The sequence below is a fragment of the Mobula hypostoma genome, chromosome 3 (assembly GCF_963921235.1).
Source record: "Mobula hypostoma chromosome 3, sMobHyp1.1, whole genome shotgun sequence".
Classification (NCBI taxonomy): Eukaryota; Metazoa; Chordata; class Chondrichthyes; order Myliobatiformes; family Myliobatidae; genus Mobula; species Mobula hypostoma.
Genome location: NC_086099.1, coordinates 227,005,580 through 227,249,372, shown reverse-complemented (window position 1 = coordinate 227,249,372; position 243,793 = coordinate 227,005,580). Strand labels below are relative to the sequence as shown.

General features: G+C 49.8%; 2 protein-coding genes and 1 long non-coding RNA gene across 5 annotated transcripts; 1 reads left to right on the top strand and 2 right to left on the bottom strand.

Annotated features, from left to right (window-relative positions):
* Positions 1-258: 258 nt before the first annotated feature.
* mroh1 (maestro heat-like repeat family member 1) lies at positions 259-142,179 on the bottom strand. Of its 2 annotated transcripts, XM_063044670.1 has the most exons (43): positions 142,129-142,179; positions 140,664-140,875; positions 118,374-118,519; positions 115,777-115,908; positions 113,965-114,127; positions 111,152-111,250; positions 107,348-107,499; positions 103,433-103,573; positions 100,688-100,780; positions 98,571-98,649; positions 94,320-94,433; positions 92,430-92,506; positions 86,786-86,908; positions 84,842-84,952; positions 82,882-83,026; positions 80,165-80,202; positions 71,820-71,961; positions 69,836-69,888; positions 69,375-69,488; positions 68,052-68,171; positions 65,706-65,828; positions 60,022-60,168; positions 58,646-58,672; positions 56,554-56,676; positions 50,848-50,927; positions 47,781-47,916; positions 46,546-46,641; positions 43,035-43,139; positions 41,998-42,133; positions 39,038-39,150; positions 36,994-37,146; positions 28,514-28,668; positions 23,626-23,791; positions 23,054-23,256; positions 20,597-20,734; positions 20,283-20,397; positions 17,034-17,180; positions 13,845-14,033; positions 12,619-12,774; positions 9,023-9,157; positions 3,840-3,942; positions 2,653-2,718; positions 259-396 (listed from the first exon to the last, which is right to left on the bottom strand). In XM_063044670.1, the coding sequence occupies exons 2-43, from the start codon at positions 140,683-140,685 to the stop codon at positions 314-316; spliced, it is 4,959 nt and encodes a 1,652-aa protein (XP_062900740.1). In that variant the 5' UTR covers positions 140,686-140,875; positions 142,129-142,179; the 3' UTR covers positions 259-313. The 2 variants fall into 2 exon arrangements, with proteins under 2 accessions (XP_062900740.1, XP_062900741.1); XM_063044671.1 differs by lacking the exon at positions 58,646-58,672.
* LOC134343683 (uncharacterized) lies at positions 132,430-136,282 on the top strand. Of its 2 annotated transcripts, none has more exons than XR_010017320.1 (3): positions 132,430-132,597; positions 132,948-133,151; positions 135,117-136,282. It is a non-coding gene; the product is annotated as an uncharacterized LOC134343683 (long non-coding RNA). The 2 variants fall into 2 exon arrangements; XR_010017319.1 differs by having other exon boundaries at positions 132,430-132,609.
* A 69,227-nt stretch (positions 142,180-211,406) lies between the features above and the next one.
* On the bottom strand, positions 211,407-234,119 carry hgh1 (HGH1 homolog (S. cerevisiae)). The gene is made up of 7 exons (XM_063042437.1): positions 234,022-234,119; positions 231,700-232,274; positions 230,077-230,177; positions 228,648-228,746; positions 221,855-221,946; positions 217,120-217,242; positions 211,407-211,838 (listed from the first exon to the last, which is right to left on the bottom strand). The coding sequence occupies exons 2-7, from the start codon at positions 232,239-232,241 to the stop codon at positions 211,659-211,661; spliced, it is 1,137 nt and encodes a 378-aa protein (XP_062898507.1). The 5' UTR covers positions 232,242-232,274; positions 234,022-234,119; the 3' UTR covers positions 211,407-211,658.
* Between the last annotated feature and the right edge of the window lie 9,674 nt (positions 234,120-243,793).

Sequence of the window (243,793 nt, the reverse complement as noted above, 5' to 3'; positions counted from 1 at the left end):
CTGTGCCAGGGAAGGATAGGCCGTCTCAGAGACAGATTCGGTGGGTCAATTCACAACTGTGGGCACACAACACTGGGCAGGCAGAGATCTGGAGTATGTACAGACCCCCACTCCCCAACACTCACTTGGGGCACACTGGAAACTGGCAGAATTACAATAGTGGGTCATTCTCTGAAGCTTCAGTCAAATCTTTGGTTCAGGGCCCTAGGATTGTCCACCCTTCCCCGCAAACACGTCACCTCCAGGCGAAGGTGGTGGGGGAGTGGGGGGGAAGAGGGAGACGGGAGGTGGTCTCGACCCATCTAATCAGCTTTCAGAGTTCGTGGAGGAGGCTGAGAGCTTCGGCGGCCTTGATCCGAACACTGGGCTCCCCGTCCTGTAGCAGCATGACGATGGCTGGTGAAGAGAGAGGGAGACAATGGTGTTACTCACTGACAGAGGCTCGCCCTGTACCCCCGGCTCGCCGACAGAGGTCAGTGACTGAGAGGGGGTGTTCACGCCTTGGCTACCCACACGCTGAGGTAGCTCAGAGGATCAATCAACGATGGAGGCAATCAGTTGTCCCAAACCACACCTCAGCTCTGTAAGGTGACAGGGAGAGTGGGGAATGGGAACGGGAAAAAGAGGGATTGCATGTGGGCCTTAGGGAGAGGGAGGAGAAGAGCAAGGGGGGAGGAGTGGAAGGCATGGGAGGGGATGAAGAGAGTGCAAAAGGAACGGAAGTTTCAATGCTGAGTGTGCAGCTAGCCACCTCCAACAATGTTTTTGGTAGCTTGTTTCATAATGAATTCAAGAAAACCTCCATTTGTTCTGAGAGATTTATTCCACAAATCGTGCCTGCGTGCCTCCCAACAACAGCTCCCGGAGTCCCGGCTGCCCCATAAACCAGCGGCCCTTCCTCCTCCTCCCCAGGCACCTCTCCATTAGCCGGCTAACAGCAGGAAGCTGCCTGGACTCCCTCATCAAAGACACAGGTTCACTCAGCTGACCCAAGACAAGTCTGTGCTCTCACTCTCACAGCCCTGCATCCCTCCACAGCCCCAGGTCAACACATAGGCCAGTACCACTTCTGTTTGTTCACCTGTACCTGCACCATTCCAATGGGGTGCTTTACATCCCAGCCCGGGATGGTGTAAAGGGAGTTTCAATGTCTAACCCATGCAATGGAACTGTGTGATGGGATGGTGCTGAGAGAGTTTCACTCTGTGTCTGACCCCGGGAGTGTGTGATGGGATGGTGTGGAGGGAGCTTCACTCTGTGTCTGACCCCGGGAGTGTGTGATGGGACGGTGTGAAGGGAGCTTCACTCTGTTTCTGACCCCGGGAGTGTGTGATGGGACGGTGTGGAGGGAGATTCACTCTGTGTGTCTGACCCCGGGAGTGTGTGATGGGACGGTGGGGAGGGAGTTTCACTCTGTGTCTGACCCCGGGAGTGTGTGATGGGACGGTGTGGAGGGAGATTCACTCTGTGTGTCTGACCCCGGGAGTGTGTGATGGGACGGTGGGGAGGGAGTTTCACTCTGTGTCTGACCCCGGGAGTGTGTGATGGGACGGTGGGGAGGGGGTTTCACTCTGTGTCTGACCCCAGGAGTGTGTGATGGGACGGTGTGGAGGGAGTTTCACTCTGTGTCTGACCCCGGGAGTGTGTGATGGGACGGTGTGGAGGGAGTTTCACTCTGTGTCTGACCCCGGGAGTGTGTGATGGGACGGTGTGGAGGGAGTTTCACTCTGTGTCTAACCCCGGGAGTGTGTGGAGGGAGGTTCACTGTATGTAAAGATCCATCCACTCTCCACTACTTCACTGGAAAAATTTGACAGCAACAACACTATTTCAAAAGAAACACCAGCAAGTTCTGTGATCTAACATCTGTCCATGTCCAGAAGCACAATGAATTCGAATGCATTTCTGGCCCTGTCCTCTATTAAAACCGGATTCCCCTGACAGCAGAGTCAGTGACTCGCTCACTGCTCCAGGGGGGAACCAGGACAACCTTATCACTCACATCTCCTGGGAGGGGGGAGAGAAACAGGACCACCTCAATCACCAATATCTACTGTGTACACGATCACCATCCACTCACACCCCCAGAGAACCGGGACAATCTCACCCACAATACCCACTGTGTACACGATCACCATCCACTCACACCCCCAGAGAACCGGGACAATCTCACCCACAATACCCACTGTGTACACGATCACCATCCACTCACACCCCCAGAGAACCGGGACAATCTCACCCACAATACCCACTGTGTACACGATCACCATCCACTCACACCCCCAGAGACCGGGACAATCTCACCCACAATACCCACTGTGTACACGATCACCATCCACTCACACCCCCAGAGAACCGGGACAATCTCACCCACAATACCCACTGTGTACACGATCACCATCCACTCACACCCCCAGAGAACCGGGACAATCTCACCCACAATACCCACTGTGTACACGATCACCATCCACTCACACCCCCAGAGAACCGGGACAATCTCACCCACAATACCCACTGTGTACACGATCACCATCCACTCACACCCCAGGGGTGGGGGTGTACTGATATCCACTGTGTCCATGATATACCCGATCACCAACCCCCCATCCCAAGAAGATCTTGCCAGGGAGGAAAGCAACTGAAACCACTCACCTCCACACACGTGCTCCAGGGACACTGACTGAAGCTCGGTCTTTAACATATTCCCCAGAAGAAACCCTGGGAAAACACAAAGTTAAAGTCTGAAATACCACCCAATGAGGAAACATATTTACTTCTCTCTCTATCTCAGAGGCATCCATTCCACTCCAGGGCATCTGTACAATACACGGTCTACACTAATGGTTAGACAGGGGATTTCGTTCAAAAGCTGCCAGGTAATGTTACAGTTTGGAATATTGTGTTCAGTTCTGGTCACCTCATTATAAAACTCACCTGAAACTTTAGAGGGGGGCACAGAGGAAATTTACCAGGATGCTGCCTGGATTAAAGAGAATGTCTTATTAAGCTAGAGCTTTTCTCTTTGGTGCGAAGGAGGATGAGAGGTGACTTGACAGGTGTACAAGATGAGAAGAGCTACAGATCGAGTGGATATCCAGAGACTTTTTCCTAGGGTGGAAATGGCTAATACAAGGGAGCAAGATTTTGAGGTGATTGGAGGAGAGTATAGAGGGGGATGTCAGGTGGGATTTCTACACGTGGAATGGTGGGTGTGTGGAACACCCTGCTGGGGGTGATGGTAGAGGCAGATGCATTAGAGACTGAGATAGGCACATGGATGACAGTAACACGGGACGGCTGTGTGGAAGGGAAGGGTTGGATTGATTTTAAAGTCAGTTCAATTCATGAACCGAAAGGCCTGAACTGTTGGATGTCTATGAACAACCCTACTTCTCATCCCAGACAAGAGAAAATCTGCAGCTGCTTCTCAACCCCTCTGAGAGCACAGTCACAGGAGTGAGTGAGATACAGGCTGGAATCTAATCAGAGGATTAATTTACATGTATATACAGTGTGCTGATCACAATACTGTCCCATCTACCTGCATATAATCTATATCCCTTCATTCCAAAGGTGAGTGAGCAGCCCCAGAATGCACACAACAATCCCCCTCACCAGAGGTGCTACCCCTCCCCGGACACCCCATACACCCCTCCCAGCCAGCACTGCACACACAAATCACCCAAACCCTTTGATCAGATTCCAGGCTTTGCCCAGTTCCCAGATGACTAGCTCCAAAGGGAAGCCCAGCACACACACCGAATATTGTAACATTGCTGTGTGGCATTTTTGTACCAGCATATCTTTACCATGGCCACCTCCTCTCTAAGGTGGTTTACCTGTGAACATGACTGCATTTCCTCGGATCTCAGGCCTGGTGCTTTTGAAGAATGAGACATTACCCATGACGTAGAAGTTAATTTTCTCCGGGAAGTCACTGATCTGTGGAGGGAAAACAGCATCAAAAGAGGCCCAAACAACAGGAATTCTGCAGATGCTGGAAATTCAAGCAACATACATCAAAGTTGCTGGTGAACGCAGCAGGCCAAGCAGCATCTGTAGGAAGAGGTGCAGTCGACGTTTCAGGCCGAGACTCTTCGTCAGGACTAACTGAAAGAAGAGTGAGTAAGGGATTTGAAAGCTGGAGGGGGAGGGGGAGATCCAAAATGATAGGAGAAGACAGGAGGGGGAGGGATGGAGCCGAGAGCTGGACAGGTGATAGGCAAAAGGGGATACGAGAGGATCATGGGACAGGAGGTCCGGGAAGAAAGACAAGGAGGGGGCGGGGGTTGACCCAGAGGATGGGCAAGAGGTATATTCAGAGGGACAGAGGGAGAAAAAGGAGAGTGAGAGAAAGAATGTGTGCATAAAAATCAGTAACAGATGGGTTACGAGGGGGAGGTGGGGCCTTAGCGGAAGTTAGAGAAGTCGATGTTCATGCCATCAGGTTGGAGGCTACCCAGACGGAATATAAGGTGTTGTTCCTCCAGCCTGAGTGTGGCTTCATCTCCACAGTAGAGGAGGCCGTGGACAGACATGTCAGAATGGGAATGGGATGTGGAATTAAAATGTGTGGCCACTGGGAGATCCTGCTTTCTCTGGCGGACAGAGCGTAGATGTTCAGCAAAGCGGTCTCCCAGTCTGCGTCGGGTCTCACCAATATATAAAAGGCCACATCAGGAACACCGGGCGCAGTATATCACCCCAGTCGACTCACAGGTGAAGTGATGCCTCACCTGGAAGGACTGTTTGGGGCCCTGAATGGTGGTAAGGGAGGAAGTGTAAGGGCATGTGTAAGCACTTGTTCCGCTTACACGGATAAGTGCCAGGAGGGAGATCAGTGGGGAGGGATGGGGGCGACGAATGGACAAGGGAGTTGTGTAGGGAGCAATCCCTGCGGAATGCAGAGAGAGGGGGGGAGGGAAAGATGTGCTTAGTGGTGGGATCCAGTTGGAGGTGGCGGAAGTTACGGAGAATAATATGTTGGACCCGGAGGCTGGTGGGGTGGTAGGTGAGGACCAGGGGAACCCTATTCCTAGTGGGGTGGTGGGAGGATGGAGTGAGAGCAGATGTACGTGAAATGGGGGAGATACGTTTAAGAGCAGAGTTGATAGTGGAGGAAGGGAAACCCCTTTCTTTAAAAAAGGAAGACATCTCCCTCGTCCTAGAATGAAAAGCCTCATCCTGAGAGCAGATGCGGCGGAGACGGAGGAATTGCGAGAAGGGGATGGCGTTTTTGCAAGAGACAGGGTGAGAAGAGGAATAGTCCAGATAGCTGTGAGAGTCAGTAGGCTTATAGTAGACATCAGTGGATAAGCTGTCTCCAGAGACAGAGACAGAAAGATCTAGAAAGGGGAGGAAGGTGTCGGAAATGGACCAGGTAAACTTGAGGGCAGGGTGAAAGTTGGAGGCAAAGTTAATAAAGTCAACGAGTTCTGCATGCGTGCAGGAAGCAGTGCCAATGCAGTCATCGATGTAGCGAAGGAAAAGTGGGGGACAGGTACCAGAATAGGCACGGAACATAGATTGTTCCACAAACCCAACAAAAAGGCAGGCATAGCTAGGACCCATACGGGTGCCCATAGCTACACCTTTAGTTTGGAGGAAATGGGAGGAGCCAAAGGAGAAATTATTAAGAGTAAGGACTAATTCCGCTAGACGGAGCAGAGTGGTGGTAGAGGGGAACTGATTAGGTCTGGAATCCAAATTCTCAAAGCTCTACGCTTCTTTTTGGATTCCAGACCTAATCAATCCATGTTCCGTGCCTATTCTGGTATCTGTCCCCCACTTTTCCTTCGTTACATCAACGACTGCATTGGCGCTGCTTCCTGCACGCATACAGAACTCGTTGACTTTATTAACTTTGCCTCCAACTTTCACCCTGCCCTCAAGTTTACCTGGTCCATTTCCGACACCTCCCTCCCCTTTCTAGATCTTTCTGTCTCTGTCTCTGGAGACAGCTTATCCACTGATGTCTACTATAAGCCTACTGACTCTCACAGCTATCTGGACTATTCCTCTTCTCACCCTGTCTCTTGCAAAAACGCCATCCCCTTCTCGCAATTCCTCCGTCTCCGCCGCATCTGCTCTCAGGATGAGGCTTTTCATTCCAGGACGAGGGAGATGTCTTCCTTTTTTAAAGAAAGGGGCTTCCCTTCCTCCACTATCAACTCTGCTCTTAAACGTATCTCCCCCATTTCACGTACATCTGCTCTCACTCCATCCTCCCACCACCCCACTAGGAATAGGGTTCCCCTGGTCCTCACCTACCACCCCACCAGCCTCCGGGTCCAACATATTATTCTCCGTAACTTCCGCCACCTCCAACGGGATTCCACCACTAAGCACATCTTTCCCTCCCCCTCTCTCTGCATTCCGCAGGGATCGCTCCCTACACAACTCCCTTGTCCATTCGTCCCCCCCATCCCTCCCCACTGATCTCCCTCCTGGCACTTATCCGTGTAAGCGGAACAAGTGCTACACATGCCCTTACACTTCCTCCCTTACCATCATTCAGGGCCCCAAACAATCCTTCCAGGTGAGGCATCACTTCACCTGTGAGTCGACTGGGGTGATATACTGTGTCCGGTGCTCCCGATGTGGCCTTTTATATATTGGTGAGACCCGACGCAGACTGGGAGACCGCTTTGCTGAACATCTACGCTCTGTCCGCCAGAGAAAGCAGGATCTCCCAGTGGCCACACATTTTAATTCCACATCCCATTCCCATTCTGACATGTCTGTCCACGGCCTCCTCTACTGTGGAGATGAAGCCACACTCAGGTTGGAGGAACAACACCTTATATTCCGTCTGGGTAGCCTCCAACCTGATGGCATGAACATCGACTTCTCTAACTTCCGCTAGGCCCCACCTCCCCCTCGTACCCCATCTGTTACTCATTTTTATGCATACATTCTTTCTCTCACTGTCCTTTTTCTCCCTCTGTCCCTCTGAATATACCTCTTGCCCATCCTCTGGGTCAACCCCCCCCCCCCCGTCTTTCTTCCCGGACCTCCTGTCCCATGATCCTCTCGTATCCCCTTTTGCCTATCACCTGTCCAGCTCTCGGCTCCATCCCTCCCCCTCCTGTCTTCTCCTATCATTTTGCATCTCCCCCTCCAGCTTTCAAATCTCTTACTCACTCTTCTTTCAGTTAGTCCTGACGAAGGGTCTCGGCCTGAAACGTCGACTGCACCTCTTCCTATAGATGCTGCTTGGCCTGCTGCGTTCACTAGCAACTTTGATGTATGTTGCTCAAAAGAGGCCCTGTGGTTTTGGTTTCACGTAGAACACCTGTGGCTGTGTGATTGGGTCTGGGTTCAACTGCATTAGAAGAACGAGGGGGATCTCATTGAATCCTATCGAATACTGAACGGCCGAGATAGTGGATGTGGGGAGGATGTATCCAGTAGTGAGTGAGTCTGCCTCAGAATAGAGGGGCATCCATTTAGAACAGTGATGAGGAGGAATTTCTTTCGCTGGAAGGTAGTGAACCTGTGGAATTCTTTGCCATGGATGGCTGTGGAGGCCAAGTCACTGGGTATATTTAAAGCAGAGGTTGATAGGTTCTTGATTAGTCAAAGTGTGAAAGGTTAGGGGAAAGGCGGCATGAGAATGGGGTTTACAGAGGAAATGAATTCCACAGATTCACCCCCTCTGGCGAAAGAAATTCCTCCTCATTTCTGTTATAAATGGGTGTCTGTCAATTTTGAGGCTCTAGCTCTAGACTCCTCCATAATAGGGGACATCCTCTCCATGTCCACTCTATCTTTCAATATTCAATAAGTTCAAATGTGATCCACCCTCATTCTAACAAAGTCCAGCAAGCACAGACCTAACGCCAACAGATGCACCATGAAATACATAAAGTAAGATTGTTTGCGTCAGGTTTCTGCATGGCAGTCACGGGCAGTTTGATTCCCTAAGGGGGGGGCGGTGTGGTAACGGGAGTTTGTAAAACGCTCCCAATGGCGTGCGTCTCAAATAGCCTCTGACAACTAAGTCCAGCAGAACCGTTTCTACTGAGAGCAGAAGGGGCAAAGGCGGGTTACCGCCACCTCAGATCAGCCAGGGTTGAGAGCTGATTGGTCTCAAACCTCTGCCACCCGGAGGCTATACGCACTCACAGGGGAAGCCATTCGGGAATAAACCCAGGGGGAAAAATCCGGAGCTGGCGTCCCTAAGGCAGTCCGACATTGAGTTCAATGCTGACTGGCAACTCCTGAGATGCCAAACTGTATGGGTCTCTGCCGTTCCCCTGGATTCATCAGATGCGTGAAGAGTGGGAGCCTGCTGCACGGGCAACAGCGTGCACTCTGTATCGTACTGCCCTGGCTTGTGTAGGAAGACAGCTGGGACGCAACATCCCTGGTCGACCCTGATCAACAGAGGCCTCATGTCGGCAGATTGCTCTGGGAACAGTAATTTAGTTGGAAGTTTGTGATACCATTGGACATAACTTCTCAGGCCAAAGATGTACAAATAAATAAACAGCACACAGCACAGGAACAGGCACTTCGGCCTACAGTGTTGTGCCCATCCAATTAAATTGGTAACTAAGGTAATCCCCTCTGACTGCACAATGACCATATCCTTCCACTTTCCTCACATTCATGCCCATCTACACAGCTCTTAAAAGTCCCTAATGTATCTGGCTGTACCTCCGCCCCAGGCAGAGCATTCTACACACCCACACCTCTCTTTGTAAAACAAAAATGCCCCACACATCTCCTTTGAAATTACCCCTCTCACCTTAAATACATGCCCCCTGGTATTAGACATTACAACTTTGAGAAAAAGATATCGTCTGTCTGCTCTATCTGTGCCTTTCATAATCTTATAAACGTGCATCAGATCTCCTCTCAGTGTCCGCCGCTCCAGAGAGAACAGCTCGGGAGAAGGGGTTGCTGTCAAGACCAGCACATTCCCCTGGGGTCTGTGCCACTGAGGGACGAAGGTTGGGAAAGGCCCAAGGATGGATGTTGGCATCCTCCTCCATTACCCCCTGAACAGAGGACTCACGATGTGCTTGGACAGATCGTTGACGAACTCTCCATAGTGAAGATGTGCTTCCTCCAGCAGGTGCTTCTGAAACATTACACTGATGTTGTTCGAGCCCATGATGGGGCCAATCAAACGCAGGGCAAATTTGCAGGCCTGTTGAGAGACAGAGGGAGAGACCATAGACCATAAGCCATAGGAGTACAATTGGGCCTTTCAGACCATCAAATCTGCTCTGACATTCCATCATCAAAGTTGCTGGTGAACGCAGCAGGCCAGGCAGCATCTATAGGAAGAGGCGCAGTCGACGTTTCAGGCCGAGACCCTTCGTCAGGACTAACTGAAGGAGGCTCGGCCTGAAACATCGACTGCGCCTCTTCCTAGAGATGCTGCCTGGCCTGCTGCGTTCACCAGCAACTTTGATGTGTGTTGCTTGAATTTCCAGCATCTGCAGAATTCCTGTTGTTTGTTGTTGACATTCCATCATGGCTGATTTATTATCCCTCTCAACCCAAACCTCCAGCTTTCTTCCCATAACCTTTGAAGCCCTGACTAATCAATAATCTATCAACCTCCACTTAAAATATACACAGTGACTTGGCCTCCACAGCTGTCCATGGCAATGAATTCCACAGATTCACCACCCTCTGGCTAAAGAAATTCATCATCTCTGTTCTAAATGGAGATCCCTCTATTCTGAGGCTGTGCCCTCTGGTCCTTGTCTCCCCCATGAAATGAAATATACACTCTACATCCACTCTATATTGGATTTCACAATTCAAAAGGTTTCAGTGAGATTCACCCCATTTCTTCCAGCCTCCAGTGAGAACAGGCTCAGAGCTATCAAACACACCTCATACATTAAACTTTTCATTCCCAGAAACATTCTCCAAGGAGATCAATGGCAGAGCTGGCATTACATCACAGACCTCAAAGTACTGTATGTTCATTCAATAGTGACTGCAGGAGTCAGACACAGAGTGAAACTCCCTCCACGCCGTTCCATCACACACTCCCGGGGTCAGACACAGAGTGAAACTCCCACCACACCGTCCCATCACACACTCCCGGGGTCAGACACAGAGTGAAACTCCCTCCACGCCGTCCCATCACACACTCCCGGGGTCAGACACAGAGTGAAACTCCCACCACACCGTCCCATCACACACTCCCGGGGTCAGACACAGAGTGAAACTCCCTCCACGCCGTCCCATCACACACTCCCGGGGTCAGACACAGAGTGAAGCTCCCTCCACACCGTTCCATCACACACTCCCGGGGTCAGACACAGAGTGAAGCTCCCTCCACACCATCCCATCACACACTCCCGGGGTCAGACACAGAGTGAAACTCCCTCCACACCGTCCCATCACACACTCCCGGGGTCAGACACAGAGTGAAACTCCCTCCACACCGTCCCATCGCACACTCCCGGGGTCAGACACAGAGTGAAACTCCCTCCACGCCGTCCCATCACACACTCCCGGGGTCAGACACAGAGTGAAACTCCCACCACACCGTCCCATCACACACTCCCGGGGTCAGACACAGAGTGAAACTCCCTCCACGCCGTCCCATCACACACTCCCGGGGTCAGACACAGAGTGAAACTCCCACCACACCGTCCCATCACACACTCCCGGGGTCAGACACAGAGTGAAACTCCCTCCACGCCGTCCCATCACACACTCCCGGGGTCAGACACAGAGTGAAGCTCCCTCCACACCGTTCCATCACACACTCCCGGGGTCAGACACAGAGTGAAGCTCCCTCCACACCATCCCATCACACACTCCCGGGGTCAGACACAGAGTGAAACTCCCTCCACACCGTCCCATCACACACTCCCGGGGTCAGACACAGAGTGAAACTCCCTCCACACCGTCCCATCGCACACTCCCGGGGTCAGACACAGAGTGAAACTCCCTCCACACCGTCCCATCACACACTCCCGGGGTCAGACACAGAGTGAAACTCCCTCCACGCCGTCCCATCACACACTCCCGGTGTCAGACGCAGAGTGAAACTGCCTCCACACCGTCCCATCACACACTCCCGGGGTCAGACACAGAGTGAAACTCCCTCCACACAATCCCATCACACACTCCCGGGGTCAGACACAGAGTGAATCTCCCTCCACACCGTCCCATCACACACTCTCAGGGTCAGACACAGAGTGAATCTCCCTCCACACTGTCCCATCACACACTCCCGGGGTCAGACACAGAGTGAAACTCCCTCCACACCGTCCCATCACACACTCCCGGGGTCAGACACAGAGTGAATCTCCCTCCACACCGTCCCATCACACACTCCCGGGGTCAGACACAGAGTGAAACTCCCTCCACGCCGTCCCATCACACACTCCCGGGGTCAGACACAGAGTGAAGCTCCCTCCACACCGTCCCATCACACACTCCCGGGGTCAGACACAGAGTGAAACTCCCTCCACGCCGTCCCATCACACACTCCCGGGGTCAGACACAGAGTGAAGCTCCCTCCACGCCGTCCCATCACACACTCCCGGGGTCAGACACAGAGTGAAACTCCCTCCACGCCGTCCCATCACACACTCGCGGGGTCAGACACAGAGTGAAACTCCCTCCACGCCGTCCCATCACACACTCCCGGGGTCAGACACAGAGTGAAGCTCCCTCCACGCCGTCCCATCACACACTCCCGGGGTCAGACACAGAGTGAAACTCCCTCCACACCGTCCCATCACACACTCCCGGGGTCAGACACAGAGTGAATCTCCCTCCACACCGTCCCATCACACACTCCCGGGGTCAGACACAGAGTGAAACTCCCTCCACACCGTCCCATCACACACTCCCGGGGTCAGACACAGAGTGAAACTCCCTCCACACCGTCCCATCACACACTCCCGGGGTCAGACACAGAGTGAAGCTCCCTCCACGCCGTCCCATCACACACTCCCAGGGTCAGACACAGAGTGAAGCTCCCTCCACGCCGTCCCATCACACACTCGCGGGGTCAGACACAGAGTGAAACTCCCTCCACACTGTCCCATCACACACTCCCGGGGTCAGACACAGTGCAACTCCCTCCACACCGTCTCATCACACACTCCCAGGGTCAGACACAGAGTGAAACTCCCTCCACACCGTCCCATCACACACTCCCGGGGTCAGACACAGAGTGAAACTCCCTCCACACCGTCCCATCGCACACTCCCGGTGTCAGACGCAGAGTGAAACTCCCTCCACACCGTCCCATCACACACTCCCGGGGTCAGACACAGAGTGAAACTCCCTCCACACCGTCTCATCACACACTCCCAGGGTCAGACACAGAGTGAGGTTCTTCTGATCTTCAGTGATACAGGCCAGAGCAATCAAACACTCCTCAAGTGTAATCCTTTCATTCCTGAGATCGTTCTCGTGAATCTCTGCCGGACTCTCTCCAATGCCAACACCTCAATCCCTAGATACAGCACCCAAAGATTTCAGACTGGCCTAGCTCACATTTGCACAGGGAAAGGAAGGCAGAGTTCACTTCCAAATCACCCGTGGCTGTCCTGTCCCGTTCCGCATTGCCCATGCATATGCCCGTCAGCTGCAGGACACGTGCACCCTCCCCTCAGCACCAGCTACCTTCACCACCTCCTCGCTGCCGTCATTGAGGTGCAGCAGCAGGCTGACCAGGCTGGAGTGCACCTGTTCCAGGAAGTCAGCCTCCGACTCTCCCTTCCCGAATCGGGACAGGTTCCCAAAAACCGTGAAGGCCGCAGCCCGCACTCGGTCCTCGTCCTGTGGAGAACAAAGTCACCATAAACAACAGGAAACAGGCCCTTCAGCCCACCTTGCCCATGCTGACCAAGACTCCCATCCAAGCTGATCCCACTTGGCCCATGTTTCTCTAAACCTTGTCCAAGTTCCCTTTAAAAGGAGTTAACATACACGCGTCAACCACTTCCTCTTGCCCCTCAGGTTCCTATTAACTCTCTCCCCTCTCACTTTCAATCTGTGCTCTCTCATTCTTGATTCCTCAACCATGGGGATAAAGACTGTTCAGTCCCCCACCTCTGTCCCTCATGATTTTATCCACCTCTAAGGGAGCTAGGGCTTTACTCTTTGGAGAGAAGGAGGATGAGAGGAGACATGATAGAGGTGTACAAGATAATAAGAGGAATAGATAGAGTGGATAGCCATCGCCTCTTCCCCAGGGCACCATTGCTCAATACAAGAGGACATGGCTTTAAGGTAAGGGGTGGGAAGTTCAAGGGGGATATTAGAGGAAGGTTTTTGACTCAGTGGTTGGTGCGTGGAATGCACTGCCTGAGTCAGTAGTGGAGGCAGATACACTAGTGAAGTTTAAGAGACTACTAGACAGGTATATGGAGGAACTTAAGGTGGGGGCTTATATGGGAGGCAGGGTTTGAGGGTCGGCACAACATTGTGGGCCGAAGGGCCTGTAATGTGCTGTAATGTGTTATATGTTCTATAAGATCCGCCCTCAGTCTCCTGCACTCCAGTGAAAGATGTCCCAACTTGCCCAACCCACTCTCCAAAACTCAGTCCCGAGTGCTTGGAACATCCTCCGCTCAACCTGATCAGCCTCCCTCAAAATCCTCGTAAATCTCCTCTGCACTCTTTCCATCTTCATGGTATCTTTCCTACAGTGGGCTGACCAAAGGTGATCACAATCTCCCAACTGCAGCTTCACCAACATAACATCCCAACCCTGACAAGCCAAATGCCTTCTTCACCACTGTCTAGTTGTACTCCTCGGTCCCTTAGTACTACACCTTCCCCAGGGCCCTGCATTTACACTGAACGTCCTACCCCGGTCTGCCTCCCGCCCTGTACCTCGTCCCCACCTTCTCGAAGAAGGGCCGAATGCGGAGGGCAATGTTGATCAGGATGGGTTGAATGCTGGTTTCCTGGAGCTGGCCCAGCACCTTCGACAGGCCAGACATGGCCTCCAGGGTGATGTGGTCATCAGGGTCGTCCTTCTCATCCAGACCAGCGACCATAGCTGACAGCAGCCGGGTGGAGAACCGATGCACCTAGGGGAGAGCCATAACAGGTCCGGGGTAATGCTGACTGCTCTCTCCCCATCCACACATACTTCCACATCCCCCCAAAAACTCCCATCTGCCTGCTCCACCAACCATCCCGTTGTCTGATCTCACCATCCAGACCCCCCTTCGCCTCCATTCTGAACCCCTTTCACCTCCCCAACCTGAACCCCTTTCAGCTCGTCCACCAGAACGCCAATTGCCTCCATCTGGAAACCCCATTTGCCTTACCAATCGGAACCCCCTTCGCCATGCAGAACCCTCCAGCTCAGCTCCAATACCCCAACTGCCTCCATCCAGAATGCCTTTCACCTCTCCAGCCAGAACCCCAACTGCCTCCATCCAGCACACCCCACTTCGTCTCTATCCAGCACCCCCCACCGCGCCTCCATCCAGAACCCCCCACTTCACCTCTATCCAGAACCCCCCACCGCCTCTATCCAGCACCCCCCGCTTCGCCTCCATCCAGCACCCCCCGCTTCGCCTCTATCCAGCACCCCCCACTTTGCCTCTATCCAGCACCCCCCACCGCCTCTATCCAGCACCCCCCACTTCGCCTCCATCCAGCACCTCCACTTCGCCTCTCCAGCACCCCCCACTTCGCCTCCATCCAGCGCCCCCCACTTCGCCTCCATCCAGCGCCCCCCACTTTGCCTCCATCCAGAACCCTCCACTTCGCCTCCATCCAGAACCCTCCACTTCGTCTCCATCCAGAACCCCCCACTTCGCCTCCATCCAGAATCCCCCACTTCGCCTCCATCGAGAACCCCTCACTTCGCCTCCATCCAGCACCCCCCACTTCGCCTCCATCGAGAACCCCCCACTTCGCCTCCATCCAGCACCCCCCACTTCGCCTCCATCCAGCACCCCCCACTTCGCCTCCATCCAGAACCCCCCACTTCGCCTCCATCCAGCACCCCCCACTTCGCCTCCATCCAGAACCCCCCACTTCGCCTCCATCCAGAACCCCCCACTTCGCCTCTATCCAGCACCCCCCACTTCGCCTCCATCCAGAACCCCCCACTTCGCCTCCATCCAGCACCCCCCACTTCGCCTCCATCCAGAAGCACCCTTTGCCTCCATTCAGAACCCCCTTCGCCTCCATCCAGAACCCCCTTCGCCTCCATGCACAACCCCTCGTCTCCACTCAGAACTACCCCCTACGCCTCACCACCATCCAATACACGTCTTCCCAAACTTCAAAATCCTCCTTCAGCCTCCCCCGCAACCCCAGCCAAACCCCCTCTGCTGTCCCCCATCAGTCCCACAGGGGGTGGGACGATATGGGTGAGGGAGGGTGGGAGGAGGAGGTGACATACTTTACCCTGGGGCGGGGGGGGGACGGAGAGTGGGAGTGGGATGAGGCTGGGAGGGTTTAGGGGTTGCTGTGTCAGGGGAGGGGTTTGGGGGTGGGTGTGTGTGTGTGTGTGTGTGTGTGTCTCAATCATTTCCTGTGTAGATGAATGAGTGAAGATTCGTTGGAGGTAAGCAAAATTATGAGGGTATAGACAAGGTAAATCACAGGTTAAGGGTGAAAGGTGGAATATTTAAGGGGAACATGAGGGGGATCATCTGAGTGATGGGGGTGAGTATAGCACAAAATGCCAGGGGGAGTGCTGGTTGCCTGAGGGGAGGAAGGTGGAGAGATTTAGTTTGTGGGGTGCATGTTGGGGAATGGAATGGTGCGTGATGAGAGTGGTTATGTGGGGGTTGAGAAAAGAGGGGTTTTAGTTTGCGGTAGGGTGTGTGTGGGGGTTGGTGTGTGGATGCGGTGTGTGGGTAGAGCAGAGGGTTTTGGTGTGTGTGGGTAGAGCAGAGGGTTTTGGTGTGTGTGGGTAGAGCAGAGGGTTTTGGTGTGTGGGTAGAGCAGAGGGTTTTGGTGTGTGGGTAGAGCAGAGGGTTTTGGTGTGTGTGGGTAGAGCAGAGGGTTTTGGTGTGTGGGTAGAGCAGAGGGTTTTGGTGTGTGTGGGTAGAGCAGAGGGTTTTGGTGTGTGTGTTAGAGCAGAGGGTTTTGGTGTGTGTGTTAGAGCAGAGGGTTTTGGTGTGTGGGTAGTGCAGAGGGTTTTGGTGTGTGGGTAGAGCAGAGGGTTTTGGTGTGTGGGTAGAGCAGAGGGTTTTGGTGTGTGTGGGTAGTGCAGAGGGTTTTGGTGTGTGTGGGTAGTGCAGAGGGTTTTGGTGTGTGGGTAGAGCAGAGGGTTTTGGTGTGTGTGGGTAGAGCAGAGGGTTTTGGTGTGTGGGTAGAGCAGAGGGTTTTGGTGTGTGTGTTAGAGCAGAGGGTTTTGGTGTGTGGGTAGAGCAGAGGGTTTTGGTGTGTGTGGGTAGAGCAGAGGGTTTTGGTGTGTGGGTAGAGCAGAGGGTTTTGGTGTGTGTGGGTAGAGCAGAGGGTTTTGGTGTGTGTGTTAGAGCAGAGGGTTTTGGTGTGTGTGGGTAGAGCAGAGGGTTTTGGTGTGTGTGGGTAGAGCAGAGGGTTTTGGTGTGTGGGTAGAGCAGAGGGTTTTGGTGTGTGTGGGTAGAGCAGAGGGTTTTGGTGTGTGTGGGTAGAGCAGAGGGTTTTGGTGTGTGGGTAGAGCAGAGGGTTTTGGTGTGTGGGTAGAGCAGAGGGTTTTGGTGTGTGGGTAGTGCAGAGGGTTTTGGTGTGTGGGTAGAGCAGAGGGTTTTGGTGTGTGTGGGTAGAGCAGAGGGTTTTGGTGTGTGGGTAGTGCAGAGGGTTTTGGTGTGTGGGTAGAGCAGAGGGTTTTGGTGTGTGTGGGTAGAGCAGAGGGTTTTGGTGTGTGTGGGTAGAGCAGAGGGTTTTGGTGTGTGGGTAGTGCAGAGGGTTTTGGTGTGTGGGTAGAGCAGAGGGTTTTGGTGTGTGTGGGTAGAGCAGAGGGTTTTGGTGTGTGTGGGTAGAGCAGAGGGTTTTGGTGTGTCGGTTGGTACGTGGGTAGAGCAGAGGGTTTTGGTGTGTGGGTAGGGCAGAGGGCCTTGGTTTTTGGGGACTGAACCTACCTTGCCAGGGGCCCCGACGGTGGCGTTGCCCAGCCCACGGATGGATAGCCTCCGGACCTGCGCTGAAGGATCGACCAGGCACCGCAGGAGGCTGCTGACCAGCACGTCGGTCAGGAGCAGGTCACAGGTCACATGGTGGTTCAGCAGCTGTCAATGAGAAGTTTAGGAGTCAGCTGGAGCTGTTGAACTGAAAATGGGTCATAGACAACATGGTTTCCTCAAGGGAAAATCTTGCCTGGCAAAGCTGGTGGAATTCTTTGAAGAAGTAACATGTAGGATAGACGAGATTCAGTTGATGTTGTGTATTTGGATTTTCAGAAGGCCTTTGAGAAGGTGCCATACATGAGGCTGCTTAACAAACTATGAGCCCGTGGTATTACAGGAGAGTTTCTAGCATGGAGAAAGCAGTGGCAAAGTGGAAATAAAGGGAGCCTTTTCTGGTTGGCTGCCAGAGACTAGTGGCATTCCACAGGGGTCGCTGTTGGGACCGATTCTTTTTACGTTATATGTCAATGATGGAATTGATGGCTTTGTTACAAAGTTTGCAGATGATACGAAGATAGGTAGAGGGGCAGGTAGTTTTGAAGAAGTAAGAGGCTACAGAAGTGTTTAGATCGGAGAATGGGCAAAGAAATGGCAGATGGAATACCGTGTCAGGAAGTGTATGGTCATGCACTTTGGAAGAAGAAATGCAAGCTAGACTATTTTCTAAACAGTGAGAAAATACAAAAATCTGAGCTGCAGAGGGACTTGGGGTACTTGTGCAGAATTCCCTGAAGGTAAATTTGCAGGTTGAGTCAGTGGTGAGGAAGGCAAATGCAACATTAGCATTCATTTCAAGAGGACTAGGATAGAAAAGCAAAGATGTAATGTTGAGACTTTATAAGCACTGGTGAGGCCCCACTTGGAGTATTGTGAGTAGTTTTTGGCCCCCTTACCATAGAAAGGATGTGCTGAAACTGGAGAGGGTTCAAAGGAGGTTCACGAAAATGATTCCAGGATTGAATGTTTTGTCATATGAAGAGTGTTTGATGGCTCTGGGCCTGTACTCAATGGAACTCAGAAGAATGAAGAGTGATCTCACTGAAACCTATTGAATTGTGAAAGGCGTTGATAGAGAAGATGTGGAGAGTATGTTTCTTATGGTGGGAGAGTCTAAGACCAAAGGGAACAGCTTCAGAATAGAGGGACATCCTTTTAGAACGGAGATGAAGAGGAATTTCTTCACCCAGAAGGTGACGAATCTGTGGAATTCTTTGCTACAGGCAGTCCTGGAGGCCAAGTCTTTATGTATATTTAAGACAGAAGCTGATAGATTCTTGACTGGTCAGGGCATGAAGGGATACGGGGAGAATGTAGGGGATTAGAGCTGAGAGGAAAATTGGATCAGCCATGGTGAAATGGTGGAATCGACTCAATGGGCCAGATGGCCTAATTCTGCTCCTATGTCTTATCTTATTGAGTTAAAATGCTTGAGGAGCATAGCTGGTCAAGCAGCAACTGTGGTGGATGATTCAGGCCGAGACCCTTCACCAGGAATGTGGGAGACTGACTCCGAGGTATACGAAATCATGAGGGGCCGAGGCAGGGTGAATGTGCACAGTCTTTACCCCGGGGTTGGGAAGTCAAGGACCAGAGGGTAGAGGTTTAGAGTAGGAGGGGAACCTGAGGGGTAATTTGTTCACCCGGAAGGTGATCTGTCTATGGAACGAGCTGCCAGAGGGAGATACATTAACGAGACTTGGACAGGGACACGGGCCGAAAAGGTTTAGAGGGATACGGGTGGTCTGTCTATGGAACGAGCTGCCAGAGGGAGATACATTAACGAGACTTGGACAGGGACACGGGCCGATAAGGTTTAGAGGGATACGGGTGGTCTGTCTATGGAATGAGCTGCCAGAGGGAGATACATTAACGAGACTTGGACAGGGACACGGGCCGATAAGGTTTAGAGGGATACGGGTGGTCTGTCTATGGAACGAGCTGCCAGAGGGAGTGGTTGATGCAGGTACATTCACATTTAAAAGGCATTTGGACGGGAAGGGGTGAGCACAATATGGGCCCAGCACAGGCAAGTGGGACTGGCTTAGATGGGAATCTTGCTTCGCACACAGCAGTTAGGCCAAAGGGCCTGTTTCTGTGCTGGATGACAGCAGAGGTGGGGCAGGTGGCAACGGAGGAGGGTTGTGGTAGGTGTGAGGAGGGCCATGGGTGGGGGAGAAACGAGGCGGCAGATCCGATGGGAAGTACGGGGTGTGGGGACGGAAGGCAGGAGACAGGGGTGCGTGGGGGCTGTGATCAGCAACAGCCCGGCAAGTCCTGGCTGGAAAGGGTTAAACTCTACAGTGAGGAGTAGTCAGCACATCTGAGCGATGAAAACATTAGCTAGCAGTATTTAATAAGAGATGGAAAATCTGAGAGGCAGGGGTTCTGAACATCCAGGGGGGGAAACTGTGTCCAAGAAAATGTCAAACGGAGTTTTCCAGCCGCGCGGCCAAGAGACTCAGAGATGTCCTCGCTGGAGATCCAGTTTCACGTCTTCCTCAGGACTGGACCGATTCCAGTCGCCCTACTCACAAACCTCCTCACCTCCCACCCCCAACCCCACCATCCTCAAAGGGCCTCTCGAGGGTCAGCAAGTACACGGAGCCTCAGGGAGACGGTACCCGTGAGAAGGACCCCCAGCACCCAGGACGTGCCTTCGTCATGATACTGCCTTCCGAGAGGAGGTGCAGGAGCCCAAAGACACACACTCAAGCTTTCAGGAATAACTTCTTCCCTCTGCCGCCAGATTTCTGAACAGCCTGTCACCCCATAAACACTACCTCAGCATTTCACTCTCTTTTGGCACCATTTATAATTGTAATTTATAGTAATTTTTATTTCTTGCATTGTACTACTGCTGCAAAACAACAAACCTTAAGACATATGTCAGAGATAATAAATGTGAATCTGACTCTGAAGCCCCAGAAGAGGTTTCAATGATTGCCTTCATTTATCACATGTCTATCAAAACATGCAGTGAAATGTGTCGTTTGCATTAAATCAAATCAGGTTCGCTGGCTGCACCGTGTCCCCACCAACATAGCACGCCCCGAGCCCGTATGTCTGTGGAGGAACGTGGAGCACGTACAGAAAACCCACGCCATCACGGAGGGGGGGGATGTACAGACAGCGACGGGAAATGAACCCAGCCGCCGGCGCTCTGAAAACCGTGACCGTGCCACCGCAGATGGGCGCCACGATTACCTCTCCGAAGAAGGCAGCCACGGTGACCCTCTGGCCCTCATAGGGGGCGTTCAGGAAGGGTTCTAGCCTCTCCACGATGCTGCTGAGGTGCGACGTGCTGTGTCTCGCCATGGCCCTGCAGGAGAGTCGGGAACCCCAGTTAGACACCGTTGCACCAGCCAACCCCTCCCAGTAAAGACCATAAGACATTGGAGCAGAATGAGGCCATTCAGCCCAAGTCTATCACATCTGATTTACTATCTGGTCACTGATGATGGGGGGAGTGGTTCACAGTGACCATGCGGACATGGCTGGGGGAGGGACAGAGACATTACCTTGCCAGGATGGCAACCCCCTGGTGGTGGGTGTCGGGGCTCTTCAGCTGTTCCCAGCCCTCCTCGTCCTTCATGATCCGGAGTAACTCCTCGTTCTGACTCTGGACCATCACTGCCCGCAGAGCATCCACCGAACAGCTGCGAGACAAAAGAGGACATCACTCACGATACCCTCCGCAACGTCTGCGTTCACCAGGAGACCCTGCAGGGTTCACATCTCCTCCATACTGACCAAGGTGTCCCATTTGCCCGCGTCTGGCCCACATCCTTCCATGCCTTTCCCATCCACCCTCCCACACCTCCTGACTTGGGCAGCTTCCCCCTTCCTTTCCAGTCCTGATGAACAGTCCGGTCCAAAACGTCAACAACTGTTTATTCATTTCCATCGATGCTGCCAGGGCTGCTGAGTTCCTCCAGCATTTTGTGTGTGTTGTTCCACGTATGGACGTGTCTTTTAAGTATTGTTAATCTGCCTGTCTTTAATACACCCTCTGGCAGCTTGTTCCACGTCCCCACCATCCTCTGGGTGATCAAAGTTGCCCCTCAGGTCCCTTTTAAATCTTGCCCCTTTCACCCTAAACCTACACCCCCTCCCCACTCGGTTTAATACTCCTCTACCTGGGGAAAGACCGTGATCACCTGTACCCCTCGTGGCTTTATATAATTCTGCTGCAAGGTCACCTCAACCTGTCCTTGTAACACAAGCCTGTCTATCTTTGTGTTCTCCACATCATTTTCTGTTGCTCTCCCACCATCCCTCCCAGCAGGGAGACCAGAACGTACGCAGTTCTCCAAACCTGGACGACGCTTTCTACACGACACCCCAGCTCCTGCGCTCAGTATCCTGACTGCCGAAGGCCAGTGAGCCGAACACCCTCTCCAGCAACCTGTCTACCAGCACCACCATTTTCAGGCAACCATGTACTGACACCCAGAGATGTCAGTACATAGTTTTACTGGATAGACAGGCAGATAGAGAATAGACAGAGACAGATAGACAGTGACAGCTAGCAGTAAAGAGAGATGAAGAGACCCTGCGTCGGGTCCTGTCATTTTTCTGTGCAGGTCCTGCCCAAAATACAATGATCTAAATTAAACTCCATCTGCCATCCCTTGGCCCAGTTGATCAAGGTCCTGCTATAATCTAAGATAACAATCTTCGTTCTCTCTGTACCACCAGTTTCATTTGTCATTCTCAAACTGTGTCGGTCACATTCTCATCCGAATTGTTAAACACTGAACGGGACAGAACAGTACGGGTCCCGTCGTGCCACGGTATCGCACGGTACGGGCCCTGTCGCCGCGGAGTATCGCACGGTACGGGCCCCATCGCCCCACGGTATGGGCCCCGTCGCCCCACGGTATCCCACAGTACGGGCCCCGTCGCCCCACGGTATCCCACAGTACGGGCCCCGTCACCGCGGAGTATTGCACGGTACGGGCCCCGTCGCCCAACGGTATCGTACAATGACATCGTCTCACGATGTCACTAAATGTTTCACTGTACGTGTGCCAAATGTAACACCCTGGGAAAGGTTTCACTGCTAATGAAATGGTTTTTCTGTAGCTGCCGTGTTTGGGTTATGGCTAGAGATAACGGGGGCTTTGGAATGTTCGCCATCTAATGAAGGGAGTGTTTTTTCTCTTGTGTGTGCCTGAGAGCGAGGTGATCTGGGTCTTTTGTTTGGCGAGAGATGAAGTGAGAAGACGCGAGAAAGGGGAGGCCACAGACAGCAGGACGGAGTGGGGCCAGAAGTCGACGAAGCCTGGGGAAATCGATGTAGGACCAACGGAAGGGAAACCGTCAGCTCCAACTTGTGCACGTTAGACTGTTTCATTAAAATGGGCCCTTTACTTTACTAACCCTTTAGTCAAATGAAGAATTATAAAGCTAAATTGTTTAATTGCATATGGTGTACTGGCTGTTATTTTGTGGTTCTGATTTGTCACGGGGGAACAGATCACACAGCATCCACACAAACAGCAGGTTTTGCACCTCAATCTCACACATTTGCTGGGGCCAGAGATTGTCTTCCCAACAGAACCCGAGGGTTACACAAATAAACTCAAAGCTGAAGATGGGTTCCTGACCTCACAATCGACCTCGTTATGACCTTAACTCAGTGTCTGCCTGCCTGCCCTTTCTCTGTAAATGTTACACTCAATGCTACATCCCGTTTCTGGTTTAACCTTGTTCCTCCTCAATGCACTGTGTAGTGACCTGATCTGTCACAACAGTTTGCAAGACAAGCTTGTCACTGTATCTCGGTACACGTGATTTCAATCTATACCAGTGATACCTTGTGGGTCACTGGGCTGATGGCCTTTGACCCGATCCTATGACCTTTGACCACCCATCACCTCTCAGTCACCCGTCCCCATCTTCGGAGAACCCACCAGCCCTCAGGATGGTCAACACAACAAGCCTCCCCCCGATGACCCTCCCCTCTCACTTACCTGCAGACGTTGAAGGTCCTGGGGAAGCGGATCTGTGCAGACCCCCGCCCGTCCTTCGCCTGATTCGGTGGGTCTTTGGGCAGCCGGACCCCCACGGTGGAGCCAACGCGGAGGAGGGTGGAGGTGAAAAGCAGCGGGTAGAGGAGACCGATGGCCTCGCGCATCTCAGGCTGGGACAGGAGCTCGGTCAGAGCACAGGTGATCTGTGGAGATGTGGCATGGCAGGGGTTCAGTGCGGGGGGGGGAACCCCTACCAACACCCTCAACCTCAGCAGTGACTCCTGACCCCAACCCTACATCTGACCCCACCGCCACCCCTGACCTTAACTGTCACCTCTGGCCCTGACCTGAACATGACCCTCACCATGACCCTGAACCCAACTGTGCCCCACTCAACCTCTGACCTAAACATGACCCCAAAACCCAACGGTGATTCCACTGCTGACCCTAGCCCCATGACCTCTGACCCACGACACCAATAGGACCCCGAACTTAACCCCAATCCTAACCTCTTCACCAAACCCCATTCCAACCCCGGGAGGAGGGAGTAGAGAGGGCAGTAGGGGACTCACGGCCAACGGCTGGAGAGTGGCTACGCGGACCACGTCCTTTCGCAGAATCGACTCCTTGCGTTCCTCGTACGGCAGGTGCTTGTCCAGCCGCTCGGTCAGCAGCTCCAGCGCGGCTCGAGTCAGGGTCGTGTCCACCGCCAGAGCCCGCCACATCTCGCCCGTGGGTCTGTGGGGGGAGAAGGGGGGAGAGAGGGAGAGAGACTGCGGTTAGTTTCAACACGAGGACACTGCGCACCCTCCCAGCCCCTGGCCCGTCCCCACCCTGATCTGTGTGTCTCTGAAAACGGGCGACAGACCGACAGGGTGCCAAAGCTGCTTGGTACATCGGTCAGGGCAGAGAGTACAAGGGTTGGGACGGGACGTTACGCGTTCTGCGGGTGAGGCCACTCTCGCAGTATTGTGTGCAGTTCTGCATTCACCCAATTATAAGGAGGATACGATTCCCATGTCCTCGTTGTCCACGGGAATGGTACCGGAGGACTGGAGGGAGGTGAATGTCCCCTTGTTCAAAAAAGGTAGTAGGGATAGTCCGGGTAATTATAGACCAGTGAGCCTTACCTCTGTGGTGGGAAAGCTGTTGGAAAAGATTCTTAGAGATAGGATCTATGGGCACTTAGAGAATCATGGTCTGATCAGGGACAGTCAGCATGGCTTTGTGAAGGGCAGATCGTGTCTAACAAGCCTGATAAGAGTTCTTTGAGGAGGTGACCAGGCATATAGATGAGGGTAGTGCAGTGGATGTGATCTACATGGATTTTAGTAAGGCATTTGACAAGGTTCCACATGGTAGGCTTATTCAGAAAGTCAGAAGGCATGGGATCCAGGGAAGTTTGGCCAGGTGGATTCAGAATTGGCTTGCCTGCAGAAGGCAGAGGGTCGTGGTGGAGGGAGTACATTCAGATTGGAGGATTGTGACTAGTGGTGTCCCACAAGGATCTGTTCTAGGACCTCTACTATTCGTGAATTTTACTAACGACCTGGATGTGGGGGTGGAAGGGTGGGTTGGCAAGTTTGCAGACGACACAATGGCTGGTGGTATTGTAGATAGTGTAGAGGATTGTTGAAGATTGCAGAGAGACATTGATAGGATGCAGAAGTGGGCTGAGAAGCGGCAGATGGAGTTCAACCCGGAGAAGTGTGAGGTGGTTCACTTTGGAAGGACAAACTTCAAGGCAGAGTACTAAGTAAATGGCAGGATACTTGGTAGTATGGAGAAGCAGAGGGATCTGGGGGTACATATCCACAGATCCCTGAAAGTTGCCTCACAGGTACAAACCCCATTTCCAGAAAATTTGGGATATTTTCCAAAATGCAATAAAAACAAAAATCTGTGATATGTTAATTCACGTGAACTTTTATTTAACTGACAAAAGTACAAAGGAACGATTTTCAATAGTTTTACTGACCAACTTAATTGTATTTTGTAAATATACACACATTTAGAATTTGATGGCTGCAACACACTCAACTAAAGTTGGGACAGAGTTAAAATAAGATTGAAAAGTGCACAGAATATTCAAGTAACACTGGTTTGGAAGACTCCACATTAAGCAGGCTAATTGGTAGCAGGTGAGGTATCATGACTGGGTATAAAAGTAGCGTCCATCAAAGGCTCAGTCTTTGCAAGCAAGGATGGGTCGTGGCTCACCCCTTTGTGCCAAAATTTGTGAGAGAATTGTTAGTCAGTTCAAAAGGAACATTTCTCAACGCAAGATTGCAGAGAATTTAGGTCCTTCAACATCTACAGTACATAATATTGTGAAAAGATTCAGAGAACTCAGAGACACCTCAGTGCGTAAAGGGCAAGGTCGGAAACCACTGTTGAATGCGTGTGATCTTCGAGCCCTCAGGCGGCACTGCCTAAGAAACCGTCATGTTACTGTGACAATTATAGCCACCTGGGCTCGGGAGTACTTCGGAAAACCATTGTCACTCAACACAGTCTGTCGCTGCATCCAGAAATGCAACTTAAAACTGTATTACGCAAGGAGGAAGCCATACATCAACTCTATGCAGAAACGCCGGCAAGTTCTCTGGGCCCGAGCTCATCTCAGATGGACTGAAAGACTGTGGAACTGTGTGCTGTGGTCAGATGAGTCCACATTTCAGCCAGTTTTCGGAAAAAACGGGCGTCTAGTTCTCCATGCCAAAGACGAAAATGACCATCCAGATTGTTATCAGCGAAAGGTGCAAAAGCCAGCATCTGTGATGGTATGGGGGTGCATCAGTGCCCACAGCATGGATGAGTTGCATGTATGTGAAGGTACCATTGACTCTGAGGTGTATATTAGGATTTTAGACAGACAATATGTTGCCATCAAGGCGACGTCTCTTCCCAGGACGTCCATGCTTATTTCAGCAGGACAATGCCAGACCACATTCTGCACGGGCTACAACAGCGTGGCTTTGTAGACACAGGGTGCGTGTGCTTGACTGGCCTGCTGCCAGTCCAGATCTATCTCCTATTGCAAATGTATGGCGCATCATGAAGAGGAGAATCAGACAACGGAGACCACGGACTGTTGAGCAGCTGAAGTCTTATATCAAGCAAGAATGGACAAAATTTCCAATTGCAAATCTACTACAATTAGTATTCTCAGTTCCAAAATGATTAAAAAGTGTTATTAAAAGGACAGGTGATGTAACACAATGATAAACATGCCTCTGTCCCAACTTTTGTTGAGTGTGTTGCAGCCATCAAATTCTAAATTTGTGTATGTTTACAAAATACAATTAAGTTGGTCAGTAAAACTATTGAAAATCTTTTCTTTGTACTTTTGTCGGTTAAATAAAGGTTCACGTGAATTAACATATCACAGATTTCTGTTTTAATTGCATTTTGGAAAATATCCCAACTTTTCTGGAAATGAGGTTTGTAGATAGGGTAGTTAAGAAAGCTTATGGGGTGTTAGCTTTCATAAGTCGAGGGATAGAGTTTAAGAGTCGCGATGTAATGATGCAGCTCTATAAAACTCTGGATAGACCACACTTGGAGTACTGTGTCCAGTTCTGGTCGCCTCACTATAGGAAGGATGTGGAAGCATTGGAAAGGGTACAGAGGAGATTTACCAGGATGCTGCCTGGTTTAGAGAGTATGCATTATGATCAGAGATTAACGGAGCTAGGGCTTTACTCTTTGGAGAGAAGGAAGATGAGAGGAGACATGATAGAGGTGTACAAGATATTAAGAGGAATAGGTAGAGTGGATAGCCAGCGCCTCTTCCCCAGGGCACCACTGCTCAATACAAGAGGACATGGCTTTAAGGTAAGGGGTGGGAAGTTCAAGGGGGATATTAGAGGAAGGTTTTTTACTCAGAGAGTGGTTGGTGTGTGGAATGCACTGCCTGAGTCAGTGGTGGAGGCAGATACACTAGTGAAGTTTAAGAGACCACTAGACAGGTATATGGAGGAATTTAAGGTGGGGGTTACAAGGGAGGCAGAGTTTAAGGGTCGGCACAACATTGTGGGCCGAAGGGCCTGTACTGTGCTGTACTATTCTATGTTCTATGAAGGATGTCACTCAGCTTGAGAGCAGGCAGCAAAGATTCACCGGGATGTTCCTGGGACTGGAGGGTTCGAGTCGTATGGAGAGACCAGTCAGGATGGGACTGTTTTCCCTGGAGTGGAGGAGGCTGAGAGGTGATCTTTCGAAAGGTTACAAGATCATGGTGGGCAGAGAGGAGATGGATGGTCAGAGTGTTTTTGCTGGAGTAGCAGAGTCCAAAACTAGGTTTAAGATGAGAGGGGAAAGATTTGAACTTTAAGGAGAGCTGAGGGGGTGACACTTCCACACAGGGGCTGGTGGGTGAGTGGAACGAGCTCTCAGAAGTGAATGAGGTGGGTTCAGTTCCCAAGTTCGGACAGGTCCATGGAGAGAAACATGCACAAAATGCTGCAGGAGCTCAGCAGGCCAGGCAGCATCGATGGAAAAAAGTACGGAAGACGTTTCGGGCTGAAACCCTTTATTTGGTCTTGCCGAAGGGTTTCGGCCCAAAACGTCGACTGTACTCTTTTCCATCGATGCTGCCTGGCCTGCAGTTCCTCCAGCATTTTGTGTGTGTGGCTCGGATTTCCAGCATCTGCAGATTTTCTCTTGTTTGTGAGGTCCACGGAGAGGGATGGTTAAGAAGGATCTGGGCCAAACATGAGCCTATTTATTTACTGAGATAGAGTGTGGACCAAGCCCTTCTGACCCTCTGATCTGCACCACCCAGCAATCCCCCGATTTAACCCCAGCCTGATCTCAGCACAACTTACAAAGGACAATTAGCCAGCCAACCGGTACGTCTTCGGACTGTGGGAGGAAACTGGAGCACCCGGAGGAAACCCATACGATCACAGACTCTTTACAGGCAGTGGTGGGGATTGAACCCGTGTCTCCTGTACTGTAAAGCCTGGTGCTGACCACTGTGCCTCCGTGACGCCCCAAATGGGACTTGCTTAGAAGCTAGTGTAGCGGTTACGCAAACATTTCAGAGCAGCAGTGATCAGAAGTACAGGGTTCAATTCCTGCTAGGCACTGCCCACGTTCTCCCCGTGACTGCGTGGGTTTCCTCTGGGAACTCCAGTTTCCTCCCACAGTCCAAAGACGTACGGGTTGTGGTTGGTGAGTTGTGGGCACGCTATGTTGGCAACACCTCTGGGCTGCCCCTCCCCCCCCACTCCCCAGCTCATCCTGGGACTGTGTTTGTTGTTTCACACAAATAGCACATTTCACTGAGCGATTTGATGTACGTGTGACAAATAAAACTAGTCTTTTATCCTGGCCAGTATGGCTGAGTTGGGCTGAAAGGACTGTTTCTGTGTTCCTGACCTGTCCCAAGTTCCACAATCACCCCCTTTTCCCCCATGACGCCAGGCCAGGCTGGGATGGGACGGGGTTACCTACCTGTCGAAAGGCAGCGGCTGGGTGAGGAGGCAGGAGATCACGGCCACCAGGTTTTGTGAGGCGAGGAGGGAGACTGTCTGTAGCACGGACGTCTGCACCTGCTCCGGGCTGATGCACTCCAGGCAGGAGTGTAACCGTGTCACCATGTCCGGCACCTGTGGGCGACCGGCAGGGTCAGGGACGCTGACGTCCAACATCCTCTCCCCATCCTCCAAACTCCCCTCCCTCTCTCCTATCCCCAACTCCAACCACCCCTCCCTCCCCTCTCCCCTTCCCAATTTCCCTCCGCCTCACCTCCCCACCCTCTCCCCCTCATCCCTCCCCTCCTCCAACCTACCCTCCCCACCTATCCCCAACAACCTCCCCTCCCTCCCCTCTCCCCTTCCCAATTTCCCTCCACCTCACCTCCCCGCCCTCTCCCCCTCATCCTTCCCCTCCTCCAACCTACCCTCCCCACCCCCCACCTATCCCCAACCTCCCCTCCCTCCCCTCTCCCCTTCCCAATTTCCCTCCACCTCACCTCCCCACCCTCTCCCCCTCATCCTTCCCCTCCTCCAACCTACCCTCCCCACCCCCCACCTATCCCCAACTCCAACCTCCCCTCCCTCCCCTCTCCCCTTCCCAACTTCCCTCCCACCTCACCTCCACACCCTCTCCCCAACTTCAACCTCCCCTCCCTACCCCCTCTCTCCTTCCCAACTTCCCTCCCACCTCCCTCCACCTCATGCCCTCCCTTCCGACCCCCCCTTCAACTTCCCCTTCCCTCACCCTCCCCTCCTCACTCTCCTCCCTCTCCCCCACCCAGCCCTGAACCAAAGCATCACAGCTTGGGACGGCCAGTGCTCTGTGTGAGACTGTGAGAAACCGCAGAGAGTTACCAGAAGGAGCGGCTTCTCCCCCTTCAGTCCACGAAGCCAAAAGGCATCGGAGCAGAACCAGTCCCTTCAGCCGATCAATCATTTACTATCCCTCTCAACCCCCATTCTCCTGCCTCTTCCCCATAACCTTCAACGCCCTGACTACTCAAGAACCTATCAACCTCCACTTTAAATAAACTCAATGACTTGGCCTTCCCCTCCATGGCAATGAATTTCACAGATTCACCACCCTCTGACTAAAAAGTCACCCTTCCTCTCTGTTCTCTGTCCTTCTATCCGGAGGCTGTGCCCTCTGGAACTAGACTCCCCATCATGGGAAACATTCTCCCCACATCTAACTAGGACTTTCAACATTCAATGAGATCCCTCTCATTTTTCTGAACTCCAGTGAGTACAAGCCCAAAGCCATCAAACACCCACATCCAACCTCTTTACTTCCCAGAATCACTCTCATGAACCTCTTCTGGACCCTCTCCAATGCCAGCACATCCAGCACATCTTTTCTTAGATGTGGAACCCAAACAGCAACGGCTTGTGAAGGCTCACATCACGTCCTTGCTTTTCTCCTCTGTCTACCAGGGGATACTTTGGAGGATCGCAGAGCTGAAGCCTTTGCTGAACACAGGCTCTCACTGACAAGGCTGGAGATACGGCAGAGTGAAATGGTGAAGACACAACAAGCTGGGAACAGCTTCGGGCTCTCCACCACCAGATATCTGAACGGTCCGTGAACCCATCCCTTTTCCGCACTACTTACTGTTGTCATTTCGAGTGAGTTTTGTCTCAGTGACACAGAGAAACAAATGTCACATCATTGACGATAGAGCTGAACCTGAACTCAGTGGGTCAGGCAGTATCTGTGGAGGGAAACGGGCAGTCAACGTTTCAAGTCATCAGGACAGATGACGAATTTCAAACTGAAATGTCAACTGCAGATTTGCCTCCTCAGATGCTGCCTGGCCTGCTGAGTTCCACCGGTTTTCCACATATTGCTCTCAATAACAAGTTACCTTCTTTTGATTTTGACCCAGCAGTGGTGGGGTTATAGTTGGGAGCTTAACATCAAAGGAATATACTTTGTACTGAAAGGACAAGCAGGAAGGCATAGGCAGGGCGTGGTTCTGTTGGTAAGAGATGGAATTACATCTTTAGAAAGAGGTGACATTGGGTCAGAGAATGTTGAATCTTTGTGCGTGGAGTTAAGGAATTGCAAGGGTTAAAAAAACATCATGTGAATCATATATAGGCCTCCAAATAGTAGCCAAGATGTGGGGTTGAGATTGCAAATGAAGCTGGAAAAGGCATATAATAAGGGTAATGACACAATTGTAACAGGGGACTTCAATATGCAAGGGGATTGGGAAAATCAGGATGGTGTTGGATTGCAAGAGAGGGAATTTGTTGAATGCCTACGAGATGACTGGATGATCAGGAAGCTTTTTAGAGCAGCTTGTGCATGAACCTCTCAGGTAAAGACCATCTTAGATTGGGTGTTGTGCAAAACCCTGATTTTATTAATCTGCTTAACATAAAGGAACCCTTAGGAGGTAATGATCATAATATGATTGAATGCATACTGCAGCTTGAGAGGGAGAAGGATAACTCACATGTATCGGTGTCGCAATGGAATAAAGGGAGTTACAGAGGCATGAGAGAGGAGCTTGCCCAGGTGGATCAGAGGGGGATACTGGTGGGGATGACGACAGAACAGAGGCGCCTGAAGTTTTTAGGAATAGTTCACGAGGCGCAGGATAGATATTTCCCACAGAAGTTCTCAAATGGCAGGGTAGGCAGCCATGACTGACAAGGGAAGTTAAATAGAAATAGGCATCTGTTAGTCTCGTGAGACCATGGATTTGCGCCTTGGAAGGTTTCCAGGGCGCAGGCCTGGGCAAGGTTGTATGGAAGACCGGCAGTTGCCCATGCTGGGAGTCTCCCCTCTCCACGACACCAATGTTGTCCAAGGGAAGGGCACTAGGACTAACAGCTTGGCACTAGTGTCGTCACAGAGCAATGTGTGGTTAAGTGCCTTGCTCAAGGACCCAACACGCTGCCTCAGCTGAGGCTCAAACTCACAACCTTCAGATCACTAGACCAATGCCTTAATCACTTGGCCACACGCCAACACTATTAACGAATGCATAAAAGCCAAGGAAAGGGCATATAATGTAGCAAAAGTGAGTGGGAAGCTTTTAAAATTCAAAAGGCAACTAAAAAAGCTATAAGAAGGGAAAAGATGAAATATGAGGGCAAACTAGCCAATAATATAAAGCAGGATTCTAAAAGTTTTTCTCAGTTATATAAAGAGTAAAAAGGTGAGAGTTGATATTGGACCACTGGAAAATGATGCTGGTGAGGTAGTAATGGGGGACAAAGAAATGGCAGATGAACTTAATGGGTACTTTGCACCTGTCTTCACTGTGGAAGACACTAGCAGTGTGCCAGACGTCTGTGAGTGCCAGGGAGCAGGAGTGAGGGCCATTGCTATTACAAAGGAAAAAGTGTGAGGCAAACTCAAAAGTCTTAAGGTGGACAAGTCACCTGGAGCAGGTGGACTACATCCCAGAGTCCTGAGAGAGGTTGCTGAAGAGATAATGGATGCATTGGTCATGATCATTCAAGAATCACTTGATTCTGGCATGGTCCTGGAGGACTGGAAGATTGCAAATGTCACTACACTCTTTAAGAAGGGAGGAAGGCAAAAGAGAGGAAATTATAGGCCAGTTAGTCTGACCTCAGTGGTTGGGAGAGTGTTGGAGTCTATTATTAAGGATGAGGTTTCGGGGTACTTGGAGATTAATGTTAAAATAAGTTAAAGTCAGCATGGTTTCTGTAAAGAGAAATCTTGCCTGACAAATCCGTTAGAGTTCTTCGAGGAAGTAACAAGCAGGGTGGACAAAGGAGAGGCAATGGATGTCATTTACTTGGATTTTCAGGTGTTTGATAAGGTGCCACACGAGGCTGCTTAACAAGATAAAATCCTATGACGTTACAGGAAAGATACTGGCATGGATAGAGGAATGGCTGACAGGCAGGAGGCAGTGAGTGGGAGTAAAAGGGGCCCTTTTCTGGTAGGCTACCAGTGACTAGTGGTGTTCCTCAGGGGTCAGTATTGGGACCCCTGCTTTTCACATTGTTTGTCAACGTTTTGGATAATGGAATTGATGGCTTTGTGGCAAAGTTTGCAAATGATACAAAGATAGGTGGAGGCAATTGCAGCAGGATTTAGACAAATTGGAAGAATGGGCATAAAAGTGGCAGATGGAATACGGTGTTAGGAAATGTATGATAATGCATTTTGGTAAAAGGAACAATAGTGAGGACTATTATCTAAATGGGGAGAAGATTCAAACATCAGAGGTGCAGAGGGATTTAGGAGTCCTCGTGCGAGACTCCCAGAACATTAATTTACAGGTTGGGAGGGAGGGGAGCGTCGACTCAGACTAACTGGCCTATAATTTCCTCTCTTTTGCCTTCCTCCCTTCTTAAAGAGTGGAGTGAGAGGCCTGCATCAGGCATTTTCGTGCCTTACAAGGCGCAGATTGGAAGTCTGTGTGGGGCGCCACTCCTCGCACAGATACGAGAGCAATGTGTGGTTAAGTGCCTTGCTCAAGGGCACAAACAAGCTGCAACAGCTGAGGCTCGAACTAGCGACCTTGAGGTAACTAGACGAACGCCTTAACCACTTGGCCACGTGCCCAACAGGTTGAGTCTGTGGTAAAAAAGGCAAATGCAATGTTGGCATTTATTTCAAGGGGAATAGAATATAAAAGCAAGGAGATAATGCTGAGCCTTTATAAGACACTAATGAGGCTGCAAGTATTGTCAATGGTTTTGGGCCCCATATCTCAGAAAGGATGTGTTGTCATTGGAGAGAGTCCAGAGGAGGTTCATGAGGATGATTCCGGGAATGAAGGGGTTAACATATGAGGAGTGTTTGGCAGCTTTGGGCCTGTATTCACTGGAATTTAGAAGAATATGGGGGAGATCTCATTGAAACCTACTGAATGTTGAAAGGACGAGAGAGGGTGGATGTGGAGAGGATGTTTCCTATGACGGGGGTATCTAGAACTAGAGGGCACGGCCTCAAAATTGAGGGACCTTTTATAACAGAGGTAAGGAGGAATTTTTTTTAGCCAGAGAGTAGTGGATCTGTGGAATATTCTGCCACAGACTGTGATGGAGGCCAAGTCCGTGCGTATGTTTAAGTTTTCTGATTGGTCAGGAGATCAAAAGATTTGGTGAGAAGGCAAGTGTGTGGGGTTGAATGGGATCTGGGATCAGCCATGATGGAACAGCAGAGCAGACTCAACGGGCTGAATGGCCTAATTTTGCTCCTGTCTTATGCTTGGCCAGAGAACTGAAGCAACATTGCTGCCTGCTGTCCGGAAAGCGAAAGCGAAACTGCAGCAAGGACTGAGATTTTCTACGAATACCAAGTTTAACTGGCGGTTAACTATATGCATGCATACAGCTAAACAAAACAGCGTTCCTCTGAGGCAACAGTGCAAAACACACCACATACAGTCACACAGAGCACACAGAAAGCTACCAGGCAGTGATACAGCCAGTCAGGATGCTCTCAACTGTGCCCCTATAAAAAGTTCTTCGGATCTGGGGACACATACCAAACTTCTTCAACTGTCTGAGGTGAAAGAGGCACTGTTGTGCTTTATTCACCACACAGTCGGTGTGTACAGACCACGTGAGAACTTAAAGCTGTTCACCCTCTCAACCCCAGATCCATTGATGTCAATAGGGGTGAGCCTGTCTCCATTCCTCCCGTAGTCCACAACCAGCTCCTTTGTTTTTATGACATTGAGGGAAAGTTTGTTTTCTTGACACCGCTGTGTCAGAGAGGTGATTTCTTCTCTGCAGGCTGCCTCATTATTATTTGAGATGAGGCCAATCAATGTAGTATCATCTGCAGATTTAATTAGCAGATTGGAGCAGTGGGTGGCGACACAGTCATGGGTATACAGAGAGTAAAGGAGGGGGCTTAGGACACAGCCCTGAGGGGCTCCTGTGTTGAGGGTCAGAGGGGCAGAGGTGAGGAAGCCCACTCTTACCACCCGACAGCAATCTGACAGGAAGCCCAGGATCCAGCTACACAAGGCAGGGTGAAGGCAGAGGTCTCTGAGCTTCTTGGCGAGCCTGGCGGGAACTATGGTGTCGAATACTGAACTGCATCCTCACATAAGCATCCCTCCTCTCCAGACGTGGAAGGATGATGTGTAGAGCTGTGGCTGGAGTGGGAGGGAGAGTGAGAAGGAGAGCGGGAAGGAGAGCGGGAGGGAGGGCGGGAGGGCGGGCGGGAGGGAGAGCGGGAGAGCATGTGCATGAGTGTGCGTGAGTGAGTGTGTGTGCACATGTGCAGGTATACTCGTGTGTGAGTGTATGTGGGTGTGTGGTGCTCAGTGTGAGTGTGTGTGGAAAGGGGTTTCTGCTGCTGTTGTTGTTTTGTCACGGCTGATGTTGATCTGCTGAATGCTCTGGGCACATTAGGTTGGTCTGGAATTTGCGACGATACTCACAGAAAAGCACAGCACAGAAACAGGCCCCTTGGTCTACTTAGTCTGCAGCAAATCATTTAAACCGCCAACTCTCATCGACCTGTACCCGGACAATGGCCCTCTGAACCCCTCCCATCCACGTATCTACCCAAACTATTCAAACGTTGAAATCGACCCGTATCCATCACCTCCACTGGCAGCTCGTTCCACACTCTCACCACCCTCGAGTGAAGGAGTTTCCCCTCATGTTCCCCTTAAATTTCTCACCTTTCACCCTTAACCCATGACCTCAGGTTGTATTCCCACCCAACATCGGCAGAAAAGGCCTGCTTGCATTTACCTTATCTGCACCCTCATAATTTTGTATCTCTCTATCGAATCTCCCCTCGGTATTCAGTATTCCAAGGAATAAGTGGTTGTGAGAGTTGTTAATGCCAACTACATGTTTCAATATGCACATAGTAAATAAATCTGAATCTAATTATCCTTTTTCATCAGTTTTACATACACGGAACACCGGACGTACACAAGGACATTACCACAGTGTGGGAGTGTGGTTAACAGATTTTCCAAAAGGCTCAGGGACAAATCAGGCCTTAGGATGACAAAGATTAACTCTTCATCTCTCAGTCTAGCTCGCCGTGGCCCTTGTCTGCCTGGCTGCACCCTCTCTGTAGCTGTCACAGTGTGTCTGCCTCCTGGAGAAGGGTCTCGGCCTGAAACATCGAATGTTTATCCCCCTCCACAAAACCCTGTCATCTCCACCATGGACAGTCCTGAGCCCAGTTCTGAGAGGGCGAGGGTCAGGCACGGGGCTCACAACCCCATCCCAAAGAAACCCAGAGCTACAGAGACACCAACAGAAGCTCCAGAGACAAAATACTCTGCAGATGCTGGAGTCTATTGCATCCGGTGCTCCCGGTGCGGCCTCCTCTACATCGGTGAAACCCGACGCAGATGGGGGGACTGCTTCGTCGAGCACCTCCACTCCGTCCGCCACAACAGATAGGATCTCCCAGTAGCCACCCACTTCAACTCTGCTTCCCACTCCCATTCAGATATGTCCATACATGGCCTCCTCTACTGCCATGATGAGGCTAAACTCAGGTTGGAGGAGCAACACCTCATATACCGTCTAGGTAGTCTCCAGCCCCTTGGTATCAACACAGAATTCTCCAACTTCCGGTATTTCCCTCCCCCTCCCTTCCCTTATCCCTATGTCACTCTGCCCCCTCCCCCTGCTGCCTATCACCTCCCTCATGGTTCTACGTCCTCCTACTACCCAATGTGTTTTCCCCTATTCCTTCTTCACCTCCCTGCCTCCCCTCCCCCCACCCCTTTATCTTTCCCCTTACTGGTTTTTCACCTGGAACCTACCAGCCTTCTCCTTCCCACCCTCCTCCCACCTTCTTTATAGGGCCTCTGCCCCTTCCCCCTACAGTCCTGACGAAGGGTTCCGGCCCAAAACGTCGACTCATCATTTCCACGGATGCTGCCCGACCTGCTGAGTTCCTCCAGCGTGTTGTGAGTGTTGCTGAAGCTCCAGAGACCTCATCCCTGGATGAAGAAGGGTCTTCGAAGACAGGCTACACCTGGGGACAACTTGAAAAGACTGACCCAGGACAGAGGGCATTAGATACGAGAGCAGGATTAGGCCATTCAGCTGCTTCATTCCATCGTGGCCCATCCATTTCCCTCAACCCCACTCTGCTGCCCCTTCTTCCCTTAACCTTTCACACCCTGACTAACGAAGAACCCATCAACCAACACTTCAAATATACCCAGTGGCCTCCACAGCTGTTTGTGGATTCACCACACTCAGGCTACAGAAATTCCTCTTCCACCGCTGTTCCCAATGGACGTCCCTCTGCCCCGAGACTCGCCAGGGGACTCTGTCCAGCTGCTCTTGGCAGCCTGTGCCCCAGTTGGGGTGGTGGGCTTACAAAGAAGATCCTGCCGTGTTACCGGCAGCCAGGTCCCTGCTCACCGGGTTTTCGGGTCACCGGTTCACCTTGCCGATGATTCTGCTTGCCCACAGTCCTTCACTAACCCGGTCACCGGTAGCTGGCGTCGCCCACTGATCACTGACCTGGCCGCTGAGGCTGCTGCCCCGGACCCTGACGATGGTATTCATGACGACAGAGGCTGCGCTGGAGCAGTTGGGGTAGGGATCTAGCAGACCCTCGAAGAGCAGGAAGAGTAGGGGATGCAGCTGTCCCTGGGGAATGGACTTCGCAATCACCTGGGAACAAGGTGAAGAATCAGAATCAAAGAAACAGGCCATTCAGCCCACTTCATCCATGCTTTACCCGTGTTTAGGTTAGCTTTATTTGTCATACGTACATAATGTACAGTGAGACACACCGACTGCGTCAATAACCACCACAGTCTGAAGGTTATGCTGGGCGCAGCCCGCGAGAGTTGATGTTGCCATGTACCTGTGGCTAATAACGCTAATCTATTCTCCCTCTGGCATCCTGTTCCATTAACCTGTGTGAAAATCTTACCCCTCACATCTCCTTAAACGGTCACTCCCCACACCTTAAACCCACAGCCTTGAGCTCTAGACTCTTTTTATGTTTTTTCCACATTTCTCAGTTCTCCACGTTATTTTCCATCTGCTGCTTCCATAAGCCATAGGAACACAATTAGGCCACTTGGCCCATCGAGTCTGCTCTGCCATTCCATCATGGCTGATTTACTATCCCTCTCAACTCCATTCTCCAGCCTTTTCTTATAACCTTTGACACTTTGACTAATCAGGAACCTATCAACCTCCATTTTAAATACACCTAATGACTTGGCCTCCACAGTCGTCTTTGGCAATGAATTCCACATATTCACCAACCTCTGGCTAAAGAAATTCCTCCTCATCTCCATTCTAAAAGGATGCCCCTCTATTCTGAGGCTGTGTCCTCTGATCTTAGACTATCCCACCATCGGAAACATCCTCTCCACATCCACTCGATCAAGGCCTTTCATCATTCAATAGGTTTCAATTCTTCTAAATTCTAGTGAATACAGGCCCAGAGCCATCAAACACTCTTCACACGACAAGACATTCAATCCTGGAAGCAAAGTGAGGCCTCACCAGTGCTTTATAAAGTCTTAACATTCCATCCTTACTTTTCTCTTCTAGGCCTCTTGAAATGAATGCTAACATTGCATTTGCCTTCCTCACCTCAGACTCAACCTGCAAATTAACCTTTAGGGAATCCTGCACAAGGATCCCAATTCCCTTTGAGCCTCAGCTTTTTGTATTTTCTCTCCATTTGGAAAATAGTCAACCCTTTCATTTCTTCTACCAAAGTGCATGACCATACACTTCCCGACAATGTATTCCATCTGACATTTCTTTGCCCGTTCTCCTAATTTGTCTAGGTCTTTCTGGAGCCTCTCCACTACCTATCTTCACATCATTTGTAAACTTTGCAACAAAGCCATCACTTCCATCATCCAAATCATTGACATATAACATAAAAAGAATCGATACCGACATAGACCCCTGGGGAACATCACTAGTCTCCAGCAGCCAACCAGGAAAGGCTCCCTTTATTCCCACTCTCTGCCTCCTGCCAATCAGCCACTGCTTTATCCTCGATAAAATCTAGATCCCCTGCACCTCATTCTTCTAAACTGCAGTCAGCACAGGCCCAGAGGCAACGATCTCCGATATCAGGTTAACTGATCACTGTCAACTGTCCCGTGATTAGGCAAGGGTTAAACCAGGGGCTGCTGGTTGGGCCAGATGGATCTGTTCTGCTCTAAATAAATAAAGTTTAATCTTCCTCTTCTCCCATTAACCTCGGTGTCAAAAAACTTACCCCTCGGATTCCCTTTAAACTTCTCCCCCCTCCCACTTTAACCCTCAATTTCTTCACTCCCGTTTTGTTTTTTTTAGCCACATTTCTTATAGTTTTCCACCTGATCTGTCGTATCCAGGTCGATGAAATCAGCTCAAACTCACCGTCTCGGTATCTCCTGGTCTCACACTGCCACCTAGCTCTGTATCACCAATAAGCTCCCCCACTCATCGTCTGCCAGTCGCCTCGGTCACAGTCCACGGGCAGGGTCCCAGCCCCTCCCAGAGCCATCTGAGACACCCTCCCTCAGGCCGCCCCACCCCGTCTCACCTGCCCGATCTCGGAGCAGGTACAGAAGAGAGCCCCGCCCTCTGAGGAGTCCAAGGAATCTCGGAGAGTCTGGAGGCGTTCCAGATCTTGGTCTCGGTGGTCCGAGGCAAATCCTGTGGGCAGTGGGGTGGGGGGGGGAAGTGTCAAAGAGGGAGTCAGAGGTCAGAGGGGGTCAGACTGCAAGCAAAGACCAATCCCATTCATTGCTTTGTGTCCTGTTAGCCTCCCCAAAGATTCCCTCCTCCCCACCATTTCCCATCCTCACCCTTCTCACTCTTCTTTCCCCCTCCCCATTCAGTTCTCCCTCTTCAGCTGTTTCCTCTGTCCCGCTCCTAAATCTCCATCTTCTCGTCCTCTCGCTGTCCCTCAGTCTCACCCTCTGCCCCCACCCACACAACCGCACCTTCCAGCTCCCCATCCACCCCTCCTCCAGTCTCCCCACCCTGCATCCCACACCCACACAACCCCACCTTCCACATCCTCCCATCTCCCCACCCTGCATCGTCCACTCTGCCCCTCCAATCACGAATACTTGCCCTTTTCCTCTCCACCTCCTGAGCTACCCCTTCCCCATTCCCTCCACAACCCCATCACCACCTCCATCTCCTTCTTACTCATTCCCCCACCCTCCCCCTCCCCACTGCCCACTATCCCCCCTCTTGCCCTCTTCTGATCTACTCAAAGCTGGAAGTAAATTTATTATCCAAGTCCATAACTTTGCCACAGAGGGTGCCAAGCCCGGCTGCGAGAGGAGGGTTGGACATGGAACCAGCAACCCATCCTGGGAAAACCCAGAGCTACTGAAACTCCTGGGAGAGGAAGGATACACCAAGGAGATAGGCTACACAAGATGAAAGACTGGCCCAGGACAGAAACTCTGGCGAGCCGCTGTGCCCCAGTACGGGTAAGTCGGGACGCATTTCTTACATGGAGGAGCCGGAGGATGGATGATTATCATGGATCTACACGAGGACGGTGAGGAGGGTTGATGAGTAATCTGTGTTCAGATCTCTATCCAAGGAGTGGGGAGAGGCAGGACCTCACTCCCCCATCTGACCCAGAATGGCCACAAACCTGCCCTGCCAGCCTCCGCTGGAAAGTGGAACGAGGTGGGACTGAATAGCACAGTCACAGAGGGCCGAATGGCCTCTTCCCCTGTCTGAACACATAACATACCGTCTCCTCCACTCCACCTGTCCCTTCTGTGAGCAGAAGTCAGTAAATTTATTATCAAAGTGCATGCACATCACCATTCATTATCCCCGCACATGACTGGAAGAAAGGTGGAGGGGAGGTAGTTTTGAGGAAATAGGGAGCCTACAGAAGGAGTAATGGGGGACAAGGAGAATGGGCAAAGAAATGGCAGATGGAATACAGTGTTGGGAAGTGTACAGTCACGCACTTTGGTAGAAAAAATGAATGGGTTGACTATTTTGTAAATACAAAAAACGGAGGTACAGAGGAACTTGGGAGTCATTGTGCAAGATTCCCTAAAGGTTAATTTGCAGTCAAATGTGAAAGGTCTTGACAGAGTGGATGTGGAAGGGATATTTCCAATGGTGGGAGAGTGTAAGACCAGAGGACACAGCCTCAGAATAGAGTGGTGTCCTTTTAGAACAGAGATGAGGAGGAATTTCTTCAGTCAGAGTGGTGAATCTGTGGAATTCTTTGCTACATGCAGCTGTAGAGGCCAAGTCATTGGGTATATTTAAGGCAGAGGTTGATAGATTCATGACTGGTCAGTGCATGAAGGGATACAGGGAGAAGGCAGGGGATTGGGACTGAGAGGTATAATGGATCAGCCATGATGAAATGGCGGAGCAGACTCGACAGGCCAAATGGCCTCAATCTGCTTCTGTATCTTATTGGTCTCATGGGTTTGCCCCTTTGGCACAATCATTTCACTGGAGCTGAGGAAGTATAGCAGCTCCATGGTGGTCCCAGGTTAGTGGCAATTGTCGGATTTGCTCTTGCTGCTACATACCAAATGAACATCAGCATTTGGCTGTGTCTGATTGTGGTAAGCAATGACCTTTTGTTGATTCATGCTGAGTCACAGTCATAGTCATACTGTATTGATCCCGGGGGAAACTGGTTTTCGTTACAGTTGCTCCATAAATAATAAATAGTAATAGAACCATAAATAGTTAAATAGTAATATGTAAATTATGTCAGGAAATAAGTCCAGGACCAGCCTATTGGCTCAGGGTGTCTGACCCTCCAAGGGAGGAGTTGTAAAGTTTGATGGCCACAGGTAGGAATGACTTCCTATGACGCTCTGTGCTGCATCTCGGTGGAATGAGTCTCTGGCTGAATGTACTCCTGTGCCCAACCAGTACGTTATGTAGTGGATGGGAGACATTGTCCAAGATGACATGCAACTTAGACAGCATCCTCTTTTCAGACACCACCGTCAGAGAGTCCAGTTCCATCCCCACAACATCACTGGCCTTACGAATGAGTCTGTTGATTCTGTTGGTGTCTGCTGCCCCAGCACACAACAGCAAACATGATCGCACTGGCCACCACAGACTCGTAGAACATCCTCAGCATCGTCCGGCAGATGTTAAAAGACCTCAGTCTCCTCAGGAAATAGAGATGTCTCTGACCCTTCTTGTAGACAGCCTCAGTGTTCTTTGGGTTTGAGCCACAGTTCATGAGCCCAAACGTTGTCGTGTCCGTCTGGATTGGACTCTATAGTGGGGTTTGTAGGCTGAGGTGTCAGTTCTGTGTTTGTGATGACTGAAGTTATCCACCTTGGTTTAGGAGCCTGGTGATTGCAGGTAGCAACTCCCTGAACCTGGTGGTGTGGGACTTGCAATTCAGTACCTCTTGATGGTTGCAGTGATCTCCCCATCCATCACCTGCCACTATTCCCCCCTCCTCCTCACCTCCTCACCCTCCATCACATACCTCCCCTCCAATCACCAACACTCCATCTTCCTTGTCCTTACACTCACCGGCGTATCGCTGCTGGATGCAGAGGAGGGTGTGAATCCCCTCCACTGCGTTCTGCCGTACCGTCACCAGTGGGTCGGTGCTCCGGGGGACCAGGCGGCCGATGATTGTCCCCAGGTTGTGGAAGGTCACCATGGCCTTGGGGAACAATGGAAGGGGGCGTCAGTTTAATGTTGTCACACGTACCGAGGTACAAAGGCCTCGAAAAGCTAGATCGTGAGGTCAAGAGCTCATCTTATTGTGCTTATGAACCATTTGGAATTATAAGGAAAGACTAGTTTGGAGTTTTAAGGACTTCATTGGGAAATTAGGTACGATATAGAGTGGGAAGCCTGTCCAGCAAACTGCTCGTACAAATCTTTCGTTACAACAGTGCACTGAGGTCATACTGCCGAGAGCAAATGTTCATGGTGTTTATACCCTGGGAGCATGTGTCCATATTTATAGAGCATTACAGCACAGAAACTTCCCTTCAGCCCATCTAGTCTGTCCCAAAACTTATTCTGCCTAGTCCCATCGACCTGCACTTGGCCCCTCTCACCAATATACTTATCCAAACTTCTTTTAAATGTTCCAATTGAATTTGCATCCTCCACATCCACCAGCAGCTCGTTCCACACTCTCACCACCCTCTGAGTGAAGACGTTCCCCCCTCAGGTTCCCAGTCAACATTTCACCTTTCACCCTTAACCCATGACCTCCAGTTGTAGTCCCACCCAACCCCACTGGAAAAAGCCTGCTTGCATTTACCCTCTCTATACCCCTCATTGTCTTGTCCACTTCGATCAAATCTCTCGATTGTCCTACGCTCCTGGGGATAAAATCCTAACATAGTCAACCTTTCCCACGTGGGGTGAGGGTGCAGAGGGTGGGGAGAGGGATCTTAAGGTCAGAGGAATCATCTTTCGAAGAGGGATAGGTTTGAGACCCTGGAGCCGGAGGGGTTTCTGGCGGGGAGGAGTCTGGATGGAGCGGAGGAGGCGCAGGACCAACGTGTTCTGATTCCGTGGGGGGGGGCGGTGATGGGTCACACACTCACCCGGACGTTGAGCTTCTCCAGGTAAAAGGCCAGCAGATTGGAGAGAATGAGTACGGCCCGATCCCGCTCCCAGTCCCTGGCGGAGGTGATCCAACCCTCGAGGTGCTGAGGGGAGCGGAGGGAGGAGAGGAGGTGGAGATTAGATTTCGTCACATCTACATCGAAATGGGTCGTTTGCGTCAAATGTAATCAGTGAGGATTGTACTGCGAGCAGCCCCCGAGTGTCCAGCAAGGCACGGCCACAAACACTAACACTGGGGGAGAGGCAGGCGAGAGGGGAGGATGGAGGGGAGTGGGGGGGGCGAGAGGGGAGGATGGAGGGGAGTGGGGGGGCGAGAGGGGAGGATGGAGGGGAGTGGGGGGGCGAGAGGGGAGGATGGAGGGGAGTGGGGGGGGCGAGAGGGGAGGATGGAGGGGAGTGGGGGGGCGAGAGGGGAGGATGGAGGGGGGGCGAGAGGGGAGGATGGAGGGGAGTGGGGGGCGAGAGGGGAGGATGGAGGGGAGTGGGGGGCGAGAGGGGAGGATGGAGGGGAGTGGGGGGCGAGAGGGGAGGATGGAGGGGGGGGGGGCGAGAAGGGAGGATGGAGAGGAGTGGGGGGCGAGAGGGGAGGATGGAGGGGAGTGGGGGGCGAGAGGGGAGGATGGAGGGGGGGGGGGGCGAGAGGGGAGGATGGAGGGGGGGCGAGAGGGGAGGATGGAGGGGGGGGGGGCGAGAGGGGAGGATGGAGGGGAGTGGGGGGCGAGAGGGGAGGATGGAGGGGAGTGGGGGGCGAGAGGGGAGGATGGAGGGGAGTGGGGGGGGCGAGAGGGGAGGATGGAGGGGAGTGGGGGGGCGAGAGGGGAAGGATGGAGGGGAGTGGGGGCGAGAGGGGAGGATGGAGGGGAGTGGGGGGCGAGAGGGGAGGATGGAGGGGAGTGGGGGGCGAGAGGGGAGGATGGAGGGGAGTGGGGGGCGAGAGGGGAGGATGGAGGGGAGTGGGGGGCGAGAAGGGAGGATGGAGGGGAGTGGGGGGCGAGAGGGGAGGACGGAGGGGAATGGGGGCAAGGGAGAGAGAGGGTGAGGGGAGGTCGTGAAGAGAGGGTGAGGGGAGGTCGGGTAGGGAGGAGAGAGAGGGGAACGGGTAGGGAGGAGAGAGAGGGGAACGGGTAGGGAGGAGAGAGAGGGGACGGGTAGGGAGAAGAGAGAGGGGACGGGCAGGGAGGAGAGAGAGGGGACGGGCAGGGAGGAGAGAGAGGGGACGGGCAGGGAGGAGAGAGAGGGTGGGGACGGGCAGGGAGGAGAGAGAGGGTGGGGACGGGCAGGGAGGAGAGAGAGGGTGGGGACGGGCAGGGAGGAGAGAGAGGGGACGGGCAGGGAGGAGAGAGAGGGTGGGGACGGGCAGGGAGGAGAGAGAGGGTGGGGACGGGCGGGAGGAGAGGGGGACGGGTAGGGAGGAGAGGGGGACGGGTAGGGAGGAGGGGGGATGGGTAGGGAGGAGAGGGGGGGACGGGTAGGGAGGAGAGGGGGGGACGGGTAGGGGGGGACGGGTAGGGAGGAGGGGGGGGACGGGTAGGGAGGAGGGGACGACGGGTAGGGAGGGGGGGACGGGTAGGGAGCAGGGGGGGTAGGGAGCAGGGGGGGACGGGTAGGGAGCAGGGGGGGACGGGTAGGGAGGAGAGGGGGGGACGGGTAGGGAGGAGAGGGGGGACGGGTAGGGAGGAGAGGGGGGACGGGTAGGGAGGAGAGGGGGGGACGGGTAGGGAGGAGAGGGGGGGACGGGCGGGAGGAGAGGGGGGGACGGGCGGGAGGAGAGGGGGGGACGGGCGGGAGGAGAGGGGGGGACGGGCGGGAGGAGAGGGGGGACGGGCGGGAGGAGAGGGGGACGGGTAGGGAGGAGAGGGGGGGACGGGTAGGGAGGAGAGGGGGGACGGGTAGGGAGGAGAGGGGGGGACGGGTAGGGAGGAGAGGGGGGGACGGGTAGGGAGGAGAGGGGGGGACGGGTAGGGAGGAGGGGACGACGGGTAGGGAGGAGGGGACGACGGGTAGGGAGGGGGGGACGGGTAGGGAGGGGGGGGACGGGTAGGGAGGGGGGACGGGTAGGGAGCAGGGGGGGACGGGTAGGGAGGAGGGGGGGACGGGTAGGGAGGGGGGGAGGGGTAGGGAGGGGGGGAGGGGTAGGGAGGGGGGGGACGGTGTAGGGAGGAGAGGGGGGGACGGGTAGGGAGGAGAGGGGGGGACGGGTAGGGAGGAGAGGGGGGGACGGGTAGGGAGGAGAGGGGGGGACGGGTAGGGAGGAGGGGGGGACGGGTAGGGAGGGGGGGGGATGGGTAGGGAGGAGGGGGGGACGGGTAGGGAGGAGAGGGGGACGGGTAGGGAGGAGAGGGGGGACGGGTAGGGAGGAGAGGGGAGACGGGTAGGGAGGAGAGGGGAGACGGGTAGGGAGGAGAGGGGAGACGGGTAGGGAGGAGAGGGGGGACGGGTAGGGAGGAGAGGGGGGACGGGTAGGGAGGAGTGGGGGGGACGGGTAGGGAGGAGGAGGGGACGGGTAGGGAGGAGGGGGGGACGGGTAGGGAGGAGGGGGGGGACGGGTAGGGAGGAGAGGAGGGGACGGGTAGGGAGGAGGGGGGGGGCGGGTAGGGAGGAGAGGGGGGGACGGGTAGGGAGGAGAGGGGGGGCGGGTAGGGAGGAGGGGGGGCGGGTAGGGAGGAGGGGGGGGGCGGGTAGGGAGGAGGGGGGACGGGTAGGGAGGGGGGGACGGGTAGGGAGGAGGGGGGAACGGGTAGGGAGGAGGGGGGGACGGGTAGGGAGGAGGGGGGAACGGGTAGGGAGGAGGGGGGAACGGGTAGGGAGGAGGGGGGAACAGGTAGGGAGGAGAGGGGGGTAGGGAGGAGAGGGGGGTAGGGAGGAGAGGGGGGGACGGGTAGGGAGGAGAGGGGGGACGGGTAGGGAGGAGAGGGGGGGACGGGTAGGGAGGAGAGGGGGGGACGGGTAGGGAGGAGAGGGGGGGACGGGTAGGGCGGAGGGGGGACGGGTAGGGAGGAGGGGGAGACGGGTAGGGAGGGGGGTGATGGGTAGGGAGGAGGGGGGGACGGGTAGGGAGGAGGGGGGGACGGGTAGGGAGGAGAGAGGGGTAGGCATACATACCCTTCCCCTTCGCCCTGCTGCCAGGTCATCTGTGCCCACGTTCACTCTCCCTCCCCACGGTACGCTGACCAGTTAGTTGGGGGTGGGGGATAAGGTGTGAGAAACTGTTGCCGTGTTCCTCGTCACTCGGCACGGAAATTATTCACGAAGGCTCTGACTCAATCGCATGCTGCGGATACACCTTAAGCTGCCCGTTATCACTGCTCCCAGACCTCCCTAACTCCGGAAATCACCTCTGCAAGCCCAGCAGATTTCCCTTCGCCTGAATGCCCGTTCGGTGTCAAGCGGGAACCCCAAGCGAGGTCACCTTCATTTCTCGAAGACCCATCCTTCAGACCCCCTTCCCTCGACCACTCCACTCCTCTCCTCTCCTCGGGCTGCCCGTACCTTAAACACAGCCTGCAGCCCATTGGGGCTCAGGGCCTGCAGGAGGACTTGCTTCAGGAGATCCTGCAGGGCAGTCAACGTTTCGGCAAGAAGGACCTGCAAGTGACACCAGCTTTGTCAGAGATCAAAGACAAACTCTTGCCGTTCCGGGGAGAGCTGCTCCGACAGGGAGAGTGCAACAGCTCCCAAACACGGTCGCCATAGGCCCCAGCAGTAAAGGCGACTGCCCAGATACATCACGGAACTTTAAGAGTTGTTTAGATAGACACCTGAGTGTGAGGAAAATGGAAGAACATGGACATTGTGTAGGCAGCAGGAATTAATTAGTTCGGTTCGTCATCTGATTGCTGATTTATTTGGTTCAGTAATTTAGTTGTGGGCCGAAGGGCCTGTTCCGTGCTGTATGGTCTCTGGTCCCCCAGTGTAAAGGCTCTAGTCAATTAACTAATGGAGCCGACTAGAATGTGGACAAAATGCTTGCCTTCATCATCGTCCCGACAGCTCCAAATCCAGGCCAAGGACAACAGGTTGCAGGTCCGGTGTCTGTGAGTCTGAGATTTGGGGCCGAGGACTGGAGAGGTGTGTGTGTGCACATGTCTGTGTGCATGTGGGTGAAAGGGTGGCTTGTTTTGCTGTTGTAACAGCAACTTTCATATGACCCTCTCTCAGAACCACCCCTCTCACAGTGTGACCCTCCCTCAGAACCACCCCTCCCACAGTGTGACCCTCCCTCGGTACCACAACTCCCACAGTGTGACGCCCCCCCTCAGTACCACCCTCCACAGTGTGACCCTCCCTCGGCACCACCCCTCTCACAGTGTGACCCTCCCTCAGAACCACCCCTCTCACAGTGTGACCCTCCCTCAGAACCACCCCTCCCACAGTGTGACCCTCCCTCGGTACCACCCCTCCCACAGTGTGATCTTCCCTCAGTACCGCCCCTCTCACAGTGTGACCCTCCCTCAGAACCACCCCCACAGTGTGACCCTCCCTCGGTACCGCCCCTCTCACAGTGTGACCCTCCCTCAGAACCACCCCTCCCTCAGTACTGCCCCTCCCGCAGTGTGACCGTCCCTCAGTGCCGCCCCTCCCACAGTGTGACCATCCCTCAGTGCCGCCCCTCCCACAGTGTGACCGTCCCCCAGTACCGCCCCTCCCACAGTGTGACCGTCCCCCGGTACCGCCCCTCCCATGGTGTGGGGTCCCTCATAGCCCCTGCCCACCCTGTTCCTCACCTCTCTCTCTTTCAGACTGGGTCCGCTCTCGTCCTTGCCTTTGTCCATCGCAGGGGGTAGTAACCCAAACACACTGTTCATGCAGGTTTTGATCAGTTCAAATGTCTCCACCTCACCCAGAGGTGGGTCCAGCTTACTGCAGACAGTGTCAAGGAGAACAAGTCTACACATGCCAGGGAGAAACAATCTTTTGTCTGGAGTAGTGGGTAATTAGAAAGGCGCTGCCAAAGTTATACCAACACGTCTCCTGCCCCACTAGAGGCCCAAATATACTTGACCACTGCTACACAGCAGTCAAGGATGCCTACCGTTCCGTCCCACGACCTCACTTCGGAAAATCGGACCATCAGGCCGTACTCCTCCTCCCGGCTTACAAACAGAAACTGAAGCGGGAGGTCACGGTGTCAAAAGTAGTGTCGCATTGGACGGAGGAAACAGATGAGGTCCTCCATGACTGCTTTGAATCGGTGGACTGGTCAGTATTCAAGGACTCAGCAGCTAACCTCGATGAGTATGCCTCAGCTGTCACGGACTTTATTTGGAAATGCACGGAGGACTGTGTGTCTCGCAAGATGATCCGGGTATTCTCTAACCGGAAACCTTGGATGAATTATGAGGTCAAGTCCCTTTTCAAGGCTAGAGCTGCGGCTTTTAGGTCCGGGGATACTAGTCACTACACAGAATCCAGGTGTGAACTCCGGAAAGACATTAAGGGCGCCAAGAGGCAATATCGAGCCAAGTTGGAAGCCCAGGATAACCAGAGGGATGCCAGTAGACTATGCAGGGTCTAAATGAGATCACTGGGTGCAAAGAAAAGGCTGGGAATATCAATAACTGTGGCGCTTCTCTTCCTGACGAACTTAACATATGCTACGCAAGATTCGAACAGAAGAGAAGCGTCCCGCTCCCTCCGGATGAACCGGACCTGGTGGCATTGAGATTCATCGTCACTGAGGAGGATGTTAGAAGGGCCTTCCTGAAGATAAATCCAAGGAAGTCGACGGGCCCAGATAGCGTCCCAGGACGGGTTCTCAGAGCCTGTGCAAGTGAGCTAGTTGGAGTGTTTGCTGACATCTTCAACTGCTCCTTGCTTCAGTCTAAGATCCCCTCATGTTTTAAGAAGGCAACGATAATCGCAGTGCCGAAGAAGAGCAAGGTGGCATGCCTGAATGACTATCGACCTGTGGCTCTGACATCAATTGCTATGAAGTGCTTTGAGAGATTGGTTATGGCACACATCAACCACAGCCTACCGGTCAACCTCGACGCTTTGCAATTCGCCTACCGGAGCAACAGGTCAATGGCAGATGCCATCTCTCTGGTCCTACATTCCTCCTTAGAACATCTGGAGAATAAAGACGCATACGTAAGGCTCCTTTTCATTGACTACAGCTCTGCCTTTAATACCATCACTCCAAATAAACTGATTCCTAAGCTCCGGAACCTGGGCCTTAGCACTCAGATCTGCAGCTGGATCTTCAACTTCCTCACAGACAGGACCCAGGCTGTAAAAATAGGGGACAAGCTCTCCTCTACAATCACTCTGAGCACCGGTGCCCCACAAGGCTGTGTACTCAGCCCCCTGCTGTACTCACTGTACACCCATGATTGTGTGGCCAAGTTTCCATCAAACTCAATACATAAGTTTGCTAATGATACAACAATTGTAGGCTGTATCTCGGGTAATGATGAATTTGAGTACAGAGAGGAAATTAAGAACCTGGTGGCATGGTGCGAAGACAATAACCTATCCCTCAACGTCAGCAAGACGAAGGAATTGGTTGTTGACTTCAGAAGCAGTAGTGGACTGCACGACCCAATTTACATCGGTAGTGCGCAAGTGGAACAGGTCAAAAGCTTTAAGTTCCTTGGGGTCAATATCACAAATGACCTGACTTGGTCCAACCAAGCAGAGTTCACTGCCAAGAAGGCCCACCAGCGCCTTTACTTCCTGAGAAAACTAAAGAAATTTGGCCTGTCCCCTAAAACCCTCACTGATTTTTCTAGATGCACCGTAGAAAGCATTCTTCTAGAGTGCACCACAACCTGGTATGGGAGTTGTCCTGTCCAAGACCGAAAGAAGCTGCAGAAGATCGTGAACACGGTGCAGCACATCACACAAACCAATCTTCCGTCCTTGGACTCAATTTACACCGCACGCTGTCGGAGCAGTGCTGCCAGGATAATCAAGGACACGACCCACCCAGCCAACAGACTTTTCGTCCCTCTTCCCTCCGGGAGAAGGCTCAGGAGTTTGAAGACTCATGCGACCCATTTTGGGAACAGCTTCTTTCCAACTGTGATAAGACTGCTGAACGGATCCTGACCTAGATCTGGGCCGTACCCTCCAAATATCCGGACCTGCCTCTCGGTTTTTTTGCACTACCTTACTTTCCCTTTTCTATTTTCTATGTAAGATTTATAATTAAAATTTTTATTATTTACTAATTTTAACTATTTTTAATATCTTTAATATTTGTAATCCAGGGAGTGTGAAGCACAGAATCAAATATCGCTGTGATGATTGTACGTTCTAGTACCAATTGTTTGGTGACAATAAAGTATAAAGTACAAGTATAACCTACTATTACTGGGGACAAAACACAACCTTCTCACCGCTCTGCCTCAGTACTGACCCTCCCTCGGTACCACCCCTCCCACAGTGTGACCCTCCCTCGGTACCGCCCCTGCCACAGTGTGACCCTCCCTCGGTACCGCCCCTGCCACAGTGTGACCCTCCCTCGGTACCGCCCCTCCCTCAGTACCACCCCTCCCACAGTGTGACCCTCCCTCGGTATCACCCCTCCCACAGTGTGACCCTCCCTCAGTACCGCCCCTCCCACATTGTGACCCTCCCTCAATACCGCCCCTCCCACAGTGTGACCCTCCCTCAGTACTGCCCCTCCCACAATGTGACCCTCCCTCAGTACCGCCCCTCCCACAGTGTGACCCTCCCTCAGTACTGCCCCTCCCACAGTGTGACCCTCCCTCAGTACCACCCCTCCCACAGTGTGACCCTCCCTCAGAGTGTGATTCCCCATGCCTACAGTTGTACTTTGCAGGATACAGCAGATGAGTGCAGGTGGTGATAGCTTGCTGTCGGATGGGGGTCCTCAGTGTGTCCAATGGTTCCACTCTGATCAAATCCTGCCTCCGAGGAAGGAATGGGAAGAAGGTTAGAGCACTATGTCCCTGCACCATCACGGAAGACAGTGCTACCCTATATAATGTTGCACAGCCACTGCATAGAGCCACCTCTACCCAAGTTCAAAGTAAATTTATTATCACAGGACGCACATGTCACCACACAGAACCCTGGGATTCATTTCCCTGTGGGCATTCACAGCAAATACAAATAAACTAAAAAAGTAGTAAATTCCAATTTATACGGCAGTAAATATTGAGAATATGAGATGAAGAGTCCTTGAAAGTGAGTCCAGAGGTTGTGGGAACGGTTCAGTGATGGGGTGAATGAAGTTATCCCCTCGGGTTCAAGAGCCTGATGGTCGAGGGGTAGTAACAGTTCCTGTTGGGTCCTGAGGCTCTGGCACCTTCTTCCTGCTGGCAGCAGTGAGAAGAGGGCTTGTTCTAGATGCTCTGTGCCGATGTGCTCAATCGTGGGGAGGGCTTTATCCGTGATGGAGTGGGCTATATCCGGTACTGTTCATAGGATTTCCCACTTGTGTATCAGAGAAACCGTAACCGTGAACACTGGACTGAAAGGTCTGACGGTAGATAAGTCACCTGGACCAGATGATGTACACCCCAGGGTCCTGAAAGAGGTGGCTGAAGACATTAATAGCGATCTTTCAAGAATCACTATATTCTGGAATGGTTCTGGAACATGGAAAATTGGCAATGTCACTCCACTCTTCAAGAGAGAGAGGCAGAAGAATGGAAACTACAGGCCAGTTAGTCTGACCTCAGTGGTTGGGAAGATGTTGGGGTTGATTATTAAGGATGAGGTCTCTGGGTTCTTGGAGGCCCATGATAAAATAGGCCATAGTCAGCACGGGTTCCTCAAGGGAAAATCTTGCCTGACAAATCCGTTGGAATTCTTTGAAGAACAAGCAAAATGGATAAGGGAGAATTGGTTGACATTCTGTACTTGGGACTTTCAGACGGCCTTTGACAAGGTGCCACACATGAGGCTGCTTTAACAAGCTACGAGCCCCTGGTATTATAGGAAAGATTCTAGCATGGATAAAGCAGTGAATGATTGGCAGACAGCAAAGAGTGGGAATAAAGGGAGCCTTTTCTGACTGGCTGCCGATGACTAGTGATGTTCCACAGGGGTCTGTGTTGGGACCGATCCTTTTTACATATGTGAATGACTTGGATGATGGAATAGATGGCTTTGTTGCAAAGTTTGCAGATGATATGAAAAAAGGTGGGAGGGCAGGTAATTTTGAAGATGGAGGGAGGCTGCAGAAGGACTCAGATTCAGAGAAAGAGCAAAGAAATGAGAGGTGGACTACAGATTCCGGACGTGTATTGTCATGTACTTTGGTAGAAGGAATGAAAGGTTGATTTTTTCTAAAAGGAGAAAAAATACAAAAGAAAACTGAGGTGCAAAGGGACTTGGAAGTCCTTGTGCAGGGTTTTGCAGGTTGAGTCTGGTGAGGAAGGCAAAGGCAATGTTAGCATTCATTTCAAGAGGACTAGAATATAAAAGCAAGGATGTAATGTTGAGACTTTATAAAGCACCAGTGTGGCCTCACTTGGAGTATAGCGAGCAGGTTTGAGCCCCTTATCTTAGGGAGGATATGCTGAAACTGGAGAGAGTTCAAAGGAGGTTCACGAAAATGATTCCAGGTTTGAACAGTTTGTCATATGAAGAGTGTTTGATGGCTCTGGGCCTGTATTCACTGGAATTCAGAAGAATGAGGGGTGACCTCATTGAAAGCTATCGAATGGTGAAAGGCCTTGATAGAGTGGATGTGGAGAGGATGTTTCCTGTGGTGGGAGAGTCTACGACCAGAGGACACAGCCTCTATTCTGAGGATGTCCTTTTAGAATGGAGATGAGAAGAAATTTCTTTAGCCAGTGGGTGATGAATCTGTGGAATTCATTGCCACAGACGGCTGTGGAGACCAAGCCACTGGCTAGGTTCAAAGTGGAGGCTAATAGGTTCCTGATTAGTTGGGGCCACAAAGATTTGAGTCAGATGGCACAGAAACAGGTCCTTCAGCCCATCTAGTCCATGCTGAACTGCTATCCCGTCTCGTCCCACCTTTACTTATAGTTAAAGCAGATGATGAAAAGTTCTTGATCAGTCCAGGCATCAAAGGTTACGGGGAGAAGGCAGGTGAATGGGGTTGAGAGGGATAATAAATCAGCCATGATGGAATGGAACTCCAGTACGTTCGGTCCCAACCCCAGCTGTGAAAGGACAAGGGTTGGGCATGGAGATAGCAACCAGAGATACAGAAAAGCCAACAGAAGCTGCACAGGCCTCACTCCTGGGACAGGAAGGCTTTTTGCCTGGAAGACATACCAAGTCGTGTGGTGGAACTGGAAGCCACAGCACTGATAGGCCTGCTATTGGCCCATGGAATTCTGGCAATGCCCCAGAGAAAGGGTGACGGGTTAAGGTAGAAGAATGGAGGAGCACACTCAGTGGCCTAATTGGCCTAATTCTGCTGTCTTATGAGTCAGTCTGTTCACTGGTGTCGCGGGTGTAATCGGGCAGTGCGGGCTCACTGGGCCAGAAGGGCCAGTTACCACGCTGTATCATCATATTAACGATAAAAGTTACAACACACTGGTATGAACAGTGTCATGAACCCCCAGCACCGTACATTGTGACCCCCCCCCGGGAACACTCTGAGGTACAGACATATTGGTCATGAACCCCCACTGTACATTCTGTGACCCCCCCCCCCCCCCCGGGAACACTCTGAGGTACAGGCATACTGGTCATGAACCCCCAGCACCGTACATTGTGACCCCCCCCCCCGGGAACACTCTGAGGTACAGACATATTGGTCATGAACCCCCACTGTACATTCTGTGACCCCCCCCCGGGAACACTCTGAGGTACAGACATATTGGTCATGAACCCCCACTGTACATTCTGTGACCCCCACCCCGGGAACACTCTGAGGTACAGGCATACTGGTCATGAACCCCCACTGTACATTCTGTGACCCCCCCCCCCGGGAACACTCTGAGGTACAGGCATACTGGTCATGAACCCCCACTGTACATTCTGTGACCCCCACCCCGGGAACACTCTGAGGTACAGACATATTGGTCATGAACCCCCACTGTACATTCTGTGACCCCCCCCGGGAACACTCTGAGGTACAGGCATACTGGTCATGAACCCCCACTGTACATTCTGTGACCAGCCCCCCACCCTGGCAACAGTTTGAGGCCATTATCTATTGGATCCTGATGTTTTCGGGATTCAGATGCTCCTCAGAGGTCAGGAATGAGGCAGAAATCATATTGTGTCCGGCTGTTTCATTAAGTGTTACAAGAATTGGGAACGAGGAGGACAAAGTAAAGACCAGACTAAAAAATAGACGTGAGCTTCACATACTCGACAAAAGACAACAAAACTTCCACTGATAACATTTAACCTGTACAGCAGCATTAGGATAAGAGCTGTTGGGATGGGCAACGGTCTCTTCCCCCAGACTGTGGGGCCGCTGAACTCCCCGTCACCACCCACATCTCATCACGCATGAAGGGCCAGTAGAGTTATACTGTTTTCTTTTTAAATGTGCCAAAAATATGCTTTTTTTTGGTTAATTTATTTGTGTTAGTGTTACTTTGTGGTAATAACCTTAGTTTATTTGTGGTAATAATTTTGTTAATAAATAAATTTAGCTTTGTTCATTTTTTTGTGGTGATGTTATTTCAAGTGTTAACTTGTGCCACAAATGCACTTTTTCTCTGCAAATTTATTTCTGATAGATTAAGAAGTATCTGTTTCCTCAGGAGACTGCAGAGATTCAACATGTCATCGAAAACCTCGGCAAATGTGTGGTGGCAAGTGAGATGAGTGGCTGCATTAGGGCCTGGTACAGGAACAGCAAGGCCTTCGAGTGAAAAACCCTTCAAAAGATAGTGGATTCAGCCCAGTACATCACAGGTAAGACCCTCCAGCCACTGAGCACATCTACGTGAAATGATGCTGTAAAAAAGCAGCATCCATCATCCGAGACCCTCACCACCCAGACCATGCTCTCTTCTCACTGCTGCCATCGGCAGCCTCAGGACTCACACCACCACCAGGTTCAAAACCAGTTACTACCCCTCAACCATCAGGCTCCTGACAGAGGGGATAATTTCATTCATTTAGGGACTCTGGTACACTGTCATTTCTTGCTCACTATTTATTTATATCCCTGCACACAGTTTGTTTATAATTAACAGTTTGTGATGTTTACAGCTCATGGTTATTATTCTATCGATTTGCTAAGTATGCCTGCAGGAAAAAGAATCTCAGGGTTGGATGTGGTGACATGTTGGTACTCCGATCATAAATTTTACTTTTAAATTTCCTTTTAACTTTGATTGTTTTATGCACCGTGCACCTTGTGCACTTTGTTTCGTTTGGTGATACACACGTGTACGGTTGAATGACAATAAACTGAAAGTATAAAATAGCCAGATTCATGTAGCATGACACCTCCTACTGAAAAGTAATACGTTTCTAGAAAATAAATAAGTTTCTTCTGTAGAATTTTCCAATACACAGCGGTATAGTCGCTTCTATATTTTTTCAGGAAGCTTCTCAGTTTACAGTATCAGGCCTCACGCCAGTGGAATCTGACTATTTTATAAGCTAATTATCACTGGAATTCGTGTTATCTCTCGTCTCAGTATGAGGCAGCCACAGCTACTCTTTAGTCAGGTCTTTGTTCTTTCAACCACTACTTCTTCTTCTTCTTTGTTCTTGTAAAATTTAATAAAGTGGCCATAGGACACAAATTTTAAATCTCGTGTCGGTGACGATATAAAAATAGCCTGGGGGGGGTAGAGATACGTCGCTACCAAAGGAGGTGTAAGGAGCTCCTTCCCTCCGCTAGCCTGCAGGTCACCCTCGGGCAAGGTGTAGCACCTGTTTAGCACCCCCTCCGATCAGGGTGACGTGAAGCCATGGGAGCAGCTGGTACACATCACAAGTCCTGGTTATGTGACCACTGACGCCTGGTTGACAATCTCTAAAGAGTATTGACAATGGCTGGGGTCACCTGTCTTGGAGAGACACTGCCCAGAAGGCGGCAATGGCAAACCACTTCTGCAGAAAAAGTTGCCAAGAACAATCATGGTCACAGAGTCCACGATCGCCCACGTCACAGCACATAATGATAATGTCATGTGACACAGCACATAATGATGATATCATATGACGTGTGGCCAAATGGTTAAGGCGTTCGTCTAGTGATCTGAAGGTCGCTAGTTCGAACCTTGGCTGAGGCAGCGTGTTGTGTCCTTGAGCAAGGCACTTAATCACACATTGCTCTGCGACGACACTGGTGCCAAGCTGTATGGGTCCTAATGCCCTTCCCTTGGACAACATCGGTGGCGTGGAAGGGAAGACTTGCAGCATGGGCAACTGCTGGTCTTCCATACAACCTTGCCCAGGCCTGCGCCCTGGAAACCTTCCAAGGCGCAAATCCATGGTCTCATGAGACTAACAGATGCCTATATACATATGACACAGCACATAATGATGATAATTATACAAAAATACAAGCAAGCACAGTACAGTTAAACACTGAGAAAAGTAACAATTCTACATCCCAATCTAACATACCTGCATGTAGAGCAACAGCTCCCCCTTCTGTAAGAAGGTGAAGGGGTGGGTCTTCTCACAGGCGTGAACTGCCCTGGCTATCAAGGTGAGTGTCTTCATCAGACTGAGCTTAATGGTCAAATCCTGGGGAGGGAGTGAGAGATCACAACCCAGGCAACAACAAAACCAACACAACAGGTCAGAGCACAGAAAAGCAGGAAGGGAATTAGTTGCAACTAGAAATCAGAGGTTACAATCCAGGAAGAAGCTTTGGAGAAATGTGGAGGGAAAGAGCTCGGAAGTGGTAATTAGATAAATCAGGTGTCCCTGAACCCCTTCCTCTGGAATGTGGGACAGTCCTGCACTTCAGCCAAGTTCTAACAGTGCCTGTGCAGGGATCAGTTGGAGAGGGCGTTTGACAGGAGAAGGGTGGGGTTGGGTTAGAAGTGGGCTGTGGGGCAGGGTTACTAGTCCAGACCTTCCCTTCCCTTCTCCTGCCCCCCTCTTAAGACGGTGGCAGCTAAATGCATCACACTTCCAGGAATGGCAGGTGTGCAATAGTCCTACCCCCCCCATCCATATATTATTAATTTTGGACTGCACTCCTGAGGTTTTAGAGTTTATTTATGTATATATTCTTTGTCATGCTGCAAAACATTGAGCTGCTAAACTGTGTTTCATTGCTCCACAACAATGACAATAAAGATACTCTAAATTAAATTCTAAAAATTCTAAATTAAACCCTTGCATTCTGGGGCCAGCAGCGGATCCGGTCAGCAGTTTCAACACCCGAGGATCTCTCCTGGATGCAGCCAGTAACTGTATTTCATTCGGGGTTTTGAGGAGAATCAGTACGTCACCAAAGACTCTCGCAGATTTCTGCAGATGTACTGGGGACAGCATTCTAAATGGTGGTGTCTCTGTCTGGCGGGGGTTGGGGGGGTTGGGGAGGGCCACTGCACAGGATTGGAAAAAGCTGCAGAAAGTTGTAAACACCGTCATTTCCATCGTGGGCACCAGCCTCCCCAGCATCAAGGTCATCTTCAAGAAGGTGGTAATCATCACTAAGGACACCCATCACCCAGCGCATGCCCTCTTCTCATTGCTATAGTCATGGAGGAGGTACAGGAACCTGAAGACACACACTATGTTTTAGAAACAGCTTCTTCCCCTCTCCCGTCTGATTTCTCAATGGACCATGAACACGACCTCACCTGTTGCTCTACTTACAATTCTGATTTATGATAATTTTTTTTTAAACTGAGGCCTCCTCAGTCTCCTACACTTCAGTAAATAAAGTCCTAGCCTGCCCAACCCTCCCCCATAACTCAGGACCTCAACTGCTGGCAACATCTATGCACGTTTTCCAAATCATGTCTTTCCCAGGGAAGGTGAGACAGGCAGGTTTCCTCCCTGCTCCAGACTGCACCAGTGATCTCCCCCTCTACTCACTCCATTCTCAACCTGAAATGGTGCCTGTCCCTCCACAGACAACCCCACAAGCTTCTGCGTCGTTCCTGATTCCAGCATCTGTCGTTCCTTGTCTCCCCGTTTGGGAGCAGGAGCTAGAGGAGGGAGGGGTTTTTGGTAGGTTGAAGGCACGAGGAGAGGGGAGAGCCTTGGAGGGTTTGCGGCGCTGTGGCACGTGGGCTGGAGGCCCCGCGGAGGGAGGGGATGGTTACAGAACAATGGGAGTGGGAAGGCCCAGCACAGGCAGGATGGACTGAGTGGCCTCCTCCAAGCACAACAGTCCACTGAGAAGGGTCTTCCTTTCTCAGTGGGACTGCCAGTGTGAACTCCTCCACCCGTCCACACTGACTCCAGGTGTTTCTACTTCAGAATAAATTTATGTCCCAGCTTGCCTCCAGTCTCCAGAATGGTCTGCCCTGGCCGGGATGCCAAGGCGGGTGACAGTGACGTGGCTGGGGGAGGGCAGCACTGATGGGCTGGGAACTCGAACGCAGAGCCAACAACAATCCCAGGACAGAGAACAGAGATCAGAGGGTTAGTCAGAGTGTGAAGCTCAGGATGTGAGTGAGGGAAGGATTAAACTCCTCCGGAGGAGAGGGTGAGGACAAACCAGTACGGATGGAGCTGAGGGGTCACACTCTACCTTGGTCTCAACTTTAATGCCCAGAACCTGTGAGACAAGTGAAAGGAAATCAGCAAATCCCAGAGATAATGTAACCGGAAAACCCCCCACTCAAATCCACCGAGGCAGCACGTACTCCCAGGACAGTGAAACTGCCCCCTGTACCGTCCCATCACACACTCCCGGGGTCAGACACAGAGTGAAACTCCCTCCACACTGTCCCATCACACACTCCCAGGGTCAGACACAGAGTGAAACTGCCCCTTACACCATTCCACCACACACTCCCGGGGTCAGACACAGTGTGAAACTGCCCCCTACACCATCCTATCACACATTCCTGGGTCAGAAACAGAGTGAAACTGCCCCCTACACTGTCCCATCACACACTCCCAGGGTCAGAAACAGAGTGAATCTCCCTCCACACCATCCCATCACACACTCCCGGGGTCAGACACAGAGTGAAACTGCCCCCTACACCGTCCCATCACACTCTCCTGGGGTCAGACACAGAGTGAGGCTCCCGCCACCCCGTCCCATAACACCCTCGCGGAGTCAGACACACAGTGCAGCTCCCTCCACACCGTCCCATCACACACTCCTGGGGTCAGACACAGAGTGAAACGGCCCCTTACACCATTCCACCACACACTCCCGGGGTCAGACACAGTGTGAAACTGCCCCCTACACCATCCTATCACACATTCCTGGGTCAGAAACAGAGTGAATCTCCCTCTGCACCATCCCATCACACACCCCCAGGGTCAGACACAGAGTGAGGCTCCCGCCACACCGTCCCATCACACACTCCTGGGGTCAGACACAGAGTGAAACTCCCTCCGCACCGTCCCATCACACTCTCCTGGGGTCAGACACAGAGTGAAGCTCCCTCTACACCGTCCCATCACACACTCCCTGGGTCAGACACAGAGTGAAACTCCCTCCACACCGTCCCATCACACACTCCCGGGGTCAGACACAGAGTGAAACTCCCTCCCCACCGTCCCATCACACACTCCCGGGGTCAGAAACAGAGTGAAACTCTCTCCGCACCGTCCCATCACACTCTCCTGGGGTCAGACACAGAGTGAAACTCCCACCACACCGTCCCATCACACACTCCCGGGGTCAGACACAGAGTGAAACTCTCTCTGCACCGTCCCATCACACACTCCTGGGGTCAGACACAGAGTGAAACTCCCACCACACCGTCCCATCACACACTCCCGGGGTCAGACACAGAGTAAAGCTGTCACTGTAAGTATATCTGCCTCGACTGCTTCCCCATCAACTCGTTCTGTATACCAAGCACCCATGAAGAAGTTGCCTCCAGGTGGAACACCGGCCAGATGGACTGGGATGTTCGGGGAGAGAGTTGGGAAGCAGCAAGCTCGTACCTTGGTGTTGAAGTGGCTGAGGACGCGTTTGACGACGTCTTTCTGCACCCTGAACAGGATCCGGTCCTGGGGAGCGTGCAACGTCAGGTAGCCGTAACACAGGATCAGCGTACTCTTCGCCTTCTCCACATCCATGTCTGACTTGTCCTGCGGAGGGGCCACGCATACAGGAGTTGGGTCAGTGCTACCGTCACCACAGGCTCAGGCATCCCAGTCCAACCGTGAGGGCGGGAGAGCCCAGCAGAAGGGGGATTGTGTGGGATTAGCACATTGTCAGAGCTACTATCCGTTTATTATTGTACCAAGATACAGCGGAAAACCTTTGTTCGCCTGCCATCCAGAAAGATCATTCCAGACGCCCGGATGGTATGTTGCCTCCCAGGGACATCTCGGATCGGGTCCATGGCATTCTAAAGGGTGAGGGTGAGCAGCCAGAAGTCTTGGTACATATTGGTACCACTGATATGGGCAGGGGAAGAGAGAGGAATGTCCTGAAGAGAGAATTTAGGGAGCGAGGTAGAAAGCGAAAGGCTTGGACCTCCAGGGTAGTAATCTCTGGATTGCTGCTTGTGCCAGGTGCCATTGAGGGCAAGAACAGGATGATTAGACAGGTGAGGAACTGGGGCAGGGGGCAGAGGTTCAGATTTATGGATCATTGGGATCTCTTCTGGGGAAGGAACAACTGGTACAAAGGGGACAAGTTTACACCCGAACCCAAGGGGACCAATATCCTTGCAGGCAGGTATGCTGGAGCTGTCGGGGAGGGTTGAAACTAATTTGGCAGGGGGAAGGGAAGCGGACTGATAGAGCTGTTGGTTTACAAGCAGAAGCAGAATCTTCTGAGACTGTGAGGAAGGACAGACAGATGACAGGGCAAAATGGCAGTCAGTGGGATGAGTTGCAGTCTAACAGGGGGACAAAATCCAAATGGGTGATGCACATGGGACCATTTGAATGCATGCAGTATACTGAACAAAGTAGATGATCTTGCAGCGCAGCTAGAGATTGGCAGGTATGACGTGAACACCGAGTTGCGGCTAAAAGAAGATCATAATTGGGAGTTTAACATCCTGAGATATATATTGTTTTGAAACAACAGGCAGGGAGGTAGAGGGGGTTGGGAGGCTCTGCTGGTAAAAGATGAAATCAAATCCTTCAAAAGAGGTGACATAGGATTGAAAGACGTAGAATCCTTGTGGATAGAGTTAAGAAACAGCAAAGGTAAAAAGACTCTGGTGGGAGTTATACACAGGCCCTCGAAAAGTGGGTTACAAATTACGACAGAAGATAGAAAAGGTTTGCAAAATGTTACGATAATCATGGGGGATTTAAATATGAAGGTAGATTGGTAAAATCAAATTGGTACTGGATCCCAAGAGAAAGAATTTGAAGAATACCTACAAAATGGCTTTTTAGAGCAGCTCATGGCTGAGCCCACTAGGGGATCAGCTATTCTGGAGTGGATGTTGTGTAATGAACCAGATTTGATTAACGAGCTTAAGGTAAAAGAACCGTGAGGAGTGATCATAATATGATAGAATTCCCCCTGTAATTTGAGAGGGAGAAGCTAAAGTCAGATGTGTCATTATTACAGTGGAGTAAAGGGAGGCACGAGAGAGGAGATGGCAAGAATTGAACATAGAACATTGAATAGTACAGCACATTACAGGCCCTTCGGCCCACAAAGTTGTGCTGACCCTCAAACACTGCCTCCCATATAACCCCCTACCTTAAATTCCTCCATATACCTGTCTAGTAGTCTCTTAAACTTCACTAGTGTATCTGCCTCCACCACTGACTCAGGCAGTGCATTCCACGCACCAACCACTCTCTGAGTAAAAAACCTTCCTCTAATATCCCCCTTGAACTTCCCACCCCTTACCTTAAAGCCATGTCCTCGCGTATTAAGCAGTGGTGCTCTGGGGATGAGGCGCTGGCTATCCAGTCTATCTATTCCTCTTAGTATCTTGTACACCTCAATCATGTCTCCTCTCATCCTCCTACTCTCCAAAGAGTAAAGCCCTAGCTCCCTTAATCTCTGATCATAATGCATACTCTCTAAACCAGGCAGCATCCTGGTAAATCTCCTCTGTACCCTTTCCAATGCTTCCACATCCTTCCTATAGTGAGGTGACCAGAACTGGACACAGTACTCCAAGTGTGGCCTAACCAGAGTTTTATAGAGCTGCATCATTACATCGCGACTCTTAAACTCTATCCCTCAACTTATGAAAGCTAACACCCCATAAGCTTTCTTAACTACCCTATCCATCTGTGAGGCAACTTTCAGGGATCTGTGGACATGTACCCCCAGATCCCTCTGCTCCTCCACACTACCAAGTATCCTGCCATTTACTTTGTACTCTGCCTTGGAGTTTGTCTTTCCATCCCAATTGATTGGAAAAGAACACTGGCAAGGATGATGGCACAGCAGCATTGGCTGGAATTTGTGGAGGCATTACTAATGATCTTTCAAGAATCACTAGATTCTGGAATGGTTCCGGAGGACTATAAAATTGCAAATGTCACTCCCCTCTTCAGAAAGGGAGAGAGGCAGAAGAAAAGAAAGGATTTGGTTTTGGGGTACTTGGAGGGACATGATAAAATAAGCTGTAGTCAACATGGTTTCCTCAAGGGAAAATCTTGCTTGACAAACCTGTCAGAATTCTTTGAAGAAACAACAAGCAGGATAGACAAAGGAGAATTGGTGGATGTTGTGCACTTGGATTTTCAGAAGGCCTTTGAGAAGGTGCCACACGTGAGGCTGCTGAACAAGAGCCCATGGTATTACAGGAAATACTCTAGCATGGATAAGGCAGCAGTTGATAGGCAGGAGGCAAAGAGTGGGAATGAAGGGAGTCTTTTCTGGCTGGCTGCTGGTGACTAATGATGTTCTACAGGGGTCTCTGTTGGGACTGATTCTTTTTACGTTATATGTCAATGATTTGGATGATGGAATTGATGGCTTTGTTGCAACATTTGTAGACGATATGAAGATAGGTGGAGGGGTGGGTAGTTTTGAGGAAGTAGAGGGGTTGCAGAAGGACTTAAACACATCCGGAGAATGGGCAATGAAGTGGCAGATGGAATACTGTGTCAGGAAAGTCTACAGTCATGCACTTTGGTAGAAGAAATAAATGCATAAACTATTTTCTAAGTGGGGAGAAAATTCAAAACTGAGAAGTGCAAAGGGACTTGGGATCCTTGTGCACGATTCCCTAAAGGCTAATTTGCAGGTTGAGTCTGGTGAGAAAGGCAAATGCAATGTTAGCACTCATTTCAAGAAGACTAGAATATAAAAGCAAGGTCTAATGTTGAAACTTTATAAAGCACTGGTGAGGCCTCAGTTGGAGTATTGTGAGCAGTTTTGGGCCCCTTATCTTAGAAAGGATGTGCTGATATTGGAGAGGGTTCAAAGGAGGTTCACGGAAATGATTCTGGGATTGAACGGCTCTGGGCCTGTACTCATTGGAGTTCAGAAGAATGAGGGGCGACCTTATTGAAACTTACTGAATGTTGAAAGGCCTCGATAGAGTGGATATTTCCTACAGAGGGGGAGTCTCAGACCAGGGGTCACAGCCTCAGAATAGAGCGGCATCCTTTTAGAACGTAGATGAGGAGGAACTGCTCTCGCCAGAGGCTGGTGAATCGGAGGAATTCTTTGCCACAGGCAACTGAGGAGGTCAAGTCTTCATGTATACTTAAGGCAGAGGTTTACAGGTTCGTGATTGGTTAGTAGGGAAGTGGTGTTAGGTAAATTGAAGGGATTAAAGGCAGATAAATCCCCAGGGCCAGATGGTCTGCATCCTAGAGTGCTTAAGGAAGTAGCCCAAGAAATAGTGGATGCATTAGTGATAATTTTTCAAAACTCATTGGATTCTGGACTAGTTCCTGAGGATTGGAGGGTGGCTAATGTAACCCCACTTTTTAAAAAAGGAGGGAGAGAGAAACCGGGGAATTATAGACCAGTTAGCCTAATGTCGGTGGTGGGGAAACTGCTGGAGTCAGTTATCAAAGATGTGATAACAGCACATTTGGAAAGCGGTGAAATGATCGGACAAAGTCAGCATGGATTTGTGAAAGGAAAATCATGTCTGACGAATCTCATAGAATTATTTGAGGATGTAACTAGTAGAGTGGATAGGGGAGAACCAGTGGATGTGGTATATTTGGATTTTCAAAATGCTTTTGACAAGGTCCCACACAGGAGATTAGTGTGCAAACTTAAAGCACACGGTATTGGGGGTAAGGTATTGGTGTGGGTGGAGAATTGGTTAGCAGACAGGAAGCAAAGAGTGGGAATAAACGGGACCTTTTCAGAATGGCAGGCGGTGACTAGTGGGGTACCGCAAGGCTCAGTGCTGGGACCCCAGTTGTTTACAATATATATTAATGACTTGGATGAGGGAATTAAATGCAGCATCTCCAAGTTTGCGGATGACACGAAGCTGGGTGGCAGTGTTAGCAGTGAGGAGGATGCTAAGAGGATGCAGGGTGACTTGGATAGGTTGGGTGAGTGGGCAAACTCATGGCAGATGCAATTTAATGTGGATAAATGTGAAGTTATCCACTTTGGTGGCAAAAATAGGAAAACAGATTATTATCTGAATGGTGGCCGATTAGGAAAAGGGGAGGTGCAACGAGACCTGGGTGTCATTATACACCAGTCATTGAAAGTGGGCATGCAGGTACAGCAGGCGGTGAAAAAGGCGAATGGTATGCTGGCATTTATAGCGAGAGGATTCGAGTACAGGAGCAGGGAGGTACTACTGCAGTTGTACAAGGCCTTGGTGAGACCACACCTGGAGTATTGTGTGCAGTTTTGGTCCCCTAATCTGAGGAAAGACATCTTTGCCATAGAGGGAGTACAAAGAAGGTTCACCAGATTGATTCCTGGGATGGCAGGACTTTCATATGAAGAAAGACTGGATGAACTGGGCTTGTACTCGTTGGAATTTAGAAGATTGAGGGGGGATCTGATTGAAACGTATAAAATCCTAAAGGGATTGGACAGGCTAGATGCAGGAAGATTGTTCCCGATGTTGGGGAAGTCCAGAACGAGGGGCCACAGTTTGAGGATAGAGGGGAAGCCTTTTAGGACCGAGATTAGGAAAAACTTCTTCACACAGAGAGTGGTGAATCTGTGGAATTCTCTGCCACAGGAAACAGTTGAGGCCAGTTCATTGGCTATATTTAAGAGGGAGTTAGATATGGCCCTTGTGGCTACGGGGATCAGGGGGTATGGAGGGAAGGCTGGGGCGGGGTTCTGAGTTGGATGATCAGCCATGATCATAATAAATGGCGGTGCAGGCTCGAAGGGCCGAATGGCCTACTCCTGCACCTATTTTCTATGTTTCTATGATATGGGAAGAAACAGAAGAGTGGGGCTGAGAGGGAAAATGGATCAGCCATGATGAAATGGCAGAGCAGACTCGATGGGCCAAATGGCCTAATTCTGCTCTTACACTTTATGGTTTTATGGCCTTATAAGTACATTGAGGTAGTATAAAAGGGGAACAGAACACAGAATAAAGTGTTACGTTTACAGAGAGAGTGCAGTGCGGGTAAATAAATAATGTACAAGAATTCATCTTTAAAACAGTTCAGAAGTCCTGTAACAGTGGGGTAGAAGCTATCCTTGAGCCTAGTGGTAAGTGCTTTCAAACTTTTCTGCCGTCTCCTACCTTAAGGATGTTGAAGAGACTGGGAGATTTCTTAAAGATGTCAGACTTGCTGAAGTCCTCCAGTTTGGAGAGGGTATCGTCCAGGTGTGTGGTGGCACAGAAGCCCACGCAGACAGCCACGCCCTGTGTGGTACAGGTCACCCGTGTTAGTCTGGTGAGGGGGCAATACTGACTCCTGGGAGCCCGCAGACCGGGAGGGCGGAAACACCAGCCAGGAGTTAACATAGAAACAAAGAAAATAGGTGCAGGAGTAGGCCATTCGGCCCTTCGAGCCTGCATCGCCATTTATTATGATCATGGCTGATCATCCAACTCAGAACCCCGCCCCAGCCTTCCCTCCATACCCCCTGACCCCCGTAGCCACAAGGGCCATATCTAACTCCCTCTTAAATATAGCCAATGAACTGGCCTCAACAGTTTGCTGTGGCAGAGAATTCCACAGATTCACCACTCTCTGTGTGAAGAAGTTTTTCCTAATCTCGGTCCTAAAAGGCTTCCCCTCTATCCTCAAACTGTGACCCCTCGTTTTGGACCTCCCCAACATCGGGAACAATCTTTCCGCATCTAGCCTGTCCAATCCCTTTAGGATCTTATACGTTTCAATCAGATCCCCCTCAATCTTCTAAATTCCAACGAGTACAAGCCCAGTTCATCCAGTCTTTCTTCATATGAAAGACCTGCCATCCCAGGAATCAATCTGGTGAACCTTCTTTGTACTCCCTCTATGGCAAAGATGTCTTTCCTCAGATTAGGGGACCAAAACTGCACACAATACTCCAGGTGTGATCTCACCAAGGCCTTGTACAACTGCAGTAGTACCTCCCTGCTCCTGTACTCGAATCCTCTCGCTATAAATGCCAGCATACCATTCGCCTTTTTCACCGCCTGCTGTACCTGCATGCCCACTTTCAATGACTGGTGTATAATGACACCCAGGTCTCGTTGCACCTCCCCTTTTCCTAATCGGCCACCATTCAGATAATAATCTGTTTTCCTATTTTTGCCACCAAAGTGGATAACTTCACATTTATCCACATTAAATTGCATCTGCCATGAGTTTGCCCACTCACCCAACCTATCCAAGTCACCCTGCATCCTCTTAGCATCCTCCTCACTGCTAACACTGCCACCCAGCTTCGTGTCATCCGCAAACTTGGAGATGCTGCATTTAATTCCCTCATCCAAGTCATTAATATATATTGTAAACAACTGGGGTCCCAGCACTGAGCCTTACGGTACCCCACTAGTCACTGCCTGCCATTCTGAAAAGGTCCCGTTTATTCCCACTCTTTGCTTCCTGCCTGCTAACCAATTCTCTATCCACATCAATACCTTACCCCCAATACCGTGTGCTTTAAGTTTGCACACTAATCTCCTGTGTGGGACCTTGTCAAAAGCCTTTTGAAAATCCAAATATACCACATCCACTGGTTCTCCCCTATCCACTCTACTAGTTACATCCTCAAAAAATTCTATGAGATTCGTCAGACATGATTTTCCTTTCACAAATCCATGCTGACTTTGTCCGATCATTTCACCGCTTTCCAAATGTGCTGTTATCGCATCCTTGATAACTGACTCCAGCAGTTTCCCCACCACCGACGTTAGGCTAACAAGTTCTTAACAAGATCGGCTGGGAACTTCAGCCTCTTTCCTCACTGGCCCTCCCCAAGGCTGGGTGCTCCCTCCTCACCACTCCTCTGCAGCTGAGCTCCCTCGCTACCCCGCCCCCGAGGCAGGGTGCTCCCTCACTGCCCCTCCCCAAGGCATTGTATTCCCTTCTCTGTGGCACAGAGCTCCCTCACTACCCCTTCCCGAGGCAGGGTGCTCCCTCACTGCCCTTCCCAAGGGAGAGTGCTCCCTCATTGCCCTCTCCGAGGTAGGGTGCTCCCTCACTACCCCCCGAGGCAGGGTGTCCCCTCACTACCCCTTCTCAAGGTAGGGTGCTCCCTCACTACCCCCCCGAGGCAGGGTGCTCCCTCACTACCCCCCCGAGGCAGGGTGCTCCCTCACTGCCCTCTCCGAGGTAGGGTGCTCCCTCATTACCCCTTCCCATGGCTGGGTGCTCCCTCCTCTGCGGCACAGAGCTCCCTCACTGCCCCTCCAGCAAGTGAGCTCCCTCACGCCACAGCTGAAGCACAGGGCTCCCTCCCTCTTCGTTATCCCTCCGGCAGTGCTCCCTCCCCCTCCCCACCGCACCCCCTCAAGGCCCCCTTGTTCCCCACTGCCCCTTCTTTGGCTCTCCCTGCCCCCTCGGCACACGTCCCGCTGAGCTCCCCGCCCTGCACCCCGGTTCCTGGTTCTGCAGGGGCCCTACCCACACGGGACTCCTCTCCCCTCTCTCACCTCCCTCTCCAACACCTCGACGTGCCGTACACTCTGCAGTAGATCCAGCAGCTGCCTCCTCACCAGGTCGGTGTCCGCGCTCTGCCGCAGTACCACGCCAGCACATTTGTACAGGAACCCCTGGGCGTGGGAGGGTGGAGGTGAAGAGACCGCCGTTAGCAAACCACTATTCCCACGCTTACACACAGCTCAGACACTCACAATTACAGTCACACTGACACATGTCGTGACAGCAGTAAGACGCAGCACACTATAAATTACAATAAGAAATTCATATACAAAATATTAAATAACTAGTGCAAAATTAATTTATACAGTGGTTTGGGCCATCGGTTCATCTGGGCAGCTGTTCATTTGGGACAACTCTTCAAGAACAAAAACTAACCCAGAAAATAGCCGGGATTCCCTTTGTTTATTTGGGACACTCTGCTACTTAATTGGGACACGGGACTGTTGCCGAGCAGTTTCTAACTAGCGTCAGTCATGTGCACTTGCGTGGCTGTTAGACACTACAGCATGCTTCGTGCAAACAGTTTTTAAACAGCGCCAGTTGCGTGTGTGTGTGTTCAAACAGCAGCGATTTTTGTCATTGCTAGCTGGCAAGAAATAAGCAGTAAGACAATACAGGACTGTTCTTCTCTCTGCGGTTTCAAGCACTCAGGCTTGGAGATGCCAGAATTGGCCAGGAGTGAAAATGGAACAATTTTACTACTTCAGCAAGCTGCGAAGTGCAAAGAATTTGAAGGTATCGACAATCATCTTGAATGTCACGGAGGGCTATCGCAGGAAAACAGCATCCATCATCAGGGACCCCCACCACCCAGGTCATGCTCTCTTCTCGCTGCTGCCATCAGGAGGAAGGTACAGGAGCCTCAGGACTCACACCACCAGCTTCAGGAACAGTTATTACTCCTCGACCATCAGGCTCCAGAACCCAAGGAGATATCGTCACTCACCCCATCACTGATCTGTGGCCAGATGGAGATTTTCTCCCAGGGCTAACATGAGAGAGCATCATTTTAGGTGATTGGAGAAAAATATGGGGGGGGGTAGTGTTTGTTTGTTTGTTTGTTTTTTACACAGTATTTATTTTGCCAAGCTGGGTACTGATTTTTTTTTCATGCTGGGTGTGTGGAATGCCATATCAGGGCTGGTGGTAGAGGCAGGTATATTAGGGACAGCACATGGATGACAGAAAATTGGAGGGCGGTGTGGGAGGGAAGGGTTAGATTGATCTTAGAGTAAGTTAGAGGGTCAGCACAACATTGTGGGCTGAAGGGCTGTACTGTCCACCCTGCTCCAGTGTCAGGGCTCCCCACTCACCTTCTCCTGGGGGAAGCTGTTGTACTGGTGAAGATGTCGGCTCATCTCCTCACTCAGCTGACAGCACCAGGCCTCGTCGCCAAGAGTCACTGCCTCCAAGCTCCTGGACAGCAGCTGTGGGGGCAAAGCGGCAAGCGTGGGCTGGAGGGGGAGCAGCACGAGAGAGATCAGAGACCCCAGACAGAGAGGCAATAAGGAGGGTGGGGATCCCTGGTACACGGAGGTGGTGAGATGGGAGAGGATCCACGGAGATGGGTGCAGGAGATGGCACGGTCTACAGAGCTTGGCGAGATGGGAGAGGGTTCACATGGGGGAGGGGGGGCTGGGAAGAGAAATGGCGGTGTGGTGAGTGCTCATGGAAGGGTAAGCGAGAGCGGGGGGAGGGCGAGAGGTAGGGGAAACGGGGGGGGGGGCCTTCATGAGGGGTGGGCTCAGGCCACACTGGGTCCAGTCTGACTCACCAGCAGCAATTTGTCCTCCCACTGTCGCTGGGGCAAGGATTCCTCAGAGTTCTCTGCGGGAAGGAAAGGGACAGGGTTCACAGACCAGGATCAGAAGGGTCACACCAATGGAATAATGACAAGCAGAAGTCGAACCCACCACTCATTACCACCTCTGTCCACCTCAGCACCATCGTCCCCCCAGTTCCAATCTCCCGCGCTTCCCTTCATCTGTCGCTCGATCCTCTAATCCCTAATGATCCCTCAATCTGCCACTCTCTGACTCGAATTAAACCCTCCAAGGTAAATATTCCCAAGGCGCTCAACCCTAGATGGCCCTACCCTAATTCCGATACCACGGCCCAGGCTCTAGACTCTTCAGTATTTGTTTTATTTCTATTTAGAGACACATCTCGGTAACAGGCATTCCCAGCTCACAAGCCCACCCCCACCCAATCACACCCGTGTGACTGATTAACCTGATAACCCATACGTCTTTGTACTGTGGGAGGAAACTAGAGCACCCGGAGGAAACCTATATACAAATTCCTTACAGACAGTGACGGGAATTGAACCCAGGTTACCAGTGCTGTGAAGCCTTATGCTAACCGCGATGCTGCAATGCCACACAAACTGATGGGTTGGGGGATAACTCCCTCACTCTGAAGCCCTCAAGGAATTTTGTTTTAGTTTCACTGAGATGGTCTTTGGGACAGGAGTGGGCTACATGGATCTCTCATGTGTACTCCCTGTGAGTCTGGCTTTGACTCAGTACTGAACAGGTTGTTGGGCAGAGTGGGAGATTCTGACCAGAGGACACAGAGCCGGTCAGTTATAACAGCAATGGTCAAACTGTCTTCACGCAGAGGGTGGTGAACTGCTGGCATTCTCCACTGCAGGAGCTGGGGTGTTATGTTGCAGCTGTACAGAAGTGTGATGACTCAAGCCAAGTATGATGTTTTCCTCAGCGATTGTTTCTGGGTCCACAAGTGATTGAAGTAAACGATGGCCGTCCCTGTACAACACTTTGGCGGGCAACAATGATAGACTGCTGGAAGCAGCGTCTATGGAAGGAAGTAAATATTCAACGTTTCGGGCCGAAATCCTTCTTCAGGATCTGACGAAGGGCTTCGACCCAAACGTTGGCTGTTTATTCCCCTCCATAGATGCTGCCTGACCTGCTGAGTTCCTCCACTGTTGCTCTGGATTTCCAGCAACTGCAGAATTTCTTGTGTTCAAGACTTTGGTGAGACTGCACTTGGAGTATCAGGTCGTGTTTCAGTCACCCAGATTTAAAAACAAAAAAATCATTTAACCGGAAAGAGAGAAAAGTTTACAAGGATTTTGTCAAGACTTGAGTTATAGGAAGAGGTTGGATCTCTTTGCAGTTTGGTCACCTACCTACAGGAAAGATGTAAACAAGGTTGAAAGAATACAGGGAAAATTTACAAGTATGTTGTCGGGTCTGGAATATCTGAGTTATAAAGGAAAATTGAATAGGTTCAGACATTATTCCTTGGAATGTAGAAGACTGAGAGGAGATTTGATAGAGGTATACAAAATTATGAGGGGTATGGATCGGGTAAACGCAAGCAGGCTTTTTCCACTGAGGTTGGGTGGGACTACAACCAGAGGTCATGGGTTAAGGGTGAAAGGTGAGGAGTTTAAGGGGAAACTTCTTCATTCAGAGGATTGAGAGTGTGTGCAATGAGCACAAGTGGCCAGCTTCCTCACTCAGAGCAGGGGTTCCCAGCCGGGAATCCACAGGCCTTCGGTTAGTGGTTGGGATCCATGGCATAAAAAAGGCTGGGAATGGCGGTCCTGACTCGGAGGGTGAAATTGGAGGGTCTGGGTTCCATTGCAATGGCTAAGAGAAGTTAGTATAGGTACACGGATGGTCCAGGTGTGGGTCAATGGGACGGCAGAATTACAGTTCAGCAGAGAATAGACGGGCCGAAGGGCCCATCAGTGCTCTACGACAACGACTCCTGGAGCCCTTTCCTACCTTCCAGGTGCTGGATGAGGGGGGGCACCTGCTGATTCCAGACCTCCACCAGCTGGGGGTGAATGATGGGTGCCAGGACCTGCAGTAACCTGAGTGCAGGGACACCGCGGCCTCTCCCACGGTAGGGGAACGAAGATACCACCTGAGCACGGCAAAGAGAGACATAGGCGTGAGTGACCCAGTAACTCCCTAACACACAGGCCAGAGTGACCCAGTAACTCCCTAACACGCAGGCCAGAGTGACCCAGTAACTCCCTAACACACAGGCCAGAGTGACCCAGTAACTCCCTAACACACAGGCCAGAGTGACCCAGTAACTCCCTAACACGCAGGCCAGAGTGACCCAGTAACTCCCTAACACACAGGCCAGAGTGACCCAGTAACTCCCTAACACACAGGCCAGAGTGACCCAGTAACTCCCTAACACGCAGGCCAGAGTGACCCAGTAACTCCCTAACACGCAGGCCAGAGTGACCCAGTAACTCCCTAACACGCAGGCCAGAGTGACCCAGTAACTCCCTAACACGCAGGCCAGAGTGACCCAGTAACTCCCTAACACGCAGGCCAGAGTGACCCAGTAACTCCCTAACACGCAGGCCAGAGTGACCCAGTAACTCCCTAACACACAGGCCAGAGTGACCCAGTAACTCCCTAACACGCAGGCCAGAGTGACCCAGTAACTCCCTAACACGCAGGCCAGAGTGACCCAGTAACTCCCTAACACACAGGCCAGAGTGACCCAGTAACTCCCTAACACGCAGGCCAGAGTGACCCAGTAACTCCCTAACACACGCAGGCCAGAGTGACCCAGTAACTCCCTAACACGCAGGCCAGAGTGACCCAGTAACTCCCTAACACGCAGGCCAGAGTGACCCAGTAACTCCCTAACACGCAGGCCAGAGTGACCCAGTAACTCCCTAACACGCAGGCCAGAGTGACCCAGTAACTCCCTAACACGCAGGCCAGAGTGACCCAGTAACTCCCTAACACGCAGGCCAGAGTGACCCAGTAACTCCCTAACACGCAGGCCAGAGTGACCCGGTAACTCCCTAACACACAGGTGAGAGTGACCCAGTAACTCCCTAACACACAGGCCAGAGTGACCCAGTAACTCCCTAACACACAGGCCAGAGTGACCCAGTAACTCCCTAACACACAGGTGAGAGTGACCCAGTAACTCCCTAACACACAGGCCAGAGTGACCCAGTAACTCCCTAACACACAGGCCAGAGTGACCCAGTAACTCCCTAACACACAGGCCAGAGTGACCCAGTAACTCCCTAACACACAGGCCAGAGTGACCCAGTAACTCCCTAACACACAGGCCAGAGTGACCCAGTAACTCCCTAACACACAGGCGTGAGTGACCCAGTAACTCCCTAACACACAGGCCAGAGTGACCCAGTAACTCCCTAACACGCAGGCCAGAGTGACCCGGTAACTCCCTAACACGCAGGCCAGAGTGACCCGGTAACTCCCTAACACGCAGGCCAGAGTGACCCAGTAACTCCCTAACACGCAGGCCAGAGTGACCCAGTAACTCCCTAACACGCAGGCCAGAGTGACCCAGTAACTCCCTAACACGCAGGCCAGAGTGACCCAGTAACTCCCTAACACGCAGGCCAGAGTGACCCAGTAACTCCCTAACACGCAGGCCAGAGTGACCCAGTAACTCCCTAACACACAGGCCAGAGTGACCCAGTAACTCCCTAACACGCAGGCCAGAGTGACCCAGTAACTCCCTAACACGCAGGCCAGAGTGACCCAGTAACTCCCTAACACGCAGGCCAGAGTGACCCAGTAACTCCCTAACACGCAGGCCAGAGTGACCCAGTAACTCCCTAACACGCAGGCCAGAGTGACCCAGTAACTCCCTAACACACAGGCCAGAGTGACCCAGTAACTCCCTAACACGCAGGCCAGAGTGACCCAGTAACTCCCTAACACACAGGTGAGAGTGACCCAGTAACTCCCTAACACACAGGTGAGAGTGACCCAGTAACTCCCTAACACACAGGCCAGAGTGACCCAGTAACTCCCTAACACACAGGTGAGAGTGACCCAGTAACTCCCTAACACACAGGCCAGAGTGACCCAGTAACTCCCTAACACACAGGTGAGAGTGACCCAGTAACTCCCTAACACACAGGCCAGAGTGACCCAGTAACTCCCTAACACACAGGTGAGAGTGACCCAGTAACTCCCTAACACACAGGCCAGAGTGACCCAGTAACTCCCTAACACACAGGCAGGAAGCGAGAACCTTATGACCAAAATACACAACAGCAGAATTAGGCTGTTCGGCCCATCAAGTCTGCTCCTCACCATTCCATCATGGCTGATTTATCACCCTCTCAAACCCATTCACCTGCCTTCTCCCCATAATCTTTGATGCCCAGACTAATCAAAAATCTATCGACCCCCCCCCACTTTAAATATACCCAATGCCTTGGCCTCCAGAGACAACAGTGGCAATGAATTCCACAGGTTTACCACCCTCTAGGTAAAGAAATTCCTTCTCATCTCTGTTCTAAATGGACATCCTCTATTCTGAGGCTGTGCACTCTGGTCCCAGACACCCCCACTATAGGAACCATCCTCACCATGTCCACTCTATCCAGTCCTTTCAATATTCGGTAAGTTTCAATGAGATTGCCTGTGGGGGGGGGGGGGGGAGGAGAAGATGGCGGCGCGAGGCAGCGCGCGCAGCCGCTCCGCAAGGATATCGTATTTGTAAGTAGGATGCCGTGCTCAGTCCTGATTTGATGGAGACAGCCGTGAGAAGCACGGAGGAACACCTGGAGAAACTTCTGAAATGCCTGCTTCGCTGTCACTGTTACTGTGAATCGAGAACCTCCAGAGGGAAAGGCCCCAAATCCTCGGCTTTGCCTGTTGCTGGCGGCCGGGGTCGAAGCACTCAGCAGAGATGGTGCTCGGTGTCAGAGGGCTGGTCAGAGGCTCGAAGTTTTCGGACGGACTCAAGAGTCGGACTGTGGTCGGGTGCTTCCAGGGTGCTGCATCGGCAAGTTTGTGGCGCTGGAAGCTCATGGCAGGAAGAGTTTCTCCCTTCTACCGTCTGCGTGAGATGTTGGGACTTTCGACAGACTGAGACTTTTTTTTACACCGTGCCCATGGTCTGTTCTTTATCAAATTACAATATTGCTTTACACTGCTGTAACTATATGTTATAATTATGTGGTTTTTGTCAGTTTTTTCCAGTCCTAGTTTGTCTGTTTCTGTGATATTCTGGAGGAACATTGTATCGTTTCTTAATGCATGCATTACTAAATGACAATAAAAGAGGACTGCGTGTCCTCATAATCTAAATCTAGTCCTGTTCTCTGAGTGGGTGGATATTTACTGCCCAGCCCAGATGAATTGTTGATTAGGGTTTTAGTACCGTTAAAGTATTAGGGAAAGTAGCGATCATAGAACGTCAGTTTGACCAAACAGCGGGCAAAGTTATCGCTTTAGTTCAGACAAGCAATGACATGAGAGGAATGGATCTGCCTGTTACTATTGGGGACCCGGGAGGAGGGGGCGGGGGGTCCATACTTTAGGAGAAGAGGGGAGTGTAGTCGACGGTGTTGAATTGGAAGCGGAGTTTCCCGTAGCTGAGGGCAGAGACTTTAAAGACAAGTTGCTCTCGTTTCTACGGAGCGAGGGGAAGGAGTTGTCCGATGAGTCCTTCAGCAAGGGGTGGAAATTCCAAGTTGGTGTCGGCAATTAGGACCCTGGGCGGATTAATGGCAAAGTGCACCGGCGGAGGGTCGGTTATCGCAGGCCGAGGATGTTCTCGGGAGTGAAGCCCACCCCCAACAGAAACTTTCTGCCTACATTTTTCAGCTAGAGACACAGCTGCTTTGCTTGTGCCATGAAGGGGCCATTCCACAGGCCTTGGCATTCCCAGTTGGTTCTGCCTGAGAAGAATCGGAGGATGATTCAGGTAATTTGGGGTTGACGAGACCTATGGATCAGTCAGAGATCGGTTCTACTGGCCGCGAATGAAGCCCGAGGTCAAAGAGTACTACAAGTCGTGCATCTGAAGTATTTGGAGGAAGACGCTGCCGACGAGGGCCGCTCCTTTCTCCCATTTGCACTTGATCTGGTGTATATGGAATTCCTACCATAGAGCAACATGGCGGATGTCTCGGTAATTACTGATCACCACACCAGATATGCTCAAACCTCCCCTACAACGGATCAGAGGGCAGCCACCAGGGAAAAGTATCTCGTTCATTATGGTCTCCCCAGACGGATACACAGTGACCAGGGACGGGATTTCGAGAGCAGGCTCATACATAAGTTACTGAGCATGCTTCGTGTCAAGAAGTCGAGAACTTGGCCTTATCACCCGTCGGGTGATCCCCAGCCCGAGAGGTTCAACCGGATATTAGCAGTGTTAGCAGTGAGGAGGATGCTAAGAGGATGCAGGGTGACTTGGATAGGTTGGGTGAGTGGGCAAACTCATGGCAGATGCAATTTAATGTGGATAAATGTGAAGTTATCCACTTTGGTGGCAAAAATAGGAAAACAGATTATTATCTGAATGGTGGCCAATTAGGAAAAGGGGAGGTGCAACGAGACCTGGGTGTCATTATACACCAGTCATTGAAAGTGGGCATGCAGGTACAGCAGGCGGTGAAAAAGGCGAACGGTATGCTGGCATTTATAGCGAGAGGATTCGAGTACAGGAGCAGGGAGGTACTACTGCAGTTGTACAAGGCCTTGGTGAGACCACACCTGGAGTATTGTGTGCAGTTTTGGTCCCCTAATCTGAGGAAAGACATCCTTGCCATAGAGGGAGTACAAAGAAGGTTCACCAGATTGATTCCTGGGATGGCAGGTCTTTCATATGAAGAAAGACTGGATGAACTGGGCTTGTACTCATTGGAATTTAGAAAATTGAGGGGGGATCTGATTGAAACGTATAAGATCCTAAAGGGATTGGACAGGCTAGATGCGGGAAGATTGTTCCCGATGTTGGGGAGGTCTAGAACGAGGGGTCACAGTTTGAGGATAGAGGGGAAGCCTTTTAGGACCGAGGTTAGGAAAAACTTCTTCACACAGAGAGTGGTGAATCTGTGGAATTCTCTGCCACAGCAAACTGTTGAGGCCAGTTCATTAGCTATGTTTAAAAGGAAGTTAGATATGGCCCTTGTGGCTACAGGGGTCACGGGGTATGGAGGGAAGGCTGGGTTCTGAGTTGGATGATCAGCCATGATCATAATAAATGGCGGTGCAGGCTCGAAGGGCCGAATGGCCTACTCCTGCACCTATTTTCTATGTTTTCTATGTTTCTATGTTTCTATATTGCTGGACGTGCTTGGAAACCTGGATATCAGGAAGAAGAACAGGTGGAGTCAGCATATTGGGCATTTGGTCCACTGCTACAACAGTACACAGAATGAAGCTACTGGATACTGTACTCATCATAGGGGCGGCACAACATTGTGGGCCGAAGGGCCTGTACTGTGCTGTACTATTCTATGTTCTACATTATTCGATGTTTGGGTGCGAAACAAGATTGCCTATAGACTGTTTTGGGACTAGTGGGGGAAACTTGCCACAGAAGACCGATCTTAAGTATGTGTCTGACATGAGGAGGGAATTGCAAAAGGCTTATAAACTAGCAGAGGTCTCTGCTTCCAAGCAGAATCAAGGAAATCAGAGGAGAAATGATCAAAACATGAGGTTCTCCCAACTGCTGCCTGGAGACAGAGTTCTCAGAAGGGATTTAGGGCTACCAGGGAACCGCAGCTGGGTGGCCACGCATTATGCAGTGGAGAGTCAGATGCCAAGTGTGCCAGTTTTCTGGGTGAAGCTGGAATACGGGAAGGGGCTGTCAAAATTCTCCAGCAGAACCACCTTTTACCTCGAGGACAAGAGGTAGGTGTTGACAGAGAGCCTCATGGACCCTACACCTAGTAGGAGGACTCTGCAGCAACGTGGGAGAATAGAAGGATAATCAGTAGAGAGACCTGAAGGGGACTTAACCACTAAATGTGTTATGGAGTCAAAGGATGAGGAAATTTGTTACTTTATGGGGGTGTATGGGGTGTCAGGGAGGGGTAGCACCTCTGGTGGGGGAACGTGTCGCGTCCTTTTCAGGGCAGTTAGTCCACCTTTGGTCCCCACCTGGCACTCAGCTCTCACCTGTGGCTCCCCGTAGCTGTTTGCATGCAACAGCGGCCACACCCCGGGCAACGGCTTCGACAAGCTGGCTAAACCAGGTGAGGGTAGCCGACGGGTCTCAAACCCTCGGTGAGATAGGGAGTTGTCTATCCCAGCATATGAAGACAGACTCTGGCGGATTGAGCGGACGAGACCTACGGAAGGTCCAACGGTCAAGAAGGCGGTCTCTGCAAGCGTCGTGGAACGTGTAGAGCAGGACAAGACACAGAAGACGTCCTGGTCATCCACTGTGCCTGATCCCATCTCCAGCCGTCTCGACTCTGTCTTGCCACTGGATCCAGATGGGAATTGGGAAGAGAGAGTGAGGCTGATGCTGCGCAACTCTCCCTCACTTAAATCCAAATCACGCACTAGTCTCGACACCATCATAATGGTGTCGAGGTCCTCATCGATGTCAATGATGAACGAACATAATGCAAACCCATTAATGATTGATGAAGAGACTCCCGCATCTCTACACGCTGATGCAGATGTAGCCGGGGGTGAGGGGTGGGACTAGCAGTGGACAGGCAGGTTTGCAGCTGGACAACGAAGGCGATGTGGGAGGGAAGTATTAGAATGATCTTGGAGTAGGGTTAAGGGGTTGGCATGATAACGTGGGCCGAATGGCCTGTACTGTGTTGCACTGTTGTATGTACACAGAGGAACACAACGTCTGTACTATACACGCCGCACATTTAGACGGAGACGTAGCGTGAAGATTTTTACTCCTCATGTATGTGAAGGACGTAAGAAATAAAGTCAATTCAACTCAATGCCAAACTAAACAATTTATTCTGTCGACAAGAGGATCCATGTCCCACAACTGCCCACACCAAACAGCCCCACTGGTTGAGTGGGGGGGTAGAGATACGTCTCCAAAGGAGGTGTAAAGCTCCTCCCCTCTGCTAGCTTACAGGTCACCCTTGGGCAAGGTGTAGCACCTGCCTAGCCACCTCCTCCCGCCCCATCAGGGTCAGGTGAGGCCATGGGAGCAGGTGGTGGACGGTCGTACGAGCAGCTGGTGCAGATCACAAGTCCTGGTTATGTGACCACTGACACCAGGCAGACAATCAGTGAAGAGTATTGATAATGGCTGGGGTCACCCGTCTTGTAAAGACACTGCCCAGAAGGCGGTGGCAAACCAGTTCTGTAGAAGAATTTGCCAAGAACAACCATGTTCATGGAAAGACCATGATAGTCCAAGTTATAGGACACGGCCCACAATGAACAAATGAGCGTCATACAGTATTCTGCTCAGCTGCCATCCGAGGCAGCCTGCTTTGTGTAAACCTAAAACTTCCTCTATCACCATAAATGCACGTCTTCTAGTGCTTAACCGTTCCACCCTCGGAAATAATGATTCCAACTGCCTCTCTATATCTCTCATCACTTTATAAACCTCTATCAAATCTCCCCTCAGCTTCCGACACTCCAGAGAAAACAACCCTCGTTTGTCCAAACTCTCCCAGGAGCTCCTTCCCTCAGAGCCTTCCACTCGAAAGAAAATGTTTGTTCAACACTCTCTCACATGATTAATTTCCCACTCCCATTCTCTAAGGAGCATTCAGTTAACAGGAGGATATGAAAAGGAAGAGACTTGCTGTGTGTTTTTTTTGCGTTAGTTTATCCTCCGTCTACCCTTCCACCATTTCTGTTTGAAGTCATCTGTTCGTGCTTTGTGAACCTACTTCATTCCCAAACCTCTGACCCTTCTGCTAATCTTTCCAACAGATTTCCTTTCACTAACATTTCTACACAAATGTCTGTGGGACAGAATGAACTAGCCTTGAACCTCCAGCCAGTTTTGTCTCCCCCACCGCCCCCACAGAGTGGCCACTTTATTAGGTACACCTGCCCGGTAATGCAAATATCTACTCAGCCAGTCATGTGGCGGCAAACCAATGCAGAAAACCTGGTATTATATATACAAACAAATACAATAAGAAATTATATATACATAATTTCTTATTGTAATTTATATATTTTTGTACTTGGTGTACTGCTGCCACAAAACAACGTATTTCACTACATATGCCAGTAATATCAAACCTGGCTCTGAAATCTAAGAAAAATCCATTTCTTTCCTGTGCCCTCCCCCCGGTAACTCTGTGCCCACCCCCACCGAAACACGGGTTTGCAACCCACTCCCAACTTTAAAACGTACTCACCAGGAGTCGCGTCAACAAGGCATGAGGTGTGGGCAGGTCTGCAGAGAGAAGGAGCGCACACGAAGGTAAGAGCACGTTCAGTCGTAATGATCGTAGTAACAACCTCATTTCACACTGAAGGACGGTACCGCCCCTTTACGGTAGTAATTCCCAGTTCATCAATCCACCTCTCACTCAAAACCAAAAAAAACCGTGTGCTCCATTTACCAAAACTATTGAACGTTCACAGGAGAGAGACTCTGGGTAAGGAAGACCCAGAGATACAACATGGAATAGGCCCTGCCGCTGCCCATTAACCCCTGATTTAACCCGAGTCTAACCACAGGGCAACTTACAATGATTAATTAGCCCACCAGCTGGATCTTCGCACTGTGGGAACGCCACAGCGTCTGCAGAAAATCAGTGCATTTCACAGAGAGGACGTAGATTCCTTACAGATGACGTCAGAACAACTCCAACGTCAGGGAGACGGCAAGACATAGAGTGAGGCTCCAGCTACACCGTCCCATCACACACTCCCGGGGTCAGACACAGAGTGAAACTCCCTCCACACCGTCCCATCACACACTCCCGGGGTCAGACACAGAGTGAAGCTCCCTCCACACCGTTCCATCACACACTCCCGGGGTCAGACACAGAGTGAAACTCCCTCCACACCATCCCATCACACACTCCCGGGGTCAGACACAGAGTGAAACTCCCTCCACACCGTCCCATCACACACTCCCGGGGTCAGACACAGAGTGAAACTCCCTCCACACCGTCCCATCGCACACTCCCGGTGTCAGACGCAGAGTGAAACTCCCTCCACACCGTCCCATCGCACACTCCCGGTGTCAGACGCAGAGTGAAACTCCCTCCACACCATCCCATCGCACACTCCCGGGGTCAGACACAGAGTGAAACTCCCTCCACACCGTCCCATCACACACTCCCGGGGTCAGACACAGAGTGAAACTCCCTCCACACCGTCCCATCGCACACTCCCGGTGTCAGACGCAGAGTGAAACTCCCTCCACACCGTCCCATCACACACTCCCGGGGTCAGACACAGAGTGAAACTCCCTCCACACCGTCCCATCACACACTCCCGGGGTCAGACACAGAGTGAAACTCCCTCCACACCGTCCCATCACACACTCCCGGGGTCAGACAGAGAGTGAATCTCCCTCCACACCGTCCCATCACACACTCCCGGGGTCAGACACAGTGTGAAGCTCCCTCCACACCGTCCCATCACACACTCCCAGGGTCAGATAAACTGAAACTCCCTCCACACCGTCCCATCACACACTCCCCAGGTCAGACATAGAGTGAATCTCCCTCCACACCGTCCCATCACACACTCCCGGGGTCAGACACAGAGTGAATCTCCCTCCACACCGTCCCATCACACACTCCCGGGGTCAGACACAGTGTGAAGCTCCCTCCACACTGTCCCATCACACACTCCCCGGGTCAGACACAGAGTGAATCTCCCTCACACCGTCCCATCACACACTCCCGGGGTCAGACACAGTGTGAAGCTCCCTCCACACTGTCCCATCACACACTCCCGGGGTCAGACACAGAGTGAAACTCCCTCCGTACCGTCCCATCACACACTCCCGGGGTCAGACACAGAGTGAAACTCCCTCCGTACCGTCCCATCACACACTCCCGGGGTCAGACACAGAGTGAAACTCCCTCCACACCGTCCCATCACACACTCCCGGGGTCAGATGCAGAGTGAAACTCCCTCCAGACCGTCCCATCACACACTCCCAGGGTCAGACACAGAGTGAAGCTCCCTCCACACGGTCCCATCACACTCTCCCGGGGTCAGACACAGAGTGAAACTCCCTCCACACCCTCCCATCACACACTCCCGGGGTCAGACACAGAGTGAAACTCCCTCCGTACCGTCCCATCACACACTCCCGGGGTCAGACACAGAGTGAATCTCCCTCCACACCCTCCCATCACACACTCCCGGGGTCAGACACAGAGTGAAACTCCCTCCGTACCGTCCCATCACACACTCCCGGGGTCAGACACAGAGTGAAGCTCCCTCCACACGGTCCCATCACACTCTCCCGGGGTCAGACACAGAGTGAAACTCCCTCCACACCCTCCCATCACACACTCCCGGGGTCAGACACAGAGTGAAACTCCCTCCGTACCGTCCCATCACACACTCCCGGGGTCAGACACAGAGTGAAACTCCCTCCACACCGTCCCATCACACACTCCCGGGGTCAGACACAGAGTGAAGCTCCCTCCAGACCGTCCCATCACACACTCCCAGGGTCAGACACAGAGTGAATCTCCCTCCACACCGTCCCATCACACACTCCCAGGGTCAGACACAGAGTGAAGCTCCCTCCACACGGTCCCATCACACTCTCCCGGGGTCAGACACAGAGTGAAACTCCCTCCACACCCTCCCATCACACACTCCCGGGGTCAGACACAGAGTGAAACTCCCTCCGTACCGTCCCATCACACACTCCCGGGGTCAGACACAGAGTGAAACTCCCTCCACACCGTCCCATCACACACTCCCGGGGTCAGACACAGAGTGAAGCTCCCTCCACACCGTCCCATCACACACTCCCGGGGTCAGACACAGAGTGAAACTCCCTCCACACCTGCCACGGAATCCAGAGGTTGGCACTACTGTAAAGAGTCGCAGAAGAAAACAGTTGGACAGCTGGGCCGTGGCTAACATCACCTACCTCGTCCCCTGTGGCTGGGCGAGAGCTCCGTTCCGTGGGCTTGGAGAGCCTTGCTTCCCAGGAAGGCCAGGCTGTGGCAGACGGGGCCAAGGGCCTGGAGGTACTGCACTGGCATCAGAAACTCCAAGAGGAACGGCCACAACACCTGTAGCAGGACAACAGTCAGCAGGGAGCGAGCTGTAGCCCTGCCAGCCCAGTGGGAGGACCTTCAGTCCACGCACCGCAGCATCCCTGTGGAGTCAGAGACCTCTATCTCCCCCACCCCATCGTCCAGGTACACGGTGGGCACTGTTAACCCAGTTGACTTCAGAGGCAAATAGAAAGCAGGAATCCAGATAGAGAGTTGGGGGCTCAAGAGGGGCCAAACGCATGAAGAGAGTTTGAAGGCTGTAGGCCTACATTCACTGGAGTTTAGAAGATTGAGCAGGGGATCTTACTGAAATCCACCAAATGGTCTTGGATAGAGTGGATGTGGAGAGGATGTTTCCCATAGTGGGAGAGTCTATGACCAGATGACACAGCCTCAGAATACAGGGGTGTCCATTTGGAGCAGAGATGAGGAGGAATTTCTTTAGCAGAGGGAGGTGAATCTGTGGAATTCATTGCCACAGGCGGCTGCGGATGGCAGGTCATTGGGTTCATTTAAAATGGAGGTTGACGGGTTTGATGAGTCAGGACTTTAAAGGTTCTGGGGAGAAAGCAGACAGAAGAATGGGGTCGAGAAGAATAATAAATCAGCCATGAGGAAATGGTAGAGCAGAACAGGCCATTCAGCCCATCACCTGCCACACCTTCCCATTGTGGCTGATCTGTGTGTTACAGTCTCATGGCGAGATGGAGAGCGTGAGGTGAGCCATTTGCAGGTGGAGGGGCAGGAGGGACCGGATGAAGACAGAAGAGGCAGGGCAAAGGGCAGAATGGCCCAGATGGAGGCAGCAGAAGCCCAAACGTTTGGGGGTGAGTGGGTTGTGGGCGCCGGTAGATTGAGGGCAAGAGATGAGTCAGGTACAGTCGGACAGGGCAGGTGAGACAGACACAGACAGATGGGGCAGGAGAGATCAAATAGGGCCAGACGGGGGGGGGTGTCCAGACTGAGGGGTATGAGGGCAAGCACAGGGGCTGAGGCCTGGGGCAGGTCACCATGACCACATTGAACAGTTGGCCAGGCTCAACAGCCCACTCCTCCTTGTACTTTCTCGTACTTCCGGGTTCATCCGATTGTTGGAGGAAGCAGATCACCTGAGTACATTGGCTTGAGAAGGCCGGGGTGCCGAGTGTCGGGGACGAACCAGGGGTGCTGGGGACGGGGACGAGGACGAGCCGGGAGGGCCGGGGATGAGCGGGGGGGCCGGGGATGGAGACGGGGACGAGCGGGGTGGGGCCGGGGATGGGGACGAGCTGGGGGAGCCGGGGACAGGGATGAGCCGGGGTGACGGTGACGGGGACGAGCCGGGGGGGGGGCCGGGGACGGGGATGAGCCGGGGGTGCCGGGTGTCAGGGACGAGGGGGGTGCCAGGTGTCAGGGACGAGGCGGGTGCCGGGGACGGGGACGAGCCGGGGGTGCCGGGTGTCAGGGACGAGGGGGGTGCCGGGTGTCAGGGACGAGGGGGGTGCCGGGTGTCAGGGACGAGGCGGGTGCCGGGGACGGGGACGAGCTGGGGGGGGGCGCCGGGGACGGGGACGAGCCGGGGGTGCCGTGTGTCAGGGACGGGGGGGGGTGCCGTGTGTCAGGGACGAGGGGGGGTGCCGGGTGTCAGGGACGAGGCGGGTGCCAGGGACGGGGACGAGCCGGGGGTGCCGGGTGTCAGGGACGAGCCGGGGGTGCCGGGTGTCAGGGACGAGCCGGGGGTGCCGGGTGTCAGGGACGAGCCGGGGGTGCCGGGTGTCAGGGATGAGCCGGGGGTGCCGGGTGTCAGGGACGAGGCGGGTGCCGGGGACGAGCCAGTGTCAGCGCTCTAACCTCCTGCATCCTCTTCACGGTGGTGGTGAGCAGATTCAGGATGTTGTTACACATGTCCCTCAGGTTTTCCTCAGTTACCTCCTCCGGATCGTACGTGCGGGGCTTGGGCGTCTGCCAAGGGCCAGCAAGGCCAAAGGTTAGTTCAAAAGTCAGGAAGTTACATTTCAGTTTTATAAAGCCCTGGTTAGGCCTCATCTGGAGTATTGCAAACAGTTCTGGTCATCCCACTACAGGAAGGGTGTCGAGGCTTTGGAGAGGGTGCAGGAGAGGTTTACCAGGATGCTGAGGTCAACGAGAGGTTGTATAAACATGGGCTGTTCTCTCTGGAGTGCTGGAGGCTGAGGGGAGATCTGATGGAGGTTTATAAGATGACGAAAGACATAGATAGAGTAGACAGGCAGTATCTCTTTCCCAGAGTTGAAACGTCTAATACCAGACAGCATGTATTTAAGATGTGAGGGGAGAGTGCTGGGCGCTGCCCGGGGTGGTGGCAGAGGCATTTACATTAGGGTCTTTTAAGAGATCTTTAGATAAAGATAAAGAGATGCTGACGTTGGAGAGGGTACAGAGAAGATTCACTAGAACGATTCCGCAAATGAGAAGGTTAACATATGAGGAACGTTTGTCCGCTCTTGGACTGTATTCCTTGGAGTTTAAAAGAATGACGGGGGACCTCATAGAAACATTTCGAATGTTGAAAGGCATGGACAGAGTGGATGTGGCAAAGTTGTTTCCCATGATGGGGGAGTCTAGTACGAGAGGGCATGACTTCAGGATTGAAGGGCGCCCATTCAGAACAGAAATGCGAAGAAATTTTTTTAGTCAGAGGGTGGTGAATCTATGGAGTTTGTTGCCACGGGCAGCAGTGGAGGCCAAGTCATTGGGTGTATTTAAGACAGAGATTGATAGGTATCTGAGTAGTCAGGGCATCAAAGGTTATGGTGAGAACGCGGGGGAGTGGGACTAAATGGGCGAATGGATCAGCTCATGATAAAATGGTGTAGCAGACTCGATGGGCCGAATGACCGACTTCTGCACCTTTGTCTTATAAGCACATGAATGTGAGGAAAATGGAAGTATATATAGATTGTGCAGGAAGAAGAGATTAGTTTAATTGGACATTTGATTACTAATTTAATTGGGTTTGCACAACATTGTGGGCCTGCTCTACGTTCTAAGTCACAGTGATCAACAGGACATTAATCCTCGGTCAGGTGTGGGGGCTCTGGTTGTCCGTTACAAGAGGGGTGTGGAGCGGGTACACATGTTGCCTGGATTAGAGTGTGGGAACTATGAGGAGAGACTGGTCAAAGCTTCCAAACTCCCCCAAGCTTCAACTTTATCATGAGCTGATCCATTCTCCCATTTAGTCCCACTCCCCCAAGCTTCAACTTTATCTGCCAGATACTGAATATTTACATGTATTTAGCTTTATAAAGTATTTGTCAGATCGCACCCACAGCACTGCGAGCAGTTTTGAGCTCTTTCAAAGTGGATATGCTGGCATTGGAGAGAGCCCAGAGGAGCTTCACATTCCAAGAATGGAAGGGTTATTGTATGAGGAGCATTTGATGATCTGGGCCTGTACTTGTTGGAGTGTAGAAAATGGAGGGGGGGAGAGGGGTAGAAATCTCACTGAAACCTGTCAAATAGTGGACACAGAGAGGACATTTCCTATCGTGAGGGAGTTTAGGACCAGAGGACACAGCCTCAGAATAGAGGAATATCCATTTATAACTGGAATGAGGAGGAATTCTTCTCCATAGAGGCTGCCTGGCCCTCCAGAATTTTTTGTGTGTTGCTCTGGACTTCCAGGATCTGCAGAATCCCTTGATTCTGTGATTAGCTGGATCCCCCATGCTTACTCAAATTTCACTCAAGGCTATTCCTTGGACACATTGTGTCACAGATTCCACACCCCCCGATGTGCTGAGCAGGTCTTACCCCCGGACTGCAGGGCAGGGCACACTGCTGGATAATGAACTCGACCATCGCCTCGCCTCCCTCCAGTTCCAGGTAGTCGTGGTGGGCCATGGCGCTGATCACCTGGGCGAGCATTCGCTTCACCTGCCGAGACATGAACGTTAACCGACCCTCCCGTCTCTCTCACACACACACACACACACACACACACACACGGGGTGGGGGGGGGGAGTGCTGCGGTCCCTTCAGAGCTCCAGGCAGGACGCCCCAAAGTAAGAAAGATGGGCCCCCATCATCAACCACAGGGCTCTGAGGGGAGAGTTCGTTCAGAGCACCGGACTGGAAGGAGGTACACGGGGTAACGAGTCAGCGGGCCCAGAGGAACAGACACAGCAATGGGTCACCAGGTAGGGTGCTGGAATTGGAAACGGTCTGTTGCTGTCAAATGTACCTTGGCAGCGTAGCGGTTAGGGTTGACTATTACAGCTCCGGGCGTTCCACAGTTGGGAGTCCAACTCTGGCACTGTTCTGTAAGGAGTTGCTGGATGTAGATTATCCCCGGGTGCTCCAATTTCCTCCCACAGTCCGGAGCTGCACTGAGCAGATTCACTGGTCATCGTAAATTGTTGATCAGGAACGTGGGGCCGCTGAGGTGGTGAGGCTCAAAGGGTCAGGAGGGCCTGTTCGACACTGCACCTCTAAATAAATAAACCAGCAGCTTTCCTCCCCCATTCTTCTTCCCATATCAAGTCAAGTCAAGTCACTTTGTTGTCATTGCGACCATAACTGCTGTTACAGTACACAGTAAAAATGAGACGTTTTTCAGGACCATGGTGCTACATGAAACAATACAAAAACTGCCCTGAACTACGTAAAACAACAGAAAAACTACACTAGACTACAGACCTACCCAGGACTGCATAAAGTACACAGAACAGTGCAGGCATTACAATAAATAATAAACAAGACAATAGACAGTGGAGGGCAGTAGGTGGTAGTCCGATGGCTTGGGGGGAAAACTGTTCCATCAATAAACAGCTGAATGGCGGCGTCCAGGATCACATCCGTTTCTGTACTCCCGCCGAGTATTTCGTTGGAGTCAGATGTAGTCCAATTTAATGTCCATCGCAGAGCAGAATGGACGGGACAGCCGGCCGGCTCGGGCTTGCTTTTTTCCTGGCACGGACTCCTGCCCGCTCGCCTCGCTTCCTCGCACACTGCTTATGACGTCCCCACCTCCGGCCACTGGCATTAGGCGACTCCGAGGACTGTGGGCCCGATCTCCTCAGCAAGCGGACATTGGAGAGCAGAATGGACTGGAGAGCCGGCCGGACGTATGTACTTTGACAATAAACTTACAATGAATTTTGAGAAACTTTAGACACCAGTCCATCATGGTTAAAACATTTAGACACCAGTCCATCATGGTTAAAACATTTAGACACCAGTCCATCATGATTAAAACATTTAGATACCAGTCCAACATGATTAAAACATTTAGACACCAGTCCATCATGATTAAAACATTTAGACACCAGTCCATCATGGTTAAAACATTTAGACACCAGTCCATCATGGTTAAAACATTTAGACACCAGTCCATCATGGTTAAAACATTTAGATACCAGTCCATCATGGTTAAAACATTTAGATACCAGTCCATCATGGTTAAAACATTTAGACACCAGTCCATCATGGTTAAAGCCCTCCCAACCATCGAGCAGATCCACACAAAACGTTGTCGCAGAAAAGCAGCATCCATCATCAGAAACTCCCACCACCCATGTCATGCTCTCTTCTTGCTGCTGCCATCAGGAAGAAGGTACAGGAGCCTCAGGAACCACACCACCAGATTCAGGAACAGTTATTACTCCTCAACCATCCAGGTCTTGAACCAGAGGGGATAACTTCATTTGTCCCATCACCGAGATATTCCCACAACCTCTGGACTCACTTTCAAGGACTCTTCACTCTTCATCTCATGTTCTCAATGTTTATTGCTTCCTTATCTGTTGTTGTCAGTAGTATTTCATTTTTCTTACTCCTTTTTGTATTTGCACACTGGCTGATTGTCTGTCTTGTTGTGTGTGGTCCTTCATTGCCTCTGCTGCGTGTTTTATATTTACTGCGAGTGCCCACAAGGAAATGAATCTCAGGGTTGTACATTGTGACAAACAAGTATATTGATAATAACCTTACGCTGAAACTTTCAGCTGCATCGGGAGAACCTACCAGCCTTTCCTACACTGGCAGGCATTCGATGCCAGCCTCACCAAGCATCCTCAGCTGAGGGGCAGTTGGGCAATGCCATGCAGACCTCGCAATTGAGACCCGTGATTCATGGATTTACAGGGGAACGGTTGAACTGCTATCTCTGCACAATACAGGTGAAAGTCAGAGTTTATTGCCATGCACACAAGTACACGTAGACTCAGATGCAATGAACTTAATTGCACGTAGTACAGACAACACAAGATAAATTCTACATAAAGTTACACCACGCAATGGGGATACAAAGACAGCAAAAGCAAGAAGTAGCAAACAAAAACCAAAGGCAAGAGCAAAGCCCAGAGCAGTGCGAGAGGAGACCTATAGTGACCTGTTGCTGAGGTACGGTTAGGGTCATGCAGGTCTTGAACCAAACAGCAAAACCTTAATCATAAAACATGACAGCACAGTGCAGGCCCTTTGGCCCACAATGTTGTGCCGACCTCTTAACCTAGTCTCAGATCAATATAACCCTCCTCTCCTACTTACGTGTGGGCATGTGGCCAAGTGGTTAAGGAATTGGACTTGTGACCTGAAGGTCGTGAGTTTGAGCCCCAGCCGAGGCAACGTGTTGTGTCCTTGAGCAAGGCACTTAATCACACATTGCTCTGCGACGACACTGGTGCCAAGCTGCATGGATCCTAATGCCCTTCCCTTGGACAACATCGGTGTCGTGGTGAGGGGAGACTTGCAGCATGAGCAACTGTTGGTCTTCCATACAACCTTGCCCAGGCCTGCGTCCTGGAGAGTGAAGACTTTCCAGGTGCAGATCCATGGTCTCGCAAGACTAACGGATGCCTTTACTCCTACCTAGCCCTCCATTTTTCTATCATCCATGAGCCTAAGAGTCTCTGAACTGTGCCAAATATATCGACCTCTACCACCACCCCTGGCAGGGCGTTCTATGCACCCACCACTCAGTGTACAAAACCTGCCTCTGATATTCCCCCCACGTGCTTTCCTCCAAATGCCTTAAAATTATGCCCCCTCGGTTTAGCTAATTCTGCCCTAGGAAAACATTTCTGGCTGCCCACTCTATTTATGCCCCCTCATCATCTGTACACCTCTATCAAGTCACATCTCACCCTCCTGCACTCCAGAGAGAAAAGCCCGAGCTCACTCAACCCAACTTCATGAGACATGCTCTCTAAACCGGGCAGCGTCCTGGTAAATCTCCTCTGCACACTCCCTAAAGCTTCCACACCCTTCCTGAGTTGACCAGAACTGAATACAATATTCCAAGTGTGGTCCGACCAGGGTTTTATAGAGCTGCAACATTACCTCACGCTCTGGAACTCATTCCCCTGATGAATGAAGTCCAACACACTGTACGCCCTCTTTACACCCTATCAACTTAGGTGTATAAGACGATGAGAGGCATTGATCATGTGGAGGTGCACAAGATGATGAGAGGCATTGATCGTGTGGATAGTCAGAGGCTTTTTCCCAGGGCTGAAATGGCTGCCACAAGAGGACACAGTTTTAAGGTGCTTGGGAGTAGGTACAGAGGAGATGTCAGGGGTGAGTTTTTACTCAGAGAGTGGTGAGTGCGTGGAATGGGCCACCGGCAACGGTGGTGGAGGTGGATACGATAGGATCTTTTAAGAGACTTTTGGATAGGTACATGGAGCTTAGAAAAATAGAGGGCTATTGGTAACCCTAGTAATTTCTAAGGCAGGGACATGTTCAGCACAACTTTGTGGGCCGAAGGGCCTGTATTGTGCTGTAGGTTTTCTATGTTTCTAACTTGCGCGGCAACCTTGAGGGGTCTAGGAACATGGACACCAAGGTCCCTCTACACTGCTAAGGTTTCTGCCATTAACCCTATATTCTGCCTTCAATAGGTGGCAGGGTGGAGGTGTAAGGCGCTGCTTCCCACCACTAGCCCCCAGGTCACCCTTGGGCAAGGTATAGCACGTACTCAGTCCCCCCTTGTCAGGGTCACGTGAAATCATGGGAGCAGCTGGTGGATGGTCGTATGAGCAGCCGGTGCAGATCACAAGTCCTGGTTATGTGACCACTGACTCCAGGCAGACAATCTCTGAAGAGTATTGATAACGGCTGACGTCACCCGTCTTGTAAAGACACTGCCCAGAAGGCGGCAATGACAAGCCACTCTCATGACGGCTCTTTGCCAAGACCATGATCGCCGACATCACTCATGGCACGTAATGTCGATGATCTGCCTTCAAATTCAACCTCCCAAAGTGAATCACTTCAAAACTTTCCCGATTGAACTCCATCTGCCAATTCTCAGCCCAGCTCTGCATCCTGTCAATGTCCCACGTAACCAATCAGAACCTTCAACACCTTCCACAACACTACCAACTTCCAGTTCTGTTTTCTTGTGAATGCTCTTGATATGATGCTACGTTCCTGCAACGCTTCATTGTACTTGTTCCTCTCCATTCATAAACTCAACAACAATTTAATAGAGAAGTTCAGAGTCAAGGGGCTGGAAGTTTAAATAAGGAGGAACTATTGCCTGGGTAGACCTTGTCAAACCTCCCTCAACAGAAGGTCTGTGAAACCTACCTCCAGAACCTTTTACCACTTTATTCAGTGTGTTGGAATTCATCCCCCACCCCCCACATCTGGATGAGTGGGATTGTAAAAAGTCCAACACCTTGCAGGACGAAGACTGGGTCCCATCAACTGCCCCAACCGTTCTCTGCAATGCGTGTCACCTACAAAACGCTCTCACCCAGGCTGTTACTGTGCTGTACAGATGCTTAGGACGGGGAGATGGAGATAAAGTATTCCTCCACACCACCCCTCACACCACCCCCACTGTCCGGTGGGGGAGTCTAAAATAAAGGGGAACCACCTCAGGCTCATCAGGGTCCACACAAAGAGGATTTTCTCTTGTTTGTGATTGGATTGCCACACAAAGAGGATATTTACTTATCTGCAATTTATTTTATTTAGAGACACACCGTGGAAAAGGCCTGGCAGTCCTTCAAGCTGCGCAGCCAAACAACCCCCAATAACCCTGATTTAACCCTAACCCAATCACGGGACAATCTACAATGACCAATTAGCCTACCTAGTACTTTAGCTGTGGGAGGAAACCACGTCCCACAGGGAGGACGTACAGAAGCCCCGCGCAGAGGAAACCGTGATTGAACGCCGAACTCTGATGCCTCAAACAGTAACGGTGTCGCGCTAATCACTACGTTACCATGGTGCCTTTTGGTAAATTGGCGGAAACCACAAAACTGTGAGGACAACGGAGGTATCGGAGCTGGGAGTGCACAGACTTCTTTCGGCTGAGCACATCGCTGTGGAGTCAGGCTGGGTAAACGGGCTTGGGGCACTGATTGAACCAATATTCCCGGAAGTCCAGGTCCGACTAGAGCTCTAAGTTCTCAGAGGACGCGGCTGGGATGCCAGTTACCTTGTTGTTGTTGTTGTCTTGGATTATGAGCTTCATGGTAGTCAGTACCAGGAGTTTCTTGCCCTCCAGTTGAGTTGCTGCAGAGTTGGACAAACATAGTATTGAAAACTCCACTTCTTGCCAACACCAGAAGAACCCAGTCACCTCCTAGTCTGTCACAGACTGGTAGCAGTCATGTCCAGCCACCAGTTCCCCTCAGTAGCCAGCCTCCACGTGACTTGGATACATGGATAGGAACAAGGGTTCCCAGCCTCAATGGTAATGGTCCATGGCATTAAAAAAAAGTCAGAAACCCCTGGTTTGGGGGCAAGTGGGACTAGCTTAGTTGGGCACCAATGGTTAGCACCGTAGAGTAGGGCTGAACGGCCTGCCCCCATGCTATATTACCCCATGTCCACAGGCAGGCTGCTTCTTCAGGGTCTCACGAGACAGAATCAGGCCCTTCTGCTTACTACGTCCATGCATACCACGGAGGACCCAGCTGCACTAACCCTACACCAAAAACTTTCGCCTTTCAGAGTCGTACAGACCAGAACAGGCCCTTCGGCCATACCAACCAAGATGCCCGTCTCACACCAGCCCACCGGGGGTTCCCAACCATTTTTATGCCGATGGAGCCTACCATTAACCGACCCCAGGCTGGGAACTCCAGCTCTAAGCCCTTCCCATCAGTGTACTTAGTAAGCTAAAAACATGGATAAATGAACCAGGAGACATAGGAACAGAATTAGGCCATTCAGCCCATCGAGTCTGCTCTGCCATTCCATCATCGCTGATGTATTGCCCCTCTTAACCCCATTTTCCTACCCTCTGCCCAGAACTTCTGACGCCCTGACTAATCAAGAGCCTATCAAACTCACCACTTTAAATATACCCAGTGACTTGGCCTCCACAGCCGTCTCTGGCAATAAATTCCACAGATTCACCACCCTCTGGCTAAAGAAATTCCTCCTCGCCTCTGTTCTGAGGGGACGACCTTCGATTCTAAAGCGGTGCCCCCTGGTCCTAGACTCACCCAGCAGACGGAACACCCTCTCAGGCAGTATCTATGCGTTTCTTTGGCAATGGCCTTTCTCCCTCCCTCAGGCACCCCTGTCCGGACAAGGCACTTTCTCGGCACCGCCCGTCGGGAAGTGGCACTCCCTTCACAACGCACCTCCTGGACACGGTGCTCCATCAGTAACACCCCCTTCCCCCACCGAACGTGGTGCTCCCTTGGCAACGCCCCTTCTTCCCCTACATGTCCTTTCCCAGGCATGGTGCTCCATCATAGAAAATAGGTGCAGGAGTAGGCCATTCGGCCCTTCGAGCCTGCACCGTCATTTATTATGATCATGGCTGATCATCCAACTCAGAACCCCGCCCCAGCCTTCCCTCCATACCCCCTGATCCCTTTAGCCACAAGGATCATATCTAACTCCCTCTTAAATATAGCCAATGAACCGGCCTCAACTGTTTCCTGTGGCAGAGAATTCCACAGATTCACCACTCTCTGTGTGAAGAAGTTTTTCCTAATCTCAGTCCTAAAAGGCTTCCCCTTTATCCTCAAACTGTAACCCCTCGTTCTGGACTTCCCCAACATCGGGAACAATCACCCTGCATCTAGCCTGTCCAATCCCTTTAGGATTTTATACGTTTCAATCAGATCCCCCCTCAATCTTTTAAATTCCAATGAGTACAAGCCCAGTTCATCCAGTCTTTCTTCATATGAAAGTCCTGCCATCCCAGGAATCAATCTGGTGAACCTTCTTTGTACTCCCTCTATGGCAAGGATGTCTTTCCCCTTCACCCCGACGTAGCAATCCGTCAGCCCCGACCCCCCCCCGCCCCCGCCAGCACACCCCACACCCCTCTCCCCTCTCCCAGCCCCGCTCGCCAGGAGCTACGTACAGGCAGAGTTAATGAGGTGTTTCAGTACGGTCAGCGTTCCGATGCGCACCCGCTCGTTGTGGACCTCCAGCTTCTGTAGGAGGAAGGCGACGAGTCTGTCCGTGTAGGCAGAGGCTGCAGGACAGGAAGAACAGAGGACAGGGGTTACCGCCGGCTCACCACAAGTGCCCACCCGGAGTCCGCCCTCTCCACTGGTTAAGCAAGTTCAGGACCGCTGGGCAGGGTCCTCCCTCACCACTGGACGCAGATACAGAACATCCACAGTGCAGCACAGAATAAAGACAAAAGATTCTGCTGATGCCGGAAATCCCGAAAAACACACACAAAATGCTGGAAGACAACAGACAATAGGTGCAGGAGTAGGCCATTCGGCCCTTCGAGCCGGCACTGCCATTCACTGTGATCATGGCTGATCATCCACAATCAGTATCCAGTTCCTGCCTTATCCCCATAACCTTTAATTCCGCTACCTTTAAGAGCTCTATCCATCTCTTTTTTGAAAGCATCCAGAGACTTGGCCTCCACAGCCTTCTGGGCAGAGCATTAAATATATCCACCACTCTCTGGGTGAAAAAGTTCTAAATGGCCACCCCTAATTCTTAAACTGTGGCCTCTGGTTCTGGATTCACCCATCAGCGGGAAAATGCTTCCTGCCTCCAGCGTGTCCAATCCCTTAATAATCTTATATGTTTCAATAAGATCCCCTCTCAGCCTTCTAAATTCCAGAGTATACAAGCCCAGTCGCTCCAATCTTTCGACATATGACAGTCCCGCCATCCCGGGAATTAACCTCATGAACCTCCGCTGCACTCCCTCAATAGCAAGAATGTCCTTCCTCAAATTTGGAGACCAAAACTGCACACAATACTCCAGGTGTGGTCTCACCAGGGCCCTGTACAGCTGCAGAAGGTCCTCTTTGCTCTTATACTCAATTCCCCTTGTTATGAAGGCCAGCATGTCATTAGCTTTCTTACCAGACCAGACCAGTTCAGGCAGCATCTGTGGAGGGGAAGAAACAGTGAACTTCTTGCTTGAACTTTCAGTAATTCCTCCAATTCCTCCCCCCCCTTTCTCTTTTCCCATTCCCTGTTCTGGTTACACTTTCACCTCTTCTCTTCACCTCACCTGCCCACCACCTCCCCTTTCTCTTTCTCCCATGGTCCACTATCCCCTCCTATCAGATTCTTTCTTCTTCAGCCCTTTGCCTCTTCCACCTATCACCTCCCAGCTTCTTAGTTCATTCTCTCTCTCCCCCACCCACCCATCTTCCCCCTCACCTGGTATCACCTATCACCTGCCATCTTGTACTATTCATTTTCTATACACCACTGTTGTAACGTGTGGTTACTTGAGTTACTGTCACCTTCCTGTCAGCATTCTCTTCTGACCTCTCTCCCTAACAAGGCGTCTTTGCCAACTGAAACACCACACACTGGATGCTTTTGGTTTTTCTACACCATTCTCAGTAAACTCCAGAACTGTTATACATGAAAATCCCAGCAGATCAGCAGTTTCTGAGTTACTCATACCATCCCATCTGGCACCAACAATCACTCCGCAGTCAGAGTCACTTAAGTTCACATTTTGTCCCCACTGTGATGTTTGGTCTGAACCACAACTGAACCTCTTGGCCATGTCTGCGTGCTTTATGCACTGAGTTGCTGCCACGTGATTGGCTGATTAGATAGCAGGTGCACAAGTGGCCACCACACAGTGCATATTCAGGACATTTAAGAGACTCTTCTACAGGCATGAGAAATGGAGGGTTTGATTGGTGTTAAACGTTTAAAAGGTCAGCACAACACTGTGTGTCGAAGGGCCTGTCATGTTCTGTGTTTTCTGTTGTAAGCCGTTCCTGAATCATTCAGTGTACCTGTTCCTCCTCCCCGATGGTAGCAATGAGAAGAGGGCACGTCCTGGTCAGCAGTGAACCTTTGGGATTCTCTTTCCAAGAGGGCAAGGCAGATCAACTGGACATTAAGGAGACAGTGCTGGGAAGTGAGGTTAAAGATCAGTCATGATCTTACAGAATGGTGGAGCAGATGACAGCACCTCCTCCAATCCCACCCCTGCAGTGTCAGTCTCAACTACGTGCCCAACACAAAGATGCCCTTCCAGGCTTGAGGAATGAAATGGTTCACCTGACTTCCAGGTCATCAAGGGAATGGCGGCGTAAGGAAAAGGTCTCTCGACAAAAAAGAAGGTAAACTGCCCCAAAATCGAATTTAGACAAATACTTAATATTGCACAACTATATTAATAAAAGGGGCAAGGATGATGTCTAAGAACAAGAATAAAAAGTCCGCTTCGAAGGCTGATAAACATAAAGAGATGCAGCAAGGCGAAGGGCCTAGCTCTCCCACGGCAAGCCAGGACGGAGATAATGAGGGGGAATCGGTGACTCTGTCTTTGATTCTCGGAGAGATTCGCGAGTTCCGACAAGATAACAGCAAACAGCTGGAAGATATTAAAGGAGAAATAGTAAAAACTAACTCGCGGATAGATGAAGCCGAAGCGAGGATTGTTGGAATTGAAGAGAAGCTACAAAACGCCGAGGAAGTGATAGCAGAAATGCTGAAGCTACAAGACCAACTCCAGTGGAAACTAATAGATCAAGAAGGCCGCTCGAGAAGGGAAAATGTGAGGATCTACGGAGTTCCCGAAGGAACCGAAGGTAAACCCGGATTGATGATTCCCTTCGTGGAGAAGCTGCTTAGAGAGAATCTTGATATACCGGCCGCAAAAGACCTACAGATAGAAAGGGTTCACTGCGTGTTGGCACCACAGCCTCCGGCAGGCGCCCAGCCCAGATCGATTCTGGTCAGATTTCTCAGTTACAGAACGAAGGAAGAGGTGCTTAAAAGGGCATGGCAAAAGAAAGGTTTCATGTGGAACAACTGCAAAATCAGTTTAGACCACGACTACGCACCGGGGATTCTTGCCAAACGGAAGGAATATACGGAAACACGGAGAGTCCTGAAGGAAAACAACATCAGATTCCAGACCCTGTATCCAGCTCGGCTGAGAGTCTTTTACGACGAAGGGACAAAAACTTACGCTACGGTGGAGGAGGCAACGTTGGACCTGGCGGACCGGGGACTACCTATTAAAGTTATCACCCAACCGGAGTCGCTACTGGAGAGGATTCGGCAGAAGTCGAGGCAGTTAGTGGGGCGAGGACGCTCCACTCGAACCAGAGTGTCAAACTACAAGGAAAAGCTTCAAATATTCAGACGCGAATGTACAGAGAATACAGATTAATTAAGAGAAATGACTGAAAAGAGTAAATCGGACTTAAAAGTAAAATGAAAACTGGTAACTGAAAATAATCTAGGCGGAATAACTTGAATGATAGCAATATGGTCGAGACATAAATAGGAGAAAATTCTCTATGATTATTCAAACTGCTGAGGGCCCTCTAACACAGGGTGAAGATAGAGGTTATCCCTCTGAACTGAGGGGGGTCGGTGCTCAGGCCTCACTGTGGGAAGTCGGGGAAAATTTTCAAAATGTTATACGTTCAGAAATGTCTAGGGTGTGGTTATATGTCTTGGTTTACTGTTGAGAAGGGATTGCTTACTGTTTGGTTAGAAAAGGAGAGTGCTTTTTTTTCTACTAGAGAAAAATGCAAACTGAATTGGTAAAAATAATTTCCTATAATGTTAATGGGGTTTTGAATCCAATTAAAAGAAATAAGATTATGTCTAAATTGAAAAAAAAAAGAAAGAAAGAAATGGTTCACCTATGAGGAAAGTTTGATGGCTTGGGCTTGTATTTCCAGAGCTTAAAAGAGTGGGGGGGGGGGGGAAGTTCTCACTAAAACCTATTAAATAATCAAATAATGAAAGGCCTAGTTAGAGTGGACGTGGAAATTATGTTTCCCATAGTGGGAGAGCCAAGGACCGGGGGGCACAGCCTCAGAATACAAGGAGGTCCCTTTAGAACAGAGATGTGGAGGAATTTCTTTAGTGGGGTGGGGGGTGAATCTGTGAAATTCATTGCCACAGACAGCTGTGGAAGGCAAGTCATTGGGTATATTTAAAATAGAGGTTGATTGGTTCTTTATCAGTAAGATTGTCAACGGTTTCGGGAAGAAGGCAGGAGAATAGTGTTGAGAGGGACAATAAATCAGCCATGATGGAATGGCAGAGCAGACTCGATGGGCCAAACAGCTACTTCGGCCCCTGTGCCTTGTGGTCTTGGCTCCTGAGCCCTTTCACCCAGGGAACAACCCCTGAAGAATTCCCTTACCCAGGACAGTGAAGCAGCGAAGGGCTTCATTGTGGTTCTTGACGGCCATGTGATTGGTGTATTCCAAGGGAGCGCAAATCTGTGGAGGAGAAAGAGGGGAGACAAGACGCATCATAGTGTTATAGAACAAGGGCAGCATATTGCCACAGGAGGTAGAGCCGCTGCTGCTCTGCCCCAGAGTGGCAGGTTCAATCCCGGCTTCCCCTGGAATGACGGAGAGTGCTCTCTCTCCAACTCCAGGTGAACCTGTACTCGAATCCTCTCGCTATAAATGCCAGCATACCATTTGCCTTTTTCATCGCCTGCTGTACCTGCATGCCCACTTTCAATGACTGGTGTATAATGACACCCAGGTCTCGTTGCACCTCCCCTTTTCCTAATCGGCCACCACTCAGATAATAATCTATTTTCTTGTTTTTGCCACCGAAGTGGATAACTTCACATTTATCCACATTAAATTGCATCTGCCATGAATTTGCCCACTCATCTAACCTATCCAAGTCACCCTGCATCCTCTTAGCATTCTCCTCACAGCAAACACTGCCGCCCAGCTTCGTGTCATCTGCAAACTTGGAGATGCTGCATTTAATTCCTTTGTCTAAGTCATTAAAATATATTGTAAACAACTGGGGTCCCAGCACTGAGCCTTGCGGTACCCCACTAGTCACTGCCTGCCATTCTGAAAAAGTCCCTTTTATTCCCACTCTTTGCTTCCTGTCTGCCCACCAATTCTCTATCCACACCAATACCTTACCCCCAAAATACTGTGTGCTTTAAGTTTGCACACTAATCTCCTGAGTGGGACCTTGTTAAAAGCCTTTTGAAAATCCAAACATACTACATCCACTGGTTCTCCCCTATCCACTCTACTAGTTACATCCTCAAAAAATTCTGAGATTCGTCAGACATGATTTTCCTTTCACAAATCCATGCTGACTTTGTCCGATGATTTCACCACTTTCCAAATGTGCTGTTATCACATCTTTGATAACTGACTCTAGCATTTTCCCCACCACCGACGTTAGGCTAACCGGTCTATAATTCCCCGGTTTCTCTCTCCCTCCTTTTTTAAAAAGCAGGGTTACATTAGTCACCCTCCAACCCTCAGGAACTAGTCCAGAATCTAAAGTGTTTTGAAAAATTATCACTAATGCATCTACTATTTCTTGGGCTACTTCCTTAAGCATTCTGGGATGCAGACCATCTGGCCCTGGGGATTTATTTGCCTTTAATCCCTTCAATTTACCTAACACCACTTCCCTACTAACATGTATTTCCCTCAGTTCCTCCATCTCACTAGACCCTCGGTCCCCTACTATTTCCAGAAGATTATTTATGTCCTCCTTAGTGAAGACAGAACCAAAGTAGTTATTCAATTGGTCTGCCATGTCCTTGTTCCCCATGATCAATTCACCTGTTTCTGACTGTAAGGGACCTACATTTGTCTTAACCAATCTTTTTCTTTTCACATATCTATAAAAGCTTTTACAGTCAGTTTTTATGTTCCCTGCCAGTTTTCTCTCATAATCTTTTTTCCCTTTCCTAATTAAGCCCTTTGTCCTCCTCTGCTGAACTCTGAATTTCTCCCAGTCCTCAGGTGAGCCACTTTTTCTAGCTAATTTGTATGTTTCTTCTTTGGAATTGATACTATCCCTAATTTCCCTTGTCAGCCACGGGTGCACTACCTTCTCTGATTTATTCTTTTGCCAAACTGGGATGAACAATTGTTGTAGTTCATCCATGCGATCTTTAAATGCTTGCCATTGCATATCCACCGTCAATCCTTTAAGTGTCATTTGCCAGTCTATCTTAGCTAATTCCCGTCTCATACCTTCAAAGTTACCCTTCTTTAAGTTCAGAACCTTTGTTTCTGAATTAACTATGAAATGGTGGAGCAGACTCGATGGGCCAAATGGCCCAATAATGCTCCTATATCTTATGGTTTTATGGATTATAAAACCCAACATACATCCATGCTTTTATATTCTAATCCTCTCAAAATGAAAGCTAACAATGCTTTTGTCTTCCTTACCACCAACCCAACCTGAAAAAGTTAACCCCTCCCCTCGTGATCGTTCTCCACCCCTGCGCTCTACCCACGACAGCCCTGCCCTTACCTGGGGGTGCAGGGTGTTGAGCAGCGTGTCGATCTGCGTCTCCAGCAGGCGGCTGCCCATCTCCACCGCCGAGTCCAGCACGTGGCACAGGCTCTGTGAGGCGAACACGCAGCGAGAACGTTAGGGTGGGAGGGTCACTGAGACGCACTCCCACACAAAACCCCACAATCCCCCACCCGAATCGTCACCTCACCCCTTCCTCTGTGAGGCGAACACGCAGCGAGAACGTTAGGGTGGGAGGGTCACCGAGACGCACTCCCACACAAAACTCCACAATCCCCCACCCGAATCGTCACCTCACCCCTTCCTCTGTGAGGCAAACACGCAGCGAGAACGTTAGGGTGGGAGGGTCACCGAGACGCACTCCCACACAAAACTCCACAATCCCCCACCCGAATCGTCACCCCACCCCTTCCTCTGTGAGGCAAACACGCAGCGAGAACGTTAGGGTGGGAGGGTCACCGAGACGCACTCCCACACAAAACTCCACAATCCCCCACCCGAATCGTCACCCCACCCCTTCCTCTGTGAGGCAAACACGCAGCGAGAACGTTAGGGTGGGAGGGTCCAATTGAGAAAATCCCACACATTTATCTTACCACCCTACCCGTCCCCTCCCTTCGATTTCCAGTCTGCACCATTGCTCCCCCAACCCCACTGCCAACCTTCTCCTCCCACACCCCGACACCTCTTCCCTTCCCCCGCCCCCAAACCCGGAATGTCACCTCCTCCCCACCCACACTGCTGCCCCCTTCCGCATCACTCTCCACCCGTAATCACCGTCACCTGCCCCCTCACCTCTCCCCACACTCCTCCTGTCCTATTCCTCCCCGTCCCCCGCAGCCCGTCCACATCATCTCCCATCCTACCCCCACCCATGCCATCACCTCCACCCCTACCCCGACAATCCCAAATAAAATTAACCTTTAAAACCTCCTTAAGCAGGTTGGCAAGGGTCCACAAGCCTGTTTCTCTCTAATAGTATTGTGTCGGAAAGGGAGACGTGACCACAAGACACAGGAGCAGAATTGGGCCATTCAGCCCATCGAGTCTGTTCCGTCATTCAATCATGGCTGATTTATTATCCCTCTCACCCCCACTGTCCTTCTTTCTACCCGTAACCTTTGATGCCCTGACTAACCAAGATCCTAACAGCCTCTGCTTTAATGCATCCAATGACTTGGCCTCCACAGCCATCTGTGGCAGTGAATTCCACAGATTCACCACCCTCTGGCTAAAGAATTTCTTCATCCCTACGCTAAAGGGACGTCTCTCTATTCTGAGGCTGCACCCTCTGGTCCTGGACTCTCCCACCATAGGAAATGTCCTCTCCACTTCTGCCCCATCTGGTTTGGAAAAGCGTGGCTGCTGCAGGAAATCTGGCCAGGAGCAAGGAGGACTGCGGAGGAGGAGGAGGGGGTGACCTGATGGAGTTGGAGAAGATGGGCTGGTGGAGGACAGGATGAACAGCAGGGAGGGAGGAGAGAGAACTGGACGGGGTGAGCTCATGTTGGAAGCAGTGGAAAGGCTGGAGTAAATCAGGAGCGGGTGGGAGAGGAGCTGGGGTGACCTGGTGTTGGGAGAGGTTGCGGATGGGGAGGAAGGCTGGAGTAGATCTGGAGTTGGTGGGAGGGAAAGGGGAGCTGGAGTAGATCTGGAGTTGGTGGAAGGGAAAGGGGAGCTGGAGTAGATCTGGAGTTGGTGGGAGGGAAAGGGGAGCTGGAGTAGATCTGGAGTTGGTGGGAGGGAAAGGGGAGCTGGAGTAGATCTGGAGTTGGTGGGAGGGAAAGGGGAGCTGGAGTAGATCTGGAATTGGTGGGAGGGAAAGAGGAGCTGGAGCAGATCTGGAGTTGGTGGAAGGTAAAGGGGAGCTGGAGTAGATCTGGAGTTGGTGGGAGGGAAAGGGGAGCTGGAGTAGATCTGGAATTGGTGGGAGGGAAAGAGGAGCTGGAGCAGATCTGGAGTTGGTGGAAGGTAAAGGGGAGCTGGAGTAGATCTGGAGTTGGTGGGAGGGGAAGAGGAGCTGGAGCAGATCTGGAGTTGGTGGGAGGGAAAGAGGAGCTGGAGGTGGGGTGACCTGCAGTTGGGGAAGATTGGGGTTGAACAGGACAAAGGATTGTGGTCCTCAGGAGAGGGTGGGTGGTGTAGGGGAGGGACTGGTAGAAGGGGATTTCAATAAGGGTAATATGCTGTTAGCAGGGCTTTAGGGTTACTAAGGAAGGGCTGAAGGAGGTCAGAGTGGGCACTAGGAAGGGAGGAGAGAAAACCAGAGAGGCAATGTCCTGTTGGAAGGGGGTAGGATTGGAAAGGAAGTGGGGGGGGGAGAAGATCTAGGGTGGGTGGGGAGGGAGGAAGATGGAGGAGGTGTACAGAGGTGGGCGGTAAGAGGAGCAGGAGAAGAGAGGAACCTGGTGTTGGGAGGGTTTGGGCTTGGACAGGACGAGGTGGAGGTCAGGAATAGCAGATGGGAGAATGGGAATTGGAGGAGTGACCTGAGGCTGGGTAGGATTGGGCTTTGACAGGACAAGGAGATAGTGGTGGTCAGGGGAACAATGTGAAAGAGGGAGGAGGCGAATTGAAGGAGGGCGTGTCCTGGTATTGGATGGGGTTGTGCTTGGGCAGGACGAGGTGGAGGTGTTGCTGGTGGTCAGGAGTAGGGGGTGGGAGAAGGGTATCTTGAACAGGGGGCGACCCAGGTCAGGGTTGGAGAACTCGAGGAGGTGGCAGATCCAGTCCGGCACTTACCTGAGTGATGTGGAAATGGTCGGAATGCTTGCGGTATAGGCTGAGGATCCCGGGAATCAGCTTGGGAAGCTGCTCCTCCAGCTTGTCGTGAGGCATCAGGTGGGACATCTGACCAACTGCCTCCACCACACTGGTCCGCAGCTGTTGGGGCAAATGCACAGAGAGGGTGTTAGGGAACCTGTCGGCCAGTAAACTCTGTCAACCACACCTCCCAAACTTGTCAGCCCCACCTGAGGTCACCCTGCTACAGGACAGGAAAAGAGTGCAGAGGAGATTTACGAAGAAGTTCCAGGATTTGACAGACTGAGTTATGGAGAGAGGCTCCACGCTGGGACTTCTTTCATTGGAGTGCAGGAAAGCGAGGGCTGATCTTGCAGAGGTGGATAAAATCCTGAGGGACAGAGATAGGGTGAATGGTCACGGTCTATTTCTCAAGGTTGATGAATCGGGAACCACAGGGCCACAAATTGAAGCTATAATCCTGGTGCAGATCAATGGAAGTAGGCAGTTTAAATGGTTTGGCATGGATTAGATGGGCAGAAGGGCCTATATCCATTGTGTACCTTTCTATGACTGCAGCAAACGGTGAGCATCCACTAAGATTATGAGAGATTTAGGCAACTTTGATGGATGCATGTGGCTTCCAGGTAGCAATGTATGTGCCGTAGCAACTCTGGTGATGGGGCAGCTCACTCACCTTTGGTCCCCAGTGGACACTCAGCTCTCATCTGTGCCTCCAAGTAGCTGTTTACATGTGTAAGATTTCTACTGCTGTGCTGTGAGGTATTTTATTTCAGCAGTTTTCGGTAAAAGCAGTGTGTCCTGCTGGTGAGAGTGTTAAGGTTTTGGCTAAAGACAAGGAGCCATGTTGTCCAGCTTAGGAATGTTGTGCCAGTCGATTGTAACTTTCTGCCCAGTGGAAGATTCGGGAGAGCTGGGCGGGATCAGATTTCCGAAGGACAGTAGTCTGGTTTGGGGTCTTTTGGTGGGAGCTACAGAGCAGGGCAGAGGGGAAGATGACGTAGAATGCTGTTGGAAGGAGAGGCCCCATGGCAGGAAGTGCTTTGGGCAGATGAATGGCTCCAAGGAGGACAGGCCAACACTCCTGAGAAACCAGTTTGTTTGAGATAGTCTTTGGGGGGTGGGGGGGGGGGTTCGGAATGTGGCAGGGGCTTTCACGCAGACCGTGGGTCCAGTGCATGAGTAAAGCAATTGCCCCCCTCCCCCCGACTACTCCAGAAATGAGCTCCAATGTTCATGTGCACATTGGACTGGCTTAATTGTAATGGGCCCTTTTTATTTTTCTTTTCTTTTTAAGTAACTGTTTGTTAAAGTTGAAAACTTGGTAAATATACTTTCTTTATAATGTTATGCCGGTGTACGATCTGTCATTTCTTGGTGACTGATAACTCTGTTTGGGCAGTATCTACACAGCATTTGCTACAACCTATGTTCCTTAATTGGAACATCCTAACTTTCCTGTTTGGTCGAACCCCGAGACGTACATTGCTTATGAAAGGTGGCCCTCTCACCGTTGAGACGCGTGGCTGCTAGCAGAGTTAGCTCACCAGCCGAGTTTGTAAAGGAACCCGGTGAGAGGTTACACATGCGACAAGACCCCGTTACACCACTTTAACAAGCTGCCAAAACCAGGTGAGGGTAGCCAGTGGGCCTCGCGCCCTGGTGAGACAGGGACATGTCTGCCCTTGCACGTGAGGTCAGCTCTGGCGGACTGAGCGGATGAGATCTACAGCAAGATCCAACGGCCAGGAAGGCGGCTCCGCAACGCTCCGTGGAGAGCGAAGGGCACGTCACGGTCATCCACTGCAACCAAGGGAGACCCCAGTTTGTGACGCTCGTTTGCATCACAGCACCCGGACTTCCGAGGTCAAGAGAGTGGAGCCCCACCAATGCAATAGCTTTTCTACTTTAGAAACTCTTTCACAGGCTTCCTGTTATCCTGCTCATGATGTTTATTGCTTATTTCTTTATTATCATTTCTTTATTTTGTATTTGTACAGCTTGTTGTCTTCTACACTTTGGCTGAGCGCCCAGTTGGACAGGACTTTCATTTACTTTGTAATGGTTATTATTCTATAGATTTATTGAGTATGCCCACAGGAAAATGAGTCTCAGGGTTGTATACGCTGACGTATATGTAGTTTGATAAGAAGTTGACTTTGACGGGGGCTTTGTGGAGGGAGGAGGGGTGAGGTTAGTTTGGCGTTTCAGAATCAGGTTTACTACCACAGAGGTACGTTGTGAAACTCGTTATTTTGTGGCAGCAGTTGCGATGGGTAGATGGATGCACCGGTAGAGGTGCATGGGGTGTCCAGAGGTAGCACCTCTGGTGGCGGACTTGTTGCGCTCTGCCTAGGGGCAGCTCGTCCACCTGCCACCCAGCTCTCACCTGTGGCCCTGAGTAACTGTTTGCATGTGACAGTGGCCACATGCTGATACACCACTTCGACAGGCAGGTAAACCAGGTGAGGGTAGCCGGGAACCCCCAACCCCAGTGAGACAGGGACACGCCCACCCCAGCATGCGGAGCCAGTTCCGGCAGACTGGGAGGATGAGACCAACGACTAGATCCAATGGCCAAGGCCGTACTAAAACACTCCGTGGAGAGTGAAAGGCACAGAAGGCGTCGTGGCTATCCACTGCAGCCGAGGAGTCTCCAGTTGTGATGATTTTTCGTACCACTGGACCAATATTTTTGAGGCTGAGAGAGAAGAACTGTCATAGTGCAAAAGCTTTTTTACTATAAAACTTCTCCCGCACAGGTTACGTCATCATCAGAAACACCAGACAACCAACAGATAGAGAGAGCAAGGGAGTGGAAGACAAATGGAGAGCTATGTGAGAGGGGAGGGAAGAGGGGAGAGGGGAGAGGAAGAGGGGAGAGGGGGGAGGAAGAGGGGAGAGGGGGGAGGAAGAGGGGAGAGGGGGGAGGAAGAGGGGAGAGGGGGGAGGAAGAGGGGAGAGGGGGGAGGAAGAGGGGAGAGGGTGGAGGAAGAGGGGAGAGGGTGGAGGAAGAGGGGAGAGGGTGGAGGAAGAGGGGAGGGAGGAGGGGAGGAAGGAGGGGAGAGGGGAGGGAGGGAGGGAGAGGGGAGGGAGAGGGGAGGGAGAGGGGAGGGAGGGGGAGGGGAGGGAGAGGGGAGGGGAGGGAGGGAGAGGGGAGGGAGAGGGGAGGGAGAGGGGAGGGGAGGGGAGGGAGGGGGAGGGGAGGGAGGGAGAGGGAGAGGAGAGGGGAGGGAGAGGAGAGGGGAGGGAGAGGGAGGGAGAGGGGAGGGAGAGGGAGAGGGGAGGGGAGGGAGAGGGGAGGGGAGGGAGAGGGGAGGGGAGGGGAGGGAGGGAGAGGGGAGGGAGAGGAGAGGGGAGGGAGAGGAGAGGGGAGGGAGAGGAGAGGGGAGGGGGGGAGAGGGGAGGGGAGGAAGGGGGAGGGGAGGAAGAGGGGAGGGGAGGAAGAGGGGAGGGGAGGAAGAGGGGAGGGAAGGAAGAGGGGAGGGAAGGAAGAGGGGAGGGAAGGAAGAGGGGAGGGAAGGAAGAGGGGAGGGAAGGAAGAGGGGAGGGAAGGAAGAGGGGAGGGAAGGAAGAGGGGAGGGAAGGAAGAGGGGAGGGAAGGAAGAGGGGAGGGAAGGAAGAGGGGAGGGAAGGAAGAGGGGAGGGAAGGAAGAGGGGAGGGAAGGAAGAGGGGAGGGAAGGAAGAGGGGAGGGAAGGAAGAGGGGAGGGAAGGAAGAGGGGAGGGCCCGGAGGAGGTTCATGAGAATGATTCTAGAATGAAAGGGTTAACATACAAGGAACCTTTGATGGTCTGGAAGAAGAGTATTTCGTTTGGTGGTATATATGTAGTCAGATGATGATAAACTTGAACTATTTCCTATGATCACTTACTTTATTAGTTCGATTCTCACCTTGGGATCTTTGGTCTGTAGCCAGAGGTTGAAGAGGACGTCATAGGAAGTGTAGATCTCTGAAGAGAAGGCGTCTTTCCTCACTGTCGGGTCTGGAGCCTTGTCCAGGTTTGCCAGGTACTCCAGGATACTCTCGCTGAAGTGGCCCAGGGCTACGAGGGGGTGAGTCAGGAAGACGGGCATTGGTGGGGGCCAGACATCAACAGGACAAGACTTGCAGTGGGAAAAGGTGAACAACCCTTCTCTAAGACAGCACCTCCGCCTTACCCATCCCCACATCCCCTCCCCTCCGCACTGTCCCATCCCCGCGTCCCCTCCGCACCATCCCGTCCCCCCGTCCCCTCCGCACCGTCCCGTCCCCACGTCCCCTCCGCACCGTCCCATCTCCACCGTCCCATCCCCCCGTCCCCTCCACACTGTCCCATCTCCACCTTCCCATCCCCACGTCCCCTCCGCACCGACCCATCCCCACGTCTCCTCCTCTCCGCACCGTCCCGTCCCCACGTCCCCTCCGCACCGTCCCATCTCCACCTTCCCATCCCCACGTCCCCTCCACACCGTCCCATCTCCACCTTCCCATCCCCACGTCCCCTCCGCACTGTCCCATCTCCACCTTCCCATCCCCACGTCCCCTCCGCACTGTCCCATCTCCACCGTCCCAACCCCCGGCCCCTCGGCACCGACCCATCCCCACGTCTCCTCCTCTCCGCACCGTCCCGTCCCCACGTCCCCTCCGCACCGTCCCATCTCCACCTTCCCATCCCCACGTCCCCTCCGCACTGTCCCATCTCCACCGTCCCATCCCCACGTCCCCTCCGCACTGTCCCATCTCCACCTTCCCATCCCCACGTCCCCTCCGCACTGTCCCATCTCCACCTTCCCATCCCCACGTCCCCTCCACACCGTCCCATCTCCACCGTCCCATCCCCCCGTCCCCTCCACACCGTCCCATCTCCACCTTCCCATCCCCACGTCCCCTCCGCACTGTCCCATCTCCACCTTCCCATCCCCACGTCCCCTCCACACCGTCCCATCTCCACCTTCCCATCCCCACGTCCCCTCCGCACTGTCCCATCTCCACCTTCCCATCCCCACGTCCCCTCCGCACTGTCCCATCTCCACCGTCCCAACCCCCGGCCCCTCGGCACCGACCCATCCCCACGTCTCCTCCTCTCCGCACCGTCCCGTCCCCACGTCCCCTCCGCACCGTCCCATCTCCACCTTCCCATCCCCACGTCCCCTCCGCACTGTCCCATCTCCACCTTCCCATCCCCACGTCCCCTCCGCACTGTCCCATCTCCACCTTCCCATCCCCACGTCCCCTCCGCACTGTCCCATCTCCACCGTCCCAACCCCCGGCCCCTCGGCACCGACCCATCCCCACGTCTCCTCCTCTCCGCACCGTCCCGTCCCCACGTCCCCTCCGCACCGTCCCATCTCCACCTTCCCATCCCCACGTCCCCTCCCCACTGTCCATCCCTACGTCCCCTCACACCGCCCCGACCACACTGTCCCCTCCGCACCATCCCGTCCCCCCATCCCCTCCGCACCGTCCCGTCCCCACGCCCCCTCCGCACTGTCCCGTCCCCCCATCCCCTCCACACTGTCCCGTCCCCCCGTCCCCTCCGCACCGTCCCGTCCCCACGTCCCCTCCGCACCGTCCCATCTCCACCGTCCCATCCCCCCGTCCCCTCCACACCGTCCCATCTCCACCTTCCCATCCCCACGTCCCCTCCGCACTGTCCCATCTCCACCGTCCCAACCCCCGGCCCCTCGGCACCGACCCATCCCCACGTCTCCTCCTCTCCGCACCGTCCCGTCCCCACGTCCCCTCCGCACCGTCCCATCTCCACCTTCCCATCCCCACGTCCCCTCCCCACTGTCCGTCCCCACGTCCCCTCCGCACCGTCCCGTCCCCACGTCCCCTCCCCACTGTCCATCCCTACGTCCCCTCACACCGCCCCGACCACACTGTCCCCTCCGCACCATCCCGTCCCCCCATCCCCTCCGCACCGTCCCGTCCCCACGCCCCCTCCGCACCGTCCCGTCCCCCCATCCCCTCCACACTGTCCCGTCCCCATGGCCCCTCCGCACTGTCCCGTCCCCACGTCCCCTCCCCACTGTCCGTCCCCACGTCCCCTCCGCACCGACCCATCCCCACGTCCCCTCCCCATTGTCCCATCCCCACGTCCCCTCCCCACGTCCCCTCCGCACCGTCCCGTCCTCACGTCCCCTCCCCACTGTCCCTCCCTACGTCCCCTCACACCGCCCCGACCCCACTGTCCCCTCCACACTGACCCATCTCCACGTCTCCTCCTCTCCGCACTGTCCCCTCCGCACGTCCCGTCCCCATGGCCCCTCCACACCGTCCCGTCCTCACTGTCCGTCCCTACGTCCCCTCACACCGCCCCGTCCCCACTGTCCCCTCCACACCGACCCATCCCCACGTCTCCTCCTCTCCGCACTGTCGCCTCCGCACTGTCCCGTCCCCACGTCCCCTCCCCACTGTCCGTCCCCACTGTCCTGTCCCATCCCCACGTCCCCTCTGCACCGTCCCGTCCTCACGTCCCCTCCCCACTGTCCCTCCCTACGTCCCCTCACACCGCCCCGACCCCACTGTCCCCTCCACACTGACCCATCTCCACGTCTCCTCCTCTCCGCACTGTCCCCTCCGCACGTCCCGTCCCCACGTCCCCTCCCCACTGTCCGTCCCCACCGTCCCGTCCCCACGTCCCCTCCGCACCGTCCCGTCCCCACGTCCCCTCCCCACTGTCTGTCCCCACCATCCCGTCCCCACATCCCCTCCGCATCATCCCGTCCCCACCCCACTGTCCGTCCCCACGGCCCCTCCGCACCGTCCCGTCCCCACGTCCCCTCCCCACTGTCAGTCCCCACATCCTGTCCCCACCGTCCCGTCCCCACATCCCCTCACACCGCCCCGACCCCACTGTCCCCTCCACACCGACCCATCCCCACGTCTCCTCCTCTCCGCACTGTCGCCTCCGCACTGTCCCGTCTCCACGTCCCCTCCCCACTGTCCGTCCCCACTGTCCTGTCCCATCCCCACGTCTCCTCTGCACCAACCCATCCCCACGTCCCCTCCGCACCGATCCATCCCCACGTCCCCTCCCCACTGTCCCGTCCCGACGTCCCCTCCGCACGTCCCGTCCCCACGTCCCCTCCCCATTGTCCGTCCCCACCGTCCCGTCTCCACGTCTCATCCCCACGTCCCCTCTGCACTGTTCCATCCCGTCCCCTCCCGTCCCCTCACACTGTCCCATCCCCACGTCCCCTCTGCACCATCCCATCCCCACGTCCCCTCCCATCCCCACGTCCCCTCCCGTCCCGTCCCCACGTCCCCTCCGCACCGCCCCATCCCCACATCCTCTCCCATCCCCACGTCCTCCTTACCCATCCCCACGTCCCCTCCGCACCGACCCATCCCCACGTCCCCTCCCCACTGTCCCATCCCCACCGTCCCATCCCCACGTCCCCTCCCCACTGTCCCATCCCCTCGTCCCCTCCGCACCATCCCTTCTCACACTCCCAGGGTCAGGCACAGAGTGAAACTCCCTCCACACCGTCCCATCACACACTCCCGGTGTCAGACACAGAGTGAAACTCCCTCCACACCGTCCCAACACACACTCCCCGAGTCAGACACAGAGTGAAACTCCCTCCACACCGTCCCAACACACACTCCCCGAGTCAGACACAGAGTGAAACTCCATCTATGCCATTCCACCAAGAACACTTAGGGTCAGACCCTGAGGGAAATGCCCTATACACTGTCCCATCACTCACCAATGGTGAAGACCGATTTCATGGAGTCTTGCTTTGCCATTCCCAGCATGGGCAGCATCGTTCCCAGGATGGCAGTCAGGAAGGGCACCATGCCGTACACTAGGAATCAAACAACAGGTCAGCACACGGCCAGATGTCCTTGACTGGACCGTGTAGAGGAGAGAGAAAGAGCAGTCAGTGTTTTAAAACACACCCAGCAGATGACTGAATACTGAAGGAGATGTTAGGTGAGCAGGGAGGCCATTTAGTTCCCATCCCTGAATGGTTGCCTCCGTCACTTCAGAGGAGTAGAACGGGTTTTTGGGCAGTGCAGCAAAAAGGGCCGGAAGGGCCTGTTCTGGGCTGGGGTTCACGGTCTGTCTGCTTCATGGTCCGCGGGGGTGACGGTGGTACTGGTCCATAACAGTGAGACCGGTCCGCGGGGGTGACGGTGGGGCCGGTCCGCAGGGGTGACGGTGGTACTGGTCCATAACAGTGAGACCGGTTCGCGGGGGTGACGGTGGTACTGGTCCATAACAGTGAGACCGGTCCGCGGGGGTGACGGTGGGGCCGGTCCGCGGGGGTGACGGTGGGGCCGGTCCATAACAGTGAGACCGGTCCGCGGGGTGACGGTGGGGCCGGTCCATAACAGTGAGACCGGTCCGCGGGGGTGACGGTGGGGCCGGTCCATAACAGTGAGACCGGTCCGCGGGGTGACGGTGGGGCCGGTCCATAACAGAGAGACCGGTCCACAGGGGTGACGGTGGTACTGGTCCATAACAGTGAGACCGGTCCGCGGGGGTGACGGTGGGGCCGGTCCGCGGGGGTGACGGTGGGGCCGGTCCATAACAGTGAGACCGGTCCGCGGGGTGACGGTGGGGCTGGTCCATAACAGTGAGACCGGTCCGCGGGGGTGACGGTGGGGCCGGTCCATAACAGTGAGACCGGTCCGCGGGGTGACGGTGGGGCCGGTCCATAACAGTGAGACCGGTCCGCGGGGTGACGGTGGTACTGGTCCATAACAGTGAGACCGGTCCGCGGGGGTGACGGTGGGGCCAGTCTATAACAGTGAGACCGGTCCACAGGGGTGACGGTGGTACTGGTCCATAACAGTGAGACCGGTCCGCGGGGGTGACGGTGGGGCCGGTCCATAACAGAGAGACCGGTCCACAGGGGTGATGGTGGGGCCGGTCCATAACAGTGAGACCGGTCCGCGGGGTGACGGTGGTACTGGTCCATAACAGAGAGACCGGTCCGCGGGGGTGACGGTGGTACTGGTCCATAACAGTGAGACCGGTCCGCGGGGGTGACGGTGGGGCCGGTCCGCAGGGGTGACGGTGGTACTGGTCCATAACAGTGAGACCGGTTCGCGGGGGTGACGGTGGTACTGGTCCATAACAGTGAGACCGGTCCGCGGGGGTGACGGTGGGGCCGGTCCGCGGGGGTGACGGTGGGGCCGGTCCATAACAGTGAGACCGGTCCGCGGGGTGACGGTGGGGCCGGTCCATAACAGTGAGACCGGTCCGCGGGGGTGACGGTGGGGCCGGTCCATAACAGTGAGACCGGTCCGCGGGGTGACGGTGGGGCCGGTCCATAACAGAGAGACCGGTCCACAGGGGTGACGGTGGTACTGGTCCATAACAGTGAGACCGGTCCGCGGGGGTGACGGTGGGGCCGGTCCGCGGGGGTGACGGTGGGGCCGGTCCATAACAGTGAGACCGGTCCGCGGGGTGACGGTGGGGCTGGTCCATAACCCGCGGGGGTGACGGTGGGGCCGGTCCATAACAGTGAGACCGGTCCGCGGGGTGACGGTGGGGCCGGTCCATAACAGTGAGACCGGTCCGCGGGGTGACGGTGGTACTGGTCCATAACAGTGAGACCGGTCCGCGGGGGTGACGGTGGGGCCAGTCTATAACAGTGAGACCGGTCCACAGGGGTGACGGTGGTACTGGTCCATAACAGTGAGACCGGTCCGCGGGGGTGACGGTGGGGCCGGTCCATAACAGAGAGACCGGTCCACAGGGGTGATGGTGGGGCCGGTCCATAACAGTGAGACCGGTCCGCGGGGTGACGGTGGTACTGGTCCATAACAGTGAGACCGGTCCGCGGGGGTGACGGTGGTACTGGTCCATAACAGTGAGACCGGTCCGCGGGGGTGACGGTGGGGCCGGTCCATAACAGAGAGACCGGTCCACAGGGGTGATGGTGGTACTGGTCCATAACAGTGAGACCGGTCCGCGGGGGTGACGGTGGGGCCGGTCCATAACAGAGAGACCGGTCCGCGGGGGTGACGGTGGTACTGGTCCATAACAGTGAGACCGGTCCGCGGGGGTGACGGTGGGGCCGGTCCATAACAGTGAGACAGGTCCGCGGGGGTGACGGTGGGGCCGGTCCGCGGGGGTGACGGTGGGACAGGTCCGCGGACTCTCTGCTTCATGATCCGCGGGGTAACAGTGGTACTGGTCCATGATATAACAGTGGTCGGGAACCCCAGGTCTAAACAAGAGTATGATTTATTTATTTATTGAGATACAGCACAGAACAGGTGCTTCCAGCACACTGGGTCACACCGCACATCACCCCCACTTAATCCCGGCCTTATCACAAGACAGTTTACAACAACCAATTAACCTGCTAACCAGTACGTCCTTACTGAAGCACCCAGAGAAAACCCACGCGGTCACGGGGAGAACGTACAAACTCCTGGCAGACAACGGCGGAATTGAACCCCGAGCGGTGATACCGTAAAACCTTTCACAAACCACCACACTGGAAACTCGGGAGCAAGAGTGTGACGGTGGTGGGGAGAGGGCGAGGAGGAAACGCGGCCTTACCGTTGGCGGTGGACAGGCTGCCGAGTGTGTGCACGACGTAGGGGTGGGGCAGGACCCCGGGCTGGAACTTGTGCAGAACCTCCTCCATCACCTCGTTGATGAACCTGCAGCCCAGGGCCACCAGCAGCCGGCTGGCCGACGCCTGCCACGCTGGCACCACTTCCTGAACACAGAGAGGGTGGGGCGGACAGGTCAGCATTTTCACCCCCTCCACAGAGAAAAACCCCACCCCTCCCCACTCACTCTCCCAACCTCCCTCTCACCTTCACCCCCTCCTACTCCTCCCTCTGACAACTCCCCCTCCATCTCTGCTCCCTCACAACGTCTCCTTCCCAGCCATTCCCCTTCCTACTAACCCCTACCCTCCTCTGCGGGGCAACACACCCACTCCCCCTTCATCCCCCCACAGGGCAAACCCCCACCCCTCGCGTCTCCGTTGGACAAACCACCCTCCTGCCTCACCCCCTCCCCCTTTAACTCGCATTCCCACTGACCCACACCACTGCACAGAGTATCAATCCTTACCCCCTCACCCCTCTGGCCTCTGTCTACCATTTCTCAGCCCTGCTCTGCATCCTTTCAATGCCCTTTTGTCACCTGTGTTTGATCTGATTGTTTAATTGATATTTTCTTCGCACCTTAACAGCAAAAACTATCTGGTAGCTGCCTAGCATTATATATATAGTGTCCAAGACACCTGCACAGTACTGTATTTGTCAACATGGAGCAGAGAGCAAGTTTTTAGATCTGGTGACGTAAAGGATGTTGGGAATGGTGAGGGCAGAGTGAAGCAGGAGGGATAAGGGACAGGGGGGAGAGGCGGTTGGTGCAGACGCAGACACACCCACCCCTGAAATACCAGGCAAGGTCATTTGCTTCCAAACAATTGGTTTATTGATCATTACGGAATGTTTCTCTGGTTCCCGTGGTGGTTACACAGATATGGTTCTGGAAGCTTCTCTTGGTGTTGAATTACTTAACTCTTATCTACAAATTTGAACAACATTTTTCTGATCTATGTGTTATAAAAAGAGCTGCTCTACGCTGGACACAATCTTTTTGGCTCTCCCGCTCTTCAATTAGATCTCTATCACTGTTCGTTTGTAACTCTTTGTTCTTTCAATGCATAATAAAATGATCATGAAGTGACACATTTTGTGCCTTCTTCCTGACTTCTGAAAGAAGCTTGGATTAAATTATCAGAATCCAATATTTATGACCACTCTTCACACTATCTACATCTCCACAAACCTTCATGTCATCTGCACTCCCACCCTTCCACTTCCTCATCCAAGTCATTTATAAAGATCACAAAGACCAGGGGTCACAGTTGACTGCATTATTTTTTAAATATTTCTTATTATAACTTATAGTAATGCTTTCTATATTGCACTGTACTGCTGTTGCAAAACACCCTCTTCGAGGTTTGCCTACCCTGAAGAAATTTAAATCTTCTCTTTGACAAAAGATCAGTGAAACCCTCTCTCACACTGCCCGTGTGACCTCTGTTGCCCTCCGTATCTCTGATGGCGTGCTCTTCTAGCTATTCTCCTCCCCCCACCCCCTCATTCTGGCATCTTCCCCCTTTCTTTTCAGTCCTGATGAAAGGTTTTGGCCTGAAACATCAACAGTTTATTCATGTTCACAGATGCTGCCGAGTTCCTCCAGCATTCTGTGTGTGTTGGTCTGGATTTCCAGCATCTGCAGAACCTCTTGTGTTTAAAACTCCATGAGATATATCAATGATAATGAACCTGATTGTGATAGCTCAGCACACGTGATGAGAAATCAACGTCGAACAGGCGCTCATACCTTAGATCGGGTCATCTCCTCTGAGGCAAGCGAGATGATCTTCCTGGCCAAGGGCTGGTCCAACTGATCTATGGTCTCCTTGACGATGGCTTCCATGTCGTTCAGGATAATGATGCGGTGAAGCTGGACCAGCTAGAGACAGACCAAGCGGATGTGAGACGCCGAGCCCAGTTTGGATGGGCAGAGAGTCAGAACGTGAGGGTGGAGGAGGAAGGGACCCAAACTTTCTTGTGGATCATGGAGTTATATAGTGCAGAAAAAAGCCCATCAGCCCAACTCATCTATACTGACTAAGCTTAATTAGTTTTATTTGTCACATGTACATTATAACACAGACCAGTACAGCGCAGAAACAGGCCCTTCAGCCCACAATGTTGTGCTGAACCAGTTAGTAATGAAATGCACAACTAATCTCTTCTACCTACGCGACGTCCCTATCCTTCCACTTCCCTCACATTGCCACGTCTAGCTAAACATCTCTTGTATACCTAATGTATCTGCCTCTACCACCACCCCATACAGCGCATTCCAGACACCCACCACTCCACAGAACACTACAGCACAGAAAACAGGCCATTCGGCCCTTCTAGTCTGTGCTAAAACTTTATTCCTCCAGTCCCATTGACCTGCATCCAGTCCATAACCCGTCCAGACCTCTCCCATCCATGTTTACACTGTGTAAAATAACTTGCTCCTCACATCTCCTTTGAAATTACCCCCACTCACCTTAAACATATGCCCATCAAAGCATACAGTCAGATGCACTGTTTGCGTCAACGGCCAACAGAGTCTGAGGACGTGCTGGTGGCAGCCTGCCAGTGTTGCCATGCTTCCGGCGCCAACACAGCATGTCCACAACTTACTAATTCTAACCACACGTCTTTGGACTGTGGGAGGAAACCAGAGCACGTGGAGGAAACCAGAGCACGTGGAGGAAACCCACTGAGTTACAGTGAAAATGTAGAAACTTCTTCTAGACAGCAGCAGGAATTGAACCCTGACTTTCCAATTGCTGGCACTGTAAAGCGTAATGCAGACTGCAAAGCCAGTTTGCCCCTATCATGATCGCACAGCCTCAGAGTAGAAGGACCTCCATTTAGAACAGAGATGAGGAGGAATTTCTTTAGTCAGCGGATGGTGAATCTGTGAAATTCACTGCCACAGACGGCTTTGGAGACCTAGTCAATGGGTGTATTTAAGGCGGAGGTTGATAGGTTCTTCCTTAGTCAGGGTGTCAGGGGTTACAGGGAAAAGGCAGGAGAATGGGGTTGAGAGGAATAACAAATCAGCCATTATGGAATGGTGAAGCATACTCGATGGGCCGAATGGCCTAATTCTGCTCCGAAATCTTATGGTCTTAACCTATATGCTCTCATGTTAACCTCCCCTATCCCGGGAAAATGACTGATCATCCAGCTTAATTATCTCCATTTTAAAATCATCTGCAAAACGGGAACAGGCCTTGAACTCAGGTACAGACCGATAGGTTGTTGATTAGTAACAGGCTGCATGGAGAATGGAGTTGACTAAAAGACAGTGCAGACTCGACAGGCCAAAAGGCATAATCCTGCTTCAATAATCTTGTGGTCTCATGTCATTGGTGGGCGGTGGCTGGCAAAAGGGTTTCCCAAAGTCCCTCCTTTGCCTATCCCCAAAGAGACGGAGTTCGGAGAGAGTTGTTACTCTGGGAGATTTCTACAGACGTACGGTGGAGAGCACTCTGACCGGTTACTTCACCGCCTGACATGGAGGGGATTGGAAAAAGCTGCAGAAAGTCGTAAACTCAGCCAGCTCCATTAAGGGACGTCTTCAAAGGTCAGTGGCTCATGAAGCTGTCAACCATGTCGAAGGACCCTCACCACCCAGGCCATGTCGAAGACCCTCACCACCCAGGCCATGTCGAAGGACCCTCACCACCCAGGCCATGTCGAAGGACCCTCACCACCCAGGCCATCTCGAAGGACCCTCACCACCCAGACCATGTCGAAGGACCCTCACCACCCAAACCATGTAGAAGGACCCTCACCACCCAGACCATGTCGAAGGACCCTCACCACCCAGGCCATCTCGAAGGACCCTCACCACCCAGACCATGTAGAAGACCCTCACCACCCAGGCCATGTCGAAGGACCCTCACCACCCAGACCATGTCGAAGGACCCTCACCACCCAGGCCATGTCGAAGGACCCTCACCACCCAGACCATGTCGAAGACCCTCACCACCCAGACCATGTCGAAGGACCCTCACCACCCAGGCCATGTCGAAGGACCCTCACCACCCAGGCCATGCCCTCTTCTCATTACAACCGTCGGGGAGGAGAGGAACGCTTAGTGTTTCAGGAACGGCTGTGTTCCCACCTCCATCAGATTCACGAATGGTCAATGAACCTCTGATCACTACCTCACTATTCTTGCTCTCTTTTTGCACTATTTTTCTAAATATATTTCTTATTGTAGCTTACAGTAATTTTTAAAATGTTTTGCATGGTACTGCTGTCTCAAAACAACACCACGACATGTCAGTGATAACCCACCTGATTCTGATTTCCACGACACTGCCCCCACCCCTCCACCCGTTCCCTCACCCCCTCCCTTACCTTCGGGCGCTTGCTGAGGTAGTCATGACAGGTGAGCAGGACTAGGGTGGGGTGTCGGCCCCCCAACACCCGCAGGGCCTGGGCGATCTCCTGCCGCACCCGCTCGTCCTTGTCGAAGGCGGCGTCAATCAGGGCCACGGAGAAAGCTGCAGGGGACGGTGGGGAGAGGGGACGACACAGGGATAAACACAGTCAGATCACCCCCTCCAACACCCACCTCCCACAACCAACCACACGGGACCCTCTCCCGGAAAGCCCCATCGCTCATGTATCAGGTCCCACATTTATATAGCGACCACCGCATATACAGCACAGCTCGGCAAGCAGAGACTCCGTCAGACACAGGAGCAGAATTAGGCCATTCAGCCCATCAAGTCTCATCATGGCTGATTTATTATCCCTCTCAACCCCATTCTCCTGCCTTCTCCCTGTAACCTTTGACACCCTGACCAATTAAGAACCTATCAACCTCTGCTTTAAATGCACCCAGTAACTTGGCCTCCACAACTGTCTGTGGCCATGAATTCCAAAAATTCACCACTCTCTGGCTAAAGAAATTCCTCCTAATTCTGTTCTAAATGGACGTTCTTTTATTCTGAGGTTGTGCCCTCTGGTCCTAGACTCCTCCACTACAGGAAACATCCTTTTCATGTCCTCTCTATCTCGACCTTTCAATATTCAATAAGTCTCAATGAGATTCCCACTCCACCCCAACCCCCAATTCTTCTGAACTCCAGAGAGTACAGGCCCAGATCCAACAAACGCTCCTCAAGCCTTAACCCTTTCATTCCCATGGAATGTCTCTGGACCCTCTCTAATCTCAGCACAACCCTTCTTAGACAAACCTTCCTTGACCAGCAGGGTAACACAGAGGTTAGCGCAATGCTTTACAGTGCCAGTGACCCGGGTTCAATTCCCGCCCCTGCCGGTAGGGAGTTTGTATGTTCTCCCCGTGACTGCGTGGGTTTCCTCCGGGTGCTTCAGTTTCCTCCCACAGTCCATGATGTAGCAGTTGGTAGGTTAACTGTTCATTGTAAATTGTACCATGACTAAGCGAGGGTTAAGTCAGCAGTTGCCGGGTGGCGTGGCCCAAAGGGTCTATTGCACTGTATCTCAATAAATAAGTAAATAAAAACAAGAGACCCAAGCCTGCTCACAGTGCTCCGTGGATCTGACCAGTGCCTTATAATTGCACTGATGGGCTGGGTGGAAAGAGGTTTGCACATCAGACAGGCTCTTGTGTCCCATGAGGTACAGGAGGCAGGTGAGACTTCTATCAGCAGATGACAGAAAAAGTACAGGACTATACAGACAGGAACAGGCCCCTCGGCCCATCATTTCTGTGCAGGCCATTACGCCAATTTAAACCATACCTCGGCCTGCGTACAGTCCATATCCCTCCTCCCCCAGCCTGTGTAAACATGGCTTAAATTTCCAGGATGCTGCCTGATTTACAGAGTATTCACTATAAGGAGAGGCCGGGTTGTTTCCTTTGGGGCATCAGAGGCTGAAGGGGTAACCTGGCCAACTAGGCTATGCTCTCTTCTTCTTGCCACCATTGGGAAGGAGGTACAGGAGCCTCAGGTCCCACACCACTAGGTTCAAGAACAGTTATTACCCTTCAACCGTCAGGATCTTGAACCAATGTGTATAACTTCACTCACCTCAATTCTCAGCTGATTAACACAACCTAAACAAAACTGTCAATTTATTAGGTTGTAAGTTGATTTTCAAAGCTTTAGAAATTGTAGAAAAAAGATTTCCAAAATTGTTTTAATACAGAACACGACCAAACCATATGTGTCAATGTAGCTATCTCAGTTTTGCATCTATCACACTGACTATTTACATTAGGAAATATTTTAGACAATCTCTCCTTTGTCAAATAGTAACGATGTACAATTTTAAACTGAATTAGAGAATGACTGGCACAAATCGAAGAAGAGTTAACCAGCTTCAAAATTCGCAACCAATCCTCTGTTATCAAGGTCATGTTAAGCTCTCTTTCCCAATCTTGCTTAATCCTACGTAAAGGATAGTTATCCTGTTGTAATAGTAAATTATAAATTTTCCCACTGAAACCTTTCATTAAAGGGATCATTTTTAAAATAATGTCTAATTATTTATAATTTCTATAAATGGGACTATTCATAAGATCTCATGAGGATGATCTTTTGGTTTATGTTTCGAATCCCAAAGAATCTATTCCTAGTTTATTGAAATTATTAAATGAATTTGGATTGTTTTCAGGATATAAATTAAACCTGCATAAAAGTGAATTATTTCCTTTAAATGATTCTGCTTCTATATATGATGACATTCCTTTAAAAGTTACAGATTCTTTTAAATATTTAGGTATTATCATCACTAAAAATTATGGAGACCTTTATAGAGCTAATTTAGTTCCCCTAGTGGATTTTATGAAGCAATTTTTTTCCCAGATGGAATCCAGTTACACGTTCGTTAGCCGGCCGAATTCATGCAGTTAAAATGATGATTTTACCAAAATTTTTATATGTATTTCAAAATATTCCTATTTTTCTAACTAAGAAGTTTTGTGATCAGGTTGACTATTATTTCATCTTTTGTTTGGAATAATAAAAGACCAAGAATTGGAAAATGTCATTTACAAAAATTTAAAAAGGATTAACACAACCAATAGACTTACTTATAAGGACTCTACAATTTGCATGATTTGTCTTTTACACGTGGGTGGTTTGTCAGTGTTTGTTATTTCTAACTTATCTTAAGTTCTATTGTATTTCTTTTATTTCCTTGTATGGTACAGCAACACCAATGTCCTTGAGTGGAAAATCCTACAAAAGTGGATTCGGCCCGGTGTATCACAGGTAAACCCCTCCCAACCATTGAGCACAGCTACATGAAACGTTGCTGTAGAAGAGCAGCTTCTGTCATCAGAGATCCTCACCACCCAGGCCATGCTCTTTCTCACCGCTGCCAATATCAATAAGACCAAGGAACTGATTGTAGAGTTCAGGAGAGGGAATCCAGAAAGTCCATGAGAAGGTGCTTATCGTTGGATCAGAGGTGGAGAGGATCAGTAACTTTAAACTTCTGGCTGTCACTACCTCAGAGGCCCTGTCCTGGACCCATCATATAAATATAATTGTGAAGAGAGCATGACAGCACCTCTACTTCCTCAGGAGTCTGCGGAGATCGGGCATGTCATCAAAAACCTGGGCAAACTTCGATAGATGTGCGGTGCAAAGTGTGCCGATGGGCCGCTTTACGGCCTGGTACGGGAACAACAATGTCTTTGAGTGGAAAATCCTACAAAAGCTAGTGGATTCGGCCCAGTACATCACGGGTAAAACCCTCCCAACCATTGAGCGCATCTACATGAAATGTTGCTGTAGGAAAAAAGCATCCATCATCAGAGATCCTCACCACCCAGACCATGCTCTCTTCTCACTGCTGCCATCAAGAGCCTCAGGACTCTCACCACCAGGTTCAAGAACAGTTACCACCCCTCAACCATCAGGCTCCTGAACAAAAGGGGATAGCTACACTCAGTTAAGGACTCTTATCTTGTTAATTCATGCTTGTTACTTTTTGCTATTTATTCATATTTGCATTTGCAGAGATTGTTTACAGTTATTGCTCCATAGATTTGCTAAGTATGCCCTTAGGTAAAAGAACCTCAGGGTTGGATGTGGTTACATGTACATACTCTGATAATAAATTTTACTTTGAACTTAGATATATGTACTTGGATAATAAGTTTACTTTGAGCCTGAAAGCGGTTATAAAATTACAGGCAGTATCAACATGATCGACAGCGAGCATCTTTTTCCTGGGGTAGATAGGCCAACAACTAAAGACCATGCATTTAAGCAGAGCAGTATGTAGATGTGCTGTTTCACACAGAGAGTGGTGGGTGCCTGGAGTCAGGGCCACGGAGAAAGCTGCAGGGGACGGTGGGGAGAGGGGACAACACAGGGATAAACACAGTCAGATCACCCCCTCCAACACCCACCTCCCACAACCAACCACACGGGACCCTCTCCCGGAAAGCCCCATTGCTCGTGTATCAGGTCCCACATTTATATAACAACCACCACATATACAGCACAGCTCGGCAAGCAGAGACTCCGTCAGACACAGGAGCAGAATTAGGCCATTCAGCCCATCGAGTCGTGGAAAAGACTCGGGGGTAGTGGTGACAGGCACTTTCGAGGCTGTTAGATGGCCACAGGGAATGGAGGAATGCATTCACAGACAGAAGGGATGAAATTAATTGGCATCAGGGTCAGCACATACACGGTGGGCCGAAGGACCTGTTTCTGCTCTACGTTACAAGCAAACTCCGGTCGTACTCCCTTGATGTAACAAGTACAGGTTTCTGAACATCTAACCTTTGAAACTCCAACATTACACAGATTTTTAAAGCACTATAATTACAAACATCTTCAGCAGTTATGAAATGGAAGAGCAGCTAATTAAGTCAAAGGACAGCTAGACTTTTATAAAAGAAGGTTTGCGTGTAACAGTCCCGCGCTAATCAGACAGACACCACTGCCTTTGAGAACAAAGCTGCCAGTTCACAGCAGGAGGTCACTAAAGTGCCCCGAACGGTCCTTCCAGGTGAGACGACACTGTATCCGTGAGCCTGTTGGGTCATCTACTCTATTGTACCCAGCGTGGTCTTCTGTATATCGGTGAGACCCGAAGTAGATTGGAGACCACTTCGCCCAGCACCTATGCTAGAAAAAGCCGGATTTCCCAGTGGCCACCCATTTTAATTCTACTTCCCATTTCCATTCTGACATGTCTATCCACGGCCTCCTCTACTGCTGCGATGAGGCCACTCTCAGGTTGGAGGAGCAACACCTTATATTCCGTCTGGGTAGCCTCCAACCTGATGGCATGAACATCGATTTCTCGAACTTCCAGTAACGTCCCCCGACCTTCACCATTCCCCATCCCCTTTTCCCTCTCTCACATTGTCTCCTTTCCTGCCCATCACCTCCCCCGGTGCTCCTCCCCCCTTTTCTTTTTTTCCATGGCCTTCTCCAGCCCTGTATCTTTCCGGTGCTCCTCCCCCCTTTTCTTTTTTTCCATGGCCTTCTCCAGCCCCGTATCTTTCACCAATCAACTTCCCAGTTCTTTACTTCACCCTTCCCCTCCTCCAGGGTTCACCTATCACCTTGTGTTTCTCTCCCCCCCCAACTTTCTTACTCTGACACCTCAACTTTTTTTTCCCTCCAGTCCTGATGAAGGGTTTCAGCCCGAAACATCGACTGTTTACTCTTCTCCATAGATGCTGCCTGGCCTGCTGAGTTCCTCCAGCATTGTGTGTGTGTTGTTGCCAGGGGTTCCTAACCTTTTTTGAACACCATTAACTGAGGGAACTGTGGACCCCACGTTGGGAATCCCCTACTCAACACGACACTCCTGACGGGATGTTGCGAATGCCACAAGACGACAAGCCTGTCCTAATCAGTTTTTGCCTTGTTAAGCTTTTCCAGGCAGAGGGTGGTAGTGTATGGAACAAGCTGATCGAGGCAGGACATATAATGTAGAACCAAACAGGCCCTTCGGCCCAGAATAACCTACTCCAGGATCAGTCGAATCCTTCCCTTCTGCATAACGCTCCATTTTCCTCTCACCCATTTCCCGATCCAAGGGTCTCTGAAATGACTCTCTCTGCCTCCTGCCACCATCGTGTTCCATGCACCCACCGCTCGGTGTAAGAAAAGTCACAATGTTTTAAACAACGTTTTGACTGGACCACGGATAGGAAAGGTTTAGAATGACGTCGGCCGAACGTGGGTAAGTGGAACTATCTTCAATGGGAATCTCAGTAGGCATGGAGCAGATGGGCCGAAAGTATGACTCCAAGACATTTGGATAGGAAAGGTTTCCAGGTTCAAAATATGCACATGTTACCACATACTACCCTGAGAATCTTTGCTTTTTTAAAAAAAGAGACCAACACCCAATGCACAGAGACAGAAAAAAAAACACAGTTCATACAACCAACAGCATTCAGAGCAAAATGGAGCCCACAGACATGAAGCCTGGAGTAGGCCCGCAGCCCCAGTTCATCACACAGTGGGGCAAATCGCCACGAAGCCAGGAGCAGTCTCACAGACACAGCCCTTCAGCCCATAATGTTGCAGCAAACCTATTATATTTGTAATGAAATAGCTAACTAATCCCTCCTGCCTACACAATGTCCCTATCCTTCCATTTCCCTCACATCCATGTGCCTATCTAAACGTCTCTTAAAAGTCCCTAATGTCTCTGCCTCTACTACCACCCCAGGCAGGCCATTCCAGGCACCCACCACTGTGTAATAACAACTTGCCCCTCACATCTCCTTTGAAATTACCCCCTCCGCTATCATGTCGAGTTCACGGCGCTAGCCAGGCGTCAGAGAACATTTCGGGAGTGCAGTGTTATGTGTTTCACTGGAACGGGGCTGCACGAGGACATTCCCGATCAAAACTTTTCCATGGAGGGCTTCCAGACCGTTCGGGCTGACCGGAAGTGCACTGAGAGTGGTAAGCATAAAGGAGTTAGGGGCTTACTGATCTGGTTAACAACGGATGGTGCAATCCGGGTCATATTACGATGGAGGAACGTGTTTGTAGACCGGATATTGAACATTTTACTTTTGAACTTCGGCCACATTCCACCGAGATACAACACTTGGCGGCGTGGGAGGTCGTTCCTGCCTGTGGCCATCGAACGTGCAGCTCCTCCTGTGGAGGGTCAGACACCCTGAGCCAATAGACTGGTCCTGGACTTATTTTCCATCTGGCATAGTTTGCATTTGGTTGTTTGATTGTTTGTGGTTTTTGTATTGCTATACTTACGCTCTATTCTTGGTTGGTGCAGCTGTAACGAAACCCAATTTCCCTCGGGATCAATAAAGTATATCTATCTATCTATCTTAACTGCATGCTCTCTGGTATTTGACATCTCAGCTCTGGGAAAAGGATACAGTCTGTCCACTCTCTCCTCAGGCTCTGCCGCTCAGCCAGCCATGCATCTGCACTCTCGTCCTGCTCCTGCCCTGACTAGCACGCGGCACCAGAAGTAACCTAGAAATTACTACCTGCCCTTCAACCTCATGCCTACCCTCTCCTCTCTGCGCAGGACCCCTTACCCCTTTCTGCACATTGAACTTTCAATGACTCCTGTCCTAGGAAACCACGGTGCCTTTGGCCTTTGAATATTAAAACTTCTCAAACTCTCACTACGTTAAAAATAAGTTGCAGTTACTTCCCCATTTCCTACCCAGCTTCCCTCCGCCTAGCCTGAGCAAAATGCTGGTTACAGATTAACCTACAGTTCTAAATATAGACATGCAGAGGCATTCATTAAGCAGACACCATGGGCACCACAGGAGCGTAGTGTAAACACAAAATAATCTGCAGATGCTGGGGTCAAAGCAACACTCACAACACGCTGGAGGAACTCAGCAGGTTGGGCAGCATCCGTGGAAACGATCAGTCGACGTTTCGGGCCGGAACCTTTCGTCAGGACTGTAGGGGGAAGGGGCAGAGGCCCTATAAAGAAGGTGGAAGGAGGGTGGGAAGGAGAAGGCTGGTAGGTTCCAGGTGAAAAACCAGTAAGGGGAAAGATAAAGGGGTGGGGGAGGGGAGGCAGGGAGGTGAAGAAGGAATAGGGGAAAACACAATGGGTAGTAGGAGGAGGTGGAACCATGAGGGAGGCGATAGGCAGCTGGGGAAGGGGGCAGAGTGAAATAGGGATAGAGGAAGGGAGGGGAAGTGAATTACCGGAAGTTGGAGAACTCTATGTTCCTACCAAGGGCCTGGAGACTACCTAGACGGTATATGAGGTGTTGCTCCTCCAACCTGAGTTTACCCTCATCATGGCAGTAGAGGAGGCCATGTATGGACATATCCGAATGGGAGTGGGAAGCAGAGTTGAAGTGGGCGGCAACCGGGAGATCCTGTCTGTTGTGGCGGACGGAGCAGAGGTGCTCGACGAAGCAGTCCCCCAACCTGCGTCGGGTTTCACCGATGTAGAGGAGGCCGCACCGGGAGCACCGGATGCCACAGATGACCCCAACAGACTCACAAGTGAGGTGTTGCCTCACCTGGAAGGACTGTTTGGGGCCCTGAATGGTGGCAAGAGAGGAGGTGTAGGGACAGGTGTAGCACTTATGCTTACAGGGATAAGTGCCGGGTGGGAGATCAGTGGGGAGGGATGTGCGGATAAGGGAGTCGTGGAGGGACCGATCCCTGCGGAAAGCGGAGAGAGGTGGAGAGGGAAAGAGGTGCTTAGTGGTGGGGTCCTGCTGAAGGTGACGGAAGTTGCAGAGGATAATGTGCTGGATCCGGAGGCTGGTGGGGCGGTAGGTGAGGACAAGGGGAACTCTGTCCCTGTTGTGGTGACGGGAGGATGGGGTGAGGGCCGAAGTGCGGGAAATGGAGGAGATGCGGGTGAGGGCATCATTGATGACGACAGAAGGGAAACCACGATCTTTAAAGAAAGAGGACATTTGAGATGTCCTGGAACGGAAAACCTCATCCTGGGAGCAGATGCGGTGGAGATGGAGGAACTGGGAATAGGGAATGGCATTTTTGCATGTGGCGGGGTGGGAAGAGGTATAGTCAAGATAGTTGAGAGTCGGTGGGCTTGTAGAAGATGTCAGCGGACAGTCTGTCTCCAGAGATGGAGACCGAGAGATCGAGAAAGGGGAGAGAAGTGTCCGAGATAGACCAAGTGAATTTGAGGGCTGGGAGGAAGTTAGAAGCAAAGTCAATGAAATTGACGAATTCAGCATGGGTGCAGGAAGCAGCACCAAGTAGCACAGAGGTTGGTACAACACTATTACAGCTCGGGGCATCAGAGTTCAATTGTCATGTCTGTAAGGAGACTCTGTACATCGCAAACACAAGAGATGCTGCAGACGCTGGAAATCCAGCACAACACATACAAAATGCTGCAGGAACTCAGCGGTCAGGCAGCGTCTATGGAAATGAACAGTCCCTCGTCAGGACTGGAAAGGAAGGGGGATAATAAAAACGGGGGGGGAGGAAGGGGGGAGGCCAGCTGAAAGGTGATGGGGGAAGCCAGGTGGGTGGGAGAACAGGGAATCTGACAGGAGAGCAGAATGCAACAGGAGAAAGGGAAGGAGGAGGGACGCCAGTGGGAGGTGATAGTCAAGTGAGAAGAGCGGAGGGTGAGGGAATAGAAGAGGGGAGGGTGAGGGAATAGAAGAGGGGAGGGTGAGAGAATAGAAGAGGGGAGGGTGAGGGAATAGAAGAGGGGAGGGTGAGGGAGTAGAAGGGGGGAGGGTGAGGGAATAGAAGGGGGGAGGGTGAGGGAATAGAAGGGGGGAGGGTGAGGGAATAGAAGAGCGGAGGGTGAGGGAATAGAAGGGGGAGGGTGAGGGAATAGAAGAGCGGAGGGTGAGGGAATAGAAGGGGGGTGAGAGAATAGAAGAGGGGAGGGTGAGGGAATAGAAGGGGGGAAGGTGAGGGAATAGAAGGGGCAGGGTGTGGGAATAGAAGGGGGAGGGTGAAGGAATAGAAGGGGGAGGGTGAGGGAATAGAAGGGGGAGGGGGAGGGAATAGAAGGGGGAGGGGGAGGGAATAGAAGGGGGAGGGTGAGGGAATAGAAGGGGGAGGGTGAGGGAATAGAAGGGGGGAGGGTGAGGGAATAGAAGAGGGGAGGGTGAGGGAATAGAAGAGGGGAGGGTGAGGGAATAGAAGAGGGGAGGGTGAGGGAATAGAAGAGGGGAGGGTGAGGGAATAGAAGAGGGGAGGGTGAGGGAATAGAAGAGGGGAGGGTGAGGGAATAGAAGGGGGAGGGTGAGGGAATAGAAGAGGGGAGGGCGAGGGAATAGAAGAGGGGAGGGCGAGGAAATAGAAGAGGGGAGGGTGAGGGAATAGAAGAGGGGAGGGTGAGGGAATAGAAGAGGGGAGGGCGAGGAAATAGAAGAGGGGAGGGCGAGGGAATAGAAGAGGGGAGGGCGAGGGAATAGAAGGGGGGAGGGCGAGGGAATAGAAGGGGAGGGCGAGGGAATAGAAGGGGGGAGGGCGAGGGAATAGAAGGGGGGAGGGCGAGGGAATAGAAGGGGGGAGGGCGAGGGAATAGAAGAGGGGAGGGCGAGGGAATAGAAGGGGGGAGGGCGAGGGAATAGAAGGGGGGAGGGCGAGGGAATAGAAGGGGGAGGGTGCGGGAATAGAAGGGGGGAGGGTGCGGGAATAGAAGGGGGGAGGGTGAGGGAATAGAAGGGGGGAGGGTGAGGGAATAGAAGGGGGGAGGGTGAGGGAATAGAAGAGGGGAGGGTGAGGGAATAGAAGAGGGGAGGGCGAGGGAATAGAAGGGGGAGGGTGAGGGAATAGAAGGGGGGAGGGTGAGGGAATAGAAGAGGGGAGGGCGAGGGAATAGAAGGGGGGAGGGCGAGGGAATAGAAAGGGGGAGGGCGAGGGAATAGAAGGGGGGAGGGGGAGGGAATAGAAGGGGGGAGGGCGAGGGAATAGAAGGGGGGAGGGCGAGGGAATAGAAGGGGGGAGGGGGAGGGAATAGAAGGGGGGAGGGGGAGGGAATAGAAGGGGGAGGGTGAGGGAATAGAAGAGGGGAGGGTGAGGGAATAGAAGGGGGGAGGGTGAGGGAATAGAAGGGGCAGGGTGAGGGAATAGAAGGGGGAGGGTGAGGGAATAGAAGAGGGGAGGGTGAGGGAATAGAAGGGGGGAGGGTGAGGGAATAGAAGGGGGAGGGTGAGGGAATAGAAGAGGGGAGGGTGAGGGAATAGAAGAGGGGAGGGTGAGGGAATAGAAGAGGGGAGGGGGAGGGAATAGAAGGGGGAGGGTGAGGGAATAGAAGGGGGGAGGGTGAGGGAATAGAAGGGGGGAGGGTGAGGGAATAGAAGAGGGGAGGGTGAGGGAATAGAAGAGGGGAGGGTGAGGGAATAGAAGAGGGGAGGGTGAGGGAATAGAAGGGGGAAGGGTGAGGGAATAGAAGGGGGGAGGGTGAGGGAATAGAAGAGGGGAGGGTGAGGGAATAGAAGAGGGGAGGGTGAGGGAATAGAAGGGGGGAGGGTGAGGGAATAGAAGGGGGAGGGTGAGGGAATAGAAGGGGGAGGGTGAGGGAATAGAAGGGGGAGGGCGAGGGAATAGAAGGGGGGAGGGGGAGGGAATAGAAGGGGGGAGGGGGAGGGAATAGAAGGGGGGAGGGGGAGGGAATAGAAGAGGGGAGGGTGAGGGAATAGAAGAGGGAAGGGTGAGGGAATAGAAGAGGGAAGGGTGAGGGAATAGAAGAGGGGAGGGTGAGGGAATAGAAGAGGGGAGGGTGAGGGAATAGAAGAGGGGAGGGTGAGGGAATAGAAGAGGGGAGGGTGAGGGAATAGAAGAGGGGAGGGTGAGGGAATAGAAGAGGGGAGATTGAGGGAATAGAAGGGGGGAGGGTGAGGGAATAGAAGGGGGAGGGTGAGGGAATAGAAGGGGGAGGGCGAGGGAATAGAAGGGGGAGGGCGAGGGAATAGAAGGGGGAGGGTGAGGGAATAGAAGAGGGGAGGGTGAGGGAATAGAAGAGGGGAGGGTGAGGGAATAGAAGAGGGAAGGGTGAGGGAATAGAAGAGGGAGGGTGAGGGAATAGAAGAGGGGAGGGTGAGGGAATAGAAGAGGGGAGGGTGAGGGAATAGAAGAGGGGAGGGTGAGGGAATAGAAGAGGGGAGGGTGAGGGAATAGAAGAGGGGAGATTGAGGGAAAAGAAGGGGGAAGGGGGAGAGAAGTAAAGAAGGGAGAGGGAGGGATATTTTTTAACTGGAAGGAGGAACCGATATTCTTGTCATCAGGTTGGAGGCTGCCCAGACAGAATATAAGGTGTTGCTCCTCTGACTAACATGTCAGAACAGGAATAGTAAGTAAAATATTTGGCCACTGGGAAGTTCTACTGTGGAGGTGCTCAGTAAAGCAGTTCCCCAATTTACAATGGGTAGTGGAAGGAGGCAGAACCACGAGGGAAGTGATAGGCAGCTGGGGGGAGGGGGCAGAGTGAAATAGGGCTGCCTATCCCCTCCCGCATGGTTCCGCCTCCTTCTACTACCCATTGTGTTTTCCCCTATTCCTTCTTCACCTTTCCTGCCTATCCCCTCCCTGCTTCCCTCTCTCCCACCCCTTTATCTTTCCCCTGACTGGTTTTTCACCTGGAACCTACCAGCCTTCTCCTTCCCACCCTCCTCCCACCTTCTTTATAGGGCCTCTGCCCCTTCCCCCTACAGTCCTGACGAAGGGTTCCGGCCCGAAACGTTGACTGATCGTTTCCACGGATGCTGCCCGACCTGCTGAGTTCCTCCAGCGTGTTGTGAGTGTTGCTTTGACCCCAGCATCTGCAGAGTATTTTGTGTTTAGACTAATTTGGAGTTTGTGGCGATTTGATATGCCACCAGAAACTCTGGCAGATTTCTACAGGTGTACTGTGAAGAGTATTCTGTTCGCATCACCACCTGGTTTCCAGGCACCAGCACACAGGATCAGAAAAAGCTGCAGAAAGTTACAAATACAACCAGCTCCACGATGGCTGCTAAGCTCCTCAGCATCGAGGACACTGTCAAACGGCGGGGCCTCGAGACGGCATCCGTCATAAATAACCCTCTCACCGTCTGGGACATCCCCTCCTCTCATTACTGCCATCAGGGAGGAGGTACAGGAGCCTCAGGACACACATTCAATGTTTCAGGAACAGCTTCTTCCCCACCACCATCAGACTTCTGAATGGACAGTGAACACTTCCTCACTATCCTTCACATTCACTGCTCATTACTTTTGTTAGTAACAATTCTGCCCTTGATCAAGAGTTTTCCCCATTTCCTTCAGCTCGGCAGACAGGTAAACTCCAGCCCTGGTGTAGCTGGAGTTCGAAGGTGGTTATATTGTTCAACAACACATTACTGTCTGTCAGGAGCTGAGTGAACAGACAGTACTGATCAGCATTCTCACGAGAGATAAAATATAGGAGCAGGAGTAGGCCATTCAGCCCATCGAGTCTGCTCCACCATTCAATCATGGGCTGATCCACTTCATCCAGTCATCTCAAATATTGATTAAATCTCCTTTGAGGAGTAACAAGGCACTTCTGACTACTGATGAATAAATATGCAGGTGATTATATAATGGCCAGCCTGACATGGAAGGCTAATTGCTGATCAGTGCAGGAATAAGTAATCAATAACACCTGTAAGCAATGAGATCCACTCAGTGGAAATAAACCAGCAAATCAAATTACCATGGGGAGTGGACATAACAATAATCTATGGTAATATTTTCATCTTGCCATGTCAAAACAAACTTCACAACATATTTCAGTAGATGTGGAGAGGATGTTTCCTATGGTGGGGGAGTCTCGAATCAGAGGGGACAGCCTCAGAATAGAGACGTCCCTTTAGAACGGGGATGAGGAGGAATTTCTTTAGTCAGAGGGAGGTGAATCTGTGGAATTCATTGCCACAGATGGCTGTGGAGGCCAAATCATTGGGTGTACTGAAAGCAGAGGGTGATAGGTTCTTGATTTAGTCAGGGCGTCAAAGGTTACAGGGAGAAGGCAGGAGAATGGTGTTGAGGGGGATAATAAATCAGCCATGATGGAGTGACAGAGCAGACTTGATGGCCTAATTGTGCTGTTCTACTCACACCGCTCTGCCAACAAGCAACTCAGAGTCTGAACTGGAGTGCAACACTTCAAACCTCAGGAACCTAGCCATGGTAGTGTAGTGGTTAGTCGAACGCTTCACAACACCGACTGTAAGCTTGGGTTCAATTCCCACCTCTAAGTTTCTGTGTTCTTCCTGTGACCGTGTGGACTTCCTCCGGATGCCCCAAGTACCTACGGGTTAGTGAGCTGTGGGCATGCTGGCGTAGGGTTCTCAGTAATACTAGGTGGACTGTTAACTGTTAATTGCTTATTACAAAATGGCTTCTCTGAGGTGTTATATTAAAATGGCTTCTCGTACTGTTAACTGCTGAGCAAGGGGTTCTCTGTAACAGCATGTTTGGGTTATAATTAGTGATAATGGAAATTGTATTCATTTGCTGGCCAATGGAAGTCGTGTTCTGTTATCTTGTATATGTGTGCTGAGTTGAGGAGCGTGGGCTTTTTTGGGAGGCAAGCAGAGAGGACGGACGTGTGAGGAACGGACAGCCCCAGGGCGGCAGATACCGGACCTCGGGGGTTCGGAGGGTGGCCGGAGTCTCGGAAGGACGTTGTGGATGGAATCGGAGGCGTGAGCTCCAACGTATTAAAATATTATGTGCACAAGACTGATAAGTTACTTCTGTAGTGCCTCTTCTTTTAGTTGTTGCTACTAACCCATCACTAAAAATTTGCTATAAAGTATAATTCTTTATCCACACTTGGTATATTGTTTGATATTTGTGTCATGGCTGATCACTGGGTGCCTCACGCCGTATCCGCACCAAAGCATCAGCACTGTTTGGCGGGGTCGATGGCACGGGTAGGCAGCCCCCAGCACACCCTCGGACTGCACCGGTCACTGACGTGAACAACACATTTTGCTGTATATCTCGATGTACGGTACCATGCAGAAGTTTGAAACACCCTAGATTTTTATAGTTTCAGATGGTATAGCCTCCGCAGAGCCCTGACCTCAACATCTTCGAGGCTGTCGGGGATTACCTGGAGAGACAGAAGCAAGCGAGACAGCCAAAGACTGCAGAAGAACTGTGGCAAGTTCTCCAAGATGCTTTGAACACCTGCCAGCCCATTTTTGTACAAAACTGCACAAGTGTACCCATGAGAAATGATGCAGTTTTAAAGGTCACACCAAACATGGATTTAATTTAATTTTTGTTAATGTCTACTGCTCTTTATAGTAATTTTTGATATTTAGAAACTTTCCATTTATTTTGGAAAGCATCTTTGCTTTACAGAATTTTTTTTTACATATGCTAAGACTTTTGCATGTGACAATTCTCATGTTCTAAGTCCTCGGCGATGTGTGAAAATGGCGGGCATCTTACCCAGCATCCTCAGCTGATCTGAAAGCACCCCAGCTCCCACAGCGGAGGCTGCTATGCGAATGTTAAGTGTGCATGCAACTGGAGGCAACTCCCCAGGTGGGGTACAGTGTGGTTACACCTGCCGCCCCTCAGCTGCCGTAAGGTAGGGCACCTGGATGAGTGGTGTTACAAAAATGACCTCTCACTCAGGCCCTCCATTGGTCGGAGTCGATCAGGGAGGTTGCATCCGAGCTGCCAACACAATACACAAGCCTGGGCAGTACGATACGGAGAGCAGCTGGCTCCCCCTCTCCACGCAGCTGATGAATCCACAGGAGTGGCAGAGTTTGCGACCACTGGCATCTCAGGAGTTGCCAGTCAACAACGTAGGACTGCCTGAGGGACCCCAGCTCCAGATTTTTCTGTACGTGTTTACTCCCAAAGTCTTCACCATGAGGAGGCATCACCGCAAGGCAGGAGAGTTTTCCTTCTCCCAGATGAGCTGCCAACCACGGCTGACGAGCCCCGTCTGCCCAAAGCGACTGGTGTTAAGGTGCCAGCGACCCACCTTTGCCCCTCCTCCTGCCAGTAGACAGTTCCGCTGGGCTTAGTAGCTGGGCCACACGTGAAGGCCAGGAGTTAGACACGGTTGTCAGAGGCTATTTGAAGTGCACGCCATTGGGAGCATTTAACTGGTAGTGGGGGCTTTTCCCCACTGCCCCCCCAGGCTAAAACAACATTAAGGAACCAGCCTCTCACTCACTGTCAGTAAAAATAAGTAACTGTTTATTGACTCCAGGAAGGAGAAGGAGGGTGACCGTGTGCCGGTCTACATTGGAGGAAGTCAGTAGTTCTAAATTCCTGGGCGTTAACATGAAAGATAGCCTGCACCCAGCAAATCACAAGCCCAGAGGACAAAGCAGCAGAATCAGGCCATTTGGTCCATCCAGTCTGTTCCACCATTCCATCATGGCCGATTTATTATCCCTCTCAACCCCATTTTCCTGCCTTCACCTCGTAAACTTTGATGCCTTTACTAATCAAGAACTTATCAGCCTCCTCTCTAAATACATCCAATGACTTGACCTCCCCAGCTGACTGCGGCAATGAATTCCATAGATTCTCCACCAGCTGGCTAAAGAAATTCCTCCTCATCTCTGTTATAAATGGACACCCCTGTACACTGCTGAAAGTATCTGGACTGGTTGCAGCGCGGTCTTGCATGGCAATTTGAATGTGCAGGAACGTCAGAGTCTGCAGAGTAGTGGACAGGGCCCAAAACTTCACGGGCACGATCCCCCACCACCCCACCCCATCAGGAGCATCGACAGGAGGCAACATCCATCATCAACCACCCCCACCACTTCACAGTTCCCATCAGGCAGGAGTCCCACACCACCACGCTCAGGATCAGCCGCTTCCCTTCAACCAGTGGGTTCTTGAAAAAAAAAACAACCGTCAGAACCCGGATCGCACCCAAAATGCCGGAGGAACTCAGCAGGTCAGGCAGCATCTACGGAAAAGAGTACAGTCCATGTTTCAGGCTGAGACCCTTCGGCAAGTCCAGCATCTGCAGATTTTCTTTTGTGATCTGACAACCTGAATCACTGCCATTTAGCAACTCGAGAACCATTTTGCACTGAAATAAAATCTTTTATTGTTCTAATTGTATTCCTTCTCATAAAAAATGTGTATAATTTGTTACTGATTTCCTTGAGAATGCTGCTTATACCACGTGTCTGTGTTTGTGATGCTGCAAGTTAGTTTTTCTTTTCACCCACAGCCACGTGGACTTGCGTAGATGACAATGAACTCAAGTTCAACCCAGGATCAGTCCTGAACTCCAGAGCTGTCTATGTGGAGTCTGCACATCTTCCCCACGACCACGTGGACTTGTTCGGTCCTGAATTCCAGAGCTGTCTGTGTGGAATCTGCACGTCCATGAATTGCTGAGTTAACTGACCCCTGGCGTTTAGGAGAGTTGTTGGCACTGAGATAGAGAACGACCTACATGCAAAGAGTCACGTGGAATGCACCAGGAGCTAGCATAGACAGTGGGCCGAAGGATCAACTGGAACATAGAACAGTATAGCACAGTACAGGCCCTTCAGCCCACAATGTTGTGCCCACCTTTTAACCTCCTCTAAGATCAATCTAACCCTTCCCTCCCACCTACCCCTCCATTTTTCTATCATCCTTGAACCTACCTAAGAGTCTCTCTAATGTCTCTAATGCATCTGCGTCTACCACCACCCCTGATAGCACATTCCACCCACGCACGCACCACTCTCTGTGTCAAAAAACATCCTCCCCTATGCTTTCCTCCAATCATCTTAAAATTATGCCCTGTGCTATTAGCCATTTCTGCCCTGGGGGAAAAAGGCTTTGACTGTCCACTCGATCTATGTCTCTTATCATCTTCTGTACCTCTATCAAGTCACCTCTCATCCCCCTCCTAGCTCTTTGTGGGAGTACACCCAGAGTGAGTACAGGCTCAGTGGGCCGAAAGGTCTTCATCCGCATGGTAGAGGAGGCGATGGTCAGTTCAACGAGGACTGCAGACCTGATACCAGCCATCAAGGACATGTATAGGGAGTTGGAAAGGGGTCAGTAACATCAAGAAGGATCCCACCCTCTCTGCTCACGGACTGTCTGTCCCACTCCCATCAGGGAGGAGACTACGTGGCATCCACGCCAGGACCTCCAGACTCAAAAACTGTTACTTTCCCCAAGCAGTAAGGCTGATCAACTCCTCCACCCACAAACCCACCCCTCCACACCCCCAACAACCCACCCCTCCACACCCCCAACCACCACTACTTTATCATTTCCCGATAGTCACCTTATGTACAGACACTCCTGTGCCTTGTGTCACTTTATTGACAGAGAATCAATCTGTGTATATAAGCTCTCTTGTGTATCTATATTTAAAGTGGTTCATTATTATTGTGTTCTTTATCTTAGTGTTTTTTTCATGCTACATTGGATCCAGAGTAACAATTATTCCATTCCCCTTTACACTTGCGTACTGGAAATGACATTCGACAATCTCGAATCTTGGTGTGTGCTGAAGGTTCAGGCAAATGAAAGTCCCCAGCCTCGTGACAACCCACTCAAAACAAAGGCAACAGTCATACACCCAATGAAGCAAGCAGACACAATCCAGTCTGCCAACACTAATCACTCGATCCAACCAGGACGCACATTCCACTGTTAATGAATCAACAAGCTGACAACATCTGACACACATGCACAAAATCTAACACCGTCCTGACGAAGGATGCCAGAACCTGAAACGTTGACTGTTTATTCTCCTGCATAGGCACTGCCTGACCTGCTGAGTTCCTCCAGCATTTTGTGTGTGCTGATCTAGATTTCCAGTATCTGCAGAATCCCGTGCTCATGTCCGACACTGGGTCAGGGCAACACGTTTAATGAATTTACATCTTCAGATCATAAGACACAGGAGCAGAATTAGGCCATTCGATGTCTGCTCTGCCAGTCCATCATGGCTGATTTATTTTCCCTCTCAGCCCCAATCTCCTCAAAACCTTATTTGCCCTTTGTAACTAAGCACCTGTCAACCTCCATCTAAATATGACTTGGCCTCCACAGCCGTCTGCTACGAGGGGAGGGGTGGAGAAAAACAACCACAGAGTTCACTCCAGCCTGTTGAGTTTTAGGACCCAGCCGCGTGCCCCGTCAGGGACGGTCGCTCTCTGTGGGTTCACCCATCTCACTGAAATCTCAGCCGTCGGGGGCTGTGGGAATTCGTGAAGGCGCCTTCATGTTTTGACAGTCAAAGCAGCTTCGAAGGCATTGAGCTCATCTGGGAGTTGTCCGCCACGTTGCTGGGTTTCACTTTGCTGGAGGCAATGGCATTCAAGCCCTCCCACAGCGGCCGAGCATCCTTCAGCGATTCGAGTTTGGACCAGGACTGCCACTTCGCACGTGAAATGATTCTCAGGGTTGTATATGGTGACATGCACGAACTCTGGTAACAAGTTTCCTCTGTACTTTGGGGGAAGCACCACAGGTGAAAATGACACTTGGCATGCTGTAAACACAAGAGATTCTGCAGATGCTGGACATCCCAGAGCAACGCACACAAAACGCTGGAGGAACTCAGCAGGTCAGGCAGCATACACGCAGAGGAATAAACAGTTGACGTTTCAGACATCACCAGGACAGACCCGGCATGCTGGCCATTATCAGTAGTGGCACTGAGTACTGCAATTGTGAAGTTATGTGGCAGCTGTATAAGGCTGGACTTACAAGCTCTGAAGATGAGGCAGCATCTATGGAAAAGAGTGAAGAGTCAACGTTTCAGGACTGGAAAGGAAGGGGGACAGGCACCAGGACAAAAGGTGGGGCTGGGGGAGGAGGATAGTTAGGGGGTGGGTGAAGCCAGGTGGGTTGGACGAGGTCAAGGGCTGGAGAAGGAGGAATCTGATAGGAGAGGAGAGTGGGCCATGGGAGAAAGGGGAGGAGGAGGGGGCCCCAGGCCGGTGAGAAGTAAAAGGTCAGAGCGGGGAATAGGGGGTGGGGGGGTGGGATTCTGTTCACCAGAGGGGGAAATCGATATTCATGCCACCAGGCTGGAGGGTACCCTAATGGAATACAAGGTGTTGCTCCTCCACCCTGAGGGTGGCCTCAACTTGGCACAAGAGAAGAGCTTTATTTGTCCCAAGTACGACACTGAAACTTACAGAGATATGAGTTTCTTAACGCCAAATACATCAGCAAGAATTGTCCTGGGGGTTGGGGGAGGACACACTTCCAGCACCCACAGAGCGCGTCCACAGCTCTGTAACCCGCGTCCACAGCTCGGTAACCCCGACCCGCGCACCCACGGCTTGGTAACCCTGACCCGCCCCACCGTGTAGTTTTGGGCACCCCATTATCGTTGTGATGTTATTCAACTAGAACGAGAGCCAGAATGGATGTTGACTGGGTTACAAGGAGAGGTTGGGCAGACTCGAACTTTCTTCTCCGGAACGTGGGAGATTGAAAGGTGACCTGATCGAGGGATAGAAGATCAAGAGGGTACAGACAGGGTGAAAGCACACGGGCAAGAGATTTAAAAAGGACATCAGGGCGGTGGCTTCTTCATACGGTGCGCATTTGAAATGAGCTGCCAGAAATAGCGGTTAAGGCGGGCGCATTACAAATGTTTAAAAGCCTTCTCGCTGGACCAAGGAGAGTCTGCAGATGCTGGAAATGCAGAGCGCCGCGGAGGAGAAGGAGTACAAAATGGAGTAGAAGCTGGCAGGTGATAGGTGAAACCACGCAAGGGGGAAGGTTCAACGATAGGAGAGGATGAGAGGGCAATGGGAAAAGCTCGCTGGGTGGGTGAGTCAGTTAATTGGTCACATTTGTGTGTCCTCCCCATAAGTGTGTGGGTTTCCGCCGGGTGCTCTGGTTTCCTCCCAGAGTCCAAAGGCGTACCAGTTCGTAGATTAACTGGTCATTGTAAATTGTCCTGTGATTAGGCTAGGTTTAAATCGGTGGGTTGGTGGGTGGCACAGCTCGCTGGGACAGAAAGGCTGACCGCACTGTATCTCTAAATAAACAAATATAAATAAACAGAGTCAGCATGGAGGAATGGGCCAAAGGGCCTGTTTTCCTGTTGTGTGAATTTGTAACACTAACATGGAGGAAATGCATCACAAACAGGCTTTAAATTGCCATTATGGTTGGCACTTTCATTATGGGCCAAATGTCCCGTCCTGTCCTTTGTTCATATACTGACACTCAGAATAGTCAGTGATTACACTGGAAAACCGATCGAATGCTGAAAGGCCCCGTTGGGGTGGATATGGAGAGGACGTTTCCTGTGGTGGGGCGAGTAAAAGACCAGACAGAACAGCCTGAGAATAGGGGAACATCCGGTTAGAAAGGAGATGAGAGGGAATTTCCTTAGCCAGAGAGGGACGATTGTGTGGAATTCGTTGCCACAGGTGGCTGTGGGGGAGAATTCTCTGGGTACATTTAAGGCAGAGGTTGATGGGTTCTTGATGAGTCAGGGCATGGAAGGTTACAGGGAGAATGGGATTGAGAGGGTAAATACATCAGCCATGATGGAATGGTGGGGCAGAAACGACAGATCAAAAGGACTAATTCTGTTCTTATGTCTTATCAAGTTCAATTATCATTCTGCCGTATACACGTACAGAACGTATACAGCCTTCGTTCAAGGACCAAGGTGCAAAACAGCACGTATATCCCATACAGAATGCACAGTAATATTAACAGATAACCCTGCCGTGGACAGTCCCAAACACGGCGGTGAAAGGAAAAGAGCTGGCCACGGGGCTAGCAATCCCAACGAGACACCAACTGAAGCTTCGAAGACCTCACCCCGAGGACAGGGAGGATACTCAAAGAAGATGGGTGACGCCTGGAGACAATGTGAAAGAGCGGCCCAGAACCAACGTTTCCTCAAATTGCACAGACCAACCATTGCTCGGAGAAGGAATTATTAGACAGTCTGAAAACTACTTTAGAGAGGCACAAAATAAATTTCCTTTGCTGTGCGGCAACGAAAGATATGTGCACGGCAGCCATTCAGTTACTGCGCACCCGTGCAGTTGAGAGGGAAAAATACCCAGGGCAGAGGACTCTGGCCAGCTACTGTCAGCGGCTGAACACGAAGAACAATACCACCAGATAATAAAATGTATTCTGCACACTGTGTGCACAAGCTGACATACGACACATAGCTCAATACGCAACACTGTAATGATACTGGCCCTGACAGAAGAAACATCCACTACATTGAAGCAGGGTCTCATACTACGGGAAGATGCTGATTTCACCGGGAGTACACACGGTGACACTGTCACACCAACTCACACCTGGGGGTAGCTGATTTCACCGGGAGTACACACGGTGACACTGTCACACCAACTCACACCCGGGGGTAGCTGATTTCACCGGGAGTACACACGGTGACACTGTCACACTAACACACACCCGGGGGAAGCTGATTTCACCAGGAGTACACACGGTGACACTGTCACACTAACACACACCCGGGGGAAGCTGATTTCACCAGGAGGACACACTGTGACACTGTCACACTAACACACACCCGGGGGAAAGCTGATTTCACCGGGAGTACACACAGTGACACTGTCACACTAACACACACCCGGGGGAAAGCTGATTTCACCGGGAGTACACACAGTGACACTGTCACACTAACACACACCCGGGGGAAAGCTGATTTCACCGGGAGTACACACAGTGACACTGTCACACTAACACACACCCGGGGGAAGCTGATTTCACCAGGAGGACACACTGTGACACTGTCACACTAACTCACTTTCTGTGTAGTTGTTACTCATTGTTACCACATCGCCGACACGAGCTGCTGACTTCTGCTCCCTGTCGTCATTGGCTGCTCACCGCAGTCCAATCCTCTCTCCAGGCTGCGCCGACTCTCTTCCCCACGGTTAGACGGAGTTGTGACGTTCAGACAGATGCCAGGGCCGGGCATCCATGTGGGCACACGTGGACATTTCTCGCCACCTGCATCTGCAAAGCAAAAGGCATTTGAAATTATTCACAATTTAATACAATCAGTTTCATCGGATTCTGCCCGCGTACTGCAGCCATTGAACACTGCACTCCCCAAAGACATCAGACCAGAATGAGGTCATTCGGCCCATCGAGTCTGCTCCACCATTCCATCATGGCTGACTTATTATCCCTCGCAACCCCTTTCTCCTGCCTTCTCCCCGTAACCTTTGATGCCTTGACTATTCACGAACCTGTCAACCTCTGCCTTAAATATACCCAATGACTGGGCCTCCACAGCTGGCTATGGCAATGAATTCCACAGATTCACTACCCTCTGGCAAAAGAAATTCCTCCTCATCTCTGTTATTAATGGACGTCCCTTTATTTTGAGGCTGTGGCCTCTTAACCTCCACTTACCTACTATAAGAAACGTCTCTCCATGTCTAACTGGGCCTTCCGATACACAACATACATCAAAGTTGCTGGTGAACGCAGCAGGCCAAGCAGCATCTATAGGAAGAGGCGCAGTCGACGTTTCAGGCCGAGACATCTCGGCCTGAAACGTCGACTGCGCCTCTTCCTATAGATGCTGCTTGGCCTGCTGCGTTCACCAGCAACTTTGATGTATGTTGCTTAAATTTCCAGCATCTGCAGAATTCCTGTTGCTTCCGATACACAATAAGCTTCAATGATATTTACCCTCCCCCCCATTCTTCTAAACTCCAGCGAGTACAGGCTCAGAGCCTTCAAACCCCCTCATCTCCATGAAACCCCTCTGGACCCTCCAACATAAGCACAACCTTTCCTGGATAACTGCTCACCGAGACTCCAAGACCAATGCCTTATAGAGCCTCAGCATCTCATCTTTGTTTTTTATATTATATTCTAGTCCTCTCGAAATGAATGCCTTCCTGACCACCGACTCAACCTGCAAACTAACTTTTGAGGAATCCTGCACAAGGACTCCCAAGTCCCTTTACACCTAGATTTTTTTGAATTTTCTCCCTGTTTGGAAAATAGTTTGTTCCTTCTCAGGTTCTACGCCTCTGCATCCTCAAGGCTCTGATTATACCTTCACCTGTCATTGGTGCAGTGTGTGTGTCACCAGCACCCACCTTTGTACTTGCCCCATGCTGTTTGTGTCTGTCTGTCTGTCTGTCAACCCCTACCCTGCTTGTCGTATGCACCGGGCTGCTCCCCCTTTGGGTCTGATTCTCCTCCAGAACCCTCCCATTCTCCCCTGCCCTCCCCACTCCAACCGCACTCACCCTCTCCGTCTGGTCACAAGCGCCTCTTTGAGGGAAGTCACATGATCGCCCCGGGTCACGTGGGGATTCACGGGGAGACGGGCGCGGCACCGGCACCCGCGCATACTCCTTTCGCGAACCGTCACGGCCCCGCCATCTTTGATGCTGGCGGGCAGTGGCGTGATCTGGCGCCACCTAGCGGGGCGGAGGGGTGACCACCCCCCGAGTCACTCCGGGTCCAGGTCCGGCTCCGGAGGGTGTCTCGCCCCGTCACTCAGGCTGCTGAATTCTCCGTCCTCATCAGTTTGACCCTACCCTGAATCCGATTCATTACATTACTGATTTACGTGTAAAGTTGCAATCTGCGGATGACTCCCTGTGCCGGGAATGGGGCGATCGCACGGATGAGGCAGTGGCTGCGGGGCGGGTGGAAACTTCACTGGGGAAGGGCTGACCTCTGCAAGAGGGTCGGCTTGCACCTGAACTGCACGGGAACCAATATCCTGGCTGCGAGGTTTTCTGATCTGCTACTCGGGAGAGTTCAAACTCATTTTGCGGGGGCTGGGAACCGAAGCCCCAGGTCAGTACGGGAAGGATTGGAAAGTCGATGTCAGGGAAAGTGTTGAAAGGCAAAATCAAAATAACGGGTATGATGTGTGTATGTTAATCTAGGAGTGTTATGGGTAAAGGAGATGAACTTGGAACTACGTGGAACTACGATGTTAGAGCCGTTTCTGAAACTTGGTTGAGAGAGGGGCAGGAATGGGTGATTAATGTACCAGGTTTTCGAAGTTTTAGAAAAGATACAGGATGAGGTAAAAGAGGGTGGGGAGTTGCCCTATTAACCAGCGACAATATCACAGCTACACTCAGAGGAGGCATGATGGAGGGGTCAGACATTGAGTCCATTTGGGTAGAACTCAGGGTGCCCTGGGATTGTACCACAGAACCACCCACTCCCCACCAATAGCCAGCGGGACATCGAGGAACAGATACCTCATCAGATTAAGGGAATACCAGGGTTGTTGTCACGGGGGATTTCAACTTCCCTAATGGATCTATCTATCAATCGCAAAAAGACAGAATGTATGATGATATCCAAAAAGAAGGAGAATCCTATCTGCAGGCTGAGAATAAACAGGGAAGACATAAAACAAGTACAGAACTTTTGCTACTTAGGAAGCTGGGTGACATCAGATGGCAGGTGCGACTTTGACATCAAAAGAAGAATAGGGATGGGAAAAGACACCTTTAGGGGAATGAAGAGTATACTGACCAACACTAAACTAGGCATGACAACCAGCCTCAGAGCACTGAAATGTTACATTTATCCAGTTATGTTATATGGCTCAGAATGCTGGACAATATCTAGTAACATGAGGAAACGAATTGAAGCAGCAGAGATGTGATTTTTGAGGAGAATGCAAAGAATATCATGGATGAAATGAATATCTTTCAAGATTCAAGATTCAAGATTCTAAAAACTTTATTGTCATTCTAACCGTACATCAGCTCTGCAGGGCAGAATGAGACAGCGTTTCCCAGGGGCAGTGCAATCATAACATAACAAAGGCAACACTAAATAATAAACATAACAATAAATAGTAAAACACCACAGCCACATGTCAGTTAAAATCAGTTGTAAGTGTCCAGTGCAAGTTAAAAGTGTCCAAAGCAGAGTCAGGTGGAGCAGCTATTTAGCAGTCTGACTGCCTGTGGGAGGAAGCTGTTTAGTAGCCTTGTGGTTTTAGTTTTGATGCTCCTGTAACGTTTGCCTGATGGCAGAAGAACAAACAGTTCATGGAGAGGGTGAGAGGGGTCTTTAATGATGTACCGTGTCTTCTGGAGGCATCGACTCTGAAAGAGGTCTTGGACAGAAGGTAGGGAGACCCCAATATCCTTCTCTGCTCCCCTAACCACCCTCTGCAAGGCTTTTTTGTCAACAGCACTGCAGCTGGAGTACCAGGTTGTGATGCAAAAGGTCAGCACACTCTCAACCACGCCTCTGTAGAATGTAGTTAAGATGTTAGTGGGGAGTGATGCTTCTTTAAGCTTCCTCAGAAATTGCAATCTCTGCTGGGCCCGTTTCACAATCCCAGTGGTGTTCCTGGACCAGGTGAGATTGTCCGAGATCTGCACCCCAAGGAACTTGATGTTTTCCACTCTCTCCACTGTGGAGCCGCTGATGCTGAGGGGTGTGTGCTCAGGCTGAGACCGTCTGAAATCGACAATCATCTCCCTGGTTTTGGTGACATTAAGCATCAAGTTGTTATCCCTGCACCAGCTCTCTAGGTGTTTGACCTCCTCCCTGTACATTGTTTCATCATTTTTGCTGATGAGCACCACCACTGTGGTATCATCTGCAAATTTAATGATCATTTTCTCCTTGAATCTGACTGCACAGTCATGTGTTAGCAGTGTAAACAGCAATGGGCTAAGCACACAGCCTTGTGGGGATCCAGTGCTCAGTGTGATGGAGTCAGAGATGTTCCTGACTGACTGTGGTCTCTCTGTCAAGAAATCCAGAATCCAGCGACACATGGCAGTGGTAAGGCCAAGCAGCGACAGTTTCTCCACTAGCCTCTGCGGGATGACGGTATTGAATGCTGAAATGAAATCAATGTACAGGATTCTGGCATCTAACGAGGATGTCATGAACAGAGCAAACACAAAAAGAGAAATAATGTATGAGATCATGAAAAGACAACGTGACTTACTTCATTGAACATGTGATTAGGAAAGAGGAGTTAGAATGCATGGTAATTATGGGAAAGATTGAAGGGAAGAAAGCAAGAGGAAGACAAAGACAAATGATGATGGAGACAGCAGCCAGAGAACTGGAAATGAATACTGATAAATTGATCCACTTGGCCTGAAACAGGAGTGTGTGGGCCATGGCAGTCAAAGCTCAAACTGGGCACGGCACCTGATGATGACGATGATGAATATAAACTGCGACCTTCTTGGTGTAAGGACTTTAGATGGGGCTGAGTTTGTTAAGTGTGTCCAGGAAGGTCTCATAAATCGGTATGTGGATGGTCCACGTATTGAGGAGGGGCCGTACTGGAGCCCGGCCAAGTGATTGACCTCTCAGTGCGCGAACAGTTGGGGAACAGTGACCACAACTCCTTAACTTTCAGGATAACTATGGATAAGGATAGGTATGGTCCTTGTGGGAGAGTTTTAAATTGGAGTAGGGCAAATTCCAGGGCATTAGACAGGAACTAAGAAGAATTATTTGGGAAAACCTTTTCTCTGACAAGTCCACATAAGACGTGTGGAGGGTATTTAACTATCAATTGCACAGAGTTCAGGATCGGTACATTCCTGTTAGAAGGAAGGATGGGGATGGAAAGACAAGAGAACCTCGGATATCCAGGGAGGTGATGAATTTAGTCAAGAAGAAAAAAGGAGAAGTATGTAAAGCTTCAGAAATTAGGATCAAATGAAGCACATGAGGACTTTAAAGAAGCCAGAAAAGAACTAAAGAAGGGTATTAGGAGACCAGGAGGGGCCATAAAAAGCCCTTGGCAAATAAGATTAGAGTGAATCCTAAGGCATTCTATACATACATCAGGAGTAACAGGATAACTAGGGAGATGCGGAGAATGTGAGAAAGGTACTTATTGAGTATTTTGCTTCAGTATTTACCAAGGAAAAGGATATGGAGGACCAGGGGATCAGTGCTGAGTGTATAAATACGTTAACGTGTTCAGAGGTCAAGGAGGAGCAAGTGTATTCACTCCTCACAGACAGGACCCAGGCTGTAAAAATAGGGGACAAGCTCTCCTCTACAATCACTCTGAGCACCGGTGCCCCACAAGGCTGTGTACTCAGCCCCCGCTGTACTCACTGTACACCCATGATTGTGTAGCCAAGTTTCCATCAAACTCGATATAAAAGTTTGCTGATGACACAACAATTGTAGGCTGTATCTCGGGTAATGATGAATTTGAGTACAGAGAGGAAATTAAGAACCTGGTGGCATGGTGCGAAGATAATAACCTATCCCTCAACGTCAGCAAGACGAAGGAATTGGTTGTTGACTTCAGAAGCAGTAGTGGACCGCACGACCCAATTTACATCGGTGGTGCGCAAGTGGAACAGGTCAAAAGCTTTAAGTTCCTTGGGGTCAATATCACAAATGACCTGACTTGGTCCAACCAAGCAGAATTCACTGCCAAGAAGGCCCACCAGTGCCTTTACTTCCTGAGGAAGCTAAGGAAATTTGGCCCATCCCCTAAAACACTCAGTAATTTTTATAGATGCACTGCAGAAAGCATTCTTCTAGGGTGCATCACAACCTGGTATGGAAGTTGTCCTGTCCAAGACCGAAAGAAGCTGCAGAAGATCATGAACACGGTGCAGCACATCACACAAACCAATCTTCCGTCCTTGGACTCACTTTACACCGCACGCTGTTGGAGCAGTGCTGCCAGGATAATCAAGGACACGACCCACCCAGCCAACACACTTTTCGTCCCTCTTCCCTCCGGGAGAAGGTTCAGGAGCTTAAAGACTCGTACGGCCAGATTTGGGAACAGCTTCTTTCCAACTGTGATAAGACTGCTGAACGGATCCTGACCCGGATCTGGGCCGTACCCTCCAAATATCCGGACCTGCCTCTCGGTTTTTTTACACTACCTTACTTTCCCCTTTCTACTTTCTATTTATGATTTACAATTTAAATTTTTAATATTCATTATCGATTTGTACTCCAGGGAGCGGGAAGAGCAGAATCAAATATCACTGTGATGATTGTACGTTCTAGTATCAATTGGTTGAAGACAATAAAGTATAAAGTATTATAAAGTATTAAGGTGGATAAGTCCCCAGGGCTTGATAGGGTTTACCCCAGGTTATTAGAGGAGGCAAGAGACGAGATTGTTAGGCCCTTGCCACATGACTTCATGTCCTCTCTAGGCACAGGTGAGGTCCTGGAGGACTGGCACGTGGCTAATGTTGTACCTCTATTTAAGAAGGGAACAAGGGAAGATCCTGGGAACTATAGACCAGTGAGTCTCACGTCAGTTGTAGGGAAATTGCCAGAGAAAATTGTTAGGGATATGAGTGTTTGGAAATCTGTAGCCTGATTAGGGAGAGACAACATGTGGCAGGTCGTGTCTTACCAACTTGATTGAGTTTTTTGACAAGGTGACGAGAGAGATTAATGAAGATTGGGCAGTGGATGTTGTCTGCAAGGATTTTAGGAAGGTGTTTGACAAAGTCCCTCATGAGAGGCTAATCCAGAAGATTAAGATGCATGAGGTTTGTCATGTATTGACTGTTTGGTTTCAGAACTGGCTTTTGCATAGAGGGTAGTGGACCAAGGGACTTATTTGAGCGAGAGGTCTGTAATTAGTGGAGTTCCGCAGGGATCTGTGCTGGGACCTCTGCTGTTTGTAAATGACCTGGATGAAAATGTAATTGGGTGGGTTAGTAAATTTGCAAGAATGGTGGAGTTGTGGATAGTGTAGGCGGCTGATAAAGAATACAGTGCGATATAGATCAGCTGCAGATATGGGCAGAGAAATGGCAGATGGAGTTTAACCCAGACAAATGTGAGGTGTTGCTCCTCAGTTGGGCAAATGCAAGGACACACTACGCTGATAAAGGCAAGATCCTTAACAGTGTTGCAGAGCAGAGAGATCTTGGGATCCAAGTTATGGCTCCTTGAAAGTGGCTACTCAGCTCAATAAGGAGATTCAGAAGGCTTATTGAATGGTTGCTTTTGTTAGCTGAGGCATTGAGTTCAAAACTCAAGAGGTTGTGCTGCAACTTTATAAAACTCAGGTTAGGCCACACCTGGAGTATTGCAGCCAGTTCTGGTCACCCCACCATAGGAAAGATGGAGAGGGTGCAGAAGACATTGGCCAGGACGCTGCCTGGTTTAGAGGGCATGTGCTATAAGGAGAGGCTGGATAAGTTTGGGTTGTTTTCTCTAGATTGCTGGAGGCTGCGGGGGATCTGATGGAGGTTTACAAGATTCAGAGGCATAGATAGAGTGGACAGAGAGTGTCTGTTCCCAGAGTTGAAATGTTTAATACCAGTGGGCATGCATTGAAGGGAGAGGGGGTAGGTTCAAAGGGGATGTGAGGGGTAAGCTTTTTCACTCAGAGAGAGGTGGATGCCTGGAATCCGTTGGCTGGTATGGGGCAGAGGCAAATACATTACAGGCTTTTAAGAGACATTTGGAGAGGCACATGGATGTGAGGAAGATGGAGGGATATGGACATGGTGTAAGTAGGAGAGATTAGTGTTTGGTGATTTTGATTTGCTTTTTAGCTGGTTCAGCACAGCACTGCGGGCCGAATGGCCTGTTCCTGTGCTGAACTGTTCTCTGTTCTTTCTTGTGAATTGTTTTGATTTGTGGCGGCAGTACAGTGCCAAGATATAAAATAACTATAAATTACAAAATGAGTGAGTAGTTTGAAAAGGAACAGCAAGGTAGTGTACAAGGGTTCATGGTGACGAGGAGGTGAACAGGGGTGAGATAGGTCAGCTGGTTAACTGATGTCAAAGCAACCTGGCACCAGTAAAGACCAAGGAATTGACTGTGGACTTTGGGAAGGGAAAGTAGAGGGAACACACTCCAGTCCTCATTGAGGGATTAGAAGTGGTTGGGGTGAGCAGTTTCAAGTTCCTTGGTGTTATGAGGGATCTAGCCTGGGCCCAACATATTGTTGCAATTATGAAGAAGGCACGCCAGTGACTATATTTCATTAAGAATTTGAGGAGATTTGGTATGTCACCAAGGACACTTGCATATTTCTACACATGTACCATGGAGACCATTCTAACTGGTTGTATCACCGTCTGGTATGGAGGGGCCAGAGCACAGGATCGGAAAAAGCTGCAGAGAGTTGTAAGCTCAGCCAGCTCCATCATGGGGACCAGCCTCCCCAACATCCAGGACACCCTCAAAAGGCGAGGCCTCAAAAAAGGTCACACGTGTCAATAAGGGCCTCTCATCACCCAGGACATGCCCTCTTCTCATTGCTACCTTCAAGGAGAAGGTACAGGAGCTTGAGACACACACTCAACATGTTAGAAACAGCTTAGACCATAAGACAGGAGTAGAATGAGGCCATTTTGTCCATCGAGTCTGCTCTGCCATTTCATCATGGCTGATCCAATTTTCGTCTCAGTCCCAATCTCCTACCTTCTCCCTGTATCCCTTCATGCCCTGATCAATCAAGAACCCATCAACCTCTGTCTTAAATATACGTAAAGACTTGGCCTCCACAGTTCCCTGTGGCAAAGAATTCCACAGATTCACCACTCTCTGGCTACAGAAATTCCTCCTCATCTCCGTTCTAAAAGGGCGCCCCTCTATTCTGAGGCTTTGTCCTCTGGTCTTACACTCTCCCATCTTTGAAAACATGCTGTCCACATCCACTCTATCAAGGCCTTGAAAGACATTGCCCTTCATTCTTCTGAATTCCAGTGAATACAGATGCTAAACAGCGACTCCCTTCCTTGCATCTTCAGAAACAGCCCTATTTCCATCTCTACTATCTCTATTTTTCCCTTTCAGGGTTCTTTTGAAGACCCTGGCCTGGAGTTACACGCTGACTTCGGTTCTTTGCGGGAACGGGACCCGTTCTTGGGGTTTCAGGACTGTCCAAGGGGTAGGCCTGAGAGGCGGCCTAGTGTTTGGAAGCCTAAGATCTCGGGGCTCTGGAGACGGGCAGATCGAGGATCAGTCTCACGGCAGGAGACACATGAGTCGTCGAGGAGGCTGGAAAATCTTTCGCTGTGGGCCCAAAGACCTGAGATCTTTGCAATCTTTGGGTACAGAGTTCATAAAAAGTGACGAAACGGACTTTTTAACATCGTAGACCAGCGAGTTGTTGTTATGTCTCCTGCTTGCTGTAAAAATGGGGGACACCTCCTTCTCCCTTATTAGGGAGATTGAACCTGTGGGTTGCCAAATGCCGGATGAATTGTGATAGTCTTTGGGGTAATTGCAAGGTCTGTGTCCTTGCTATCGCCTAGCTCATACTTGTGCTCGGTAACGAGTGCGCTTTTTGTTTTGCCGGTGGGGGAAGGGGGGATTGTTGCTTGCTGCTGCTTACGCGCGGGAGGGGGGAGCTGGGGGGAGCTTTGGGGTTCTCACGTTTAACTGTCATTCATTCTTTGGGGCACTTCTTTGTTTTCGTGGATGTTTTGCGAAGAAAAAGCATTTCAGGATGTATATTGTATACATTTCTCTGACATTAAATTGAACCTTTGTATACAGGCCCAAAGCCATCAAACACTCTTCATATGACAAGCTATTCAATCCTGGAATCATTTTAGTGAACCTCCTTTGAACCCTCTCCAGTTTCAGCATGTTTTTTCTAAGAGAAGGTGCCACAATTGCTCACAAAACTCCAAGTGAAACATCACCAGTGCTTCATAAAGTCTCAACATTACATCCTTGCTTTTATATTCTAGTCCTCTTGAAATGAATTTGCCTTCCTCACCACTGACTCAACCTGCAAATTAACCTTTATGGAATCCTGCACAAGGACTCCCAAGTCCCTTTGTACCTCAATTTCTTTGTATTTTCTCTCCATTTAGAAAATAGTCAACCCTTTCACTTCTTCTACCAAAGTGCCTGACCGTACACTTCCTTACACTGAATTCCATCTGCCACTTCTTTGCCCATTCTCCTAATCTGTCTAAGTCCTTCTGTAGCCTCTCTACTTCTCAAAAGTATCTGCCCCTCCAGCTATCTTTGTATCAACTGCAAACTTTGTAACAAAGCCATCAATTCCATCATCCAAATCATTGACATATAAGGTAAAAGGAATCAGTCCCAACACAGACCTCTGAGGAAAACCATGAGTCACCAGCAGCCAACCAGAAAAGTCTCCCTTTATTCCCACTCTTTGCCTCCTGCCAATCAGCCATTGCGTTATCCATGCTAAATTCTTTCCTGTAATACCATGGGCTCATAGCTAGTTAAGCAGCCCCATGTGTGGCACCTTGTCACAAGACAAAGGAGCAGAAGCAGGCCATTCGGCCCATTGAGTCTGCTCTGCAGCTCCCCCATGAGCTAAACTATTCACCCATCTAGTTCCAATTTCCGGCTTTTTCCCCATATCCCTTGATACCCTGACTAATTAGATACCTGTCAATCTCCTCCTTAACACCCTCAATGATCGGGCCTCCACAGCTGTATGTGGCAACGAATTTCACAAATCCATGACCCTCTGGCTAAAAAAATTTCTCCTCATCTCTGTTTTAATTGGGTACCCTCTACTTCTGAGACTATGGCCTCTTGTCCTGGACTCACCCACCAAGGGAAACAACCTTTCCACATCTACTCTGTCCAACCATTTCAACATTTGAAACCTTTCTATGAGATCCCCTCTCATTCTTCTATACTCTAATGAATACAATCCAAGAGCCGACAGACGCTCCTCATATGTTAGCCCCTGCATTCCAGGAATCATCCTCGTAAATCTTCTCTGAACTCTCTCCAACATCAGTATATCCTTTCTAAGATAGGGGGCCCAAAACTGCACACAGTATTCCAAATGAGGTCTCACTAATGCCCCATAGAGCCTCATCAACACCTCCTTACTCTTATACACTATTCCTCTTGAAATGAATGCCAATATAGCATCCACTTTCCTTACCGCCAATCCAACCTGGTGGTTAACCTTTAGGGTATCCTGCACAAGGACCCCCAAGTCCCTTTGCACTTCCGATTTTTGAATTTTCTCCCCATCTAAATAATAATCTGCCCGATTATTTCTTCTTCCGAAATATACAACTGTACATTTGTCAACATTGTATCTCATCTGCCATTTCTTTGCCCACTCTCCTAAACTGACTAAGTCTCTCTGCAACCTTTCCATTTCTTCAACATTTCCTGCTCCTCCACCCATCTTGGTGTCATCCGCAAACTTGGCCACAAAACCATTTAATCCATAATCCAAATCATCGATATACATCGTAAAAAGAAGCAGCCCCAACACCGACCCCTGCGGAACACCACTAGTAACCGGCAACCAATCAGAATAGGATCCCTTTATTCCCACCCTTTGCTTTCTGCCTATCAGCCAATGCTCCACCCATTTCAATATCTTTCCTATAATTCCATGGGCTCTCATCTTATTAAGCAGCCTCATATGCAGCACCTTATCGAAGGCCTTTTGAAAATCCAAATACACAACATCCACAGCCTCTCCCTTGTCAATCTTATTCGAGATTACCTCAAAAAATTCCAATAAGTTGGTAAGGCAGGATCTTCCCTTCATGAAACCATGCTGGCTTCGGCCTATCTTGTCATGCACCTCAAGGTATTTCATAACCTCGTCCTTGAGGATTGACTCCAATATCTTTCCAACCACCGATGTCAGACTAATAGGTCTGTAATTTTCTTTTTGCTGCCTCCTTCCTTTCTTAAATAGCGGAACTACATTTGCGACTTTCCAGTCCTCTGGAACCATGCCAGAGTCTATTGATTCCTGGAAGATCATTTCCAATGCTTCCACAATCTCCAAAGCCACCTCCTTCAGAACCCTTGGGTGCACCTCATCCGGTCCGGGAGACTTATCTATTCTTAGTCCACTTAGCTTCCCAAGCACTTTCTCTCTAGTTATGTAGTTGTCAAAGACCTTCTGAAAATCCAAATACACAACATCAACCAAATCTCCTTTGTCTGTCCTGCTTGCTATTTCTTCAAAGAATTCCAACAGATTTATCAGTCAAGATTTTCCCTTGAGGAGACCATGCTATCTATGGCCTATTTTATCATGTGCCTCCAAGTACCCCAAAACCAAATCCTTAACAATCGACTCCAACATCTTCCCAACCACTGAGGTCAGACTAACTGGCCTGTAATTTCCTTTCTTCTGCCTCTCCTTCTTCTTGAAGAGGGAGTGACATTTGCAACTTTCAGTCTTCCAGAACCTAGTGGTTCTTGAAAGATCATTACTAATGCCTCCATAATCTCTTCAGTCATCTTTTTCAGAACCCTGGGATGTACACCATCTAGTCCAGGTGACTTATCTACATTCAGACCTTTCAGTTTCCCAAGAACCTTCTCTCTAGTAATAGCAACTTCACACATTTCATGACCGCTGACACTCTCAAACTTCTGGCATACTGCTAGTGTCTTCTGCAGTGAAGACCGATTCTTATTCAGTTTGTCTACCATTTCCTTGTCCCCTGTTTCTACCTCTCCAGCATTGTTTTCCAGGGGTCCGATATCCACTCTCACCTCTCTTTCATACTTTATATATCTGAAGAAACTTTTGGTATCCTCTTTAATATTATTGGCTAGCTTACTTTCAGATTCCACCACCATCTGCAGATTTTCTCGTTTGTAATTGGTTTACCTTTTATAAATTTTATTTTTATTTGGGTAAGGTATTCACGAGTGATACACAAAACTTTTTTTTACATCTATAACCTTTTCCATTTTTTATGTGAGTAAATCTATATTAATTTGTACATTCACAAGTGCACATTTGAGATAATTGGTTTACCTTCTTAATCACTTCTTTAGTTGCCTCCTGTTGTTTTATAAAAGCTTCCCAATCCTCTAACTTCCCACTAATTTTTGCTCTATTATATGCCCTCTCTTTGGCTTTTATGTTGGCTTTGACTTCTCTTGTTAGCCACGGTTGTGTCATCTCACCTTTAATTCTTCCTCTTTGGGATGTACATATCCTGTGCCTTCCGAATTGCTTCCAGAAATTCCAGCCATTGCTGCTGTGCCGTCATCCCTGCCAGTGTTCTTTTCCAGTCAATTCTGGCCAACTCCTCTCTCATGCCTCTGTAATTCCCTTTACTCCACTGCAATACTGATACATCTGACTTTAGTTTCTTCTTCTCAGATCTTAGGATGAATTTGATCATATTATGATCATTTGTCCCTCAGGGTTCCTTTACCTTAAGCTCGTTAATCAATTCCAGTTCATTGCACAGCACCCAATTCAGAATAGCTGATCCCCTTGCAGGCTCAACCACAAGTTGCTCTAAAAAGCTATCTCATAGGCATTCTAGAAATTCTCCCTCTTGGGATCCAGCACCAACCTGATTTTCCCAATCTATCTGCTTATTGAAATCCCCCATGACCCTTTTGACATGCATTTTCTATCTCCCGTTGTAACTTGGAGACCACATCCTTACTACTGTTTGGGGGTCTGTCTACAACTCCCATCAGGGATTTTTACCCTTGCAGTTCCCTAGGTCGATCCACAATGATTCAACACCTTCTGACCCTATGTCACCTCATTCTAATGATTTGATTTCATTTTTTACCAACAGAGCAACATCACCCCCTCTGCCTTCCTGCCTATCCTTTCGATACAATCCTTGGACATTAATCTCCCGGTTGTAATCTTTCAGCCATGATTCAGTGATGCCTACAACATCACACCAGCCAATCTGCAAATGTGGTGCAAATTCATCTACCTTATTCTGTACACTGCAAGCATTCAGATACAACACCCTCAGTCCTCTATTCACCCTTTTCAATTTTGTCCACCTTTTACATTGCAACTCATCCTGTTGACGGCAATTTTGCCCTACCATCAGTTTCTTTCCCTCTGCCATCAGATTTCTGAATGGGCAATGAACCCACAATCACTACATCTCTATTTTCCCCTCTCTTTTTGTACGGATTTAGTTTTTAGATATGCTCATTGTAATCACAGTTTTTCTGACTTGTGGTGCAGTGTCCTGTTGTTTCATGACACATGCCAGTGATATGAAACCTGACTCTGAATGACTGAGTCTGGATCTTCACGCTCCCGTACCTCTGACTGGACGGTAATAATGAGAAGCGAGCGTGACCCGAGGGTCCTTAGTGAGAAACGCCATCCTCTTGAGGATGCCCTTGATGGTGGAGAGGGTCGTGCCCATGATGAGCTAACTAACCTTGCAATCCTGTGCTTTGGAGCCTCCAGACCAAGCCAGTGAGTTAACCAGTCGGGATGCTCTCCACCTTACATCTGCAGAAACTTGTAAGAGTTTTGGGCGACATGCCAAACTTCTTCAAAGACATGCGATACACAGCGTAAAGGGTATGGAGTACAGGGCTTGGGATGTCATGTTGCAGTTGTATAAGATGTTGCTGAGGCCACACTGGGAGTGTTGTCAGCTCCGATTACACTGTTATAGCAATCATTACTATGTGCCGTGTCCTATGACATCATCATTATGTGCCATGTCATATGACATCATCATTATGTACCGTGTCGTATGACGTAGGCAACCAAGGTCTCAGTGACCATGATTGATAGAAACATAGAAACATAGAAAATAGGTGCAGGAGTAGGCCATTCGGCCCTTCGAGCCTGCACTGCCATTCAGTATGATCATGGCTGATCATCCAACTCAGAACCCTGCACCTGCCTTCCCTCCGTAACCCCTAATCCCTTTAGCCACAAGGGCCATATCTAACTCCCTCTTAAATATTGCCAATGAACTGGCCTCAACTGTTTCCTGTGGCAGAGAATTCCACAGATTCACCACTTTCTGTGTGAAGAAGTTTTTCCTAATCTCGGTCCTAAAAGACTTCCCCTTTATCCTCAAACTGTGACTCCTCGTTCTGAACTTCCCCAACATCAGGAACAATCTTCCTGCATCCTGCCTGTCCAATCCCTTTAGGATTTTATACGTTTCAATCAGATCCCCCCTCAATCTTCTAAATTCCAGCAAGTATAAGCCTAGTCGATCTAGTCTTTCTTCATATGAAAGTCCTGCCATCCCAGGAATCAATCTGGTGAACCTTCTTTGTACTCCCTCTACGGCAAGAACGTCTTTCCTCAGATTAGGGGACCAAAATTGATCTTGGCAAATTTTTCTACTGAAGTGGTTTGCCATTGCCGCCTTCTTGGCAGTGTCTTTACAAGAGAGGTGACTCCAGCCGTTATCAATACTCTTCCGAGATTGTCTGCCTGGCATCAGTGGTCACATAACCAGCTGCTCATACGACCGTCCACTACCTGCTCTCACGGCTTCATGTGACCTGATCGGGGGGTTAAGCAGGTGCTACACCTTGCCCAAGGGTGATCTGCAGGCTAGCGGAGGGAAGGAGCGCCTTACACCTCCTTTAGTAGAGACGTATCTCCACCCTGCCAGCCACACTGTTACAGTAAAGGCAAAATTAAGCTGAAAAGAGTGGAAAGAAGATTTATGACAGTGTTGCCTGGATGTGAGGGCCTGGGTATGGGGAGACATTGGGCAGGCTGGGATTTTATTACTCGGAGTATAAGAGACCAAGGGGTGACCTTATAGAGGTGTATGAAACCATGAGGGGCAGAGGTAGGGTGATGCACACAGTCTTTTTTCCAAGAACCAACATCTTAACTTGCCTCGTACACAGTTCCCTTCTACATCAGAGAGGTGTGGAGGGAAATCGTCCACTAACTGGAGAAACTCCGGATGCGATGTACCTTTCGTTTCCTTTTCAACATCTTGGGGGCATAGGTTTAGACCATAAGACCATAATACATAAGTGTATAATTTGGCCATTCGGCCCATCAAGTCTGGTCTGCCATCCATCATGGCTGATTTATCCCTCTCAACTCCATTCTCCTGCCATCTCCCTGTCACCTTTGACTCCCTGACAAATCAAGACCTATCAGTCTACAGAGTGATTGATCTAAAAGGGCCCTAAAGGGCAGCTTCACGCCGAGGCTGGTGGGTAAAAAGGACAAGCTACTACAGAGTCATCTAGCCATAGGGCAGTACAGCACAGAAACAGGCCCCTCAACCCGTCTAGCCTGTGCTGAACTGTTATTCCGTTTAGTCCCATCGATCTGCACCCGGGCCGTAGCCCTCTTTATCCTTCCCATCCGTGTACCTATCCAAACTTCTCTTAAACGATGGAATTGAACCTGTATCCATCACTTCCACACTCGCACCACCCTCTTGAGTGAAGAAATTCCTGCTGATCTTCCCCATATTTCACCTTTCACCCTTTACCCGTGACCTCTAGTTTTAGATTCACCCAACCTCAATGGAAAAAGCCTGCTTGCATTACTTGGATAAGTACATTTGGATAGAAAATGTTCAACGGCAAGAAATCTGGAGAGATTTAGGTGGAAAATGTGGATTAATGGAGCTGTACTGTGCTGAACTTTTCTCCGAGGATCGTCACCTCGTGGTGGTGGAGAGGCTTGTGAGATCCTGACAGCGATGCCGTCTGGAGCTGAGCTCCTGGTAGGGTCACCCCTGGCGGTAAGGTCGAGGGGGAGGATCTAGTCTAAGAGCGATCCAGTCAGGACCTCAGCCGTGGAGCTGTCGGAAGATGGGAATCATTAATAGAGTTAGTCCCGGAATAAGCCCCGTGGTGATCAGCAAGTGATGGAGGGAGCAGGATTGTGAGGTGTGAAAGCCCTTTAGAATGTGTGGATCCCGGATCCCTGAGGACCCACCAACAGACAATCCCTCAGGAGAATGTCACACTCAACTCGAGTGATCACAAGGGAGGAAAGGCTGTTTTGCAGTCAGTGGCCACATTATTAGGCAGCTCCTGTACCTCATGAAATGGCCACTGAGTGTATGTTCATGGTCTTCTGCTGCTGTAGCCCATCCATTTCAAGATTCGACGTGTTGTGCATTCAGAGATGCTCTTCTGCACACCACTGTCGTAACGTGGTTACTTGAGTTACTGTCACCTTCCTGTCAGCTTGAACCAGTCTGACCACTCTCCTCTGGTCTCTCTTGTTAGCAAGGCATTTTCACCCACAGAATTGCCACACACTGGAATTTCTTTGTTTTTCGCACCCTTCTCCATAAACTCCAGAGACTGTTGTGCATGAAAATCCCAGGAGATCAGCAGGTACTCAAACCACCCCGTCTGGCAACAGCAATCATTCTGTGGCCAAAGTCACTTGGATCACATTTCTTCCCCATTCAGATGGTCTGAACAACGACTGAACCTCTTGACCACGTCAGCATGCTTTTACGCCTTGAGTTGTTGCCACATGATCGGCCGATTAGGCATTTGCATCAACGAGCAGGTGTACCTAATAAAGTGGCCACTGACTGTATGCTCTTTGTTGGGTGAGAAGCCGAGCTTCGTCCACAAGTTGGCGGCTGGTACAGATTCAGCCTGCCTGAGGTCCCAACAAAGGATGGAATGTAGAATTTCTGCGGGGAATCAATTCTAAAACGACACATTTCACTGCTAACTGTACATCAGTGATAGTAAACCTGAATCTGATTCTGAAGTGTGTTCCCTCAGTGAGAGAAAAAAAAACACACACACACACACACATTCTGGAATGTTCTTGTCTTCCCTCAGAAAGTGAGAGAATTTGGAAAGTGGACTCCTAGGAAACGGTTGCTACGAGGCAGCGAGCAAGCCCTCAGTGTGAGTGGAGACGTTTGGACCAGAGTGGCAGTTAAACCTGGCTGTCTGTGGAGCGAGTGGCCGGGAGCCACTGTCAGCTGAACTCCCTTCACCCACGTCTCAAACCCCGCCCACTGGCCTGGGCATGGCGGAGGCGGCAAACGTCGGGATAGACGAGGTGGGCGAGTGCCGAGAGAGGGGCTACTTGCTGAGCCGGAAGAGGATTGGTTCCGGGTCTTTCTCCAAGGTTTACCTGGGTGCGCCCACCCCGCAGAAGGTCAGATCCAACGGCCGGCTGGCCAGCGGGCTGGAGAACAGGAAGGAAAACTGGGTGAGAGCACACAAAATACTGGAGGAGTTCGGCAAGTCGGGCAGCAGCCACGGAAAAGGACAAACAGTCAATGTTTCAGGCCGAGGTGTTTCATGAGCACAGGAAAGGAAGGGGGGAAGATGACAGAATAAGAAGGTGGGGGGAGGGGAAGCAGGACAAGCCAGAAGGTGATAGGTGAAGCCAGGTGGGTGGGCAAGAGGAGACGAAGTAAGAAGCTGGGAGGTGATTGGTGGAAAAGGTAAAGGGTTGGAGAAGAAGGAATCTGATAGGAGAGGAGAGTGGACCATAGGAGAAAGATGATAGGCAGGTGAGGAGAAGAGGGGAACGGGGGACAGAGCAGGGAATAGCAGGAAAGGGTGAGGAAGGAAAGAAATTACCAGAAGTTGGAGAAACCGATGTTCCTGCCATCAGGTTCGAAGCTACCTAGACGGAATATGAGCGTTGCTCTTCCAGCCTGAAAGTGGCCACATCATGGTAGAAGAAGAGGCCACGTACTGACATGTCGGAGTGGGAATGCCAGGGACATGCCAGTGAGTGAGTGGGCCAGTGAAGGAGTAGAGCTTCGAGGCTTTGACTCGAGAGATTCTGGCAGTTTTGGCAGTTGGACTGTGCAATCAAGTCAATCAAGATTTGATTAGCTCAGACTCAGCAGAAAACAGCTGATTGGGCAATTGAGGTCAGGTGACCAAGCAGTTCGAAAAGCTCAAATAAAGAGAGGGGTAGCTGACGCGGAGTGGCCAGTGAGTGAGTGGGCCAGTGAAGGAATGGAGCTTTGAGGCTTTGACTCGAGAGGCTTCGACGAGAAGAGGCGGAGGACGAATTTGCTCCCAGTTAGTTTTTACAATGCCTCCTGAGACGGTGATGTGCCTCTCATGTGAGATATGGCAGTCTCGGGGGAATTCCCCTCTCCTGCAGAGTCACATCTGCCAGAAGTGCATACGGCTGGGCGATCTGGAAGACCATGTAAGGAATCTGGAGCAGCAGCTGGATGACCTTCGACTCATAAGGGAGAATGAGGCAGTCATAGATGAGAGCTACAGGGAGGTAGTCACACCTAGGCTGCTGGAAGCAGGTCGTTGGGTGACAGTCAGAGGGGGGAAAGCGAAGGTGAGCAGACAGGTAGTGCAGAGCACCCCTGTAGCCATTCCCCTGAATAATAAGTTTACCATCCTGGATACTGTTGGTGGGGATGACCGACCAGGGGTGAGCCATGGTGGCAGGGCCTCTGGCACTGAGTCTGACCCTCTGGTGCAGAAAGGTGGGACGGAGAAGAGGAGAGCTGTCGTCATTGGAGACTCTATAGTCAGGGGAGCAGACAGGAGATTTTGTGGACGTGAGAAGGACACCCGCATGGTTTGTTGCCTCCCGGGTGCCAGGGTCCGGGATGTCTCTGAACGGGTGCACGACATCCTGGTACGAGAGGGAAAGCAACCAGAAGTCGTGATACATGTTGGGACCAACGACATAGGCAGGAAGAAGGATGAGGTCCTGAAGTGTGAGTTTCGGGAACTAGGCAGAAGGCTGAAGAACAGGACCTCAAGGGTGGCATTCTCAGGATTGCTGCCAGTGCTATGTGACAGTGATGGTAAGAATTGGAGGAGATGGCAGTTGAATGCGTGGCTGAGGAGTTGGTGCAGGGAGCAGGGTTTTAGATTATTAGATCATTGGGATCTCTTCTAGGGAAGGTGGGACCTGTACAGATTGGATGGGTTGCACCTGAACTCAAGGGGGAGCAATATCCTTGCAGGTAGGTTTGCCAGCATGGTTCGGGAGGGTTTAAACTACTTTGCGAGGGGGATGGGACCCAGAGCGATAGAGCAGTGAAAGAAGTGCATGGAGTAAAGCCAGATCTAACATACAGAGAGGCTTTGAGGAAAGAGAAGCAGAATAAACGGTGTAAAGACAGTAAGGTAGAAGGGCTGAAATGTGTGTACCTCAATGCAAGAAGCATCAGGAACAAAGGTGATGAACTGAGAGCTTGGATACATACATGGAATTATGATGTAGTGGCCATTACAGAGACTTGGCTGGCACCAGGGCAGGAATGGATTCTCAATATTCCTGGATTTGAGTGCTTTAAAAGGGATAGAGATGGGGTAAAAGGGGAGGAGGGGTGGCATTACTGGTCAGGGATACTATTACAGCTACAGAAAGGGTGGGTAATGTAGCAGGATCTTCTTTTGAGTCAATATGGGTAGAGGGAAGGGAGCAGTTACAGTGGCATGAAAAAGTCTGGGCACCCCGGCCAAAATTTCTGTTACTGTGAATAGCTAAGTGAGTAGAAGATGAACTGATTTCCAAAAGGCATAAAGTTAAAGATGACACATTTCTTTAACATCTTAAATAAGAAAACTTGTTTATTTCCATCTTTTACAGTTTCAAAATAACAAAAAAGGAAAAGGGCCCAAAACAAAAGTTTGGGCACCCTGCATGGCAGTACTTAGTAACACCCCCTTTGGCAAGTATCACAGCTTGTAAACATTTTCCGTAGCCAGCTGAGAGTCTTTCAATTCTTGTTTGGGGGATTTTTGCCCATTCTTCCTTGCAAAAGGCTTCTAGTTCTGTGAGATTCTTGGGCCGTCTTGCATTCACTGCTCTTTTGAGGTCTATCCACAGATTCTCGATGATATTTAGGTCACGAGACTGTGAGGACCATGGCAAAACCTTCAGCTTGTGCCTCTTGAGGTAGTCCATTGTGGATTTTGAGGTGTGTTTAGGATCATTATCCTGTTGTAGAAGCCATCCTCTTTTCATCTTCAGCTTTTTTACAGACGGTGTGATGTTTGCTTCCAGAATTTGCTGGTATTTAATTGAATTCATTCTTCCCTCGACCAGTGCCACTGGCTGCAACACAAGCCCAAAGCATGATCGATCCACCCCCGTGCTTAACAGTTGGAGAGGGGTTCTTTTCATGAAATTCTGCACCTCTTTTTTTTCCCAAACACACCTTTGCTCATTGCTGCCAAAAAGTTCTGTTTTAACTTCATCAGTCCACAGGACTTGTTTCCAAAATGCATCAGGCTTGTTTAGATGTTCCTTTGAACATTTTGAATAGAACTTTTTGGCCACAATGAGCAAAGGTATGTTTGGAGAAAAAATGGTGCAGAATTTCATGAAAAGAACACCCCTCCAACTGTTAAGCACGGGGGTGGATCGATCATGTTTTGGGCTTGTGTTGCAGCCAGTAGCACGGGGAACATTTCACTGGTAGAGGGAAGAATGAATTCAATTAAATACCAGCAAATTCTGGAAGCAAACATCACACCATCTGTAAAAAAGCCGAAGATGAAAAGAGGATGGCTTCTACAACAAGATAATGATCCTAAACACACCTCAAAATCCACAATGGACTACCTCAAGAGGTGCAAGCTGAAGGTTTTGCCATGGCCCTCACAGTCCCCTGACCTAAATATCATCGAAAATCTGTGGATAGACCTCAAAAGAGCACTGCATGCAAGACGGCCCAAGAATCTCACAGAACTAGAAGCCTTTTGCAAGGAAGGATGGGTGAAAATCCCCCAAACAAGAATTGAAAGACAACACACATAAAAGTTGCTGGTGAACGCAGCAGGCCAAGCAGCATCTCTAGGAAGAGGTGCAGTTGACGTTTCAGGCCGAGACCCTTCGTCAGGACGAAGGGGATGAAGTCCTGACGAAGGGTCTCGGCCTGAAACGTCGACTGCACCTCTTCCTAGAGATGCTGCTTGGCCTGCTGCGTTCACCAGCAATTTTTATGTGTGTTGCTTGAATTTCCAGCATCTGCAGAATTCCTGTTGTTTGAGAATTGAAAGACTCTTAGCTGGCTACAGAATGCGTTTTCAAGCTGTGATACTTGCCAAAGCCGGTGTTACTAAGTACTGACCATGCAGGGTGCCCAAACTTTTGTTTTGGGCCCTTTTCCTTTTTTGTTGTTTTGAAACTGTAAAAATATGGAAATAAAAATTTTCTTGTTTAAAATATTAAAGAAATGTGTCATCTTTAACTTTATGCCTTTTGGAAATCAGTTCATCTTTTACTCGCTTAACTATTCACAGTAACAGAAATTTTGACCAGGGGTGCCCAAACTTTTGCATACCACTGTACTCTATTGGGAGTATTCTATAGGCCCCCTGGTAGCAGCAGAGATACAGAGGAGCAGAGTGGGAGGCAGATTTTGGAAAGGTGCAAAAATAACAGGATTGTTATCATGGGTGACTTTAACTTCCCTAATATTGATTGGCACCTGATTAATTCCAAGGGTTTAGATGGGGCAGAGTTTGTTAAGTGTGTCCAGGACGGATTCTTGTCACAGTATGTGGACAGGCCAGCGAGGGGAAATGCCATACTAGATCTAGTACTAGGTAATGAACCAGGTCAGGTCACAGATCTCTCAGTGGATGAGCATCTGGGGGGCAGTGACCACCACTCCCTGGCCTTTAGGATTATCATGGAAAAGGATAGAATCAGAGAGGACAGGAGAATTTTTAATTGGGGAAGGGCAAATTATGAGGCTATAAGGCTAGAACTTGCAGGTATGAATTGGGATGATGTTTTTGCAGGGGAATGTACTATGGACATGTGGTCAATGTTTAGAGATCTCTTGCAAGATGTTAGGGATAAGTTTGTCCCGGTGAGGAAGATAAAGAATGGTAGGGTGAAGGAACCATGGGTGACAAGTGAGGTGGAAAATCTAGTCAGGTGGAAGAAGGCAGCATACATGAGGTTTAGGAAGCAAGGATCAGATGGGTCTATTGAGGAATATAGGGTAGCAAGAAAGGAGCTTAAGAAGGGGTTGAGGAGAGCAAGAAGGGGGCATGAGAAGGCTTTGGTGAGTAGGGTAAAGGAAAACCCCAAGGCATTCTTCAATTATGTGAAGAAAAAAAGGATGACAGGAGTGAAGGTAGGACCGATTAGAGATAAAGGTGAGAAGATGTGCCTGGAGGCTGTGGAAGTGAGCGAGGTCCTCAATGAATACTTCTCTTCGGTATTCACCAATGAGAGGGAACTTGATGATGGTGAGGACAATATGAGTGAGGTTGATGTTCTGGAGCATGTTGATATTAGGGGAGAGGAGGTGTTGGAGTTGTTAAAATACATTAGGATGGATAAGTCCCCAGGGCCTGATGGAATATTCCTCAGGCTGCTCCACAAGGCAAGGGAAGAGATTGCTGAGCCTCTGGCTTGGATCTTTATGTCCTCGTTGTCCACGGGAATGGTACCGGAGGATTGGAGGAAGGCGACTGTTGTCCCCTTCTTCAAAAAAGGTAGTAGGAATAGTCTGGGTAATTATAGACCAGTGAGCCTTACGTCTGTGGTGGGAAAGCTGTTGGAAAAGATTCTTGGAGATAGGATCTATGGGCATTTAGAGAATCATGGTCTGATCAGGGACAGTCAGCATGGCTTTGTGAAGGGCAGATCGTGTCAAACAAGCCTGATAGAGTTCTTTGAGATGGTGACCAGGCATATAGATGAGGGTAGTGCAGTGGATGTGACCTACATGGATTTTAGTAAGGCATTTGACAAGGTTCCACATGGTAGGCTTATTCAGAAAGTCAGAAGGCATGGGATCCAGGGAAGTTTGGCCAGGTGGATTCAGAATTGGCTTGCCTGCAGAAGGAGGGAGTACATTGGGACTGGAGGGTTGTGACTAGTGGTGTCCCACAAGGATCTGTTCTGGGACCTCTATTTTTCGTGATTTTTATTAACAACCCGGATGTGGGGGTAGAAGGGTGGGTTGGCAAGTTTGCAGACGACACAAAGGTTGGTATTGTGGATAATGTAGAGGATTGTCAAAGATTGCAGAGAGACATTGATAGGTTGCAGAAGTGGGCTGAGAAGTGGCAGATGGAGTTCAACCCGGAGAAGTGTGAGGTGTTACACTTTGGAAGGACAAACTCCAAGGCAGAGTACAAAGTAAATGGCAGGATACTTGGTAGTGTGGAGGAGCAGAGGGATCTGTGGGTACATGTCCACAGATCCCTGAAAGTTGCCTCACAGTTAGATTGGGTAGTTAAGAAAGCTTATGGGGTGTTAGCTTTCATAAGTCGAGGGATGGAGTTTAAGAGTCACGAGGTAATGATGCAGCTCTATAAAACTCTGGTTAGGCCACACTTGGAGTATTGTGTCCATTTCTGGTCACCTCACTATAGGAAGGATGTGGAAGCATTGGAAAGGGTACAGAGGAGATTTACCAGGATGCTGCCTGGTTTAGAAAGTATGCATTATGATCAGAGATTAAGGGAGCTAGGGCTTTACTCCTTGGAGAGAAGGAGGATGAGAGGAGACATGATAGAGGTATACAAGATATTAAGAGGAATAAAAACATAGAAACATAGAAAATAGGTGCAGTAGTAGGCCATTCGGCCCCTTGAGCCTACACCACCATTCAGTATGATCATGGCTGATCATCCAACTCAGAACCCTGTACCAGCCTTCCCTCCATACCCTCTGATCCCCGTAGCCACAAGGGCCATATCTAACTCCCTCTTAAATATAGCCAATGAACTGGCCTCAACTGTTTCCTGTGGCAGAGAATTCCACAGATTCACCACTCTCTGTGTGAAGAAGTTTTTCCTCATCCCGGTCCTAAAAGGGTTCCCCTTTATCCTCAAACTGTGACCCCTCGTTCTGGACTTCCCCAACATTGGGAACAATCTTCCTGCATCTAGCCTGTCCAATCCCTTTAGGATTTTATATGTTTCAATAAGATGTCCGCTCAATCTTCTAGATAGATAGAGTAGACAGCCAGCACCTCTTCCCCAGGGCACCACTGCTTAATACAAGAGGACATGGCTTTAAGGTAAGGGGTGGGAAGTTCAAGGGGGATATTAGAGGAAGGTTTTTTACTCAGAGAGTGGTTGATGCGTGGAATGCACTGCCTGAGTCAGTGGTGGAGGCAGATACACTAGTGAAGTTTAAGAGACTACTAGACAGGTATATGGAGGAATTTAAGGTGGGGGCTTATATGGGAGGCAGGGTTTGAGGGTCGGCACAACATTGTGGGCTGAAGGGCCTGTATTGTGCTGTACTATTCTATGTTCTGTATGTATGGGGATAGGAATTAAATGGTTGGCCATTGGGAAATGCGAACCCTTGTGAAAGGAGAGGTGGCCTCCCAATTCCTGTCGGCTCTCTCCAGTGTGGTGCAGGCCACATTGCGAACAGCTGGTGGAGGGGGTGGGTGGTCATGATGGTGGGGAGAGGGGAGAGTGTGGAAGAGTGTCGGCTGGGACTGGAAGACAGCAACCCACCCACCTGGATAGCCATTCAGTCCATCTAGTCTCTGCCAGTTCCCAGATCAAGACCTGGAATTGGTTCATTACTGTCACATGCACCAAGATACCTTGTCTTGCCCACTGTTCATTCGGATCGAATTGTCATAGGGTGCATTCCAGTGCAGTGCAAAGTGTAACGATCACAAAATGCTGCAGGAACTCAGCAAGTCAGGCAGCATTATGAAGCCTTTTGGGACAAAATGTTGACTGTTCCTTAATTTCTACTGATGCTGCCTGACCTGCTGAGCTCTCCAGCATTTTGTGTGTGTGCTGCTCAAGGTTTCCAGCGTCTGCAGAAAGTCTTGTGTGCAGAATAACGTGTAACACTGACTGAGAAAGTAGACTGTAGGTAGACAGTAGGGTGCAAAGTCATAGTGAGACCATTCCCTCATTGCCCTTGATGAGGCCTCACTTGGAGTATTGTGAGCAGTTTTGGGCCCCAGGATGTGCTGACATCGGAGAAGGTTCAAAGCAGCTTCATGAAAATGACTCCAGGCTTGTCATATGAGGAGTGTTTGATGGCTCTGGGCCTGTACTCACTGGAATTCAGGAGAATGAGGGGAATCTCATTGAAACCTATCAAATGTTGGAAGGCCTTGAAAGAGTGGATGTGGAGAGAGTGTTTCCTATGATGGGAGAGTCTAAGACCAGAGGACACAGCCTCAGAATAGAGGGGCGTCCTTTTAGAACAGAAAGGAGGTGGAATTTATTTAGCCAGAGGGTGGTGAATCTATGAAATCTGTTGCCACAGCTGGCTGTGGAGGCCAAGTAACTGGGTATATTTAAGGCAGAGGTTGATAGATTCTTAACTGGTTGGAATGAAGGGATACGGGGCGAAGGCACGAGATTGAGGCTGAGAGGGAAATTGGATCAGCCATGATGAAATGGTGGAGCAGACTCGATGGGCCAAATGGCTTAATTGTGCTCCTGTGCCTTATGGTCTTAATTTTCCCTTTTCTCTCTCCAATCGTGTCCCACTCAGCTGGAGGCTAGCTTCTGGCCCGCTGTTATCCAAGCTTTTGAACGGACCTCTTATTTTCTAAAGCTGAAATCTGGGTGTCCCCATCTATCTCGGCACGAATATTGTCGGCCTGCACTGCACTCTCTCTGTAGGCGTGTCGCTTTGCTCTGCATTCTGTTATCGTTGTCCCTTGTGGAATGCACTGAAATGATCTGAATGGACGGTATGCAGACTCCCCCTCCCAAAGGGCAGCAGATACAGAAGCCTGAGAGCACGTACCACCAGGCCTAAGGGACGGCTTCTAACCCACTGAGTCATAGAAATCTACAGCACAGAAACAGGCCCTTTGGCCCATCTGCTTCCTGCTGAACCATTCTACCTGGGCACCACCCGCAAGAAGTGGGGCTACATCCCATTGACCTGCCCCTGGTCCATAGCCCTCTGTACCCCTCCCATCCACGTACCCATACCAACTTCTCTGTGAATGAACCTCTTGCGTCAAAACCAGGTTTAACATTTAACCATTGGCATATGTTGTGAAATCTGTTGTTTTGCGGCAGCAAGTACAGTGCAATACATAAAAGTGGCTGGTTACCCTTGACATCTGATCATGACGCGAAGCTCCTTACAGCCAGTGATGCAGCCAGTCAGAATGCTCTCCACAGTACGTCTGTAGAAAGTTGATGGAGTCTTTGGTGACATTCCAAATCTGCTCAAACTCCTAATGATATCTAGCCACTGTCTTGCCTTCTTTGCAATTGCATCAATATGCGAACTCTTAATCTCTCCATCTAACCTATGATGACCTGATATTTCATTGTCTACCTGCACTGCACTCCTTCTTTAACTGTAGCACTTTATTCTGCTTTCTGTTGGCCTTTGTATTACCTCGATGTACTGATGATTTGTTTGATTATCAGTACAGGTGGCAATAATAATTGAATTACTAATTCTCATCCACACCGCCACCCCCCCCCACCCACATGTGAAGTGTTGGAGGAAACTGGAATACGGTGTAAAACTCTGGTTAGACCACACCGAGTATTGTGTTCAGTTCTGGTTGCCTCATTATAGGAAGGACGTGGAAGCTTTAGAGGGAGCTCAGAGGAGATTCACCAGGACGCTGGCTGCATTGGAGAGCATCTCTTATGAGGACAGGTTGAGTGAGCTAGGGCTTTTCCCTTTGGAGCGAAGGAGGATGAGATGTAACTCGATCGAGGTGTACCAGATGATAAAAGGCATAAGCTGAGTGGACAGCCGGAGACCTTTTCCCAAAAGGCAGAAATGTTTAATCTGAGTGAGGTGTGACTGGAGGAAAGTATAGGGAGAATGCCAAAGGTGGTGGCAGAGGCAGATACATCAGGGACATTAAAGAGATCCTTAGATAGACAACTCTTCTCCGTGGATTGTCACCTTGTCGTGGTGGAGAAGCTTGTGTGGTCCTGTGATCCTGACAGCAATGGCATCTGCAGCTATGGGCCTGCTAGGGTCACCCACGGCGGTAAGATCCAGGGTGAGGTCCCTGACAAAGAACAATCCAACCACGACCTCAACGGTGGAACAGGCAGACGAAGTTACTTCGAGCTCAACAGCTGTGAAGGTGGATGAAGGCTGCAACAAATCCATCAGCTCCAATCGTCGTGGTTTCCACGCCATTGGAATCAGTTGGTTGATTTGTGAAGTATCGTGTGCTTCTTGGAGTGCAACATCAAGTACACGTTAAACAAATACACTCACAGGCATCTTCGCTCTGTAACAGAACAAAGACCATCATCCTCGACCTCGAGGGATAGTCACGACAATGACGACGAGATAGACAAATGGATGAAAGAAAAACAGAGGGCTATGTAGGTGGGAAAGGTTAGATTGATCATGGAGTAGGTTGAAAGGTCGGTACAACACTGGGCTGAAGGGCCTGGACTGTGCTGTAATGTTCTCTGAGAGAACGTTGGGGAACTCACATGTGGTCACAGGTTCAACATGCATACCCCACACAGTCAGCACCGTGGGTCGAGATTAAACCCGAGTCTTAGAAGCTGGGAAGCTACCAGGTCTATCAGCCCTATCACACAGCAATGACAGAGAGAAGAGGTTCTCACAGAGACCCAAGGAGACTCCATTGTGTGGCGCTACAGGAGATGGCTGAGGTTCTTAATCAATATTTCTCCATGGTTTTACTGTGGAGAATGCACACAGCATTTATCCCCAGGGTTGGGGAATCAAGAACAAGAGGGCACAGGTTTAATGTGACAGGGCCAAGATTTAATAGGCACCTGAGGGTCAACTTTGTTACCTAGTAAGTGGTCAATATATGGAAAGAGCTGCCAGAGGAAGTGGTTGAGGTAAGTACATTAAGAATGTTTAAAAGACACTCGGACAGGGCAGGTTTAGGCATAGAAGAATAATTTGGTCCATCAAGTGTGCAGTTTTGGTCACTGACCTACAGGAAAGATGTAAACAAGGTTGAAGGAGTACAGAGAGAATTTACAAGGTGTTGCCAGGTCTGGAGGACCTGAGTTATAAGGAAATATTGAGTAGGTTTGGACGGTATTCTTTAGAATGTAGAAGATTGAGGGGAAATTTAATAGAAATTATGGGGGTATAGATAGGGTAAATGCAAACAGGCTTTCTCCACTGAGGTTGGGTGGGACTACAACCAGAGGTCATGGATTAAGGGTGAAAGGTGAAAAGTTTGAGGACCATGAGGGGGATCTTCTTCACTCAGAGGATGGTGAGAGTGTGGAACGAGCTGCTGGCACAAGTGGTGCATGCGAGCTCGATTTTGGCATTTAAGGGAAGTTTGGACAGGTACACGGATAGCAGGAACGTGGAGGACTACGGTCCTGGTGCAGGTCGATGGGAGTAGGCAGGTTAAATGGTCTTGGCGTGGACCAGATGAGCCACAGGGTGTTTCGGTGCTGAAATCTTCTATAACTCAATGAGTCTGCTCTGCCCATCCATCATGACTGATTTATTATCCCTCTCAACCCCATTCTGCTGCTTCTCATCGTAACCTTTGACACCCCGACTAATCAAGAAACGACCAACCTCCACTTTGCCTCACAGGTGGATAGGGTAGTTAAGAAAGCTTTATGGGGTGTTACCTTTCATAAGTCAAGGGATAAGAGTTTAAGAGTCGCGATGTAATGATGCAGCTCTAAAAACTGTGGTTGGGCCACAGTTAGAGTACTGTGTCCAGTTCTGGTTGCCTCACTATAGGAAGGATGTGGAAGCATTGGAAAGGGTACAGAGGAGATTTACCAGGATGCTGCCTGGTTTAGAGAGTATGCATTATGATCAGAGATTAAGGAAGCTAGGGCTTTACTCTTTGGAGAGAAGGAGGATGAGAGGAGACATGATAGAGGTGTACAAGATAATAAGAGGAATAGATAGAGTGGACAGCCAGCGCCTCTTCCCCAGGGCACCACTGCTCAATACAAGAGGACATGGCTTTAAGGTAAGGGGTGGGAAGTTCAAGGGGGATATTAGAGGAAGGTTTTTTTACTCAGAGAGTGGTTGGTGTGTGGAATGCACTGCCTGAGTCAGTGGTGGAGGCAGATACACTAGTGAAGTTTAAGAGACTACTAGGTATATGGAGGAATTTAAGGTAGGGGCTTATATGGGAGGCAGGGTTTGAGGGTCAGCATAACATTGTGGGCTGAAGGGCCTGTACTGTGCTGTACTATTCTATGTTCTATGTTGAATACACTCAATGAGTTGGCATTCCCAGCCGCCTGTGATTCAACATCTCTGGCTAAAGAAACTCCTCCTCATCTGTATTCTAATGGGTCATCCCTGTATTCCCGGGGTTCCTAACCTCAGCTAACGGGAGGGGGCCATGGCATAAAAAGCGTTGGGAAACCCTGCTCTATTCTGGAGCTGTGCCCTCTGGTCCCAGCCTTCTCACTATCAGAAACATCCTCTCCACATCCGCACTATCCAGGCCTTTCAATATCCGAGGGATATGGGACAAAAATGGGTAAATGGGACGAGGTTGGCTAGGAATATGGGTCGGCACGGCCCAGATGGGCCGAAGGATCTGTTTCCGTGCTGTATGACTCTGTGAGGATGGAATCAGGATCAGGGAAATGATCACTGACTTTCAAAGATTCAACTTGTTGTTTTGCAGCAGGACGGTGTATACAGAAAAAAATACTATAAATTGCAATAATGTATTTAAAAATTAAATGAAAATAAGAGCAAAATATTGAGGTGGTGTTGATGGGTTCGTTGTCCATTCAGCAATCTGATGGCGGAGGGGAAGAAGCTGTTTCTGAATCGTTGGTTGTGTGTCTTCAGGCTCCTGTATCTCCTCCCTGATGGAAGCAATGAGAAGAGGGCATGTCCTGGGTGATGGGGGTCCTTAAAGGTGGATGCAGCCTTCTCAGACATCCCACCCTGCAAAAACTCATTTCAGGGAGGTAGCACCATCAATTTGCGGGAGACTTCCGGGAGAGGTGGGATGTTTGCAATAGAGTAGCTCCTTAGCAGCCAGCCAGCTAGTTTAAATAACGTTAGCTATGCTGATGAACGAATGACACCTGTTAATCTCACCTCAACATGTCTTTTACAGTCTTAACCCACCATGGGCAATAGAAAAGTCACTGTTGCAAACAGTGCAGCGAGCAACACTGTCATTATTTTGACCCCTATTAGGCAGGGGTACACTTTAGGGTAGTCTGGGGTGACGTATGTTTTATATTTCCTTTTTTTTGGAACACTCTCCCATGGTGCGCGCTCTCACTCTCTCTCGCTCTCTCTTGTGGTCGTTCTCGTGCTCTCTCTCTCTCGCACGCTCTCAAAAAAATTGATTTCCGGGATATTGTGTAGAATTTGCAGGCATCAGGGAGCCACTATTAATATGCGGGAGACTCCCGGGAACTTCCGGGAGGGGTGGGATGTCTGCGTTCTCGAGGCTTCCCCTTTTGAAGATGTCCTCGATTCTGGGGAGGCCAGTGCCCATGACGGAGCTGGCTGAGTTTACAACTCTCTGCAGCTTTCTTCAATCCTTTGCTCCATACCAGACGGTGGTGCAACCAGTTAGAATGCTGTCCACTGTACATCTGTAGAAATTTGGTAGAGACTTTGGTGACATTTGAAACCTCAAACCCCTAGTGAAATAGAGTTAGTGGCACGCCTTTGTCATAATTGCTTCAATGTGTTGGGGCCAGGATAGATCCTCAGATACAGAACATAGAACAGTACATCACAGACAGGCCCTTCGCTCCTCAATATTGTGTCAGCCCTTTAGCCTGCTCCAAGATCGGTATAACCCTTCCCTCCCACAACAGTGGCTCTCCATTTTTGTTCCTTAGATGTTGCCAGTTGGTGGCCATGATGGTCAATGTGGACACAATGTGCCGATGGGGCCTGTTTCTGTGTATGTCTCTGCATTGTAGCCCAGATGGTTGGGGGGGGGGGTGGGGAGGTGGTCTCTCTCCTTCTAACCCATGCACATTCCCACTGGCAGGTCGCCATCAAGATCGTGCCCATTTCGCAGAGCCGACAACAGTGGTCTCGCCATCACCTCTCCCGGGAGGTCAATGCTCTGCAGACGACGTACAAACACCCGAACGTGGTAGGAATCCCCAGCCTGTCCCGTCGCTGCCCCTACTCACCCCTGGGTAAAGTGACACGGGGGGACAGTCACAGAGCCTGGACAAGGTCCGGGCGGGTGTGTATCAGGTTCTGGAGGGGGTGCCCTCTGCCTGATCGTTCGGCCTTGTTGGTGAGACTTGGCCCACACTTCAGTGCTGTGGACAGAGGCCGAGGCTTCTGGGATACGTTCCTATCCTGCCATGCCTCTCCGTGACGTTTTCCCTCTCCCTCTTCCCCTTGCTGTCCCTCTCTCCTTCTCCCCTCCTCTGCCCCTTCTCTCCCCCCCACCCCTCTCCCTCTCCCTGTCCCATAAGACACAGGAGCAGAGTTAGACCATTCAGCCCATCAAGTCTGCTCTGCTATTCCATCATGGCTGATTTATTCCCCTCCCTGCAACCTTTGACACCCTAACTAAATCAAGGGTCTATCACACTCTGCTTTAAGTACATCCAATGACTTGGTCTCCAGAGCCATCCCTGGCAACAAATTCCACAGATTCATTACCCACTGGCTAAAGAAATTCCTCCTCATCTCTGTTCTAAATGGATGTCCCTCTATTCTGAGGCTGTGCCCTCTGGTCCTGGACTTTTGGAAACATCCTCTCCATGTCCACTCTGTCCTTCAATATTCAATAGGTTTCAATGAGATCCTTCCTTGTTCTCCGAAACTCCAGTGAGTACAGGCCCACCTGAACTCCAGTGAGTACAGGCCCAGAGCCAACCAAAGCTCCTCATACGATAACCCTTCCATTCCTGGGATTATTCTCATGAACGTCCTCTGGCCCCTCTCCAATGCCAGCGTGCTCACAATACTCCATGCAGTCTGATCGATTCCTTAAAAAGCCTCAAAACTACATCCTCATGACAGTCCTCTAGAAATGAATGCCATCATTGCTTCCTTACTCCTGACTCAGCCTGCAAACTGACCCTTGGGGAATCCTGCACGCCGATTCCCAAGTTCTTCTGCATATCTGGTTTTTGAATTTCCTCGCCGTTTACAAACAGTCCAAGCCTTCACTCTCTTTACCAAACTGCATGACCACACACTCCCTGACACTCTATCCTCTGCCTCTTTGCCCATTCTCCTAATCTGCCTCAGCCTTTCAGCAAACTCAACACTAAAAGCCCCTCCACGCATCTTCATATTCTTTGCAAACTTGGTCACAAGTCCATCCATTGGAGAGGTAGTAATGAGGGACAAGGAAATGGCGGTCAAACTGAATAAGTATTTTGCATCCATCTTCACTCTGGAAGTGAACTGCTATACTATCAATGTTTTCCTTCAGACCTTTCAGCTTCCCAAGAACCTTCTCCCTAATAATAGCAACTACACTGACTGCTGCCATTTCCTTGCCCCCTTGTGTGGGTGAGATGGGGGGGGGGAAGTACGAGGTCTCACTGAGGCTCCCCTCCCCAGGGGGACAGTGGTGAGGGGGGAGGGAAGTGGTCCTGACCCACTGACTGTCCCTGCATCCCCACAGATCCAGCTGTACGAGAGTTTCCGTTCACCGAGCCGTCTGTACCTGGTGCTGGAGCTGGCATCCAGGGGGGACCTGCTGGAGCACATCAATCACAGGGCCGACCGCTCGCGGGTCCTGGGGCTGTGTGAGGCCGAGGCCCAGCAGATGTTCCAGCAGCTGGTGGGGGCCGTGTCCCACTGCCACACCAAGCACATCGCCCACAGGTACCAGCACACATAGCATGATCACCACACATCATCCTGAATGCATGAGCGCTCTCGTCCCAGCAGAGACCAGCAGGTACTGCCCATCCCAGTACAGACCACCACACGTTCATCATCATCCCAGTATAGTCTCATACACACAAACCTAGTACAATCTCACACACACACTCACAAGCCTAGTGCAATCTCACCCTCTCACTCTCTCTCTCTCACACACACACACATTAGCCCAGTACAATCACAATCACATCCCAGTATGCTCTCACTTTCTCACTTCCACAATCCCAGTACAATCACACAGACATCCCAGTATCATCATGCACCCATCCCAGTACAATCACACACAGACTTACCCCAGTACAATCAGATACAGAGATATCCCAGTACAATCACACATACACATCCCAATACAACCACACATACAGATACCCCAGTACAATCACACGCACACATCCCAGTGCAAACATCCCTGTATAATCATACCACACATACACATACACATAATGCCAGTACAGCCCACATTTCATACCCGTGGAACAGACGTTCCGTGCCTGCATCCCACACCCGCTGCCGCTCCCCGTTCTCGCTGTCTGCCTCTGAGCCGGGTTGGACGGCTTGCGTGTTTGAGGAGCTGATGGAACTATAGCTGAAAACTCTGTCCCCAGAGACCTGAAGTGTGAGAACATCCTGCTGGATGAACGGGGATGCATTAAACTGTCAGGTGAGTGAGCAAAGTCCCCCCCCCCCATGTCATGTGGTGGGGTTCGGTGTCGGGGAGGGGGGTGGTCCTGACAACCCCAGGGTCCAGAACAGGAACTGAAATCTGCAGTGGCCAGAGAGAAAGACAGGGTTTGCGCTTCCAAGAGTGGCTGTGAGCTGCAGACAGGAGGGAGAGGAGCTCTGTGAGAGGCAAGGCGAGGGACCAAAGGGAACTGGACCAGGTTGAGGGGCGGTGGACCAGCGCAGCGGGAGGTGGGGAACTGATTAATCAAAGCTGCCCGGGCCTGACGGATGTGTGAATGTGGGAGATGGATGCGGGGGAGAGAGGGGGGAGGGAGGAGAGAAAGAGGGACAGAGAGAGAGAGGGGGAGGGAGGGAGGAGATAGCAAGTGAGAGAGAAGGGCAGTTGGAGAGTTAATTTCTCTCCATTAACCCCTCTCCCCATTACCCTCTCCTGCCCGTTAACCCTCTTCGCTCCTTGTTATCCCACTCTTCTCTGCTATTAACCCTCTCCTTTCCCATATCCTCTCCCCTCCTGGTTAACCTCTTACCCATGTTAACACCCTCCTCTTCCCTCAGACTTTGGCCTGGCCAGCAAATGCAGCAGGAACAGCCTGATGAACACCTTCTGTGGCTCCCTGCCCTACACGGCCCCCGAGATCCTGCAGGGTCTGAGGTACAGAGGGGACCACGCCGACATCTGGAGCATGTAAGATCACCCAGCCCTCACCGATGGGGACTCAGCCCCAGATCTCTCCTCTCCTCTCCGTCCCTCGCACTCCACTCTCACATTGTGAGGTTCCTGCTGGCTGTCCAGCTGGGATCTTTCCATTCCCTTTAAGGAGCAGTGTGCATGGAGTTCTGATTCAGAGGACACAGCTAGCTTGAAGACTCGGGCAGTAACGTTGTAGTGGCAGTTCCCTACATCCCTACGTCCACATTCGTACAGTATAGAGCAGTCACCACGTATTCCATCTGCGGGGTAGCCTCCAGATACACACACACGCAAAAGTTTGGGCACCCCTGCTCAAAATTTCTGTTACTGTGAATAGCTAAGCGAGTAAAAGATGACCTGATTTCCAAAAGGCATAAAAGTTAAAGATGACATTTTTCTTTAATATTTTAAGCAAGATTACCTTTTTATTTCCATCTTTTACAGTTTCAAACTAACAAAAAAGGAAAAGGGCCCAAAGCAAAAGTTTGGGCACCCTGCATGGTCAGTACTTAGTAACACCCCCTTTGGCAAGTATCACAGCCTGTAAACGCTTTCTGTAGTCAGCTAAGAGTTTTTCAATTCTTGTTTGGGCCATTCTTCCTTGTAAAAGGCTTCTAATTCTGTGAGATTCTTGGGCCATCTTGCATGCACTGCTCTTTTGAGGTCTATCCACAGATTTTCGATGATGTTTAGGTCAGGGGACTGTGAGGGCCATGGCAAAACCTTCAGCTTGCGCCTCTTGAGGTAGTCCATTGTGGATTTTGAGGTGTGTTTAGGATCATTATCCTGTTGTAGAAGCCATCCTCTTTTCATCTTCGGCTTTTTTACAGACGGTGTGATGTTTGCTTCCAGAATTTGCTGGTATTTAATTGAATTCATTCTTCCCTCTACCAGTGAAATGTTCCCCCTGCCACTGGCTGCAACACAAGCCCAAAGCATGATCGATCCACCCCCGTGCTTAACAGTTGGAGAGGGGTTCTTTTCATGAAATTCTGCACCCTTTTTTCTCCAAACAAACCTTTGCTCACTGCAGCCAAAAAGTTCTATTTTAACTTCATCAGTCCGCAGGACTTGTTTCCAAAATGCATCAAGCTTGTTTAGATGTTGCTTTGCAAACTTCTGACACTGAATTTTGGCCGCAATGAGGAAAGGTTAATGATCCTAAACACACCACAAAATCCACAATGGACTACCTCAAGAGGCACAAGCTGAAGGTTTTGCCATGGTCCTTACAGTCCCCTGACCTAAACATCATCGAAAATCTGTGGATAGACCTCAAAAGAGCAGTGCATGCAAGACGATCCAAGAATCTCACAAAACTAGAAGCCTTTTGCAAGGGAGAATGGGCAAAAATCTCCCAAACAAGAATTGAAAGACTCTTAGCTGGCTACAGAATGCGTTTCACACATCAAAGTTGCTGGTGAACGCAGCAGGCTAGGCAGCCTCTCTAGGAAGAGGTACAATCGACGTTTCGGGCCGAGACCCTTCGTCAGGACTAACTGAAAGAAGAGCTAGTAAGAGATTTGAAAGCATTTACAAGCTGTGATGGGGTGTTACTAAGTACTGACCGTGCAGGGTGCCCAAACTTTTGCTTCGGGCCCTTTTCCTTTTTTGTTAGTTTGAAACTGTAAAAGATGGAAATAAAAAAGTAATCTTGCTTAAAATATTAAAGAAATGTGTCATCTTTAACTCGCTTAGCTATTCATAGTAACAGAAATTTTGACCAGGGTGCCCAAACTTTTGCATGCCACTGTGTGTGTATATATATATATATCTACACATACATACATACACACACACACATATATATATATGTGTGTGTATGTGTGTATGTATGTGTGTGTATGTGTGTATGTGTGTGTGTGTGTGTGTGTGTGTATGTGTGTGTGTATGTGTGTATGTGTGTGTGTGTGTGTATGTGTGTATGTGTGTGTGTATGTGTGTGTGTGTGTGTGTGTGTATGTGTGTATGTGTGTGTGTATGTGTGTATGTGTGTGTGTGTGTGTGTGTATGTGTGTGTGTATGTGTGTGTGTGTATGTGTGTGTGTATGTGTGTATGTGTGTGTGTGCGTGTGTGTGTGTATGTGTGTATGTGTGTGTGTGTGTATGTGTGTGTGTGTGTGTGTGTGTGTGTGTGTGTGTGTGTGTGTGTGTGTGTGTGTGTGTGTGTGTGTGTGTGTCTGTGTGTGTGTGTATTGTCCGTGCCTCTAGCACTGAGTCTGTCCCTGTAGCTCAGAAGGGTAGGGAGCTGACGAGGAAGGCAGCAGTGATAGGGGGCTCTATAGTCAGGGGGTCAGACAGGCGATTCTGTGGACGCAGGAAAGAATCACGGATGATAGTTTGCCTCCCAGGTGCCAGGGTCCGAGATGTTTCTGACCTGTCCACAATGTCCTGAAAAGGGAGGGTGAGCAGGAGTTGTGGTACATATTGGTACCAACAACATAGGTAGAAAAAGGGAGGAGGTCCTGAAAACAGAATACAGGGTGTTAGGAAGGAAGCTGAAAACCAGGACCCCAGGAGTAGTAATCTTGGGATTACTGTCTATGCCACATGACAGTGAGGACGGGAATAGCAGACATCCCACCTCTCCCGGAAGTTCCGGGAGTCTCCCGCATATGAATAGTGGCTCCCTGATGCCCGCAAATTGTATACAATATCCCGGAAATCAATTTTTTTGAGAGCGAGCGAGCGAGAGAGGAAGCAAGTGAGAGAGAGCGCGCGAGCGAGAGAGAGAGAGCGCCATGACAGAGTGTTCCAAAAAAATAAAATATAAAACATATGTCACCCCAGACTACACTAAAGTGTACCCCTGCATAATAGGGGTCAAAATAATGACAGTGTTGCTTGCTGCACTGTTTGCAACAGTGACTTTTCTATTGCCCATGGTGGGTTAAGACTGTAAAAGACATGTTGAGGTGAGTTTAACAGATGTCATTCGTTTATTAGCATAGCTAACGTTATTTCAACTAGCTGGCTGGCTGCTAAGGAGCTACTCTATTGCAGACATCCCACCTCTCCCGGAAGTTCTGGGAGTCTCCCGCAAATTGATGCTGCTACCTCCCTGAAATGAGTTTTTGCAGGGTGGGATATCTGGAATAGAATGAGGTGGAGGATAAATGCGTGGTTGAAGGATTGGAGCAGGGGGCAGGGATTCAGATCTCTGGATCATTGGAACCTCCTCTGGGGCAGGTGTGACCGGTACAAAAGGGACAGGTTGCACTTGAATCTGAGGGGGACCGATATTCTTGGGGGCAGATTTACTAGAGCTGTTGGGAGTGCTTTAAACTAATAAGGCAGGGGGACAGGAAGCTGTATGATAGAGCTGAGGATGAGCCAGCAGGTTTACAAGTAGATGATGAAATATGAAGGCCAAGTGCAGACTGAGCAAAGAGTTAAATTGTACCACAGAGGAAAAATTCATAAGAGCGAAGAGTGCAGGACTGAAGGTGCTGTATTTCAATGCACGTAGCATTTGGAATAAGGAGGACAAACTTGTGGCACAATTAGAGATTGATCGGTATGACGTTGTGGGCATCACTGAGTCGTGGCTGAAAGAAGCCCATAATTGGGAGCTTAACATCAAAAGATATGCTTTGTATTGAAAGGACAGGCAGGAAGTCATAGACAATGGTGTGGCTCTGTTGGTAAGAGATGGAATTACAGTTCTTCTTTAAAAAGAGGTGACATAGGGTCAGAAAATGTTGAATATTTGTGGGTGGAGTTAAGAAACTGCATATATTATGGGAATCATATATAGGCCTCCAAATAGTAGCTAAGATGTGGGATTGAGATTGCAAAGGGAGCCGGAAAAGGCATGTAATAAGGTAATGACACAATTATGTCATGGTCCCTTCTGGCAATCCCCCACCTTGCTATATTACCACAAGGAATTGGGCCTCAATCACCTCATTAAGTTTCGATCATTCCAGGTTCCACTAACTACACACACCTGCTTCCCATCAGAAACTGCAGGGTAAAGACCCTGTGATCACAACAGGGAGCTGCTAGTTGACTCATGTATGAGTAACCTTGTTCCATGGTTTATAGAACTATCAGTTCTAAGTCTATCATTGTTCCTGAATTCTCTACTGAAACCAAGACTCTGGGTAAAGACTCTCTTGGACACCAATTCCATGCTTGCTATGACCATAATGCCTCCTGACTCTGCCTCCGCGTCCGTGTTCAGCACTTGGGTTCGTTCCACTGTCGTGTCCTTGCAACAAATTGTAATGGGGGACTTCAATATGTAAGGGGATTGGAAAAATCAGGTTGGCATTGGATCGCAAGAGATAGAAATTGTTGAATGCCTACGAGATGGCTTTTTAGAGCGGCTTGTGCTTGAGCCTACTCGGGGAAAGGTTGTCTTAGATTGGGTGTTGCGTAATAACCCAAAACTTATTAGGGAGCTTAACGTAAAGGAACCCTTAGGAGGCAGTGATCATAATATGATTGAATTCATACTGCAATTTGAGAGGGAGAAGCACAAGTCACATGTATCAGTATCGCAGTAGAATAAAGGGAGTTACAGAGGCATGAGAGAGGAGCTTGCCCAGGTGGATTGGAGGAGGATACTGGTGGGGATGACAGCAGAGCAGAGATGGCTGAAGTTTCTGGGAATAGTTCAGAATGCGCAGGATAATCTGTCCCACAGAGGAAGAAGTTCTCAAATAGTAGGAATAGGCAACCATGGCTGACAAAGGAAGTTAAGGACTGTTTAAAAGCCAAGTAAAGGGCATATAACGTAGCAAAAGTGAGTGGGAAGTTAGAGATTGGGAAGCTCTTAAAATCAAAAGGCAACTTAAAAAAAGCTTTAAGAAGGGATAAGATGAAATATGAGAGCAAACTAGCCAATAATATAAAGCAGGATTCTAAAAGTTTTTTTCAGTTATATAAAGAGTAAAAGGGAGGTGAGAGTTCATATTGGACCACTGGATAATGATGCTGGTGAGGTAGAAATGGGGGACAAAGAAATGGCAGATGAACTTAATGAGTACTTTGCATCAGTCTTTACTGTGGAAAACACTAGCAGTATGCCAGAGGTCTGTGAGTGTCAGGGAGCAGGAGTGAGTGTCATTGCTATTGCAAAGTAAAAAATTTTGTGCTAGGCAAACTCAAAAATCTTAAACAACAGGAATTCTGCAGATGCTGGAAATTCGAGCAACACACATCAAAGTTGCTGGTGAATGCAGCAGGCCAGGCAGCATCTCTAGGAAGAGGTGCAGTCGACGTTTCAGGCCGAGACCCCAACGTCGACTGTACCTCTTCCTAGAGATGCTGCCTGGCCTGCTGCGTTCGCCAGCAACTTTGATGTGTGTTGCTCAAAAATCTTAAATCGGACAAGTCACCTGGTCCAGATGGATTACATCTCAGAGTCCTGAGAGAGGTTGCTGAAGAGATAATGGATGCATTGGTCATGATCTTTCAAGAATCACTTGATTCTGGCATGGTCCCAGAGGACTGGAAGATTGCCAATTAGGCCAGTTAGTCTCACCTCAGCGGTTGGGAAAGTGTTGGAGTCCATTATTAAGATTGAGGGTTCAATCGACTTGGACACAAATGATAAAATAAGTCAAAGTCAGCATGGTCTCTGTAAAGGGAAATCTTGCCTGACAAATTGGTTGGATTTCATCGAGGAAGTAACAAGCAGGGTGGACAAAGGAGAGGCAGTGGATGTCATTTACTTGGATTTTCAGAAGGTGTTTAATAAAGTGCCACACATGAGGCTGCTTAACAAGATAAAATCCCATGGCGTTACAGGAAAGATACTGACATGGATAGAGGAATGACTGACAGGTAGGAAGCAGTGAGTGGGAATAAAAGGGGCATTTTCTGGTTGGCTGCCAGTGACTAGTGATGTTCCTCAGAGGTTGATCTTGAGACTGCTGCTTTTCACATTGTTTGTCAGTAATTTAGATACTGGAATTGATGGCTTTGTGGCAAAGTTTGCAGATAGGTGGAGGGGTAGGTGGTGCTGAGGAAGCAATGTCATTGCAGCAGGATTTAGACAAACTGGAAAGAATGGGCTAAAAAGTGGCAGATGGAATACAGTGGGAAATGTACGATAATGCATTTTGGTAATAGGAACAATAGTGCGGACTATTATCTAAATGGAGATAATGCTGAGCCTTTAAGACACTTGTCAGGTTGGACTTAGAGTATTGTCAACAGTTTTGGGCCCCATATCTCAGAACGGATGTGTTGTCATTGGAGAGAGTCCAGAGGAGGTTCAGGAGGATGATTCTAAGAATGAAGGGGTTAACATATGAGGAGTGTTTGGCAGACTTGGGCCTGTACTCACTGGAATCTCATTGAAACCTACTGAATGTTGAAAGGACTAGATAGGGTGGATGTGGAGAGGGTGTTTCCTATGATAGGATATCTAGAACTAGAGGGCACAGCCTCAAAACTGAGGGGTGACCCTTTAGAACAGAAGTAAGGAGTAATTTCTTTGGCCAGAGAGTAGTGAATCTGTGTAATGCTCTGCCACAGACTGTGGAGGCCAAGTCCGTGCCTATGTTTAATGTGGAAGATGATCGTTTCCTGATTGGTCAGGGCATCAAAGGACATGGTGAGAAGGCAGGTGTATGGGGTTGAGTGGGATCCGGGATCAGTCATGATAGAATGGCAGAGCAGACTCGATGGGCTGAATGGCCTAATTCTGCTCCTATATCATATGGTCTTATATATAACCTCAAGATTTATTTTCATGTGGGCATTTACAGTAAATACAAGAAAGACAACAGAATTAACAAAAGACCACACCCAACAGGATGGACAAATAACCAATATGCAAAACACAGTAAACCGTGAAAATACAAGAAAAAATAATAATAATGAATAAATATGCAATAAATATTGAGAACATGAAATGAAGAATCCTTGAAAGTGAGTCCATAGGTTATGGGAACAGTTTAGTGATATGGTGATAAAGTTATCCTATTTGGTTCAAGAGCCTGATGCTTGAGGGGTGATACCTGTTCCTGAACCTGGTGGTGTGGGCCCTGAGGCTTCTGTACCACCTTCCTGATGGTGGCAGTGAGAAGAGAGCATCTCCTCACCTGCCTATCACCTCCCCCTGGTTCCCCTCCTTTCCTTTCTTCCATGGTCCACTATCCTCGCTGTCCTCAGCCCTTTATCTAGTCCACTTGTCACCTCCCAGCTTCTTAGTTCATTGTGACCCCACCCACCTTCCTCCTCACCTGCTACCTGCCAGCTTGTACTCCTTCCCCTCCCACCTTCTTATTCTGGCCTCTCTCCCCTTCCTTTCTAGTGCTGAAGAAGGGTCTCGGTCTGAAACATTGACTGTGTATTTCCAGCTGTGGGTGCTGCCTGACCTGCTGAGTTCCTCCAGCATTTTGTCTGTGTTACTCAAGAGTCAGGAAGTTATGTTACAGATTGTGTAACTCTGGTTAGGCCACATCTGGAGTATTGCGTACAGTTCTGGTCACCACATTATAGGAGAGGGTGCAGAAGAGGTTTACCAGGATGCTGCGTGGATTAGAGGGTGTGTGCTTTAAGGAGACAATGAACAAACTTGGGTTCCTTTCTCAGTCAGAGGCTGATGGAAGACCTGATACGAGCTTACAAGGTTAGATGCAAGAGTCAGCCAGCAACTTTATGTCTGATACCAGAGGGCTTACATTTAGGGTGGGAGAGTTCAGGGTTGAGGTGTGGGGAAAGTTTTTTTTATATAGAGAGTGGAGGGTATCTGGAATGTTCTGCAGAGGTGCTGTTGGAGAGAGGAGCAATAGAGGCATTTAAAAGACAATCAGAAAGGTGCACGAATGTGCAGCAAAAATCATAAATTCAAGAGATTCAGAATAAAATTGTGAATAAAAATCAGGTTTAATATTGCTGGCATAAGTTGTGAAATTTGTTTTGTAGCAACAGTACATTGCTATACATATTAATAAAATAACTAAATTATACTCAGTATATGTATAAAAAATAAATTAAGTAAGTAGTTCAAAAAAAAGAGGAAACCACAATGAGGTGGTGTTCATGGGTTCATTGTCCGTTCAGAAATCGGATGACGGAGGGGAAGAAGCTGTTCCTGAATCACTGAGTGTGTGTCTTCAGACTCCTGTACCACCTCCTTAATGATAGCAATGAGAAGGGGGCATGCTAGAGCACAAAGGAATTTAAACTGCACACAAAACATTGCCACCCTCTGCCTCATTGGCATGTTAAGTATTTTTCACTAGCACATTTCCTTTTCCGTTTGCTGATGTGGATGGTGCTCACGATGTGGACTTTGTGATGACTTGTCTGCAGATTTTAGAACTGGCTTGTTTATACTCTTTTATTGAAGAAATTATTCAGTCTCCACATGTTGTTGTTGTTGTTGTTGTCACTGGGCAAAAAAACCGCACAGCACAAGATTTTTGCCCACACTGGCCATGACAAATGATAGAACCTTGGTGTTGGGGGTCCTTAATGATGAATGCCACCTTTTGAAGGTGTCCGTGATGCTGGGGAGGTGGGGAGGTGAGGAGCTGGCTGAGTTTACAACTTCCTGCAGCTTTTTTTTTGATCCTGTGCAGTGGCCCCTCGCAACCCAGACAGAGATGCAACCAGTTAGAATGCTCTCCATGCTACGGATGCGGGAAATCCAGACCAACTCACACAAAATGCTGGTGGAACTCAGCAGCTCGGGTGGCAAATATCATGTCTCACCTGTCACCTGCCCCCTTGAACTCCTCCTGTCCCCCCCACCTTTCACCTCCATTCCTTTCCAGCAGCTCGGGCGGCGTCTATCATGTCTCACCTGTCACCTGCCAGCTTGAGCTCCTCCTGTTCCCGCCCCCCCCGCCACCTTCTACCTCCATTCCTTTCCAGTCCAGATGAAGGGTCTTGACCCGAAAAGTTGACTGTTTCTTCCCCTCCTTAGATGCTGCCGGACCTGCTGAGTTCCTCCAGCATTTTGTGTGTTGCTCACGTTGTGCAGAGAGTGGAGCCCACGTTCAGGCAGGAAGAATTAGTGTAGTTAGGGATCATTGTCTGAACTGGTTCAGCACAGACATCGTGAGCCAAAGGCCCTTTCCCTGCACAGGTCAGTGAGAGGAGACAGTTTTGAGTTGGAGCTCATCTCCGGCGTCACAGAGTTTTTCAGCGGGTCTGGACTCGCACTTGAGGTCCGCACAGTGGGGAGAGCTGCTACCTCACAATCTCAGAGGCACAGTTCAATCCTGGCCTCCAGTGTTCCGCGCAGAGTCTGTATGTTCTCCCTTTGGCCACGCGGGTTTTCCCCGCTGCTCTGCTATCTGCCCACATCACAACAGAGTGCAGGTTGGCGGTTTAACTGACCGCTGCACGTCGCCCCTTGTGTGTGGGTGAGGCGTAGAATCTGGGGCAGCTAATAAGAACGAGGTCAGGATGAAGTAAAATTTGTGTCAGGTTGGTGTAAAAAGCTACTGATGGTCAGAACGGACTTGATGGGCTGAAGGGCCTGTTTAGGGGAGAGGGCAGAGACTGATCATTGCTTTTTCCAATTTTATTGTCATACGTGATGTGTCGCCCTTTTGCGAGGACAAACCAGGGTAAGAGAGCGGTAGAAAACAATAGTCTAGGAATACAGGTCCATAGTTTTTTGAAAGTGGCGTTACAGGTAGATAGGGTCGTAAAGAGAGCTTTTGGTACATTGACCTTTATTAATCAAAGTAATGAGTACGGGAGTTGGAATGTCATGGTGAAGCCCAATTTGGAGCATTGTGTGCAGGTCTGGTCACCTACCAACAGGAAGGATATCAATAAGATTAAAAGAGTACAGAGTAAATTTACAAGGATACTGCCGGATCTTGAGCACCTGAGATATAGGGAAAGATTGGGTAGGTTAAGACTTCATTCCCAAGAGCGTGGGCGAATGAGTGGATATTTGATCAAAGTATACAAATTTATGAGAGGTATAGATAGGGTAAATGCAAGCAGGCTTTCTCCACCAAGGTTGGGTGAGACTACAACTGGAGGTCATAGGTTAAGGGTGAAAGGTGAAATGTTCAACTGGAACCTGAAGGGGAACTTCTTCACTCAGAGGGTGGTGGGAGTGTGGAACGAGCTGCCAGCAGAAATGGTGCATGCAGATCCCATTGCAACGTGTAAGAGAAGTTTGGATATGCACAAACCCCATTTCCAGAAAAGTTGGGATATTTTCCAAAATACAATAAAAACAAAAATCTGTGATATGTTAATTCGCGTGATCCTTTATTTAACCGACAAAAGTACAAAGGAATGATTTTCAATAGTTTTACTGACCAACTTAATTGTATTTTGTAAATATACACACATTTAGAATTTGATGGCTGCAACACACTCAGCAAAAGTTGGGACAGAGTTAAAATAAGATTGAAAAGTGCACAGAATATTCAAGTAACACCGGTTTGGAAGACTCCACTTTAAGCAGGCTAATTGGTAGCAGGTGAGGTATCATGACTGGGTATAAAAGTAGCGTCCATCAAAGGCTCAGTCTTTGCAAGCAAGGATGGGTTGTGGCTCACCCCTTTGTGCCAAAATTCGTGAGAGAATTGTTAGTCAGTTCAAAAGGAACATTTCTCAATGCAAGATTGCAGAGAATTTAGGTCCTTCAACATCTACAGTACATAATATTGTGAAAAGATTCAGAGAATTCAGAGACATCTCAGTGCGTAAAGGGCAAGGTGGGAAACCACTGTTGAATGCACATGATCTTCGAGCCCTCAGGTGGCACTGCCTAAGAAATCGTCATGCTACTGTGACAATTATAGCCTCCTGGGCTCGGGAGTACTTCGAAAAACCACTGTCACTCAACACAGTCTGTCGCTGCATCCAGAAATGCAACTTGAAACTGTATTACGCAAGGAGGAAGCCATACATCAACTCTATGCAGAAACGCCGGCAAGTTCTCTGGGCCCGAGCTCATCTCAGATGGACCGAAAGACTGTGGAACCGTGTGCTGTGGTCAGATGAGTCCACATTTCAGCTAGTTTTCGGAAAAAACGGGCGTCGAGTTCTCCGTGCCAAAGACGAAAACGACCATCCAGATTGTTATCAGCGAAAGGTGCAAAGGCCAGCATCTGTGATGGTATGGGGGTGCATCAGTGCCCACGGCATGGGTGAGTTGCATGTATGTGAAGGTACCATTGACTCTGAGGTGTATATTAGGATTTTAGAGAGACATATGTTGCCATCAAGGCGACGTCTCTTCCCAGGACATCCATGCTTATTTCAGCAGGACAATGCCAGACCACATTCTGCACGGGCTACAACAGCGTGGCTTTGTAGACACAGAGTACGTGTGCTTGACTGGCCTGCTGCCAGTCCAGATCTATCTCCTGTTGAAAATATATGGCGCATCATGAAGAGGAGAATCAGACAACGGAGACCACGGACTGTTGAGCAGCTGAAGTCTTATATCAAGCAAGAATGGGCAAAATTTCCAATTGCAAATCTACTACAATTAGTATCCTCAGTTCCAAAACAATTAAAAAGTGTTATTAAAAAGAAAGGTGATGTAACACAATGATAAACATGCCTCTGTCCCAACTTTTGTTGAATGTGTTGCAGTCATCAAATTCTAAATGTGTGTATATTTACAAAATACAATTCAGTTGGTCAGTAAAACTATTGAAAATCTTTGTACTTTTGTCAGTTAAATAAAGGTTCACATGAATTAACATGTCACAGATTTTTGTTTTTATTGCATTTTGGAAAATATCCCATCTTTTCCGGAAATGGGGTTTGTACATGGATGGTAGGCGTATGGAGGGCTATGGTCCAGGTGTGAGTTGATGGAAGTAGAATAACAGCTCAGCACAGACTAGACGGGCCTGTTTCTGTGCTGTCGTGCTCTATGACTCTGTAAACCTGTTTCTGTTCTGTATGACTTTATAAGGACAGGGTGGGGATTTTATGTTTTTTAAAATTTTTGTTGCCATAGGGAAAATCATTCATTAATTTGTCTGGATGATATAACAATCTGCACATATGCATTTGATGTGGTTTAAAACTGTCGACACTATATAAACACGAAGTCTGCAGACGCTGAAAACCCAGAGCAACAGATGCAAAATGCAACAAGTCAGGCAGCGTCTAGAGAGAGGAATAAACAGTCAACATTTTGGGCTGAGACCCTTCATCAGGACAGGACAGGAAGGGTGAAGATGCCAGAATAAAAAGGTGGGGAGAGGGGAGGGAGGATAGCTGGAAGGTGATAGGTGAAGCCAGGTGGGTGGGAAAGGTCGAGGGCTGACAGGAGGGGAGAGTGGAACATGGGAGAAAGGGAAGCTAGGGAGAGGTGATAGGCAGGTGAGCAGAGGCTAGAGGTCAGAGTGGGGAATAGAAGACGAGGGGAGAGGAAGGATAAGTCGATGTTCACGCCATCAGGTTGGAGGTTACCCAAACGGAATATGAAGTGTTGCTCCCCCACCCTGAGAGTAACCTCATCGTGGCACAAGAGGAGGCCGTGGACCGACATGTCAGAATGGGAATGGGAATTAAAATGCTTGACCACCAGGAAGTTTCACTTTTGGCAAATGAAGCAGAGGTGCTCAACAAAGCAGTCCCCCAATTTATGACTGAACTCACCACTGCAGAGGAGGCAGCATCGGGAGCACTGGACACAATAGACAGCCCCAGCAGATTCACAGGTGAAGTCTTGTCTTACCTGGAAGGGCTGATGGGGCCCTGAATGGAGGTGAGGGAGGAGGTCAATGGGCAGGTCTACCACTTAGGCTGCTTGCAGAGGTAAATACTTGGAGGGAGATTAGTGGGGAGGGACTAATGGACAAGGGAATCATGGAGGGAGCAATCCCTGCAAAAAGCAGAGGTGGATGATCGTAAAGATACAGTTGAAGTCAGAGGTTTACATACACTTAGATTGAAGTCATTAAAACTCATTGTTTAACCACTCCACAGATTTCATATTAGCAAACTATAGTTTTGGCAAGACGTTGAGGACATCTACTTTGTGCATGACACGAGAATTTTTCCAACAGTTGTTTACGGACAGATTATTTCACTTTTAATTGACTATACCACAATGCTAGTGGGTCAGAAGTTTACAAACAATATCAAAAGAAATCAGCCAAGACCTCAGGAAAAAAAAATTGTGGACCTCCACAAGTCTGGTTCATCCTTGGGAGCAATTTCCAAATGCCCGAAGGTACCACATTCATCTGTACAAACAACAGTACACAAGTATAAACACCATGGGACCACACAGCCATCATACCGCTCAGGAAGGAGACGCATTCTGTCTCTTAGAGATGATCGTACTTTGGTGTGAAAAGTGCAAATCAATCCCAGAACAACAGCAAGAGACCTTGTGAAGATGCTGGAGGAAACAGGTAGACAAGTATCTATATCCACAGTAAAACGAGTCCTATATCAACATAACCTGAAAGGCTGCTCAGCAAGGAAGAAGCCATTGCTCCAAAACCACCATAAAAATGCCAGACTACAGTTTGCAAGTGCACATGGGGACAAAGATGTTACTTTTTGGAGAAATGTCCTCTGGTCTGATGAAACAAAAATTGAACTGTTTGGCCATAATGACCATCGTGATATTTGGAGGCAAAAGGGTGAGGCTTGCAAGCCGAAGAACACCATCCCAACCGTGAAGCATGGGGGTGGCAGAATCATGTTGTGGGGGTGCTTTGCTGCAGGAGGGACTAGCGCACTTCACAAAGTAGATGGCATCATGAGGAAGGAAAATTATAACCATATAGCCATATAACAATTACAGCACGGAAACAGGCCATCTCAGCCCTTCTAGTCCATGCTCTCTTACTCTCACCTATTCCCACCGACCTGCACTCAGCCCATAACCCTCCATTCCTTTCCTGTCCATATATCTATCCAATTTAACTTTAAACGACAACATCGAACCTGCCTCAACCACTTCTGCTGGAAGTTCGTTCCACACAGCAACCACTCTCTGAGTAAAGAAGTTCCCCCTCATGTTACCCCTAAACTTTTGCCCCTTAACTCTCAACTCATGTCCTCTTGTTTGAATCTCCCCTACTCTCAATGGAAAAAACCTATCCATGTCAACTCTATCAATCCCCCTCATAATTTTAAACACCTCTATCAAGTCCCACCTCAACCTTCTACGCTCCAAAGAATAAGCACCTAACTTGTTCAACCTTTCTCTGTAACTTAGGAGATGAAACCCAGGCAACATTTTAGTAAATCTCCTCTGTACTCTCTTAATTTTATTGACATCTTTCCTATAATTCGGTGACCAGAACTGTACACAATACTCCAAATTTGGCCTTACCAATGCCTTATACAATTTCAACATTACATCCCAACTCCTATACTCAATGCTCTGATTAATAAAGGCCAGCATACCAAAAGCTTTCTTCACCACCCTATCCACATGAGATTCCACCTTCAGGGAGCTATGCACCATTACTCCTAGATCCCTCTGTTCTACAGCATTCTTCAATGCCCTACCATTTACCATGTATGTCCTATTTTGATTAGTCCTACCAAAATGTAGCACCTCACATTTTTCAGCATTAAATTCCATCTGCCATCTTTCAGCCCACTCTTCTAACTGGCCTAAATCTCTCTGCAAGCTTTGAAAACCTTCTTCATTATCCACAACATCACCTATCTTAGTATCATCTGCATACTTACTAATCCAATTTACCACCCCATCATCCAGATCATTAATAAATATGACAAACAACATTGGACCCAGTACAGATCCCTGAGGCACACCGCTACACACCGTCATCCAATCTGACAAACAGTTATCCACCACTACTCTCTGGCATCTCCCATCCAGCCACTGCTGAATCCATTTTACTACTTCGATATTAATGCCTAACGATTGAACCTTCTTAACTAACCTTCTGTGTGGAACCTTGTCAAAGGCCGTACTGAAGTCCATATAGACAACATCCACCGCTTTACCCTCGTCAACTTTCCTGGTAACCTCTTCAAAAAATTCAATAAGATTTGTCAAACATGACCTTCCATGCACAAATCCATGTTGACTGTTCCTAATCAGACCCTGTCTATCCAGATAATTTTATATACCATCTCTAAGAATACTTTCCATCAATTTACCCACCACTGACGTCAAACTCACAGGCTGATAATTGCCAGGTTTACTCTTAGAACCCTTTTTAAACAATAGAACCACATGAGCAATACGCCAATCCTCCGGCACCATCCCCGTTTCTAATCACATTTGAAATATTTCTGTCAGAGCCCCTGCTATTTCCACACTAACTTCCCTCAAAGTCCTAGAGAATATCTTGTCCGGACCCGGGGACTTATCCACGTTTATATTCCTTAAAAGCGCCAGTACTTCCTCTTCTTTAATCGTCATACTTTCCATAACTACCCTTATTGTTTCCTTTACCTTACACAATTCAATATCCTTCTCCTTAGTGAATACCGAAGAAAAGAAATTGTTCAAAATCTCCCCCATCTCTTTTGGCGCTGCACATAGCCGTCCACTCTGATTCTCCAAGGGACCAATTTTATCCCTCACTATCCTTTTGCTATTAGTATAACTGTAGAAACCCTCTGGATTTATTTTCACCTTACTTACCAAAGCAGCCTCGTATCTTTTACAAAGCCCAGCTCCAGAAAAGTTGGGATATTTCCAAAATGCAATAAAAATTAAAATCTGTGATATGTTAATTCACGTGAACCTTTATTTAACTGACAAAAGTACAAAGAAAAGATTTTCAATAGATTTACTGACCAACTTAATTGTATTTTGTAAATATACACAAATTTAGAATTTGATGGCTGCAACACACTCAACAAAAGTTGGGACAGAGGCATGTTTACCATTCTGTTACATCAACTTTCCTTTTAATAACACTTCTTAAATCATTTTGGAACTGATGATACTAATTGTAGTAGATTTGCAATTGGAAATTTTGTCCATTCTTGCTTGATATAAGACTTCAGCTGCTCAACAGTCCGTGGTCTCCGTTGTCTGATTCTCCTCTTCATAATGCGCCGTACATTTTCAATAGGAGATAGATCTGGACAGGCAGCAGGCCAGTCAAGCACACGCACTCTGTGTCTACAAAGCCACGCTGTTGTAGCCCGTGCAGAATGTGGTCTGGCATTGTCCTGCTGAAATAAGCATGGACGTCCCGGGAAGAGGCGTCGCCTTGATGGAAACATGTGTCTCTCTAAAATCCTAATATACGCTTCAGAGTCAATGGTACCTTCACATACATGCAACTCACCCATGCCATGGGCACTGATGCACCCCCATATCATCACAGATGCTGGCTTTTGCACCTTTCACTGATAACAATCTGGATGGTCGTTTTCATCTTTGGCATGGAGAACTAGACGCCCGTTTTTTCCGAAAACTGGCTGAAATGTGGACTCATCTGACCACAGCACACAGTTCCACAGTCTTTTGGTCCATCTGAGATGAGCTCGGGCCCAGAGAACTTGCCGGCGTTTCTGCATAGAGTTGATGTATGGCTTCCTCCTTGCGTAATACAGTTTCAAGTTGCATTTCTGGATGCAGCGACAGACTGTGTTGAGTGACAATGGTTTTCCGAAGTACTCCCGAGCCCAGGTGGCTATAATTGTCACAGTAGCATGACGGTTTCTTAGGCAGTGCCGCCTGAGGGCTCGAAGATCACGCACATTCAACAGTGGTTTCCGACCTTGCCCTTTACGCACTGAGATGTCTCTGAATTCTCTGAATCTTTTCATAATATTATGTACTGTATATGTTGAAACACCTAAATTCTTTGCAATCTTGCGTTGAGAAATGTTCCTTTTGAACTGACTAACAATTCTCTCACGAATTTTAGCACAAAGGGGTGAGCCACGACCCATCCTTGCTTGCAAAGACCGAGCCTTTGACGGACGCTACTTTTATATCCAGTCATGATACCTCACCTGCTACCAATTAGCCTGCTTAATGTAGAGTCTTCCAAACCGGTGTTACTTGAATATTCTGTGCACTTTTCAATCTTATTTTAACTCTGTCCCAACTTTTGCTGAGTGTGTTGCAGCCATCAAATTCTAAATGTGTGTATATTTACAAAATACAATTAAGTTGCTCAGTAAAACTATTGAAAATCATTCCTTTGTACTTTTGTCGGTTAAACAAAGGATCACGCGAATTAACATATCACAGATTTTTGTTTTTATTACATTTTGGAAAATATCCCAACTTTTCTGGAAAAGGGGTTTGTAGATTACCTGCATCTGAGACTGAATCAGCGTGAGGTGAAGGACTGCTGCACACTCATTTTGACAGAAATGTGGCTCCAGGATACCACCTCTGAAGTGGCCAGCCAGCCAGAGGGTTTTATCTGATGTAACACAATGATAAACATGCCTCTGTCCCAACTTTCGTTGAGTGTGTTGCAGCCATCAAATTCTAAATGTGTGTGTTTACAAAATACAATTAAGTTGGTCAGTAAAACTATTGAAAATCTTTTCTTTGTACTTTTGTCAGTTGAATAAAGGTTCACGTGAATTAACATGTCACAGATTTTTGTTTTTATTGCATTTTGGAAAATATCCCAACTTTTCTGGAAATGGGGTTTGTAGCTTTTCTAATTTCTTTCTTAAGATTCGTTTTATATTCTTTACATTCCTCGAACACCTCATTAACTCCAAGCTGCCTATATTTATTGTAGATCCCTCTCTTTTTCTGAACCGAGTTTCCTATATCCCTTGAAAACTATGGCTTCCTCAAACTTTTAAACTTTCCTTTCACACTAACAGGAACATAAAGATCCTGTACCCTCAAAATTTCACCTTTAAATGACCTCCATTTCTCTATTACATCCTTCCCATAAAACAAATTGTCCCAATCCACTCCTTCTAAATCCTTTCGCAACTCCTCAAAGTTAGCCTTTCTCCAATCAAAAATCTCAACCCTGGGTCCAGGGTTATGTGGATATACTGAAGCAACATCTCAAGACATCAGCCAGGAAGTTAAAGCTCGGTCGCAAATGGGTCTTCTAAATGGCCAATGACCCCAAGCATACCTCCAAAGTTGTGACAAAATTGCTTAAGGACAACAAGGTCAAGGTATTGGAGTGGCCATCACAAAGCCCCGGCCTCAATCCGATACAAAATTTGTGGGCAGAACTGAAAAAGCGTGTGCGAGCAAGGAGGCCTACAAACCTGACTCAGTTACACCAGTTCTGTCTGGAGGAATGCAACAAAATTCCGGCAACTTATTGTGAGAAGCTTGTGGAAGGCAATCCTAAACGTTTGACCCAAGTTAAACAGTTTCAAGGCAATGCTACCCAATATTAACAAAGTGTATGTAAACGTCTGACCCACTGGGAAACTGATGAAAGAAATAAAAGCTGAAATAAATCATTCTCTCTACTATTATTCTGACATTTCACATTCTTAAAATAAAGTAGTGATCCTAACTTTCCTGAGATAGGGAATATTTTCTAGGATTAAATGTCAGGAATTGTGGAAAAACTGAGTTTAAATGTACAAACGTTTGTATTTGGCTAAGGTGTACGTAAACTTCTGACTTCAACTGTATGCTTGGCAGTAGGATTCCTTTGGAGGTGGCAGAAGTTGCGGAAAATGATGCGTTGAATGCAGAGGCTCGTGGGGTGGTGGGTGAGGACAAGAGGAAATCTATCACTGTTAAGGTGGCAGGAAGATGGTGAGAGCTGGGATGTTTGGGAAATGGAAGAGTTGCAGGTGAGGGCAGCATCAACGGTGGAGGAAGGTGAAACCCTGTTCTTTAAACGAGGAGGACATTTCTGATATCCTGGCACGGAATGCAACATCCTGGGAACAGATGTAGCAGAGGTGACGAAACTGAGGAAAGGGAGCAGCATTTTATAGGAGACAGGGTGGAAAGAGGTGTCGTCAAGATAGCTGTGGGATAAAAGATGTCCGTCAACCGTATGTCTCCACAGATGGAGACAGAGAGATCGAGAAAAGGGAAGGAGGTATCAGAAATGGACCAAGTAAACATCGAGATAGGGGAGGGATGGTCTCTTGTTGATCCACGGATTTGCCCTGCAATTGGAGTGCTTTTTATCCTGTCATACCCTCTCTCCGCAGGGGAATCATTCTCTATGCCATGGTTACAGGAAAACTTCCCTTCAACAATCTTCAGCCTTGCAAACTGTTGGAGGAGATAAAAGGAGGTGTGCTGTACCACGATCGACTTTCACCAGGTAGGTCACTCCGAAAAGAGGCCCGTCACTCCTATCACCCTGCAGGTGTTAGACCAGGAGTCCCCAATCTGGGGTCCGTGTCATAAAAAAGGTTGTGAACTCCTGTATTAGACCTTCACACCTCATTTTCCAAGGGCTGTCTTACCTGTCATTCACCACAGACCAGCGCGCAGGCAACTGTTGAAGCTAACAGAACGTTTTCGTTTATTACATAGATGCTGATACAGAGATGTTATGTTTCAGTTCATAGAGTAGTACAGCACAAAATCCAGTCCATGCTAACCTTTCTTCCATCTGCACTAATCCTATTGGTAAATTTAAACATAAAACACTGTAATTGTACTCATCTCTACCAGTTCCTCTGGCAGCTCGTTTCACATACTCATCACTCTCTGTGTGAACAAAGTTGTTCATGAAATCCCCTCTCACCTTAAACTGCTGCTGTCCAGGTTTACAATTCTCTACCCTGGTATAAACACTGTGACCTTAACTATGCCCCTCTGGATTTAAAAAAAAAACTGCAAGGTTGCCCCTTGGCCTCCTTCACCCCAGGGAGAACAGTCCCAGCCTTTCAAATCTCTCCGTATAACTCAAACCCTCCAGGGAGAACAGTCCCAGCCTTTCAAATCTCTCTGTATAACTCAGACCCTCCAGGGAGAACAGTCCCAGCCTTTCAAACCTCTCTGTATAACTCAGACCCTCCAGTCCCGGTCATACCCTCATGGATGTTCGCTGCACACTTTCCATCTTAATGACATCCTTCCTATCCTCAGTCTCTCGTTAATCTTTGCAATAGAAGGGATTAAAAGCAAAACATTACAGCGATGTGCATAACAAGTGCTACACCTGCCCCTACACCTCCTCCTTCACCACCATTCAGGGCCCCAAACAGTCTTTCTAGGTGAGGCAACACTTCACCTGTGAATCTGTTAGGGTCACGGACTGTGTGCAATGCTCCCGGTGTGTCCTCCTGTATATTGGTGAGACCCGACATAGATTGGGGGACTACTTCGCTGAGCATCTACGCTCCGTCTGCCAGAACAAACGGGATTTCCCTGCGGCCACCCATTTTAATCCCACTTCCCATTTCCATTCCAACATGTCAATCCATGGCCTCCTTGAATGTCACAATAAGACTTCACTTTGGTTGGAGGAGTAACACCTTTATTCCATCTGGTTAGCCTCCAACGTGATGGCATGAACATCAATTTCACAAGCTCCCAGTAATGCCCCCACTTCACCATTCCCCATTCCCATTTCCCTCTCTCACCTCGTCTCCTTACCTGCCCACCACCTCCCTCTGGTGCTCCTCCCCCTTTTCTTCCGTCCATAGCCTTCTGTCATCTCCTATTAAATTTCCCTTTCTCCAGCCCTGTATCTCTCTCACCAATCAAATTCCCAGCTCTTTACTTCACCCCTCCCCCTCCCGGTTTCACCTGTCACCTTGTATTTCTTTCTCCCCTCCCCCCACCTTTAAAATTTACTTCTCATCTTTTCTTCTCCAGTGCTGCTGAAGGGTCTTGGCCTGAAATGTTGACAGTACTTCTTTCCAGAGAAACTCAAAAGAACTCATTTTAAAAAAACACTATCAAACACCCAATGTGCAAAAAAAAAATCAAAATGTGCAAACAAAATAAAACTAGCAAATAGCATTTTCTAGGGTTTGGACACCAAGGTCTGTCTGTACGTCAGTGGACTTGGACACCAAGGTCTCTGTCTATCAGTGAGTTTGGACACCAAGGTCTCTCTGTGTATCAGTGGACCTGGACACCAAGGTGTCTCTGTACGTCAGTGTTTTTGGACACCAAGGTCCTTTCGAACATCATCTTAGTGTTAACACTATCCACACCCCCACTGCCGGGGTATGATCTGACTCCTTTTCTGTCTGTCGAAGCCTGCCAGGATCTCATCAACAAGATGCTCCAATGGACGCCCTCAGACCGCCTCACACTCAGTGACATCCTCATCCATCCTTGGATGCTCCCGGCCGCATCCTTCCTCTTCCAGAAGGTCCGGGTCTTCTTGGCTGAGTCCCCGCCAAAGAAACAGGAGAAAGCGGCAGCCAGCGAAGGTTAGTGTGGTGGGGCTGCTCCTTCTGCACCGGCCATTATACACTGGGCTCGCCACTCCGCCCAATGGGGCATCACAGTGATCTGGAGATCCCTGGGTGGATCCCGACCCCTGCTGCTGTCTGTGTGGAGCTTGCCCAGTCTCAGTGAGACATCTCATGAGTGACTCTACTGTAGCTCGGGGCGTTCCAGAAGTCAGAGATCAGTTCTGGTGCCATTCCGTGCATCCTCCTCATGGAATGCATGGGTTTTTTCTGGGTGCTCCAGTGTCCTCCCACAGTCCAAAGACCTGCCGGCTTGGTAAATTGGTCACTGTAAATTGTCCTGTGATTAGGTTACGGTTAAACAGGTTCATCCAGGGTTTCTTAGATGCGCGGCTTGAGGGGCTGAAAGAGCCCACTTGCACTGTAACAATAAGGAAAGTAACCGTGGGCTTCCCCTGCGTGCTTTGGTTTCCTCCCAAGTCCCAAAGATGCACAGTGTCAGTGGGTTCACTAAATTATCCATTCTGTAGGTCAACACACTCCTCACCTGGATCCACCTATCACCTGCTACCTCTTGCTCCACCCTTCAATCCACAGGTTACCTCTGACAAGCTGTGTGGTGATGGCCCAGGTGGTGGTTGGGGGGGGGGAGGAGTGGAGAGGGGGAGAGACTTGAGTAGATCAACATTTCACTGACTTTAATGGGAACTGTGCAAAGAAAAAACAAACATGAGGCCAGCAGGGCTGCTAACTAGAACTGTCAAACTAAAGCCAGCACCCATACAGTAGCATTCCTTAACATCAGGTTAAAGGACACACACAAAATGCTGGTGGAATGCAGCAGGCCAGGCAGCATCAATGGGAAGAGGTACAGTTGACGTTTTGGGTCGAGACCCTTCGTCAGGTTAACAGTAGTCTTCTTTCCCAGAACCAGGACACTAGTAAGTGGGGAGCTTAGATGTTGTTGGGCTTTTGGTCAAGTCTCAACAAGACTGAAATGAGAGAAAGAGAGTTAATTTTTTTAATTTATTTGTTTATGGGATGTGGGTGTCGCCAGCTAAGCCAGCATTTATTGCCCATCCCTAGTTGCCCATGAGAAGGTGGTGACCAGCTGCCGCCTTGAACCACTGCAGTCGCTGAGGTGTTGGTACACCCACAGTGCTGTTATGGAGGAAATACCATGATTTTGACCCAGTGACAATGAAGGAACGGTGATATGTTTCCAAGTCAGGATGGTGAGTGACCTGGAGGGGGATTTCCAAGTGGTGGTGTTCCCAGGTACCTGCTGTTCTCGTCCTTCTGGAGGTAGTGATCACAGGTCCGGAAGGTGCTGCCTTAGGAACTTTGGTGTGTTGTTGCAGTGCATCTTGTAGATAGTACACACTGCTGCAACTGTTCATTGATGGTGGAGGGATCGGATGCTGGTGGAAGGGGTACCAATCAAGTGGGCTGACTTATATTGGATAGTGTCCAGCTTCTTGAGTGTTGATGGGGCTGCACTCACCCAGGCGAGTGGTGAGTATTCCATTACACTCCTGACCTGAGCCTTGTAGATGGTGGACAGGTGTGGAGAGTCAGGAGGTGAGTTATTCCTAGCCTTTGACCTGCTCTGGTAGCCACGTTGTTTGTATGGTTAGACCAGTTCAGTTTCCTGTCAATGGTAACCCCCAGGATGTTGATAGTAGGGGATTCAGTGATGGTGATGCCACTGAATGTTTTAAGGGACAATGGTTAGAGCCTCTCTTGTTGGAGATGGTCATTGCCTGGCACTTGCATTGGCTCGAACGTTACTTGTCAGCCCAAGCCTGGATATTGTCCAGGTCCTGCTGCATTTGGGGATGAACTGCTTCTGATACTGATCTGAGGAGTCACGAATGGTGCAGAACGTTGTGCAGTCATCAGCGAACATCCCCACTTCTGACCTTGTGACGGAAGGAAGGTGATTGATGAAGCTGCTGTAGATGGTTGGTCCTAGGACTCTTCCCTGAGGAACTCCTGCAGTGATGTCCTGAGGATGAGATGATTGACTACAACCACCACAACCATCTTCCTTTGTGCCGGGTGTGATTCCAACCAACTGAGGGGTTTCCCCCGATTCCCATTGACTCCATTTTAGCTAGGGCACCCTGATGCCATATTCAGTCAAATGCTGCCTCACCTCACCTCTGGTATTTAGCTCTTTGGTCCATGTCTGGACCAGGGAGGTGATGGGGTCAGGAGCTGGGTGGCCTTGATGGAACCCAGACTGGGCATCCGTAAGCAGGTTATTGCCGAGTAGGTGCTGCATGATAGCATTGTTGATGACAGGGGAGATCTGGCGTAGTGGCAACTACCACTGGATCAGCAATATGCTGGGGATGAGCTCGAGTCCCATCCTGGCAGATGGTGAATTTGAATTCGATAAAAAGATCTGATGATCATGAAACCATGTTGATTGTCGTAAAAACCCATCTGGTCCACTAATGCCCTTTAGAGGAGGAATCCTGTGTCCTTACCTGGTCCGGCCTATGGCTCCAGACCCACAGCGATGTGATTGACTCTTGTGCCCAGCAAACCGTTCAGTTGCATCCAACTGTTAAACACCATCACAGTAAAACACTAATTTGCTGGAACGTGCCTACTCATGAGTGTGATTGCTGAACCCACTCTGCAGCTCACCTGTCTGTCTTGTGACAATCTTCCCCCTTTCTTTCCAGCCCAGATGAAAGTCAGATTGGTTTATTATTGTCACATATGCCCAGGTAAAGTGAAAAATGTGTCTTGCCTAACATTCATACAGATCAATTCATTATAACAGTGCATTAAGGGAAAATAATAACAGAATGCAGAATAAGATGTTAGTTACAAAGTGCAAGACTCCATTTGTGTGGTACCCAGGGCCCATTCAATGGCCTTATGACAGATATTCTTGAGGCTGGTGGTACATGGATCCCTTCCGTACATCACTCGATCTCCTTGACCCACTACTGTCATAAAGGAGGTACAATAGACAATAGGTGCAGGAGTAGGCCATTCAACCCTTCGAGCCAGCACCACCATTCACTATGATCATGGCTGATCATCCACAAACAGTACCCTTTTCCTGCCTTCTCCCCATATCCCTTCACTCCGCTATCTTTAAGAGCTCTATCTAACTCTTTTTTGAAAGAATCCAGAGAATTGGCCTCCACTGCCTTCTGAGGCAGAACATTCCACAGAACCACAACCCTCTGTGTGAAAAAGTTTTTCCCCAACTCCGTTCTAAATTGTCTACCCCTTATTCTTAAACTGTGGCCTCTGGTTCTGGACTCCCTCAACATCGGGAACATGTTTCCTGCCTGTAGCATGCACAATCCCTTAATAATATTATATGTTTCAATCATATCCCCTCTCATCCTTCTAAATTCCAGTGTATACAAGCCCAGTCACTCCAATCTTTCAACATATGACAGTCCCGCCTTCCCGGGAATTAACCCAGTGAACCTACGCTGGTACAGGAGCATCAGGACTAGTACTGTCAGACTGGCTAATAACTTCTTCCCTCAGGCATGAGACTTTGAATGGCATAAGACATAGGAGCAGAATCAGGCCATTTGGCCCATCGAGTCTGTTCTGCCATTCCAACATGGCTGATCCTTTTTACCTCTCCTCAACCCCACTCCCCAGCCTTCTCCCCGTAACCTTTGATGCCATGCCCAATCAAGAACCTATCAATCTCTGCCTTAAATACACCCAACGACCTGGCCTCCACAGCTGCCTGTGATAATAAATTTCACAAATTCACCACCCTCTGGCTAAAGAAATTTCTCCACATCCATTTTAAATGGATGTCCCTCTCCTCCGAGACTCTCCCACCATGGGAAACATCCTTTCCACATCTACTCTGTCCAGGCCTTTCAACATTCAAAAGGTTTCGATGAGATCCCCCCTCATTCTTCTAAATTCCAGTAAGAAAAGACCCTTCCTCGTATGATAACCCTTTCATTCCCGCAACCATCTTTGTGAACCTCCTCTGAACCCTCTCCAACGCTAGCAAATCTTTTCTTAGATGAGGAGCCCAAACCATTCACAATACTGAAGGTGAGGCCTCACCAGTGCCTTATAAAGTTTCAGCATCACATCCCTGCTTTTGTATTCTAGACCTCTTGAAATGAATGCGAACATGGCATTTGCCTTCCTCACCACCGACTCTGCCTGCAAGTTAACCTTCAGGGTGTTCTGCACAAGGACTCCCAAGTCCCTTTGCATCTCAGATTTTTGGATTTTCTTCCCATTTAGAAAATAGTCTGCCTCCACAATCTCTACCGCTACCTCTTTCAGAACCCCAGGGTGCAATTCACCTGGTCCAGGTGACTTATGTACCTTTGGGTCTTTCAGCTTTTTGAGCACCTTCTCCCTTGTAATAGTAACTGCACTCACTTCTCTTCCCTCACACCCTTCAACATCTGGCACACTGCTAGTGTCTTCCACAGTGAAGACTGATGCTAAATACTCATTTAGTTCATCAGCCATCTCCTCGTCCCCAGTTATTATTTCTCCTGTCTCATTTTCTAGTGGTCATATATCCATTCTCATCTCTCTTTTATTTTTTAACATACTTGAAAAAGCCTTTTCTATCCACTGTGATATTGTTTGCTTTCATATTTCATCTTTTCCCTCCTAAAGATTCTTTTAGTTGCTCTCTGTAGGGTTTTAAAAGCTTCCCAATCCTCTGTCTTCATGCTAATTTTTGCTTTGTCGTATGCCCTCTCTTTTGTTTTTACATTAGCTTTGACTTCCCTTGTCAGCCACAGTTGTATTATTTTGCCATTTCAGTATTTCTTCATTTTTGGAATACATCTATCCTGCACCTTCCTCATTTTTCCCAGAAACTCACGCCAATGCTGCTCTGCTGACATCCCTGCCAGCAGCTCCTTCCAATTTACTTTGGCCAACTCCTCTCTCATACCACTGTAATTAACTTCACTTCACTGAAATACTGCTACGTCAAACTTTACTTTCTCCCTATCAAATTTCAAGTTGAACTCTATCATATTGTGATCACTGGTTCCGAAGGCTTCTTTTACCTTAAGCTCCCTAACCGCCTCTGGTTCATTACATAACACCCAATCCAGTATAGCTGATCCCCTGGTAGGGTCAACGACAAACTGCTCTAAAAAACCATCTCTTAGGCATTCAACAATCTCATTCTCTTGGGATCCATTTCCAACCTGATTTTCCCAATTGACCTGCATGTTAAAATCTCCCATGACCATCATAACATTGTCCTTTTGACTTGCCTTTTGTATTTCCTGTTGTAACCTGTGGTCCACATTCCAGCTGCTTTTGGGAGGCCTGTATATATAGTAACTGCCATCAGGGTCCTTTTACCCTTGCAGTCTCTTAACTCAATCCACAAGGATTCAACATCTTCTGATCCTATGTCACATCTTTCTACTGATTTGATGCCACTCTTTACCAGTAGAGCCACGCCTCCCCATCTGCCTACCTTCCTGTCCCTCGATATAAGGTGAAACCTTGGACATTCAGCTCCCAACTACAACCATCCTTCAGCCACGATTCAGTGATGGCCACATCATACCTGACAACCTGTAACAATGCAACAAGATCATCCACCTTATTTCTTATGCTCTGTGCATTGAGATATCACACTGTGAGTGCTGTATTTGCTACACTTTTTGATTCTGCAGCTCTAATGCATCAATACTCACCCTGCTGGCTTCAATTTTATCCTATCACCTGCCTGTCCTTCCTGACAGTCTGACGGCACACTCTCTTTGCTTTTATACCATCCGTCCTATCCTGAGTCCCTTCACGTCTGGTTCCCACACCCCTGCCAAATTTGTTTAAGTCCTCCCCAACAGCTTGCCCACAAGAATATTGGTTCCCCCCGGGTTCAGGTGCAACCCGTCACTTTTGAACAGGTCATACCTTCCCCAGAAGAGATCCCAATGATCCAAGAACCTGAAGCCCTATCCCCTGCACCAGTTTCTCACCAAGCATTTATCTGTTTCTACCCTCACTGGCACGTGGCACAGGCAGCAGTCCAGAAATTACTACCCGGGAGGTCCTGCTTCTCAGCTTTCTACCCAGCTCTCTAAATTCTCTCTTCAGGACCTCACTGTTTTTTCTTCCTTTGTCATTGACACCAATATGTACCAACACATCTGGCTGCTCTCCCTCTCTCCAGGAACCCTGACCCTGGCACCAAGGAGGCAACATACCATTCGGTGTCCAGTTCACATCCACAAAAAAATCCTATCACTACTGCTCCCTTCTTCTCTCTTTCCATTCTGCACCACGGACCCATGATAGGTGCCTGTAACCCAGTTGCCATGGTATTCCCTGGGAGGTCATCCCCACAACAGTATACTTATTATTGAGTGGAGTGGCCACAGGGGTGCTCTGCACTAATTTCCTGTTTACATTTCCATTTCTCCTGACAGTCACCCAGCTACTCGCCTCCTGCAGCTTAGGGGTGACTACTTCCCTGTAACTCTGATCGATTACCTCCTCACTCTCCTATATAAGCTGAAGGTCATCCAGCTGCTGCTCCAGATCCCTAACACGGTCTTCAAGGAGCTGCAGCCGGATGCACTTCACACAGGTGTAGTTCCCTGGGAGACCCTGGGTCTCCGTACTCCAACATCCGGGATGAAGAACACACAACAGCCAATTACTACACTAGGTACAGTGAGAGAGGAAAAAAAATGAACCCTAACAGAAGCTTACCCAGAGCCAAGGCGTCTTTCAGAATCAGAATCAGAATCAGGTTTATTATCACCAGCATGTGACGTGAAATTTGTTAACTTAGCAGCAGCAGTTCAATGCAATACATAATCTAGAAGATAAAAAACCAAAATAAAATAGTAATATATAAATTAGTATACATATATAGAATAGATTAAAAATTGTGCAAAAAAACAGAAGTGCTATATATATTAAAAAAGTGAGTGTCCAAGGGTTCATTGTTCATTTAGGAATCGGATGGCAGAGGGGAAGAAGCTGTTCCTGAATCACTGAGTGTGTGCCTTCAGGCTTCTGTACCTCCTTCCTGATGGTAACAGTGAGAAAAGGGCATGTCCTGGGTTCCAGAGGTCCTTAATAATGGACGCTGCCTTTCTGAGACACCGCTCCTTGAAGATGTCCTGGGTATTCTGTAGGCTAGTACCCAAGATGGAGCTGACTAGATTTACAACCTTCTGCAGATTCTTTCGGTCCTGTGCAGTAGCCCCACCATACCAGACAGTGATGCAGCCTGTCAGAATGCTCTCCACGGTAGATCTATAGAAGTTTTTGAGTGTATTTGTTGACATACCAAATCTCTTCAAACTCCTAATTAAGTATAGCCATTGTCTTGCCTTCTTTATAACTGTTGGGACCAGGTTAGATCCTCAGAGCTTTTGACACCCAGGAACTTGAAACTGCTCACTCTCTCCACTTCTGATCCCTCTATGAGGATTAGTATGTGTTCCTTCATCTTACCCTTCCTGAAGTCCACAATCAGCTCTTTCATCTTACTGACGTTGAGTGCCAGGTTGTTGCTGTGACACCGCTCCACTAGTTGTCATATCTCACTCCTGTACGCCCTCTCGTCACCACCTGAGATTCTACCAACAATGGTTGTATCATCAGCAAATTTATAGATGGTATTTGAGCCACACAGTCATGTGTATGTAGAGAGTAGAGGTGCACCAGTGTTGATTGTCAGCGAGGAGGAGATGTTAACACTAATCCGCACAGCCACGAGCCAGTCTGACACATCTACTCTCACCACGAGCCTATTCCTGACAATGACCACCCCCTTGTCCCTTCTGCACGCTTAAACAAGCATCACCAACCTACGGGAAACCTTGTCAATGTGGCCTATTCCTGCCGTTGATTGGGCCATCAGAATACCATCACCAGTGAGGTCTCGTCACTAGCACAGAAAGCTGTTTACCGCTTACCTGTGGTGCACAGTACATGCATTTCTAATTATATCCTATTAATTTACTTGTGGTAATATTTTGTTTTGGGTGCTGTGTGTGATGTGGGTGCACTGTGGTCCAGAGGAACATTGTTTCACTTTGTTACATCAGAATCCGGTTTAATATCACTGCCATATGTTGTGAAATTTTCAAACAAGAGAAAATCTGCAGATGCTGGAAATCCAGTATATTGTGCGTGTTGCTTGGAGGAACTCAGCAGGCCAGGCAGCATCTATGTACGGTTGATGTTTCAGTCCTGCCGAAGGGTCTTGGCCCGAAAGGTTGACTGTACTCTTTTCCATAAACGCTACCTGGCCTGCTGAGTTCCTCCAGCGTTTTGTGTGTCTTGTGAAATTTGTCGTCTTCTGGCAACAGTACATTGCAATAAATTACAGTAAGTATAATCAGTATAAATATTAGATTAAATTAGTGCAAAAAGAGAGGAAAAATACTGAGGTAGTTAGTGTTTATTGTCCATTCAGAAATCTGATGGCAGAGGGGAAGAAGCTGTTCCTTCTGAGTGTGTGTCTTCAGGCTCCTGTACTGTGTGTGTGTGTCTGTGTTTTGTGTGTGTGTGTGTGTCTGTGTGTGTATGTGTTTGTGTGTCACACGTCAGATGACAATAAACATGAACTTGAACTTTCAAGCTTTTGTATCTTTCTGCCCAGTGGGACAGGAGATAAGAGAGAATGTCCTGGGTGGGTGGGGTCTTTGATTATGCTTGCTTTTCTTTTGTCTTTAGATAGATAGATAGATATACTTTATTAATCCCGAGGGAAACTGGGTTTCGTTACAGCCTCACCAACCAAGAATAGAGCGTAAATATAGCAATACAAAAAAACCCAACAATCAAACACCAAAATGCAAACTATGCCAGATGGAAAATAAGTCCAGGACCAGTCTATTGGCTCAGGGTGTCTGACCTCCCACGGGAGGAGCTGCACGTTCGATGGCCACAGGCTGGAACGCCTCCCGTGCTGCCAAGTGATTACCCAAATGGCGAGAAAATACAAAAATCTGAAGCACAAAGGGACTTGGGGTACTTGTGCAGGATTCCCTAAAGGTTAATTTGCAGATTGAGTCTGTGGTGAGGAAGGCAAATGCAACATTAGCATTCATTTCAAGAGGACTAGAATAGAAAAGCAAAGATGTAATGTTGAGACTTTATAAAGCACTGGTGTTCCATACCCTGTAACGGGTTATCGAACCACCAGAAATGGAAAACAGCTTTAGAAACATAGAAAATAAATGCAGGAGTAGGCCATTCGGCCCTTTGGCCCAGGGTTGGACACACCGATAACTTCCCACCGGTCACACCTTTTCCACACTGCGAGAGCCACTGATCGAATTCACCTGACCGATCCTCCAAAAATCCACCCTTCTGTGGGCACAGCAAAGCTCATCCAGTGTCTAAACCATGTGGATCTGTGTATCAACCAGCTGACCTTGTATTTATCTCAGCATGCTGAGCACCAAGCTGTCCATCAAATAACGCCGCCCTCGGTCACCATGGCGACCCACGAGCTGCTCTCTCTCTCTCTCTGTTTCCATGGCAACCCAGAAGCTGACAGCAGCAGTCAGTGTCCGTGTAAAAGTGTAAACACGGGCTGAAAGGCAGGATCCGCCCCTCTCTCAGCAGAAATCCAAAAGTTAGTCTCAGTTCTCTCTTGTGCCTTAAAGTGACCGTCCACAGCAAATATGAACCCCAGGGGTACATAACACTGGTGAAGCCTCACTTGGAGAATTGTGAGCAGTTTTGAGCCCCTTATCCTAGAAAATGTGCTGAAACTGGAGAGGGTTCAAAGGAGGTTCACAAAAATGATTCCAGGATTGAATGGCTTTCTCATATGAAGAGCGTTTGATGGCTCTGGGCCTGTATTCACTGGAATTCAGAAGAATGAGGGGTGACCTCAACCTATCAAATGGTGATAGGCCTTGATAGAGTGGATGTAGAGAGGATGTTTCTTATGGTGGGAGATTCCAAAACCAGAGGACACAGTTTCAATAGACGGGCATCCTTTAGAACGAAGCTGAGGAGGAATTTGGGGCTGAGAGGAAAATTGGATCAGCCATGATTGAATGGTGAAGCAGACTCGTTGGGCCAGATGGCCTAATTCTGCTCCTGTGTCTTATGGTCTTACATTGGCTGCTTTACCGAGACAGCGAAATGTGCAGTCAGTGTCCAGAGACTTCAGATGCAAAACACTGACTGTCCATTTCCTGCCTCAGATGCTGATTGACCTGGTGAGTTTTTCCAGATGCTGATGAGCTAAAGGGTGTTAGGTTTTGTCCTGTCCCACCTCTCTGCATTTAAACAATGATTCTCTCCGAGCACTCAAAAGGCAAGTCCTCACAGCAAGTTTGTGAACACAATGCACACTTTGATCATAATTGAAAGATCTAAGCCCGCAGATGCTGGAAATCTGAAACAAACCCAGAATTGTAGGAACCACTCAGCGTCTGTGGAAAAGGAAACAATCGACAGTTGAGATGTCTAATAAAACAATGGCGTGTGAAAGGACAGAGTAGAAGTTCAAAATAAATCTAATATCAAAGTACATACGTGTCACCATATACAACTGAGATTCATCTCCTTGCAGGTGTACTCAATAAATCTTTAGATAACAACCATAACAGAGTCAGTGAAAAACTGCACCAACTGGACATTCACCCAATGTGCAAAAAACAAAAAGAAAGAAATAATAATAAATATCGAAAGCTTAAGATGAAGAGTCATTGAAAGTGAGTCCACAAGTTGTGGGAACAGTTCAGAGATGGGGTGAGTGAAGTTGAGTGAACTGCTCTGATTTCGAGCAGGGGTTCCCAACCTAATGGCAGAGAAAGATTGGGAACTCCTGATTTAAAGATACAGTAAAGAGGTTGATGTAAAAGCTGTCAAAGGTGGGCCAGAGATGTGGATGAAAGTGGAAATCAAACAGAGAGTGCTGACAGGAGAGGACAGTGGACCATGGGAGAAAGGGAAGGAGGAGGGGCACCAGAGGGAGGTGAGGAGAAGAGAAGGGGTGAGAGGAACCTGAATGGGGAATGTTAAAAGGGTGAAGGGGGAACGGCGAGAAATTGGCGGAAGTTATAGAAATCACTGTCTATGCCACCAGTCTGGAGACTATCCACAAGGAATAAGAGGTGTTCTCCTCTAATTTGAGTGTGGCCTCATCGTGGCAGTAAAGGAGGCCATGGACAGACATGTTGGAATGGGAATGGGAAGTGGAATTGAAAGGGGTGGTCACTGGAAAAGCCTGTGGTGGACAGAGCCAAGGTGCACGACATAGTAGACTCCAGTCTACTTCGGCTTTCACTGGTGTAGAGAAGGATGTAGGCACTGTATGCAGCAGACTCACAGGTGAAGTATCAGCTCACCCTGAAGGCCTGCTTGGGGCCCTAAATGGACCCGACTCTTGATCCCGGTGCTTTGGTTGATTCAGGCAAGTGTGCTATAAAGCTTTTGTACCAGCAGATCTACCTGTGCAGTCAGTTCAATGGTGAGCCAGGCCGTGGCAGTAACAGACGCTGTCTTCTCATTACAGGGCGGCGTCTTCCACTGACAGGGGGCACAGTTGCGAAGAGAGTCCTTGTCACTTGCAGCCCTGGCAGACAGAAGTTGGCATCGCCGCGGAAGATGGGTCCAGGCCCTATCACACCACTGGCACAGCCCGGTGTATGGCACCAACCTGTGTCCAGAGAGCGGATGCCTGCCAGCCGCCCAGGTGAGCTCTTCACCCGGGTGCCCAGACCTCCGGCGGCCTCCAAGCCCCCAACCTGTCCCAGTGCCCGGAAGCGGTCGGTGTCGGCCTGTGTGAGGAAGGTGGAACTGGGCGGCAGGGTCCCGGGTTCCCAGGAATGGACCCAGCGACTGGATCTCTCCAAGTCCTCCCACCACATGGTCCCACTAGCCCATTACCTACCCCACCGGTTGAAAGGGTTTTAAATCAGAAAATTCCCACCCCTCATCGTTGTCTTCCCTAAAGATTCTTCCTCTGTGTCTGAAATGGATCTGTTGTTGTTCACCAGTTCTTGTATCAGGAGACATTGACCAATAAAAAAAAGCACAACTGGCAGCCTCTGTGTCTCAAGTTCATTGTCATATGTACAAGTACTGTACACGTATCACCAGATGCAATGAGAAGCTTTCTTATGGCACCACAGACATACGTCATTCTCCTGCCTTCTCCCTGTAACCTTTGACAGTAATGTTCCCTATAATTTTTTTCACAGCTGTGCAGACCAACCATTGTCCTGAGCACGGCCTGAAAACTGTGCAACACTTGAGATTTTTTTTGTAATATGTATACGATGAATATTGAGAATGAAAATGTAAAAATCATATACTTTTGATTTTATTAAGTGAAGACTATAATGCAAACTGAACAACAAAGAAAATCTTTCACATTTCATAGACTCTTTGTAGTTGTGTCCAAATTCCAGCTGTGCAGCATCGAAGGCTATGTGCACGGGAGCATTTCAGCTACTCCGTGGCCTTGCAGGTTAGAGAGAACAGTGTTTGACACCCTTACTAATCAAGAACCTAATTTTTCAAAACTCGTTAGATTCTGGGCTAGTTCCTGAGGATTGGAGGGTGGCTAATGTAACCCCACTTTTTAAAAAAGGAGGGAGAGAGAAACGGGGAATTATAGACCGGTTAGCCTAACGTCAGTGGTGGGGAAACTGCTGGAGTCAGTTATCAAGGATGTGATAACAGCACATTTGGAAAGCGGTGAAATCATCGGACAAAGTCAGCATGGATTTGTGAAAGGAAAATCATGTCTGACGAATCTCATAGAATTTTTTGAGGATGTAACTAGTAGAGTGGATAGGGGAGAAACAGTGGATGTGGTATATTTGGATTTTCAAAAGGCTTTTGACAAGGTCCCACACAGGAGATTAGTGTGCAAACTTAAAGCACACGGTATTGGGGGTAAGGTATTGGTGTGGGTGGAGAATTGGTTAGCAGACAGGAAGCAAAGAGTGGGAATAAACGGGACCTTTTCAGAATGGCAGGCAGTGACTAGTGGGGTACCGCAAGGCTCAGTGCTGGGACCCCAGTTGTTTACAATATATATTAATGACTTGGATGAGGGAATTAAATGCAGCATCTCCAAGTTTGCGGATGACATGAAGCTGGGTGGCAGTGTTAGCAGTGAGGAGGATGCTAAGAGGATGCAGGGTGACTTAGATAGGTTGGGTGAGTGGGCAAATTCATGGCAGATGCAATTTAATGTGGATAAATGTGAAGTTATCCACTTTGGTGGCAAAAATAGGAAAACAGATTATTATCTGAATGGTGGCCGATTAGGAAAAGGGGAGGTGCAACGAGACCTGGGTGTCATTATACACCAGTCATTGAAAGTGGGCATGCAGGTACAGCAGGCGGTGAAAAAGGCGAATGGTATGCTGGCATTTATAGCGAGAGGATTCGAGTACAGGAGCAGGGAGGTACTACCGCAGTTGTACAAGGCCTTGGTGAGACCACACCTGGAGTATTGTGTGCAGTTTTGGTCCCCTAATCTGAGGAAAGACATCTTTGCCATAGAGGGAGTACAAAGAAGGTTCACCAGATTGATTCCTGGGATGGCAGGACTTTCATATGAAGAAAGACTGGATGAACTGGGCTTGTACTCGTTGGAATTTAGAAGATTGAGGGGGGTTCTGATTGAAACGTATAAGATCCTAAAGAGATTGGACAGGCTAGATGCAGGAAGATTGTTCCCGATGTTGGGGAAGTCCAGAACGAGGGGTCACAGTTTGAGGATAAGGGGGAAGCCTTTTAGGACCGAGATTAGGAAAAACTTCTTCACACAGAGAGTGGTGAATCTGTGGAATTCTCTGCCACAGGAAACAGTTGAGACCAGTTCATTGGCTATATTTAAGAGGGAGTTAGATATGGCCCTTGTGGCTACGGGGGTCAGGGGGTATGGAGGGAAGGCTGGGGCGGGGTTCTGAGTTGGATGATCAGCCATGATCATAATAAATGACGGTGCAGGCTCAAAGGGCCGAATGGCCTACTCCTGCACCTATTTTCTATGTTTCTATGTTTCTATGTTCTTCATATGTTAACCTTTTAATTCCCAGGATCATTTTCGTAAACCTTCCTCTGGCCCATCTCCAATTCCAGCACATCTTTTCTTAGATACAGTGCCCAAAACTGCTCACAATACTCCAAGTGGGGCCAGACCAGTTCCTTATCAAGCCTCAGCATTACATCTTTGCTTTTATATTTAGTCCTTTTGAAATGAATGCTATCAATGCATTTGCCTTGCTCACCACCAACTCAAACTGTAAATTAACCTTTCATGAATCCTGCACTAGGACTCCAAAGTCCCTTTTGCACCTCCGCTGTCTGAATTTGCTGCCCATTTAGAAAACCGTGGAAAGATGATTCTGACTGTCTACCCTATTTATGTCTCTCAGAATTTTCTAAACTCCTATCAGGCCTCTGCTACTCCAGAGAAAACAACCCAAGCCTGTCCAACCTCTCATTATAGCTCATGCCCCCTAATGCAGGCAGCATCCCTCACCCTCCCAAACTTTCACATCTTTCCTGTACGGGGTGACAGAACTGTATCAACAGAAGCAAGGAGCACAGAAGGCAGGAGAGCTTGGAAGTGATTTTATTTATATCAGTCAGCAAAGCTTGGGAAAACGAGGAGATCTCCGCTTGCTCAAGGGACATTAGGCAGGATCTGAACTTCAGCGATGGGGGCTTGTGACACAGGGGTGATTACTGCCACCTCCCAACATCCACAAAACCAAGGTCCTCCACCAGCCTGCCGCTCTGAACATAAAATAAGTTATGGCAGGCTTTGTGGTCTCCGCGCAGGCATACCGTCATCTCTCCAGCGCCTCTGGCGTTTCTCCCGGTGCACCCTCTCCAGTCTTAAGAAGCTCGCCCTCGAGGCGCCTCTGCTCCTCCTCGTCCTGCCGCCTCAACGTCCTCTCCACGTCCTCGGGGATCTTCACCTCCTGCAGGTTCTCCATCCCAGCCTCGGGCTCGTCAGAGATCAGCACCTGGGGGGGGGGAATGCCAGGAGACTGGGACATTACTGTGGGCAAATCAGTGACACTGACGGCAGCCATCTCCCACCTCGACCCTCGACAAGTGGGTCCCTGCCCAGTGTGATGGGGAGCAGATCAAAATGGTTTACTGGTGCAAGAAGATGAGCTCCTGACTTCATAACGTACCTCACAGTCATAGAGTACTACAACACAAAACAGGCCCTTCAGCCCATCTAATCCCCATATCTACAAAAGGATAGGCTACATATTTAAGAAAATATGCGCTGGCATTGCAGAGGGTCTGGAGTAGGTTTGAGAGAGCGTGCAAGACAAGCATTTTACTGGATTTCGGTACACATAACAACAATAAAGCAATACTAATTTTACCTACTGCAGTCCTCCCTTGGCGACTGCATTTGATAAGCCCGCTGGCAGGGTGGTACTCCCACAGCACTGCTTTTCCCTGCATCTCCCAACGAGATTGTTCACTCAAAGGGGAATATTTAAAGGGGTTCTGCTAGGTGGGACGTGCAGCTGATTGTCAGACCAAACATCAGAATGGGGAAGAAATGTGATCTAAGTGTCCTTGACCGGTTGATGCCAGATGAGGTGGTTTGAGTCAGTGAAACTGCACAGCAGTCTCCAGAGCAGGGGTTCTTTATGTCAAGGACCCCTGGTCCAGACTTTACAGAGAATGGTGAGGGGGAGAAAAACGGTGAGGGTGGGGGAGTGGTAAGCTGGGAGGTGACAGGTGGATCTCGGTGAGGGTGGGGGATTGGTAAGAAGCTGGGAGGTGAAGGTGTCTCGGTGAGGGTGGGGGAGTGGTAAGAAGCTGGGAGGTGACAGGTGGATCTCGGTGAGGGTGGGGGATTGGTAAGAAGCTGGGAGGTGACAGGTGGATCTCGGTGAGGGTGGGGGAGTGGTAAGAAGCTGGGAGGTGACAGGTGGATCTCGGTGAGGGTGGGGGATTGGTAAGTGGGAGGTGACAGGTGGATCTCGGTGAGGGTGGGGGAGTGGTAAGAAGCTGGGAGGTGACAGGTGGATCTCGGTGAGGGTGGGGGAGTGGTAAGAAGCTGGGAGGTGACAGGTGGATCTCGGTGAGGGTGGGGGATGGTAAGAAGCTGGGAGGTGACAGGTGGATCTCGGTGAGGGTGGGGGAGTGGTAAGAAGCTGGGAGGTGACAGGTGGATCTCGGTGAGGGTGGGGGAGTGGTAAGAAGCTGGGAGGTGACAGGTGGATCTCGGTGAGGGTGGGGGAGTGGTAAGAAGCTGGGAGGTGACAGGTGGATCTCGGTGAGGGTGGGGGAGTGGTAAGAACAGCTGGGAGGGTGACTGGGAGGTGGATCTCGGTGAGGGTGGGGGAGGGTGGTAAGAAGGTGACAGGTGGATCTGGTGAGGGTGGGGGATGGTAAGAAGCTGGGAGTGAGGTGACAGGTGGGGACAGGTGGATCTCGGTGAGGGTGGGGGATTGGTAAGAAGCTGGGAGGTGACAGGTGGATCTCGGTGAGGGTGGGGGATTGGTAAGAAGCTGGGAGGTGACAGGTGGATCTCGGTGAGGGTGGGGGATTGGTAAGAAGCTGGGAGGTGACAGGTGGATCTCGGTGAGGGTGGGGGATTGGTAAGAAGCTGGGAGGTGACAGGTGGATCTCGGTGAGGGTGGGGGAGTGGTAAGAAGCTGGGAGGTGACAGGTGGATCTCGGTGAGGGTGGGGGATGGTAAGAAGCTGGGAGGTGACAGGTGGATCTCGGTGAGGGTGGGGGATTGGTAAGAAGCTGGGAGGTGACAGGTGGATCTCGGTGAGGGTGGGGGAGTGGTAAGAAGCTGGGAGGTGACAGGTGGATCTCGGTGAGGGTGGGGGATTGGTAAGAAGCTGGGAGGTGACAGGTGGATCTCGGTGAGGGTGGGGGAGTGGTAAGAAGCTGGGAGGTGACAGGTGGATCTCGGTGAGGGTGGGGGATTGGTGGTAAGGTGAAGGTGGATCTCGGTGAGGGTGGGAGGTGACAGGTGGATCTCGGTGAGGGTGTGGGGGATTGGTAAGAAGCTGGGAGGTGACAGGTGGATCTGGTGAGGGTGGGGGATTGGTAAAGCTGGGAGGGTGACGGAGGTGATCTCGGTGAGGGTGGGGGATGGTAAGAAGCTGGGAGGTGACAGGTGGATCTCGGTGAGGGTGGGGGATTGGTAAGAAGCTGGGAGGTGACAGGTGGATCTCGGTGAGGGTGGGGGAGTGGTAAGAAGCTGGGAGGTGACAGGTGGATCTCGGTGAGGGTGGGGGATTGGTAAGAAGCTGGGAGGTGACAGGTGGATCTCGGTGAGGGTGGGGGATTGGTAAGAAGCTGGGAGGTGACAGGTGGATCTCGGTGAGGGTGGGGGAGTGGTAAGAAGCTGGGAGGTGACAGGTGGATCTCGGTGAGGGTGGGGGATTGGTAAGAAGCTGGGAGGTGACAGGTGGATCTCGGTGAGGGTGGGGGATGGTAAGGGGAGGTGAAGGTGGTCTCGGTGAGGGTGGGGGAGAAGCTGGGAGGTGACAGGTGGATCTCGGTGAGGGTGGGGGAGGGTGATAGGTGGATCTCGGTGAGGGTGGGGGAAAGAAGCTGGGAGGTGAAGGTGGATCTCGGTGAGGGTGGGGGATGGTAAGAAGCTGGGAGGTGACAGGTGGATCTCGGTGAGGGTGGGGGATTGGTAAGAAGCTGGGAGGTGACAGGTGGATCTCGGTGAGGGTGGGGGAGTGGTAAGAAGCTGGGAGGTGACAGGTGGATCTCGGTGAGGGTGGGGGATTGGTAAGAAGCTGGGAGGTGACAGGTGGATCTCGGTGAGGGTGGGGGATTGGTAAGAAGCTGGGAGGTGACAGGTGGATCTCGGTGAGGGTGGGGGATTGGTAAGAAGCTGGGAGGTGACAGGTGGATCTCGGTGAGGGTGGGGGAGTGGTAAGAAGCTGGGAGGTGACAGGTGGATCTCGGTGAGGGTGGGGGATTGGTAAGAAGCTGGGAGGTGACAGGTGGATCTCGGTGAGGGTGGGGGATTGGTAAGAAGCTGGGAGGTGACAGGTGGATCTCGGTGAGGGTGGGGGATTGGTAAGAAGCTGGGAGGTGACAGGTGGATCTCGGTGAGGGTGGGGGATTGGTAAGAAGCTGGGAGGTGACAGGTGGATCTCGGTGAGGGTGGGGGATTGGTAAGAAGCTGGGAGGTGACAGGTGGATCTCGGTGAGGGTGGGGGATTGGTAAGAAGCTGGGAGGTGACAGGTGGATCTCGGTGAGGGTGGGGGATTGGTAAGAAGCTGGGAGGTGACAGGTGGATCTCGGTGAGGGTGGGGGATTGGTAAGAAGCTGGGAGGTGACAGGTGGATCTCGGTGAGGGTGGGGGATTGGTAAGAAGCTGGGAGGTGACAGGTGGATCTCGGTGAGGGTGGGGGATTGGTAAGAAGCTGGGAGGTGACAGGTGGATCTCGGTGAGGGTGGGGGAGTGGTAAGAAGCTGGGAGGTGACAGGTGGATCTCGGTGAGGGTGGGGGATTGGTAAGAAGCTGGGAGGTGACAGGTGGATCTCGGTGAGGGTGGGGGAGTGGTAAGAAGCTGGGAGGTGACAGGTGGATCTCGGTGAGGGTGGGGGAGTGGTAAGAAGCTGGGAGGTGACAGGTGGATCTCGGTGAGGGTGGGGGAGTGGTAAGAAGCTGGGAGGTGACAGGTGGATCTTGGTGAGGGTGGGGGATTGGTAAGAAGCTGGGAGGTGACAGGTGGATCTCGGTGAGGGTGGGGGATTGGTAAGAAGCTGGGAGGTGACAGGTGGATCTCGGTGAGGGTGGGGGAGTGGTAAGAAGCTGGGAGGTGACAGGTGGATCTCGGTGAGGGTGGGGATTGGTAACAAGCTGGGAGGTGACAGGTGGATCTTGGTGAGGGTGGGGGATTGGTAAGAAGCTGGGAGGTGATAGGTGGATCTCGGTGAGGGTGGGGGAGTGGTAAGAAGCTGGGAGGTGACAGGTGGATCTCGGTGAGTGTGGGGGAGTGGTAAGAAGCTGGGAGGTGATAGGTGGATCTCGGTGAGGGTGGGGGATTGGTAAGAAGCTGGGAGGTGATAGGTGGATCTCGGTGAGGGTGGGGGAGTGGTAAGAAGCTGGGAGGTGACAGGTGGATCTCGGTGAGGGTGGGGGAGTGGTAAGCTGGGAGGTGACAGGTGGATCTCGGTGAGGGTGGGGGATTGGTAAGAAGCTGGGAGGTGACAGGTGGATCTCGGTGAGGGTGGGGGATTGGTAAGAAGCTGGGAGGTGACAGGTGGATCTCGGTGAGGGTGGGGGAGTGGTAAGAAGCTGGGAGGTGACAGGTGGATCTCGGTGAGGGTGGGGGAGTGGTAAGAAGCTGGGAGGTGACAGGTGGATCTCAGTGAGGGTGGGGGAGGTGAAATCTGTTAAGAGGATGGTGAAGCATGGGATAAAGGGAACCATCGGAAGGAATGTGCTGGTGATGGGCAGATTCAGAAGGCTGGGGAAAGGAAAGGGATGGATGATGGGTGCCGGGCGCCAGTGAGATAAGGAAAAAAAAGGCATGTGGTGGGGGGGCTGATGGGAGTGGTTACCAGAAGTTGGAGAAATCGACATTCATGCGATGGAGTATTGATAATGGTATGAGTATTGGTTTATTACTGTCTCCGTCCACGAGAGCGTGATAAGCTTGTCTTGCAATGCTGTTCATGCAGTTCAAATCATTACGCAGTGCATTGCGGTAGAGTTACCATGCAGAATAAAGTGTAAAAGCTACCGAGAAGGTGCAGTGCAGATAAACGACAAAGTGCAACACCATTGATGTAGACAGGCCGGAGACAGAATACGAGGTCCTCTTCCTCTAATCTTCATCCAGCTTCAAAATTGCAGTAGGGTAGGCCGTGGAAAGACACGTAGTGTGGGAATGGGAAGAGGAATTAAAATGGCTAGCCAACCTTAGTGTTATCCACAAATTTGATAATTCAGTTTACGACACTATCAACCAGATGATTGATTTAAGAGATGTTTGGGTAAGTACATGGATGGGAGAGGTATGGAGGGCTATGGTCCAGGCGTGGGTCGATGGGACAAGGCAGAATAACAGTTTTCCACAGACTACATGGCCAAACCGCCCACTTCTGTGCTCAATGATGTTGGGTGGGATGGGACGGGACGCTTCAGTTACTAGGAGAGCTGGGGTCTACTCTCCTCACAGTGATGAGGCTGAGGGAGTAGCTGTTACAGATAACGTAGATAGTAGGTAACAGGGCCCTGGTAAAGGCAACCCACTGAACCATATTATTGCTGAATCGGAACAACTCACCTCAATCAACTTCTCGCAAGCAGCCACAACGTCCGGCTCCTTCTCCCACTTGTGTAGTTCCCGTAGGATCACGTAGGTGTTTCTGTCCCTCACCACCTTACGCCCGTTCTTCGTCGCCACAAGCTACGACAGAGATAAACATAAAGATTAGCTTTGTCACACGTACACTGAGACCTGCAGTGAAATGCGCTATTTGCATCAACAGCCTGAGGATGTGCTGGGGGCAGCTCATAAGTGTCACCACACTTCCAGCACCAACATAGCTTACCCACAAGTCATCAACGCTAACCTGTGGGAGGAAATCAGAGTGGCCAGAAGAAACCCACGCGGTCACAGGGAGAACGTACAAACTCCACAGGCAGAGGCGGGAATTGAACCGATTGCAGGTGTTGTTCGCAAAGTTACACAAGATTAGTGTCATCTACCCACGAGGCTACAAGAAGCGAGACAGGGTGTTCAGTGAACAGTAGGGTTCTGCGGAACTAGACGTGCAAACACATCACAATCAGGTTTAATATAACTGACGTACGTTGTGAAATTTATTGTTTTGTGACAGCAGTACGTTGCAAATTCAAGAACAAATTTAATTGTCATTCAACCATACATGAACACCTATGAACACAGCCAAACAAGACAGTGTTATACCCTGGGGCCAAGGTGCAAAACACAGTACCAACATTCACACAAAGCACAAGGCACACAGGTCACATACAAGATACAGTCCAAAGTAAATTTTATTGTCAAAGTACGGATGTGTCACCATAATCAACAAAAATTCATTTTCCTGCAGGCATACTCAATAAATCCATTATAGAATAATAGAATCAATGAAAGACTCACTAACTTGGGCATTCAACCAATATGCAAAAGACAAGAAACTGTGCAAATACAAAAATAAAGAAATAATAGTAAATAAATAAATAAGCAAGCAATAAATATGGAGAACATGAGATGAAGAGTCCTTGAAAATGAGTCCAGAGGTTGTGGGGAACATTCAATGATAGGGCAAGTGAAGTTGAGCAAAGTTAATCCCTTCGGTTCAAAACCCTGATGATTGAGGGGTACTAACTGTTCCTGAACCAGGTGATGAGAGTCCTGATGCTTCTGTACGTTCTTCCTGATGGTTGAGGGGTACTGACTGTCCCTGAACCAGGTGGAGAGAGTCCTGATGCTCCTGTACGTTCTTCCTGATGGTTGAGGGGTACTAACTGTTTCTGAACCAGGTGGAGAGAGTCCTGATGCTCCTGTACATTCTTCCTGATGGCAAAGAGAGAACATCTTGGGTGGTGGGGGTCCTTGATGATGGATGTTGCTTTCTTGTGACAACGCTTCATGTAGATGCGCTCAATAGTGGGAGGGTTTTACCCGTGATGGACTGGGCTGTATCCACTACCTTTTGTAGAATTTTCCATTCGCCATTGGTGTTCCATACCAGCCTGTGATGCAGCCAGTCAAAATGCTCTGCACCAGACATCTACAGAAGTTTCTCAAAGTTTTAGATGTCATTTCGAACCTTGGCAAACTCCCAAGGAAGCAGAGGCGCTGCTGTGCTTTCTTCATAATTGCACTTACCTGCTGGGCCCTGAAGAGGTCCTCTGAAATAACACTGAGGAATTTAAATTCACTGACCCGCTCCACCTCTGTTCCTCCGATGAGGATTGGCTCATGTTCCCCTGGTTTCCTCATCCTGAAGTCAATAATCAGCCACTTAGTTTTGCTAGATAGATAGATAGACATACTTTATTGATCCCAAGGGAAATTGGGTTTTGTTACAGCCGCACCAACCAGGAATAGAGCATAAATATAGCAATACAAAATCCACCAACGATCAAATAACAAAATGCAAACTATGCCAGATGGAAATAAGTCCAGGACCAGCCTATTGGCTCAGGGTGTCTGACCCTCCACGGGAGGAGCTGCAAAGTTCGATGGCCCCAGGCAGGAACAACCTCCCGTGACGCCCAGTGTTGTATCTCGATAGAATATGGCTGGAGTCCAAAAGCAAAAAGTTCAATATCCGGGCTACAAACACATTACCGACATTGAATGACATTGAATGAGAGGTTATTGTTATGGCACGACTCAGCCAGATTTTCAATCTCCTGCCCATGTGCTGATTCGTCACCACCTTTGATTCGGCCTACGACAGTGGTGTCAGCAGCAAACATGAATATGGCATTGGAGCTGTGCTTAGCCACACGGTCATAAGTGCAGAGCCAGCAGAGTATGGCCTTGCGGTGCACCTGTGCTGACGGAGAGTGTGGACAGCAGTATAATACAGTCACACAAAAATATATAGCCCAAGTCCCTGAGTCCATGAATGTTGCAGCAGTCTGCAGTCGAACACAATACAACTCATCTTCTTTCAAGCAGACAGCGCTGTGGTGGAGCGCCTGACTGTGCACCTCCCCCAGACAGCTGCAAACAGGCGACACCACAGCCTGAGGCCTAGTCCGTGCTACGACTGAAGGCCACATAACTCCACTGCTGCCTGCCCCCGCAATACATAATTAAAAAAATATAAATTACTGTAAGAAATGTATTTTTAAAAATTAAATAAGTGGTGCAAAAGAGAGCAAAGAAAAGTGAGGTAGTGTTCATGCGTTCGTAATTCTGATGGCAGAGGGGAAAGAAGCTGTTCCTAAAACGTTGAGTATGTATCTTCAGGCTCCTCTACCACCGGTTTCTCCCCTCATTCCAAAGACTGAGGGTTAGACTTAATAAGTAGCGGACACGTGCGTCACCGACCAAAGCAGTTCGAGGATGTGCTGGGGGCAGCCCGCGAGTGTCACCATGCTTCTGGCGCCAACATAGCAGGTCCACAGCTTACTAACCCTGACCCACACGTCTTTGAAAGTGGTGAAAAAGGCTTTTGGCAAACTGGCCTTCAGCAGGTTGGAATTTGCTCCATCAGAGTTTGGGAGAATGATGGCTGATCTTATAGGTACATAAAATAACGAGTGGCAGGGACGGGCTTTACCCCAGGGTTGGGAAATCAAGAACCAGAGGGCACAGGTTGAAAGTGAGAGGGGAGAGATTTAATAGGGAACCTGAGGGGAAACTTATTCACCAAGTGGGTGGTCTGTATACAGAACAAACTGCCAGAGAAAGTAGTAGAGGTGCAGTTCTAGTTTAAACCCCACCATGGAGCATTAGCAAACCTTCCTGCTCGTCCCCCTCCAGTTCAGGTGCAAACCGTCCCATCTGTACAGGTCTCACCTTCCCTGGTAGAGAACCCAATGATCTAAAAATCTTATGCTCTCCCTCCTACACCAACTCCTTCAGCACTTGCTAAACTGTATGATCTTTCTGTTTCTGGCCACACTAGCACATGGCATGGGTGGCAATCCTGAGGTCACACCACTACCCTTTAACTTAGCACTTAATTCCCTGAACTCATTTTGCACAACCTCGTCACACTTCCTACCTCTGTCATTGGTATCTACATGAACCACATCCTCGAGCTGTTTACCCTCACGCTTAAGAATGTTGAGGACTAGACTGGAGATGACCCAGATCATGGCATTGGGAGGCAACAGCTTGGAATCTTGTTCTCACCCAAAGAATCTCCTTTCTGTTCCCCAAACGAATGGCCCAGCACCACCGCTTGCCCACCTACTCTTCTGAGTCGCAGAGTCAGAATCGGTTTCAGAGACCTGACCACTGTGATTTTCCTCCGCTACGTCACCCCTAACCCCCGAACCCCCAACAATATCCAGAGTGGTATACCTGTTGTTGGGTGGGATGGCCACAGGGGTTCTCTGCACTGGCCGTTTAACCCCTATCCCCTTCCTGACTGTCACCCAGTTTCCTGTGTCCTGCACCTTGGGTGTAACTACCTCTCTATACGTCCTACCTGTCACTCCTTCATCCAGTTCCAGCTCCAACTCCTTAACGTGGACTGTTTGAAGCTGCAGCTGGATGCATTTCACGCAGTTGTAGTGGTCAGGGACACCGGCGGTCTTCCTGCCTTCCCCCATCCCCACATGTGAATGTGCATCATATTCAGGCAGAAGAGATTTAGCTTAACTATCCTGCCTGGCATCTCTACTGTCCTAACTGAGCAAATACCGTATAAAGAAGAAAAAACAAGAAATTGTGTGTATGGGAGAGGGAGAAAACTCTACCTCGTTTTTTTTTTGGCCTTCTCTCACTGAAGCCTCTCCTTGTTGAAACCTGGAAGAGCCAAAGACTCTAGCTCAGTCCACTCCAACGACAGCACTTTGCTTGCCCCTGCCTTACTTTAATTTGTTCTTGCTTATCGACTCTGAACGCTGCTTAATACTCCAAACTGCCACAAGTTGCTGCCTTTTCTACTCCATCGGGGAACCTGAGTGAACAACATCTTCTCAGGCTTCTGATCTCTGACCGGGCGCTGCTCAAATCACTGTGTTACTGCGCTGCATTTTACCACAGATCAGCTCGTGTGGTATATCGTGGCATCTTGCTGTGCAGGAGCTGGCTACATCTCCAAAAGCAGTCATCGCATTGGGATGTTGGATCTCTCCGCAACTGCACGACTCCCTCCCTCGTGACCGTGTGGCTCTGTCTCTCTCTCTCCAAGATAGTTTATCTCCCTCTCCCCGTGTGTCTGTGTCTCACCCTCACACACACACACCACTTGGGCACACCCCCTCTCACAGTGTCCACGTGTAGTGCTGAAAGCCGGTGTGAGTGTGGGGTCACTGCCCACCCCTCTCCCCCCCTCCCCCTCACCGCTCCCACTGATACGCACCAGGTTAATGGCCTCAAGCAGCATCCTGCGGATATCTGGGTCCTCCTCACGCCGCTTGTCCTCAGGCAGATACTGTAGGTCCACCGGCAGCCCTGGGTCACAGGTTAGAGAGAGGCCAGAGGTCAGGGGTGTCTGCGGGCATCATTAACACCGACATTCATTGCTCCCAGAAAGTGAAGACAGGCAAACAGATCAAGTGGGGCCAAAGAGTGGCCACTGTCAGAAGATCGGGTACGATGTCCCATCCCACCCTCAGTGCTCACACAAAACACTGGGAGACTTAAGTCAGGCAACATCTATGGAGGGAAATGGACTGCTGACGTTTTGGGCCAAGGCCCTTCAATGGAACCAGAAAGGAAAGTGGTGGGGGTGGGGAGGAAGAGAAGATTCCGGAATAAAAGCATCCATCATTGGGGACTCGCACCGCCCATGTCATGCTTTCTTCTCACTACTGCCATCAGGAAGGAGGTACAGGAGCCTCAGGACTCACACCACCAGGTTCAGGAACTGTTACTACCCCTCAAGCATCAGCCTCTTGAACCAGAGTAGATAACTTCACTCATCCCAACACTGAACCTTCCCAAAACCTATGAACTCACTTTCATGGACTCGTCATCTCATGTTCTCGATACTTATTGCTCAATTTTTTTTGTATTTGCACAATTTGTCTTTTGCATGTTGGTTGTCTGGGTGCAGACTTGCAATGGTTTTGTTGTGGTCTTTGTATTTATTGAGTATGCCCACAAGACAACGAATCTCAGGGTTTTATCTGGTGATACACTGTCCAGATCCCAACATTACTGGCGAGATCCCGAAATCAGCAAACACGTTGACATAGGTCCAGTATAGAACCCTTCTGAAGAAAAGAGAAACAACAACGTCAACAATCAATGAATCGCCAGTAATCTCGGGATCTGGACAGTGAATCAAACATCTCCAACGGACCTCCCTCGAAGCTAGCCAATCAGAATCTTCTACTGCTAAACCGTTCACAATGTTTTCAACCAGCCAACCAGATCACAGTGTCTAATCAATATCCATCCAGACCCCAGCGGGGTATATAATCTGGCACTCTGAGACAACACCCTGAACTGTGCACCGATGTTAGTTTCTTGATTGGAATCGCAATGTCTGTAAACATTTTGCCAACTTGGCGATCAATCAAACTTCCCAATAGCCACCCGAGCTACTAACACTCTGCAAGGTTATCAAAGTATACATACAAGTGAGATTTGTCCTCCCACAGGCAGCCACTCCTACACAACTCTTCAGCTCATGTTCGCCATTTATTGCTTATTTATTCATTATGTTAAGTATTTTGCATCAGTCTTCATGGTGGAAGACATTAGCAGTATGGTGGAAGTTCCAGGTGTCAAGGGACATGAAGTGCGTGAAGTTATCATACCTACAGAGAAGGTTCTTGGGAAACTGAAAGGTCTGACAGTAGATAAGTCAGCTGAACCAAATGATGTACACCCCAGAGTTCTGAAAGAGGTGGCTGAAGAGATTGTGGAGGCATTGGCAATGATCTTTCAAGAACCAATAGATTCTGGTACGGTTCTGGAAGACTGGAAAATTGTAAATGTCACTCCACTCTTCAAGAAGGGAGAGAAGCAGAAGAAAGTAAACTATAGGCCAGTTAGTGTAACCTCAGTGGTTGGGAAGATGTTGGAGTTGATAATTAAGGATGAGGTCTGAGGGTACTTGGAGGCACGTGATAAAATAGGTCATAGTCAGTATGGTTTCCTCAAGGGAAAATATTGTCTGACAGATCTGCCGGAATTCTTTGAAGAAATAACAAGCAGGATAGACAACATGGAATCAGTTGATGTTGTGTATTTGGATTTTCAGAAGGCCTTTGACAAGGTGCCATACAAGAGGCTGTTTAACAAGCTACGAGCCCATGGTATTACAGGAAAGATCCTAGCACGGATAAAGCTGTGGCAGATTGGCAGGAGGCAAAAAGTGAGAACAAAGGGAGCCTTTTCTGGCTGGCTGCTGGTGACTGGTGTTCCACAGGGGCCCCTGTTGGGACCGATTCTTGTTATGTCATATGTCAATGATTGGGATACTGAAATAGGTGGCTTTGTGGCCAAGTTTGCAGTCGATACGGAGGTAAGTGGAGGGGCGGGTAGTTTTGAGGAAGTAGAGAGGCTTCAGAAGGACTTAGATTAGGTGAATGGACAAAGAAATAGCAGATGTCAGGAAGTGTATGGTCATGAACTTTGGTAGAAGAAATGAAAGGCTGACCATTTTCTAAATGGAGAAAAAATACCAAAAAATGGAGGTGCAAAGGGACTTGGGGGTCCTTGTGCAAGATTCCCTAAAGGTTAATTTGCAGGTTTAGTCTATGGTGAGGAGTGCAAATGCAATGTTAGCATCCATTTCAAGAGGACTAGCATCCCCTTATCTTCGAAAGGATGTGCTGAAACTGGAGAGGGTTCAAAGAAGAAGAAGATTCCAGGATCGAATGGCTTCTTGTATGAGGAGCATCTGATAGCTCTGGGCCTGTATGTGCTGGAATTCAGAAGAACAACGCGTGACCTCATTGAAACCTCTCAGATGATGAAAGGCCTTGAAAGAGTGGATCTGGAGATGATGTTTCCTATGGTGAGAGACTCAGAATAGAAGGGCGTCCTTTTAGAACGGAGATGAGGAGGAATTTCTTTAGCCAGAGAGAAGCAAATCTGTAGGATTCTTTGCCAAAGGCAGCTGTGGAGGCCAAGTCTTTATGTATATTTAAGGGAAATGTAAGTAGATTCTTGAACAGTCAGAGCATGAAGGGATACAGGGAGAAAGCTGGAGATTGGGGCTGAGAGGAAAATTGGATCAACCATGATGAAATGGCAGAGCAGACTCGATGGGCCAAATGGTGTCATTCTGGTCCTGTATCTTATGGTCTTATGGGTGGTATTATGCATTTTGAATTTGCCCAGTATTTTGTCTTTTACATTGTCCATCTTGTGTGCAGTTTTTCATTGATTCTATGTTGCTTGGATTCCAAGTACTGCACAGAAACAGGCCCTTCAACTCATCTAGTTTGTGTTGAACCATTTAAACAGCCCTAGTCTCATCAACCTGCACCTGGACCGCCCTCCATATCCCTACCATCTGTGCATCTATCCCTTAAACGTTGAAATTGAGCTCGTGCACACCTGCGCTGGCAACTTATTCCACACACTCACGACCCTCTGAGTGAAGATATTTACCCTCATTTTCCCCTTTCACCCTTAACCTCTAGTTCTAGTCTCACCGAACCTCGGTGGAAAATGCCTACCTGCATTTACTCTATCTGTACCCTTCATAATTATGTATACTTCTATAAAATCTCCCCTCAATCTTCTACTTTCCAAGGAATAAAGTCCTAACCTATTCTTTCCTTATAACTCATGTCCTCCATCCTTTTAATTTTTTTCCTGTATTCTTTCAAACTTAGTTAAATCTTTTGTTGGTAGGTGACCAAAATTGCACACAATACTCCAAATTAGGCCACACCAATGTCTTATACAACTTCAACATAACATCCCCACTCCTGTTCTCAATACTTTGATTCATGAAGGTTTCTTTACAGCCCCATCTATTTGTACTGCTATTTTCAATGAATTCTGGACAATTTCTTTGTATCTATTGTGAATTCCCACAAACAAATGAATCTCGGGGTTATCTGTGGTGACATTTCAGCTCATGATAAAATGACGGAGCAGACTCAATGGGCCGAATGGCCGACTTGTGCTCCTTTGTCTTGTCTTATGGACACATCTGTACTTTGATAATAAATTTACTCCCAGTGGCCACCCATTTCAATTCTACTTCCCATTCCCATTCCGACATGCCAGTCTACGGCATCCTTGCTGTGATGAGTCCATACTCAGGTTGGCGAAGCAACATCTTGTGTTTCGTCTGGGTAGCCTCCAAACTGATGGCATGAACATCGATTTCTTTTATAAACCCATTGATTCTCATGGCTACTTGGATTATACCTCTTCCCAGCCTGTCACTTGTAAAAATGCCACCCTCTTGCCTCCGTCTCCACCGCATCTGCTCTCAAAATGAGGCTTTTCATTCCAGAACTACTAAGATGCCCTCCTCCTCCAAAGAAAGGGGCTTCTCCTCCTCTGGTATCAACGCTACCCTCACTCACATCTCTTCCATTTTGCGCACGTTTGCCCTCACCCCATACTCCTGCCATCCCACCAGGGATAGGGTTCCTCTTGTCCTCACCTACCACCCCACCAGCCCCCGCATACAACACATAATTCTCCATAAATTCTGCCATCTCCAACTGGACCCACCACCAAGCACATCCTTTTCTCACTCACTTTCCACAGAGATCGCTCCCTAAGCCACTCCCTTGTCTGTTCAACCCTCCCCACTTGCAAGTGGAACAAGTGCTACACCTGCCCCACATCTCCTCCCTCACTACCACTCAGGGCCCCAAACAGTCCTTCCAGGTGAGGTGACACTTCACCTGTGAGTCTGTTGGGGTCATTTACTGTGTCCGGTGCTCCCGGTGTGGTCTCCTGTATATTGGTGAAACCCAGATGCGTAGATTGAGAAGCTGTTACGTCAAGCACCTAGGCTACGTCTGCCAGAAAAAGTGGGTTCTCCCGGAGGCTGCCCATTTCAATTCCACTGCCATTCCCATTCCGACATGTCAGTCCGCGGCCTCCTCTAATGTCACAACGATGCCACACTCAGCTTGGAGGAGGAACACCTTATATCCAGCCTGGGTAGCCTCCAACCTGATGGCATGAACAAAGATTTCTTGAACTTCTGGTAATTGCCCACCACCCCCCCCCTTTCACCATTCCTGTTTCCTCTATCACTCATCTCCTTATTGACCCATCATCTTCCTCTGGTGCTCCTCTTCCTTCCCTTTCTTTCATGGTCTTCTATCCTTTCCAATCTGATTCTCCCTTCTCCAGCCCTCTTAACTCTTTTCCCAATCAACTTCCCAACTCTTTACCTCACCCCTCCCCTTCTCCCTCTCCCGGTTTCACCTATCACCCTCCACCTTGTACTTCTTCCTCCCCTCCCCTCATCTTCTTACTCTGACTTCTGGTCTTTTTTTCCAATCCCAATGACGGGTCTTGACCCAAAACATCAACTGTACTCTTTTCCATAGATGCTGCCTAGCCTGCTTGGATTTCCAGCGTCCGCAGATTTTCAAGTAGTTTTACTTTGAACTCGTTGTTACTTCGCTTGTGCTACCACAATGCATCGAAGTGATGCAATGGTCTACCTGCACAGCATGCAATCAAGTCTTTCACTGTACATTGAAATACGTGACAATAGTCAACCAATTTTACTTCACGACTCTGATGGCTAAAGATTTCAATGTTTCAGGGAGAATGGAGGAAAAGGGGACCTAATGTTAAATGCTGCAGCAGGTTTGATGGACATTTCGGCACTGTTGCTTAGTGACTAGCGAAACACGTTACAGAACCACCGGTAAGACCAGAGTTTGAGTCCCAATGCTGTCTGTAAGGAGTTTGTACATTCTCCCTGCGACCTGTGTCCTCCGGTTCCCTCCCACACTCCAAACATGTCCAGGTGAGGGTCAGTGAAGTGACTGACGGACAATGAGAATGGAAAGATGCAGCACTGTAGTGTCAGGCTAGCATAACGCTTTACAGCGCTGCGACGTGTTCATTTCGCCGCCGTCTGCAAGGAGGTTGTACGTTCTCCCTCTAATCGCATAGGTTTCCTCTGGGTGCTCCAGATTCCTCCCACATTGAAAGACATATGGGTCTGGGTTAGTAAGCTGTGGGTATGCTATGTTGGTGCTGAAAGTTTGGTGACGCTTGTGGACTGCTCCCAGCATTTCACAGACTGCACTGATGGTTGACGTATTTCACTGTATTTGATGTATATGTGACAAATAAAGCTAATCTCTAATCTCTCTTTATTTTATTTCACCGATTTAACCCTAGCCCAATCACAGGACAATTTACAACGATCAGTTAATACCATAAGATATAGGAGCAGATTGAGGCCATTTGGCCCATCGAGTCTGCTCCACCATTTCATCATGGCTGATCCAATTTTTCTCTCAGCTCCAATAAGACCAGAAGATACAGGAGCAGAATGAGGCCACATCCCTTCATGGTCCGACAAATCAAGAATCTATCAACTTCTGCCTTAAATATACTCAGTGACTTGGCCCCCACAGGTGCCTGTGGCAACGAATTCCACCGATTCACCACTCCCTAGCCAAAGAAAATTTTCCTCATCTCTGTTCTAAATGAACGTCCCTCTATTCTGAGGCTGTGTCCTCGGGCCTCATACTTCCCCACCAGAGGAAACATCCTCTCCACATCCACCCTACATCCATTTGATAATTTTCAATGAGATCTCCACCCTGCTCCCCCATGCTTCTCAATTCTAGTGAAAACAGGCCCAGAGCCATCAAACACTCCTCATATCATAAGCCTTTCAATCCCAGAATCATTTTAGTGAACCTCCTTTGAACCCTCTCCAATGAAAGCACATCCTTTCTTAGATCAGGGGCCCAAAACTGCTTATGATACTCCGTGAGGCCTCAGCAGCGCCTTATAAAGCCTCAACAATATATCTTTATTTTTCTATTCCTAGGCTAACCTACTGTTCCAATTAACCCACAAGCTGGTACACCTTTGGACTGTGACGTGAAGGAATGTACAAACTTGCTTACAGAGGATGCTGGAATTGAACTCTGCACTCCGACGCTGCAACCTGTAATAGCGTCACACCGAACAAGTACAGTGCCACAGTCAGACCCTGTTAACTCCCAGCGCTTTCCGTCACGCCCTACCTTCCGTTTCATCTTCGCTCAGCTCCTCGGGGCCGGCCAGAGGCAGCAGCAAGAAGGGAAGGATGTCGACGTCACTGCCAAGCAACCACTCATGATGGGCTGTGGATGGAGATAAACACAGGCAGGAATTGCCCAATGGTTTGGTGAGGACATGGTACTTAGAACAGCAGGCCAGAGGACGTACGCCTTAGTGGGAAACAGAACAAAGGGAGTGTGGAGTGATACATTCAGCGGCCACTTTAATAGGTACACCTGCTCACCAATGCAAATAGCTAATCAGCCAATCATGTGACAGCAACTTAATAATAAAAGCATGCAGACACGGTCAAGAGGTTCGGTTGTTGTTCAGACCGAACATCAGAATGGGGGAAGAAATGTGATTATATGACAGACAACGGTGCCAGACAGGGTGGTTTGAGTACCTCAGAAACTGCTGATCCCTTGGGATTTTCACACAAAACAGTCTCTAGAATTTACCAAGAATAGTGTGAAACACAAAAAAAAAATCCACTGAGCAGCATCTGCCACAGCGACTGGTTTTAAGGTGCCAGTAACCCACCTTTGCCCCTTCTCCTGTCAGTAGCAACGGTTCCACAGGGCTTAGTAGCCGAGCCACATGCAAAGGTCAAGATCTGGACTTGGCTGTCAGAGGCTATTTCAGATGCGCACTGGGCCCCACTACCTGCCCCAGCTATGACAACCTTAGTCAGCCAGGGGGTAGTGGTGGAGAGTGGTGATTGAGTCGGTTAAGACGTGTGAATGTGCATCATACTCAGGCAGAAGAGATTTAGCTTAATTTAGCACCGCATTTGGAGTAGACACTGGGGGCTGTGCAATACTGATTTTTAAATTTTAAAAAAATTGAAAAAGCAAGGGCTTTTCTCTTTGGAGCAAAGCATGGGAGATGACTTGACAGAGGCGTACAAGATGATGAGAGGCATAGACCGAGTGGACAGCCAGAAACTATTTTTCCAGGACAGATATGGTTAATATGAGGGGGCATAATTTTAAGCTGATTGGAGAAAAGCTTAGAGGGGGATATCAGAGGTAAGCTGCTTTTTTTTACTATATACACGGGGAGCAGTGGGTGCGTAGAATGTGCTGCCGGGGTAGAGGCAGATACTTTAAGGACATGTAAGAAGCTCTTAGACAGACTCAGATGTTAGCAAAATGAACAGCTATGTGGGGGGGGGGATTGATCTTAACGTAGGCTAAAAGGTCAGCACAATTTTGTGGGCTGAAGGGCCTGTATTGTGCTGTAGTAGTCTATGTTCGATGTACACATATGGAAAAGGAGTTGACTACAGTCACACAAACTGCTGTAAAATCAACGTCAAAGGCGTACGCAAAAGGAATCTTCGAGAAGGTTCTTCACAGGATGACCGGAAGCAATGGCCTCTCTGAAACGAAGGCGAGGTGAGACACTCACCGTAGTCGAAGCAGCAGTTTCGTAGCGTGCCCACCACACCGCCTCGTCGCACACCGGACCCCCCATACTGAGTGTAGGGGAGCAATCGCTGCACAACGCACCTGTGGAACAAAACACACCAGCTGAAGGACAGGGAACCACACTTGAAGAGGATGGCAGCACGGTGGAGTTAAAGTTAAAGTGAGAGGTGAAAGCTTAAAGGCTCAAAGTAAATTTATTATTGAAGTATTTACATGTCACCCTGAGATTAATTTTCTAATGGGCATACTCAATAAATCTATGGAATCATAACAATAACAAAGCCAATGAAAGACCACACCAACTGGACATTCAACCAGTATGCAAAAGCCAACAGACTGTGCAAATACAAAAATAAAGCAGTAATAATAAATAAGCAATAAATATTGAGAACATGAGATGAAGAGTCATTGAAAGCGAGTTCATAGGTTGTGGGAACAGTTTCAGTGATGGGGTTCCAGAGCCTGATGGTTGAGGGGCAATACTGGTTCATGAATCAGGTGGTGCAGGCCCTGAGGCTCCTGCACCTTCTTCCTGGTGGCAGCAGTGAGGGAGAGAGTGGTGAGACATGCTCTCTTCTCACTGCTGCCACTTGAAGAAGCTTAAGGGAGATTACAAGGCAAGCTTTTGATTTAAACCCGCAGAGCTCTGGGCACTTGGAGTGTGCTGCCAACGATAGTGGTACATGCAGATAGAGAAACAGCACAGAACAGAGCCTTTCCGCCCAACGAGCTGGCCACCCAGCAACCCACCTACTCAACCCCAGCCGAATCATGGGACAATTTACAACGTCCAATTAACTGGTTCATCTTTGGACTGTGAGAAGAAATTGGAGCGTCCAGAGAAAACTCACAGGAAGTATGTACAAATTTCTTTTAGGCAGTCTCAGAATTGAACTCCAGACTCCAACGCCCTAAGCTGTAATAGCATCGCGCTAACCGCCATGCAGCCATGGCAACCCGAGGTGTTTTTGACTTTCTTAGCTGTCCCTTACGACATCCTAAAATACCCTGGAGTGCAGGAGAATGACAGGAGATTTGATAGAGGTATTCAACGTTATGCAGGGTATAGACAGGGTAAACGCAAGCAGGCTACTTCTACTGCGTTTGGGTGAGACTGAAGGTCATGGGTTAAGAGTGAAAGTTTAAGGGGGGCATGAGGGGAAACTTCTTCACTCAGTGTGGAATGAGCTGCCAGTGTAAACAGTGGACATTATAATTATGTTTATTAGGCATTTACAGATAAAAGAAAGATTAGCTAATCCTTATCTTTTAAAAACCTCAAATCACATACAGTGAAAAGTGTTGTTTACATCAAATCAAAGTAGCGAGGATGTGCTGGGCGCAGTCTACACTTCCGACGCCAACATAGCGTGCCCACACATCAGTAACCCCAACCGGTACATCTTTGGAACGTGGGAGGAAACCAGAACATCTGGAAGAGACCCCACGTGGTCATGGGGAGAACGTACAAACTCCCTACGGGCAGAGACGGGAATCAGCTCCGATCAGTGATCACAGACACTCTACCAGCGCCATGCTAACCAACGCACTACCGTGCCACCATGCCACCGTGCCGTCACAAGTGTGTAGAAAAGCAACAGACCTGTCCTTATCCAGTATGAACTGCCTGGCTTCCGGGAGTTGGGTCAGGTTGGAGAGCAGAGGCCCGAGGTAGTGAAGTGTCCCTTTCTTGTTGTAGCTGTCCGTGCAGAAGATCTCCACGATCTTGGCCAGGCCCACCCCTTCGCCCTGGATGGCGCGGAGCACTTCCCTTCCGGTGTCCTCCCTCCGCGACAGGTTGGACAGGATGGAGCAGACCTGGTCCGCGAAGTCGTGGTGGGGGTCGCAGAGGCTGCCCAGCAGGGAGGGCAGGAGGTCGGCCTGACGCAGCAGGGGCCCGTGGACGCTCTCGTCCGCAGACAGGTTGACCAGGGCGCAGTGGCAGTCCTTGGCCACGGCCGGGCAGGCGTCCCGCCGCAGGGTCAGCAGGGCCCTCAGTACCTCAGCGTTGCTCGCCAAGAACCGCCGGCCATCCGCACTCCCCGTCAGGCCCAGCACGTACTTGGTGGCCTGGCTCTTCACGTCCGGCCGCGTGTCCAACGTCAGGAAGCCCAACAGCTCTTGGGCCTGTGAATCTTCCAGCATAGCGCTCCTGTCGAGCAAAGACTGTCGGTCCACCTGCGGCAGATCAAGGAGCGTAGAACATTACCACATTGCAACAGCCCATTCAGCCTACGACCTCTCCGAGAATCAGGTTCATTTTCACTGATATACGCCATGGAATTTGGTATTCTGTGGCAGCAATACATTGCAATACATCCAAAATAATAAGCTTAAATAAGAAATATAAAAATATTTTTTATTGACACAGTTAGAGCTTATCCCCACCCCGTGGCCACGACAACCTTAGGGAACCCAAGGCTCTTAAACCCTACCAAACTGCCTGAACCCACGACTACCCCCGGTAACCCATTTCAGGTACACCTACACTCACGGCGTGAATTACTTGCCCCCCAAAATATGCTCTTTAAACTACCCCCCCAACTTTAAAAGCATGTTCTCCGGGGTTTCTATCCTGGGGAAGAGACTCAGATTCACTACCCCACTATATATCTTATAAATGTACACATCTCCATCAGGTCTGTCCTCAGTTTCCAACACTCTTGGGAGAAGAAGCAATGCATGAAGATATGACCAGCACAAGGGGTAGGGAGGTGGGGTGCAGAGAAACCAGCAGACAAGGGGTGGGGTTTGAAGGCATCTGTAGACAGGGCTGAGAAGGGAGGGAACAACAGGGGGTGAGGGGGAAAAGAGGGACCAACAGATCGAGAGAACAGAGATGAGGAGGAATTTCTTTAGCCAGAGGGTGGTGAATCTGTGGAATTCATGACCATGGATGGCTGTGGAGGCCAAGTCACTGGGTGTTTTTAAAGTGGAGGTTGACAGGTTCTTGACCAGTCAGGGCGTCAAAGGTTACGAGGAAAAAGCAGGAGAATGAGGTTGAGGGGGTAATAAATCAGCCATGATGGAATGTCGGAGCACACTTGATGGGACGAATGGTCTAATTCTGCTCCCATGTTTTATAATCTTATGGAGAGAGACCAGCAGATGGGGCAAGGGGAGGGAGAGGGTCCAGCAGGCGGGGTGAGTGGGGAGGGGGAGGGAGCAGCAGACGGGGTGAGGGAGAGGGACCAGCAGATGAGGTGAGGGTTGAGGGGGGAGGGACCAGCAGACGAGGTGAGGGATGAGGGGGGAGGGACCAGCAGACAAGGTGAGGGGTGAGGGGGAGGGAGAGGGACCAGCAGACGGTGTGAGTGGGGAGGGAGAGGGACCAGCAGACAGGGTGAGTGGGGAGGGAGAGGGACCAGCAGACGGGGTGAGTGGGGAGGGAGAGGGACCAGCAGACGGGGGACAGGGTAAGGGATGGGAGAGGGACCAGCAGATGGGGTGAGTGGGGAGGGAGAGGGACCAGCATACGGGGTAAGGGGAGGGAGAGGGACCAGCAGACGGGGTAAGGGGAGGGAGAGGGACCAGCAGATGGGGTGAGTGGGAAGGGGGAGGGGGAGGGGGAGGGGGAGGGGAGGGACCAGCAGATGGAGTGAGTGGGAAGGGGGAGGGGGAGGGACCAGCAAATAGGGGGAGGGGAGGGACCAGCAGACGGGGTGAGGGGGGAGGGGGGAGAGACCAACAGACGGGGTGAGAGGAGGGAGAGGGACCAGCAGACGATGTGAGGGGTGAGGGGAGGGACCAGTAGACAGGGTGAGGGTGAGGGGGGAGGGACCAGCAGACGGGGTGAGGGGAGGGAGAGGGTCCAGCAGACGGGAAGGGGATAGAGAGAGAGAGGGTCCAGCAGACGGGGTGAGGGACTAACTCAGATCCCCATTTGCCCGCCACACCGTTGCCACTCGGTCCCTCACTTCCTTACCCGCTCACTCCACACACGCGCGACCACTCGACAACAGACAGGAAATTCCGCCCATTCGGATTGATCGATGGCCACCTTCACCAATGGAATTATACAGCGCCGGCGTCCAGGCGGAAGTGAAGGTCGGTAGTAACTGCTGTGTCTTCTGGGATTTGTATTCTTTCTACACGGATGTTGGGGAGTTCTTACGTGAGGGAGCGCCTCTCTGGGTAGCAATATTGAGGGAGGGTCACACTATGGGAGGGGTGGTACTGAGGGAGGGTCACACTATGGGAGGGGTGGTACTGAGGGAGGGTCACACTGTGGGAGGGGTGGTATTGAGGGAGGGTCACACTGTGGGAGGGGTGATACTGAGGGAGGGTCACACTGTCGGAGGGGTGATACTGAGGGAGGGTCACACTGTCGGAGGGGTGGTACTGAGGGTAACAATGTGGGGGGTGGTACTGTGGGGGGGTACTGAGGGAGGGTCACACTACGGGAGGGGTGGTACCGAGGGAGGGTCACAGTGTGGGAGGGGTGGTACTGAGGGAGGGTCACGCTGTGGGAGGGGTGGTAGCGAGGGAGGGTCACTGTGGGAGGGGTGGTACTGAGGGAGGGTCACACTGAGGGAGGGGTGGTACTGAGGGAGGGTCACACTGTGGGAGGGGTGGTACCGAGGGAGGGTCACAGTGTGGGAGGGGTGGTACTGAGGGAGGGTCACACTGTGGGAGGGGTGGTACTGAGGGAGGGTCACACTGAGGGAGGGGTGGTACTGAGGGAGGGTCACACTGTGGGAGGGGTGGTACCGAGGGAGGGTCACAGTGTGGGAGGGGTGGTACTGAGGGAGGGTCACACTGTGGGAGGGGTGGTACTGAGGGTCACACTGTGGGAGGGGTGGTACTGAGGGTAACACTGTGGGGGGGTACTGAAGGAGGGTCACACTGCGGGAGGGGTGGTACCGAGGGAGGGTCACAGTGTGGGAGGGGTGGTACTGAGAGAGGGTCACTGTGGGGGGGGTGGTACTGAGGGAGAGTCACACTGTGGGAGGGGTGGTACCGAGGGAGGGTCACAGTGTGGGAGGGGTGGTACCGAGGGAGGGTCACAGTGTGGGAGGGGTGGTACTGAGGGAGGGTCACGCTGTGGGAGGGGTGGTACGGGGGGGGTCACATTGTGGGAGGGGTGGTGAGGGAGTGTGGGACGATTTGCAAGGGGAAATGGACAGATTGAGTGATTGGGATAACCCCCACAAAATGGAGTTTAATGTTGGGAAGTATGAAGACATGCTCTTCAGGAACAAGAATCAAAATGGGATGTTTAATTGGAGAGACACTGCACGTGGGTAAAGTACTGAGGGATCTACTTGTTCAGAATCAGGTTTGTTATTACTGATGTGGTATCTGTCGTGAAGTTTGTTGTTTTGTGGCAACAGTCCAGTGCAAGACAGAAAACAGAACCAATAGATAGATTGTGCAAAAGAGGAATTGTGAAGTAATAAGGGGTTCATGGTCCATTCAGAAATCTGATGGTGGAGGGAAAGAAGCTGTTCCTGAATCGTTGAGTGTGGTTCTGCAGGCTCCTGCACTTCCTCCCTGAGCAGAATGCATATCCCAAATGGTAAGGGTCTGTAGTGATAGATGCCACCTTCTTGAGGCATTGCATTTTGAATTTATGATCAATTGTGGAGACTGGTCCCTGTGACGGCGATGGCTGAGACCACAAATCTTTGATCCTGCACATTGGAGGCTCTATGCAAGGCTGTGACGCAACCACTCAGAATGTTTTCATGGTATGTGTGTAGAAACTTGCCAGTATCTTTGGTGACATACCAGCTTACCTCAATCACCTAATGAAGTATTGCCACTAGTATGCCCTCTGCATGATGCATGAGTCACAAAAAGATCGGCAGGCAGGTCCAATGATGAATAAGAAGGCAAACAATCTCCGTATTTTGCAGACATTGAAGTTCAAGGATAAGGGGGTTCTATTCCTGATGTGCAAGGTGTTATTGAGGCTACACTTGGAATTCTGTGCCACAATTTTCCTCCTCTTAACTTGTTAAGAATATGGGGCAGTGGAGGCAGTCCAAAGGAGATTCACCCGGCAAAAGAGATGAGAGAGTTGTCCTATTAAGAAGGATTAAATTGTCTGCGTTCCTCAGAGGTTAGAAGAAATCAAAGCCAAGCTCATTGCCATGTGTCGTCGTCGTCATCTTCTTAAGTCCTTTCACCCCTACTGGGGCAGAGGCCGCCGACAGCAGCTGGCCAGTTTGGTCCTGATTGGTTGATTGGCCCTGTGGATGTTCTGCTTTCAGCACACAACTTCATACATCTTCTTGGTGAAAATCCATCCTCTCCCAGGGATGAGGTCTTGAAGCTTCCATTGGCATTCCTGTAGCTCTGGGTACTCATGAGACCACACTTGGAGTATTGTGTGTAATTTCTCTATATCTCTGTTCTAAATAGTCGTCCTTCAATCCTGAAGTTGTGCCCTTTTGTCCTAGACTTCCCTACCATGGGAAATAACTTTGCCATATCTAATCTGTTCAAGCCTTTTAACATTCAGAATGTTTCCATGAAATCCCCCCTCATCCTCCTGAACACTAGGGAATACAGCCCAAGAGCTGCCAGACATTCCTCATACAGTAACCCTATCATTCCTGGAATCATTCTCGTGAAATTTTCTGGACCCACTCCAATGTCAGAATATCCTTTCTAAAATAAGGAGCCCAAAACTGCACATAATACTCCAAGTGTGGTCTCACGAGTGCCTTATAGAGCCTCAACATCACATCCCTGCTCTTATATTCTAGACCTCTAGAAATGAATGCCAACATTGCATTTGCTGCCTTCACCACCGACTCATCCTGGAGGTTAATCTTTAGGGTATCCTGCACTCCCAAGTCCCTAACCCGTACATCTTTGGAACGTGGGAGTAAACCAGAACATCTGAAAGAGACCCATGTGGTCATGGGCCACTTCTTTGCCCATTCCCCTGAACTATCCAAGTCCCTCTGCAGGCTGTCTGTTTCCTCAACACTACCAGCTCCTCCACCTATCTTTGTATCATCGGCAAATTTAGCCACAAATCCATTAATCCCATAGTCCAAATCATTGACATACATCATAAAAAGCAGCGGTCCCAACACCGACCCCTGCGGAATTCCATTGGTAACCGGCAGCCAGCCAGGATAGGATCCCTTTATTCCCACTCTCTGTTTTCTGCCAACCAGCCAATGCTCCACCCACGCTAGTAACCTCCCTGTAATTCCATGGGCTGTTAACTTGCTAAGCAGCCTCATGTGCAGCACCTTGTCAAAGGTCTTCTGAAAATCCATGTACACCACATCTACTGCATCTCCTTTGTCTACCCTGCTTGTAATTTCCTCAAAGATAGATAGATAGATAGATATAATTTATTGATCCCGAGGGAAATTGGGTTTCATTACAGCTGCACCAACCAAGGATAGAGCATAAATATAGCAATACAAAAACCACAAACAATGAAACAACAAAATACAAACTATGCCAGGTGGAAAATAAGTCCAGGACCAGTCTATTGGCTCAAGGTGTCTGACCCTCCAAGAACTGCAAGTTCGATGGCCACAGGCAGGAACGACCTCCCGTGCTGCCCAGTGTTGTATCTCGGTGGAATATGGCCAAAGTCCAACAGTAAAATGTTCAATATCCGGTCTACAAACAGGTTCCTCCATCGTAATATGACCCGGATTGCACCATCTGTTGTTAACCAGATCAGTAAGCACCCAACTCCTTCACGCTTACCGCTCTCAGTGCACTTCTGGTCAGCCCAAACGGTCTGGAAGCCGTCCATGGAAAAGTTTTGATCGGGTGTGTCCTCGTGCAGCCCCGTTCCAGTGAAACACATAACATTGCATTCCCGAAATGTTCTCTGACGTCTGGCTAGCGCCGTGAACTCGTCCATTTTATTACCCACCGAACTCCTCTTCTCCATAGGTCTCTGTTGTCTCGACCCGGTCCTCTTTCCTCGACTTTGTGATCCCCCTCTGCATCCTCTGTATGTTTTCCTCCAGATTTCAGCAGGGGTGTCCGTCGCTCTGCTCGCTAAACCAGCCGGCATTAGCGCAAGCAGCTTGTCCCTGGAATAAACAATGTGACCATGCTTCTGTCCTGCTAATGTGACGTGTCGGAATGTAACTATTTCCAGCGCTAAAAACCCAAATAAAACTCTCTCTACCAGAATTGCAGTAGGTTTGTCAGGCTGGATTTTCCTTTCAGGAAACCATGCTGGCTTTGGCCTATCTTGTCATGTGCCTTCAGGTACACTGTAATCTCATCCCTAACAATGGATTCCAATAATTTCTCAACCACTGATGTCAGGCTAACAGGTCTATAGTTTCCTTTCTGCTGCTTCCCACCCTTTCCTAAATAGCGGAGTAACATTTACAATCTTCCAGTCATCCGGTACAATGCCAGAATCTGTCGACTCTTGAAAGATCATTGTTAATGCTTCCACAATCTCTCCAGCTACTTTCTTCAGAATCAGAGGGTGTATTCCATCAGGTCCAGGAGATTTATCCACCCTCAGACCATTAAGCTTCCTGAGCATCTTCTCAGTCATAATTTTCTATTTTTTTGTAATTTTTTTTATTGAAGTTCGTCATCAAACAAACATTTCCATAAGATGTATTTCAGATACTGTACATGTATATCACACAATCATATTTGTCACAAATCTCCACATAATATTTATCTGAAGTATACACTTATAGAAAGGAGAGGAAAGAAAGAACAATCGAAAGAAGAAAGCTATGTACAAAGTAGGGAATGATTTTTTTTTACAACATATTCATTGACTTGTGAGAATAAAATCAGGCCTATGAGATGTTATGTAGTTAAACCATTTTTCCCACTATGAATCAAATTGTTCCAACTTATGATTAACAGATGCTGTTATATTCCGCAGTTTTGTAAATGTCCATTGTAATTTCCATCCATACATTTAAAGTAGGGCTCTCCTGTGATATCAGTCCTAATTTTCACTGCACGTACTTCACTTCCCTGACACTCTTGAATGTCCAGTACACTGCCGATGTCTTCCACTGTGAAGACTGATGTAAAATATGTATTCCGTTCTTCTGCCATCTTGGCATCTCTCATTACAATATCTCCAATGTCATTTTCTTTTGGTCCATATCTAGCCTCAACTCTCTTTTACCCTTTATATATTTAAAAAAGCTTTTAGTATCTTCTTTGATATTAGGCACCAACTTTCTTTCATAATTCATCTTCTCCTTCCTAATGACCTTCTTAGTTTCCTTCTGCAAGTTTTTAAAAGCTTCCCAATCCTCTATCTTCCTACTAGCTTTGGCTTCCTTGTATGCCCTCTCTCTTTTGCTTTTACTTAGGCTCTGACTTCATTTGTCAGCCACAGTAGTATCCTTCTTCCATTCAAAAATTTCTTCTTGTTTGGGATATATCTGTTTTGCACTTCCCTCATTTTTCGCAGAAACTCCAACTATTGCTGCTCTGCTGTCCTTCCTGCTAGTGTCCCTTTCCAGTCAACTTTGGGCAGTTCCCCTCTCGTACCATTGTAATTTCCTTTATTCCACTGAAATACCCACACATTGGAATTTAGTTTCTTCTTCTCAAATTTCAAAGTGAACGCGATCATATTGTGATCACTGTTCCCTAAGGGTTCCTTAACATTAAGCTCTCATCACCTCCAGATCATTGCACAACACCCAGTTCAGCACAGCTGATCCCCTAGTGGGTTCAACAAACCGTTCTAAAAAGTCATCCCTTAGACATTCTACAAATTCTCTCTCTTGAGGTCCAGTACTGGTCTGGTTTTCCCAATCCACTTACAGGTCAAAATCCCCAACGATTATCATGACATTGCCCTTCTGACATGCCTTTTCTATCTCCTGCTGTAATTTGTAATCCACGTCCTGACTGCCATTTGGAGGCCTGTATACAATTGCCATTAGGGTCCTTTTACCCTTGCCATTTCTTAACTCAATCTATAGAGACTCTACACCTTCCAATCCAATGTCATCCCTCTCTAATGATTTATTTTTATCTTTAATATTATTTCTTATGCACAGGGCCACACCACCCCCTCTGCCCAATAGTCTGTCTTTCCAATACACCATATATCCTTGGACGTTCAGCTCCCAATGGCACCCATTCTTTAGCCAAGTTTCGGAGATGGGCACAACGTCGTATTTGCCAATCTGTAGCTGAATTTCAAGATCGTCCATTTTATTCCTTATGCTGCGTGCATTCAAATATAATACTTTCAGTCCAGTAATTGTTGCTGTCTGTTTTAACTGCACCATGCCTCTATTGCCCTGTAAATCATCCCACTGGCTGTGATTGTGCCTTATCTCCTGCCTGTCATTTCTATCATATCTGTTGCATGCTATCTTTGATTTATTTCTGTTTTCCCCTTCCTCAGCCCTATCACTCCGGTTCCCACCCCCCCTGCCAAATTAGTTTAACCCTCCCTAACAGCTCTATTAAACCTGCATGCTAGGATATTGGATCCCTTTGGGTTCAGGTGTAACCTGACTTTTTGTACAGGTTGTACCTCCCCCAGAAGAGGCCCCAGTGATTCAGGAATCTGAAGCCCTGCCCCCTACACCAGTCTCTCAGCCAAGCATTAGTACACCTGATCATGCTATTCTTCCGCTCGTTAGCCCGTGGCACAGGCAGCAATCCTGAGATTACTACCCTGGACGTCCTGCTTTTCAGCTTCCTACCCAACTCCCTGAATTCTCGCTTCAGGACCTCCTCCCTTTTTCTACCTATGTCATTGGTACCTACGTGTACCAAGACTTTTGGCTGTTCACCCACTCTCTTCACACACCATATGGGTATCTCTATCAGGCTGACAGAACCTCCTGTCTGTTCCCCTCACTATGGAATCTCCTATGATTACTGCATTCCTCAACATCTTCTTTCCCTTCTGCCCACGGAATCAAGCTCAGTGCCAGAGATCCAATCACCATGCTCATCCTCTGTCAGGGGGTTCCCCTGTCATCCCCTCAATAGCATCCAAAATGAGATAACGATTACTGAGAGGGATGGCCACAGGGGTGCTCTCTACTATCTGAGCTCTTCCCTTCGCTTCCCCGACAGTCAACCACTTATCTAACTCCTGCAGCTTCGGGTTGACTCACTCCCTGTAGCTCCTCTCCATCTCCTGCTCACTTTCCCTAATAAGCTGTAGGTCATCAAGCCGCAGCTCCAGATCCCTAACACGGTCTCTCAGGAGCTGCATCTCGGTGCACCTGGTACAGATGTGGCCATCTGGGAGACTGGAAGATTCCCAGGATTCCCACATCTGACACCCAGAGCAAAGTACTAACCCGACAGGCATGCTCTCTATTCCTCAAAAAATGCAAGGAAAAAATGAAGTCCACTTATTCACTTACCTCGCTGAAGCCCGCTTTCACTGAAGCCCCAATGAGCCGAAGCCCTACCACTCTGACAACAATCACTCCTTTGATGACTGCTTTGCTAGGCAGTGTCTCCCTTTTATGCCCTAACTTTCCCTGCTCTCCAACACATGACTGGTTCTCCAGTAACAGCCAATTTCCCGTGAAGCTTTCCCCGTTTAAGCTTCGTTCCTGGACCTGTGCACTGCCTCCTATCTCATAACTCACCAACTCACGATTGGTGCGCCGGTTATGCGCCCAGTTCCCACGAAGCCTTCCCCTGTAGGAATGCTGTAGGGATGCTTCACTGCAGCGGGCCTTGGAAGGCTTGTGAAGGTAGAGGGTAAAATGAATGCAGCAAAATACAGGGAAATCCTGCAGGAAAACCTGATGCAGTCTGCAGGAGAACTGCAACTTGGGAGAAGATTTGTTTTCCGGCAAGACAATAACCCCAAGCATAAAGCCAAAGCTACACAGGAATAGCTTAAAAACAACAAAGTTAATATTTTTGGCAGGGAAAATCCTCTGACGGGACCTAAAGTGAATAATTAAGTTTGAGTCCCTGGGAATAGTAAATCAAGAAAAGCGGTTTGATTCTCCCGGAATAGTAAATCAAGATGGGTGGTTCGAGTCCCCCAGAATACGATGGGTGCACACTTAGACAATGAGGGCGGGAGTGGTCATTCCAATTGTCTCAGCATTTGGGAAAAGGCAATTGGCCTGCGGGAGGTACATTTGATTTAAGTTTAATACAGCAGGTGGAATAGGGAATATGGATAGGGAAGGCATGGAAAGAGTATTGTCGCCTGATTGGACTATGGCAACAAGAGGCAGAAATACAAGAAGACAGAGATAAATTAACTTGTTGGACTGGTAATGCTAAGCGAAGAGGGATAGACGTGTGTGACAAAAGAGGCAATCCTAGGAACTGGTGAGAGTTGAGAGCGATTTGTGAAGAATGGGATAAGGGACAGAAACAGACAAAGGAGACAGGGGAAGAAATTGCATCAGAGACAAAACATACTGACCATGGAAGAACGAATAAAGGGAAAAGGGAATGGAAAATAAAAATAATTCTGGGGTACCCTGCCTCTGTCCAGACATACCAACAACACTGATGATGATTGGTAATGGGCGTGACGACCTAATAACCCTGCTGTACAACCCACAGCTCCGTCGGCGCCTGTTTTACCACGGTCTGGTTCCCCACCCCGTATGGTTTCGCCCTGGCGCCTCAGTCACCAACTCGACAGTCATTGCATCGCCACTGACTGATGTAGTTCCTCCAGAACGGTCGGGAAGCCCGATACCCGTTTCTGCCCGCACACGCAGTCGGACTGGGCCCCTGAACAAGGGCCATTGGTTTTACCGGGACCGATACAGACTCAGTATCAATTGCCCGTGAGGACTGTTCCTAACCCACAAGCCGGAGTGGCAGGACAAGCACCTACTATGCAATTCCATAAGCCCTGGACACCCCGCCCCCCCCCACCGAACTCCGTGCTACACTGAATGTCACCCCTGACAAAAAGGTCGACTCCCAAGGGTGTGTGGTTATTTAAGAACTGTCCTGACTCTTTATTCTGCTAACTCCCGAGATTTGATCCCTCCGGCTATGGCAGACCGTAAGAACCCCCTGAAAGGCTGCCCTGCCAACCCCAAGATTGCCTGAGATGTCAAATGTCAAATGAGATTATAGAGTATATCCTGGCACTAGCCAAATCTCTCCAGATATTGCATTCGCAGGTAAAGGCGGCCCATCAGGAAGGAGAGGAGCTGGAAAATGAACATCGAGTTTGCCCAGGAGACTTTGTTTTTTTAGATTACAAAGAAGACACGCAGTCCTCTCTTATTGTCATTTAGTAATGCAAGCATTAAGAAATGATACATTATTTCCTCCGGTGTGATACCACAAAACACAGGACAGACCAAGACTGAAAAAACTGACAAAACCACATAATTATACATATAGTTACAGCAGTGCCACAATACCATAACTTGATGATGAAGTCCATGAGCACAGTAAAGTTCAAAGTCTCTCAAATGTCCCACATCTCATGCAGACGGGAGAAGGAAGAACTCTCCCTGCCATGCCCGACCACAATCCGACTCTGAGTCATCTGAAAACTTCGAGCTCTGATCAGCTCTCCGACACCGAGTACTGAGCACCATCTCTGTCCGAATGATTCGACCTCCTTCTCGGTCGCCAAAAGCAGGCAAGGCCGGGGATTTTGAGGCCTACCCTCTGGAAGATTCCCGACCACACAGTAACACCAGCAACGAACGAGCGTTTCAGAAATTTCTCCAGATGTTCCTCTGTGCTTTCACGTCCGTCTCCATCAGATCAGAATTGTCCACGGCCCCTATGTCTGGTAA

What these genes read in the sequence shown, in the direction of transcription:
- hgh1 (XM_063042437.1), bottom strand. Translation starts at nt 232,241, where the DNA reads ATGCTGGAAGATTCACAGGCCCAAGAGCTGTTGGGCTTCCTGACGTTG. An exon ending in TTCATACTGGATAAGGACAG is followed by an intron (nt 230,178 to 231,699) that starts GTCTGTTGCTTT and finishes TTTGTTCCACAG; the next exon opens with GTGCGTTGTGCAGCGATTGC. An exon ending in TGCTTGAGGCCATTAACCTG is followed by an intron (nt 217,243 to 221,854) that starts GTGCGTATCAGT and finishes TCTCTGTCGTAG; the next exon opens with CTTGTGGCGACGAAGAACGG.
- mroh1 (XM_063044670.1), bottom strand. Translation starts at nt 140,685, where the DNA reads ATGAGTAACAACTACACAGAAA. An exon ending in ACCATTTCCACATCACTCAG is followed by an intron (nt 100,781 to 103,432) that starts GTAAGTGCCGGA and finishes TTCGCCTCACAG; the next exon opens with AGCCTGTGCCACGTGCTGGA. An exon ending in GTCTCTTCAACATCCTTAAG is followed by an intron (nt 60,169 to 65,705) that starts GTAGGAGACGGC and finishes GCCCCTCCGCAG; the next exon opens with GACAAGTCAGACATGGATGT.